This window comes from Phodopus roborovskii, unplaced genomic scaffold, assembly GCF_943737965.1.
Source record: "Phodopus roborovskii unplaced genomic scaffold, PHOROB, whole genome shotgun sequence".
In the NCBI taxonomy this organism is placed as follows: domain Eukaryota; kingdom Metazoa; phylum Chordata; class Mammalia; order Rodentia; family Cricetidae; genus Phodopus; species Phodopus roborovskii.
In genome coordinates this window covers 10,717,977-11,006,334 of record NW_026126651.1, presented here as the reverse complement: position 1 = coordinate 11,006,334, position 288,358 = coordinate 10,717,977, and the positions used below count along the sequence as shown (strand labels likewise).

The 288,358-nt window shown below is 39.5% G+C and overlaps 1 protein-coding gene and 67 non-coding genes across 70 annotated transcripts; 67 read left to right on the top strand and 1 right to left on the bottom strand.

Annotated features, from left to right (window-relative positions):
- The first annotated feature begins 66,892 nt into the window (after positions 1-66,892).
- LOC127214047 (small nucleolar RNA SNORD109A) lies at positions 66,893-66,958 on the top strand. The gene has a single exon (XR_007833769.1). It is a non-coding gene; the product is annotated as a small nucleolar RNA SNORD109A (small nucleolar RNA).
- A 1,789-nt stretch (positions 66,959-68,747) lies between these two features.
- Positions 68,748-68,812, top strand: LOC127214050 (small nucleolar RNA SNORD109A). Its single transcript, XR_007833771.1, has one exon. It is a non-coding gene; the product is annotated as a small nucleolar RNA SNORD109A (small nucleolar RNA).
- Positions 68,813-72,028: 3,216 nt separating this feature from the next.
- Positions 72,029-72,091, top strand: LOC127214049 (small nucleolar RNA SNORD109A). Its single transcript, XR_007833770.1, has one exon. It is a non-coding gene; the product is annotated as a small nucleolar RNA SNORD109A (small nucleolar RNA).
- Positions 72,092-74,259: 2,168 nt separating this feature from the next.
- LOC127213963 (small nucleolar RNA SNORD115) lies at positions 74,260-74,338 on the top strand. Its single transcript, XR_007833690.1, has one exon. It is a non-coding gene; the product is annotated as a small nucleolar RNA SNORD115 (small nucleolar RNA).
- A 1,680-nt stretch (positions 74,339-76,018) lies between these two features.
- Positions 76,019-76,097, top strand: LOC127213964 (small nucleolar RNA SNORD115). Its single transcript, XR_007833691.1, has one exon. It is a non-coding gene; the product is annotated as a small nucleolar RNA SNORD115 (small nucleolar RNA).
- A 1,652-nt stretch (positions 76,098-77,749) lies between these two features.
- Positions 77,750-77,828, top strand: LOC127213962 (small nucleolar RNA SNORD115). Its single transcript, XR_007833689.1, has one exon. It is a non-coding gene; the product is annotated as a small nucleolar RNA SNORD115 (small nucleolar RNA).
- A 1,679-nt stretch (positions 77,829-79,507) lies between these two features.
- On the top strand, positions 79,508-79,586 carry LOC127213961 (small nucleolar RNA SNORD115). Its single transcript, XR_007833687.1, has one exon. It is a non-coding gene; the product is annotated as a small nucleolar RNA SNORD115 (small nucleolar RNA).
- Positions 79,587-81,265: 1,679 nt separating this feature from the next.
- Positions 81,266-81,344, top strand: LOC127213960 (small nucleolar RNA SNORD115). Its single transcript, XR_007833686.1, has one exon. It is a non-coding gene; the product is annotated as a small nucleolar RNA SNORD115 (small nucleolar RNA).
- A 1,679-nt stretch (positions 81,345-83,023) lies between these two features.
- Positions 83,024-83,102, top strand: LOC127213959 (small nucleolar RNA SNORD115). The gene has a single exon (XR_007833685.1). It is a non-coding gene; the product is annotated as a small nucleolar RNA SNORD115 (small nucleolar RNA).
- Positions 83,103-84,781: 1,679 nt separating this feature from the next.
- LOC127213958 (small nucleolar RNA SNORD115) lies at positions 84,782-84,860 on the top strand. Its single transcript, XR_007833684.1, has one exon. It is a non-coding gene; the product is annotated as a small nucleolar RNA SNORD115 (small nucleolar RNA).
- Positions 84,861-86,538: 1,678 nt separating this feature from the next.
- Positions 86,539-86,617, top strand: LOC127213954 (small nucleolar RNA SNORD115). Its single transcript, XR_007833682.1, has one exon. It is a non-coding gene; the product is annotated as a small nucleolar RNA SNORD115 (small nucleolar RNA).
- A 1,678-nt stretch (positions 86,618-88,295) lies between these two features.
- Positions 88,296-88,374, top strand: LOC127213953 (small nucleolar RNA SNORD115). Its single transcript, XR_007833681.1, has one exon. It is a non-coding gene; the product is annotated as a small nucleolar RNA SNORD115 (small nucleolar RNA).
- Positions 88,375-90,054: 1,680 nt separating this feature from the next.
- Positions 90,055-90,133, top strand: LOC127213952 (small nucleolar RNA SNORD115). Its single transcript, XR_007833680.1, has one exon. It is a non-coding gene; the product is annotated as a small nucleolar RNA SNORD115 (small nucleolar RNA).
- A 1,679-nt stretch (positions 90,134-91,812) lies between these two features.
- LOC127213951 (small nucleolar RNA SNORD115) lies at positions 91,813-91,891 on the top strand. Its single transcript, XR_007833679.1, has one exon. It is a non-coding gene; the product is annotated as a small nucleolar RNA SNORD115 (small nucleolar RNA).
- A 1,680-nt stretch (positions 91,892-93,571) lies between these two features.
- LOC127213950 (small nucleolar RNA SNORD115) lies at positions 93,572-93,650 on the top strand. The gene has a single exon (XR_007833678.1). It is a non-coding gene; the product is annotated as a small nucleolar RNA SNORD115 (small nucleolar RNA).
- A 1,679-nt stretch (positions 93,651-95,329) lies between these two features.
- LOC127214094 (small nucleolar RNA SNORD115) lies at positions 95,330-95,408 on the top strand. The gene has a single exon (XR_007833812.1). It is a non-coding gene; the product is annotated as a small nucleolar RNA SNORD115 (small nucleolar RNA).
- A 1,680-nt stretch (positions 95,409-97,088) lies between these two features.
- LOC127214093 (small nucleolar RNA SNORD115) lies at positions 97,089-97,167 on the top strand. Its single transcript, XR_007833811.1, has one exon. It is a non-coding gene; the product is annotated as a small nucleolar RNA SNORD115 (small nucleolar RNA).
- Positions 97,168-98,854: 1,687 nt separating this feature from the next.
- LOC127214092 (small nucleolar RNA SNORD115) lies at positions 98,855-98,933 on the top strand. The gene has a single exon (XR_007833810.1). It is a non-coding gene; the product is annotated as a small nucleolar RNA SNORD115 (small nucleolar RNA).
- A 1,679-nt stretch (positions 98,934-100,612) lies between these two features.
- Positions 100,613-100,691, top strand: LOC127214091 (small nucleolar RNA SNORD115). The gene has a single exon (XR_007833809.1). It is a non-coding gene; the product is annotated as a small nucleolar RNA SNORD115 (small nucleolar RNA).
- Positions 100,692-102,370: 1,679 nt separating this feature from the next.
- On the top strand, positions 102,371-102,449 carry LOC127214090 (small nucleolar RNA SNORD115). The gene has a single exon (XR_007833808.1). It is a non-coding gene; the product is annotated as a small nucleolar RNA SNORD115 (small nucleolar RNA).
- A 1,685-nt stretch (positions 102,450-104,134) lies between these two features.
- Positions 104,135-104,213, top strand: LOC127214088 (small nucleolar RNA SNORD115). The gene has a single exon (XR_007833806.1). It is a non-coding gene; the product is annotated as a small nucleolar RNA SNORD115 (small nucleolar RNA).
- Positions 104,214-105,896: 1,683 nt separating this feature from the next.
- LOC127214087 (small nucleolar RNA SNORD115) lies at positions 105,897-105,975 on the top strand. The gene has a single exon (XR_007833805.1). It is a non-coding gene; the product is annotated as a small nucleolar RNA SNORD115 (small nucleolar RNA).
- Positions 105,976-107,658: 1,683 nt separating this feature from the next.
- LOC127214086 (small nucleolar RNA SNORD115) lies at positions 107,659-107,737 on the top strand. The gene has a single exon (XR_007833804.1). It is a non-coding gene; the product is annotated as a small nucleolar RNA SNORD115 (small nucleolar RNA).
- Positions 107,738-109,421: 1,684 nt separating this feature from the next.
- LOC127214085 (small nucleolar RNA SNORD115) lies at positions 109,422-109,500 on the top strand. The gene has a single exon (XR_007833803.1). It is a non-coding gene; the product is annotated as a small nucleolar RNA SNORD115 (small nucleolar RNA).
- A 1,679-nt stretch (positions 109,501-111,179) lies between these two features.
- On the top strand, positions 111,180-111,258 carry LOC127214084 (small nucleolar RNA SNORD115). The gene has a single exon (XR_007833802.1). It is a non-coding gene; the product is annotated as a small nucleolar RNA SNORD115 (small nucleolar RNA).
- A 1,679-nt stretch (positions 111,259-112,937) lies between these two features.
- LOC127214083 (small nucleolar RNA SNORD115) lies at positions 112,938-113,016 on the top strand. Its single transcript, XR_007833801.1, has one exon. It is a non-coding gene; the product is annotated as a small nucleolar RNA SNORD115 (small nucleolar RNA).
- Positions 113,017-114,696: 1,680 nt separating this feature from the next.
- Positions 114,697-114,775, top strand: LOC127214082 (small nucleolar RNA SNORD115). Its single transcript, XR_007833800.1, has one exon. It is a non-coding gene; the product is annotated as a small nucleolar RNA SNORD115 (small nucleolar RNA).
- A 1,679-nt stretch (positions 114,776-116,454) lies between these two features.
- LOC127214081 (small nucleolar RNA SNORD115) lies at positions 116,455-116,533 on the top strand. The gene has a single exon (XR_007833799.1). It is a non-coding gene; the product is annotated as a small nucleolar RNA SNORD115 (small nucleolar RNA).
- A 1,673-nt stretch (positions 116,534-118,206) lies between these two features.
- Positions 118,207-118,285, top strand: LOC127214079 (small nucleolar RNA SNORD115). The gene has a single exon (XR_007833798.1). It is a non-coding gene; the product is annotated as a small nucleolar RNA SNORD115 (small nucleolar RNA).
- A 1,685-nt stretch (positions 118,286-119,970) lies between these two features.
- Positions 119,971-120,049, top strand: LOC127214078 (small nucleolar RNA SNORD115). The gene has a single exon (XR_007833797.1). It is a non-coding gene; the product is annotated as a small nucleolar RNA SNORD115 (small nucleolar RNA).
- Positions 120,050-121,722: 1,673 nt separating this feature from the next.
- LOC127214076 (small nucleolar RNA SNORD115) lies at positions 121,723-121,801 on the top strand. The gene has a single exon (XR_007833795.1). It is a non-coding gene; the product is annotated as a small nucleolar RNA SNORD115 (small nucleolar RNA).
- A 1,674-nt stretch (positions 121,802-123,475) lies between these two features.
- On the top strand, positions 123,476-123,554 carry LOC127214075 (small nucleolar RNA SNORD115). The gene has a single exon (XR_007833794.1). It is a non-coding gene; the product is annotated as a small nucleolar RNA SNORD115 (small nucleolar RNA).
- A 1,678-nt stretch (positions 123,555-125,232) lies between these two features.
- Positions 125,233-125,311, top strand: LOC127214074 (small nucleolar RNA SNORD115). Its single transcript, XR_007833793.1, has one exon. It is a non-coding gene; the product is annotated as a small nucleolar RNA SNORD115 (small nucleolar RNA).
- Positions 125,312-126,989: 1,678 nt separating this feature from the next.
- On the top strand, positions 126,990-127,068 carry LOC127214073 (small nucleolar RNA SNORD115). The gene has a single exon (XR_007833792.1). It is a non-coding gene; the product is annotated as a small nucleolar RNA SNORD115 (small nucleolar RNA).
- A 1,678-nt stretch (positions 127,069-128,746) lies between these two features.
- Positions 128,747-128,825, top strand: LOC127214072 (small nucleolar RNA SNORD115). Its single transcript, XR_007833791.1, has one exon. It is a non-coding gene; the product is annotated as a small nucleolar RNA SNORD115 (small nucleolar RNA).
- A 1,673-nt stretch (positions 128,826-130,498) lies between these two features.
- LOC127214071 (small nucleolar RNA SNORD115) lies at positions 130,499-130,577 on the top strand. Its single transcript, XR_007833790.1, has one exon. It is a non-coding gene; the product is annotated as a small nucleolar RNA SNORD115 (small nucleolar RNA).
- A 1,677-nt stretch (positions 130,578-132,254) lies between these two features.
- LOC127214070 (small nucleolar RNA SNORD115) lies at positions 132,255-132,333 on the top strand. Its single transcript, XR_007833789.1, has one exon. It is a non-coding gene; the product is annotated as a small nucleolar RNA SNORD115 (small nucleolar RNA).
- A 1,678-nt stretch (positions 132,334-134,011) lies between these two features.
- Positions 134,012-134,090, top strand: LOC127214069 (small nucleolar RNA SNORD115). The gene has a single exon (XR_007833788.1). It is a non-coding gene; the product is annotated as a small nucleolar RNA SNORD115 (small nucleolar RNA).
- Positions 134,091-135,768: 1,678 nt separating this feature from the next.
- On the top strand, positions 135,769-135,847 carry LOC127214068 (small nucleolar RNA SNORD115). Its single transcript, XR_007833787.1, has one exon. It is a non-coding gene; the product is annotated as a small nucleolar RNA SNORD115 (small nucleolar RNA).
- Positions 135,848-137,525: 1,678 nt separating this feature from the next.
- On the top strand, positions 137,526-137,604 carry LOC127214067 (small nucleolar RNA SNORD115). The gene has a single exon (XR_007833786.1). It is a non-coding gene; the product is annotated as a small nucleolar RNA SNORD115 (small nucleolar RNA).
- A 1,678-nt stretch (positions 137,605-139,282) lies between these two features.
- On the top strand, positions 139,283-139,361 carry LOC127214065 (small nucleolar RNA SNORD115). Its single transcript, XR_007833784.1, has one exon. It is a non-coding gene; the product is annotated as a small nucleolar RNA SNORD115 (small nucleolar RNA).
- A 1,678-nt stretch (positions 139,362-141,039) lies between these two features.
- LOC127214063 (small nucleolar RNA SNORD115) lies at positions 141,040-141,118 on the top strand. Its single transcript, XR_007833783.1, has one exon. It is a non-coding gene; the product is annotated as a small nucleolar RNA SNORD115 (small nucleolar RNA).
- A 1,678-nt stretch (positions 141,119-142,796) lies between these two features.
- Positions 142,797-142,875, top strand: LOC127214062 (small nucleolar RNA SNORD115). The gene has a single exon (XR_007833782.1). It is a non-coding gene; the product is annotated as a small nucleolar RNA SNORD115 (small nucleolar RNA).
- Positions 142,876-144,553: 1,678 nt separating this feature from the next.
- LOC127214061 (small nucleolar RNA SNORD115) lies at positions 144,554-144,632 on the top strand. Its single transcript, XR_007833781.1, has one exon. It is a non-coding gene; the product is annotated as a small nucleolar RNA SNORD115 (small nucleolar RNA).
- A 1,678-nt stretch (positions 144,633-146,310) lies between these two features.
- LOC127214060 (small nucleolar RNA SNORD115) lies at positions 146,311-146,389 on the top strand. The gene has a single exon (XR_007833780.1). It is a non-coding gene; the product is annotated as a small nucleolar RNA SNORD115 (small nucleolar RNA).
- A 1,678-nt stretch (positions 146,390-148,067) lies between these two features.
- LOC127214059 (small nucleolar RNA SNORD115) lies at positions 148,068-148,146 on the top strand. The gene has a single exon (XR_007833779.1). It is a non-coding gene; the product is annotated as a small nucleolar RNA SNORD115 (small nucleolar RNA).
- A 1,678-nt stretch (positions 148,147-149,824) lies between these two features.
- LOC127214058 (small nucleolar RNA SNORD115) lies at positions 149,825-149,903 on the top strand. Its single transcript, XR_007833778.1, has one exon. It is a non-coding gene; the product is annotated as a small nucleolar RNA SNORD115 (small nucleolar RNA).
- Positions 149,904-151,581: 1,678 nt separating this feature from the next.
- Positions 151,582-151,660, top strand: LOC127214057 (small nucleolar RNA SNORD115). Its single transcript, XR_007833777.1, has one exon. It is a non-coding gene; the product is annotated as a small nucleolar RNA SNORD115 (small nucleolar RNA).
- Positions 151,661-153,338: 1,678 nt separating this feature from the next.
- LOC127214056 (small nucleolar RNA SNORD115) lies at positions 153,339-153,417 on the top strand. The gene has a single exon (XR_007833776.1). It is a non-coding gene; the product is annotated as a small nucleolar RNA SNORD115 (small nucleolar RNA).
- Positions 153,418-155,093: 1,676 nt separating this feature from the next.
- LOC127214055 (small nucleolar RNA SNORD115) lies at positions 155,094-155,172 on the top strand. The gene has a single exon (XR_007833775.1). It is a non-coding gene; the product is annotated as a small nucleolar RNA SNORD115 (small nucleolar RNA).
- A 1,678-nt stretch (positions 155,173-156,850) lies between these two features.
- LOC127214053 (small nucleolar RNA SNORD115) lies at positions 156,851-156,929 on the top strand. The gene has a single exon (XR_007833774.1). It is a non-coding gene; the product is annotated as a small nucleolar RNA SNORD115 (small nucleolar RNA).
- Positions 156,930-158,607: 1,678 nt separating this feature from the next.
- LOC127214051 (small nucleolar RNA SNORD115) lies at positions 158,608-158,686 on the top strand. Its single transcript, XR_007833772.1, has one exon. It is a non-coding gene; the product is annotated as a small nucleolar RNA SNORD115 (small nucleolar RNA).
- Positions 158,687-160,364: 1,678 nt separating this feature from the next.
- LOC127214039 (small nucleolar RNA SNORD115) lies at positions 160,365-160,443 on the top strand. The gene has a single exon (XR_007833761.1). It is a non-coding gene; the product is annotated as a small nucleolar RNA SNORD115 (small nucleolar RNA).
- A 1,678-nt stretch (positions 160,444-162,121) lies between these two features.
- On the top strand, positions 162,122-162,200 carry LOC127214027 (small nucleolar RNA SNORD115). Its single transcript, XR_007833750.1, has one exon. It is a non-coding gene; the product is annotated as a small nucleolar RNA SNORD115 (small nucleolar RNA).
- A 1,678-nt stretch (positions 162,201-163,878) lies between these two features.
- On the top strand, positions 163,879-163,957 carry LOC127213967 (small nucleolar RNA SNORD115). The gene has a single exon (XR_007833694.1). It is a non-coding gene; the product is annotated as a small nucleolar RNA SNORD115 (small nucleolar RNA).
- A 1,677-nt stretch (positions 163,958-165,634) lies between these two features.
- On the top strand, positions 165,635-165,713 carry LOC127214015 (small nucleolar RNA SNORD115). Its single transcript, XR_007833739.1, has one exon. It is a non-coding gene; the product is annotated as a small nucleolar RNA SNORD115 (small nucleolar RNA).
- A 1,679-nt stretch (positions 165,714-167,392) lies between these two features.
- On the top strand, positions 167,393-167,471 carry LOC127214004 (small nucleolar RNA SNORD115). The gene has a single exon (XR_007833728.1). It is a non-coding gene; the product is annotated as a small nucleolar RNA SNORD115 (small nucleolar RNA).
- A 1,676-nt stretch (positions 167,472-169,147) lies between these two features.
- LOC127213992 (small nucleolar RNA SNORD115) lies at positions 169,148-169,226 on the top strand. Its single transcript, XR_007833717.1, has one exon. It is a non-coding gene; the product is annotated as a small nucleolar RNA SNORD115 (small nucleolar RNA).
- Positions 169,227-170,903: 1,677 nt separating this feature from the next.
- Positions 170,904-170,982, top strand: LOC127213980 (small nucleolar RNA SNORD115). Its single transcript, XR_007833706.1, has one exon. It is a non-coding gene; the product is annotated as a small nucleolar RNA SNORD115 (small nucleolar RNA).
- Positions 170,983-172,660: 1,678 nt separating this feature from the next.
- LOC127213969 (small nucleolar RNA SNORD115) lies at positions 172,661-172,739 on the top strand. The gene has a single exon (XR_007833695.1). It is a non-coding gene; the product is annotated as a small nucleolar RNA SNORD115 (small nucleolar RNA).
- A 1,678-nt stretch (positions 172,740-174,417) lies between these two features.
- Positions 174,418-174,496, top strand: LOC127213955 (small nucleolar RNA SNORD115). The gene has a single exon (XR_007833683.1). It is a non-coding gene; the product is annotated as a small nucleolar RNA SNORD115 (small nucleolar RNA).
- A 1,679-nt stretch (positions 174,497-176,175) lies between these two features.
- LOC127213966 (small nucleolar RNA SNORD115) lies at positions 176,176-176,254 on the top strand. The gene has a single exon (XR_007833693.1). It is a non-coding gene; the product is annotated as a small nucleolar RNA SNORD115 (small nucleolar RNA).
- A 1,677-nt stretch (positions 176,255-177,931) lies between these two features.
- On the top strand, positions 177,932-178,010 carry LOC127213965 (small nucleolar RNA SNORD115). The gene has a single exon (XR_007833692.1). It is a non-coding gene; the product is annotated as a small nucleolar RNA SNORD115 (small nucleolar RNA).
- Positions 178,011-179,687: 1,677 nt separating this feature from the next.
- On the top strand, positions 179,688-179,766 carry LOC127214089 (small nucleolar RNA SNORD115). Its single transcript, XR_007833807.1, has one exon. It is a non-coding gene; the product is annotated as a small nucleolar RNA SNORD115 (small nucleolar RNA).
- A 1,677-nt stretch (positions 179,767-181,443) lies between these two features.
- Positions 181,444-181,522, top strand: LOC127214077 (small nucleolar RNA SNORD115). Its single transcript, XR_007833796.1, has one exon. It is a non-coding gene; the product is annotated as a small nucleolar RNA SNORD115 (small nucleolar RNA).
- Positions 181,523-183,195: 1,673 nt separating this feature from the next.
- Positions 183,196-183,273, top strand: LOC127213970 (small nucleolar RNA SNORD115). Its single transcript, XR_007833696.1, has one exon. It is a non-coding gene; the product is annotated as a small nucleolar RNA SNORD115 (small nucleolar RNA).
- Positions 183,274-189,626: 6,353 nt separating this feature from the next.
- LOC127214052 (small nucleolar RNA SNORD109A) lies at positions 189,627-189,692 on the top strand. The gene has a single exon (XR_007833773.1). It is a non-coding gene; the product is annotated as a small nucleolar RNA SNORD109A (small nucleolar RNA).
- A 23,571-nt stretch (positions 189,693-213,263) lies between these two features.
- On the bottom strand, positions 213,264-285,931 carry Ube3a (ubiquitin protein ligase E3A). Of its 3 annotated transcripts, XM_051174326.1 has the most exons (13): positions 285,732-285,931; positions 272,454-272,517; positions 270,292-270,411; positions 266,578-266,622; positions 242,811-243,109; positions 237,965-239,280; positions 229,216-229,360; positions 227,561-227,766; positions 226,608-226,772; positions 225,178-225,333; positions 225,012-225,085; positions 214,535-214,678; positions 213,264-213,435 (listed from the first exon to the last, which is right to left on the bottom strand). In XM_051174326.1, the coding sequence occupies exons 3-13, from the start codon at positions 270,309-270,311 to the stop codon at positions 213,315-213,317; spliced, it is 2,691 nt and encodes an 896-aa protein (XP_051030283.1). In that variant the 5' UTR covers positions 270,312-270,411; positions 272,454-272,517; positions 285,732-285,931; the 3' UTR covers positions 213,264-213,314. The 3 variants fall into 3 exon arrangements, with proteins under 3 accessions (XP_051030283.1, XP_051030285.1, XP_051030286.1); XM_051174328.1 differs by lacking the exon at positions 272,454-272,517; XM_051174329.1 differs by lacking the exons at positions 270,292-270,411; positions 272,454-272,517.
- Between the last annotated feature and the right edge of the window lie 2,427 nt (positions 285,932-288,358).

Genomic DNA, 288,358 nt, shown 5'->3' with positions numbered 1-288,358 from the left:
TCCTGGCTATATTCTGCAAGGCTGCTTTGTTCAGCTGTTGTGAATGTAAGATCGCCTGGTACTCAGTTTCAGACGGTCTGGCTTGATCAAACCACATTATTCGGGAAGGAATCCACAGCTTTTCATTTTCTGTGGAAACAAAAATAGAAATCCTTTTCTTGGGGAGCTTTTTAACCTTTCTTTAAGCCCTGAAGTTCAAGAGCATTTGCTTCCTCTCTGGATAAAGCCCTCCATTCTAATTCACAGGAGTTTTCAAGGACAGCTGATATTAATTGATCCCAATCCTTAGGGGTTACCTTGTTATTCCTTCCGGGTGATTCTATTAATTACTTACATATGGTAGGGAGATCATATAACTCCTTCACTTGTATATTCCACATGACTCTAAACAAGAACAACATGTGTGATTCTTCCAAGTTTGGATATCCACTTGGGATGGAACCTGGCCCTCTCAAATCTCATTTGCACCAACTTTCATGTTACCTTTTTAGGATCACAAATTGGAAGCTTAGCTAGCTGATGTCATGTTCTAAGGGAATTCTTTACTTTTATTGCTTTTTGGATCAAAGCTCTCCTTGACAGCCTTATCTCTTTTAACATGAGCCTTGATCGTAACATTAAATTCCTAGTGTTCTTTTTCTCTTTGAAGTGTGCAGTGTATATTTCTTTTTGTCACAATTGCTCTTTTACATTGTGACCTGCATAAAAAATGATTAATAATAACTACATGACATAAACAATATTGAGTTGACTTAAAAATCTTCTTCCAGAAGATTAGTTCATTATTTTTCAAATTAGCATTAGGCAAACCTTTAGGTCAATTTCATTAGGTAGCCAGATTCCTTGCCAAATCATCCTAAGATTTTTCCATATGCCATTTGGTAATAGTACTCTTTTCTAAAGCTTTTTGGGCCAAGCATCTATAGTTCACACTGCTTTTATCACTGCTATTTATCAATGTCTTAATAGTATAGAATATTAAGGTCTTTTTAAAGAATTCTACCATTTTCTTAGCCCAAAGTTTCAAGACATTCCACACTCCTTCAAAAAATAATGTGATCTTTACAGGAATACACTATTCCTGTTATCAATTTCTCTTTTAGTTACTTTTTATTGTTGTGATAAAACACCATGACTGAAACAGCACATAAAGTAAAGAGTGTAATTGGGTTATGGTTCTCCAGAGGATTAGAGTCTGTTATGGCAGAGAAAGACATGGCAGCAAGAACATGTGAAATCTCACATCTTGATATACAAGCAGAAGGCAGACAAAACACTGGTAATTGTATGAGTCTTTTGAAACCCCAAAGCCACCTCAAGTGACACACATCCTCCAATCAGCCCCTGGGCCTAATCCTTTCCATATAGTTCCACCAATTAAAGACCAAGTATTCAAACATGTGAGCCAATGGAGGCCATTATCCTTTAAGCCACCACAGTAAGGTTTTTGACAAATGTAGTCTTGGCTTTCTAGAAGACTATGTAGATATTTTATCTGCATATAAAATGAAATTTTATTTTCCTGAAATGGATAACATTTGGGTATAATCTACTTGAGTCCATTTAACAAACTGTAAAATGGGCTAAAAATTGCAAGGTTTTTTTTTTTTGTTTATTTGTTTGTAAAACATTTTTCGTAGCATGTGTACGTCTCAGTTTATATTGTCACTATACAAGATTTTTTTTTTGACTTTCTACTACTCAGGCTTTGTCACTATGAAAAATTTATTGATTTTTTTTCTGCTTCTATCAAATAGACTAAACTCCTTCTGAAGGTTGTTTCCATTGTGTGGCTAGGAAATTATTTTATGTGTGAATTATAGTAGAAGCACTAGAAAAAGAAATTAGAAACTTGATAAAAACCTAACAAATAATTCTGTCTGATATCATTTATTGAGAGTTTTAAGCTACTGTACAAAAAATCCCAAGTTCCTGGATGGTGGTTGTTACTTTTAACCAGAAGAAGCAGAATAAGAATAAGAGAAAGGGAGAGGAGGAAGAAGATGAAGCGGAAGTGGAAGAAGACAGAGAGATAGAAAGAATGAAAGAAAGAAAGAAAAGAAGGAAGGAAGGAAGGAAGGAAGGAAGGAAGGAAGGAAAAGCACCAGTATTTAAAGTCACATTTTCTGGTCTTAGCATGAATACAAGTTTTTTTTTGTTTTGTTTTTTTTTTTTTTTTCCTGGTCAAATGCCTTTCTCTGCATGTTATAAGTTTTATTCTAGCACATGTAAGTGTACAACAAAGTACATATCAGCCCTCTGAATCCTTACTATGTGTGTTCCTAACCTGTCAATTTTCTGTCTTTGTCCTGGCAGATGATACCAACACTGTTGATTTGGAAACATTATATAGATGGTGCCGTCTCTTCTACCAGCAGATTCACCCAGTCTTCATTATACAAGCTGATGCCTCTTTCCTGTGTAGCAGCAGATACCACCTGCAGATAAGAAATGCTTAACTGAGAAATGCTCATGTTGGGATATCATCGATGAAACTTTATTTTGGGCATGGTGACTGTTTCCCTTGCTGCCACTTGACTCAATCCCAGGAGACTCAGTAGAGAAAATAATATTGCACAAGAAGCTCAAAATGGTGGAAGTATTTAGTGCTCCTATAAATACACACTGCTAATTTTAAAAAAAATATGACATAATCAAAAGGAACTGCATGATTTAAAAAAAATCTCAAAGTATACTTGTATTATTAATACATAAATTATGGACTACCTCTCTTTCAAGAGAGTTGAAAGTTTCCTACAATTTCCCCCTATTAAGGGAGGAGCATACATGTTCTTAAGCATATAAATATATGCAAAAATACACATACTTTCTGGGGGAATTATAGAGTAGAGCCATATTCTTATGCAAATTGCTACTTTTGTTTAAGAGTCTTTTTGATGAGCTTTTTCTATTTCAGTTCTACTTTAATATCTGTGTCATTTTTGAATGACTGCATGACTGCTTTGTAGATGAAATAGAATTATTCGTAGGCATTTATATAGGTGCCAAATTTCTGTATAATGAACTTATATATATAATATGTATATATATATAATATATATATATAATATATACATATGTACTTGTCACCCTTATTATACTAAAATAACCTAATACTTAAATTATTAAAATTAAGTATATTAGCACTTCAAAATTTTTTCTATTATCACAATTTCTTTTAAATGTGCTTTAATAATTTTTCCCTCAATGGCAATGACTTAGACTACCATCTTCACAATCCACATATAATGGGGTTTACCAATATCTGAGATCTTTTCCAATGTGTTAGTCCAAATTGTTGTCTTAAATTGTATTTATTTTTGTTTTTCAGTTTGATCATTTTCATGTTTATTAGCCATCTGTATTTTTTTTATTTCTTCTTTATGTCAAAGTTTGAGAGTATGTGGAGGTTTTAGTGTCTTTTAAAGATCATATTTACAATTGGGGAAAATGAGATTTTGGATTGTCAAACATTGCATGTTTTACACACTTTTGAGCTTTGTTTTGTTATAAGAATGTGTATTATTGTTACATGTCCAACTATAACCATGTTTGCTTTTTATGGCTTCTGAGTTTCATGTCATTTTTGAAAAAAATATATGAGCCCATATCGCCCCTTTCCTTTGTTAATCTTAATTCTTTTGTGTTTTTAAATTCAAATTCTTATGTCATGAAAAGAATTTTGTTTTGAAATCTTAAAGTTGCCAAGTTATTTGCCATTACTTGTGATTATTTAACAATAATTGCCCATTTATCTGTGATGCCATCTTGCACATGTGCTGTACCATCATCTGTGAATGGCTCCATTTTTGTTATGTGGATATGTGTGTCTCTTCTTCTGCCTCCTGTCTCATGTGTCTTCTTGTTGAAAGAAATTACAGTTTAGACTGCAATTTCATCAACCTCAATAAATTAATTTGGGGGAAATTGTTTTTATATAATATTGTCTTAATAATTAAGGACAAGGTATATCTGTTTTATTAAACATTTGATTACTGTTGATATTTTCACCATGATGTTGGGTTTATCTTTCCTTTTATTTTGCTTGTTCATTTTTTGTATGTATCTGAAGGACTTTGTTTTGTTTTCTTTTTGTTTGAGGTTTTGTTCTGTTTGGGGAGGTTAAAGTGGCCATGTTATTACTCATTGTTTTCAAAACGTGCCTAAAATTCTTTGCAAACATTGATTTTCCTCCTTCCAGTTGATACTGATTTTGGTTATTTTCATAAAAGTCCACAGAGTGATACTTTCAGAGCACTTAAAATTGTGGAAATATTACTCACACTTGATTTAAACAATATTAAACAGAATGCTTCTTATGTTGAATAGCAAATTGCTGCTGGTCTGTGTTTCCAAAGACCACCTGAAAGAGCTATAATCAAGCAAAGATGAGTTTATGAAACTTACTGCAGCAAGGGAAAACACCACCTTTACAGGGTTTAGTAGTGGCTTAAAGGTAAAATGGAAGGGCCTTTGGATCTGAGTTTCTGTGGTTTAAATCACAGGCTTGATTATGACTGGGCACAGCATGCAATACTTTAAAACGTATGGGGATATGGTATAGTTCTTAGTGTGCTTCTTGATAATTAAAATGTTATCTAAGTGAACTGTCTGTCTTAATAAGATATTAATAATGACAGAAGACCTATTGCCTCTATGAGCAAATAGAATTTATCTGTTTATAGTTTTGTCTTGCTAAGCATAGGACTTACTAGTGATGGTATCAAGGTTTATTTATAAAAGGTAAGTCATTTATAATGTGAATGGTTGTATCAGTGAAAGATTAAACCTCTTAACATTTGAGACATTTGTTGTATTCTGTTTGAAAAGTTTTCCTTCCACTTTTATATTTATCCTAAAGAATTTGAACCAAACATAGGTGGAATATATAATTGTTGCTTTTTGCCCAAATACTTATAGTGTTATTTTTGAATTATTAATTGCTGCACAATATTTCTTTATCAATTATTATAAATTCTTTCATGCCATGTGTGAATATGTTTTTGTTTTGCTTAATTCATTTTATTTACTGCTGAGCTGTAGGCATTTAAAATTGATTTGGAATTTTTGAGAGTATATGATTATATGAAACCCTTTTTTCCATTGACTTTCTTTTCTACTTTAGTGTCAGCATTTCTGATTAGGTTTGAACAATATAGAGAATTTTCTTTCTGTGTGTTACCATGGTTACTAGAGAGCACATCAGAGAGATCAGCTGCTGTGCTATGGTGGTTGATGTAACTACAGCTATCTAGTTTTGTTCACATCTTACCAGTTGTTTGTTTCATAGCTGGTATCTTATGCTTACCCTTCTTTCTCATGGAGGATAATAGTGCATACAGATTATCTATTACACTGTTTAAACTGTGCATTTTAAAATGAGAAAGTTAAAAAAGTGAGTTTTTAGAATTTCCAGTATTTCTCCTCTGTTTTACAGTGAAGATTTTAGCATTTTTTGTTTGTTTTTTAAAATGTTAGAATTCATCTATAATTTATGTATTTTTCTTGTATCTTCCATCTTTTATTAACAAATGCTTAAACAATTAAAAACTATTAATTTCCATTTGTTCTTGATAATCAAAAATATGCTTTTATATGTACTTGCTGAGATTATAAACATGGAGCAGGAGAGAAATGGACAGTGAAGTTGTATATACCAGGACATGAGCCCATGTTCCAACCTTACTAATCTTTGATGGATGCTTTTCATAGTATTTAAAAACTATTTTTAAGTGAGATTTTGAGTAGGTGGTTTAGTTGTTAAGGACTTGATTTCAAATCCCAGAACCCATGTTTTAAAAAATGGATGTAGTAATACATCCTTAATGATAGAAATTAGAGACAGTATGATCCCTGGAGCTCACGAGGCATCAGCCATCCTTACTTAATGACATCCACACCAATGAGAGACCTCGTCTCAAAGCAAGCAAGCAAGCAAACAAACAAACAAAATACAAAAAATCCTACAAACATACTAAAGTAGATTGTAATAAGGAATAACATCCATACTCATTGTTCTGACTCCACATATTGAACCCCCTCCCTCACCATACATTAATATGCCTAGAAACTCAAACACACTGACCAAACATTTTTAAATGAGTCAGGTAATTCTTAGCAGTTTTTCCCTAGACATTATAAAGTGTATTTACTTATTTACTCATTCTTTAATTTTGGAGGAGGCACATAAACTTGCCATAGTTTACATGTGTAGATGGAGTCTGTTCTCTTCTTCCAATATCTAGGTTCCAGGGACTGAATGCAACTCATAAGGCTTGGCAGCTTACACACTTATTTTCTGAGCCAACTCAATAGCCCTTTTAAATATTATGTGACTGTGTATATTATAAAACTCATAGTGTATAAAAGTGAATTCAAATAAATTTAATTCTTAATTTTAGCTTCTCTGTCCATGCAGTTTCATCATCTCCATAAAGACAACTAGGGTTACTACATCATTCTCTTTGTCTCTGTCTTCCTTTCATTCACATCCCTACATATACACCCTCGACTCTCCAAAGTATATGTATGTAGATACAACAGATAATTTCTACTATTAAATAACTTTGTTTTGTACACTAAAGCCATATTATTAAAGTTTTAGTATTGTTTTCAAAAGGCAGAATCCCTCTATGCATCTGTGGCTGTTCTGGAACTTTCTCTGTGGACCAGGCTGACCTCAAACTCACAAAGATCCTCCTAACTCCACCTCCTGAGGGCTGAGATTAAAGGTGTGTGCAACCATTGCCTGGCTGGAAGATTCTTGTCATATTTAATAATTTATGTCTTTTCATAGATGAAATCTACACATTTAAATACATATATTTTTATTAGTTCCTTGGGAAATTTGTATAAAGTATTTTGACCATATTTACACATGTTTCCAACTCCTTCCAAAACCACCCCATTTTATTACTTACTCAAACTTGTGGTCCTAAAAAAATTCCTTCTGTCTTAGTTATTGTTTTATTGCTATGAAGAGACACCATGACCAAGTCATCTCTTACAAAGGAAAACATTTAATTGGGAGCTTGCTTAAGTTTCAGAGGCCTAGTCCAGTATCATCATGGCATGAAGCAGTAGCAGTAGCTGAAAGCTATATTCTGATCTGTAGGCAGAGACAGAGCAAGGGTGAATTGGCCTGGCATAGGATTTTGAAACCTTAAAGAAGCATCCCCAGTGACAAACTTGCTCGAACAATGCCATACCTCCTAATCCTTCCCATAGGGCCACTTGTGGCGACTAAACATTCAAATATATGAACTTACAAGGCCATTCTTATTTACATTACACATTCCACTCTCTGGTCCCCATAAGCCCAAAGCCATATCATAATACAAAATGCATTAAGTCCTTCTTTGAAAGTTCCCACATTCTTTTATATTTTTAGCACTGTTTAAGAGGTAGACGTTCAGAGCCTTTTTTTCTTTTTGAGACTCATGCCAATAACTAAATGTCAAGGCAAACTCCAAATTCTATCACACCATGCTTGATGACAAAGCACTCTTCGTACCTACAACTGTTTTCAGTTTTGTTGACTGCAAGACACTTCACTGGTCCCACACAGTGCTCCTGGGCAGGAATACCATGACAATGGCATCTCCAAAATGTTTAGTTCTTCCACACAATATAGGCTTCACCCTCACAATTTCATGCAGTGGCCTCTTTGATCCTCCATGAAGCTCCAACCATGTCAAACATGTGGCCTCAGGAGCTTTCCTTAGCCACAGAGAGAGAAGACATTTCTGTTATTTTTGACTTTCCTTCCACAACCATGTGACCAAAGCTTCCAAGTTCTGCTGATTGCTAGGGGTAGAACATCCCTCCATTTTTTAAATTACAGCTGCATTGCTTTTCAGTTTTTAATGGTTACTTTCACTACTTAACCTTTGTTAAAGGTTCTTTTTCACAAGAGGAGGCTTAACTGGGTAGGTTCTTACTCTCATGTCACCATTCCCTTTATTCTGTCTCCTAGAGCACAGGGTTTACCTCCATTATGTTTGCTGGTGTTCCTTTTCTCCTCAAGCAGTACAGTTTGTATTTTTCCTTATCCGGCTTTCTTCTATTGATTATATATCTGCATAAGAATGGCACAGACAAAACTAGGCTGTCTTGAAATCTTTTCTTCAAACCCTTTAATGCAAAATCCCTTTAATTTATCCTCAGGCAGAATTCAGGACAAGGGCCAAAACCAGGCACAGTCTTTGCCTAAATGCCACAAGAGTGGTCTCTAGGACACTTAACTTTAATATTTTTTCCTCTGAAACTTTGGCCCCTCACTGTTCAAATCACCCTCAGCACTGTCTTACATGCTTCTATTAGGATGGCCCACTAAACCCTTTTAAAGTACACAATGGCTTTTCTGATCCAACATCACAAAGTCTTCCCCATTCTTCAAAAACAAAAACAAAAACAAAACAAAACAAATAACAGTATGATCAGACCTGTTAAAGCAATACTCCAGTTCTTGGTACCAACTTCTACCTTAATCATTGTGGAGAGACACCATGACATTTGGGACTTGCTTACAGATTTGGAGGCTTGTTTTTTTTTTTTTTTTTATCTTGTCAGCAGAGAGCATGATATCAGGCAACCAGGATAAGAGGCCATTTGAGATAGACTGGGCCTGGCATGGGCTTTGGAACAACAAAGTGCCCCTTCCTCCAATAAGATCATACCTTCTAATCCTTCTTGGATCGTGCCACTCCCTGGCGCTGAAGCCTTCATATATATGAGTCTATAGAGTCATTATTCATCAATTATAACCTCACTGTTCGGATAAAACATCTTATTATCATTTAAGAAGTTTTCCCAGTAATTCTTTCAAGCAAAAAGGTAATTCTCAAGACTTGTTTTTCCAATGAGCATAGATTAGTTTTGCCTGTTTTGTAATTAGCATAACTAAAATCGCAATGTATATCTGGTTTCTTACATGCATCATAGTGATATTGACATTTATTTGTGCAGTAGTACATATCAGGTATTAAAATACATCCTTCATAACTTTAATGTAATGTATTGAATGGGCTTACGAAAACTTTTTAAATCCAGTCTCCAACTGAAAAATATCTGAGTAGGTTCTAGTTTTCAGATTTTTAATATTAACATATCTCTGAGATAATTTTATAAAAACAGGAATTTCTTCATTATAATATAGAATTTTACAAGAAATTTTCAAAGAATCTTCTAAAATTTTTCTTTCAAATCAATGATTTATAAAACTTATGCAATCAATTATCAGTAACACAGGAAATTTTTCAGTTTTTTTTAATTTTGTTTGTTTATTTTTATGTATATCTTTTTCATTTAAAAATGTAATAATTTTTTGAATATTTAATACAGGAGCACTGAATATACCTCACTCTGACCTCACACGTCTCCCCTTCCAGTTGATCCCCCTTCCCAAATCCACATTCTCTTTTAGAAACTATTACTCTGTTGTTTGTATATGCACATGTGTATACATAACCTACTGAGTCCATTTAGCTTTACTCACAAGTGCATGTGTCCAAGGAAGAACACTTGGGAATGGAAAAATCTATGTGGGTATTTGTTTCTGGAGGAAACCACTTCTCTCACTTTCACCAGCCATTGATATCCTGCATCTCTTCACTTGAGGTTGGAACCATATGAAATTTCTCCTAGACTCACTAACATGCCAGGTAGTGTTAGTGTCATAATTACATTGGTCTTATTCCAGCAACATCTTAATAAGAATTCATAAATGCATTTCCCTATTGAATCTAGGGGATGCAATCTATGCACAATATCTGATTTTTGCAAATCTTCTGCGCAATAGCTCATGACTGAACCAGGCACCCAGGGAGGCAGAGACATCTGGATCTCTATTCATTCCAAATTAATAATGTCCCTATGAGTGTAAGGCAGTACTTTATTATGACTTTAAAGTAAAATTTAATTAATTATATAACTTTTTATGAGATTATCTAGTTGACAATTAATGTAATATTTATTATTAAAGACTAATGGGGAAACATAAAAATACTTAGAAATTATTTTTTGAAGATTGTATACACTTATCCAATGTATTTTGATCATATCAGCCTACTACCACCCCTCTCTAACTACCTCTAATCCTTCCACTACCTCTGCCTCCCAAATTCACATCTTGTTTTTAAAATATATTAATAAACACTGACTCCAGTCTGTTTACTTCTGTCTTATACCAATTGGCCTTTGGATAAGAGACAGAAACTCTGAATTTTAATTAAACAACATGTATGAATTTGGAGAAGGAGGGGCAAATCCAATTCCAAAGCCAGCTTTGAGTTATATGTAAATTGGGACTATGATTGTACTGAGAAGTAAGGAGATAGAAGTTTAGTATAAAATTTTTATCATGAGTAGCTTATTGGTACCAAAAATCACATTTTATTTGTTTGATGGTTTTTTTTTAATTGCTATCCTCTTTAATTTTGGCGTCTACACATTTGGTGTTTTTGGCTTCTTCAAAATGGGTGTTTTTCTGTCTTCTCATAAATGCAAGAACAGAACACTCCCTCTACCTTGGTGAGGTCTACATACAACTTGTGGGAAATACCTTCATGAATAACCTGTCATTTGTTCTCACCAAGTTATTTCTCCTGTTTAAAACAGATCTTGATCAACTTTGATGGTATCTAAACCTTTCATCTCCTGTAGAAGAAAAAAAAGCCAAACCCCTACCACAATGCAACACATATCCTGGTTTCCACACTGAGTTTAATACATACTTGAAATATGGCAGATAAACGCATGGATATACGGATTTACCAGACCTGGAAATTAAGTGGAAATTTATTAGTTAATAACTTACATGGAAAACATAAGTAACTGTCGCAGCATTCCTGCTCCGAGGAGACAGACCTTGTTCCTCTATATTTGCCACAACATAAAGGGGCTTGGACTAAGAACCCTTCCTCTTCACAAGTCATGTTTGCACCCTTAACCATACCCAAAAGGCATGGTCAGTGCTACAGGTATGGATGCAGATCTATCCCTACACTTCACTGTACATGCTAGTCTTTTGACTGGCTTGTTCTCATGCAGGAAAACACCAATGCTGTTTGTGGATGTGTGCAATATCATTGTCGTGTCCAGAACTCAGCATTTCACAAATTTCCCTTCTCCATTTGCTGGTTATTATGCAATCTGCTCAATCTTCCATCACACTGGGAAGCTGATATATACAGCTAAGTATTTGTAGGTTCTTATAGTTGGTACTTTCAACAGTTATGTGTTTCTGTATTAATTATCTCCTACTATATAGGGACTTTTTTTATGACATTAACTTAAATCAACACAAATTTGTGGGTAAAAACATAATATTAGAAGGTAGTTTGACAGCATGGCCATTTAGCAAAACAATAGCTATAGATTCCCTAGAGTTAGGTGCATGTATTAGTCAGGGATTTCTCTAAGGAACAGACCTGATGGAATGAACACACAGATACATAATATACAAATATATAATATACATATATATATATATATATATATATATATATATATATCAAAAAGGTTTACTAGAATGGCTTATGGGCTGAGGTCTGAGTAAAAAACAACTGCTGTCTCCTGACAAAAAAGCCAAGGGTCCAGTTGTTTAATCCATGTCCAATCAGAAAGCAGTTGATTATTGCTATAATTGTTATACTATAATTGCTCGAGTCAGCAGGCACATGGGACCAGGAAGGCCAGTATTGTAGGATTGAAGGATAAGTCCACTAATTTCTTTCCTATTTAATTAGCTTGAGCCGTATCTTCTGGCACCATGTAAACTGCCATTAGTGTGTTTCCCTGGCTCACAGGGTCTGACCATGTGGTATGGTGGAAAAGCTAGAGCAATGGCAACATCTTTCACTCTTTTGAATACATCTGGAGCCTCCCTAAATAATCTATTCTTTGCCTGCTACTGAGATTTATATTTAATAACCTGTGCCCTCTGGGGAGAGCATAGTTCACCTTTATAGTATACTTCTGCTTAAAAATTATTTTTATTATTATTACTGTTACCATTGTTGTGTACACATGAATGTATGAATGTATGTATATGTGTGTTTGGTTTCTCTATGAGTGGGTACATGTGCCATGACATGTACATGTAGGTCAGAGAACAGCTGGGAGTCGGTTCTCTTCCTCAAATTTTGGATAGGTTCTAGAGATTAGATTCAGTTTGTCAAGACCATTCAAGAAGTGACTAGCTGAGTTATTTTACTGTAACCCCACCCTCTTATCTTTTCATTGAGCTGCATACTATATCATCTCTTATAATAGTATAATAGTTTTTTACATGTGATGGCAATTAAATTCAGGAAATTATGATTAAAATATTAATTATTAGGCTGGGTGGTATCTTCAATGACCATGAGTTCCTTCATTCAAGAGGAGGATTGTGAGGGAACATCAGGTGAACATCACAGCAAGTCAAAGATCAGGAAGGATGAGAGATTCTTGGCCTCAAGACTTTCTGGAAAGCCCATCAAGCTGCTGCCCCACTGCCAAGCTTTCTCCTGAACTTGCCTCTGTACCCTCCCTCACCCATTAGCCCTGCCAATAGTAACGTGGTGGAGACAGATTCCCATGATATTAGTCCTCTTCAGTCCCTGATTGTTGCATTAGAGAATCACAAAAGAGATAAAAAAGATTTTCATGGACAAATAGTAATTGAAAACATACTAAAGAAGTTACTTTTCAGTGAACAAAGCTGCCAGAGACTATCTCAATCAATTAGTATTGTTCAACAACAACATAAATGATTTCTAGTGAATTAGGGATAATCCAGGAGGAGTAAGCTGGAGGAGAAACTTGAGGATCCCTAAAAATGTATATGAAAATTTTAGGAAACATTTTTTGAATCTAATGCTCAAATTTTTAGTAAATTTAGCTCAAATTTACCAAGTTTACTCTATTTTGATAATATTAGCTTAAAGTATCAATTAAATTTGATTTCTTGTGGAGTATATTTATTATCAACTGTGAGCTTGGTTTTTCTCATGAGAAATTTTGGTTTTAGCTCACATAATCTTTTGAGTTTTTTTTTTTGTGTGTAATGTGTATAGTTATTTTCCATTACTTTAAAATGTACAGTATTTTCTAACATGCTGTGACACTTTACTTATTTCATTTCTATTAGCTTGACTGTTATAGTTTTTCCTTTGCTAAAGCAATTTTCAATTATGTTTTTCAAACATATAAAAGTATGCATCTAAAGTGTCACACAGTATTAAATGATAACATGATATTTAACAGCTCTCAACTTCTGGCCCACTTTCATCTTTCACATAGCCACCAGTTCCCAATTTCCAAGATTGGAATTTCATTTCACATTAACTGGCATTGGCTTTTGAATCCTCAAAGTCCACCCTCAGTGTGAAACATCTCCAACAATGCTGTACCTTTCAATCTTCCCCAAACAATTGTACCAAACAGGAACCACGTATTCAAATATATAAGCCTTTGCAGTTTATTCTCATACAAACCATCAAATTCCACTCCCTGGACCCCAGAGGCTTGTAGCTGCTGTATCATAATAAAAAAAATGCCTTTAATCGCTTTAAATTATCTATAGTCTTTCAGAGGCAACACAGTTATTGACAGTTCATTCACCAAAATTCTTTAAAAGTACAGTCATTTCTGAGACTTAAGTCAATCTTTTAATTTTAATCCCCTGTAAAACCAAATGGTGAATTTCATGCTGCTGATATGTAGTGACACAGAATATATGTTGCCATTCCAAAAGATAGGAAAGGGTGTCTAGTGAGCAAATGCTGAGCCAAACCAAGACTGAAACCAAGCAGGGCCATCTCTGTATAATGTCAAAGGGCTTAGTTTGCTCCTTTGATCTACTATCCCTTTCATCTTTGCTGAATGCAACAGACTTCTATTTGGGGTTGCTTCTGCTTCTGTACACAGCTCTCCTTAGCAGACATCCCATGGCTGTGGCATTTCCAATATCTTGGGGGCTCCAGTGTAGTCCAGGCTTCATCTTCACAGCTTGGTGAAGTGTTTTGTCTGGACCTCCATACAGGAACTCTCCTTCTACAAACTATACCTCAGTAGTGTTCCTTAACTTCAAGGAAGTTTCCCCAACCCCTTTTTATTATTGTTGGAGATATACATGAGAGTGACCACTAAGAACTTTGTAATTCAGTCAGTACTGGACTGACTTGAAATCCCAATAATACTAGTCCACTAAACTCGTCCGCTTGAGGACCTCAGTGTTCCGTAGCTGCACAAAAGGTATCTCATATTTGATAGTGGGCCTTTTCCTTGTTAATCTTTTGTGTCTAGTAGGGACATTGCCATCAGGTTATAGAATATATATGAAGTTTCCATTGTAGTAGATCACTATATGACTTTAAAATAAGGTATTTAGTATTATCTATAACTCCTTGTATCTGTTTTCCCTCTTCAATACTGTCCTTTCTTCCTAACCTTAATTTAGGAATATTCCTAACCTTAATTTAACTCTTTCTGCTTTATTATTCCCTTCTAATTTTTTACACTAATTGAATGAAAAAAATCAGAAAGTGAAGAACATGACTGCTCCTAGGTACAGTGGAGGAGAAAGTGTATTGAAAATTTGTGAATATGGTCAGAGGCAGGAATTTTAGGGAGTTTCCGGAGTGGACATAACTGGATTGAGCTGAGTCATGTGGGAGAGGGAGATGGGAGGGGAGGAGGGAGAGAGGGGAACAAGTGCAGCAGCCATCCAGGATCCCAAGTTCCAAAATGGGACAGTAACCAAAATATCTGTAAGAGCCTCTGGTCCTGAGAGTTCAGAGTAGAGGGCAGAGTATGCAAGAGCCTTATCCTGTACAGGTAGGGATTGAGGGTTACTGGGAGTACCTGGTGTCCATGCCCAGCTTTGATATGTTAAATAGGCACCTCAGCTGTGTGTCTCTTGTTTGAAACTTAACATCCCAGCCTTTGTGTTGATAACAAATGAATGATAATGGACAATGTAATCACTTATGAATAGTTCCTGATGATATTTGAGGGCTGTTTGTTTAGTATATCTCAGCACAAAAACAGACAGAAGAGGGAGACAGGAAAATCCTGTCTGCCCCAAAGGAACAGTTGGAAGGAGAGAGCAGGGGGAGCAGGAAGAGAGCAGAGAGAAGAGAGTGAAGAGAGAGAAGAACCTGAAAGAAAGCATAAGTGGGTCGAGTTTTTTTATTTTTTTCCCATGGGTCCTTTGCACCTGCTGACTGGTACTCGTGGAACTCTGGGCTGATCAGAATAATGCCTGAGTGAATTCTGCCAGGTGACATGGACAGGACAACATAACACCTGAATCATTACAATATTTACCAAGTAGAATGGGATAGTCAAATGGTCAGAACAGGTAGAGGAGAAAACACCTGGGGAAGTACAGCATCTTACTAAATAGAATTGCCCATGTGGTGGGACCCTGAAGGACAAGGCAGAGAGTATGCTCATCTGGTGGGCAGCCCCAAAAGTGCATTGAATGGAGACACCCACATCTGAGATTGCCCAAAAGGATAGAGAAGGAAGATGACAATATGTTGGGCAGCCCAAAAGGTCATAGCCAGAAGAGAGAACACTTATTTAGTAGGGTAGGAGAGAGAGACACGGTTAAATAAGATGGAGGGAAGAAGCAGCTGAGGAGGCAGACTCTGACATCAACTTTTCTGAGTGGCAAACTCAGCAGAAGTAAATGATCTGTACATAACTTCGGAGACTCAGATCAGCAACATGGCTGTCAGCAGCCAAGTTTCTTGGGCAGGGAACATGTAAGCCACTCCAGGGTTTTAGAACCACATGAATGAAAAAAAAAAAAAAAAAAAGAAGAAGAAGGAGGAAGAGACATGAACTGCTTCTAAGTATGGTGAAGAAAAATGTTTATTGTTGATATGTGGGAAAGGAGAGTCAGAGGCAGGGATATCTGGGAGAATCCAGAGTGGACACAACCAAAATGAGCTGGGTGGGGGGGGGGATTGTGGTGGTGGTGGTATGCAAGAGCAATGTACCCTGTAATAGGTAGAGCCTGAAGGATAGTAGGAGAACCTGGTGGTCACATCCAGCTTTGGTATGTTAAATAGGCATCTCAGCTGTTTGTCCAGAATATCAAACTTAATACTGATGAGTAATAATTTTCCTCTCTTGAAAGTCCTCTTCATGACTTCCTTCCAATTCCCTGAAATCTATGGATACTCCAAATGTGGTATATTTGCCTATATATTATTTTCCTTTGTAAATTATTTACATAGTTTGTTGTCTCAGTAAAATATATCTTCATTTCCTCTCCCAAACTGCAAATCATTTAGAAGAGGTGTGATAGGGTGTTTTGCAGAGGTTTGGTTACTAATATGTCCTATGATGAGTTTTTGTTCTAAAAACGTTATCAAATTATTACAGACTTCTTTGTGTAAAAGAAGATAATAATACAGAAATCTGTTGTTCATGAAATAGACCAATCATGATAATATTTTCTTTTTCTTTAAAAAAATATAGTGCCCCCCAATACATATATTGAATGGCAGAAACAATATATCCCAAGAGCTGAAATAATAGTGACAGTTATAATGCATGCTCACACAATGGCTATTGTGTTATGTGTAATGGTCAATTACTCAAACAACATAAATCTTATTGTATGGGAAACCTATTAATCCTCTTTCATGTCAGATAACTAAGATTTAGAGAGAATAACTAATTTTTGTAATGCCCCAAATCGAGTAAGTCAGAGGCATAATATTTATAATACCTTTTTGTTTAAAGTATGAATAAGATTAGCAAATTGCAACAACAATTATTAACAATTGTTAATATTTTCCTCTGCTAAGATTTATACTAGGACTTTGCAAATGCCCCACAAGTGTTTTGCAACTGAGTTGTTTCCCTGTTCATTGAAACAGGGTTTTAAGCCTTTGGTCCATGGTAGCATCTAACTGAGATATTATTGTCTCTTTCTTGGTGCTGGGATTATAAGCATGTACCAGAATGCATATGTAATCTTGTGTTTAATAATTTTTGTCATTTATCCCATGACATGCATGCATCATAATTTTATGAATTTTATATAAAGTATATGAAACATCTACACACTTACCTAAAAATGCTGTTCAGACTGTTGTACTCAAATTGCTATTTATTTTAGTTTAACTTTTTTCAATACATGTTTTCTTTGTATAATAGCCATGACTCTCCTAGAACTTACTTTGTAGACCAGGCTGGCCTCCAAATAACAGGGATCCAACTGCCACTACCTCCCAAGTGTAGGGATTATTTATGTGTGCCACTGTGTGGTTTTAAATTGGTATTTTAAACAAAGGGTTTATGTAGATAAAATTTAGTGGAAAACTTTCGAATAATATTTCAGCCATGGGTTTCAAGAAACAGTAACAATAAGAGTAGACATTATAGTCCATTAAGACAATATTCTAGACCTGTTATATGTTCCTGAAGAACAATATTAGTAAACACTATAACTGGATATCATAAATATACCAGGTTTACTTCATTATATAGTCTGAAATTTTAATTTTTCATGTTACATTGGCATAATTATATTAACTTGTGAAATTAATATAAATATTTTAAGTTACACAAACTCAAATTATTACAATTAATTCATCATTTCGTTCTGTTGCACAGCAACATATACCACATGGTCAGAAGTTGCATATAGAAAATCATTAGTCACTGTTATTTTCTTGACATCACATTCACATATTTGTGTCTTTCTTTCCATTTGTATTATTTTTCTCAAAAATTATTTAAGAAGCACTTTGAAAAATATTGTATCCCTTAATCTTGGTATTCTCAGTTTTCTTCTGTTTTTTTCCATAAATTTTTTCAATCAGTCTGGTCTCATAGTTATGTTTAAAAGACAAGCAATACAACATATTGTAAAGGGAAATAAAGTGATTCTCAGCCATAGTGATTCTGGTTTCAGACTCAGTGAAGACAAGATCTAAATGAGAAACTAACTTTTGTTGCTTTCTTATTTCTTAGACCTACAATACTTAGTTTGACTTAATTCTGCAGTCAGATATTTTCTGTTCAAAAATTGAAAAAAAAAGTCTACGTCTATTTGAAGTCCCAATATTTAGTGCTTATTGATTTTGAAAGCTTTAAACTTTCCCTGTATCTTGTCAATAAAAGTCAAAGGTGGAAAAAGTGGGCTTGGTTTTACTTGTCAGCCAATGCAATACCCTGGAATGGAATTTGGGGTATATCTGGTATATCTTCAGAGGTACTCTTCAATTATCCATCTTTGAGAATCAGAATATCCCAGTATGTCCTATGAATATCAGCTTAAAAATTTTAACAATGTCAGGTTTCTTATATGCGCATATAGATGTATTTTATGTGTGCTGTGAGATATGAGAATTAATACTACTAATTAATTTATGTTCATAAAATTTGTGCTATTATTGCACCAGTAGGAATGCCATACTGGAACAGCAAGTATTTTAGCTCACAGGGTGATCAGCTGTGTAACATGAATACCTTTCACCCAAGTAATACAAACAGAATTTTTTTTCAAAACTAAAGATTGGTAAATACAATTGAGGAATCCAGGTAGATATTTTCTCAAAGACCAAGCTACCCTAGTCCAAGAATAAACAATGAGAGATTCAGGAATTCCCACTCATAGATGAAATTTATTGCCAAATTGTAGCTATTGTAAGAATGGCAGACAATTCTCTTCAGAGATGCAGATCTTGAAAGACTACCCATGTTGGAATGGTTTGTATCCCATGCACATACAGGCAGCACTAAGGAGACTCAGTTCAATTGAAATAAGAGAACAAATGGAGTTTAGAATTAAAAGAAGATATAACTAATAAGATTAGATTTGGTTGTGAATATGTTCAAGAGTGTGTGTGTGTGTGTGTGTGTGTGTGTGTGTGTGTGTGTGTGTGTGTGTGAGTAATATGCAGATTTAGAAAAGCAAAAAATGTTATAAAAATTGGAATAAACAAACTGCATTTGCTTTGGTCAGATTACCAAGGCAGAGAGAGGCCTATATAACATATTACTGTCATTGAAACTATTGAGATTTTAAAAAATTTATTGTTGCTCAATAAATTCTGACATTAATGAAAGACAAAATATCCATAATATGTTATTGTCAAATTGAATTCATTAACATGTACAAAAGATATTAAAGAAAACTGTAAATTATTCTAGGTATACAAATCTATTGCCATTTAAATTTTAACAGCCCAAGAGAGAAAAAAACTTAATTTGACAGTGGAAAAGATATTTAATGAAATATAATATCCATTAGCAATATTAACTTTATACAATGAAATAAACCAAGGAAACTTCCTCAGCTTAATAAAATATCTACAAAGATGAGATATAGCTTACATCAAACTTAAAGCATAAGACACTATACTAAATGAGGTCAGAATGTCATCTCTTATAGTATTCTTTTAGAACATCTTTTTTGATGTCTCAGTTCATACATCATGTTGAGAAAAAAGAATAAGGACTACATATTATAAGGAAAGAAATAACCTGCCCTTACCTAGAGGACTATGATTGTTTATGGAAAAGACTCTTAAAGAATCTACAAAAAGAAAAGCCCTGAGAGCTAGCAACTGAGTTCATCAAGACTAGAGGATATGGGGTGCATGCATTTCTTGTTGTTGTGCTGACACAGAAAGAAACAATTTAATTTTTTTTATCTTTCTACTGTGTGTGTGTGTGAATGCATGTATGCAATCTATAATACAAACTTAGGCCATCAGGCTTAGGAAAAAGTTCCTTTACCTGCTGAAAGGAAATATTTAAAATGTAAAACAATTATTTTTCTTCTTAGTTTCCAAGATTTCAGTGTTTTACAGTCTGTTGTGAGTCTGTACAGAGGCAAAATGTCATGAGGTAAAGAGTCTGGTAGAGTATAGCATCTTGGTTCATGCTGGCTAGGAAACAGATATGGGAGGGGACCTGGTCAAGCTCCTAGGGACCAAATTTTCCTGTCTAGATCCATCTCCTAATAATAGTATCATTAATTCATTGAAGAATTATTCCATAGATAAATAAGAACTCACAAGATCCCTTCACTTCTCAAAAGTCTATCCTCTGGCAATCAGGCCCAAAACTGAAGACTTCTTATGAAGAACATCTCAGATTAAAATCATAAGACAAGTTTAAAATAAATAAACCAGTTCCTTCTCTGCATAGCATATCAGTTGTGAACAAATAAAATGCAGAGAAATGTATTCCACAAATAAAAGTAGATTAAAATATAAATATATAGATATAGAATACATTTATCACTTTGAAGAAAAAAAATCATAGTTCTAAATAAGTAGATCATTGTGCCAGGATTTGAATACTCAATGTTATCCAGATGTCTGTTCTTCACTGCATCTTCACTCAATGCAACCCTATTTAAGCCTACATTTAATATTGGCAGATTAATTCTAAGGTTTATCGGAAAAGCAAGAGACCCAGAATATTCAGTAAAATACTGAAGTAGATTAAAGGTGGGTAAATGATTTATGTGATTTGATTTCAAATCTTTTACTAGAAAAACTTAGATGTTAAAATTGTTTAGAATTAGAAAACAAAAGCATAATACAGAATCAAAGAGCCCAGAAGTAGAAGAGGACAGGAACGCAAACTCAGTATTGGAAGAATAGGTTTTCACAGGATGATGCCATCATAAGATATGGTAGCCCAACCTGAATGCTGTCATTCAGGAGGTAAAGACAGGGCTGCAAAGTTATAGTTGGATATAATAAGAAGTGGAAGACCTGCCTGGGCTACATAAGACCATGTCTTTAAACAGATTTAAAAATGAACAAAAAAATGTTTCTTGACAATGGTGATGTACATACACAAACAAGTGATCCTGGATACAAACTGTTTACTCAGTGATTACATTAACTTCAACACAGAACTAAGTATGGCAGCAAAATCTTTGAAACTTTAAACAATATTATGTGAGCTTAGATTCCATGAAGAATTTTTAAATAAATAAAATGTATTAATTTAGTGAGGCCAAAGATCGGGAGACATTATTTTCTAAACATACCTATCTATCCAAGACAATACATACTCATTAAACTTAGCAATGGGAAGGCATACAATTTACTTTAAAACAATTTACTTAAAAACTTTAAAGTAAAACAATTTACTTTAAAAATTTACTTTAAGATTTGAACAGAGGCCTTACTAAGGTTATATAGATGCCAAGCTTATAGAAAAATACATCATGTATTTTCAATGAGTTTCAAAGTGATGCATTATTTTTTAGGGTAAAAAGTTACAAGACTAGTCCATATTGTAATGTACTGGTGTTGGGAAATCAGTATACACAGAGTGATTGTGTAATTAAGTATAGATATGCAGATATGCCTTGTACACACTTGTGAACACACACACACACACCACAATCATCTTGCTCTGTCATCTGAGAAATCAGGGGCACTCTAATACCAATAGGCATAACCAGAATCTAAACCTTCATAATTAGTGCTGTTCTTCAGCAAACAAGGAAGCCAAATCATTGACCATTGGAAAAGTAGCTCATTTTTTGGGTAGGAGAAGTACATAGTGGACACAGAAAAATGTGTAATGTCAGAGTAAAAATATACTAAGCATGTAGACACTTTATTCATGGAACTATATCAGCAGGACATAGAAACCAGCCTGAACAGCTCCATGTTCGCAACACTAAAATGAACAGAAAACAATGAATAGAATATACTGGGTGATAATTCATAGTTTTAAGTAAATATCCATATATCCATAGTAATACAGATAATTGAATGCTAAAAGGAAATCATGGAAATGAAGAACATTTTTATATATAATAAGCCCAAGTATTTGGTGATTATTTTTGTATTTAGGAAGATATAGATAAACCCTGATTCCTCTAGTATAGGCTATGAATACTGACCTACTTCCAAATCATAGACTATAAATGTGGGCATCAGAAAAAAAAATCAGACTTTTAATGTGTGTCATAGTTAGGGTTTATATTTCTGAGAGGAGACAGCACAACCATGACTACTCTTATAATCTGAGTTTGCTTATAATTTAGAGCTTTAGTACATCTTCATCATGGCAGAAATTATGGTGCAATGAAGGGAGACATGCAATTAGAGAGGTACTAATGTATCTGAAATTTCTACATTTAGTTTGGTAGGCAGCAAGAAGAGGCAGTGACACTTAGTCAGGCTTGAACTTCTGATATCTCAAAGTAAACCCCCAGTAACACACTTCCTACTTCAGGAAGGCCATACCTCCTAATAGTACCACCCATATGGGTCTAAGGAGGGCATTTTCATTCAGACTAACACAGTGTGGAAGCCTGGTAAATACTACTACATCATAGCAACCATGAGTGCATCAATAGCAATGGGACATGTTGGTAATTTGACCTTTGATATGATGTACTAGAGATTGCACTTGTCTCATGATCATCTTTCTTAAACTCACAAGGTCCAAACTATCATTTGTTACTCATCAAACAATCGTCATTTTAGAGAAACTTTCCAAAATATTCGATATTTTATTTCAAAATTAATAAAGATCATCAAAAAGAAAAATTTGAGAAAGTATCAGTGCCCTGAATTGCTTAAACCCACAAATAAATACAGTTGAGATCATGGGGAAGAAAAGGGAACTTTGTTAAGATTACAAATATCTGAAGGAAATACTGGTTTATTGACAAATGTATCATAATAATAGTTCAATATTAGGAAAATGTAATGTGAATATTTGTGAACTCTGAGCTCCCTTTACTTTTGCAGTACATATATTTTAAAACAATTCAACATAGTTCATCTAAATAGTACAAGGGGAAAAAGTACCACACCTTGTCCCCAAAAAGTTTGATGAAATTCAAAACAGTCTCTCATACGCAGACACTAGTCTTATTTTTATTATTTTCTGTTTAGGTATGTGAAGTGTGAGTGTGTGTGTGTGTGTGTTTGTGTGTGTTTGTGTGTGTTTGTGTGTGTTTGTGTGTGTGTGTGTGTGTGTGTGTGTGTCCTGGCATGCCCACTATAGCAGGAGTATGGAGATCAAAAGACAACTTTCAGGAATAGTTTCTCTTTCCACTGTGAGTTGCAGAGATAGAACTTAATTCATCTGGCATGAATGTTAAATCATATTACCAACTCTCCATCTTCTAGATTTTATTCTTCTGTGTATATGCAAATACATGATATTAGTGTGGCTATAGATCCTGAAACTAAAAAGGGGACCAAAAGGTAGGAGAAAAAAATGTGTTGAGGAAGGAGGTTTGTAATAGGACACATGTAACATCAAAAGAAAAGAGGCTAATGGGCCAGAGAGGAAATACTAGGGAGAGGGAAGGATGGGTTGATAATAACAAAACTAAATTAAGTTTGAAAATGTCATAGTGACTGAGGTTGTGGTGGTACACTCCTTTAATTCCAGAACTTGGGAAGCAGATTGAGAAGTATGTCTTGAGTTTGAGGCAAGCCTGGTCAACTGAGTGAGTTCTTGGACAACAAGAGATTCACAGAGAAACCTTGCCCCCCAATAATAATGAAATCCAATAGTTGTATGACAATTAAAAGTACAATAAGCTGATTTTTCATGACTCTGTATTGTAACCAAAAAAAAAAAAAAAACAAATTCATCTATTTAATTGGATAAAGGGTAAAATATTGATAATGAAGATATCAAAAGTTTTCCTGATAATGGAGAAAATGTTTCTCCTATAATATATATTCTGAGAATCTGGAAATGAGTCCAATAAGTTCTGGAATGAGGAGTGAAAATGAAAAGTATACATTTTATTATTCACAAAGAAAAGTGCTTTGAACATGAGCAAAATAATTGGGCAGTTAATTTAACATATTTCTGACTTAAAAAACCAACATGTAATACTAAGTGAATCCCTGTGAAACAGAAAATTTAAAGTTATAGAGAGATAGCAATTCATAATATTTTTAAAAAATATCACATCAATTAAAGGAAAAAGATATTTGCAGAAGTATTACTAAGCAGTGTTGAAGTGAAACAAATAGTATCAAACAATAGAAATAATATATTTAAATTGGCATATTTACTTCTACATAAATGTTCTACCTCCTTGAAATTTATTTAGATATCCAGTTCAAAAGTGTTTCAAATCCAAATGTGACTCATTTTTATTTTGAAAATTTTCAATCTTATTTCATGAAATATATAGGATTTACAATTAAAAAGATTTGATGGTTTGCTAAGTGATAGTATGCCTTTCTGTTACACTCTGGGTTTAACCATCATCACAGAGAAAAGGGAGGAAGCAGGGGAGGAGGAAAAGAAAAAGACAAAAGGATTGAGTTTCTTGAAGTAGATGACTGTGACTACATTAGTTGTATGACTAAATATGAAGTTCTATTATAAAATCACAGCATAAAATTATATCTATATGGTGTACACCTATAATCCCCATAGTTGGGATGCATAGTCAGGAATATTGTGAGGTCTAGTCCAGATTACTCCACACTGCACAACAGTGCATCAAGAGCAATAACAACCTAAATTACATTATATTGACAAATGACAAAACTATTCCAACTGAATAACAAAGACTACATTATAGATATGACAAAAGTAAAGTTCTGTGACGTATTATGCAAGTATCACTCTGTGATGGTGAAGAAAACCTTATCAACTCAGTAGGTCCTGTTAGGTCTATTGTACTTCATGGTGGAAAATCCCAAAACCTTTTCAGACAGACACAGAAATCATTACTAGGTAATACTTATCTGTAAAACAACAAGCCAAACAAATATAAAACCCAAAGCAACAACACCAAAACCCCCAAAAGTTTCATGAATATAACATAACAGTATCATTATACTTTGTGGGAAGTTGAAAGGCTAAAATTAAATGCCATATGCACTTTACAAGAATACTCATTGAAGAAATTATTTTCATCAAGATTAAAACACTTTCATCAAAATACGTTTACTCAGTATAGGACCTTTATATAAAATAGGCAATAAACTTTTACAAAGCACAAAGTGAGAAAGAAAACATTTAAATACCTATTTCAGAAATGAAGATATTGAAATGACCAGTTAGCATAGGAAGTGGTCATTGACCATGGAGAAATTACTATTTCAAATGGTCAGGCAAAAGACTACCTAGTTTCACACTAAAATCCAAATTTAAAGTCTATTTAGAATATTCTTACTAGTTACTAAAGTTGAATGGAGACATCATACCCTTAAGCACAGAGTTAACAAGATGCATTTGAATGCATATGAATGATTTTAGTGACATAATTCCTTATATCCAAATTTCAAAACTAAGGATCTATATGGAGTAAGAGAAAAATAAATCTCAAGATATATACTTAGGCATTCAGGAAATATCAGTATTATCATGGAGAGTTCTTTTTTAGTGAATAACCTACAGAGAGGGCACAGTTAATTTTATTTTACTCAATTTTGCTATTTGATCTTCCTACATTATCCAGGCTAGCCTTGGGCTCCTGAGCTCAAGTGATCCTTGTATTTGAGTCTCCTGTGAGCCACATTATAGACACATGCCACCATTTATAAATATGAAACTTGGATTTATACCTGAACTTAACTTTCAGTGAAAATTAGGAAATATTTGATTAATTGGCCTTGTTTATTTGACATAGTATCTCCAAATTCACATATGAGCTCCACTATCTTGCAAACTGCTAATGAACTTTAGCTGATAAACATATGGTGGTAGACTTATTTTGTTTAGTTCTTTCCACATATAGAAATTCTTAAGGGTTCATTCTCACAATTTCCCTAAAACATTTCTCAGTTTTATTCTGGTGACTTTGGTGCATTTCAGTAAATCTACCTTGTGTATGTGGACTATGGCATGGATGAGAAATGCTATTGGTAAATGAGACATTCCAAATACATTTTTATTGCAGTGCAGGCTTGACTGAACTTGACTCTGATATAAATATATTCACCCTCTTTGATAACATGAATACTCTTACTATATGTTCTTCTCATCATAGATTTCTCTTTAGAAAATCCTCATATTAATATTTTATCACATGTATTTTTTATGTGTGTGTTGAGGGTTTTAATCACAACATTGCATGTTTGTGGAGGTTAGAGAACAATTTCCAGGAGCTGTTTCTTTTTCATGTGAGTCTTAGAAATACAATTCAGGTGTCAGTCTTGGTAGCAAGTGCCTTTGCCAGCTGAATAATGTATCCAGCTGAATTTTCTGTCTTTGTACCTGAATTTCCTATTACTCTAGGTTCAGAAAAATTTCAAATTCATTGGTATAATTTCTACAATAAATTTTTAAAAAATATAAACAAGTAGAGAGGTTAAACCCTGTTACATTATATCAAATCAATAATAAGATATAATGTATGTAATTGATGGCTATTGATGGAGTTATTAATGGTGGTTGCACTCAGAGTACTGAGATGCATATAGCTGCAGGTCCATAAACATACATTTAAAAAATTAAGAGTTTCGTATTTGACTTGTATTTTAGAAATAACATCTATGAAATACAGTTATTTAGTAAACCACTCTCCAACTTCTGTGCACTCTTCAGTAAATATTACAGAGGAATAAGACTCTATGGTATAAAAGATTGTGACCATTTTATATAGACTAGCTGTACTGAATCTGTCAAAATGGTGGTGAATGTTACCATGAGTTCTTAAGGATTTCAACAATGGTTAAAATCATCTAGAACTTGATGCATCTGGGGGGGGGGATTTTACAATTTTAAATTCTGAGAATATTTGGTGATATGATGGTTCTGCTTTTAAGAGTTACCTTGTCATCCCTACTTGTAATAGGGTATTGAGATATTAAGCACTGTTAAAAATTATCTAAGGAAAAAGAAATGATAGAATAGAGAAAGTGGTTACCAACAATTAAGATAAGTATTGGATCACTTATCATGGGGCTCATCTCAGGAGGATAAGGATTCTCCTCTTAACAACCATTAATTATGGGTAGCTTTTAAACTAATCAGATTTTTAACTAGTGGGGTTTTATGAGATTACCTCCATACACTTTGTCATGTCTACTTTTGTTGTCATTGTGCAAGTCATTTAGGCAACTGTATTGTTGGAAGTTCATGGCTGCAGCTTCCATATTGTTTATATAAGGTGCCAGAGAAGTTGCTGTTGAGAACAAGAGAGAAAGCTTATAAAAAAGCAATTATGTGTGATATTCTGAAAAGAAATGAGCATTGAAAAACTTTCTATATCTTAACAAATTTAGATAAGGTCTGTCATTTTATGAAAGTATTAGTCTGATATAAAAACAAGAAAAAAAAAACCTATAGCTTGGGATACTAACTGGGCAATGGGGAAAGAAACCAAACAAATCAACACAGCTTTCATCTGAAAATAAATACTACTGGTCTACCATCTTAAAACTTTGTTAAAACTTAGTCATTACTGCTGTATATAGAATTGTCATGATCATTTTATTTAGTCAGCATAGGCTGCTATGTTCATAATTATATTCCAGTGCTCTGTGGGAGGCTACACAATAAAATTTCCCAAGAAAAATTTTGTTTATTTTCAGTTTGGAACCTTATACATGCAAATGTGCCCCTGGATTTTCATGGGGCAAACTCTTCAGTTGCCTTTCTTTTACTAAGAATTGAAAACCAATTTAGTGAACTACTCTGGCTCCTTTTTTCCCTTTGGAAGATTATCAGGAGAGGTTGATGACCAAATTTCTTAAACATTTCTGCCACAAGATAAGCTGGGAAAATTAAATACCAAACATAAGTCAGTCAACTATCTTATTGATTTTTAACATTAGAATTGTTAAATATACAAATCCATAAATAGACAAGAAAAGCTTTGGTATTCTTTATTTATAGAAAATTTTGCTGTTACACATTCAAATATGAATAAGATTAACTTATGCTCCAGGAGTTCAACTCACTACTTAACTGTGGACCTCTGCAACTTTTTCCATTAGGCACTGGATTAAGGTTTTATGATGACAATTAAGGTAATCATCAATCTGATTGCAGGGGAAGAGCAGTTAAGGTATCCTCTCTGTTATTACTTAGATTTTGTTATTATTTATTTTATTTATTTATTTTTTATTTTACATGCCTATCCCAGCTCTCCCTCCCTCCCTTTTATACTGTCTGCTCTCTCACATACACCCTGACTTCCTTGCCCTCCAATCCCCCCACCCCAGTTCCACATGTAGTGCAATGCCATCCAGGTGGGGTCATGTAAATCTGTCAAGTCATTTGAAGTAAGGACTAGGACTTCTCTCCTGTCTCTAGGGTAAGGCAGTATCCCTCCATGGGGGATGTGTCTGCAAGATCCTTTTGTACACCAGGAACACATCCTGGTTCCACTGTCTGAGGTCCCTTAGACTGCTAAGTCCTTCTAGTTGAGACCCATATTCAGGGGTGCTTGAGTCAGTCCTGTGCTCGTTTCCCAGCTATCAGTCATGGGCCCATTAGCTTCTCCTTGTCTCTATGTCCTCTCCCTCTGCAACTGCATTCTAGTTCGACTCAGTGTTTAGTTATGGGTATTTGCTTCTGTTTCCAACAGGTACTAGATGAGGGCTCCATGATGGTGGATAAATTAGTTGTTGATCTCACTATCCGGGAAGGGTATTTATGGTAGCCTTTCCACAGTTGCTCAAATTGTTAGTTGCCAGCAGTCTTGTAGCAGTCTTGTAGGTCTCTAGACCTTTCTTTAGGTTCATTTTCTTTTCAAACCAATGATGGCTTCATCTTTTAGGCTCTCTCTCTCTCCCTCTCTCTGTCTCTCCCTCTTGTCTTCTATTCCTACCATGACTCAATCTTCCTAGTCACACATGCTTTCTTCTCCTCCCCTTCTCTTTCTCCTACTTCTCTCTCCATTCACTGCCCCCCCTTCCCATGTGCTCATCAATCTGAATAGACAGAAGCTTAAGGAGATTCATCAAAAATCAGGAACAAGACAAGGCTGCCCCCTCTCTCTCCCTTCATATCTCTTCAATATTGTACTTGAATTTCCAGCTAAAGCTATAAAACAACAAAAGGAGATCAAAGGGATCTACTTTATTCAGATGACAAACAGGCTGAGACGGAAATCAGAGAAACATCACCCTTTACAATAGCCACAAGCAACATAAAGTATCTTAGAGTAATCCTTACCAAATAAGTGAAAGACCTATATAATAAGAAGTTCGTGTCTCTAAAGAAAGAAATTAAAAAAGATAACAGAAAATGGAAATAACACCCATTTTCTTGGATAGGTAGGATAAATATAGTAAAAATGGCAATCATGACAAAAGCAATCTATAGATTCAATGCAATCCCTATTAAAATCCCAGCAACAATTCTTCACTTACCTTGAAAGGATAATACTCAACTTTATATGGAAAAACAACAGGCCCAGTATAGCCAAAACAACCTTGTACAATAAAAGAACTTTAAGAAGCATACCATTCCTGAGTTTAATCTCTACTACAGAGCTATGGTTGTGAAAACAGCCTGGTATTGGCAAAAAATAGACAGATAGACCATGGAATCAAATCAAAAATCCTGAGATAAACGACACACCTATGAACAGCTGATTTTCGACAAAACTGCTAAAAGAATACAATGCGGGGAGGAAAGCATCTTAAACAAATGGTGCTGGTACAATTGGATGATGGTGTGTAGATGACTACAGATAGAACCATGTCTGTTGACATCCACAAACTCAAGTCCAAATGAATCAAAGACCTCAACATTGATCCAGACACACTGAAAGAACACAAAGAAGGAGGAACCCTTGAACCAATTTGTATAGGAGACCACTTACTGAACACAACTCCAGGAGCACAGACACTGAGCTCAACAATTAATAAATGGGACCTCCTCAAACTTAGAAGCTTCTGTAAGGCAAAGGACACAATGGACAAGACCAAATGTCAGCCCACGGACTGGGAAAAGATTTTCACCAATCCTACATCTGACAAAGTGCTGATCTCCAAAATATATGAAAAAAAAACTCAAGAAACTAGTCAACAAAACACCAAATGACCCTATTATAAATTGGGTACAGAACTGAAGAAAGAATTCTCAATAACTGAAATAAAAAAGGCTGAAAGACACTTAAGAAAGTGCTCACTATACTTAGCTATCAGGGAAATGCAAATCAAAACAACTTTGAGATACCATCTTACTCCTACAAGAATGGCTAAAATTAGAAACACCAATGACAACTTATGCTGGAGAGGATGTGGAGAAAGGGGAAGACTCCTCCACTGTGGATGGTAGAGCAAACTCATGCAGCCATTTTGGAGATCAGTATGGTGGTTCCTCAGGAAAATGGGAACTAGTTTATCACAGGACCCAGCAATCCCCTTCTTACGCATATACCAAAATGATCCACATCCATGCAACAAAGACATGTGCTCAACTATGATCCTAGCAGCATTAATTTTAATAGAAAGAACCTGGAAGAAACCTAGATGCTCTTCAAATGAATAATGGATAAAGAAGATGTGGCACATCTACACAGTGGAATACTATTCTGCAGAAAAAAATAATGGAATCTTGAAATTTGCAGGTAAGTGGGTGGCATTTAAAGAAACCATCCTGAATGAGGTAACCCAGTCACAAAAAAGGAACATGGTATGTAGTCACTCATATATGGATTTTAGACCTAGAACAAAGGATCTCCAGCCTATAATTCACACCACCAGAAGAACTAGGATACAAGGTGTATTCTAAGAGATTCATGTAAAGATCCTCACAGAATAGGGAAGGGACAAGTCCCCTATTGCTTAGCTTTTTGATGGGAGATGTCATTCTGTAAATATGTTTCTCATACTGGTTTATGAATAAAGCACTGTTGGCCAATAGGAAAGGAAGATAGGAGGGACTAGGAGACAAGGAGGAAAGAGGAAGTAGTAAAAAAGGAGAGTCAGCTTGGAGAGACAGGAGAGAACAGAACTACTGGATCCCGCTCCCTGGTAAGAAAAGACCACGTGGAAATACATAGAAATGTGTTAATAACTAAGACAGAGCTAGCAGATAAGAAACTGGTACCTGGCCAACAGCATTATATCAAATACAGAGTCTCAGTGTGTTAATTGGGGCTGGTGTGGCTGCGGGACAAGACCAACGGCGGGAAGAAAAAACATTACTCCTTACATATAGCACCCAACGTGTGGCCCCATCTTCTTTCCAGAGAGTTCAAAGATAGCTGTTAGGAATTGTTATTATTCCTTGTGGAAAACTTTTTTGTTGTTGTTGTTGTTATTTATTTATTTATTATAACCAAGTCCATTTAAATGAAAACAAACATTTATAGACAATATTTGGGAATTTGGGCATAGTTCTTTCCAAACTACTTCTTGCTGGTAAGGGGCGCTTTCATGGAGGATTCTAAGAAGATGCAGAAATCCTGGCTGTAATCTCCAAGGCTGCTTTGTCCAGCTGTTTTGAATGTAGGATCATCTGGTACTCTGTTTCAGGCAGTCTGGCTTGATCAAACCACATTAGTCTGTAAGGAATTCACAGCTTTTCATTTTCTGTGGAAACAAAAATAGAAATCCTTTTCCCCAGTAACTTGTCCTTGAACTTAAAGTATGGAGTCAGAGCATTTTTTTTAAATTTAATTTCTTATTTTACATGTTGATACCAGTTCCCTCTCCTTCCCTCCCTCCCTCCCTTTTACCCTCTCTGCCCTCTCACATGCACTCTAACCATCCTCCCCTCCCATCCCCCCACCCCAATTCCATATGTAGGGGAATGCCATCCAGTTGGGGTCATGTAGATCTGACAGGTCATGTGAAGTAGGGACTAGGGCTTCTCTCCTGTCTCTAGGTTAAGGCAGTTATCCCTCCATGGGGGATGTGTGCGCAAGGTCCTTTTTTGCAACCGGGATACATGCTGGCTCCCCTTTCTGAGGTCCCTTTGACTGCCCAGTCCTTCTGGCTGAGACCCATATTCAGGGGGGGGGGCCTGAGTCAGTCCATGCTGGCTTCCCAGCTATCAGTCTGGGGGCCCGATAGCTCCTCCTTGTTCATGTAAGCTGTCTCTATGTGTTTCTGCAGCCTGGTCTTGTCCTCTCCATCTGCATCTGGGTTCTAATTCAACTCAGTGTTTATGAATGGGTGTTTATTCCTGTTTCCAACAGGTATTAGATGGATAAGTTAGTTGTTGATCTCACTATCCGGGAAGAGCATTTATGTAGCCTTTCCACAGATACTCAAATTGTTAGTTGGCTGCAGGCTTGTAGTTCTCTAGACCTTTCTTTAAGTTCAGTTTTCTCTTCATACCAATAATGGCTCCCTCTTGTGTATCTCTCTCTCTCTCTCTCTCTCTCTCTCTCTCTCTCTCCTGTCTTCTATTACTAACTGGCCTCAATCTTTCTAGTTGCACATGTTTTCCTTTCCTCCCCCTCGTTTTCTCCTACTACTCTATCCATTCACTGCTTCACCCAACTTCCCCTGTGCTCTGGGGGACTTGTCCCTTCCTGGTTCTCTGAGGGAGTTTATATGAACCTATCAGAATACACCTTGTGGAAAACTTAAACATCAATATTAAAGTAAAAATTTCAAGTATTAAGGTATGCATTAGGGAAAGTCAACAATAAGAATTAAAATATATATGAGAAAATTAGGATTTCATAGAGAAAATTGTGTATAAGAAACAAGTCCCCAGATATTGTTTTCTCCTGCTTTACACCAATTGGCTTCTTGATTTAAGGAAGAAACTGTGAATTTAATCTTAACAACATGCTTGAATTTAGAGAAAGAAAGCCAAATCCAACTCCATAGCTAGCATTGGTTTACATGAAGTGGGACTTCAGGAATACAAGATAGTAAAGAGAAATAGATTTCTGTATAAAAGTAGTTTACTAGAATTAAATATTTTTACCATAAATTGGAGTCCTCTTCATTAAGTAATTCTTTCTGGAGAGCTGTCTTCTCTTCTGTAGGTACCTACATGTTCAGTGTCTTTTGGCTGTTTGAAGATAGGTGTTCTATCTTCCCCTACCTTTGAGATGTCTCCGCACATCTCATGGGAGATAATTTGTTGGATGACTTGTTATTTCTATTTGGATCATGATTAACTTAGATGTTATCCATAGTTTTTCTTCTCCTATAGATACAAATGTGAAACCCCTACCCCAAAGTAACACATATCCTGATTTCCATTCTGAGGTCAATACATCCTTGAAGTACACTGGCTGATTTAGTTCAGAAGTTTTTTCTATTGTCCAGTGTCTTTCTAAAGCTGTTTTTCTTTTTTCATCAGCATTAAGTAAGTGTAATATTAATAAAGCATTAAGTAATCTATATTTGGGTGTTTTGGTTCCTCCTGCCTATTTATGGAGCATTTCTTTTAAAATATGATTGGATCTCTCAACTCCTGCTTGTCCTGTAGGATTGTGAGGTATACCAGTTATGTGCCTTATGTTATAATACTCAAAAAAACTGTTTCAATTTGCTGGAGACATATGCTGGATTATTGTCATTTTTTATTTGTGCAGGTATGTCCATAATATCCATTACCTCCAATAGGTGTGTAGTAACAGAATCAGCCTTTGCAGAGCTCAGAGCAGTAGCCCATTGAAACCCTGAAAATGTCTCTATAGTGTGATGTACATATCTTTATTTTCCAAATTCTGCAAAATGAAGCACATCCATTTGCCATATTTCATTCCTATTCATACTTTTAGGGTTACTGCCTGGTAGTAAAGTAGTTTGGTTATAGAATGAGCAAGTAGGACATTTCCTTACTATTTCCTTGTGGCTTATTGCCAAGTGATAGGAAAATTCTTTTTTAAACCTTTAGTGTTCACGTGGTATTTCTTATGAAACTCTAAGGCATCTATCACACTTCCTATCAATAACTGATCAATTTCATCATTGCCTTATGCTAGAGAATCTGGCAGACCGGTATGGGATCTGATATGTGTTTTATATGTATAGGATGAGTCCTCTTTCTGATAGTATCTTGTAATTGTATAAACAATAAGGTTAATTATGTGTGATCAGAAATAAATTCTACAGTCTCAATGTGTAAGACGACTCTCTCTGTGTATTGAGAGTCAGTACCTATATTGAGGGGTTCTGTAAAATCCATAAGTACCATGAGAATGGCATACAATTCTGCCTTTTGTACAGGGCTTTGAACCACTTTACTAATTTTCCTGATTTATATCCTGCCTTATGTGATTTTTTTTGTGTCAGTGTAGAATGTGTGAACTGCAAAAATAGGTGTTTTTTTCATACAATGCTTGGAAGGATCCAAATAATTTTATTTATGAATTTGATTCTTTCACTTTTGAGGTATTTGTTGCTAATCATTCCCAAAAAATTACTGCATGCTCTCTGACAACATTCATTATCTTTGCATATGGAGGAAATTTCCTCATTATTTAAAGGTTCTATAATTTCTGCTGGGTCTCTTCTTGTTAGCTGATGAAGTCTTAATCTACCTTTTATAATCAAGTCAGAGATCTTTTGTATATATATTTTTAGTTTTTATTCTGTTTATGTGGTAGGAATATCCTTTCTAATATGATATTTTCTCTCTGCATCAAAATCCCTGAAGGATATTCTCTAGATGGTAATATAACTAGAATACAGTCTAGGTTTGGATCCACATGGTCCACATGTGCTTCTAGTATCATCTTTTCTACCCATTCTAATTCCTTTTCAGCTTCTGCTGGTAGTATTCATAGACTATTCAAGTCTTTGTCTCCTTTTAGGGCCATTTTCAAGTTTTTCAAATCATGCTCTTCTACTCCAATAATGGCTTCCAGCTGAGAAATCTCTCCTAGTAATTTTTGAAGATCATTAAGTGTCTGTTAGTGATCTCTCCTGATCTGTACTTTTTGTGGTCTAATTTTCTGTAGACCTATTTTATATCCTAAGTAATTGATAGACTCTCCTTTTTGTATTTTTTTCAGGTGCAATTTTTAATCTCCAGCGAGGTAAAACTTCCTTTACTTTCTCAAACATTTTAACTAATATTTCCCCTTTAGAGTTAGCTAACAATATGTCATCCATAGAATGATAGATTATGGATTGTGGAAACTAATTACGAATTATTTCTAGTGTTTTTTTGTACAAAATATTGGCATAGGGTGGGGCTATTTAGCATTCCCTGTGGCAAAACCTTCCATTGATATCTCTTCTCTGGTTGAGAATTATTGTAATTATGTAACGTGAAGGCAAATTTCTCTTTATCTTGTTCGTGTAAAGGTATAGTGAAGAAGCAATCCTTTAAATCAATATCTATAATAGGCCATTCTTTAGGTATAAAAGAAGGCAAGGGCATTCCAGGCTGTAGAGAGCCCTTTGTCTGGATAACATTGTTGATGGCTCTCAGGTCTGTAAGCATTCTCCATTTACCAAATTTCTTTATGATTACAAATGCAAGAGAATTCCAAGGGCTGGTTGATTCCTTGATATGTCCAGCATTTAGCTGTTCCTGAACCAGGTTTTCTAAAGCTTCTAACTTCTCAGAGGTCATAGGCCATTGTCCTACCCAGACAGGTTCCTCTGTTAGCCATTTTAAGGGTAGGGCTTTGGATCCTTTGTTTGCTCGGCACTTGTATTCTGTTTTTGTACAGCCTGGATATTTGGTGTCTGTCTTGTATGTTACTTTATAATATTTTTCCACAATCATGAGTTCGTTTATGGTTTCTATCTAATACTGGAGGAATGTTAATCTGTGTATTCCATTGCTTTAATAGATCATGACCCCATAAATTTATCACTATATCAGCCACATAAGGTCTCAACCTTCCTCTCTGTCCTACTGGTCCTATACATTCAATCCATCTCATGCTCTGTTTTAACTGAGATAGGTTTCCAATCCCTAAGAATTGAACATTTACCTCATGCCAGGACCATCTTTGAGGACAGGATTTATTAGTTATGATAGTTATGTCTGCTCCTGTGTCAAGTATCCCGTCAAACAGTCTGTTATTCATCTTAACTATCAATCTAGGCCTTTGACAGTTTTTGGAGGTTTGCCAAAATATAAGATTTTTATTTGTTTCTGTCATGTTTGATTCAACTTCCATCACTAGTTTGTCATCAGAGCGGTAGGAGTTTTTATAATAGGCACAGAATTTTCTAATTGTCCTGTGGGAGATTGTCCTCCACTGTGACTGGGAATGTTCAGACCACCTGTGACTTGAGGGCCTTCGAGAGCCCCTCCCCCCAAGAAGTTTGACAATTTTAAAGGGTTGATTGTCTCTGGTCGATCTACACTCATTTGCTCAGTGTCTGCCTTTGCCATATCATCTACACAACCCAGAAGGCTGAGGCCTTCTGTTCGATTCATTCCTGGGAGTGTTATTTCTAGAGAGGCTTTGCCTACAATTTCTTTTTAGATGTCCTATCTTATCATAGTTATAACATCTCACATGTTGATACCTTTTCAAACTTTTGGAGATGGCTTCTATTACCCATGCTTCTATGTCACCATAGTTAAGAACTCTATTATCTTGATGTCTTCTCAGACCTTTAGATATATCTTCTCCTACCCATGGTTCAGTGTTATTGTCATTATACTCAATATTGGATGTAAATAAGACCCATTCACACAAGGGTGCTGATCACATTTTTAAAGGCCAAAGCACTTGTTTGCATTGAGGATTCGCATTCTCATAAGCTAAAGGTTCTATGAGTATTTGCCTAAAATCTATATTTGCTACCTCTAATTGTACTGCTCTAGATAATCTTTCTAGAAACACACAAAAGCCTATTCTAGGTCCTTGTCTTATCTTGGTATAGGATTCTATCCTCTCCACTAATTAATGAACCTTATCCCAAGCATTCAGAACTGCTGTACTGCATAGAGACAAGATATGTTCATCATAGGCAGCTTGGGTTTCTGGGTCAGCATAAAGATCCTCACCAAGAATTTTATCTTGGGGAGCGTTATAACCTTTCTTTAAGCCCTGAAGTTCAAGAGCTTTTGCTTCCTCTCTCCATAAAGCCCTCCATTCTAATTGAGAGGAGTTTTCAAAGACAGCTGATATTAATTGATCCAAATCCTTAGGGGTTATATGGTTATTCCTTGCCCATGATTCTACTAATTGTTTCACATATGGTGAATGCATGCCATAAGAGACTACTGCTTCCTTTATACCTTTAAATCTTTCATATGTATTGGTTCCCACTGATATGCAATGACACTTTTGGGTGTTTATTCATTGCTGGTTTTTCATCAATAGATACAGGGAAAGCTCCCTTGACCCTAAATGGTGTGGAAAATTTTAAGTCTTTTTCATGCCCTATTACCTGTAGTTCTTCTGATGTATCAGATTGAAGGTCTTCTAAAGCCCAAAATCTATTTACCATTGTTTCTTTGAGTGTCTGAACATCTTGAATCAAATAACTTTGTAGAAACTTCATTGCATCAGTCAGTTTCTTACTTTCTCCAACTACAAATGATTCCATGTTTTTAATATTCTCATCCTTAGATATTATCTGAATGGCATGTAAAATGCCTTCCAGAAACAATGTTCTATCTTCTAGCTTGCCATTATCCTCAGACATGGAAGAGATTCTATTTGCTATTCTTTCTACCTGATGTTCCAGTTTTTTAAACTTATTAGTAGCTTCTTCCGACCAGGAATGTGCTGTTTCTGCTAGCTTGTTAATGCATTGCATTGTTTTTGTTTTGGTTATTAAGGCATCGGACATGGAACAAATTCTGTTTTCTACTTGGTCATTTTTATGTTCCATGTTTTGTATTCTACCTGTCTGCTCTCTATTGCCATCTTCAAAGTTTCCAGTCCTTGTTACTGTCTCCTATGGTTTGTACAAGTTCCTTATTGCTTGCTGTAATCTCAAGCCATTTCTTTAAGAATATCATGCTAATGATAAAAACCATTGCTTTTTTCAAAATAAATGTTCATATTGGCCCATTCATTATTTTCTTCTGCTAAAATTCCTTGTATATATGAAGTAAAAGAATTCCTAAAGTCCTGCATTGTAAAATTATCTGCCATAGGTATGGAACAATTGATCTCATATATTATTTCAGCTTAAATTACAAAGGATGTTATATTTACCTTAGGTAATTCTGCTGTTCTGGAACTTTGATGCTTTTAGTTATAGATCTCAGCTTGTGGTAGTTACGCCTGGAGGTGTACCACCAAATAGTGTCCAGAAGTGTGCTGCCAAATAGCATCTGGCAGCAGAGGATCCTTCTGATCCTGCTCCCTGTAGAATAGCTATTAACAAACTATGGCTAGCTAAATCTTGTTCGAGAAATGAGTGAAAGGAGCCTTGTGGAATTGCTGGGACCACAGGGCTAACTGCGGGAAATGCACAAGCAGCGAGGGTGCCATGAGGCTCTGCGTGAATACAAAGTGGGGAAATGGGCAAAAAGTGAGAAGCAGTGAGTGCCTTTTCAGGCCAGCTGTGGAGGCAAAGGAGTTGTAGGGCAGAGGCAGATGTCTCAAAGCTGTGGTGAGTCCACCTGGTTAGGCAAGGGACCCTGCCCATTGGGGAATGGCATCTGCCACCTGGGTGAAACCCAGGTCCCATGAAAATCCTGATCCCGCTTCTGTCACCAGATATTGTGGTTAAATAAAGATCAGGATAAACAAATAGTCCAAAGAGATGTTTCTTCATGGATAAATAACTTACAACTTAGATAGATGAACACCAGCAAGTTCCACTGCATGCTCTCCTCTCCGCAACCTGCCAGCAAGAGAGCATTCCCCGGCTCCTACTCAGACCTCCTTCCACAGGTCACTTCCATGCCTGGTTCCACCCCCCAATGGGCATGGTCAGTGCTGCAGAAGGAGACAAAGGGAATATCCCACTACAATTCCCCTTTTAGTCTAAAGAAAAGATTTAGGCTTGATACAAAACTATATACAAAACAGTGAATAACAAGTGTGCTCTAAGAAAAGGAAAATCGAGAACAAAATGACCTACATGTCTAGTCCTAGGGTGAAGGCATAACGGAGTTTATAATAGAGTTGTCCTAAGCTGGAAAACGTAAGTCAAGTACCTAATATATCTAACTAGGAAGAGAGAATAATAGTTGTGATAGTTTAATCTTCAACCTCATCAAGACCTGAGAAGAAAAATAATGATACTAGGGTAGACAGTAAGTGCAGATGGGAAACTTCCAAAAGGTGCAGTGAGGACAGAAACAGCTGCTGGACAGTCACCCTAGGTCTTACAGCAATGCTGGTAAACCCAGTTTTGGCTAAGGCCAAGAGAACTTGACAGACCACCACAACAGCAGGGAGGTAGAAAGGGTATCTTACCCTGACTTGGCAAGGTCCAGCAGTCTTCTATATTTGTCTCCTGCAAGCATTTAGGACTGCATGTCCAAATCAGTGTCCAAGGTGGGGACAGTTCTTTGCCCAAGAGGCCATTAGCAGAGGCAAGAATGGACTCCAGCAGGAGCAACAATTGTGTCCAACATATTTTCAAGAAAGTGCATGGTGCTGTCAGGAGCAACAGTGTCTCATGACAATGGAGTACCAATAGTAAAACATTTAAATGCCACGTTCTACATTTCTATGAATTGATTGAAGATTAAGCATCTATGTCTGACTATTCTCATAGGTAAAGGAAACATGAGTGAAGATAATCTATAATACTCAGGAACTCAGCTAAAAATCTTAATGAAACTTCCCTGAGTAAAGCAGGGACAAATGCCTAAACAATATAACTATGTGCATATACATACATATAAATTCTTAAGATAGAGGTAGAGTAGAAATGTCTAGACAAGAGATAGAACTATAAAGGGCAACACGATAAATATCTAAAATTGTATCAATATACATAATGTTACCTGGGGTCCTCCTTGTGGATTTGTATGGATCTGCCTAGTGTGGTCTTAGAGAGGAAAAAAAGGATACATGAGAAAAGGACTCAAGACCATGATGGGGAAACCCACAGAAACAGCTATCTGGATCAAGAGGGAGCTCTCTGGCTCTTCAGTGACATTTGGGGAACATGCATAAGACAGAAGTAGAATCTGTGAATATGGGTGACAGTTGGGTGTCTTAAGCAGTTTGTGGGATCGCTAACAGGGAACCAGCATTTATCCCTGTTGCATGAACTGGCTTTTTTTGGAGCCAATTCCCGATGGAGAGATATCTTGGTCAGCCTAGATAATATTCCTTATTTCCTTGCTTAATGAGGTATGTCCTCCAAGATATAAGCAATATACAATTGATTGACACTGGGCGTATGCACTGAACTCTCTCACTGCATAATTCTGAGGTCAATAGCACCAGTCAAGCACCTGTGGAATCATAGCTCAACCTCTGCAATTAATGGATGCCTAAGATGCTATAGATGCTGTCATTGTATAACCACATTATTCAAGAGCTTTTAAATATACAGCTATAAATAATTTGTCTAATGCTTGCTTTACTCAGTCTTCTAGATCAGTTGAAAAAGTAAGCTAGACTCTATTTTTTGGCTAAATTACAGCAAGACAATTCTTCAAAGGGACTTCAAACTTTGCCATTTGTTTACTTAAAATAAAGTTCACTCTTTTTAGAAGGCATGCCATCTTTCTCTCTTGAGTTTGAAATATCTAGGAAACTGGGGTTAAGCCTAACTCATTATCAGATAAGTAGAAAAACTTAATTATTTAATTTGCTAGTTTCTTTATACTTACTTCCTCACAATACTTGCCAGATCATAGAAGTATCCCTCAAGAAGATGGGCCATTGATGTTGAATAGTGGACACAGCCTATCTAAATATGTTTCAAAATGGTGACCATACTGAATAGGACCTCACTACATATTGATACCTCACAGTGCTATCAAGATCACTGAAAATCCAAGTATATGCAATTCTTACACATGTAACACCTGCTAAAAAAGTGTGATAAGATGTAGCAATGTGCAAGCCAAATAGAAGAGCTTCTCCAACAAACAAAATGATAAGAATGATTTGTTCTTCTTATTTCTTCTTATTTCTCTCTCTCTCTCTCTCTCTCTCTCTCTCTCTCTCTCTCTCTCTCTCTCTCTCTGTGTGTGTGTGTGTGTGTGTGTGTGTGTGTGTATGTGTATGTGTGTGTTGCTATGAACCAATCTGGGGCTTTGTTTTGGTGGGCAAGGGCTCCACTACTAAGTATATCCTGACATTAATTGGTCAGGCATTATAATTTTAATAGTTATGTAATATCAATGTAATCTGCATCTTAATACATCCCCCTTTTCTTTTTAAATTAGTATTTCAATGTGAAGTAAGTTTTAATTGATTAAACATTGGGCAGACAGTGGAGGAAAGAGATCAGGTCATTATCCCAGTTCATTATACCCATCAATTGAAAGTTTCAAATTTGGAAGAAATAGAAATTTTCAAGTCTTATTATTCAGTGTTATATCAAAAATAAACATAAACATTGCATTATTAAATGAATGACTATACTGATAGGCAGACATTTTTAACTTATTGTATAGAATATAACTGTAACAAGTTAAATGACCTGAAAAGTATCACAAAGCTCAAACTGCTTCTTATGTTCCCATATGAATCAAGTTGACAAAGCACTATTGGAAATTGAGATATAAAACATATTTCAGTCCCAATGATCATGCTTGATTCCTTCAAAGCTTCACAGCATCCCTGGTAAGAAAGTCTCTAGAGATTTTAGATCCTATCGGTCATCTGTCAGCATATTCAGTCTCTCTCGGAGAATTAAATGATTTATAAATTCAATATTGCTTTGCTAATATGAGTAAACTCAATTTTGGTTGTTCATGATAGGCTGTAATATTACAAAAATATTTCACACAGTGACTAAAGCAGTAATATAACTAAGCTAAGATTATTTATTACAGAATTAGATTGGGGAGGAGAAACAAGGGCTGTAATATTTAAGATGTAAAAATGCTGACAAAATAATTTCTCAAGGAAAATTGAGAAAAATGTAATTTAGATACAACAAAATGGTGTGATTGGTACATGAAAGAGAAAATTAGAATAAAATCAGGATAAAAGGTGGAGTTGGACATCCTAAATGTAAAAATTCTAGAAAAATTTCACAGACTTTAACCTGTGTAACTGAACAACAATGGTGTATTTACAAGCACTATGAGACCAGATTGCACCTACTTCGGAAATCAATTAGGCATTTCTCGTATTTGTTGTTGGAGTTTCTTGTACTGCCTAGTCCCACTACTTCAGACCTAAAGAACACACAAAGATGCTATATTATTTATTAAACTTTTGGTTGATGGCTAGGGCTTCTTATTGACTATCTCTGTCTGAATTATCAACCTATTTCTATTAATATATGTATGTCCACATGGCCTTGGCCTATCAGAGAAAGCCTGGAATGTCATATCCCCTGGGTCTCTGCATGGCATCTCTCTCAGTCTCCCTCTGCCTTCTTTCCAAGAATTCTCCTCATATCCTAGTCCCACCTATCTTTCTGCTTTTATTGGCCAACCAGTATTTTATTCATCAACCAATAAGAGAAATACATATTACAGAAGGACACCCCATATCACATATTACTTACCATGAGTTGATTAAATGGTTGCACAAAAAAGATTGATTTACCTTAGTCCAATGGTTGAAATGTATGAAAATAGAAATAATGAAATAGTTCACTGTAATATGTTTTTTTACATATGTATGTGAAAGAAGTATACTAGATGTCTGTCTTTCAAGAAAATAAAATTTGTTGTAGCTCATATATAGGAAACATATAGGAAACAGTCTGCTGCATTGATTTGCCTAAGGTCTAAAGTGTATATTTTTATATTACAATGATGGTTATATAATTTAATAATTACTTATGTAGCTTACAAAAATACACTAAAATCAAGCTTCAGTAATGAATAGTTAAGATTTGTGTCTTGTATAGGAAACACAACTTGGAAAAGTGAATTATCTCTATCATTCCAGTATTAAGCTATAGGTATTAATAAGCCATATAATTCTAGAAAAATATATTGGGTCAGGTGACAAAAATTCCAATTATTGCTTTAGACTTTAAAGCACTTTATCTTGAATTTACATTGTGAATGAACTGCTAAAATATGAAACAAATATTAAAAATACCCCTACCCCAGTCTCTATACATTCTCAGTAATTTCACACTTATAGTTATGTCTTTTCATTCTCATTAAATTTCACACACCAGTAAAAGGAATATGGTGATATTGCTTCTGAGACTGACATATTTTGCTTAACATGATGATTTCTAATTCATCCCTTTTTCTTACACAAAAGATTTTGTTATTTTTATGGCTGAACAATATTTCATCATGTACATATACCACAGTTTTTAAAATATAGTGGGATTCAGGATGATCCACGTAACTGGCTGTTGTAATCACTTCAGTGATTAAAATGTGGCTATGAAGGTTTTTGGCAGATAGCTAATGGAGTCTTTTGAAGTAGAAACACAGAAGTGTTAAAGTTGGAAAAAAATATATTTTTTGTTTTTCTTCTAGAGGGCTGATTTGCATCATTTACTTTCCTGTATATAGTGTTTTGTTCTCCTGAATTATCATCAGCATTTGATATATTTTGTTTTCTTACCAATAGACATACAAATGGACAGGGACACTTAAATTGAGATAATATTGCCATCAGACGGGCCTGTGAACACTTTTCTTGATTAATGATGTATTTGCAAGGGTCTCTACCATTGTGGGTAACACCCATTTGGGCTAGTGGTCCTGGTATATAATAGCAAACAAATTGAGCAAGATGTGAAGAGAAAGCCATTAAGGAATATTTCTCTATGAACTCTACTTTATTTCCTGCCTTGAGCTCCTACTCTCATTTCCTTTGATGATGTACCATGATGTGAAAGTTTAAGCTGAGTAAACTCTTTTCTTCCAAAGTTGATTTTAGTTGGCATTTTCATCACAGAAACAGTAAGTACATTAAAACACTCTTTTTTTCCCTCTTGTTCCCATGTATGTCAACTCTGCATAACCCTCTGATTTGAATCAAAAGCCAGGGTGTGGACATGAATTTGACATTATCCATTAGCATGATTGGCTAACCATTGGTTACATAACTGTACAAAATAAATTTCTTGCCTTAGAATTTATCATTAGCCAATAGTTCATCAAAAATGCAGTGTCTATTGAATATCTGCATGATCAATAATCTGCAACCAAGAGAATATCCATAGGCCTTATCTTAGCATTCCCAGTGATGAGAGCTGCAACTACTGTGAGATCCCAGTCAGAATTGTGATGTCGTACCAATTAGATAGCAATTTACACCTCTTTTCCCTATCTTACAGCTCTTGCGTAACACCTGCCTTTTCTACCAAGTCCCTAAAGCTACTTTGGTGGTGAAAGAGTCTTGTTTAAGGAAAAATACTGAATTTCCACTCAGGACCTTGAACAACCCAGATCTCAGCATTCACTGCTCTTCATTTAAAAAGTAAAGGATTTGGGGATTGATCAGCTCAACAGTTAAGAACACTTGCTTCTTTTGAGAAGCAGTGTCCATGACTAACATTGCTGTTCCAAATAACCTTAATTCCAGTTACGGGGAAACTGATGACATGTCTGACTTCCATGGACACTACATGCATGCAGTGTATAGACACATGTATGCAAAAACATCCAAATGCATGGTATTAAAAAGTATTTTTTAAAAAAGAGCAGAAAAGGCCCTCTGATTAAGGTTGAGAGTAGAATTTGCCTATAGATATGAACAATCATATAGAAAGCACTTTGGGAACCATTTCAGTTTGACTAAAAACAGCTTGTTACCTCTCAAGTCATGGGCTTTTGATTATGTTTACATTACCAAAAATTAATTCACTCTTTTGAGGAGATTTCAAAGCCAATCATTGAGCTATTGGTTATATCCATAATTGCTCTGCCATTATTATGTCAGTGAACACATATTATATAGGAGCATGGTACTGTAGTTCATAGGGTGCATAGGTGGGTAGGACTATTAATACTTTTCCAGCAAGCAGCCTACATAGCACATTCCTGAATTGTGAAAGCTACTCAGCAGCAACAAGACTTCCATCTAACTTTCAGCTTGCATTCTCTATATCTTGTAGCACAGGGTGTATTGTGTTTAGTGTTATCAACTAGTGCTGGTAGAAAACAATGGGTATTTCAAGCATTTGAAGTGATTGTAAAGCCTTTATTACTCACCTATAGCTTTTTAAGACAGCATTGTCCATTTATGCAGAATACCTTCTATATTATATGTTGAAATTAGCTTTTGTCTTAGTGTTTCTAATGCTGTGATGAAATGCCATGACCAAAATGGAAGATGGGGGAGGAAAGAGTTCATTGGGTCTATACTTGCATATTGTAATCCATCATTGAAGGAAGCCAGAACAAAAGTCAAACAGGATAAAAACCTGGAGGCAGGAGTTGATGTAGAGGCCATGGTGGGATGGTGCTTACTGGCTTGTTTTATATAACTTTCTCAGCCTAAATTCTTATGAATCCCAGGACCATTAGCCGATGGGTGGTAGCTCTCACAATGTGTGGTCCTTCCACCATCTCTATCTGATTAAGAAAATGCTCTACAACTTGGCCCCCAGCCAATTTTATGGAGACATTTTTTGTAATTGAGGTTTTTCTTCTCTAAAATGATTATAGTTTGTGTCAAGGTGACATAAATCTAGTCACCACAGCTTTCATATGTCTTCTTCATAAACACTTCATTGTGTGTCATCTTTCTTGCATCCTTACTTTGCTTTTACATTTTCACCCACAGTATATACAATATCTCTGTTTACATCTACTGTATTCCTCTAGTTCCTTTCACTCATGGTATCAACTTCCCTAATGGTTTCTTTCTACTTTTGTGGTTTCCTCTGATTCTTGATGTTAAATTCATGCATTTGAAGTTTGAAGTTCAGGTCAATGTATTTAAGAAAGTATGTGGTATTTGTATTTCTCACTAGACATGATTTTCCAGTTACATTCATTTATCTGAAATTTTCATAATTTTAGATTCTTCACAGCTAAATAAATTTCTGTCATTTATTTAAGTGTGTGTGTGTGTGTGTGTGTGTGTGTGTGTGTGTGTGTGTGTGTGTTATGTGCTTTTACCACATATCATTTTCTTTTTTGTTGGGGCATGGAGGGTTTATTTATTCTTACATGTCCTAAACATAGTACTACACTGAAGAAAGTCAGAGAAGGAACTAAAGTTAGGAACCTAGAGGCAGGAATGGACACTGGCAGTTTTGCTTACTGATTTCTTTCTTTTTATTCCTTTTTGAACAAGAAAACATAACAAAATAAAATATAATAAGATGAAGGCTGAATAAAGTACCAATATCAAGTATTGCTTCCATCTCAAGGAATCGACCTTAAATCAAACCAGACATTGATGGCTTATTCTCACAATGTTTTAAATCCACAATTACCCTAGCATATTTTCTAGGCAGGATAGATTAAAGATTAAAGGTTCTGAAGTTAACCTTGTGTTTACTTTTTCCTTTTGGTAGCCTTCAGATTGCCTTTCTGGGTCATAAACACTAGAACATAGAGGTAAGGGTATTTTGTATGCACCAACTTAACCTCTTCATGTTCAATGAGGGGTGGAGATGTTTTCTTCAGCAATGACACCTAGATGACAGTTTTGGGAGAGCAACTTCATATCTTTATTACAACCTGGGTTGTTTGGGAATTTCTATGAGATCCATTTAGCCAACAACTAATTTGAATGAAACCATGTCCTGGTACATAAAACATTTGCTTGGTGAAAATATATAGCAAGTGGGTTTCTTTCTCCCTCATTATTTGGAGACTTCATTGGAACCACATTCTTTATGCCACTTCATAACTGTAATTTTGTTAAAGTTATGAATCATAAAGCAAATATGCTTCTTAATTTATGACTCAAAACATTTAATTCAATTTCCATACATGTCCACTGTAGCAATTTAATCTGTATCTGTATTATTAAACTATTAATATTTATTCCTGTTTCAATTCTCAGGAAGTATTTTTCTTTTAATTTTATTTTCTTATGCCTTGTGTTTTTTCCTTTTGGAGCCCCAGTCTTTCTTTATTGTTTTTTTCCAACACCTCAGAAATTAGCATAAGGCTTTTTTTCAAGAAGAAAAAATACTACAGGGAGACCCGCAGAGCTTTTACATAGAAAAAGACACCTCAGTATCAACCAAACAACTTCCCAGAGCCCTATATCCTGGTCCCTTTCTTTTTTACCTCAGTGTCTCAATGATCAGAAAATGACGATCTTATCTATCTCTAAGTTTATCTTTCCCCTTGCTACTTATGTCTTCATTTCTCAATGAAAACAGTTCTTGGCTTCACCTCTCATTTTTTTTTTTACTGTTCTTCTGAGTCTTATTTATCTTAATACAATGCACTTCAGTATTCTTGCAATTGACAAAATTTATTTTTATGTATGATTAAAACTCAATGCCTAATTATATTTTCTTCTTTTTTGATAGTTTTAATTTAAATTTGAAACACGCTTGTTTTACATGTCAATCCCAATTCCCACACCCTCTTGTTCTCCCCTGTTCCCCCTACCACCCCACATCCCATCCCCTTTCTGTTTCCCATCAAGGGTGAGGGGACTCCCCCATCAAGGGGGAGTCTTCAAAGTCTGTCATATCACTGGGAGCAGGGTCGAGACCCTTGCCCATGTGTCTAGACTGAGGGAGTATCCCTCTATGTGGAATGGACTTCCAAAGTCCATTCATATATTAGGGATAAATGCTGATTCATTACCAGAGGCCATATAGACTGCCTAGTCCTCGTAAGAAACACCCACATTCAGGGAGTTTGAGTTGGTCCCATGCTGGTTTTCCAGCTGTCAGATTGGAGTCCATAAATACCCCCTTGTTTAGGTCAGCAATTTCTGTGGGTATCTCCAGCCTGGTGTTGACCACTTTTCACATCACTCCTCACTATCTGCAACTGGTTTCCTGCTCTCTCATGCCCACCTCTCCCCTTCTCTTCCCCCTGACTCCCTCTCCATCACCATAGTCCCAATTTGGTGGGGAGACCTTGTCCCATTCCCTTTCTCTAGAGGACAATATATGTCTCTCTTAGGGTCCTCCCTGTTTCCTAGCTTTTCTGAAAGTGTAAATCATGGTATAGTAATCTTTTGCTCTATGTCTAAAAAGCATGTATGAGTGAATACATACCATATGTGCCTGCAAATTTCAAGTGTCTGTTGTTAATTTTTCCACTGAGTAGTACTTCATTGTGTAAATGTACCACATTTTCTCCATCTATTCTTCATCTGAGGAACATTTAGGCTGCTTCCAGGTTCTGGCTATTACAAGTAATGCTGCTATGAACACAGTTTGACAGATGTCCTTGTATGAATGTGCATCTTTTGGGTATATGCCTAAGAGTAGTGTTACTGGTTCTTGATGTAGACCAATTCCCATTTTCCTCATATCTCTATATTTCAAATAATATTTTTAATTTTTCTTTTTACAGATAATATTTTTTATTCATTTTCTTTTCAAGTCAAAATTATAAAGTGCATTACTTTCATGTTTTCAAGTAAGCTCAGCTGTTGATTTTCTACTCTTTACATGCAGTTTGATCAGGGAGCTAGTAGACTAGAATATAACACCAGGGATCCAGTGTTTTCTGTCTTACTCTGACCTGAAGCTTACATGAAGTATCTTTGAGAATAAATGTTAAAAACTTCCTGCACATGCTATAGATCTGTTTAAATGGCTTATCTTATGTCAGTTTAATTTTCATAGTTCATATGTATTAATAAATTCATTCATCTGTATTTTTCAATAGGGAAGATTATAATTTTTAAACTATGAATTTATGATTTTCTAACTTTTAGTGGTAGTTGTCCTTTAAGTAACTTTTGAAATTCTGGATTTCTGAGCACACACAGCTTTAGTTTGTGCTTGTCTTGAAATGCATTTTATTTCTCAATCCATTTTAAAAGATGGGTTTGCTGTATATTACAATTTTGATTATCAGATATTTTATTCAGTACTTAAAATATAACACCCTGAGTCTCACAACCAGTAACAACAAAAGAGGGAGGCCTGAGACACCACTCAGGAGCAATACAAGTGGGAGGTCCAAACTACTGGCCCAGGGGAAGTATCATAGAGAGGCTTGAGATTCAAGATTGGGAGCAGCACTAGAGCACCAGATCAAGGCCCAAGAAACCAGCCCAGAAACAGCATCACAGGGAAGCCCAAGTGTCAGTCCGGGGAACAGAGGGCAACCACCAGGTAAAATGACAGCATTGGCTTCCAGCAGTGGCTTCCAGCAGTTATCATAAATTACTCAGAGAAAGTAATGCTATATCTCAGGTAGCATCCACTACCATTTCTTGGTTGGGCATTCCTCACTGCTTCGGTAACCACTGGACCATCAGTTCCACCTATACATAGAGGAGCAATCACTGGAACCATGACCCTCTTCCACTGAGAGAAACATACACCAGAGCTGTAATCTCACCTGCAGGTCGAGGAGCAACAACCTCAGCCTTGGGTCTACTTCCACAAGAAGGAATAATGACCAGAAGATCTAAACTTGAAGAAAAGATCAATGGAGGCATACCCTCCAACTATATCAATTGGAGAAAGACTCCCTAAAGTACAAGTTCCACCTATATCAATTAGTTGAAAAAATGAATAGACAACAAAGTAAGAATACACTCCAAAATATAAAGAGCAGTATGGTACCACTAGACACTAGTGGCACCACAACAGCTAGACCTGAACATCTCAACAGAGATGAAGCAAAAGAAAATGATCTTAAAAATACCATTATTAGGATGATTGAGGTTCTTAAAAAAAATAAAAAAGTCACTTAAAGAAATGGAGGAATAAATTTGGAAGAAATTGTCAAATCCTTTCAAGAAAACCAAGAAATAAAGCAATTAAATAAGTCAAGGAAACAATTTAAAATGTAAAACCTGAAATAGAGACAATAAAGAAAACATGAACCTGGGGAATTCTGAAAATTCAAAATCTGGGTAAATGGTCATGAACCACAAATGCAAACATAAACAACAGAATACAAAAGATGCAAGAATGAATTTTAGCAGTTGATAAGATATAGGAAATAGATTTATTGGTCAAATAAAATGTTAAATACAATAAATCCTAAACACAAAACATGCAGGAAATATGGGACACTGTGAAAAGACTGAAACTAAGAATAATAGAGATAGGAGGAGAATTCAACTCAAAAGTATAGAAAATGTATTCAACATAATCATAGAATAAAACTTTCCAAAGTTAAAAAAAGGCACACTTATAAATGTACAAGAAGATTACAGAACACCAAATAGACTGAACTAAAATAGTCCCCTAACCACATAATAATCAAAGCAATAAACATGCAGAATAAAGAAAGAATATTAAGAGCTTCAAAGAAGAAAGGCCAGGTAACATATAAAGGCAAACATATCAGAATTACACCTGACTTGTCAATGGAAACAATGAAAGCCAATGGAAACCATGAAAGCCAAAAGGTCCTAGACATCTATTATGAAGACACCAACTGACCACAAAGCCAGCCCAGTATGGCATACCCAGCAAAGCTTTCAATAACTATACATGAAAAAAATTAAGAAATTCCATGAAAGACAAAAACCAGATTTAGATAAAACCTATCCACAAACTCAGCCCTACAAAAGTAATATAAGGAAAATGCCAGCCAAAGGAAGTCAGCTACATCCACAGGAACATAGGCAACAGATGAGCTTACAATGGCAAAACCAAAGAAGGGGAATACACAATGCCATCACCAAAAACAAAAGCAAGAACAACAGACACTAGCAATCACTGATCATTAATATGCATTAATACAAATGGTCAAAATTTAACTTTAAAAATACACAGGCTAATATGGATTAGAATCTATCCATCTGCTGCATACAAGAAACAAACTTTACCCTCACAGATAGACATATCCCTAAAGGGTTAGGGAAACAATTTCCAGTCAAATTGACCTAAGAAACAAACTTGTGTAGCTGCCCAATATCTAACAAAATAGACTTCAAAAAAAAAAAATCAAAAAGGACGAAGAAAGGCATTTCATATTGATCAGAGGAAACATTCCTCAAAGGAAATCTCAATTCTGAACATCTATGCTCTAAACAAAAGAACTCCCACATTTGTAAAAAAAAAAAAATACTAATAGAGGAAGCGTTTTGCTGCGGGATCCAGGAGTGGGGCGAAAAGGTGGCGGGATGGAAGCGACTTTGGAGCAGCATTTGGAGGACACAATGAAGAATCCCTCCATTGTTGGAGTCCTGTGCACAGATTCACAAGGACTTAATCTGGGCTGTCGTGGTACCCTGTCAGATGAGCATGCTGGAGTGATATCTGTTCTAGCCCAGCAAGCAGCTAAGCTAACCTCTGACCCCACTGATATCCCTGTGGTCTGTTTAGAATCAGATAATGGGAACATTATGATCCAGAAACACGATAGCATCACAGTGGCAGTGCACAAAATGGCCTCTTGACATCTCATGTCAATTCTCCAGCAGCCTGTCATAGGGATTCAATCCTACCTGTGTCGGTTAACCTGTAAAACTATTGAAGTTCCAAAAGTTAGGCCATTCACCTAATGTCCAATGTGGACTTCCTTATTTATAGGACAACCAGTTACCAAGATATTAGTTGGAAAGGGTCATAGTTGTTTTGTTTGGGCTTTGGTCATTTTGCTCTTAGGAGACTGTGACTTCACTGCAGTTCAGTATTGCAGGTCATGATTGCCGAGAACTGTGTAGCTCAGGCTGACCTCAAACCTGTGGTCTTCCTGCTTCAAACTCCTGCATCGTGGGATTATAGGCATTTGTCACCAAGGAAGGTCTAGGTCAATTTGTATATAGAACTTTGTTGTGGTCAATAAATCCATTCAAAGAAAAAAATACTAATACTTAAATCAGAAATTAAACTCCACAAACTCCACAGGGAGACGTCAATACCCCACTCTCACCAATGTACAGGTCTGATAGACAGACACTTAACAGAGGAATAAGGGAAATAACTGATGTTATGACTCAAATAAGCTTAACAGATATCTGTAGAATGCTCTGCCCAAACAGAAAAGAATATATTTTCTCCTCAGCACCTTATGGAACCTTCTAAATAATAGACCATATACTTGGTAACAAAGCAAACACAAATACATAAAAAAAAAAATGGAAAAGCCCCTGTTTCCTATCTGATTATCATGGCTTAAAGTTAAAATTCCACAACACATTAATATCAGAAATCCCACAAACACATGGAAATTTAACATTACTCAACTAAATCGTGAATGTATTAAGGAATAAATAACAAAATTAAAGACTTCCTAAAATTTAAGGAAAATGATTGCACAATATAACCAAACTTATGGAACACGATGCAAACAGTGGTAATAGGAGAGTTTATTGCACCAAATGCCTACATAAAGAAGCTGGAAAGACCCCACACTAGTAATTAACAGAACAAATGAAAGCACTATAATGAAAAGAAACACACACAAAAGAGTAGATGACAAGAAATACTCAATTTGCAGTCTGAAATCAATAAAATAAAAACAGAACAGTACAAAGAATCGATGGCATAAAAAGTTGGTTCTTTGAGAAATTCAACAAAATAGACAAAACTTTATCCAAACTAATAAATGGACAGAGAAAGAATATCCAAATTAACAAAATACGTTGAGGAAATCCAAAGACTCCTTAGGTCATGTTTTAAAAGACCTGTACTCCAAAAAATTGGAAAGCTTTAAGGAGATGAACAATTTTCTAGATAAGTATCACACACCAAATCTAAATCAAGAACAGATAAACAATTTAGTTAGACCAATAATAACCCTTAAGGAAATACAAACAGTTATTATAGTCTCTCAACCAAAATAGGCCCATGTCCAGATGGTTTAAGCAAAGAATTCTACTAGATGTTCAAAAAAGAATTAATGCCAATTATCCTCAGATTATTCCTGACAATATAAATAGGAAGAATATTGCCAACCTTTTTTTTAATAAGGCAACAGTTACATTGATAACAAGACCACACAAGAAACAACTAAGAAAGAAAATTACAGAAAAAATTATAAACAAAAATGCAAAAGTACTCAATTAATGTCAAATCAAATCCAAGAACACATCAATAAAAATCATCCACCATGACCAAGTAAGACGCAGGAATGGTTCAACATACTAAAACCTGTCAGTGTTATAAATCATGAAAACAAACTGAAAGGACAAACACCTCATTAGATTATGAGGAAACATTTGACAAAATTTAATGCCCCTTCATGATAAAGATGTTGGAGAGAATGGAGATACAAGGAGCACATCTAAACATAATAAACTTGATATAGAAAAACCCAACAGCCAACATCAACCTTAATGGTAAGAAACTCAAAGCAAGCCTACTGAAATCAGGAACAAAACAAGGCTGTCCACTTTTTCTATATCTATTCAATATGGTCCTCGAAGTTCTAAGTAGAGCAGTAAGAAAACTAGGGGATACAAATTGGAAAAGGAGAAATCAAACTCTTGGTAGTTGATGATGATATAACAGTGTATATAACTGACCTTAAAAATTTTACCAGGAAACTCCTATAGCTTATAAACACCTTCAGTAATGTAGCATGATTAAAGATTAACTAAAATAAGCAACCCTCTAATATACAGTTGTTAAACAGGCTGAGAAAGAAATCAGAGAAATATCACCCTTTAAAATAGCCACAAATAACATAAAAAAAGCTTGGGAGTAACTCTAATCAAACAATCAAAACACCTGTATGACAAGAATAATATGTAAAATAAAGATATATATATATATATATATATATATATATATATATATATATGATAAAGATCTCCCAGGCTCTCATATAGGTTGGATCAACATAGTAAAAAATGGCAATCCTACAAAAAAAATCTACTGATCAAATGCAATCCTCATCAAAACCCCACAAAAATTTTTACACACTTGGGAAGAATAATACTCAACTTAATCAACTTAATATCAAAAAACAAAAAGATCAGGATAGCCAAAAAAACCCTGTACAATAAAGGACCACCTCAGAGTGTCACTATCCCTGACTTCAAGCTCTATTATAAACTTATAATAATGAAAACAGCTTGATATTGGCATAAAAACTGACAGGTGGATAAATAGAATTGAATTAAACATCTTGATATCAACCCACACACCAATGAAACACCCAATTTTTGACAAAGAAGTTAAAAATATAAAGTGGAAAAAAGAAAGCATATTCAATAAATGGTGCTGATATAACTGGCTGTTAATATGTAGGAAAATGAAAATAGAACCATATGTCAGAATGTAAAAAAAAAAAACTCTAGTCCAAATGGATCAAAGACCTCAATATAAATCCATCAGCACTGAACTGCATAGAAGAGAAAGTGGGAAGTACCCTTGAACACCTACACACAGGAGACCCCTTCCTAAATATAACCCCAGTAGCACAGACACTGAAAAACAATTAATAAATGGGACCTCCTGAAACTGAGAAGCTTCTGTAATTCAAAGAACATGGTCAACAACACAAAACAACCCAATGTCTGACTGTGGACTGATCTCCAAAATATAAAAAGAATGCAAGAAACTAGACCTCAAACTACCAAATAATCCAATTAAAAAATGGGGTACAGATCTGAACAGAGAAATCTCAGTAGAACAACCTCAAATGGCTGAAAGCCCTTTTATGACCACTATGAAAATCAGTATGGGAAAACTTGGGATCAACCTACCTCAAGATCCTGCAATACCAATTTTGGGCACAAAGCCACAGAGGCACTCACTCCTCAAGGACATTCCTTCAGCTATGTTTATGGCAAAGCCAGAACTTGGAAAAACCTAGATCGACCTCAATCAAAGAATTGTTAAGGGAAATGTGGTATCAGCATTGAAAAAACAATGAGATCCTAAAATTTGCAGCTAAATGAACAGACCTGGAAAAAAACTGGAGTGAGACAAATATACTATGTACTCAATCATAAGTGGATACCAGACATAATGCAAAAAAATGCTGAGCCTATGATCCACAACCCCAGAGAAACTAGTATCATCTTTCAGAAACAGATGGAAGCAGATGCAGAAATCCACAATTAACCATTGGGCTTAGATCTTGGTATACAGTCTGAGGGAAGAGCAATAATATGAACAAAGGACTCAAGACCATGATGGGGAAACCCAAAGAATCAGCGTATCCAAGCTAGTGAGAAATCACTATTGGGAAACCTGCATAATACCAAAGTAGATTTCCTGAGTATACATGACAATGGGGTGGCTGGGGCAATACATGAGGCCACTGGCAGTGGGTCCAAGATCTAACTCTAATACACAAACTCACTTAGTGGGGTCCATTCTATATGGAGAGATACTTTGTCAACCTAAACCCTGGGAAGGGGCTGCCTTGGTCCCGTCTCAACTGGATGATGGGACAGACTTAGTAGACTTCCTAGCAGAGGTCTTACCCTCTCCAAGAAGAGGTGGGAATTATGGAAGGGGGAAAGGAGACCACGAGGAGACAAGGGGGTAGAACTGGCATTGGAAAGCAAAAAATACACTAGTAAATAAAATGATAACATCCCATGCTTTCCTTGCTTTGAGAATTGCTTACATATTCTACATTTGTAGCTGAATTGATGCTTTCCTAATAGTCTTTAAAATTGGTCTTTACATTGTATTTTAATTATTCTAGAGCTACTTACTTTATTTCATAAATATGAGTATTTGACCACATGTACTTATGTAAATTGCATTTGTGCCTGGTGCTAATGGAGAACAGAAGAGGGCTTAAGTTCCTTTGCAACTGAAGTTACAGATTGTTGTGAATCACCATGTAGTTGCTGGTAAGTGAACTTGGGTCCTCTTCAAGAGGAACAGTGCTCTAAACACTAAGATAATTTTTCAACCCTTCTTGATATAATGTGTCAAGCAAGTTATTCTCTAACCACATCTGAGTTTGCAATAGGTTTTGCCTCTTGGTTGCATCTCCAGAGCTACTGCTGCTGCTGCTGCTGCTGCTGCTTCTCCTCGTCCAACTCCTCCTCCTCTTCCTCCTCCTTCTTATTATTATTCCTTTTTCTGTTATTATTACTATTTCTTTGTTGAGATTCAACTGTAATAACTTATCCTTCTGTGCTGTAAATCTTATCCTTCTGTGCTGATATAATTTCCTCCATTTAGTCAAGTATACTGGTTTGGTAGTTTGAATGCATTTGACCCACATATCATAGGGATTTACAGTATTATGAGGTTTGGCTTTGATGGTGGAAGTGTGACCATGGTGGTGGGCTTTGAGGTATCTTTTGCTTAACCTTTGTTGAGTGTGACCCTCAGTTGATTTCCAGTTACCTTCAATATGTAGGATTCTCAGATGGACTTCTTCTCTAGCACCATGTCTGTCAACATGCTCCTTGCCATGATGATAATGGTTTAAACCTCTGAACTGCAAGTTATCACATCAATTAACTTGTCATTATGTCTCTTAACAGCAATTGGATACATTGGGTTTTTAATCTCAAATATCTCTTTTTTCAAAATCTCAATTTACTTGCTTTTTTCTTTCATGTTAACAGGTTCATCTACATGTCTGGCTTAATTATTTATTTTAATAGTATTTTCCTTTGTGTTACTACATTTACTAACTGAGGAGTTATCATCCTTTAAAAGAGTCATGTTTATTTGAGTTTTCTTGGTTCTGGCATTCCTAGATCATTATTTGTGCATCTATTTGTTTGGATTTCTCTTCAAGATTTATGGGGAGGATCCTCTGATTGAGAAGCTTATTCCTGAAACCTCAATCACCAGTGTTACTCGGTAAGGGGAAAAGAAACTACTCTAGAATTAACTAAATCAATCCAGGCAGGATATAGCAATGCACATAAAATCAAATACAGATCACTAACACATTACCTATGACAATAAAGTAAAAAAAAAAAAAAAAACAATAAAACTTGAGTAGAGTATTCTGTGAAATTAACATTGTCAATAGTGAGCTGGAAAGATAGTTCAGTGGTTAAGAGCATGGATTAGTTCTAAAATTGAAAATATTTTTTCATACCATATAATCTTATTATGGTTTCTTCTCCACAAAATCTTTCGGGATCTTCCTTGACTATTCCCCATCCATCCAAACCTATACTATTTCTTTCTCTCTCTCACTTGAATACAAACAGAAAATTAAAATTAATGATAAGAAGAATAAAAGGACAAAGTAAACTAACAGGAAGAAAAGAACCAACACAAAACATCACAAGAAACACATATAGACAATGAGACACAGACATTAAAACACACAGAATTCCAATAAAAATACATCATCAGAAATAAAAATACATATGCAAGATACCTGGAAGGAAAAAATATAAAAAAGGAAAATAATGTTGAAATACCGAGTTATGAGGTAAAGGACCTCCAAATACAATTGACTACAGTTTGCATTTGTTATATACTGTTGGACACATGGTCTCTTCTTAAGGGTGCTTTTTGTTGTTATTGTTGTGGTTTTTAACTATAAAATAATAATATTATTATTTTCTTAGTTACATATACATCTTAGTTGCCTCTCCCTCACATCTTTCCATGCCACCTGACCCCTCCTACTATCCCATTCTGCACCCACTCCCCAGAGAAGGTGAGGCTTAAGGGTGGTTTGAATACAGAAATTCATTTGTAGAAAAATATTTTTCCCTTGTGAGTGGTTAGCAATTAGAGATAGTTCCTTTGTTAGGGATGGGTTCTTGTGTCCACTTCTCTCAGTATTGAGAGAATGCAATCTAGTTTAGAACTTTGTAGGGACTGTCATAGTGTGTCTGAATTCATATGTGTAGCAATTCTACTGTGTTTAGAAGGTATTTCTTTTTTTGATGTTCTCCATCTCCATTGTCTCTTACAGTCTTGTTGATTACACTTCCACAGGGTTTCATAAAGTATGATAAAATGGATTTGATAAGGACATCCCATCTATTATATAGTGGTCTGTGGTCTCTCACTCTCTGTACTTTTTTCTCTTGTGAGTCTATGTATTTCTTCCCATCTTCTTCATGAAAAATTATCTGTGATAATGGATGAGCAAAGCACAAATCTATGCATTTAGTAGAATGTTGTTAGAAGTCATTTTATTGCTATGTTCCTTTAATAGAACAGTGATATTTGGATTTTACCAAGTTTTTGGAATATCTAATCTCAGGTTCTTGGACATTTGAGTAGTGTTAGGCATGGATTTAATGTCAAAAATTGGAACTTAAATTCAATCACAACATGATTGATTAGTTCCACAAGCTTTAGGCTTTTATTACACAACTAATCAGGAATGCAAGTCACCATTTTAGATCAAAGCATTTGTGGCTGGATTGGTGTTTAACTGTCTCCTCTGGTAGTAGGCAAAATACCTTCTAGTACCATGAACACTAGTCCATAGTGGGTGAAGGCTCTATGTAGGAACAACATGACTACTCTGTGTTCAATGAGTTGTATTCCTCAATAGGACTTTAGCATTCAATTTTGAAGAACAACCAATAGCTTTGGCAATAACCAGGAATTTTTTTATTGTGTCCATGATACACTGTTTGGCCAACAACTCGATTCTATGTAATGAATTTCCAGAACTGGAGGTTTCTTTTGGTCATGAGAGATGTGTAGTTAGGGGTTTACCTCCCCTATTACTTGATGATTCCATTTAGATTTTTTTCATACATGCACATATTTTAGAAAGCTTCTACTATATTAGGTTATCACTAAGGATGTCTAAGGATGTTGAGCAATTTCTTAAGTTCCTTTTAGCCATTTTAAGTTCCTCTTAAGAGTTCCCTATTGAGGTCTGTAGCCTACTGTTTAATTAGATTATTCATTGCCTTGTTGACTAGATTATTGAGCTCTTTGTATATTGAAAATGTCAGCCCTCTTACATATGTGGGCTTGGTGAAGATATTTTATGACATTTTGTCTTGTGGACTGTGTCCTTTACCTTAAAGAAGCTTCTCAGTTTCAGGTGGTCCAATTCATTAATTATTGATCTTAGTGTCTGTGCTACTACTGGTGTTAGGTTCAGGAAGAAGTCTCCTGTACCAGTTTATTCAAGGTTTCTTCCCACTTTCTCTTTAAAGTGATTCAGTGTGGCTGGATTTATGTTGATGTCTTTGATCTATTTGGACTTAGGTTTTGTGCATAGTGATAGGTATAGATCTACTTGTAATCTTCTGAATGTCATCATCCAGTTATACAGGCACCGTTTTCTTAAAATGCTTTCTTTTTTTCCATTTTATAATTTGTTTCTTTGTCAAAAAGTAGGTGTTCATAGGCCTGTGGATTAATATCACAGTATTCAATTTTATTCCATTGGTCTACCTATCTGTTTTGTGTCAACACCAAGCTGTTTTCATTACTATAGCTCTATAGTAGAGTTTGAAGTCAGGGATGGTGATGCCTCCAGAAGTTCCTTTATTGTACAGGGTTGCTTTGGCTATCCTGTTTTTTTTTTTATTTTTGTTTTATGTTTTTGTTTTTCCATATAAAGTTGATTATTGTTCTTTTGAAGTCTGTAAAGTCTGTGAAGAATTATGCTGGGATTTTGACTCTGTAGGTTGCTTTTGGCAAGATTGCATTTTTACTCTGTTGATCCTACATATCCAAGAACATGGGAGATCTTTCCATTGTCTGATATTGTTTTTTAATTTCTTTTGTTTTAAGATTTAAAGTTCTTGTCATACAGGTCTTTCACATGTTTGGTTAGAGTTATTCAAGAAAGTTTATATTTTTTGTAGCTATTATAAATAGCTATTATAAATAGTAATGTTTCTCTGATTACTTTCTCAGCCCATTTATCATCTATATATAAAAGGGCTATTGGTTTCTTTCTCTGAGTTTACCTTGTATTCTGCCACTTTACTAAAGGTGTGTCTAAAGGAGTTCCCTGGTAGAAATTTTCTGGTCATATATGTAAACTATAATATCATCTGCAAATAGTGAAAGTTTGACTTCTTCCTTTCCAATTTTTATCACCTTGATCTCCATTTGTTGTTTTATTACTCTAGCCAGAACTTTAAGTGCAATACTGGATAGACGAGAAGAGAGTAGTCAGCCTTATCTGGTTCCTAATTTTAGAGGAATCTCATTAAGTGTCTCTAGTTTTCATTTGAGCTGGGCTCTTGGCTTGCTGTGTATTGTCTTTACTAAGTTTATGTATGTTCCTTTTATCCATGACCTCTCCAAGACCTTTAACATGGAGGAATGTTGAAAAGTCCTTTTTTTGGCATCTGGTGTGATGATCATGTGGTTTTATTTCCAGTTTGTTTATGTGGTGGATAACATTGACAGATTTTCGTATTTTGAACCATCCCTACATCTCTGGGATGAAGCTTACTTGGTCAAAGTAGATGATTTTTCTGATGTGTTCTTGCATTTGATTTGCCAGTATTTTATTAAGCATTTTTGCATCAATGTTCATGAGGGAGATTGGTCTGCAGTTCTCTTTCTTAATGATGTCTTTATGTGGTTTGGGTACTTCAGCCTCACAAAAAGAGTTTAGCAATGACACTTCTGCATTTATTAGATGAGTTTGGTATCCCTCATGAACATATGCAAAAGTACTCAATAAAATAATCTGTCCAGAAAATAGTCCACTTGATTGGAAAGGTATTCCCCAACCCTTAACTCTGAGGTGATGTCTGTCTATGAAGTTGAGTTCTGTTGCTTGTATGCATCAGAAGGATGGTTTCTGTCTTCTATACATTCTTTTAGCCTGTGTATTTTTATAGGCAAGTTAATAACATTAATATTGAGGGATATTAATGACCACAGATTGTTAATTCTTGCTTGATTTGGATTTGTTGGTTGTAGTATTGTGTGTGGATTTTCCCCCATTATTCTTTTGGTGTTGGTAAAGTGGTATTATCTATTGCCTATGTTTTTGTGGATGTAGTTAATTTCCTTGGGTTGGAGTTTTCCTTCCAGAACTTTTTTTGTAGGGCTGGATTAGTAGATGTGTATTATTTAAATCTGGCTTTGTCCTGGGATGTCTTTACTTCTCCATTTATTGGGATTGAAAGCTTTGTTGGGTATCCATGATCTCTTAGTGTCTTGGACCTTCTGACATTCAGAGATTCCATGGAGAAGTCAGGAAATTCTGATAGGTTTGCCTTTATAGCTACTTGGTCTTTTTCCTTTGCTGCTCTTAATATTCTTTCTTTATTCTGTATGTTTCCTATTTTTTATTATTATTTGGTGAGGGCACTTTCTTTTGTGTTCCACTCTATTTGGTATTCTGTATGCTTCTTGTACATTTATTGACATGTCTTTCTTTAGGTTGGGAAAGTTATGTGTGTATTTATTTGAAAAACATTTTTTTTCTCATTCTGTAGCCTTCTACTTTGTTGGAATAATGGTCTCCTTTACTATATAGAGAAGTTTCAGTTTGGTTACAGTCCAAAGACAAAACAATCCCCAAAAGTCTAGGAAAGTATTTTTTTCCTACCTGCCAGATTTACTATTCCCAGAAGGTGTTATTTGTACTAATAGATAAGAAAACACATGAATAGTCTTATCCACATGGACAGACCCTATCTTGAAATACTGATTAACAGGTAAGACAATTGCTATCAGGTTACTACAAGTATGAATAAAACATGGTATATATAAAATTGAAAGTAATAAAGTCAAAAATTAAGTTAGGAAAATTAATTTATCTACAAGCAAATTCAGCATATTCTTGCCTCTCACCTTCATACCTGAGATATTATTTGTTATAAATGTATATCAATGCAGTGGCAAATGTAGGTTTAATTCCAAGAAAGATGACTGGAACCATAAGAGATGAAATAAACAGGAGTGAAGAAGATAAGAGATACTTTATTTGAGAATCATTGACATTTTTTTTATGTTGTCACCCATACCCGATTTTCATAAAGAAATTCAACTCAGATTAGGTTTCTGATGTTTTATATTTATCATATGATGTATCCTATTCACAATATACTATTTAAATGTCTCATTTATTTCTAATTTCTACTTCTAAGAAGCACATGAATTTGACCTACAACACAGAAGTATAAACTGTAAAGCAAATAACAAGATAAGCATATCAACAATAGACATCAACAGAGATACACACACAAAATGACACTGAACTAAAAATAACAAACCCAGAAACACCTGCATTTCCTACAAAATTTTCCCAGGACCAAATTAAAATTGGAATCAACACATTACATTTCTCCATGAAACAACAACAACAACAAATATATGACAGCCAAAGTTGGACATGACTTTACATTGATTTGAGACATTGTCTTTACTGACTTACTTTATTTGTATTTTGTTCAGGTTAAAAGCTTGAAGATCTGCTTACACTTCAGGAAAAAGTGGTAAGCCATCATATTGGTTATGCTGATATCCATTTTGTTTTCTCAGAACCTTCATGCCATATATTCAGAGATAGAGATAAGTATCCACATGAGAATCCTTCTAATGTGGTCTCTATTGTGAAGTGTTTATCCCCTCTTTCAGCAAGTATAATTTTCATCATTTTTCTGTTGTAGAAGGTTTTAGATTTATGAAACACTAATTGTGGAATAACCGAGAAAAGATAATGGCACAAAAACCAAACATCTACTGAGACTTTCATCTTTCTAACCAGAAAATATCTCACCTGTGTGTAGAAACCAGTTATAAATTCAGTGTTCATCTCCAATGTGAGGTTTTCAGTTTTAGAGTGAGTATCGATGCTAAAGCTTTTTAAGATTCTTATCTCATTCATGTCTAGCATGCTGACATTAATATTCTATGTATTCACAACAGGCTTTCTTATCCTCTGTGCTGTAAATGAGGACCATCACTGTATACTATGAAGGCCTTAGAAGCACTAGCATTAATAAATAGGCTTTAGGGGGAGACAGAGATCCTTAGAAACAATTTTTCAAACTAGATCCATGATCTTTCAGATCACTTGTAATTATCATACCCCATTAGAAATGTTCTATATTTACTTCCCAAGCATGTTTTAAATGACTTCCCATCCCCTTAAAGAGACAATTCACATGCATATGTCTCATTGCATGATCACAAGAACAAAGACTTGACATCAAACTAGGTGCTTATCTGCTCATCCACAGATGAAGGCAAATATATATATATATATATATATATATATATATATACATATATATATATATATGGACATAATCAAGAAAATTTTTAATTTATGATAGTGAAGCAGAAAATCTAGACTCAAAAATAAAATTAGATATGCTCTTATATGCACATTTGAGTGTCCCTTTGATACACATACATATTAATGCATAACTGAGGGCAGTTTAAGACCCTGAAAATAAAACTAGAACCATGAAGGAAGAATATAAAGGGCCAGGAGGATGCATCAACATTTGTTTCATAAAGTAGACGGATTGCTAACATTTGAAGCCGTAAAAGTGCAAGTAGGTGTATATGAGAAAAGAGAGGAACAGGGAAAAATAGAACTATGAAAACACAGTACTTACGAATATCTCATCAGGTAACTTCCAACGTTGTATACTAATTGAAAATTTCTTGTAGAAAGATCATGGAATATTTTTTAATCAATGACATTTTTTTTATTTTATACTTTAAAACTCAGTCATCTCAGATGAATATTTCAAGTTTTCTTTTATGTCTAATTTGTCTTGAGCAACCTTTGTCACATTTACTCATGCTGAGTTTATCAGTTACTATGTACAGATCATAGTACAAAGTCTACTGGACAATTTTCTTTTTCTTTCACATCACAGTCTTCACAGAAACCATCTGGCGCTGGGCTTTTTTGCTTGGAAGATTTTGATTAGTACCTCCATGTCATTATGAGATATAGATCTATTTATATTGTTTATCTTTTCTTGATCTAATTTTGGTATGTGATACCTATACAGAAAATCATCCATTTCCTTTCAATTTTCCAGTTTTTTAGAGTACAGGATTTCAATGTATGAACTGATTATTCTCAAAATTTCCCCAGTGTCTGTTGTTATGTCTATATTTTCATTTGTGATCCTGTTAATTTGGATATTATCTCTCTGCCTTTTATTTAGTTTGTAAAAAACTTTGTCTCTCTTCTTGAAGAAAAATCTCATTGTTGTATTTATTCTTTGTGTTGTTTTCCTTGTTTCTACTTTTCTTTCTGTTCTAGAGCTTTCAGGTATGTTGTTAAGTCACTAGTCTGGGTATTCTATAGCATGTAGTACTATGAACTTTTGTCTTAACACTGCTTTCAAGGTGTCCCATAAGTTTGGATATGTTGTGCCTTTATTTTCTATTGAATTCTAGGAAGTCTTTCATTTCTTTCTTCATTTATTCTTTGACCCAGCAGTATTTAAGTTGAGAGTTGTTCAGTTTCCATGAGTCTGTATGGTTTTTATTGTTTATATTGTTGATCCAATAAAGCACAAGGAGTTATTCCGATTTTGTTTGTGTAAATTGAGGTTTTCATTGTGACTGAGTATGTGATCAGTTTTAGAGAAGTTTCCCTGAGATGCTAAAAATCAGTATATTCTTTTGTGTTTTTGTGAAATGTGTATTGATATCTGCTAAGTCCATTTGAGTTATGACATGTTACTTCTCTTTTTTTCTCTGTTAAGTTTCTGTCTGGCAGACCTATCCATTGGTGAATTGTGTTGATGAAGTCTCCCACTACTGATGTGTGGGTTTGGTGTGTGATTTAAGATTTAGAATTTGCTTTTTTTTTTCAAATCAAATGTGTATGCCCTTGTGTTTGGGTTATAAATGTTCAGAATTTAGGCTTCAACTTGATGGATTTTATTCCTGTGATGAACATTAATTGTTCCTCTCTGTTTCATTGATTAATTTTAGTTTGAAATATACATTGTTAGATATTAGGATAGCTACCCCAGTATGCTTCTTAAGTCATTTGATTTGCAAATCCTTTCTTAATATTTTACTCTGGGCTAATGCCTGTTGGAAGTGTGCATCTTGTATGCATCCAAAGGCTGGATCCTGTTTTCATTTCCATTCTGTTAGTCTGTGTCTTTTTATAGGCAATTTTAATTCACTATTATTAAGGGGTATTAATGACCAGTGATTACTAATTCTTATTATTTTAGGGGTTTTGTTGGTGGTGGTAGTGGGTTTGTATTTGCCTTCTTTGGGATTTTCTGGTATGAGATAATGTATTGCCTGTGGTTTCTTAGGTGTTGTTCAATTTCTTTTGTTTGAATTTCCTTTCCAATACTTTCTGTAGTGCTGGATTTGTGGATAGGTATTGTATAAATCTGGTTTGTTCATGAAATATCCTGATTCTCCATCTATAGTGATTGATAACATTGTTTCATATAGTAGTCTGAAATGGCATCCCTGGTCTCTTAGCATCTGCAAAATGTCTGTCTAGGACCTTCTGGCTCTTAATGTCTCCACTTATAATTCTGGTGTAATTATAGTAGGTTTGGCTTCATATGGTACTTAGCCCCTTTTCTTTTGCAGCTCTTAATATTCTTTCTTTAATCTCTCTGTTTTGATATTTGATTATCATGTAGTAAGGATTCTTTTTTCCTTTATTTTCTTTGGTCTTGTCTATTTTGATATTTTGTAAGCTTCTTGTTGCTTCTTCAGCATGCCCTTCTTTAGGGTGAAGAAGTTTTCTATGATTTTGTTGAATATATTTTCTGTGCCTCTGATCCAGAATTCTTGTCCTTCTATCTCTATTTTTATTAGATTTGATCTTTTTCATAGTCTCCTAGATTTATTGGATTTGTGTGTGTGTGTGTGCGTGTGTTAAGAAATATTTGGATTTAACATTTCCTTCAACCAATTAATCTTTTCTTCTTTTTTATCTTCAACACTTGAGATTCTTCTGTCCATCTCGTCCATTCTGCTGGAGATGCCTTCATCTGTAGTTCTTGTTTACTTTTCCTGATTATTTATTTCCAGAATTTCCTTAGTTTCTGTGTCCTTTATTGCCTCTATTTCAATTTTCAAGTCTTAATCTCTTTCCTTCACCTGTTTGATTCCTTTATCATTGTTTTCTTGTAGGGATCTATTGATTGCTTCCAATTTTTTGTTTGTCTTTTCTTATTTCATCTTGGGGCCTCTTTCATCTTCATAAAATTATTTTAAGTTTGTTCCAACTTACTTCATCTGCTTTGGGGTATTCAGGTCTTGGTGTTGTAGAAACTCTTGGTTCTGATGGTGCCATATTGCCCTTTATGTTGTTTAATGTATTCTTACACTGGTGTTTAACATCTGTTATTCTGGCTGGCTGGTGTAGATGGTGTTTGCACCTATAAGAAATACTCTATTACCAATTGGTATGGGTAGCACTTGAACCTATAGGATCTGCTGATTTTGCCAGAGTGGGCTATCCTCAGGAAAGATGCTGGGATAGATTTGCTTGAGTGACAGAGTGGGTCTTGTGGGAAGAAAGTCCACTGAGTGACTACAGCGGTGGTATAGATTGTGCACAGTTCTCTCATCTTCTGGCAGGCTGTTGGGCACTGCACCAGAGAAATGGATTTCTACAAATTTAGGGGGCAGGGGCAAGTTTTCTCACTGGAGCTGAAATGGGAAAGGTAGGGCATGGGATGTCCCCTGGGGCTTGTGGCCTAGAGATTGGTTCAGTTTTGCTGGAAGACCAGTCACCCACTTGTTTTTCCAACTGGTATAAGTGGTATTTATGCATATAGGGGCAACCAGGGGATGGTTGACCAAAGGGAAGATGACGTGGTACTTGGGAGTAGACAATAGAGTGGGTCTTGTGGGGACAGACTAAAGTGGGTGTCAGCTGTGGTAGTATGGCCTGCTTGCAGGACTCTCATTTGCTGGCCAGCTGATGGATCTTTCACAATAGAGTATTTTGATATCACATTTATTTCATATTTGAACTAGGGTACAAAAGACAACCTATGCTTGCTGATTCAGATTCAATACTTATATTTTGAAACTGAGAAACATGTTTCTACACAATTATGTTTTTCATTTTCAAGAACTAGAAGAAAAAAATTTATGTGGTCCCTCCTGGGTGTGGAAATTCTCAGATAAATGGAGAGGACTTCTCTGGATCAATGATGATAACACTTGTCTGAGGATGCTGAGCGACTCATGCCAATGGGAATCTGAGGTCCAGATATGAAATCCTCTGAGAACAGCAGTTAGTGTTTCAGAGATTGGCTTATTCTCCTCAGTTTTCACAGATTACTTATAATTGTGCAATCTGGCCTTATGGTCTTAGATTATGAGCGTTTCTTGACAGTGTCCCAAGTGCACCATGATACCTGCTTCATTTCTTTCAAACTGAAAAGTACTGTAATTAGTGATGCACTATACATATGTACATATGTATTTAAATTAGTGAGAAATGTAGCTATAAAAGGGATGGAATAAAATGAGGGCATGCAATGAGAAAATTGACTTCCCAGATCTCTAGCATTCTCATCAAAATATGTCTTTCTTTCATTAGACACTGCACAAGGGATAGAAAGTGGGCCTAATTGCTGCAATTAAAGTATATTACAATACTGTAGTCTGTGTCTGTCCACCTTTTCAATCTCATGTGCTGCATCAATATTTACATCTCAAGTTAGTTTTGTGGAGCATTTATTCTATGTATGTAGATAGTGAAATTGTCAAGATTCAGGTAATCAGTGTTACTTGGGGATGTTAATGTGCATCTTAATGTATATGATAGCAGGTCAAAATGGCTTTACCAAGGCGATCTTAACTGTTTTCCTTCCTGGAACTATTCATGTATGTCTCTCTTGGAAGAGGGACCACATGAATAAGAGGGGAATTATGAGCAAGAGGGGGAAAACCACAGAGACAGCTGTCCCAAGCTAGTCGGAGCTCATAGACTATGGACTGATAGCTGAGGAGCCTGTATTTAACTAAACTAGACCCTCAGAATGTGGGTGACAGTTATATGTCTTGATCTGTTTGGGGACATCTCTAAGTTCTGACATATTTTGCTGTGAATGCTGAAATATTTCATTAGAATTTTCAATAATCATCACCTTTGTAAGATACCAGAGTTACTTAAGTATATTTCATGGCATGGCCTTATAAGATTTAAGAAAACTGTTTATTGCAAGTCTGCATAAAATTCAAGAGAAACACATAATGGGGCATGCTCGGGCTCATAATCAAATAATAGCAATAATTACTGGTACATTAAATTTTTCTTCAAAGGGATCACTAAAACAGATCTTCTGTAATTGAAGTGAAAAATGACAACATGGTATATCTCATCCAGACACAAATACACTAACTACAGGTCCTCTGCCAAAGAAAATGCATATAATATTATTGTTGACATTTACTAACCAGATACACATCCACGATGGTGAAACATTGTGATACACATTGAAGGCTTCTACATAGTAATGAGAGTTGCATGATGAAATGTAAAGTCCATTCTGGACTGTGAGACAAAAGACAAACTTAGTGGTTTGATGAGGAGATGAGGATGAATAAAAGAAGGGGACAAGAGGAGGAAGTTGAATGGAAAATATCCCATAATGTAAATGTTCTCACGAAATCCAACACCTGGATTACCCACCTATTCAAAATAAGTTGAGGATGACCGTTGCCATTTTAAACATGTGCATCATATATTATCCACTCCTTTTGTGAAAAAGTTGATTTCTGCTTATGAAGCAAGCCAAATTTAAATGTCAGTAGAGTGTATCTTACCAGTAACTGTGGCAAATTAGAAAATGATATTTTTTTCATCTCATTTTTGCAACAATAGGCAGGAGACCATTGACTCCTTCTGTGTATGGTTCAGTACATCTGCTTAGAAGCTAAGAAACAAGCCTGCTGCCACATGCAGTTCATCTATTTCAAAGCTAAAGTAACTAGCTATTCCTGGGTTCACGTGGCATTGGAAAGACTCTTGTGTTTAGAGTGGACTTTTCTGGATAGATGATGACAACAAGTCTCTGAGGATGGTGGTCGACTATACAAATGGCAATCTGAGGTCCAGACACGAGGTCCTATTAAAAATAATGATGTTTCCACAATATGGCTAGTGCTCTTCTGTTTTCCAAAACGTCCCCAAAAGGGGAGATAATTTAGAGTAGAATGGAGACCTTCATGGGCAAAATTTTATTAGGGAAACCTGAGTGGAAAACCTAAGCTTAGTCTACTACAGTTGTACATGGTTGAAACATAGACACCCTGAAAGCAATCAGATTGGCTATATAAGTCACATATTCTAGAAGAAAAGTATATTTCTTTCAGACACACAGAGGCTCCTTGCAAACATGAATCAAGCATTGTACATAATCAGAAATCAGTGCAGTTCCTCAAGATTCTAGAAAGTCTCGGCTTTATGAAGCATTTCAGTAAAGCTCTTACTGTACAAGGCTATAGAATCCACCCAAGTAATAAATATAGTTAATGACAGATGTCAAAAGAACTAGTAACTTGGCTGAATTATCTGAATATTGACATATGTATATCACACAGTGTTTACTGACTCCTCACTCTTGGCATATGTCCATTGTGAGCTTGAACACAGGTGTGAAGTAATCTGAACTAACATGTTAGTGTTAGGACGAGTAGCTCAGTATGTACAGCATGAGACTCTTAATCGCAGGTGTTGGGAACAAGTCCCATGTTGGGTGCCATTTTCTTAGGAGCATTTTTCTATTTGCCTTGTCCCAAACTGTGCCAGCACCAAAGAACAGAGACACTATTAGATAAAATGCAGATGGCCTGCTATGAGTATTTCTATTTGACTAGCTCTTTCTTAAATATTAAACCATTTCTATTGATGTAAATGTATCCATGTGTTCTTGACTTCCCAACAAGAGAGGATGGAGTTTGTCTCTCTTTGTCCTCCATGTTGAATCAACTTCCTAATTCCCTTCAAAAACTCCTTGTCTCCTAGTGCTGCCTATCTTCCTTCCTATTGGCCAACATTGCTATATTCATTAACTTATCCAAGAAAAGTTTTGAGAGAATGACTTCTCCCTTCGCTTTTATTATAGTTAATATATCCTGCCTGAGGGCTACTGTCACTATCACTTTTTTGTACTTCTCAAGTATCTTTTTGTTTACGTTATTTGGGGTACATGTGTTTTCTTATAAGGGATTGGAAAGGACGAAAATGTATCACTTCAAGAGACGACAAAATTTCAGGAGAAATAGGAAGGAAGCTCATTGTTTTTTACCTATTTACAGTAATAGCATGGAGAAAGTTGGCCACAGGGCATACATTGTACTCTGCTCATGTAAACATCCATGATATTTTTAATTTCTCCATTGTTGCAGGTTATAATCGCAAAGGGCTATATACTTCATGTAGGACAGGTGAGCCTAGAACCTGATTCCTTCTTCCTGACACCTCTCTTATTTTGACTGGGGATTTCCCACCCATAGATTCTATGACACGTGTAGTCCGAGGAATAGAGTTGCTATGATTTCCCTTAATCGGAAGTTACGTTAGGAATTAACACAAAACTAAACCAAATGATGGGTTACAACCCATTTCAGTCCTGCAAAAATTGGCACAATTTTTTTTGAGTTCCATTTCTTTTTTTATTATTATTATTTTATTTAATTTAATTTTATATAACAAAGTCCAATTAAATGAAAACAAACATTTATACACAATATTTGGAATTTGGACGTCATTCTTTCCAAATTATTTCCTGCTGGTAAGGGGCGCTGTCTTGGGGGGGATTCGAAGAAGATTCAGATATCCTGGCTGTAGTCTGTAGGGCTGTTTTGTCCAGCTGTTTTGAATGTAGGATCAGCTTGTACTCTGTTTCAGGCCGTCTGGCGTGATCAAACCACATTAGTCTGGAAGGAATCCACATCTTTTCATTTTCTGTGGAAACAAAAATTGAAATCCTTTTCCACAGTAACTTGTAAATTGGCACAATTTTAAGTCAATTCTATTCTCAGGATAGTGAAAACGTAATCAAATATTACTGTGCAAACCATGTTTGGATATTTAAAACCCACACATGTACGCAGGGTGTTTTTTAATTTCTTTCTTAACAAACTAAATGAGAAGCCTCCTTTTCCAAGATGAATATGAACATTGAATCTTCAGCCCTTCCATGGTTTCGTGTTTCATTTTCCTTTAATGCCCACTCATCATATACCCCTGTGTACCCAGTGTAATTAACTTCCCTATTTTGAATAACCCCACAAAATATACAAAAATATTGAAAATCTGAATTTTCTGACACAGTTTGCTGTGAATGCTGACATATTCCTTTTTTCAGAATTTTTACTACTTATCTCTGCAAGATACTGCTGTTACTTTCAGTATGTTTCTTGGCATGTCTGAGGTAGGAACATATGAATTAATGATTTAAGATTATAGAAAACTGTTACTGCACAACTACACGAGCTTTGAGAGAATCAGGTAATACAGTAGGATCATGATCATAAATAATATCAGGAATTAAAGGTACATTAAATCTTTATTTCAAGTGATTGATTGAAACAGATATGATATAATTGAATGGAAAGGACAAAATGGTATGTTAACAAAGACAGTTCTCCTCCAACTCTTACACACCAAACACTAGGTCCTCTGCCACAGAAAATACATATCACATAATTGTTGACATTTGCTGAACAGATACACATCCATGAAGGAGATATAAATCATTGAAGGATTCTACATTTTAATGAGAGTTGTGTGATGAATTGAAAGTCCAGTCTGGACTGTGAGCCAAACAATAATCTTAGTGGGTAGATGAAGGAGATGAGGATGAGAAATAGAGGGGGGTAGGAGGAAGTGCAAATGATTGGAACAAACAGCTCTTGATGTAAATACTCCATCAAATTTCAAGACATGGATTGACTATTCAAACTAATGTGAGGATGACCCTTGTCATTTTAGATGTGTTCTTCCTTCACACCCACAGCTTTTTGTGAAAAAAAAAAAAAGCCAATTTCTGCTTATATAGCCACCCACATTTAAATCTTGTGGAAGTATCTCTTACTTACAAGTAACTGTTCCAATTTGAGAATGACCTTTTTTCCGTTCATATATGCTACAACAGACTTGAGACAATTTACTCAATCTGCATGGGTTTCAGTACCTGTGATTAGAACCTCAGACAAAAGCCTGCTGCCCAAGGCTGATCATTTATTTCAAAGCTTAAGAGAATAACTAGCTATTCCCGGGTTCACAGGGCATTGGGAAGTCTCAGTTGTTTAGAGGGGGCTTGTCTGGATCGATGAGGACAAGTCTCTGAGGACAGTGATCGACTCATACAAATGGCAATCTGAGGTCCAGAAACGAGGTCCTCTTGAAAGCAATGAAGTTTCCACAATATGGCTAGCACTCTTCTGCTTTGAAGGAGGACAGCCAATGGTGCAGACTAGCTTTGGTCTCCTAATTTTTGAAGGAATAACACTTTTGGTAGAGCCAACATGGCCTAATGAATGTTGCATCAAATTGGCAAACACAGGGCCACACCATACTATTTAAACTGTTTTGAAGTTAGTGCCGAATGAAGTCGTTAAAAGAGGGTTAAAAACTTGAGGAAACAGAGAATTCATCAATGAACATCTCACTAGATCTCCCTTCAGAATTTTACACTCCTATATTGGAGACAGACAAGTAGAGAAAACTGCCACAATCCCAGAGATTTTTGAGAGTGAATAATGTCCACCTTTTCTCCAAAATGCCAAAAAAGGGGGGAGATAATTTAACATATTTTTGGAATGTCTCCTTTCTTTTTATTATGTCTCAATTTACCTTGGTGGTAAGGGTCATCTTAGCATCCAGACATAGTGCACGCAATGGCCACCATCTGATATGGAAAACATATTATTCTCATGGGACAAATAGCACTAAATTTAAAGGTTTTGTTGATGATAGTAAGGTCCTTATCATACTTGAGTTTCGATGTGAAACACGAATTACGATGTATGCAACCCACTTTCATTATTATACCATATGTACTTCTTCTATGCTATCGGTTCACACACAAGCATAGTGTCCACACAGATGCACCTTGTAATTCCAAACATCATTTCCCTCTAAGGCATAACTCAAGGGAAGCCCAGGAGCAAAAAATTTGTTCACACACAAAAGAGAAGGAATAAGACACTCTCAGTTCCTCAGGAGGATCATTGAAAGAAAGATACTAAACACATCATTGTTGAGGTCCATCAAAATACACTGGAAAATATATTTTCATGTTTTGCTCACAAAAGAAAATCAGAAACCTTTGCATGTCTTCATAGATAAGTGGAATGGAGACCTTACAGCAATGTTTTATTAGTGTAACCTGAGTGGACCACCAAGCCACTAGTACAGCTGAACATATTTGACACATAGAAATAATGAAAGCAATCATATTCTCTATGTACTACACATATTCTGGAAAAAAAGTATATATATTTAAGAAAGACAAAGGCTCCTTGCAAACTCAAAATCCCGCATATTATACAGTCAGAAATCATTGCAATTCCTCAAGATTCTAGAAAATCTCCATTTCAGGAAGGTTTACTGTTAAGAACTTCCTGTACAAAAATATAGCCTCTTCCAATTTGCCCTTCTGTAGGAGTGAACTTCCAGTATCATAGTGTTCGATAGGCACTGCTAGCAAGGCCTCTGCAACTATCTTTCCTTCCCCCGATATTAGTGGCATTGTCCTGCCTCCCAACACCCATGGTAAAAGTACATAATTTCATCTGATGTTCGTGATGGGCGATTTCTTGGTGGGTTGATATCCACTGGGGCAGCAACTTCTTCTGGCCTACTGGCCACAAGGCTCTGGCATTGTTGATATATTTGTACGTGCATGGCACACTGAAGTGCAACACTAGCATGGCTCTAATGAGGGAGAATGTCTCCAGACACCAAGACCTGGCACCCTTGTAGGCTGGGTAGGTCCAACTAAGTACCAAGTGAGTAGGGATCCTGTCCTGCACAATTGTCAGGGATTTCCAGAGGGTAATGAGAATTTTCTTGGCAATCACAAATGCATACCAGGTTGTGGATATAGTCAGGAACAGATCAGAGTAAAAGGTGACATGTTTAAAAAGGCCATGCTGATTGTCTTGCAAAAAGACTTGTGTCTCAAGTAGCCGTGACAGTGTGTATTTGGTGAATTTGTGTTAGATTCAAATGACATGAGTTGGGCAGACTGGTAGCCATCATTGAGTTTTTTCATAACTTCCACATTCATTTTAAAAGAAAGTGGACAAATTACCCTGCTGGGGGACCACTGGGGGTTCATGTATGTGTTTTCATGTTGCAAAAAGCTCGACAGGTCACACTATGCTCATATAAACGTGCACCATAAGAGCCAACTGAGCAACATTATTTCCTTGCAGGAGAAGAATGCTGGCTGAAATTTCTACATTTCTTCAGGTTGGTCGATTTGGCACTACTGGTAAGCAACATGGTTTGTGTCACAGTAACATATTGATCTGTTCTGTCTGATATCCTGGGTCTATGATGACAAACCAATGTCATGAAGAGAGGTGATGACATAAAAATCATGCTCAATAGGATTACGCTGAGGCCCGTTGAACAGAATGGGGCACCAATGGAGGCCTAGTCTACTTGGTCTTTCTTGTAGGCCAAGTGCCAGGCCCTCATTGGCTCAGCATGGTGTTCCTGCTCTGTGGAATCCAGTGAACTCCATGTGCCTTTCTGTAGTAGTGAACTCGATGTTCACTCCCAAGGCTCTTTGAGTCTCACTCTGTACTATTCAAGGTTGCAATCCCCCCCCCCAAGACAATGCTCATGGGCCACTCTTCTCTCCTGTCTTTCAGTGATCGGCATGCCTTCCTTGACCATGTGCCATGTGGATTATGGTAAGTGGAAAGCATTACTTAATCGCCTGACACTATGCAGATCATGGGTCCTCACCTTCCACTGTAGACCTCACGGTATTTTAGCCGTTGGGCACCCAACACGGCCTTTCTTTGGGGGATGCCCTACTCTGAAACCTATGTGGACAGGGAGATACTCAAACTGCACTCACTTCAAGAGTTTGAAGACCTGGGGATTGGGACATACCAAACTAAGCATTTATTGCAGGGGGGTTGCGGACAGGATTCTCAGTTCCTCGGATTGCAAAGCTCTGTGATAGCATGAATGGAACCTTATTCCCTGCCTTTAAAAATATTTCTAGTTACCATCCAGATTGGGGCTTCCAGGGCAAGAGTTTCAAGTTCTCATTACCTCAGAAGTGTTTCATGATACACACTTGCACAAATAGCAGCTCAGAACGGCCTTAGTGCAGACCTCAGATTCCATGATGATCAATCACTCTGATAATTTACTAGATTAGTAAACCATAGGATGACTTTCAGTACCCTAGTGCTGGAAGTGCACTGCAGGCACGTCCCTTTCTACTCTCTTTCCTTCCCCTGATATCAGTGGCATTGTCCTGCCTCCCAACGCCCATGCTACAAGTACACAGTTTCATCTGATGTTGATGAGAGGCAGTTTCTTGGTGGGTTGATATCCACTGGGGCAGCAACTTCTTCTGGCCTACTGGCCACAAGGCTCTGGCATTGTTGTTATATTTGTACGTGCATGGCACACTGAAGTGCAAAACTAGCATGGCTCTAGTGAGGGAGAATGTCTCCAGACACCAATACCTGGCACCTCTTGTAGGCTGGGTAGGTCCAATTAAGTACCGAGTGAGTAGGGATCCTGTCCTGCACAATTGTCTGTGATTTCCAGAGGGTAATGAGAATTTTCCTGGCAATCACAAATGCATACCAGGTTGTGGACCTAGTCAGGAACCGTTCAGAGGTCACAAGATGACATGTTTAAAAAGGCCCTGCTGTTTAACTTGCCAAAACTCTTGTTTCTAATGTAGAGTGTGACAGTAGGATTCAGGGTGAATTTTTGTTAGCGTCAAATGACATGGGGAGGGTGGGCAGACTGGTAGCCATCATTTAGTTTTTTTTCTTTAACTTTGCCATGCATTTTAAAAGCAAGTGGCCAAATTACCCTGCTGGGGGACCATTGGGGATTCATATCTGGGTTTTCATGTTGCTGGATGCTCCACAGGTCCCATTTTGCTCACATAAACGTGCACCATAAGAGCCAACTGAGCAAACTCATTTCTTGCAGGAGAAGAACGCTGGCTGAAATGTCTTCAGTTCCTCAGCTTGGTCGATTTGGCACTCCTGGTAAGCAACATGGTTTGTGTCACAGTAACATATTGATCTGTTCTGTCTGATATCCTGGGTCCATGATGACAAACCAATGTCATGAAGAGAGGTGATGACATAAAAATCATGCTCAATAGGATTACGCTGAGGCCCATTGAACAGAATGGGGCACCAATGGAGGCCTAGTCTACTTGGTCTTTCTTGTAGGCCAAGTCCCAGGCCCTCATTGGCTCAGCATGGTGACCCTGCTCTGTGGAATCCAGTGAACTCCATGTGCCCTTCTGTAGGAGTGAACTCGATGTTCACTCCCAAGGCTCTTTGAGTCTCACTCTGTACTATTCAGGGTTGCGACCCCACCCCCAAGACAATGCTCATGGGCCACTCTTCTCTCCTGTCTTTCAGTGATCGGCATGCCTTCCTTGACCATGTGCCATGTGGATTATGGTAAGTGGAAAGCATTACTTAATCGCCTGACACTCTGCAGATCATGGGTCCTCACCTTCCACTGTAGACCCAACACGGCCTTTCTTTGGGGGATGCCCTACTCTGAAACCTATGTAGACAGGGACATACTCAAACTGCACTCACTTCAAGAGTTTAAAGACCTGGGGATTGGGACATACCAAACTAAGCATTTATTGCAGGGGGGTTGCAGACAGGATTCTCAGTTCCTCGGATTGCACAGCTCTGTGATAGCATGAATGGAACCTTATTCCCTGCCTTTAAAAATATTTCTAGTTACCATCCAGATTGGGCCTTCCAGGGCAAGAGTTTCAAGTTCTCATTACCTCAGAAGTGTTTCATGATACACACTTGCACAAATAGCAGCTCAGAACGGCCTTAGTGCAGACCTCAGATTCCATGATGATCAATCACTCTGATAATTTACTAGATTAGTAAACCATAGGATGACTTTCAGTACCCTAGTGCTGGAAGGGCACTGCAGGCACGTCCTTTTCTACTCTCTTTCCTTCCCCTGATATCAGTGGCATTGTCCTGCCTCCCAACGCCCATGCTAGAACTACACGGTTTCATCTGATGTTGATGAGAGGCAGTTTCTTGGTGGGTTGATATCCACTGGGGCAGCAACTTCTTCTGGCCTACTGGCCACAAGGCTCTGGCATTGTTGTTATATTTGTACGTGCATGGCACACTGAAGTGCAAAACTAGCATGGCTCTAGTGAGGGAGAATGTCTCCAGACACCAAGACCTGGCACCCCTTGTAGGCTGGGTAGGTCCAATTAAGTAAGGAGTGAGTAGGGATCCTGTCCTGCACAATTGTCTGTGATTTCCAGAGGGTAATGAGAATTTTCCTGGCAATCACAAATGCATACCAGGTTGTGGACCTAGTCAGGAACCGTTCAGAGGTCACAAGATGACATGTTTAAAAAGGCCCTGCTGTTTAACTTGCCAAAACTCTTGTTTCTAATGTAGAGTGTGACAGTAGGATTCAGGGTGAATTTTTGTTAGCGTCAAATGACATGGGGAGGGTGGGCAGACTGGTAGCCATTATTTAGTTTTTTTTCTTAACTTTGCAAGGCATTTTAAAAGCAAGTGGCCAAATTACCCTGCTGGGGGACCATTGGGGATTCATATCTGGGTTTTCATGTAGCTGGATGCTCCACAGGTCCCATTTTGCTCACATAAACGTGCACCATAAGAGCCAACTGAGCAAACTCATTTCTTGCAGGAGAAGAACGCTGGCTGAAATGTCTTCAGTTCCTCAGCTTGGTCGATTTGGCACTCCTGGTAAGCAACATGGTTTGTGTCACAGTAACATATTGATCTGTTCTGTCTGATATCCTGGGTCTATGATGACAAACCAATGTCATGAAGAGAGGTGATGACATAAAAATCATGCTCAATAGGATTACGCTGAGGCCCGTTGAACAGAATGGGGCACCAATGGAGGCCTAGTCTACTTGGTCTTTCTTGTAGGCCAAGTCCCAGGCCCTCATTGGCTCAGCATGGTGTTCCTGCTCTGTGGAATCCAGTGAACTCCATGTGCCCTTCTGTAGGAGTGAACTCGATGTTCACTCCCAAGGCTCTTTGAGTCTCACTCTGTACTATTCAGGGTTGCGACCCCACCCCCAAGACAATGCTCATGGACCACTCTTCTCTCCTGTCTTTCAGTGATTGGCATGCCTTCCTTGACCATGTGCCATGTGGATTATGGTAAGTGGAAAGCATTACTTAATCGCCTGACACTCTGCAGATCATGGATCCTCACCTTCCACTGTAGACCTCACGGAATTTTAGCCGTTGCGCACCCAACACGGCCTTTCTTTGGGGGATGCCCTACTCTGAAACCTATGTTGACAGGGACATACTCAAACTGCACTCACTTCAAGAGTTTGAAGACCTGGGGATTGGGACATACCAAACTAAGCATTTATTGCAGGGGGGTTGCAGACAGGATTCTCAGTTCCTCGGATTGCACAGCTCTGTGATAGCATGAATGGAACCTTATTCCCTGCCTTTAAAAATAGTTCTAGTTACCATCCAGATTTGCGCTTCCAGGGCAAGAGTTTCAAGTTCTCATTACCTCAGAAGTGTTTCATGATACAGACTTGCACAAATAGCAGCTCAGAACGGCCTTAGTGCAGACCTCAGGTTCCATGATGATCAATCACATTGATAATTTACTAGATTAGTAAACCATAGGATGACTTTCAGTACCCTAGTGCTGGAAGGGCACTGCCAGCAAGTCCTTTTCTACTCTCTTTCCTTCCCCTGATATCAGTGGCATTGTCCTGCCTCCCAACGCCCATGCTACAAGTACACAGTTTCATCTGATGTTGATGAGAGGCAGTTTCTTGGTGGGGTGATATCCACTGGGGCAGCAACTTCTTCTGGCCTACTGGCCACAAGGCTCTGGCATTGTTGTTATATTTGTACGTGCAAGGCACACTGAAGTGCAAAACGAGCATGGCTCTAGTGAGGGAGAATGTCTCCAGACACCAAGACCTGGCACCCCTTGTAGGCTGGGTAGGTCCAATTAAGTAAGGAGTGAGTAGGGATCCTGTCCTGCACAATTGTCTGTGATTTCCAGAGGGTAATGAGAATTTTCCTGGCAATCACAAATGCATACCAGGTTGTGGACCTAGTCAGGAAACGTTCAGAGGTCACAAGATGACATGTTTAAAAAGGCGCTGCTGTTTAACTTGCCAAAAATCTTGTTTCTAATGTAGAGTGTGACAGTAGGATTCAGGGTGAATTTTTGTTAGCGTCAAATGACATGGGGAGGGTGGGCAGACTGGTAGCCATCATTTAGTTTTTTTTTCTTAACTTTGCCATGCATTTTAAAAGCAAGTGGCCAAATTACCCTGCTGGGGGACCATTGGGGATTCATATCTGGGTTTTCATGTTGCTGGATGCTCCACAGGTCCCATTTTGCTCACATAAACGTGCACCATAAGAGCCAACTTAGCAAACTCATTTCTTGCAGGAGAAGAACGCTGGATGAAATTTCTTCAGTTCCTCAGCTTGGTCGATTTGGCACTCCTGGTAAGCAACATGGTTTGTGTCACAGTAACATATTGATCTGTTCTGTCTGATATCCTGGGTCTATGATGACAAACCAATGTCATGAAGAGAGGTGATGACATAAAAATCATGCTCAATAGGATTACGCTGAGGCCCGTTGAACAGAATGGGGCACCAACGGAGGCCTAGTCTACTTGGTCTTTCTTGTAGGCCAAGTCCCAGGCCCTCATTGGCTCAGCATGGTGTTCCTGCTCTGTGGAATCCAGTGAACTCCATGTGCCCTTCTGTAGGAGTGAACTTGATGTTCACTCCCAAGGCTCTTTGAGTCTCACTCTGTATTATTCAGGGTTGTGACCCCACCCCCAAGACAATGCTCATGGGCCACTCTTCTCTCCTGTCTTTCAGTGATCGGCATGCCTTCCTTGACCATGTGCCATGTGGATTATGGTAAGTGGAAAGCATTACTTAATCGCCTGACACTCTGCAGATCATGGGTCCTCACCTTCCACTGTAGACCTCACGGTATTTTAGCCATTGGGCACCCAACACGGCCTTTCTTTGGGGGATGCCCTACTCTGAATCCTATGTGGACAGGGACATACTCAAACTGCACTCACTTCAAGAGTTTGAAGACCTGGGGATTGGGACATACCAAACTAAGCATTTATTGCAGGGGTGTTGCAGACAGGATTCTCAGTTCCTCGGATTGCACAGCTCTGTGATAGAATGAATGGAACCTTATTCCCTGCCTTTAAAAATAGTTCTAGTTACCATCCAGATTGGGCCTTCCAGGGCAAGAGTTTCAAGTCCTCATTACCTCAGAAGTGTTTCATGATACACACTTGCACAAATAGCAGCTCAGAACGGCCTTAGTGCAGACCTCAGATTCCATGATGATCAATCACTCTGATAATTTACTAGATTAGTAAACCATAGGATGACTTTCAGTATCCTAGTGCTGGAAGGGCACTGCCGGCACTTCCTTTTCTACTCTCTTTCCTTCCCCTGATATCAGTGGCATTGTCCTGCCTCCCAACGCCCATGCTACAAGTACACAGTTTCATCTGATGTTGATGAGAGGCAGGTTCTTGGTGGGTTGATAACCACTGGGGCAGCAACTTCTTCTGGCCTACTGGCCACAAGGCTCTGGCATTGTTGTTTTATTTGTACGTGCATGGCACACTGAAGTGCAAAACTAGCATGGCTCTAGTGAGGGAGAATGTCTCCAGACACCAAGACCTGGCAACCCTTGTAGGCTGGGTAGGTCCAATTAAGTAAGGAGTGAGTAGGGATCCTGTCCTGCACAATTGTCTGTGATTTCCAGAGGGTAATGAGAATTTTCCTGGCAATCACAAATGCATACCAGGTTGTGGACCTAGTCAGGAACCGTTCAGAGGTCACAAGATGACATGTTTAAAAAGGCCCTGCTGTTTAACTTGCCAAAACTCTTGTTTCTAATGTAGAGTGTGACAGTAGGATTCAGGGTGAATTTTTGTTAGCGTCAAATGACATGGGGAGGGTGGGCAGACTGGTAGCCATCATTTAGTTTTTTTTTCTTAACTTTGCCATGCATTTTAAAAGCAAGTGGCCAAATTACCCTGCTGGGGGACCATTGGGGATTCATATCTGGGTTTTCATGTTGCTGGATGCTCCACAGGTCCCATTTTGCTCACATAAACGTGCACCATAAGAGCCAACTTAGCAAACTCATTTCTTGCAGGAGAAGAACGCTGGATGAAATTTCTTCAGTTCCTCAGCTTGGTCGATTTGGCACTCCTGGTAAGCAACATGGTTTGTGTCACAGTAACATATTGATCTGTTCTGTCTGATATCCTGGGTCTATGATGACAAACCAATGTCATGAAGAGAGGTGATGACATAAAAATCATGCTCAATAGGATTACGCTGAGGCCCGTTGAACAGAATGGGGCACCAACGGAGGCCTAGTCTACTTGGTCTTTCTTGTAGGCCAAGTCCCAGGCCCTCATTGGCTCAGCATGGTGTTCCTGCTCTGTGGAATCCAGTGAACTCCATGTGCCCTTCTGTAGGAGTGAACTTGATGTTCACTCCCAAGGCTCTTTGAGTCTCACTCTGTATTATTCAGGGTTGTGACCCCACCCCCAAGACAATGCTCATGGGCCACTCTTCTCTCCTGTCTTTCAGTGATCGGCATGCCTTCCTTGACCATGTGCCATGTGGATTATGGTAAGTGGAAAGCATTACTTAATCGCCTGACACTCTGCAGATCATGGGTCCTCACCTTCCACTGTAGACCTCACGGTATTTTAGCCATTGGGCACCCAACACGGCCTTTCTTTGGGGGATGCCCTACTCTGAATCCTATGTGGACAGGGACATACTCAAACTGCACTCACTTCAAGAGTTTGAAGACCTGGGGATTGGGACATACCAAACTAAGCATTTATTGCAGGGGTGTTGCAGACAGGATTATCAGTTCCTCGGATTGCACAGCTCTGTGATAGAATGAATGGAACCTTATTCCCTGCCTTTAAAAATAGTTCTAGTTACCATCCAGATTGGGCCTTCCAGGGCAAGAGTTTCAAGTCCTCATTACCTCAGAAGTGTTTCATGATACACACTTGCACAAATAGCAGCTCAGAACGGCCTTAGTGCAGACCTCAGATTCCATGATGATCAATCACTCTGATAATTTACTAGATTAGTAAACCATAGGATGACTTTCAGTATCCTAGTGCTGGAAGGGCACTGCCGGCACTTCCTTTTCTACTCTCTTTCCTTCCCCTGATATCAGTGGCATTGTCCTGCCTCCCAACGCCCATGCTACAAGTACACAGTTTCATCTGATGTTGATGAGAGGCAGGTTCTTGGTGGGTTGATAACCACTGGGGCAGCAACTTCTTCTGGCCTACTGGCCACAAGGCTCTGGCATTGTTGTTTTATTTGTACGTGCATGGCACACTGAAGTGCAAAACTAGCATGGCTCTAGTGAGGGAGAATGTCTCCAGACACCAAGACCTGGCAACCCTTGTAGGCTGGGTAGGTCCAATTAAGTAAGGAGTGAGTAGGGATCCTGTCCTGCACAATTGTCTGTGATTTCCAGAGGGTAATGAGAATTTTCCTGGCAATCACAAATGCATACCAGGTTGTGGACCTAGTCAGGAACCGTTCAGAGGTCACAAGATGACATGTTTAAAAAGGCCCTGCTGTTTAACTTGCCAAAACTCTTGTTTCTAATGTAGAGTGTGACAGTAGGATTCAAGGTGAATTTTTGTTAGCGTCAAATGACATTGGGAGGGTGGGCAGACTGGTAGCCATCATTTAGTTTTTTTTTCTTAACTTTGCCATGCATTTTAAAAGCAAGTGGCCAAATTACCCTGCTGGGGGACCATTGGGGATTCATATCTGGGTTTTCATGTTGCTGGATGCTCCACAGGTCCCATTTTGCTCACATAAACGTGCACCATAAGAGCCAACTTAGCAAACTCATTTCTTGCAGGAGAAGAACGCTGGATGAAATTTCTTCAGTTCCTCAGCTTGGTCGATTTGGCACTCCTGGTAAGCAACATGGTTTGTGTCACAGTAACATATTGATCTGTTCTGTCTGATATCCTGGGTCTATGATGACAAACCAATGTCATGAAGAGAGGTGATGACATAAAAATCATGCTCAATAGGATTACGCTGAGGCCCGTTGAACAGAATGGGGCACCAACGGAGGCCTAGTCTACTTGGTCTTTCTTGTAGGCCAAGTCCCAGGCCCTCATTGGCTCAGCATGGTGTTCCTGCTCTGTGGAATCCAGTGAACTCCATGTGCCCTTCTGTAGGAGTGAACTTGATGTTCACTCCCAAGGCTCTTTGAGTCTCACTCTGTATTATTCAGGGTTGTGACCCCACCCCCAAGACAATGCTCATGGGCCACTCTTCTCTCCTGTCTTTCAGTGATCGGCATGCCTTCCTTGACCATGTGCCATGTGGATTATGGTAAGTGGAAAGCATTACTTAATCGCCTGACACTCTGCAGATCATGGGTCCTCACCTTCCACTGTAGACCTCACGGTATTTTAGCCGTTGGGCACCCAACACGCCCTTTCTTTGGGGGATGCCCTACTCTGAATCCTATGTGGACAGGGACATACTCAAACTGCACTCACTTCAAGAGTTTGAAGACCTGGGGATTGGGACATACCAAACTAAGCATTTATTGCAGGGGTGTTGCAGACAGGATTCTCAGTTCCTCGGATTGCACAGCTCTGTGATAGAATGAATGGAACCTTATTCCCTGCCTTTAAAAATAGTTCTAGTTACCATCCAGATTGGGCCTTCCAGGGCAAGAGTTTCAAGTCCTCATTACCTCAGAAGTGTTTCATGATACACACTTGCACAAATAGCAGCTCAGAACGGCCTTAGTGCAGACCTCAGATTCCATGATGATCAATCACTCTGATAATTTACTAGATTAGTAAACCATAGGATGACTTTCAGTATCCTAGTGCTGGAAGGGCACTGCCGGCACTTCCTTTTCTACTCTCTTTCCTTCCCCTGATATCAGTGGCATTGTCCTGCCTCCCAACGCCCATGCTACAAGTACACAGTTTCATCTGATGTTGATGAGAGGCAGGTTCTTGGTGGGTTGATAACCACTGGGGCAGCAACTTCTTCTGGCCTACTGGCCACAAGGCTCTGGCATTGTTGTTTTATTTGTACGTGCATGGCACACTGAAGTGCAAAACTAGCATGGCTCTAGTGAGGGAGAATGTCTCCAGACACCAAGACCTGGCAACCCTTGTAGGCTGGGTAGGTCCAATTAAGTAAGGAGTGAGTAGGGATCCTGTCCTGCACAATTGTCTGTGATTTCCAGAGGGTAATGAGAATTTTCCTGGCAATCACAAATGCATACCAGGTTGTGGACCTAGTCAGGAACCGTTCAGAGGTCACAAGATGACATGTTTAAAAAGGCCCTGCTGTTTAACTTGCCAAAACTCTTGTTTCTAATGTAGAGTGTGACAGTAGGATTCAGGGTGAATTTTTGTTAGCGTCAAATGACATGGGGAGGGTGGGCAGACTGGTAGCCATCATTTAGTTTTTTTTTCTTAACTTTGCCATGCATTTTAAAAGCAAGTGGCCAAATTACCCTGCTGGGGGACCATTGGGGATTCATATCTGGGTTTTCATGTTGCTGGATGCTCCACAGGTCCCATTTTGCTCACATAAACGTGCACCATAAGAGCCAACTTAGCAAACTCATTTCTTGCAGGAGAAGAACGCTGGATGAAATTTCTTCAGTTCCTCAGCTTGGTCGATTTGGCACTCCTGGTAAGCAACATGGTTTGTGTCACAGTAACATATTGATCTGTTCTGTCTGATATCCTGGGTCTATGATGACAAACCAATGTCATGAAGAGAGGTGATGACATAAAAATCATGCTCAATAGGATTACGCTGAGGCCCGTTGAACAGAATGGGGCACCAACGGAGGCCTAGTCTACTTGGTCTTTCTTGTAGGCCAAGTCCCAGGCCCTCATTGGCTCAGCATGGTGTTCCTGCTCTGTGGAATCCAGTGAACTCCATGTGCCCTTCTGTAGGAGTGAACTTGATGTTCACTCCCAAGGCTCTTTGAGTCTCACTCTGTATTATTCAGGGTTGTGACCCCACCCCCAAGACAATGCTCATGGGCCACTCTTCTCTCCTGTCTTTCAGTGATCGGCATGCCTTCCTTGACCATGTGCCATGTGGATTATGGTAAGTGGAAAGCATTACTTAATCGCCTGACACTCTGCAGATCATGGGTCCTCACCTTCCACTGTAGACCTCACGGTATTTTAGCCATTGGGCACCCAACACGGCCTTTCTTTGGGGGATGCCCTACTCTGAATCCTATGTGGACAGGGACATACTCAAACTGCACTCACTTCAAGAGTTTGAAGACCTGGGGATTGGGACATACCAAACTAAGCATTTATTGCAGGGGTGTTGCAGACAGGATTCTCAGTTCCTCGGATTGCACAGCTCTGTGATAGAATGAATGGAACCTTATTCCCTGCCTTTAAAAATAGTTCTAGTTACCATCCAGATTGGGCCTTCCAGGGCAAGAGTTTCAAGTCCTCATTACCTCAGAAGTGTTTCATGATACACACTTGCACAAATAGCAGCTCAGAACGGCCTTAGTGCAGACCTCAGATTCCATGATGATCAATCACTCTGATAATTTACTAGATTAGTAAACCATAGGATGACTTTCAGTATCCTAGTGCTGGAAGGGCACTGCCGGCACTTCCTTTTCTACTCTCTTTCCTTCCCCTGATATCAGTGGCATTGTCCTGCCTCCCAACGCCCATGCTACAAGTACACAGTTTCATCTGATGTTGATGAGAGGCAGGTTCTTGGTGGGTTGATAACCACTGGGGCAGCAACTTCTTCTGGCCTACTGGCCACAAGGCTCTGGCATTGTTGTTTTATTTGTACGTGCATGGCACACTGAAGTGCAAAACTAGCATGGCTCTAGTGAGGGAGAATGTCTCCAGACACCAAGACCTGGCAACCCTTGTAGGCTGGGTAGGTCCAATTAAGTAAGGAGTGAGTAGGGATCCTGTCCTGCACAATTGTCTGTGATTTCCAGAGGGTAATGAGAATTTTCCTGGCAATCACAAATGCATACCAGGTTGTGGACCTAGTCAGGAACCGTTCAGAGGTCACAAGATGACATGTTTAAAAAGGCCCTGCTGTTTAACTTGCCAAAACTCTTGTTTCTAATGTAGAGTGTGACAGTAGGATTCAGGGTGAATTTTTGTTAGCGTCAAATGACATGGGGAGGGTGGGCAGACTGGTAGCCATCATTTAGTTTTTTTTCTTAACTTTGCCATGCATTTTAAAAGCAAGTGGCCAAATTACCCTGCTGGGGGACCATTGGGGATTCATATCTGGGTTTTCATGTTGCTGGATGCTCCACAGGTCCCATTTTGCTCACATAAACGTGCACCATAAGAGCCAACTGAGCAAACTCATTTCTTGCAGGAGAAGAACGCTGGCTGAAATGTCTTCAGTTCCTCAGCTTGGTCGATTTGGCACTCCTGGTAAGCAACATGGTTTGTGTCACAGTAACATATTGATCTGTTCTGTCTGATATCCTGGGTCTATGATGACAAACCAATGTCATGAAGAGAGGTGATGACATAAAAATCATGCTCAATAGGATTACGCTGAGGCCCGTTGAACAGAATGGGGCACCAACGGAGGCCTAGTCTACTTGGTCTTTCTTGTAGGCCAAGTCCCAGGCCCTCATTGGCTCAGCATTGTGTTCCTGCTCTGTGGAATCCAGTGAACTCCATGTGCCCTTCTGTAGGAGTGAACTTGATGTTCACTCCCAAGGCTCTTTGAGTCTCACTCTGTATTATTCAGGGTTGTGACCCCACCCCCAAGACAATGCTCATGGGCCACTCTTCTCTCCTGTCTTTCAGTGATCGGCATGCCTTCCTTGACCATGTGCCATGTGGATTATGGTAAGTGGAAAGCATTACTTAATCGCCTGACACTCTGCAGATCATGGGTCCTCACCTTCCACTGTAGACCTCACGGTATTTTAGCCATTGGGCACCCAACACGGCCTTTCTTTGGGGGATGCCCTATTCTGAATCCTATGTGGACAGGGACATACTCAAACTGCACTCACTTCAAGAGTTTGAAGACCTGGGGATTGGGACATACCAAACTAAGCATTTATTGCAGGGGTGTTGCAGACAGGATTCTCAGTTCCTCGGATTGCACAGCTCTGTGATAGAATGAATGGAACCTTATTCCCTGCCTTTAAAAATAGTTCTAGTTACCATCCAGATTGGGCCTTCCAGGGCAAGAGTTTCAAGTCCTCATTACCTCAGAAGTGTTTCATGATACACACTTGCACAAATAGCAGCTCAGAACGGCCTTAGTGCAGACCTCAGATTCCATGATGATCAATCACTCTGATAATTTACTAGATTAGTAAACCATAGGATGACTTTCAGTATCCTAGTGCTGGAAGGGCACTGCCGGCACGTCCTTTTCTACTCTCTTTCCTTCCCCTGATATCAGTGGCATTGTCCTGCCTCCCAACGCCCATGCTACAAGTACACAGTTTCATCTGATGTTGATGAGAGGCAGTTTCTTGGTGGGGTGATATCCACTGGGGCAGCAACTTCTTCTGGCCTACTGGCCACAAGGCTCTGGCATTGTTGTTTTATTTGTACGTGCATGGCACACTGAAGTGCAAAACTAGCATGCCTCTAGTGAGGGAGAATGTCTCCAGACACCAAGACCTGGCAACCCTTGTAGGCTGGGTAGGTCCAATTAAGTAAGGAGTGAGTAGGGATCCTGTCCTGCACAATTGTCTGTGATTTCCAGAGGGTAATGAGAATTTTCCTGGCAATCACAAATGCATACCAGGTTGTGGACCTAGTCAGGAACCGTTCAGAGGTCACAAGATGACATGTTTAAAAAGGCCCTGCTGTTTAACTTGCCAAAACTCTTGTTTCTAATGTAGAGTGTGACAGTAGGATTCAGGGTGAATTTTTGTTAGCGTCAAATGACATGGGGAGGGTGGGCAGACTGGTAGCCATCATTTAGTTTTTTTTCTTAACTTTGCCATGCATTTTAAAAGCAAGTGGCCAAATTACCCTGCTGGGGGACCATTGGGGATTCATATCTGGGTTTTCATGTTGCTGGATGCTCCACAGGTCCCATTTTGCTCACATAAACGTGCACCATAAGAGCCAACTGAGCAAACTCATTTCTTGCAGGAGAAGAACGCTGGCTGAAATTTCTTCAGTTCCTCAGCTTGGTCGATTTGGCACTCCTGGTAAGCAACATGGTTTGTGTCACAGTAACATATTGATCTGTTCTGTCTGATATCCTGGGTCTATGATGACAAACCAATGTCATGAAGAGAGGTGATGACATAAAAATCATGCTCAATAGGATTACGCTGAGGCCCGTTGAACAGAATGGGGCACCAACGGAGGCCTAGTCTACTTGGTCTTTCTTGTAGGCCAAGTCCCAGGCCCTCATTGGCTCAGCATTGTGTTCCTGCTCTGTGGAATCCAGTGAACTCCATGTGCCCTTCTGTAGGAGTGAACTTGATGTTCACTCCCAAGGCTCTTTGAGTCTCACTCTGTATTATTCAGGGTTGTGACCCCACCCCCAAGACAATGCTCATGGGCCACTCTTCTCTCCTGTCTTTCAGTGATCGGCATGCCTTCCTTGACCATGTGCCATGTGGATTATGGTAAGTGGAAAGCATTACTTAATCGCCTGACACTCTGCAGATCATGGGTCCTCACCTTCCACTGTAGACCTCACGGTATTTTAGCCATTGGGCACCCAACACGGCCTTTCTTTGGGGGATGCCCTACTCTGAATCCTATGTGGACAGGGACATACTCAAACTGCACTCACTTCAAGAGTTTGAAGACCTGGGGATTGGGACATACCAAACTAAGCATTTATTGCAGGGGTGTTGCAGACAGGATTCTCAGTTCCTCGGATTGCACAGCTCTGTGATAGAATGAATGGAACCTTATTCCCTGCCTTTAAAAATAGTTCTAGTTACCATCCAGATTGGGCCTTCCAGGGCAAGAGTTTCAAGTCCTCATTACCTCAGAAGTGTTTCATGATACACACTTGCACAAATAGCAGCTCAGAACGGCCTTAGTGCAGACCTCAGATTCCATGATGATCAATCACTCTGATAATGTACTAGATTAGTAAACCATAGGATGACTTTCAGTATCCTAGTGCTGGAAGGGCACTGCCGGCACGTCCTTTTCTACTCTCTTTCCTTCCCCTGATATCAGTGGCATTGTCCTGCCTCCCAACGCCCATGCTACAAGTACACAGTTTCATCTGATGTTGATGAGAGGCAGGTTCTTGGTGGGTTGATAACCACTGGGGCAGCAACTTCTTCTGGCCTACTGGCCACAAGGCTCTGGCATTGTTGTTTTATTTGTACGTGCATGGCACACTGAAGTGCAAAACTAGCATGGCTCTAGTGAGGGAGAATGTCTCCAGACACCAAGACCTGGCAACCCTTGTAGGCTGGGTAGGTCCAATTAAGTAAGGAGTGAGTAGGGATCCTGTCCTGCACAATTGTCTGTGATTTCCAGAGGGTAATGAGAATTTTCCTGGCAATCACAAATGCATACCAGGTTGTGGACCTAGTCAGGAACCGTTCAGAGGTCACAAGATGACATGTTTAAAAAGGCCCTGCTGTTTAACTTGCCAAAACTCTTGTTTCTAATGTAGAGTGTGACAGTAGGATTCAGGGTGAATTTTTGTTAGCGTCAAATGACATGGGGAGGGTGGGCAGACTGGTAGCCATCATTTAGTTTTTTTTTTCTTAACTTTGCCATGCATTTTAAAAGCAAGTGGCCAAATTACCCTGCTGGGGGACCATTGGGGATTCATATCTGGGTTTTCATGTTGCTGGATGCTCCACAGGTCCCATTTTGCTCACATAAACGTGCACCATAAGAGCCAACTTAGCAAACTCATTTCTTGCAGGAGAAGAACGCTGGATGAAATTTCTTCAGTTCCTCAGCTTGGTCGATTTGGCACTCCTGGTAAGCAACATGGTTTGTGTCACAGTAACATATTGATCTGTTCTGTCTGATATCCTGGGTCTATGATGACAAACCAATGTCATGAAGAGAGGTGATGACATAAAAATCATGCTCAATAGGATTACGCTGAGGCCCGTTGAACAGAATGGGGCACCAATGGAGGCCTAGTCTACTTGGTCTTTCTTGTAGGCCAAGTCCCAGGCCCTCATTGGCTCAGCATGGTGTTCCTGCTCTGTGGAATCCAGTGAACTCCATGTGCCCTTCTGTAGGAGTGAACTTGATGTTCACTCCCAAGGCTCTTTGAGTCTCACTCTGTACTATTCAGGGTTGCGACCCCACCCCCAAGACAATGCTCATGGGCCACTCTTCTCTCCTGTCTTTCAGTGATCGGCATGCCTTCCTTGACCATGTGCCATGTGGATTATGGTAAGTGGAAAGCATTACTTAATCGCCTGACACTCTGCAGATCATGGGTCCTCACCTTCCACTGTAGACCTCACGGTATTTTAGCCATTGGGCACCCAACACGGCCTTTCTTTGGGGGATGCCCTACTCTGAATCCTATGTGGACAGGGACATACTCAAACTGCACTCACTTCAAGAGTTTGAAGACCTGGGGATTGGGACATACCAAACTAAGCATTTATTGCAGGGGTGTTGCAGACAGGATTCTCAGTTCCTCGGATTGCACAGCTCTGTGATAGAATGAATGGAACCTTATTCCCTGCCTTTAAAAATAGTTCTAGTTACCATCCAGATTGGGCCTTCCAGGGCAAGAGTTTCAAGTCCTCATTACCTCAGAAGTGTTTCATGATACACACTTGCACAAATAGCAGCTCAGAACGGCCTTAGTGCAGACCTCAGATTCCATGATGATCAATCACTCTGATAATGTACTAGATTAGTAAACCATAGGATGACTTTCAGTATCCTAGTGCTGGAAGGGCACTGCCGGCACGTCCTTTTCTACTCTCTTTCCTTCCCCTGATATCAGTGGCATTGTCCTGCCTCCCAACGCCCATGCTACAAGTACACAGTTTCATCTGATGTTGATGAGAGGCAGGTTCTTGGTGGGTTGATAACCACTGGGGCAGCAACTTCTTCTGGCCTACTGGCCACAAGGCTCTGGCATTGTTGTTTTATTTGTACGTGCATGGCACACTGAAGTGCAAAACTAGCATGGCTCTAGTGAGGGAGAATGTCTCCAGACACCAAGACCTGGCAACCCTTGTAGGCTGGGTAGGTCCAATTAAGTAAGGAGTGAGTAGGGATCCTGTCCTGCACAATTGTCTGTGATTTCCAGAGGGTAATGAGAATTTTCCTGGCAATCACAAATGCATACCAGGTTGTGGACCTAGTCAGGAACCGTTCAGAGGTCACAAGATGACATGTTTAAAAAGGCCCTGCTGTTTAACTTGCCAAAACTCTTGTTTCTAATGTAGAGTGTGACAGTAGGATTCAGGGTGAATTTTTGTTAGCGTCAAATGACATGGGGAGGGTGGGCAGACTGGTAGCCATCATTTAGTTTTTTTTTCTTAACTTTGCCATGCATTTTAAAAGCAAGTGGCCAAATTACCCTGCTGGGGGACCATTGGGGATTCATATCTGGGTTTTCATGTTGCTCGATGCTCCACAGGTCCCATTTTGCTCACATAAACGTGCACCATAAGAGCCAACTTAGCAAACTCATTTCTTGCAGGAGAAGAACGCTGGATGAAATTTCTTCAGTTCCTCAGCTTGGTCGATTTGGCACTCCTGGTAAGCAACATGGTTTGTGTCACAGTAACATATTGATCTGTTCTGTCTGATATCCTGGGTCTATGATGACAAACCAATGTCATGAAGAGAGGTGATGACATAAAAATCATGCTCAATAGGATTACGCTGAGGCCCGTTGAACAGAATGGGGCACCAATGGAGGCCTAGTCTACTTGGTCTTTCTTGTAGGCCAAGTCCCAGGCCCTCATTGGCTCAGCATGGTGTTCCTGCTCTGTGGAATCCAGTGAACTCCATGTGCCCTTCTGTAGGAGTGAACTTGATGTTCACTCCCAAGGCTCTTTGAGTCTCACTCTGTACTATTCAGGGTTGCGACCCCACCCCCAAGACAATGCTCATGGGCCACTCTTCTCTCCTGTCTTTCAGTGATCGGCATGCCTTCCTTGACCATGTGCCATGTGGATTATGGTAAGTGGAAAGCATTACTTAATCGCCTGACACTCTGCAGATCATGGGTCCTCACCTTCCACTGTAGACCTCACGGTATTTTAGCCATTGGGCACCCAACACGGCCTTTCTTTGGGGGATGCCCTACTCTGAAACCTATGTGGACAGGGACATACTCAAACTGCACTCACTTCAAGAGTTTGAAGACCTGGGGATTGGGACATACCAAACTAAGCATTTATTGCAGGGGGGGTTGCAGACAGGATTCTCAGTTCCTCGGATTGCACAGCTCTGTGATAGAATGAATGGAACCTTATTCCCTGCCTTTAAAAATAGTTCTAGTTACCATCCAGATTGGGCCTTCCAGGGCAAGAGTTTCAAGTCCTCATTACCTCAGAAGTGTTTCATGATACACACTTGCACAAATAGCAGCTCAGAACGGCCTTAGTGCAGACCTCAGATTCCATGATGATCAATCACTCTGATAATGTACTAGATTAGTAAACCATAGGATGACTTTCAGTATCCTAGTGCTGGAAGGGCACTGCCGGCACGTCCTTTTCTACTCTCTTTCCTTCCCCTGATATCAGTGGCATTGTCCTGCCTCCCAACGCCCATGCTACAAGTACACAGTTTCATCTGATGTTGATGAGAGGCAGGTTCTTGGTGGGTTGATAACCACTGGGGCAGCAACTTCTTCTGGCCTACTGGCCACAAGGCTCTGGCATTGTTGTTTTATTTGTACGTGCATGGCACACTGAAGTGCAAAACTAGCATGCCTCTAGTGAGGGAGAATGTCTCCAGACACCAAGACCTGGCAACCCTTGTAGGCTGGGTAGGTCCAATTAAGTAAGGAGTGAGTAGGGATCCTGTCCTGCACAATTGTCTGTGATTTCCAGAGGGTAATGAGAATTTTCCTGGCAATCACAAATGCATACCAGGTTGTGGACCTAGTCAGGAACCGTTCAGAGGTCACAAGATGACATGTTTAAAAAGGCCCTGCTGTTTAACTTGCCAAAACTCTTGTTTCTAATGTAGAGTGTGACAGTAGGATTCAGGGTGAATTTTTGTTAGCGTCAAATGACATGGGGAGGGTGGGCAGACTGGTAGCCATCATTTAGTTTTTTTTTCTTAACTTTGCCATGCATTTTAAAAGCAAGTGGCCAAATTACCCTGCTGGGGGACCATTGGGGATTCATATCTGGGTTTTCATGTTGCTGGATGCTCCACAGGTCCCATTTTGCTCACATAAACGTGCACCATAAGAGCCAACTTAGCAAACTCATTTCTTGCAGGAGAAGAACGCTGGATGAAATTTCTTCAGTTCCTCAGCTTGGTCGATTTGGCACTCCTGGTAAGCAACATGGTTTGTGTCACAGTAACATATTGATCTGTTCTGTCTGATATCCTGGGTCTATGATGACAAACCAATGTCATGAAGAGAGGTGATGACATAAAAATCATGCTCAATAGGATTACGCTGAGGCCCGTTGAACAGAATGGGGCACCAATGGAGGCCTAGTCTACTTGGTCTTTCTTGTAGGCCAAGTCCCAGGCCCTCATTGGCTCAGCATGGTGTTCCTGCTCTGTGGAATCCAGTGAACTCCATGTGCCCTTCTGTAGGAGTGAACTTGATGTTCACTCCCAAGGCTCTTTGAGTCTCACTCTGTACTATTCAGGGTTGCGACCCCACCCCCAAGACAATGCTCATGGGCCACTCTTCTCTCCTGTCTTTCAGTGATCGGCATGCCTTCCTTGACCATGTGCCATGTGGATTATGGTAAGTGGAAAGCATTACTTAATCGCCTGACACTCTGCAGATCATGGGTCCTCACCTTCCACTGTAGACCTCACGGTATTTTAGCCGTTGGGCACCCAACACGGCCTTTCTTTGGGGGATGCCCTACTCTGAAACCTATGTGGACAGGGACATACTCAAACTGCATTCACTTCAAGAGTTTGAAGACCTGGGGATTGGGACATACCAAACTAAGCATTTATTGCAGGGGTGTTGCAGACAGGATTCTCAGTTCCTCGGATTGCACAGCTCTGTGATAGAATGAATGGAACCTTATTCCCTGCCTTTAAAAATAGTTCTAGTTACCATCCAGATTGGGCCTTCCAGGGCAAGAGTTTCAAGTCCTCATTACCTCAGAAGTGTTTCATGATACACACTTGCACAAATAGCAGCTCAGAACGGCCTTAGTGCAGACCTCAGATTCCATGATGATCAATCACTCTGATAATGTACTAGATTAGTAAACCATAGGATGACTTTCAGTATCCTAGTGCTGGAAGGGCACTGCCGGCACGTCCTTTTCTACTCTCTTTCCTTCCCCTGATATCAGTGGCATTGTCCTGCCTCCCAACGCCCATGCTACAAGTACACAGTTTCATCTGATGTTGATGAGAGGCAGGTTCTTGGTGGGTTGATAACCACTGGGGCAGCAACTTCTTCTGGCCTACTGGCCACAAGGCTCTGGCATTGTTGTTTTATTTGTACGTGCATGGCACACTGAAGTGCAAAACTAGCATGGCTCTAGTGAGGGAGAATGTCTCCAGACACCAAGACCTGGCAACCCTTGTAGGCTGGGTAGGTCCAATTAAGTAAGGAGTGAGTAGGGATCCTGTCCTGCACAATTGTCTGTGATTTCCAGAGGGTAATGAGAATTTTCCTGGCAATCACAAATGCATACCAGGTTGTGGACCTAGTCAGGAACCGTTCAGAGGTCACAAGATGACATGTTTAAAAAGGCCCTGCTGTTTAACTTGCCAAAACTCTTGTTTCTAATGTAGAGTGTGACAGTAGGATTCAGGGTGAATTTTTGTTAGCGTCAAATGACATGGGGAGGGTGGGCAGACTGGTAGCCATCATTTAGTTTTTTTTTCTTAACTTTGCCATGCATTTTAAAAGCAAGTGGCCAAATTACCCTGCTGGGGGACCATTGGGGATTCATATCTGGGTTTTCATGTTGCTGGATGCTCCACAGGTCCCATTTTGCTCACATAAACGTGCACCATAAGAGCCAACTTAGCAAACTCATTTCTTGCAGGAGAAGAACGCTGGATGAAATTTCTTCAGTTCCTCAGCTTGGTCGATTTGGCACTCCTGGTAAGCAACATGGTTTGTGTCACAGTAACATATTGATCTGTTCTGTCTGATATCCTGGGTCTATGATGACAAACCAATGTCATGAAGAGAGGTGATGACATAAAAATCATGCTCAATAGGATTACGCTGAGGCCCGTTGAACAGAATGGGGCACCAATGGAGGCCTAGTCTACTTGGTCTTTCTTGTAGGCCAAGTCCCAGGCCCTCATTGGCTCAGCATGGTGTTCCTGCTCTGTGGAATCCAGTGAACTCCATGTGCCCTTCTGTAGGAGTGAACTTGATGTTCACTCCCAAGGCTCTTTGAGTCTCACTCTGTACTATTCAGGGTTGCGACCCCACCCCCAAGACAATGCTCATGGGCCACTCTTCTCTCCTGTCTTTCAGTGATCGGCATGCCTTCCTTGACCATGTGCCATGTGGATTATGGTAAGTGGAAAGCATTACTTAATCGCCTGACACTCTGCAGATCATGGGTCCTCACCTTCCACTGTAGACCTCACGGTATTTTAGCCGTTGGGCACCCAACACGGCCTTTCTTTGGGGGATGCCCTACTCTGAAACCTATGTGGACAGGGACATACTCAAACTGCATTCACTTCAAGAGTTTGAAGACCTGGGGATTGGGACATACCAAACTAAGCATTTATTGCAGGGGTGGTTGCAGACAGGATTCTCAGTTCCTCGGATTGCACAGCTCTGTGATAGAATGAATGGAACCTTATTCCCTGCCTTTAAAAATAGTTCTAGTTACCATCCAGATTGGGCCTTCCAGGGCAAGAGTTTCAAGTCCTCATTACCTCAGAAGTGTTTCATGATACACACTTGCACAAATAGCAGCTCAGAACGGCCTTAGTGCAGACCTCAGATTCCATGATGATCAATCACTCTGATAATTTACTAGATTAGTAAACCATAGGATGACTTTCAGTATCCTAGTGCTGGAAGGGCACTGCCGGCACGTCCTTTTCTACTCTCTTTCCTTCCCCTGATATCAGTGGCATTGTCCTGCCTCCCAACGCCCATGCTACAAGTACACAGTTTCATCTGATGTTGATGAGAGGCAGGTTCTTGGTGGGTTGATAACCACTGGGGCAGCAACTTCTTCTGGCCTACTGGCCACAAGGCTCTGGCATTGTTGTTTTATTTGTACGTGCATGGCACACTGAAGTGCAAAACTAGCATGGCTCTAGTGAGGGAGAATGTCTCCAGACACCAAGACCTGGCAACCCTTGTAGGCTGGGTAGGTCCAATTAAGTAAGGAGTGAGTAGGGATCCTGTCCTGCACAATTGTCTGTGATTTCCAGAGGGTAATGAGAATTTTCCTGGCAATCACAAATGCATACCAGGTTGTGGACCTAGTCAGGAACCGTTCAGAGGTCACAAGATGACATGTTTAAAAAGGCCCTGCTGTTTAACTTGCCAAAACTCTTGTTTCTAATGTAGAGTGTGACAGTAGGATTCAGGGTGAATTTTTGTTAGCGTCAAATGACATGGGGAGGGTGGGCAGACTGGTAGCCATCATTTAGTTTTTTTTTCTTAACTTTGCCATGCATTTTAAAAGCAAGTGGCCAAATTACCCTGCTGGGGGACCATTGGGGATTCATATCTGGGTTTTCATGTTGCTGGATGCTCCACAGGTCCCATTTTGCTCACATAAACGTGCACCATAAGAGCCAACTGAGCAAACTCATTTCTTGCAGGAGAAGAACGCTGGATGAAATTTCTTCAGTTCCTCAGCTTGGTCGATTTGGCACTCCTGGTAAGCAACATGGTTTGTGTCACAGTAACATATTGATCTGTTCTGTCTGATATCCTGGGTCTATGATGACAAACCAATGTCATGAAGAGAGGTGATGACATAAAAATCATGCTCAATAGGATTACGCTGAGGCCCGTTGAACAGAATGGGGCACCAATGGAGGCCTAGTCTACTTGGTCTTTCTTGTAGGCCAAGTCCCAGGCCCTCATTGGCTCAGCATGGTGTTCCTGCTCTGTGGAATCCAGTGAACTCCATGTGCCCTTCTGTAGGGGTGGAGTGAACTTGATGTTCACTCCCAAGGCTCTTTGAGTCTCACTCTGTACTATTCAGGGTTGCGACCCCACCCCCAAGACAATGCTCATGGGCCACTCTTCTCTCCTGTCTTTCAGTGATCGGCATGCCTTCCTTGACCATGTGCCATGTGGATTATGGTAAGTGGAAAGCATTACTTAATCGCCTGACACTCTGCAGATCATGGGTCCTCACCTTCCACTGTAGACCTCACGGTATTTTAGCCGTTGGGCACCCAACACGGCCTTTCTTTGGGGGATGCCCTACTCTGAAACCTATGTGGACAGGGACATACTCAAACTGCATTCACTTCAAGAGTTTGAAGACCTGGGGATTGGGACATACCAAACTAAGCATTTATTGCAGGGGTGTTGCAGACAGGATTCTCAGTTCCTCGGATTGCACAGCTCTGTGATAGAATGAATGGAACCTTATTCCCTGCCTTTAAAAATAGTTCTAGTTACCATCCAGATTGGGCCTTCCAGGGCAAGAGTTTCAAGTCCTCATTACCTCAGAAGTGTTTCATGATACACACTTGCACAAATAGCAGCTCAGAACGGCCTTAGTGCAGACCTCAGATTCCATGATGATCAATCACTCTGATAATTTACTAGATTAGTAAACCATAGGATGACTTTCAGTATCCTAGTGCTGGAAGGGCACTGCCGGCAAGTCCTTTTCTACTCTCTTTCCTTCCCCCGATATCAGTGGCATTGTCCTGCCTCCCAACGCCCATGCTACAAGTACACAGTTTCATCTGATGTTGATGAGAGGCAGGTTCTTGGTGGGTTGATATCCACTGGGGCAGCAACTTCTTCTGGCCTACTGGCCACAAGGCTCTGGCATTGTTGTTTTATTTGTACGTGCATGGCACACTGAAGTGCAAAACTAGCATGGCTCTAGTGAGGGAGAATGTCTCCAGACACCAAGACCTGGCAACCCTTGTAGGCTGGGTAGGTCCAATTAAGTAAGGAGTGAGTAGGGATCCTGTCCTGCACAATTGTCTGTGATTTCCAGAGGGTAATGAGAATTTTCCTGGCAATCACAAATGCATACCAGGTTGTGGACCTAGTCAGGAACCGTTCAGAGGTCACAAGATGACATGTTTAAAAAGGCCCTGCTGTTTAACTTGCCAAAACTCTTGTTTCTAATGTAGAGTGTGACAGTAGGATTCAGGGTGAATTTTTGTTAGCGTCAAATGACATGGGGAGGGTGGGCAGACTGGTAGCCATCATTTAGTTTTTTTCTCTTCTTAACTTTGCCATGCATTTTAAAAGCAAGTGGCCAAATTACCCTGCTGGGGGACCATTGGGGATTCATATCTGGGTTTTCATGTTGCTGGATGCTCCACAGGTCCCATTTTGCTCACATAAACGTGCACCATAAGAGCCAACTTAGCAAACTCATTTCTTGCAGGAGAAGAACGCTGGATGAAATTTCTTCAGTTCCTCAGCTTGGTCGATTTGGCACTCCTGGTAAGCAACATGGTTTGTGTCACAGTAACATATTGATCTGTTCTGTCTGATATCCTGGGTCTATGATGACAAACCAATGTCATGAAGAGAGGTGATGACATAAAAATCATGCTCAATAGGATTACGCTGAGGCCCGTTGAACAGAATGGGGCACCAATGGAGGCCTAGTCTACTTGGTCTTTCTTGTAGGCCAAGTCCCAGGCCCTCATTGGCTCAGCATGGTGTTCCTGCTCTGTGGAATCCAGTGAACTCCATGTGCCCTTCTGTAGGAGTGAACTTGATGTTCACTCCCAAGGCTCTTTGAGTCTCACTCTGTACTATTCAGGGTTGCGACCCCACCCCCAAGACAATGCTCATGGGCCACTCTTCTCTCCTGTCTTTCAGTGATCGGCATGCCTTCCTTGACCATGTGCCATGTGGATTATGGTAAGTGGAAAGCATTACTTAATCGCCTGACACTCTGCAGATCATGGGTCCTCACCTTCCACTGTAGACCTCACGGTATTTTAGCCGTTGGGCACCCAACACGGCCTTTCTTTGGGGGATGCCCTACTCTGAAACCTATGTGGACAGGGACATACTCAAACTGCATTCACTTCAAGAGTTTGAAGACCTGGGGATTGGGACATACCAAACTAAGCATTTATTGCAGGGGTGGTTGCAGACAGGATTCTCAGTTCCTCGGATTGCACAGCTCTGTGATAGAATGAATGGAACCTTATTCCCTGCCTTTAAAAATAGTTCTAGTTACCATCCAGATTGGGCCTTCCAGGGCAAGAGTTTCAAGTCCTCATTACCTCAGAAGTGTTTCATGATACACACTTGCACAAATAGCAGCTCAGAACGGCCTTAGTGCAGACCTCAGATTCCATGATGATCAATCACTCTGATAATTTACTAGATTAGTAAACCATAGGATGACTTTCAGTATCCTAGTGCTGGAAGGGCACTGCCGGCAAGTCCTTTTCTACTCTCTTTCCTTCCCCCGATATCAGTGGCATTGTCCTGCCTCCCAACGCCCATGCTACAAGTACACAGTTTCATCTGATGTTGATGAGAGGCAGGTTCTTGGTGGGTTGATATCCACTGGGGCAGCAACTTCTTCTGGCCTACTGGCCACAAGGCTCTGGCATTGTTGTTTTATTTGTACGTGCATGGCACACTGAAGTGCAAAACTAGCATGGCTCTAGTGAGGGAGAATGTCTCCAGACACCAAGACCTGGCAACCCTTGTAGGCTGGGTAGGTCCAATTAAGTAAGGAGTGAGTAGGGATCCTGTCCTGCACAATTGTCTGTGATTTCCAGAGGGTAATGAGAATTTTCCTGGCAATCACAAATGCATACCAGGTTGTGGACCTAGTCAGGAACCGTTCAGAGGTCACAAGATGACATGTTTAAAAAGGCCCTGCTGTTTAACTTGCCAAAACTCTTGTTTCTAATGTAGAGTGTGACAGTAGGATTCAGGGTGAATTTTTGTTAGCATCAAATGACATGGGGAGGGTGGGCAGACTGGTAGCCATCATTTAGTTTTTTTTCTTAACTTTGCCATGCATTTTAAAAGCAAGTGGCCAAATTACCCTGCTGGGGGACCATTGGGGATTCATATCTGGGTTTTCATGTTGCTGGATGCTCCACAGGTCCCATTTTGCTCACATAAACGTGCACCATAAGAGCCAACTGAGCAAACTCATTTCTTGCAGGAGAAGAACGCTGGCTGAAATTTCTTCAGTTCCTCAGCTTGGTCGATTTGGCACTCCTGGTAAGCAACATGGTTTGTGTCACAGTAACATATTGATCTGTTCTGTCTGATATCCTGGGTCTATGATGACAAACCAATGTCATGAAGAGAGGTGATGACATAAAAATCATGCTCAATAGGATTACGCTGAGGCCCGTTGAACAGAATGGGGCACCAATGGAGGCCTAGTCTACTTGGTCTTTCTTGTAGGCCAAGTCCCAGGCCCTCATTGGCTCAGCATGGTGTTCCTGCTCTGTGGAATCCAGTGAACTCCATGTGCCCTTCTGTAGGAGTGAACTTGATGTTCACTCCCAAGGCTCTTTGAGTCTCACTCTGTACTATTCAGGGTTGCGACCCCACCCCCAAGACAATGCTCATGGGCCACTCTTCTCTCCTGTCTTTCAGTGATCGGCATGCCTTCCTTGACCATGTGCCATGTGGATTATGGTAAGTGGAAAGCATTACTTAATCGCCTGACACTCTGCAGATCATGGGTCCTCACCTTCCACTGTAGACCTCACGGTATTTTAGCCGTTGGGCACCCAACACGGCCTTTCTTTGGGGGATGCCCTACTCTGAAACCTATGTGGACAGGGACATACTCAAACTGCACTCACTTCAAGAGTTTGAAGACCTGGGGATTGGGACATACCAAACTAAGCATTTATTGCAGGGGGGTTGCAGACAGGATTCTCAGTTCCTCGGATTGCACAGCTCTGTGATAGAATGAATGGAACCTTATTCCCTGCCTTTAAAAATAGTTCTAGTTACCATCCAGATTGGGCCTTCCAGGGCAAGAGTTTCAAGTCCTCATTACCTCAGAAGTGTTTCATGATACACACTTGCACAAATAGCAGCTCAGAACGGCCTTAGTGCAGACCTCAGATTCCATGATGATCAATCACTCTGATAATTTACTAGATTAGTAAACCATAGGATGACTTTCAGTATCCTAGTGCTGGAAGGGCACTGCCGGCAAGTCCTTTTCTACTCTCTTTCCTTCCCCCGATATCAGTGGCATTGTCCTGCCTCCCAACGCCCATGCTACAAGTACACAGTTTCATCTGATGTTGATGAGAGGCAGGTTCTTGGTGGGTTGATATCCACTGGGGCAGCAACTTCTTCTGGCCTACTGGCCACAAGGCTCTGGCATTGTTGTTTTATTTGTACGTGCATGGCACACTGAAGTGCAAAACTAGCATGGCTCTAGTGAGGGAGAATGTCTCCAGACACCAAGACCTGGCAACCCTTGTAGGCTGGGTAGGTCCAATTAAGTAAGGAGTGAGTAGGGATCCTGTCCTGCACAATTGTCTGTGATTTCCAGAGGGTAATGAGAATTTTCCTGGCAATCACAAATGCATACCAGGTTGTGGACCTAGTCAGGAACCGTTCAGAGGTCACAAGATGACATGTTTAAAAAGGCCCTGCTGTTTAACTTGCCAAAACTCTTGTTTCTAATGTAGAGTGTGACAGTAGGATTCAGGGTGAATTTTTGTTAGCGTCAAATGACATGGGGAGGGTGGGCAGACTGGTAGCCATCATTTAGTTTTTTTTTCTTAACTTTGCCATGCATTTTAAAAGCAAGTGGCCAAATTACCCTGCTGGGGGACCATTGGGGATTCATATCTGGGTTTTCATGTTGCTGGATGCTCCACAGGTCCCATTTTGCTCACATAAACGTGCACCATAAGAGCCAACTTAGCAAACTCATTTCTTGCAGGAGAAGAACGCTGGATGAAATTTCTTCAGTTCCTCAGCTTGGTCGATTTGGCACTCCTGGTAAGCAACATGGTTTGTGTCACAGTAACATATTGATCTGTTCTGTCTGATATCCTGGGTCTATGATGACAAACCAATGTCATGAAGAGAGGTGATGACATAAAAATCATGCTCAATAGGATTACGCTGAGGCCCGTTGAACAGAATGGGGCACCAATGGAGGCCTAGTCTACTTGGTCTTTCTTGTAGGCCAAGTCCCAGGCCCTCATTGGCTCAGCATGGTGTTCCTGCTCTGTGGAATCCAGTGAACTCCATGTGCCCTTCTGTAGGGGTGGAGTGAACTTGATGTTCACTCCCAAGGCTCTTTGAGTCTCACTCTGTACTATTCAGGGTTGCGACCCCACCCCCAAGACAATGCTCATGGGCCACTCTTCTCTCCTGTCTTTCAGTGATCGGCATGCCTTCCTTGACCATGTGCCATGTGGATTATGGTAAGTGGAAAGCATTACTTAATCGCCTGACACTCTGCAGATCATGGGTCCTCACCTTCCACTGTAGACCTCACGGTATTTTAGCCGTTGGGCACCCAACACGGCCTTTCTTTGGGGGATGCCCTACTCTGAAACCTATGTGGACAGGGACATACTCAAACTGCATTCACTTCAAGAGTTTGAAGACCTGGGGATTGGGACATACCAAACTAAGCATTTATTGCAGGGGGGTTGCAGACAGGATTCTCAGTTCCTCGGATTGCACAGCTCTGTGATAGAATGAATGGAACCTTATTCCCTGCCTTTAAAAATAGTTCTAGTTACCATCCAGATTGGGCCTTCCAGGGCAAGAGTTTCAAGTCCTCATTACCTCAGAAGTGTTTCATGATACACACTTGCACAAATAGCAGCTCAGAACGGCCTTAGTGCAGACCTCAGATTCCATGATGATCAATCACTCTGATAATTTACTAGATTAGTAAACCATAGGATGACTTTCAGTATCCTAGTGCTGGAAGGGCACTGCCGGCAAGTCCTTTTCTACTCTCTTTCCTTCCCCCGATATCAGTGGCATTGTCCTGCCTCCCAACGCCCATGCTACAAGTACACAGTTTCATCTGATGTTGATGAGAGGCAGGTTCTTGGTGGGTTGATATCCACTGGGGCAGCAACTTCTTCTGGCCTACTGGCCACAAGGCTCTGGCATTGTTGTTTTATTTGTACGTGCATGGCACACTGAAGTGCAAAACTAGCATGGCTCTAGTGAGGGAGAATGTCTCCAGACACCAAGACCTGGCAACCCTTGTAGGCTGGGTAGGTCCAATTAAGTAAGGAGTGAGTAGGGATCCTGTCCTGCACAATTGTCTGTGATTTCCAGAGGGTAATGAGAATTTTCCTGGCAATCACAAATGCATACCAGGTTGTGGACCTAGTCAGGAACCGTTCAGAGGTCACAAGATGACATGTTTAAAAAGGCCCTGCTGTTTAACTTGCCAAAACTCTTGTTTCTAATGTAGAGTGTGACAGTAGGATTCAGGGTGAATTTTTGTTAGCGTCAAATGACATGGGGAGGGTGGGCAGACTGGTAGCCATCATTTAGTTTTTTTTTTCTTAACTTTGCCATGCATTTTAAAAGCAAGTGGCCAAATTACCCTGCTGGGGGACCATTGGGGATTCATATCTGGGTTTTCATGTTGCTGGATGCTCCACAGGTCCCATTTTGCTCACATAAACGTGCACCATAAGAGCCAACTTAGCAAACTCATTTCTTGCAGGAGAAGAACGCTGGATGAAATTTCTTCAGTTCCTCAGCTTGGTCGATTTGGCACTCCTGGTAAGCAACATGGTTTGTGTCACAGTAACATATTGATCTGTTCTGTCTGATATCCTGGGTCTATGATGACAAACCAATGTCATGAAGAGAGGTGATGACATAAAAATCATGCTCAATAGGATTACGCTGAGGCCCGTTGAACAGAATGGGGCACCAATGGAGGCCTAGTCTACTTGGTCTTTCTTGTAGGCCAAGTCCCAGGCCCTCATTGGCTCAGCATGGTGTTCCTGCTCTGTGGAATCCAGTGAACTCCATGTGCCCTTCTGTAGGGGGAGTGAACTTGATGTTCACTCCCAAGGCTCTTTGAGTCTCACTCTGTACTATTCAGGGTTGCGACCCCACCCCCAAGACAATGCTCATGGGCCACTCTTCTCTCCTGTCTTTCAGTGATCGGCATGCCTTCCTTGACCATGTGCCATGTGGATTATGGTAAGTGGAAAGCATTACTTAATCGCCTGACACTCTGCAGATCATGGGTCCTCACCTTCCACTGTAGACCTCACGGTATTTTAGCCGTTGGGCACCCAACACGGCCTTTCTTTGGGGGATGCCCTACTCTGAAACCTATGTGGACAGGGACATACTCAAACTGCATTCACTTCAAGAGTTTGAAGACCTGGGGATTGGGACATACCAAACTAAGCATTTATTGCAGGGGTGTTGCAGACAGGATTCTCAGTTCCTCGGATTGCACAGCTCTGTGATAGAATGAATGGAACCTTATTCCCTGCCTTTAAAAATAGTTCTAGTTACCATCCAGATTGGGCCTTCCAGGGCAAGAGTTTCAAGTCCTCATTACCTCAGAAGTGTTTCATGATACACACTTGCACAAATAGCAGCTCAGAACGGCCTTAGTGCAGACCTCAGATTCCATGATGATCAATCACTCTGATAATTTACTAGATTAGTAAACCATAGGATGACTTTCAGTATCCTAGTGCTGGAAGGGCACTGCCGGCAAGTCCTTTTCTACTCTCTTTCCTTCCCCCGATATCAGTGGCATTGTCCTGCCTCCCAACGCCCATGCTACAAGTACACAGTTTCATCTGATGTTGATGAGAGGCAGGTTCTTGGTGGGTTGATATCCACTGGGGCAGCAACTTCTTCTGGCCTACTGGCCACAAGGCTCTGGCATTGTTGTTTTATTTGTACGTGCATGGCACACTGAAGTGCAAAACTAGCATGGCTCTAGTGAGGGAGAATGTCTCCAGACACCAAGACCTGGCAACCCTTGTAGGCTGGGTAGGTCCAATTAAGTAAGGAGTGAGTAGGGATCCTGTCCTGCACAATTGTCTGTGATTTCCAGAGGGTAATGAGAATTTTCCTGGCAATCACAAATGCATACCAGGTTGTGGACCTAGTCAGGAACCGTTCAGAGGTCACAAGATGACATGTTTAAAAAGGCCCTGCTGTTTAACTTGCCAAAACTCTTGTTTCTAATGTAGAGTGTGACAGTAGGATTCAGGGTGAATTTTTGTTAGCGTCAAATGACATGGGGAGGGTGGGCAGACTGGTAGCCATCATTTAGTTTTTTTTTTCTTAACTTTGCCATGCATTTTAAAAGCAAGTGGCCAAATTACCCTGCTGGGGGACCATTGGGGATTCATATCTGGGTTTTCATGTTGCTGGATGCTCCACAGGTCCCATTTTGCTCACATAAACGTGCACCATAAGAGCCAACTTAGCAAACTCATTTCTTGCAGGAGAAGAACGCTGGATGAAATTTCTTCAGTTCCTCAGCTTGGTCGATTTGGCACTCCTGGTAAGCAACATGGTTTGTGTCACAGTAACATATTGATCTGTTCTGTCTGATATCCTGGGTCTATGATGACAAACCAATGTCATGAAGAGAGGTGATGACATAAAAATCATGCTCAATAGGATTACGCTGAGGCCCGTTGAACAGAATGGGGCACCAATGGAGGCCTAGTCTACTTGGTCTTTCTTGTAGGCCAAGTCCCAGGCCCTCATTGGCTCAGCATGGTGTTCCTGCTCTGTGGAATCCAGTGAACTCCATGTGCCCTTCTGTAGGGGGAGTGAACTTGATGTTCACTCCCAAGGCTCTTTGAGTCTCACTCTGTACTATTCAGGGTTGCGACCCCACCCCCAAGACAATGCTCATGGGCCACTCTTCTCTCCTGTCTTTCAGTGATCGGCATGCCTTCCTTGACCATGTGCCATGTGGATTATGGTAAGTGGAAAGCATTACTTAATCGCCTGACACTCTGCAGATCATGGGTCCTCACCTTCCACTGTAGACCTCACGGTATTTTAGCCGTTGGGCACCCAACACGGCCTTTCTTTGGGGGATGCCCTACTCTGAAACCTATGTGGACAGGGACATACTCAAACTGCATTCACTTCAAGAGTTTGAAGACCTGGGGATTGGGACATACCAAACTAAGCATTTATTGCAGGGGGGTTGCAGACAGGATTCTCAGTTCCTCGGATTGCACAGCTCTGTGATAGAATGAATGGAACCTTATTCCCTGCCTTTAAAAATAGTTCTAGTTACCATCCAGATTGGGCCTTCCAGGGCAAGAGTTTCAAGTCCTCATTACCTCAGAAGTGTTTCATGATACACACTTGCACAAATAGCAGCTCAGAACGGCCTTAGTGCAGACCTCAGATTCCATGATGATCAATCACTCTGATAATTTACTAGATTAGTAAACCATAGGATGACTTTCAGTATCCTAGTGCTGGAAGGGCACTGCCGGCAAGTCCTTTTCTACTCTCTTTCCTTCCCCCGATATCAGTGGCATTGTCCTGCCTCCCAACGCCCATGCTACAAGTACACAGTTTCATCTGATGTTGATGAGAGGCAGGTTCTTGGTGGGTTGATATCCACTGGGGCAGCAACTTCTTCTGGCCTACTGGCCACAAGGCTCTGGCATTGTTGTTTTATTTGTACGTGCATGGCACACTGAAGTGCAAAACTAGCATGGCTCTAGTGAGGGAGAATGTCTCCAGACACCAAGACCTGGCAACCCTTGTAGGCTGGGTAGGTCCAATTAAGTAAGGAGTGAGTAGGGATCCTGTCCTGCACAATTGTCTGTGATTTCCAGAGGGTAATGAGAATTTTCCTGGCAATCACAAATGCATACCAGGTTGTGGACCTAGTCAGGAACCGTTCAGAGGTCACAAGATGACATGTTTAAAAAGGCCCTGCTGTTTAACTTGCCAAAACTCTTGTTTCTAATGTAGAGTGTGACAGTAGGATTCAGGGTGAATTTTTGTTAGCGTCAAATGACATGGGGAGGGTGGGCAGACTGGTAGCCATCATTTAGTTTTTTTTTTCTTAACTTTGCCATGCATTTTAAAAGCAAGTGGCCAAATTACCCTGCTGGGGGACCATTGGGGATTCATATCTGGGTTTTCATGTTGCTGGATGCTCCACAGGTCCCATTTTGCTCACATAAACGTGCACCATAAGAGCCAACTTAGCAAACTCATTTCTTGCAGGAGAAGAACGCTGGATGAAATTTCTTCAGTTCCTCAGCTTGGTCGATTTGGCACTCCTGGTAAGCAACATGGTTTGTGTCACAGTAACATATTGATCTGTTCTGTCTGATATCCTGGGTCTATGATGACAAACCAATGTCATGAAGAGAGGTGATGACATAAAAATCATGCTCAATAGGATTACGCTGAGGCCCGTTGAACAGAATGGGGCACCAATGGAGGCCTAGTCTACTTGGTCTTTCTTGTAGGCCAAGTCCCAGGCCCTCATTGGCTCAGCATGGTGTTCCTGCTCTGTGGAATCCAGTGAACTCCATGTGCCCTTCTGTAGGGGGGAGTGAACTTGATGTTCACTCCCAAGGCTCTTTGAGTCTCACTCTGTACTATTCAGGGTTGCGACCCCACCCCCAAGACAATGCTCATGGGCCACTCTTCTCTCCTGTCTTTCAGTGATCGGCATGCCTTCCTTGACCATGTGCCATGTGGATTATGGTAAGTGGAAAGCATTACTTAATCGCCTGACACTCTGCAGATCATGGGTCCTCACCTTCCACTGTAGACCTCACGGTATTTTAGCCGTTGGGCACCCAACACGGCCTTTCTTTGGGGGATGCCCTACTCTGAAACCTATGTGGACAGGGACATACTCAAACTGCATTCACTTCAAGAGTTTGAAGACCTGGGGATTGGGACATACCAAACTAAGCATTTATTGCAGGGGTGTTGCAGACAGGATTCTCAGTTCCTCGGATTGCACAGCTCTGTGATAGAATGAATGGAACCTTATTCCCTGCCTTTAAAAATAGTTCTAGTTACCATCCAGATTGGGCCTTCCAGGGCAAGAGTTTCAAGTCCTCATTACCTCAGAAGTGTTTCATGATACACACTTGCACAAATAGCAGCTCAGAACGGCCTTAGTGCAGACCTCAGATTCCATGATGATCAATCACTCTGATAATTTACTAGATTAGTAAACCATAGGATGACTTTCAGTATCCTAGTGCTGGAAGGGCACTGCCGGCAAGTCCTTTTCTACTCTCTTTCCTTCCCCCCGATATCAGTGGCATTGTCCTGCCTCCCAACGCCCATGCTACAAGTACACAGTTTCATCTGATGTTGATGAGAGGCAGGTTCTTGGTGGGTTGATATCCACTGGGGCAGCAACTTCTTCTGGCCTACTGGCCACAAGGCTCTGGCATTGTTGTTTTATTTGTACGTGCATGGCACACTGAAGTGCAAAACTAGCATGGCTCTAGTGAGGGAGAATGTCTCCAGACACCAAGACCTGGCAACCCTTGTAGGCTGGGTAGGTCCAATTAAGTAAGGAGTGAGTAGGGATCCTGTCCTGCACAATTGTCTGTGATTTCCAGAGGGTAATGAGAATTTTCCTGGCAATCACAAATGCATACCAGGTTGTGGACCTAGTCAGGAACCGTTCAGAGGTCACAAGATGACATGTTTAAAAAGGCCCTGCTGTTTAACTTGCCAAAACTCTTGTTTCTAATGTAGAGTGTGACAGTAGGATTCAGGGTGAATTTTTGTTAGCGTCAAATGACATGGGGAGGGTGGGCAGACTGGTAGCCATCATTTAGTTTTTTTTTCTTAACTTTGCCATGCATTTTAAAAGCAAGTGGCCAAATTACCCTGCTGGGGGACCATTGGGGATTCATATCTGGGTTTTCATGTTGCTGGATGCTCCACAGGTCCCATTTTGCTCACATAAACGTGCACCATAAGAGCCAACTGAGCAAACTCATTTCTTGCAGGAGAAGAACGCTGGATGAAATTTCTTCAGTTCCTCAGCTTGGTCGATTTGGCACTCCTGGTAAGCAACATGGTTTGTGTCACAGTAACATATTGATCTGTTCTGTCTGATATCCTGGGTCTATGATGACAAACCAATGTCATGAAGAGAGGTGATGACATAAAAATCATGCTCAATAGGATTACGCTGAGGCCCGTTGAACAGAATGGGGCACCAATGGAGGCCTAGTCTACTTGGTCTTTCTTGTAGGCCAAGTCCCAGGCCCTCATTGGCTCAGCATGGTGTTCCTGCTCTGTGGAATCCAGTGAACTCCATGTGCCCTTCTGTAGGAGTGAACTTGATGTTCACTCCCAAGGCTCTTTGAGTCTCACTCTGTACTATTCAGGGTTGCGACCCCACCCCCAAGACAATGCTCATGGGCCACTCTTCTCTCCTGTCTTTCAGTGATCGGCATGCCTTCCTTGACCATGTGCCATGTGGATTATGGTAAGTGGAAAGCATTACTTAATCGCCTGACACTCTGCAGATCATGGGTCCTCACCTTCCACTGTAGACCTCACGGTATTTTAGCCGTTGGGCACCCAACACGGCCTTTCTTTGGGGGATGCCCTACTCTGAAACCTATGTGGACAGGGACATACTCAAACTGCACTCACTTCAAGAGTTTGAAGACCTGGGGATTGGGACATACCAAACTAAGCATTTATTGCAGGGGGGTTGCAGACAGGATTCTCAGTTCCTCGGATTGCACAGCTCTGTGATAGAATGAATGGAACCTTATTCCCTGCCTTTAAAAATAGTTCTAGTTACCATCCAGATTGGGCCTTCCAGGGCAAGAGTTTCAAGTCCTCATTACCTCAGAAGTGTTTCATGATACACACTTGCACAAATAGCAGCTCAGAACGGCCTTAGTGCAGACCTCAGATTCCATGATGATCAATCACTCTGATAATTTACTAGATTAGTAAACCATAGGATGACTTTCAGTATCCTAGTGCTGGAAGGGCACTGCCGGCAAGTCCTTTTCTACTCTCTTTCCTTCCCCTGATATCAGTGGCATTGTCCTGCCTCCCAACGCCCATGCTACAAGTACACAGTTTCATCTGATGTTGATGAGAGGCAGGTTCTTGGTGGGTTGATATCCACTGGGGCAGCAACTTCTTCTGGCCTACTGGCCACAAGGCTCTGGCATTGTTGTTTTATTTGTACGTGCATGGCACACTGAAGTGCAAAACTAGCATGGCTCTAGTGAGGGAGAATGTCTCCAGACACCAAGACCTGGCAACCCTTGTAGGCTGGGTAGGTCCAATTAAGTAAGGAGTGAGTAGGGATCCTGTCCTGCACAATTGTCTGTGATTTCCAGAGGGTAATGAGAATTTTCCTGGCAATCACAAATGCATACCAGGTTGTGGACCTAGTCAGGAACCGTTCAGAGGTCACAAGATGACATGTTTAAAAAGGCCCTGCTGTTTAACTTGCCAAAACTCTTGTTTCTAATGTAGAGTGTGACAGTAGGATTCAGGGTGAATTTTTGTTAGCGTCAAATGACATGGGGAGGGTGGGCAGACTGGTAGCCATCATTTAGTTTTTTTTTCTTAACTTTGCCATGCATTTTAAAAGCAAGTGGCCAAATTACCCTGCTGGGGGACCATTGGGGATTCATATCTGGGTTTTCATGTTGCTGGATGCTCCACAGGTCCCATTTTGCTCACATAAACGTGCACCATAAGAGCCAACTTAGCAAACTCATTTCTTGCAGGAGAAGAACGCTGGATGAAATTTCTTCAGTTCCTCAGCTTGGTCGATTTGGCACTCCTGGTAAGCAACATGGTTTGTGTCACAGTAACATATTGATCTGTTCTGTCTGATATCCTGGGTCTATGATGACAAACCAATGTCATGAAGAGAGGTGATGACATAAAAATCATGCTCAATAGGATTACGCTGAGGCCCGTTGAACAGAATGGGGCACCAATGGAGGCCTAGTCTACTTGGTCTTTCTTGTAGGCCAAGTCCCAGGCCCTCATTGGCTCAGCATGGTGTTCCTGCTCTGTGGAATCCAGTGAACTCCATGTGCCCTTCTGTAGGAGTGAACTTGATGTTCACTCCCAAGGCTCTTTGAGTCTCACTCTGTACTATTCAGGGTTGCGACCCCACCCCCAAGACAATGCTCATGGGCCACTCTTCTCTCCTGTCTTTCAGTGATCGGCATGCCTTCCTTGACCATGTGCCATGTGGATTATGGTAAGTGGAAAGCATTACTTAATCGCCTGACACTCTGCAGATCATGGGTCCTCACCTTCCACTGTAGACCTCACGGTATTTTAGCCGTTGGGCACCCAACACGGCCTTTCTTTGGGGGATGCCCTACTCTGAAACCTATGTGGACAGGGACATACTCAAACTGCACTCACTTCAAGAGTTTGAAGACCTGGGGATTGGGACATACCAAACTAAGCATTTATTGCAGGGGGGTTGCAGACAGGATTCTCAGTTCCTCGGATTGCACAGCTCTGTGATAGAATGAATGGAACCTTATTCCCTGCCTTTAAAAATAGTTCTAGTTACCATCCAGATTGGGCCTTCCAGGGCAAGAGTTTCAAGTCCTCATTACCTCAGAAGTGTTTCATGATACACACTTGCACAAATAGCAGCTCAGAACGGCCTTAGTGCAGACCTCAGATTCCATGATGATCAATCACTCTGATAATTTACTAGATTAGTAAACCATAGGATGACTTTCAGTATCCTAGTGCTGGAAGGGCACTGCCGGCAAGTCCTTTTCTACTCTCTTTCCTTCCCCCGATATCAGTGGCATTGTCCTGCCTCCCAACGCCCATGCTACAAGTACACAGTTTCATCTGATGTTGATGAGAGGCAGGTTCTTGGTGGGTTGATATCCACTGGGGCAGCAACTTCTTCTGGCCTACTGGCCACAAGGCTCTGGCATTGTTGTTTTATTTGTACGTGCATGGCACACTGAAGTGCAAAACTAGCATGGCTCTAGTGAGGGAGAATGTCTCCAGACACCAAGACCTGGCAACCCTTGTAGGCTGGGTAGGTCCAATTAAGTAAGGAGTGAGTAGGGATCCTGTCCTGCACAATTGTCTGTGATTTCCAGAGGGTAATGAGAATTTTCCTGGCAATCACAAATGCATACCAGGTTGTGGACCTAGTCAGGAACCGTTCAGAGGTCACAAGATGACATGTTTAAAAAGGCCCTGCTGTTTAACTTGCCAAAACTCTTGTTTCTAATGTAGAGTGTGACAGTAGGATTCAGGGTGAATTTTTGTTAGCGTCAAATGACATGGGGAGGGTGGGCAGACTGGTAGCCATCATTTAGTTTTTTTTTCTTAACTTTGCCATGCATTTTAAAAGCAAGTGGCCAAATTACCCTGCTGGGGGACCATTGGGGATTCATATCTGGGTTTTCATGTTGCTGGATGCTCCACAGGTCCCATTTTGCTCACATAAACGTGCACCATAAGAGCCAACTGAGCAAACTCATTTCTTGCAGGAGAAGAACGCTGGCTGAAATTTCTTCAGTTCCTCAGCTTGGTCGATTTGGCACTCCTGGTAAGCAACATGGTTTGTGTCACAGTAACATATTGATCTGTTCTGTCTGATATCCTGGGTCTATGATGACAAACCAATGTCATGAAGAGAGGTGATGACATAAAAATCATGCTCAATAGGATTACGCTGAGGCCCGTTGAACAGAATGGGGCACCAATGGAGGCCTAGTCTACTTGGTCTTTCTTGTAGGCCAAGTCCCAGGCCCTCATTGGCTCAGCATGGTGTTCCTGCTCTGTGGAATCCAGTGAACTCCATGTGCCCTTCTGTAGGGAGTGAACTTGATGTTCACTCCCAAGGCTCTTTGAGTCTCACTCTGTACTATTCAGGGTTGCGACCCCACCCCCAAGACAATGCTCATGGGCCACTCTTCTCTCCTGTCTTTCAGTGATCGGCATGCCTTCCTTGACCATGTGCCATGTGGATTATGGTAAGTGGAAAGCATTACTTAATCGCCTGACACTCTGCAGATCATGGGTCCTCACCTTCCACTGTAGACCTCACGGTATTTTAGCCGTTGGGCACCCAACACGGCCTTTCTTTGGGGGATGCCCTACTCTGAAACCTATGTGGACAGGGACATACTCAAACTGCACTCACTTCAAGAGTTTGAAGACCTGGGGATTGGGACATACCAAACTAAGCATTTATTGCAGGGGGGTTGCAGACAGGATTCTCAGTTCCTCGGATTGCACAGCTCTGTGATAGAATGAATGGAACCTTATTCCCTGCCTTTAAAAATAGTTCTAGTTACCATCCAGATTGGGCCTTCCAGGGCAAGAGTTTCAAGTCCTCATTACCTCAGAAGTGTTTCATGATACACACTTGCACAAATAGCAGCTCAGAACGGCCTTAGTGCAGACCTCAGATTCCATGATGATCAATCACTCTGATAATTTACTAGATTAGTAAACCATAGGATGACTTTCAGTATCCTAGTGCTGGAAGGGCACTGCCGGCAAGTCCTTTTCTACTCTCTTTCCTTCCCCTGATATCAGTGGCATTGTCCTGCCTCCCAACGCCCATGCTACAAGTACACAGTTTCATCTGATGTTGATGAGAGGCAGGTTCTTGGTGGGTTGATATCCACTGGGGCAGCAACTTCTTCTGGCCTACTGGCCACAAGGCTCTGGCATTGTTGTTTTATTTGTACGTGCATGGCACACTGAAGTGCAAAACTAGCATGGCTCTAGTGAGGGAGAATGTCTCCAGACACCAAGACCTGGCAACCCTTGTAGGCTGGGTAGGTCCAATTAAGTAAGGAGTGAGTAGGGATCCTGTCCTGCACAATTGTCTGTGATTTCCAGAGGGTAATGAGAATTTTCCTGGCAATCACAAATGCATACCAGGTTGTGGACCTAGTCAGGAACCGTTCAGAGGTCACAAGATGACATGTTTAAAAAGGCCCTGCTGTTTAACTTGCCAAAACTCTTGTTTCTAATGTAGAGTGTGACAGTAGGATTCAGGGTGAATTTTTGTTAGCGTCAAATGACATGGGGAGGGTGGGCAGACTGGTAGCCATCATTTAGTTTTTTTTTCTTAACTTTGCCATGCATTTTAAAAGCAAGTGGCCAAATTACCCTGCTGGGGGACCATTGGGGATTCATATCTGGGTTTTCATGTTGCTGGATGCTCCACAGGTCCCATTTTGCTCACATAAACGTGCACCATAAGAGCCAACTGAGCAAACTCATTTCTTGCAGGAGAAGAACGCTGGCTGAAATTTCTTCAGTTCCTCAGCTTGGTCGATTTGGCACTCCTGGTAAGCAACATGGTTTGTGTCACAGTAACATATTGATCTGTTCTGTCTGATATCCTGGGTCTATGATGACAAACCAATGTCATGAAGAGAGGTGATGACATAAAAATCATGCTCAATAGGATTACGCTGAGGCCCGTTGAACAGAATGGGGCACCAATGGAGGCCTAGTCTACTTGGTCTTTCTTGTAGGCCAAGTCCCAGGCCCTCATTGGCTCAGCATGGTGTTCCTGCTCTGTGGAATCCAGTGAACTCCATGTGCCCTTCTGTAGGAGTGAACTTGATGTTCACTCCCAAGGCTCTTTGAGTCTCACTCTGTACTATTCAGGGTTGCGACCCCACCCCCAAGACAATGCTCATGGGCCACTCTTCTCTCCTGTCTTTCAGTGATCGGCATGCCTTCCTTGACCATGTGCCATGTGGATTATGGTAAGTGGAAAGCATTACTTAATCGCCTGACACTCTGCAGATCATGGGTCCTCACCTTCCACTGTAGACCTCACGGTATTTTAGCCGTTGGGCACCCAACACGGCCTTTCTTTGGGGGATGCCCTACTCTGAAACCTATGTGGACAGGGACATACTCAAACTGCACTCACTTCAAGAGTTTGAAGACCTGGGGATTGGGACATACCAAACTAAGCATTTATTGCAGGGGGGTTGCAGACAGGATTCTCAGTTCCTCGGATTGCACAGCTCTGTGATAGCATGAATGGAACCTTATTCCCTGCCTTTAAAAATAGTTCTAGTTACCATCCAGATTGGGCCTTCCAGGGCAAGAGTTTCAAGTCCTCATTACCTCAGAAGTGTTTCATGATACACACTTGCACAAATAGCAGCTCAGAACGGCCTTAGTGCAGACCTCAGATTCCATGATGATCAATCACTCTGATAATTTACTAGATTAGTAAACCATAGGATGACTTTCAGTATCCTAGTGCTGGAAGGGCACTGCCGGCAAGTCCTTTTCTACTCTCTTTCCTTCCCCTGATATCAGTGGCATTGTCCTGCCTCCCAACGCCCATGCTACAAGTACACAGTTTCATCTGATGTTGATGAGAGGCAGGTTCTTGGTGGGTTGATATCCACTGGGGCAGCAACTTCTTCTGGCCTACTGGCCACAAGGCTCTGGCATTGTTGTTTTATTTGTACGTGCATGGCACACTGAAGTGCAAAACTAGCATGGCTCTAGTGAGGGAGAATGTCTCCAGACACCAAGACCTGGCAACCCTTGTAGGCTGGGTAGGTCCAATTAAGTAAGGAGTGAGTAGGGATCCTGTCCTGCACAATTGTCTGTGATTTCCAGAGGGTAATGAGAATTTTCCTGGCAATCACAAATGCATACCAGGTTGTGGACCTAGTCAGGAACCGTTCAGAGGTCACAAGATGACATGTTTAAAAAGGCCCTGCTGTTTAACTTGCCAAAACTCTTGTTTCTAATGTAGAGTGTGACAGTAGGATTCAGGGTGAATTTTTGTTAGCGTCAAATGACATGGGGAGGGTGGGCAGACTGGTAGCCATCATTTAGTTTTTTTTTCTTAACTTTGCCATGCATTTTAAAAGCAAGTGGCCAAATTACCCTGCTGGGGGACCATTGGGGATTCATATCTGGGTTTTCATGTTGCTGGATGCTCCACAGGTCCCATTTTGCTCACATAAACGTGCACCATAAGAGCCAACTGAGCAAACTCATTTCTTGCAGGAGAAGAACGCTGGCTGAAATTTCTTCAGTTCCTCAGCTTGGTCGATTTGGCACTCCTGGTAAGCAACATGGTTTGTGTCACAGTAACATATTGATCTGTTCTGTCTGATATCCTGGGTCTATGATGACAAACCAATGTCATGAAGAGAGGTGATGACATAAAAATCATGCTCAATAGGATTACGCTGAGGCCCGTTGAACAGAATGGGGCACCAATGGAGGCCTAGTCTACTTGGTCTTTCTTGTAGGCCAAGTCCCAGGCCCTCATTGGGTCAGCATGGTGTTCCTGCTCTGTGGAATCCAGTGAACTCCATGTGCCCTTCTGTAGGAGTGAACTCGATGTTCACTCCCAAGGCTCTTTGAGTCTCACTCTGTACTATTCAGGGTTGCGACCCCACCCCCAAGACAATGCTCATGGGCCACTCTTCTCTCCTGTCTTTCAGTGATCGGCATGCCTTCCTTGACCATGTGCCATGTGGATTATGGTAAGTGGAAAGCATTACTTAATCGCCTGACACTCTGCAGATCATGGGTCCTCACCTTCCACTGTAGACCTCACGGTATTTTAGCCGTTGGGCACCCAACACGGCCTTTCTTTGGGGGATGCCCTACTCTGAAACCTATGTGGACAGGGACATACTCAAACTGCACTCACTTCAAGAGTTTGAAGACCTGGGGATTGGGACATACCAAACTAAGCATTTATTGCAGGGGGGTTGCAGACAGGATTCTCAGTTCCTCGGATTGCACAGCTCTGTGATAGCATGAATGGAACCTTATTCCCTGCCTTTAAAAATAGTTCTAGTTACCATCCAGATTGGGCCTTCCAGGGCAAGAGTTTCAAGTTCTCATTACCTCAGAAGTGTTTCATGATACACACTTGCACAAATAGCAGCTCAGAACGGCCTTAGTGCAGACCTCAGATTCCATCATGATCAATCACTCTGATAATTTACTAGATTAGTAAACCATAGGATGACTTTCAGTATCCTAGTGCTGGAAGGGCACTGCCGGCAAGTCCTTTTCTACTCTCTTTCCTTCCCCCGATAATAGTGGCATTGTCCTGCCTCCCAACGCCCATGCTACAAGTACACAGTTTCATCTGATGTTGATGAGAGGCAGTTTCTTGGTGGGTTGATATCCACTGGGGCAGCAACTTCTTCTGGCCTACTGGCCACAAGGCTCTGGCATTGTTGTTTTATTTGTACGTGCATGGCACACTGAAGTGCAAAACTAGCATGGCTCTAGTGAGGGAGAATGTCTCCAGACACCAAGACCTGGCAACCCTTGTAGGCTGGGTAGGTCCAATTAAGTAAGGAGTGAGTAGGGATCCTGTCCTGCACAATTGTCTGTGATTTCCAGAGGGTAATGAGAATTTTCCTGGCAATCACAAATGCATACCAGGTTGTGGACCTAGTCAGGAACCGTTCAGAGGTCACAAGATGACATGTTTAAAAAGGCTGTTTAACTTGCCATAACTGTTGTTTCTAATGTAGAGTGTGACAGTAGGATTCAGGGTGAATTTTTGTTAGCGTCAAATGACATGGGGAGGGTGGGCAGACTGGTAGCCATCATTTAGTTTTTTTTCTTAACTTTGCCATGCATTTTAAAAGCAAGTGGCCAAATTACCCTGCTGGGGGACCATTGGGGATTCATATCTGGGTTTTCATGTTGCTGGATGCTCCACAGGTCCCATTTTGCTCACATAAACGTGCACCATAAGAGCCAACTGAGCAAACTCATTTCTTGCAGGAGAAGAACGCTGGCTGAAATTTCTTCAGTTCCTCAGCTTGGTCGATTTGGCACTCCTGGTAAGCAACATGGTTTGTGTCAGAGTAACATATTGATCTGTTCTGTCTGATATCCTGGGTCTATGATGACAAACCAATGTCATGAAGAGAGGTGATGACATAAAAATCATGCTCAATAGGATTACGCTGAGGCCCGTTGAACAGAATGGGGCACCAATGGAGGCCTAGTCTACTTGGTCTTTCTTGTAGGCCAAGTCCCAGGCCCTCATTGGGTCAGCATGGTGTTCCTGCTCTGTGGAATCCAGTGAACTCCATGTGCCCTTCTGTAGGAGTGAACTCGATGTTCACTCCCAAGGCTCTTTGAGTCTCACTCTGTACTATTCAGGGTTGCGACCCCACCCCCAAGACAATGCTCATGGGCCACTCTTCTCTCCTGTCTTTCAGTGATCGGCATGCCTTCCTTGACCATGTGCCATGTGGATTATGGTAAGTGGAAAGCATTACTTAATCGCCTGACACTCTGCAGATCATGGGTCCTCACCTTCCACTGTAGACCTCACGGTATTTTAGCCGTTGGGCACCCAACACGGCCTTTCTTTGGGGGATGCCCTACTCTGAAACCTATGTGGACAGGGACATACTCAAACTGCACTCACTTCAAGAGTTTGAAGACCTGGGGATTGGGACATACCAAACTAAGCATTTATTGCAGGGGGGTTGCAGACAGGATTCTCAGTTCCTCGGATTGCACAGCTCTGTGATAGAATGAATGGAACCTTATTCCCTGCCTTTAAAAATAGTTCTAGTTACCATCCAGATTGGGGCTTCCAGGGCAAGAGTTTCAAGTCCTCATTACCTTAGAAGTGTTTCATGATACACACTTGCACAAATAGCAGCTCAGAACGGCCTTAGTGCAGACCTCAGATTCCATGATGATCAATCACTCTGATAATTTACTAGATTAGTAAACCATAGGATGACTTTCAGTATCCTAGTGCTGGAAGGGCACTGCCGGCACGTCCTTTTCTACTCTCTTTCCTTCCCCTGATATCAGTGGCATTGTCCTGCCTCCCAACGCCCATGCTACAAGTACACAGTTTCATCTGATGTTGATGAGAGGCAGGTTCTTGGTGGGTTGATATCCACTGGGGCAGCAACTTCTTCTGGCCTACTGGCCACAAGGCTCTGGCATTGTTGTTTTATTTGTACGTGCATGGCACACTGAAGTGCAAAACTAGCATGGCTCTAGTGAGGGAGAATGTCTCCAGACACCAAGACCTGGCAACCCTTGTAGGCTGGGTAGGTCCAATTAAGTAAGGAGTGAGTAGGGATCCTGTCCTGCACAATTGTCTGTGATTTCCAGAGGGTAATGAGAATATTCCTGGCAATCACAAATGCATACCAGGTTGTGGACCTAGTCAGGAACCGTTCAGAGGTCACAAGATGACACAAGACATGTTTAAAAAGGCCCTGCTGTTTAACTTGCCAAAACTCTTGTTTCAAATGTAGAGTGTGACAGTAGGATTCAGGGTGAATTTTTGTTAGCGTCAAATGACATGGGGAGGGTGGGCAGACTGGTAACCATCATTTAGATTTTTTTCTTAACTTTGCCATGCATTTTAAAAGAAAGTGGCCAAATTACCCTGCTGGGGGACCATTGGGGATTCATATCTGGGTTTTCATGTTGCTGGATGCTCCACAGGTCCCATTTTGCTCACATAAACGTGCACCATAAGAGCCAACTGAGCAAACTCATTTCTTGCAGGAGAAGAACGCTGGCTGAAATTTCTTCAGTTACTCAGCTTGGTCGATTTGGCACTCCTGGTAAGTAACATGGTTTGTGTCACAGTAACATATTGATCTGTTCTGTCTGATATCCTGGGTCTATGATGACAAACCAATGTCATGAAGAGAGGTGATGACATAAAAATCATGCTCAATAGGATTACGCTGAGGCCCGTTGAACAGAATGGGGCACCAATGGAGGCCTAGTCTACTTGGTCTTTCTTGTAGGCCAAGTCCCAGGCCCTCATTGGGTCAGCATGGTGTTCCTGCTCTGTGGAATCCAGTGAACTCCATGTGCCCTTCTGTAGGAGTGAACTCGATGTTCACTCCCAAGGCTCTTTGAGTCTCACTCTGTACTATTCAGGGTTGCGACCCCACCCCCAAGACAATGCTCATGGGCCACTCTTCTCTCCTGTCTTTCAGTGATCGGCATGCCTTCCTTGACCATGTGCCATGTGGATTATGGTAAGTGGAAAGCATTACTTAATCGCCTGACACTCTGCAGATCATGGGTCCTCACCTTCCACTGTAGACCTCACGGTATTTTAGCCGTTGGGCACCCAACACGGCCTTTCTTTGGGGGATGCCCTACTCTGAAACCTATGTGGACAGGGACATACTCAAACTGCACTCACTTCAAGAGTTTGAAGACCTGGGGATTGGGACATACCAAACTAAGCCTTTATTGCAGGGGGGTTGCAGACAGGATTCTCAGTTCCTCGGATTGCACAGCTCTGTCATAGCATGAATGGAACCTTATTCCCTGCCTTTAAAAATAGTTCTAGTTACCATCCAGATTGGGGCTTCCAGGGCAAGAGTTTCAAGTTCTCATTACCTCAGAAGTGTTTCATGATACACACTTGCACAAATAGCAGCTCAGAACGGCCTTAGTGCAGACCTCAGATTCCATCATGATCAATCACTCTGATAATTTACTAGATTAGTAAACCATAGGATGACTTTCAGTATCCTAGTGCAGGAAGGGCACTGCCGGCAAGTCCTTTTCTACTCTCTTTCCTTCCCCCGATAATAGTGGCATTGTCCTGCCTCCCAACGCCCATGCTACAACTACACAGTTTCATCTGATGTTGATGAGAGGCAGTTTCTTGGTGGGTTGATATCCACTGGGGCAGCAACTTCTTCTGACATACTGTCCACAAGGCTCTGGCATTGTTGTTATATTTGTACGTGCATGGCACACTGAAGTGCAAAACTAGCATGGCTCTAGTGAGGGAGAATGTCTCCAGACACCAAGACCTGGCAACTATTGTAGGCTGGGTAGGTCCAATTAAGTAAGGAGTGAGTAGGGATCCTGTCCTGCACAATTGTCTGTGATTTCCAGAGGGTAATGAGAATTTGCCTGGCAATCACAAATGCATACCAGGTTGTGGACGTAGTCAGCAACCGTTCAGAGGTCACAAGATGACATGTTTAAAAAGGCTGTTTAACTTGCCAAAACTGTTGTTTCTAATGTAGAGTGTGACAGTAGGATTCAGGGTGAATTTTTGTTAGCGTCAAATGACATGGGGAGGGTGGGCAGACTGGTAACCATCATTTAGATTTTTTTCTTAACTTTGCCATGCATTTTAAAAGCAAGTGGCCAAATTACCCTGCTGGGGGACCATTGGGGATTCATATCTGGGTTTTCATGTTGCTGGATGCTCCACAGGTCCCATTTTGCTCACATAAACGTGCACCATAAGAGCCAACTGAGCAAACTCATTTCTTGCAGGAGAAGAACGCTGGCTGAAATTTCTTCAGTTCCTCAGCTTGGTCGATTTGGCACTCCTGGTAAGCAACATGGTTTGTGTCACAGTAACATATTGATCTGTTCTGTCTGATATCCTGGGTCTATGATGACAAACCAATGTCATGAAGAGAGGTGATGACATAAAAATCATGCTCAATAGGATTACGCTGAGGCCCGTTGAACAGAATGGGGCACCAATGGAGGCCTAGTCTACTTGGTCTTTCTTGTAGGCCAAGTCCCAGGCCCTCATTGGCTCAGCATGGTGTTCCTGCTCTGTGGAATCCAGTGAACTCCATGTGCCCTTCTGTAGGAGTGAACTCGATGTTCACTCCCAAGGCTCTTTGAGTCTCACTCTGTACTATTCAGGGTTGCGACCCCACCCCCAAGACAATGCTCATGGGCCACTCTTCTCTCCTGTCTTTCAGTGATCGGCATGCCTTCCTTGACCATGTGCCATGTGGATTATGGTAAGTGGAAAGCATTACTTAATCGCCTGACACTCTGCAGATCATGGGTCCTCACCTTCCACTGTAGACCTCACGGTATTTTAGCCGTTGGGCACCCAACACGGCCTTTCTTTGGGGGATGCCCTACTCTGAAACCTATGTGGACAGGGACATACTCAAACTGCACTCACTTCAAGAGTTTGAAGACCTGGGGATTGGGACATACCAAACTAAGCATTTATTGCAGGGGGTTGCAGACAGGATTCTCAGTTCCTCGGATTGCACAGCTCTGTGATAGAATGAATGGAACCTTATTCCCTGCCTTTAAAAATAGTTCTAGTTACCATCCAGATTGGGGCTTCCAGGGCAAGAGTTTCAAGTCCTCATTACCTTAGAAGTGTTTCATGATACACACTTGCACAAATAGCAGCTCAGAACGGCCTTAGTGCAGACCTCAGATTCCATGATGATCAATCACTCTGATAATTTACTAGATTAGTAAACCATAGGATGACTTTCAGTATCCTAGTGCTGGAAGGGCACTGCCGGCAAGTCCTTTTCTACTCTCTTTCCTTCCCCCGATAATAGTGGCATTGTCCTGCCTCCCATCGTCCATGCTACAACTACACAGTTTCATCTGATGTTGATGAGAGGCAGTTTCTTGGTGGGTTGATATCCACTGGGGCAGCAACTTCTTCTGACATACTGGCCACAAGGCTCTGGCATTGTTGTTATATTTGTACGTGCATGGCACACTGAAGTGCAAAACTAGCATGGCTCTAGTGAGGGAGAATGTCTCCAGACACCAAGACCTGGCACCCCTCTTGTAGGCTGGGTAGGTCCAATTAAGTAAGGAGTGAGTAGGGATCCTGTCCTGCACAATTGTCTGTGATTTCCAGAGGGTAATGAGAATTTTCCTGGCAATCACAAATGCATACCAGGTTGTGGACGTAGTCAGCAACCGTTCAGAGGTCACAAGATGACATGTTTAAAAAGGCTGTTTAACTTGCCAAAACTGTTGTTTCTAATGTAGAGTGTGACAGTAGGATTCAGGGTGAATTTTTGTTAGCATCAAATGACATGGGGAGGGTGGGCAGACTGGTAACCATCATTTAGATTTTTTTCTTAACTTTGCCATGCATTTTAAAAGAAAGTGGCCAAATTACCCTGCTGGGGGACCATTGGGGATTCATATCTGGGTTTTCATGTTGCTGGATGCTCCACAGGTCCCATTTTGCTCACATAAACGTGCACCATAAGAGCCAACTGAGCAAACTCATTTCTTGCAGGAGAAGAACGCTGGCTGAAATTTCTTCAGTTCCTCAGCTTGGTCGATTTGGCACTCCTGGTAAGCAACATGGTTTGTGTCAGAGTAACATATTGATCTGTTCTGTCTGATATCCTGGGTCTATGATGACAAACCAATGTCATGAAGAGAGGTGATGACATAAAAATCATGCTCAATAGGATTACGCTGAGGCCCGTTGAACAGAATGGGGCACCAATGGAGGCCTAGTCTACTTGGTCTTTCTTGTAGGCCAAGTCCCAGGCCCTCATTGGCTCAGCATGGTGTTCCTGCTCTGTGGAATCCAGTGAACTCCATGTGCCCTTCTGTAGGAGTGAACTCGATGTTCACTCCCAAGGCTCTTTGAGTCTCACTCTGTACTATTCAGGGTTGCGACCCCACCCCCAAGACAATGCTCATGGGCCACTCTTCTCTCCTGTCTTTCAGTGATCGGCATGCCTTCCTTGACCATGTGCCATGTGGATTATGGTAAGTGGAAAGCATTACTTAATCGCCTGACACTCTGCAGATCATGGGTCCTCACCTTCCACTGTAGACCTCACGGTATTTTAGCCGTTGGGCACCCAACACGGCCTTTCTTTGGGGGATGCCCTACTCTGAAACCTATGTGGACAGGGACATACTCAAACTGCACTCACTTCAAGAGTTTGAAGACCTGGGGATTGGGACATACCAAACTAAGCATTTATTGCAGGGGGGTTGCGGACAGGATTCTCAGTTCCTCGGATTGCACAGCTCTGTGATAGAATGAATGGAACCTTATTCCCTGCCTTTAAAAATAGTTCTAGTTACCACCCAGATTGGGGCTTCCAGGGCAAGAGTTTCAAGTCCTCATTACCTCAGAAGTGTTTCATGATACACACTTGCACAAATAGCAGCTCAGAACGGCCTTAGTGCAGACCTCAGATTCCATGATGATCAATCACTCTGATAATTTACTAGATTAGTAAACCATAGGATGACTTTCAGTATCCTAGTGCTGGAAGGGCACTGCCGGCACGTCCTTTTCTACTCTCTTTCCTTCCCCTGATATCAGTGGCATTGTCCTGCCTCCCAACGCCCATGCTACAAGTACACAGTTTCATCTGATGTTGATGAGAGGCAGGTTCTTGGTGGGTTGATATCCACTGGGGCAGCAACTTCTTCTGGCCTACTGGCCACAAGGCTCTGGCATTGTTGTTTTATTTGTACGTGCATGGCACACTGAAGTGCAAAACTAGCATGGCTCTAGTGAGGGAGAATGTCTCCAGACACCAAGACCTGGCAACCCTTGTAGGCTGGGTAGGTCCAATTAAGTAAGGAGTGAGTAGGGATCCTGTCCTGCACAATTGTCTGTGATTTCCAGAGGGTAATGAGAATATTCCTGGCAATCACAAATGCATACCAGGTTGTGGACCTAGTCAGGAACCGTTCAGAGGTCACAAGATGACATGTTTAAAAAGGCCCTGCTGTTTAACTTGCCAAAACTCTTGTTTCTAATGTAGAGTGTGACAGTAGGATTCAGGGTGAATTTTTGTTAGCGTCAAATGACATGGGGAGGGTGGGCAGACTGGTAGCCATCATTTAGTTTTTTTTCTTAACTTTGCCATGCATTTTAAAAGCAAGTGGCCAAATTACCCTGCTGGGGGACCATTGGGGATTCATATCTGGGTTTTCATGTTGCTGGATGCTCCACAGGTCCCATTTTGCTCACATAAACGTGCACCATAAGAGCCAACTGAGCAAACTCATTTCTTGCAGGAGAAGAACGCTGGCTGAAATTTCTTCAGTTCCTCAGCTTGGTCGATTTGGCACTCCTGGTAAGCAACATGGTTTGTGTCACAGTAACATATTGATCTGTTCTGTCTGATATCCTGGGTCTATGATGACAAACCAATGTCATGAAGAGAGGTGATGACATAAAAATCATGCTCAATAGGATTACGCTGAGGCCCGTTGAACAGAATGGGGCACCAATGGAGGCCTAGTCTACTTGGTCTTTCTTGTAGGCCAAGTCCCAGGCCCTCATTGGCTCAGCATGGTGTTCCTGCTCTGTGGAATCCAGTGAACTCCATGTGCCCTTCTGTAGGAGTGAACTCGATGTTCACTCCCAAGGCTCTTTGAGTCTCACTCTGTACTATTCAGGGTTGCGACCCCACCCCCAAGACAATGCTCATGGGCCACTCTTCTCTCCTGTCTTTCAGTGATCGGCATGCCTTCCTTGACCATGTGCCATGTGGATTATGGTAAGTGGAAAGCATTACTTAATCGCCTGACACTCTGCAGATCATGGGTCCTCACCTTCCACTGTAGACCTCACGGTATTTTAGCCGTTGGGCACCCAACACGGCCTTTCTTTGGGGGATGCCCTACTCTGAAACCTATGTGGACAGGGACATACTCAAACTGCACTCACTTCAAGAGTTTGAAGACCTGGGGATTGGGACATACCAAACTAAGCATTTATTGCAGGGGGGTTGCAGACAGGATTCTCAGTTCCTCGGATTGCACAGCTCTGTCATAGCATGAATGGAACCTTATTCCCTGCCTTTAAAAATAGTTCTAGTTACCATCCAGATTGGGGCTTCCAGGGCAAGAGTTTCAAGTTCTCATTACCTCAGAAGTGTTTCATGATACACACTTGCACAAATAGCAGCTCAGAACGGCCTTAGTGCAGACCTCAGATTCCATCATGATCAATCACTCTGATAATTTACTAGATTAGTAAACCATAGGATGACTTTCAGTATCCTAGTGCTGGAAGGGCACTGCCAGCAAGTCCTTTTCTACTCTCTTTCCTTCCCCAGATAATAGTGGCATTGTCCTGCCTCCCAACGCCCATGCTACAAGTACACAGTTTCATCTGATGTTGATGAGAGGCAGTTTCTTGGTGGGTTGATATCCACTGGGGCAGCAACTTCTTCTGGCCTACTGGCCACAAGGCTCTGGCATTGTTGTTTTATTTGTACGTGCATGGCACACTGAAGTGCAAAACTAGCATGGCTCTAGTGAGGGAGAATGTCTCCAGACACCAAGACCTGGCAACCCTTGTAGGCTGGGTAGGTCCAATTAAGTAAGGAGTGAGTAGGGATCCTGTCCTGCACAATTGTCTGTGATTTCCAGAGGGTAATGAGAATTTTCCTGGCAATCACAAATGCATACCAGGTTGTGGACCTAGTCAGGAACCGTTCAGAGGTCACAAGATGACATGTTTAAAAAGGCCCTGCTGTTTAACTTGCCAAAACTCTTGTTTCTAATGTAGAGTGTGACAGTAGGATTCAGGGTGAATTTTTGTTAGCGTCAAATGACATGGGGAGGGTGGGCAGACTGGTAGCCATCATTTAGTTTTTTTTCTTAACTTTGCCATGCATTTTAAAAGCAAGTGGCCAAATTACCCTGCTGGGGGACCATTGGGGATTCATATCTGGGTTTTCATGTTGCTGGATGCTCCACAGGTCCCATTTTGCTCACATAAACGTGCACCATAAGAGCCAACTGAGCAAACTCATTTCTTGCAGGAGAAGAACGCTGGCTGAAATTTCTTCAGTTCCTCAGCTTGGTCGATTTGGCACTCCTGGTAAGCAACATGGTTTGTGTCACAGTAACATATTGATCTGTTCTGTCTGATATCCTGGGTCTATGATGACAAACCAATGTCATGAAGAGAGGTGATGACATAAAAATCATGCTCAATAGGATTACGCTGAGGCCCGTTGAACAGAATGGGGCACCAATGGAGGCCTAGTCTACTTGGTCTTTCTTGTAGGCCAAGTCCCAGGCCCTCATTGGGTCAGCATGGTGTTCCTGCTCTGTGGAATCCAGTGAACTCCATGTGCCCTTCTGTAGGAGTGAACTCGATGTTCACTCCCAAGGCTCTTTGAGTCTCACTCTGTACTATTCAGGGTTGCGACCCCACCCCCAAGACAATGCTCATGGGCCACTCTTCTCTCCTGTCTTTCAGTGATCGGCATGCCTTCCTTGACCATGTGCCATGTGGATTATGGTAAGTGGAAAGCATTACTTAATCGCCTGACACTCTGCAGATCATGGGTCCTCACCTTCCACTGTAGACCTCACGGTATTTTAGCCGTTGGGCACCCAACACGGCCTTTCTTTGGGGGATGCCCTACTCTGAAACCTATGTGGACAGGGACATACTCAAACTGCACTCACTTCAAGAGTTTGAAGACCTGGGGATTGGGACATACCAAACTAAGCCTTTATTGCAGGGGGGTTGCAGACAGGATTCTCAGTTCCTCGGATTGCACAGCTCTGTGATAGAATGAATGGAACCTTATTCCCTGCCTTTAAAAATAGTTCTAGTTACCATCCAGATTGGGGCTTCCAGGGCAAGAGTTTCAAGTTCTCATTACCTCAGAAGTGTTTCATGATACACACTTGCACAAATAGCAGCTCAGAACGGCCTTAGTGCAGACCTCAGATTCCATGATGATCAATCACTCTGATAATTTACTAGATTAGTAAACCATAGGATGACTTTCAGTATCCTAGTGCTGGAAGGGCACTGCCGGCACGTCCTTTTCTACTCTCTTTCCTTCCCCTGATATCAGTGGCATTGTCCTGCCTCCCAACGCCCATGCTACAAGTACACAGTTTCATCTGATGTTGATGAGAGGCAGGTTCTTGGTGGGTTGATATCCACTGGGGCAGCAACTTCTTCTGGCCTACTGGCCACAAGGCTCTGGCATTGTTGTTTTATTTGTACGTGCATGGCACACTGAAGTGCAAAACTAGCATGGCTCTAGTGAGGGAGAATGTCTCCAGACACCAAGACCTGGCAACCCTTGTAGGCTGGGTAGGTCCAATTAAGTAAGGAGTGAGTAGGGATCCTGTCCTGCACAATTGTCTGTGATTTCCAGAGGGTAATGAGAATTTTCCTGGCAATCACAAATGCATACCAGGTTGTGGACCTAGTCAGGAACCGTTCAGAGGTCACAAGATGACATGTTTAAAAAGGCCCTGCTGTTTAACTTGCCAAAACTCTTGTTTCTAATGTAGAGTGTGACAGTAGGATTCAGGGTGAATTTTTGTTAGCGTCAAATGACATGGGGAGGGTGGGCAGACTGGTAGCCATCATTTAGTTTTTTTTCTTAACTTTGCCATGCATTTTAAAAGCAAGTGGCCAAATTACCCTGCTGGGGGACCATTGGGGATTCATATCTGGGTTTTCATGTTGCTGGATGCTCCACAGGTCCCATTTTGCTCACATAAACGTGCACCATAAGAGCCAACTGAGCAAACTCATTTCTTGCAGGAGAAGAACGCTGGCTGAAATTTCTTCAGTTCCTCAGCTTGGTCGATTTGGCACTCCTGGTAAGCAACATGGTTTGTGTCACAGTAACATATTGATCTGTTCTGTCTGATATCCTGGGTCTATGATGACAAACCAATGTCATGAAGAGAGGTGATGACATAAAAATCATGCTCAATAGGATTACGCTGAGGCCCGTTGAACAGAATGGGGCACCAATGGAGGCCTAGTCTACTTGGTCTTTCTTGTAGGCCAAGTCCCAGGCCCTCATTGGGTCAGCATGGTGTTCCTGCTCTGTGGAATCCAGTGAACTCCATGTGCCCTTCTGTAGGAGTGAACTCGATGTTCACTCCCAAGGCTCTTTGAGTCTCACTCTGTACTATTCAGGGTTGCGACCCCACCCCCAAGACAATGCTCATGGGCCACTCTTCTCTCCTGTCTTTCAGTGATCGGCATGCCTTCCTTGACCATGTGCCATGTGGATTATGGTAAGTGGAAAGCATTACTTAATCGCCTGACACTCTGCAGATCATGGGTCCTCACCTTCCACTGTAGACCTCACGGTATTTTAGCCGTTGGGCACCCAACACGGCCTTTCTTTGGGGGATGCCCTACTCTGAAACCTATGTGGACAGGGACATACTCAAACTGCACTCACTTCAAGAGTTTGAAGACCTGGGGATTGGGACATACCAAACTAAGCATTTATTGCAGGGGGGTTGCAGACAGGATTCTCAGTTCCTCGGATTGCACAGCTCTGTGATAGCATGAATGGAACCTTATTCCCTGCCTTTAAAAATAGTTCTAGTTACCATCCAGATTGGGGCTTCCAGGGCAAGAGTTTCAAGTTCTCATTACCTCAGAAGTGTTTCATGATACACACTTGCACAAATAGCAGCTCAGAACGGCCTTAGTGCAGACCTCAGATTCCATGATGATCAATCACTCTGATAATTTACTAGATTAGTAAACCATAGGATGACTTTCAGTATCCTAGTGCTGGAAGGGCACTGCCGGCAAGTCCTTTTCTACTCTCTTTCCTTCCCCCGATAATAGTGGCATTGTCCTGCCTCCCAACGCCCATGCTACAACTACACAGTTTCATCTGATGTTGATGAGAGGCAGTTTCTTGGTGGGTTGATATCCACTGGGGCAGCAACTTCTTCTGACATACTGTCCACAAGGCTCTGGCATTGTTGTTATATTTGTACGTGCATGGCACACTGAAGTGCAAAACTAGCATGGCTCTAGTGAGGGAGAATGTCTCCAGACACCAAGACCTGGCACCTCTTGTAGGCTGGGTACGTCCAATTAAGTAAGGAGTGAGTAGGGATCCTGTCCTGCACAATTGTCTGTGATTTCCAGAGGGTAATGAGAATTTGCCTGGCAATCACAAATGCATACCAGGTTGTGGACGTAGTCAGCAACCGTTCAGAGGTCACAAGATGACATGTTTAAAAAGGCTGTTTAACTTGCCAAAACTGTTGTTTCTAATGTAGAGTGTGACAGTAGGATTCAGGGTGAATTTTTGTTAGCATCAAATGACATGGGGATGGTGGGCAGACTGGTAACCATCATTTAGTTTTTTTTCTTAACTTTGCCATGCATTTTAAAAGCAAGTGGCCAAATTACCCTGCTGGGGGACCATTGGGGATTCATATCTGGGTTTTCATGTTGCTGGATGCTCCACAGGTCCCATTTTGCTCACATAAACGTGCACCATAAGAGCCAACTGAGCAAACTCATTTCTTGCAGGAGAAGAACGCTGGCTGAAATTTCTTCAGTTCCTCAGCTTGGTCGATTTGGCACTCCTGGTAAGCAACATGGTTTGTGTCACAGTAACATATTGATCTGTTCTGTCTGATATCCTGGGTCTATGATGACAAACCAATGTCATGAAGAGAGGTGATGACATAAAAATCATGCTCAATAGGATTACGCTGAGGCCCGTTGAACAGAATGGGGCACCAATGGAGGCCTAGTCTACTTGGTCTTTCTTGTAGGCCAAGTCCCAGGCCCTCATTGGGTCAGCATGGTGTTCCTGCTCTGTGGAATCCAGTGAACTCCATGTGCCCTTCTGTAGGAGTGAACTCGATGTTCACTCCCAAGGCTCTTTGAGTCTCACTCTGTACTATTCAGGGTTGCGACCCCACCCCCAAGACAATGCTCATGGGCCACTCTTCTCTCCTGTCTTTCAGTGATCGGCATGCCTTCCTTGACCATGTGCCATGTGGATTATGGTAAGTGGAAAGCATTACTTAATCGCCTGACACTCTGCAGATCATGGGTCCTCACCTTCCACTGTAGACCTCACGGTATTTTAGCCGTTGGGCACCCAACACGGCCTTTCTTTGGGGGATGCCCTACTCTGAAACCTATGTGGACAGGGACATACTCAAACTGCACTCACTTCAAGAGTTTGAAGACCTGGGGATTGGGACATACCAAACTAAGCATTTATTGCAGGGGGGTTGCAGACAGGATTCTCAGTTCCTCGGATTGCACAGCTCTGTGATAGAATGAATGGAACCTTATTCCCTGCCTTTAAAAATAGTTCTAGTTACCATCCAGATTGGGGCTTCCAGGGCAAGAGTTTCAAGTTCTCATTACCTCAGAAGTGTTTCATGATACACACTTGCACAAATAGCAGCTCAGAACGGCCTTAGTGCAGACCTCAGATTCCATGATGATCAATCACTCTGATAATTTACTAGATTAGTAAACCATAGGATGACTTTCAGTATCCTAGTGCTGGAAGGGCACTGCCGGCAAGTCCTTTTCTACTCTCTTTCCTTCCCCTGATATCAGTGGCATTGTCCTGCCTCCCAACGCCCATGCTACAAGTACACAGTTTCATCTGATGTTGATGAGAGGCAGTTTCTTGGTGGGTTGATATCCACTGGGGCAGCAACTTCTTCTGGCCTACTGGCCACAAGGCTCTGGCATTGTTGTTTTATTTGTACGTGCATGGCACACTGAAGTGCAAAACTAGCATGGCTCTAGTGAGGGAGAATGTCTCCAGACACCAAGACCTGGCAACCCTTGTAGGCTGGGTAGGTCCAATTAAGTAAGGAGTGAGTAGGGATCCTGTCCTGCACAATTGTCTGTGATTTCCAGAGGGTAATGAGAATTTGCCTGGCAATCACAAATGCATACCAGGTTGTGGACCTAGTCAGGAACCGTTCAGAGGTCACAAGATGACATGTTTAAAAAGGCCCTGCTGTTTAACTTGCCAAAACTCTTGTTTCTAATGTAGAGTGTGACAGTAGGATTCAGGGTGAATTTTTGTTAGCGTCAAATGACATGGGGAGGGTGGGCAGACTGGTAGCCATCATTTAGTTTTTTTCTTAACTTTGCCATGCATTTTAAAAGCAAGTGGCCAAATTACCCTGCTGGGGGACCATTGGGGATTCATATCTGGGTTTTCATGTTGCTGGATGCTCCACAGGTCCCATTTTGCTCACATAAACGTGCACCATAAGAGCCAACTGAGCAAACTCATTTCTTGCAGGAGAAGAACGCTGGCTGAAATTTCTTCAGTTCCTCAGCTTGGTCGATTTGGCACTCCTGGTAAGCAACATGGTTTGTGTCACAGTAACATATTGATCTGTTCTGTCTGATATCCTGGGTCTATGATGACAAACCAATGTCATGAAGAGAGGTGATGACATAAAAATCATGCTCAATAGGATTACGCTGAGGCCCGTTGAACAGAATGGGGCACCAATGGAGGCCTAGTCTACTTGGTCTTTCTTGTAGGCCAAGTCCCAGGCCCTCATTGGGTCAGCATGGTGTTCCTGCTCTGTGGAATCCAGTGAACTCCATGTGCCCTTCTGTAGGAGTGAACTCGATGTTCACTCCCAAGGCTCTTTGAGTCTCACTCTGTACTATTCAGGGTTGCGACCCCACCCCCAAGACAATGCTCATGGGCCACTCTTCTCTCCTGTCTTTCAGTGATCGGCATGCCTTCCTTGACCATGTGCCATGTGGATTATGGTAAGTGGAAAGCATTACTTAATCGCCTGACACTCTGCAGATCATGGGTCCTCACCTTCCACTGTAGACCTCACGGTATTTTAGCCGTTGGGCACCCAACACGGCCTTTCTTTGGGGGATGCCCTACTCTGAAACCTATGTGGACAGGGACATACTCAAACTGCACTCACTTCAAGAGTTTGAAGACCTGGGGATTGGGACATACCAAACTAAGCATTTATTGCAGGGGGGTTGCAGACAGGATTCTCAGTTCCTCGGATTGCACAGCTCTGTGATAGAATGAATGGAACCTTATTCCCTGCCTTTAAAAATAGTTCTAGTTACCATCCAGATTGGGGCTTCCAGGGCAAGAGTTTCAAGTCCTCATTACCTTAGAAGTGTTTCATGATACACACTTGCACAAATAGCAGCTCAGAACGGCCTTAGTGCAGACCTCAGATTCCATGATGATCAATCACTCTGATAATTTACTAGATTAGTAAACCATAGGATGACTTTCAGTATCCTAGTGCTGGAAGGGCACTGCCGGCACGTCCTTTTCTACTCTCTTTCCTTCCCCTGATATCAGTGGCATTGTCCTGCCTCCCAACGCCCATGCTACAAGTACACAGTTTCATCTGATGTTGATGAGAGGCAGGTTCTTGGTGGGTTGATATCCACTGGGGCAGCAACTTCTTCTGGCCTACTGGCCACAAGGCTCTGGCATTGTTGTTTTATTTGTACGTGCATGGCACACTGAAGTGCAAAACTAGCATGGCTCTAGTGAGGGAGAATGTCTCCAGACACCAAGACCTGGCAACCCTTGTAGGCTGGGTAGGTCCAATTAAGTAAGGAGTGAGTAGGGATCCTGTCCTGCACAATTGTCTGTGATTTCCAGAGGGTAATGAGAATTTTCCTGGCAATCACAAATGCATACCAGGTTGTGGACCTAGTCAGGAACCGTTCAGAGGTCACAAGATGACATGTTTAAAAAGGCCCTGCTGTTTAACTTGCCAAAACTCTTGTTTCTAATGTAGAGTGTGACAGTAGGATTCAGGGTGAATTTTTGTTAGCGTCAAATGACATGGGGAGGGTGGGCAGACTGGTAGCCATCATTTAGTTTTTTTTCTTAACTTTGCCATGCATTTTAAAAGCAAGTGGCCAAATTACCCTGCTGGGGGACCATTGGGGATTCATATCTGGGTTTTCATGTTGCTGGATGCTCCACAGGTCCCATTTTGCTCACATAAACGTGCACCATAAGAGCCAACTGAGCAAACTCATTTCTTGCAGGAGAAGAACGCTGGCTGAAATTTCTTCAGTTCCTCAGCTTGGTCGATTTGGCACTCCTGGTAAGCAACATGGTTTGTGTCACAGTAACATATTGATCTGTTCTGTCTGATATCCTGGGTCTATGATGACAAACCAATGTCATGAAGAGAGGTGATGACATAAAAATCATGCTCAATAGGATTACGCTGAGGCCCGTTGAACAGAATGGGGCACCAATGGAGGCCTAGTCTACTTGGTCTTTCTTGTAGGCCAAGTCCCAGGCCCTCATTGGGTCAGCATGGTGTTCCTGCTCTGTGGAATCCAGTGAACTCCATGTGCCCTTCTGTAGGAGTGAACTCGATGTTCACTCCCAAGGCTCTTTGAGTCTCACTCTGTACTATTCAGGGTTGCGACCCCACCCCCAAGACAATGCTCATGGGCCACTCTTCTCTCCTGTCTTTCAGTGATCGGCATGCCTTCCTTGACCATGTGCCATGTGGATTATGGTAAGTGGAAAGCATTACTTAATCGCCTGACACTCTGCAGATCATGGGTCCTCACCTTCCACTGTAGACCTCACGGTATTTTAGCCGTTGGGCACCCAACACGGCCTTTCTTTGGGGGATGCCCTACTCTGAAACCTATGTGGACAGGGACATACTCAAACTGCACTCACTTCAAGAGTTTGAAGACCTGGGGATTGGGACATACCAAACTAAGCATTTATTGCAGGGGGGTTGCAGACAGGATTCTCAGTTCCTCGGATTGCACAGCTCTGTGATAGAATGAATGGAACCTTATTCCCTGCCTTTAAAAATAGTTCTAGTTACCATCCAGATTGGGGCTTCCAGGGCAAGAGTTTCAAGTTCTCATTACCTCAGAAGTGTTTCATGATACACACTTGCACAAATAGCAGCTCAGAACGGCCTTAGTGCAGACCTCAGATTCCATGATGATCAATCACTCTGATAATTTACTAGATTAGTAAACCATAGGATGACTTTCAGTATCCTAGTGCTGGAAGGGCACTGCCGGCAAGTCCTTTTCTACTCTCTTTCCTTCCCCCGATATCAGTGGCATTGTCCTGCCTCCCAACGCCCATGCTACAAGTACACAGTTTCATCTGATGTTGATGAGAGGCAGGTTCTTGGTGGGTTGATATCCACTGGGGCAGCAACTTCTTCTGGCCTACTGGCCACAAGGCTCTGGCATTGTTGTTTTATTTGTACGTGCATGGCACACTGAAGTGCAAAACTAGCATGGCTCTAGTGAGGGAGAATGTCTCCAGACACCAAGACCTGGCAACCCTTGTAGGCTGGGTAGGTCCAATTAAGTAAGGAGTGAGTAGGGATCCTGTCCTGCACAATTGTCTGTGATTTCCAGAGGGTAATGAGAATTTTCCTGGCAATCACAAATGCATACCAGGTTGTGGACCTAGTCAGGAACCGTTCAGAGGTCACAAGATGACATGTTTAAAAAGGCCCTGCTGTTTAACTTGCCAAAACTCTTGTTTCTAATGTAGAGTGTGACAGTAGGATTCAGGGTGAATTTTTGTTAGCGTCAAATGACATGGGGAGGGTGGGCAGACTGGTAGCCATCATTTAGTTTTTTTTCTTAACTTTGCCATGCATTTTAAAAGCAAGTGGCCAAATTACCCTGCTGGGGGACCATTGGGGATTCATATCTGGGTTTTCATGTTGCTGGATGCTCCACAGGTCCCATTTTGCTCACATAAACGTGCACCATAAGAGCCAACTGAGCAAACTCATTTCTTGCAGGAGAAGAACGCTGGCTGAAATTTCTTCAGTTCCTCAGCTTGGTCGATTTGGCACTCCTGGTAAGCAACATGGTTTGTGTCACAGTAACATATTGATCTGTTCTGTCTGATATCCTGGGTCTATGATGACAAACCAATGTCATGAAGAGAGGTGATGACATAAAAATCATGCTCAATAGGATTACGCTGAGGCCCGTTGAACAGAATGGGGCACCAATGGAGGCCTAGTCTACTTGGTCTTTCTTGTAGGCCAAGTCCCAGGCCCTCATTGGGTCAGCATGGTGTTCCTGCTCTGTGGAATCCAGTGAACTCCATGTGCCCTTCTGTAGGAGTGAACTTGATGTTCACTCCCAAGGCTCTTTGAGTCTCACTCTGTACTATTCAGGGTTGCGACCCCACCCCCAAGACAATGCTCATGGGCCACTCTTCTCTCCTGTCTTTCAGTGATCGGCATGCCTTCCTTGACCATGTGCCATGTGGATTATGGTAAGTGGAAAGCATTACTTAATCGCCTGACACTCTGCAGATCATGGGTCCTCACCTTCCACTGTAGACCTCACGGTATTTTAGCCGTTGGGCACCCAACACGGCCTTTCTTTGGGGGATGCCCTACTCTGAAACCTATGTGGACAGGGACATACTCAAACTGCACTCACTTCAAGAGTTTGAAGACCTGGGGATTGGGACATACCAAACTAAGCATTTATTGCAGGGGGGTTGCAGACAGGATTCTCAGTTCCTCGGATTGCACAGCTCTGTGATAGAATGAATGGAACCTTATTCCCTGCCTTTAAAAATAGTTCTAGTTACCATCCAGATTGGGCCTTCCAGGGCAAGAGTTTCAAGTCCTCATTACCTCAGAAGTGTTTCATGATACACACTTGCACAAATAGCAGCTCAGAACGGCCTTAGTGCAGACCTCAGATTCCATGATGATCAATCACTCTGATAATTTACTAGATTAGTAAACCATAGGATGACTTTCAGTATCCTAGTGCTGGAAGGGCACTGCCGGCACGTCCTTTTCTACTCTCTTTCCTTCCCCCGATATCAGTGGTATTGTCCTGCCTCCCAACGCCCATGCTACAAGTACACAGTTTCATCTGATGTTGATGAGAGGCAGGTTCTTGGTGGGTTGATATCCACTGGGGCAGCAACTTCTTCTGGCCTACTGGCCACAAGGCTCTGGCATTGTTGTTTTATTTGTACGTGCATGGCACACTGAAGTGCAAAACTAGCATGGCTCTAGTGAGGGAGAATGTCTCCAGACACCAAGACCTGGCAACCCTTGTAGGCTGGGTAGGTCCAATTAAGTAAGGAGTGAGTAGGGATCCTGTCCTGCACAATTGTCTGTGATTTCCAGAGGGTAATGAGAATTTTCCTGGCAATCACAAATGCATACCAGGTTGTGGACCTAGTCAGGAACCGTTCAGAGGTCACAAGATGACATGTTTAAAAAGGCCCTGCTGTTTAACTTGCCAAAACTCTTGTTTCTAATGTAGAGTGTGACAGTAGGATTCAGGGTGAATTTTTGTTAGCGTCAAATGACATGGGGAGGGTGGGCAGACTGGTAGCCATCATTTAGTTTTTTTTCTTAACTTTGCCATGCATTTTAAAAGCAAGTGGCCAAATTACCCTGCTGGGGGACCATTGGGGATTCATATCTGGGTTTTCATGTTGCTGGATGCTCCACAGGTCCCATTTTGCTCACATAAACGTGCACCATAAGAGCCAACTGAGCAAACTCATTTCTTGCAGGAGAAGAACGCTGGATGAAATTTCTTCAGTTCCTCAGCTTGGTCGATTTGGCACTCCTGGTAAGCAACATGGTTTGTGTCACAGTAACATATTGATCTGTTCTGTCTGATATCCTGGGTCTATGATGACAAACCAATGTCATGAAGAGAGGTGATGACATAAAAATCATGCTCAATAGGATTACGCTGAGGCCCGTTGAACAGAATGGGGCACCAATGGAGGCCTAGTCTACTTGGTCTTTCTTGTAGGCCAAGTCCCAGGCCCTCATTGGCTCAGCATGGTGTTCCTGCTCTGTGGAATCCAGTGAACTCCATGTGCCCTTCTGTAGGAGTGAACTCGATGTTCACTCCCAAGGCTCTTTGAGTCTCACTCTGTACTATTCAGGGTTGCGACCCCACCCCCAAGACAATGCTCATGGGCCACTCTTCTCTCCTGTCTTTCAGTGATCGGCATGCCTTCCTTGACCATGTGCCATGTGGATTATGGTAAGTGGAAAGCATTACTTAATCGCCTGACACTCTGCAGATCATGGGTCCTCACCTTCCACTGTAGACCTCACGGTATTTTAGCCGTTGGGCACCCAACACGGCCTTTCTTTGGGGGATGCCCTACTCTGAAACCTATGTGGACAGGGACATACTCAAACTGCACTCACTTCAAGAGTTTGAAGACCTGGGGATTGGGACATACCAAACTAAGCATTTATTGCAGGGGGGTTGCAGACAGGATTCTCAGTTCCTCGGATTGCACAGCTCTGTGATAGAATGAATGGAACCTTATTCCCTGCCTTTAAAAATAGTTCTAGTTACCATCCAGATTGGGCCTTCCAGGGCAAGAGTTTCAAGTCCTCATTACCTCAGAAGTGTTTCATGATACACACTTGCACAAATAGCAGCTCAGAACGGCCTTAGTGCAGACCTCAGATTCCATGATGATCAATCACTCTGATAATTTACTAGATTAGTAAACCATAGGATGACTTTCAGTATCCTAGTGCTGGAAGGGCACTGCCGGCACGTCCTTTTCTACTCTCTTTCCTTCCCCTGATATCAGTGGCATTGTCCTGCCTCCCAACGCCCATGCTACAAGTACACAGTTTCATCTGATGTTGATGAGAGGCAGGTTCTTGGTGGGTTGATATCCACTGGGGCAGCAACTTCTTCTGGCCTACTGGCCACAAGGCTCTGGCATTGTTGTTTTATTTGTACGTGCATGGCACACTGAAGTGCAAAACTAGCATGGCTCTAGTGAGGGAGAATGTCTCCAGACACCAAGACCTGGCAACCCTTGTAGGCTGGGTAGGTCCAATTAAGTAAGGAGTGAGTAGGGATCCTGTCCTGCACAATTGTCTGTGATTTCCAGAGGGTAATGAGAATTTGCCTGGCAATCACAAATGCATACCAGGTTGTGGACCTAGTCAGGAACCGTTCAGAGGTCACAAGATGACATGTTTAAAAAGGCCCTGCTGTTTAACTTGCCAAAACTCTTGTTTCTAATGTAGAGTGTGACAGTAGGATTCAGGGTGAATTTTTGTTAGCGTCAAATGACATGGGGAGGGTGGGCAGACTGGTAGCCATCATTTAGTTTTTTTTCTTAACTTTGCCATGCATTTTAAAAGCAAGTGGCCAAATTACCCTGCTGGGGGACCATTGGGGATTCATATCTGGGTTTTCATGTTGCTGGATGCTCCACAGGTCCCATTTTGCTCACATAAACGTGCACCATAAGAGCCAACTGAGCAAACTCATTTCTTGCAGGAGAAGAACGCTGGCTGAAATTTCTTCAGTTCCTCAGCTTGGTCGATTTGGCACTCCTGGTAAGCAACATGGTTTGTGTCACAGTAACATATTGATCTGTTCTGTCTGATATCCTGGGTCTATGATGACAAACCAATGTCATGAAGAGAGGTGATGACATAAAAATCATGCTCAATAGGATTACGCTGAGGCCCGTTGAACAGAATGGGGCACCAATGGAGGCCTAGTCTACTTGGTCTTTCTTGTAGGCCAAGTCCCAGGCCCTCATTGGCTCAGCATGGTGTTCCTGCTCTGTGGAATCCAGTGAACTCCATGTGCCCTTCTGTAGGAGTGAACTCGATGTTCACTCCCAAGGCTCTTTGAGTCTCACTCTGTACTATTCAGGGTTGCGACCCCACCCCCAAGACAATGCTCATGGGCCACTCTTCTCTCCTGTCTTTCAGTGATCGGCATGCCTTCCTTGACCATGTGCCATGTGGATTATGGTAAGTGGAAAGCATTACTTAATCGCCTGACACTCTGCAGATCATGGGTCCTCACCTTCCACTGTAGACCTCACGGTATTTTAGCCGTTGGGCACCCAACACGGCCTTTCTTTGGGGGATGCCCTACTCTGAAACCTATGTGGACAGGGACATACTCAAACTGCACTCACTTCAAGAGTTTGAAGACCTGGGGATTGGGACATACCAAACTAAGCATTTATTGCAGGGGGGTTGCAGACAGGATTCTCAGTTCCTCGGATTGCACAGCTCTGTGATAGAATGAATGGAACCTTATTCCCTGCCTTTAAAAATAGTTCTAGTTACCATCCAGATTGGGGCTTCCAGGGCAAGAGTTTCAAGTCCTCATTACCTTAGAAGTGTTTCATGATACACACTTGCACAAATAGCAGCTCAGAACGGCCTTAGTGCAGACCTCAGATTCCATGATGATCAATCACTCTGATAATTTACTAGATTAGTAAACCATAGGATGACTTTCAGTATCCTAGTGCTGGAAGGGCACTGCCGGCACGTCCTTTTCTACTCTCTTTCCTTCCCCTGATATCAGTGGCATTGTCCTGCCTCCCAACGCCCATGCTACAAGTACACAGTTTCATCTGATGTTGATGAGAGGCAGGTTCTTGGTGGGTTGATATCCACTGGGGCAGCAACTTCTTCTGGCCTACTGGCCACAAGGCTCTGGCATTGTTGTTTTATTTGTACGTGCATGGCACACTGAAGTGCAAAACTAGCATGGCTCTAGTGAGGGAGAATGTCTCCAGACACCAAGACCTGGCAACCCTTGTAGGCTGGGTAGGTCCAATTAAGTAAGGAGTGAGTAGGGATCCTGTCCTGCACAATTGTCTGTGATTTCCAGAGGGTAATGAGAATTTTCCTGGCAATCACAAATGCATACCAGGTTGTGGACCTAGTCAGGAACCGTTCAGAGGTCACAAGATGACATGTTTAAAAAGGCCCTGCTGTTTAACTTGCCAAAACTCTTGTTTCTAATGTAGAGTGTGACAGTAGGATTCAGGGTGAATTTTTGTTAGCGTCAAATGACATGGGGAGGGTGGGCAGACTGGTAGCCATCATTTAGTTTTTTTTCTTAACTTTGCCATGCATTTTAAAAGCAAGTGGCCAAATTACCCTGCTGGGGGACCATTGGGGATTCATATCTGGGTTTTCATGTTGCTGGATGCTCCACAGGTCCCATTTTGCTCACATAAACGTGCACCATAAGAGCCAACTGAGCAAACTCATTTCTTGCAGGAGAAGAACGCTGGATGAAATTTCTTCAGTTCCTCAGCTTGGTCGATTTGGCACTCCTGGTAAGCAACATGGTTTGTGTCACAGTAACATATTGATCTGTTCTGTCTGATATCCTGGGTCTATGATGACAAACCAATGTCATGAAGAGAGGTGATGACATAAAAATCATGCTCAATAGGATTACGCTGAGGCCCGTTGAACAGAATGGGGCACCAATGGAGGCCTAGTCTACTTGGTCTTTCTTGTAGGCCAAGTCCCAGGCCCTCATTGTGTCAGCATGGTGTTCCTGCTCTGTGGAATCCAGTGAACTCCATGTGCCCTTCTGTAGGAGTGAACTTGATGTTCACTCCCAAGGCTCTTTGAGTCTCACTCTGTATTATTCAGGGTTGCGACCCCACCCCCAAGACAATGCTCATGGGCCACTCTTCTCTCCTGTCTTTCAGTGATCGGCATGCCTTCCTTGACCATGTGCCATGTGGATTATGGTAAGTGGAAAGCATTACTTAATCGCCTGACACTCTGCAGATCATGGGTCCTCACCTTCCACTGTAGACCTCACGGTATTTTAGCCGTTGGGCACCCAACACGGCCTTTCTTTGGGGGATGCCCTACTCTGAAACCTATGTGGACAGGGACATACTCAAACTGCACTCACTTCAAGAGTTTGAAGACCTGGGGATTGGGACATACCAAACTAAGCATTTATTGCAGGGGGGTTGCAGACAGGATTCTCAGTTCCTCGGATTGCACAGCTCTGTGATAGAATGAATGGAACCTTATTCCCTGCCTTTAAAAATAGTTCTAGTTACCATCCAGATTGGGCCTTCCAGGGCAAGAGTTTCAAGTCCTCATTACCTCAGAAGTGTTTCATGATACACACTTGCACAAATAGCAGCTCAGAACGGCCTTAGTGCAGACCTCAGATTCCATGATGATCAATCACTCTGATAATTTACTAGATTAGTAAACCATAGGATGACTTTCAGTATCCTAGTGCTGGAAGGGCACTGCCGGCACGTCCTTTTCTACTCTCTTTCCTTCCCCTGATATCAGTGGCATTGTCCTGCCTCCCAACGCCCATGCTACAAGTACACAGTTTCATCTGATGTTGATGAGAGGCAGGTTCTTGGTGGGTTGATATCCACTGGGGCAGCAACTTCTTCTGGCCTACTGGCCACAAGGCTCTGGCATTGTTGTTTTATTTGTACGTGCATGGCACACTGAAGTGCAAAACTAGCATGGCTCTAGTGAGGGAGAATGTCTCCAGACACCAAGACCTGGCAACCCTTGTAGGCTGGGTAGGTCCAATTAAGTAAGGAGTGAGTAGGGATCCTGTCCTGCACAATTGTCTGTGATTTCCAGAGGGTAATGAGAATTTTCCTGGCAATCACAAATGCATACCAGGTTGTGGACCTAGTCAGGAACCGTTCAGAGGTCACAAGATGACATGTTTAAAAAGGCCCTGCTGTTTAACTTGCCAAAACTCTTGTTTCTAATGTAGAGTGTGACAGTAGGATTCAGGGTGAATTTTTGTTAGCGTCAAATGACATGGGGAGGGTGGGCAGACTGGTAGCCATCATTTAGTTTTTTTTCTTAACTTTGCCATGCATTTTAAAAGCAAGTGGCCAAATTACCCTGCTGGGGGACCATTGGGGATTCATATCTGGGTTTTCATGTTGCTGGATGCTCCACAGGTCCCATTTTGCTCACATAAACGTGCACCATAAGAGCCAACTGAGCAAACTCATTTCTTGCAGGAGAAGAACGCTGGATGAAATTTCTTCAGTTCCTCAGCTTGGTCGATTTGGCACTCCTGGTAAGCAACATGGTTTGTGTCACAGTAACATATTGATCTGTTCTGTCTGATATCCTGGGTCTATGATGACAAACCAATGTCATGAAGAGAGGTGATGACATAAAAATCATGCTCAATAGGATTACGCTGAGGCCCGTTGAACAGAATGGGGCACCAATGGAGGCCTAGTCTACTTGGTCTTTCTTGTAGGCCAAGTCCCAGGCCCTCATTGGCTCAGCATGGTGTTCCTGCTCTGTGGAATCCAGTGAACTCCATGTGCCCTTCTGTAGGAGTGAACTCGATGTTCACTCCCAAGGCTCTTTGAGTCTCACTCTGTACTATTCAGGGTTGCGACCCCACCCCCAAGACAATGCTCATGGGCCACTCTTCTCTCCTGTCTTTCAGTGATCGGCATGCCTTCCTTGACCATGTGCCATGTGGATTATGGTAAGTGGAAAGCATTACTTAATCGCCTGACACTCTGCAGATCATGGGTCCTCACCTTCCACTGTAGACCTCACGGTATTTTAGCCGTTGGGCACCCAACACGGCCTTTCTTTGGGGGATGCCCTACTCTGAAACCTATGTGGACAGGGACATACTCAAACTGCACTCACTTCAAGAGTTTGAAGACCTGGGGATTGGGACATACCAAACTAAGCATTTATTGCAGGGGGGTTGCAGACAGGATTCTCAGTTCCTCGGATTGCACAGCTCTGTGATAGAATGAATGGAACCTTATTCCCTGCCTTTAAAAATAGTTCTAGTTACCATCCAGATTGGGCCTTCCAGGGCAAGAGTTTCAAGTCCTCATTACCTCAGAAGTGTTTCATGATACACACTTGCACAAATAGCAGCTCAGAACGGCCTTAGTGCAGACCTCAGATTCCATGATGATCAATCACTCTGATAATTTACTAGATTAGTAAACCATAGGATGACTTTCAGTATCCTAGTGCTGGAAGGGCACTGCCGGCACGTCCTTTTCTACTCTCTTTCCTTCCCCTGATATCAGTGGCATTGTCCTGCCTCCCAACGCCCATGCTACAAGTACACAGTTTCATCTGATGTTGATGAGAGGCAGGTTCTTGGTGGGTTGATATCCACTGGGGCAGCAACTTCTTCTGGCCTACTGGCCACAAGGCTCTGGCATTGTTGTTTTATTTGTACGTGCATGGCACACTGAAGTGCAAAACTAGCATGGCTCTAGTGAGGGAGAATGTCTCCAGACACCAAGACCTGGCAACCCTTGTAGGCTGGGTAGGTCCAATTAAGTAAGGAGTGAGTAGGGATCCTGTCCTGCACAATTGTCTGTGATTTCCAGAGGGTAATGAGAATTTTCCTGGCAATCACAAATGCATACCAGGTTGTGGACCTAGTCAGGAACCGTTCAGAGGTCACAAGATGACATGTTTAAAAAGGCCCTGCTGTTTAACTTGCCAAAACTCTTGTTTCTAATGTAGAGTGTGACAGTAGGATTCAGGGTGAATTTTTGTTAGCGTCAAATGACATGGGGAGGGTGGGCAGACTGGTAGCCATCATTTAGTTTTTTTTCTTAACTTTGCCATGCATTTTAAAAGCAAGTGGCCAAATTACCCTGCTGGGGGACCATTGGGGATTCATATCTGGGTTTTCATGTTGCTGGATGCTCCACAGGTCCCATTTTGCTCACATAAACGTGCACCATAAGAGCCAACTGAGCAAACTCATTTCTTGCAGGAGAAGAACGCTGGATGAAATTTCTTCAGTTCCTCAGCTTGGTCGATTTGGCACTCCTGGTAAGCAACATGGTTTGTGTCACAGTAACATATTGATCTGTTCTGTCTGATATCCTGGGTCTATGATGACAAACCAATGTCATGAAGAGAGGTGATGACATAAAAATCATGCTCAATAGGATTACGCTGAGGCCCGTTGAACAGAATGGGGCACCAATGGAGGCCTAGTCTACTTGGTCTTTCTTGTAGGCCAAGTCCCAGGCCCTCATTGGCTCAGCATGGTGTTCCTGCTCTGTGGAATCCAGTGAACTCCATGTGCCCTTCTGTAGGAGTGAACTTGATGTTCACTCCCAAGGCTCTTTGAGTCTCACTCTGTATTATTCAGGGTTGCGACCCCACCCCCAAGACAATGCTCATGGGCCACTCTTCTCTCCTGTCTTTCAGTGATCGGCATGCCTTCCTTGACCATGTGCCATGTGGATTATGGTAAGTGGAAAGCATTACTTAATCGCCTGACACTCTGCAGATCATGGGTCCTCACCTTCCACTGTAGACCTCACGGTATTTTAGCCATTGGGCACCCAACACGGCCTTTCTTTGGGGGATGCCCTACTCTGAAACCTATGTGGACAGGGACATACTCAAACTGCACTCACTTCAAGAGTTTGAAGACCTGGGGATTGGGACATACCAAACTAAGCATTTATTGCAGGGGGGTTGCAGACAGGATTCTCAGTTCCTCGGATTGCACAGCTCTGTGATAGAATGAATGGAACCTTATTCCCTGCCTTTAAAAATAGTTCTAGTTACCATCCAGATTGGGCCTTCCAGGGCAAGAGTTTCAAGTCCTCATTACCTCAGAAGTGTTTCATGATACACACTTGCACAAATAGCAGCTCAGAACGGCCTTAGTGCAGACCTCAGATTCCATGATGATCAATCACTCTGATAATTTACTAGATTAGTAAACCATAGGATGACTTTCAGTATCCTAGTGCTGGAAGGGCACTGCCGGCACGTCCTTTTCTACTCTCTTTCCTTCCCCTGATATCAGTGGCATTGTCCTGCCTCCCAACGCCCATGCTACAAGTACACAGTTTCATCTGATGTTGATGAGAGGCAGGTTCTTGGTGGGTTGATATCCACTGGGGCAGCAACTTCTTCTGGCCTACTGGCCACAAGGCTCTGGCATTGTTGTTTTATTTGTACGTGCATGGCACACTGAAGTGCAAAACTAGCATGGCTCTAGTGAGGGAGAATGTCTCCAGACACCAAGACCTGGCAACCCTTGTAGGCTGGGTAGGTCCAATTAAGTAAGGAGTGAGTAGGGATCCTGTCCTGCACAATTGTCTGTGATTTCCAGAGGGTAATGAGAATTTTCCTGGCAATCACAAATGCATACCAGGTTGTGGACCTAGTCAGGAACCGTTCAGAGGTCACAAGATGACATGTTTAAAAAGGCCCTGCTGTTTAACTTGCCAAAACTCTTGTTTCTAATGTAGAGTGTGACAGTAGGATTCAGGGTGAATTTTTGTTAGCGTCAAATGACATGGGGAGGGTGGGCAGACTGGTAGCCATCATTTAGTTTTTTTTCTTAACTTTGCCATGCATTTTAAAAGCAAGTGGCCAAATTACCCTGCTGGGGGACCATTGGGGATTCATATCTGGGTTTTCATGTTGCTGGATGCTCCACAGGTCCCATTTTGCTCACATAAACGTGCACCATAAGAGCCAACTGAGCAAACTCATTTCTTGCAGGAGAAGAACGCTGGATGAAATTTCTTCAGTTCCTCAGCTTGGTCGATTTGGCACTCCTGGTAAGCAACATGGTTTGTGTCACAGTAACATATTGATCTGTTCTGTCTGATATCCTGGGTCTATGATGACAAACCAATGTCATGAAGAGAGGTGATGACATAAAAATCATGCTCAATAGGATTACGCTGAGGCCCGTTGAACAGAATGGGGCACCAATGGAGGCCTAGTCTACTTGGTCTTTCTTGTAGGCCAAGTCCCAGGCCCTCATTGGCTCAGCATGGTGTTCCTGCTCTGTGGAATCCAGTGAACTCCATGTGCCCTTCTGTAGGAGTGAACTTGATGTTCACTCCCAAGGCTCTTTGAGTCTCACTCTGTATTATTCAGGGTTGCGACCCCACCCCCAAGACAATGCTCATGGGCCACTCTTCTCTCCTGTCTTTCAGTGATCGGCATGCCTTCCTTGACCATGTGCCATGTGGATTATGGTAAGTGGAAAGCATTACTTAATCGCCTGACACTCTGCAGATCATGGGTCCTCACCTTCCACTGTAGACCTCACGGTATTTTAGCCGTTGGGCACCCAACACGGCCTTTCTTTGGGGGATGCCCTACTCTGAAACCTATGTGGACAGGGACATACTCAAACTGCACTCACTTCAAGAGTTTGAAGACCTGGGGATTGGGACATACCAAACTAACCATTTATTGCAGGGGGGTTGCAGACAGGATTCTCAGTTCCTCGGATTGCACAGCTCTGTGATAGAATGAATGGAACCTTATTCCCTGCCTTTAAAAATAGTTCTAGTTACCATCCAGATTGGGCCTTCCAGGGCAAGAGTTTCAAGTCCTCATTACCTCAGAAGTGTTTCATGATACACACTTGCACAAATAGCAGCTCAGAACGGCCTTAGTGCAGACCTCAGATTCCATGATGATCAATCACTCTGATAATTTACTAGATTAGTAAACCATAGGATGACTTTCAGTATCCTAGTGCTGGAAGGGCACTGCCGGCAAGTCCTTTTCTACTCTCTTTCCTTCCCCTGATATCAGTGGCATTGTCCTGCCTCCCAACGCCCATGCTACAAGTACACAGTTTCATCTGATGTTGATGAGAGGCAGGTTCTTGGTGGGGTGATATCCACTGGGGCAGCAACTTCTTCTGGCCTACTGGCCACAAGGCTCTGGCATTGTTGTTTTATTTGTACGTGCATGGCACACTGAAGTGCAAAACTAGCATGGCTCTAGTGAGGGAGAATGTCTCCAGACACCAAGACCTGGCAACCCTTGTAGGCTGGGTAGGTCCAATTAAGTAAGGAGTGAGTAGGGATCCTGTCCTGCACAATTGTCTGTGATTTCCAGAGGGTAATGAGAATTTTCCTGGCAATCACAAATGCATACCAGGTTGTGGACCTAGTCAGGAACCGTTCAGAGGTCACAAGATGACATGTTTAAAAAGGCCCTGCTGTTTAACTTGCCAAAACTCTTGTTTCTAATGTAGAGTGTGACAGTAGGATTCAGGGTGAATTTTTGTTAGCGTCAAATGACATGGGGAGGGTGGGCAGACTGGTAGCCATCATTTAGTTTTTTTTCTTAACTTTGCCATGCATTTTAAAAGCAAGTGGCCAAATTACCCTGCTGGGGGACCATTGGGGATTCATATCTGGGTTTTCATGTTGCTGGATGCTCCACAGGTCCCATTTTGCTCACATAAACGTGCACCATAAGAGCCAACTGAGCAAACTCATTTCTTGCAGGAGAAGAACGCTGGATGAAATTTCTTCAGTTCCTCAGCTTGGTCGATTTGGCACTCCTGGTAAGCAACATGGTTTGTGTCACAGTAACATATTGATCTGTTCTGTCTGATATCCTGGGTCTATGATGACAAACCAATGTCATGAAGAGAGGTGATGACATAAAAATCATGCTCAATAGGATTACGCTGAGGCCCGTTGAACAGAATGGGGCACCAATGGAGGCCTAGTCTACTTGGTCTTTCTTGTAGGCCAAGTCCCAGGCCCTCATTGGCTCAGCATGGTGTTCCTGCTCTGTGGAATCCAGTGAACTCCATGTGCCCTTCTGTAGGAGTGAACTTGATGTTCACTCCCAAGGCTCTTTGAGTCTCACTCTGTATTATTCAGGGTTGCGACCCCACCCCCAAGACAATGCTCATGGGCCACTCTTCTCTCCTGTCTTTCAGTGATCGGCATGCCTTCCTTGACCATGTGCCATGTGGATTATGGTAAGTGGAAAGCATTACTTAATCGCCTGACACTCTGCAGATCATGGGTCCTCACCTTCCACTGTAGACCTCACGGTATTTTAGCCGTTGGGCACCCAACACGGCCTTTCTTTGGGGGATGCCCTACTCTGAAACCTATGTGGACAGGGACATACTCAAACTGCACTCACTTCAAGAGTTTGAAGACCTGGGGATTGGGACATACCAAACTAAGCATTTATTGCAGGGGGGTTGCAGACAGGATTCTCAGTTCCTCGGATTGCACAGCTCTGTGATAGAATGAATGGAACCATATTCCCTGCCTTTAAAAATAGTTCTAGTTACCATCCAGATTGGGCCTTCCAGGGCAAGAGTTTCAAGTCCTCATTACCTCAGAAGTGTTTCATGATACACACTTGCACAAATAGCAGCTCAGAACGGCCTTAGTGCAGACCTCAGATTCCATGATGATCAATCACTCTGATAATTTACTAGATTAGTAAACCATAGGATGACTTTCAGTATCCTAGTGCTGGAAGGGCACTGCCGGCACGTCCTTTTCTACTCTCTTTCCTTCCCCTGATATCAGTGGCATTGTCCTGCCTCCCAACGCCCATGCTACAAGTACACAGTTTCATCTGATGTTGATGAGAGGCAGGTTCTTGGTGGGGTGATATCCACTGGGGCAGCAACTTCTTCTGGCCTACTGGCCACAAGGCTCTGGCATTGTTGTTTTATTTGTACGTGCATGGCACACTGAAGTGCAAAACTAGCATGGCTCTAGTGAGGGAGAATGTCTCCAGACACCAAGACCTGGCAACCCTTGTAGGCTGGGTAGGTCCAATTAAGTAAGGAGTGAGTAGGGATCCTGTCCTGCACAATTGTCTGTGATTTCCAGAGGGTAATGAGAATTTTCCTGGCAATCACAAATGCATACCAGGTTGTGGACCTAGTCAGGAACCGTTCAGAGGTCACAAGATGACATGTTTAAAAAGGCCCTGCTGTTTAACTTGCCAAAACTCTTGTTTCTAATGTAGAGTGTGACAGTAGGATTCAGGGTGAATTTTTGTTAGCGTCAAATGACATGGGGAGGGTGGGCAGACTGGTAGCCATCATTTAGGTTTTTTTCTTAACTTTGCCATGCATTTTAAAAGCAAGTGGCCAAATTACCCTGCTGGGGGACCATTGGGGATTCATATCTGGGTTTTCATGTTGCTGGATGCTCCACAGGTCCCATTTTGCTCACATAAACGTGCACTATAAGAGCCAACTGAGCAAACTCATTTCTTGCAGGAGAAGAACGCTGGCTGAAATTTCTTCAGTTCCTCAGCTTGGTCGATTTGGCACTCCTGGTAAGCAACATGGTTTGTGTCACAGTAACATATTGATCTGTTCTGTCTGATATCCTGGGTCTATGATGACAAACCAATGTCATGAAGAGAGGTGATGACATAAAAATCATGCTCAATAGGATTACGCTGAGGCCCGTTGAACAGAATGGGGCACCAATGGAGGCCTAGTCTACTTGGTCTTTCTTGTAGGCCAAGTCCCAGGCCCTCATTGGCTCAGCATGGTGTTCCTGCTCTGTGGAATCCAGTGAACTCCATGTGCCCTTCTGTAGGAGTGAACTTGATGTTCACTCCCAAGGCTCTTTGAGTCTCACTCTGTATTATTCAGGGTTGCGACCCCACCCCCAAGACAATGCTCATGGGCCACTCTTCTCTCCTGTCTTTCAGTGATCGGCATGCCTTCCTTGACCATGTGCCATGTGGATTATGGTAAGTGGAAAGCATTACTTAATCGCCTGACACTCTGCAGATCATGGGTCCTCACCTTCCACTGTAGACCTCACGGTATTTTAGCCATTGGGCACCCAACACGGCCTTTCTTTGGGGGTTGCCCTACTCTGAAACCTATGTGGACAGGGACATACTCAAACTGCACTCACTTCAAGAGTTTGAAGACCTGGGGATTGGGACATACCAAACTAAGCATTTATTGCAGGGGGGTTGCAGACAGGATTCTCAGTTCCTCGGATTGCACAGCTCTGTGATAGAATGAATGGAACCTTATTCCCTGCCTTTAAAAATAGTTCTAGTTACCATCCAGATTGGGCCTTCCAGGGCAAGAGTTTCAAGTCCTCATTACCTCAGAAGTGTTTCATGATACACACTTGCACAAATAGCAGCTCAGAACGGCCTTAGTGCAGACCTCAGATTCCATGATGATCAATCACTCTGATAATTTACTAGATTAGTAAACCATAGGATGACTTTCAGTATCCTAGTGCTGGAAGGGCACTGCCGGCACGTCCTTTTCTACTCTCTTTCCTTCCCCTGATATCAGTGGCATTGTCCTGCCACCCAACGCCCATGCTACAAGTACACAGTTTCATCTGATGTTGATGAGAGGCAGGTTCTTGGTGGGTTGATATCCACTGGGGCAGCAACTTCTTCTGGCCTACTGGCCACAAGGCTCTGGCATTGTTGTTTTATTTGTACGTGCATGGCACACTGAAGTGCAAAACTAGCATGGCTCTAGTGAGGGAGAATGTCTCCAGACACCAAGACCTGGCAAACCTTGTAGGCTGGGTAGGTCCAATTAAGTAAGGAGTGAGTAGGGATCCTGTCCTGCACAATTGTCTGTGATTTCCAGAGGGTAATGAGAATTTTCCTGGCAATCACAAATGCATACCAGGTTGTGGACCTAGTCAGGAACCGTTCAGAGGTCACAAGATGACATGTTTAAAAAGGCCCTGCTGTTTAACTTGCCAAAACTCTTGTTTCTAATGTAGAGTGTGACAGTAGGATTCAGGGTGAATTTTTGTTAGCGTCAAATGACATGGGGAGGGTGGGCAGACTGGTAGCCATCATTTAGTTTTTTTTCTTAACTTTGCCATGCATTTTAAAAGCAAGTGGCCAAATTACCCTGCTGGGGGACCATTGGGGATTCATATCTGGGTTTTCATGTTGCTGGATGCTCCACAGGTCCCATTTTGCTCACATAAACGTGCACCATAAGAGCCAACTGAGCAAACTCATTTCTTGCAGGAGAAGAACGCTGGCTGAAATTTCTTCAGTTCCTCAGCTTGGTCGATTTGGCGCTCCTGGTAAGCAACATGGTTTGTGTCACAGTAACATATTGATCTGTTCTGTCTGATATCCTGGGTCTATGATGACAAACCAATGTCATGAAGAGAGGTGATGACATAAAAATCATGCTCAATAGGATTACGCTGAGGCCCATTGAACAGAATGGGGCACCAATGGAGGCCTAGTCTACTTGGTCTTTCTTGTAGGCCAAGTCCCAGGCCCTCATTGGCTCAGCATGGTGTTCCTGCTCTGTGGAATCCAGTGAACTCCATGTGCCCTTCTGTAGGAGTGAACTTGATGTTCACTCCCAAGGCTCTTTGAGTCTCACTCTGTATTATTCAGGGTTGCGACCCCACCCCCAAGACAATGCTCATGGGCCACTCTTCTCTCCTGTCTTTCAGTGATCGGCATGCCTTCCTTGACCATGTGCCATGTGGATTATGGTAAGTGGAAAGCATTACTTAATCGCCTGACACTCTGCAGATCATGGGTCCTCACCTTCCACTGTAGACCTCACGGTATTTTAGCCATTGGGCACCCAACACGGCCTTTCTTTGGGGGATGCCCTACTCTGAAACCTATGTGGACAGGGACATACTCAAACTGCACTCACTTCAAGAGTTTGAAGACCTGGGGATTGGGACATACCAAACTAAGCATTTATTGCAGGGGGGTTGCAGACAGGATTCTCAGTTCCTCGGATTGCACAGCTCTGTGATAGAATGAATGGAACCATATTCCCTGCCTTTAAAAATAGTTCTAGTTACCATCCAGATTGGGCCTTCCACGGCAAGAGTTTCAAGTCCTCATTACCTCAGAAGTGTTTCATGATACACACTTGCACAAATAGCAGCTCAGAGCGGCCTTAGTGCAGACCTCAGATTCCATGATGATCAATCACTCTGATAATTTACTAGATTAGTAAACCATAGGATGACTTTCAGTATCCTAGTGCTGGAAGGGCACTGCCGGCAAGACCTTTTCTACTCTCTTTCCTTCCCCTGATATCAGTGGCATTGTCCTGCCTCCCAACGCCCATGCTACAAGTACACAGTTTCATCTGATGTTGATGAGAGGCAGGTTCTTGGTGGGTTGATATCCACTGGGGCAGCAACTTCTTCTGGCCTACTGGCCACAAGGCTCTGGCATTGTTGTTTTATTTGTACGTGCATGGCACACTGAAGTGCAAAACTAGCATGGCTCTAGTGAGGGAGAATGTCTCCAGACACCAAGACCTGGCAACTATTGTAGGCTGGGTACGTCCAATTAAGTAAGGAGTGAGTAGGGATCCTGTCCTGCACAATTGTCTGTGATTTCCAGAGGGTAATGAGAATTTTCCTGGCAATCAAAAATGCATACCAGGTTGTGGACCTAGTCAGGAACCGTTCAGAGGTCACAAGATGACATGTTTAAAAAGGCCCTGCTGTTTAACTTGCCAAAACTCTTGTTTCTAATGTAGAGTGTGACAGTAGGATTCAGGGTGAATTTTTGTTAGCGTCAAATGACATGGGGAGGGTGGGCAGACTGGTAGCCATCATTTAGTTTTTTTTCTTAACTTTGCCATGCATTTTAAAAGCAAGTGGCCAAATTACCCTGCTGGGGGACCATTGGGGATTCATATCTGGGTTTTCATGTTGCTGGATGCTCCACAGGTCCCATTTTGCTCACATAAACGTGCACCATAAGAGCCAACTGAGCAAACTCATTTCTTGCAGGAGAAGAACGCTGGATGAAATTTCTTCAGTTCCTCAGCTTGGTCGATTTGGCACTCCTGGTAAGCAACATGGTTTGTGTCACAGTAACATATTGATCTGTTCTGTCTGATATCCTGGGTCTATGATGACAAACCAATGTCATGAAGAGAGGTGATGACATAAAAATCATGCTCAATAGGATTACGCTGAGGCCCATTGAACAGAATGGGGCACCAATGGAGGCCTAGTCTACTTGGTCTTTCTTGTAGGCCAAGTCCCAGGCCCTCATTGGCTCAGCATGGTGTTCCTGCTCTGTGGAATCCAGTGAACTCCATGTGCCCTTCTGTAGGAGTGAACTTGATGTTCACTCCCAAGGCTCTTTGAGTCTCACTCTGTATTATTCAGGGTTGCGACCCCACCCCCAAGACAATGCTCATGGGCCACTCTTCTCTCCTGTCTTTCAGTGATCGGCATGCCTTCCTTGACCATGTGCCATGTGGATTATGGTAAGTGGAAAGCATTACTTAATCGCCTGACACTCTGCAGATCATGGGTCCTCACCTTCCACTGTAGACCTCACGGTATTTTAGCCATTGGGCACCCAACACGGCCTTTCTTTGGGGGATGCCATACTCTGAAACCTATGTGGACAGGGACATACTCAAACTGCACTCACTTCAAGAGTTTGAAGACCTGGGGATTGGGACACAACAAACTAAGCATTTATTGCAGGGGGTTTGCGGACAGGATTCTCAGTTCCTCGGATTGCACAGCTCTGTGATAGAACGAATGGAACCTTATTCCCTGCCTTTAAAAATAGTTCTAGTTACCACCCAGATTGGGGCTTCCAGGGTAAGTTTCAAGTCCTCATTACCTCAGAAGTGTTTCATGATACACACTTGCACAAATAGCAGCTCAGAACGGCCTTAGTGCAGACCTCAGATTCCATGATGATCAATCACTCTGATAATTTACTAGATTAGTAAACCATAGGATGACTTTCAGTATCCTAGTGCAGGAAGGGCACTGCCGGCAAGTCCTTTTCTACTCTCTTTCCTTCCCCCGATAATAGTGGCATTGTCCTGCCTCCCAACGCCCATGCTACAACTACACAGTTTCATCTGATGTTGATGAGAGGCAGGTTCTTGGTGGGTTGATATCCACTGGGGCAGCAACTTCTTCTGGCCTACTGGCCACAAGGCTCTGGCATTGTTGTTTTATTTGTACGTGCATGGCACACTGAAGTGCAAAACTAGCATGGCTCTAGTGAGGGAGAATGTCTCTAGACACCAAGACCTGGCAAACCTTGTAGGCTGGGTAGGTCCAATTAAGTAAGGAGTGAGTAGGGATCCTGTCCTGCACAATTGTCTGTGATTTCCAGAGGGTAATGAGAATTTTCCTGGCAATCACAAATGCATACCAGGTTGTGGACCTAGACAGGAACCGTTCAGAGGTCACAAGATGACATGTTAAAAAAGGCCCTGCTGTTTAACTTGCCAAAACTCTTGTTTCTAATGTAGAGTGTGACAGTAGGATTCAGGGTGAATTTTTGTTAGCGTCAAATGACATGGGGAGGGTGGGCAGACTGGTAGCCATCATTTAGTTTTTTTTCTTAACTTTGCCATGCATTTTAAAAGCAAGTGGCCAAATTACCCTGCTGGGGGACCATTGGGGATTCATATCTGGGTTTTCATGTTGCTGGATGCTCCACAGGTCCCATTTTGCTCACATAAACGTGCACCATAAGAGCCAACTGAGCAAACTCATTTCTTGCAGGAGAAGAACGCTGGCTGAAATTTCTTCAGTTCCTCAGCTTGGTCGATTTGGCGCTCCTGGTAAGCAACATGGTTTGTGTCACAGTAACATATTGATCTGTTCTGTCTGATATCCTGGGTCTATGATGACAAACCAATGTCATGAAGAGAGGTGATGACATAAAAATCATGCTCAATAGGATTACGCTGAGGCCCATTGAACAGAATGGGGCACCAATGGAGGCCTAGTCTACTTGGTCTTTCTTGTAGGCCAAGTCCCAGGCCCTCATTGGCTCAGCATGGTGTTCCTGCTCTGTGGAATCCAGTGAACTCCATGTGCCCTTCTGTAGGAGTGAACTTGATGTTCACTCCCAAGGCTCTTTGAGTCTCACTCTGTATTATTCAGGGTTGCGACCCCACCCCCAAGACAATGCTCATGGGCCACTCTTCTCTCCTGTCTTTCAGTGATCGGCATGCCTTCCTTGACCATGTGCCATGTGGATTATGGTAAGTGGAAAGCATTACTTAATCGCCTGACACTCTGCAGATCATGGGTCCTCACCTTCCACTGTAGACCTCACGGTATTTTAGCCATTGGGCACCCAACACGGCCTTTCTTTGGGGGATGCCCTACTCTGAAACCTATGTGGACAGGGACATACTCAAACTGCACTCACTTCAAGAGTTTGAAGACCTGGGGATTGGGACATACCAAACTAACCCTTTATTGCAGGGGGGTTGCAGACAGGATTCTCAGTTCCTCGGATTGCACAGCTCTGTGATAGAATGAATGGAACCATATTCCCTGCCTTTAAAAATAGTTCTAGTTACCATCCAGATTGGGCCTTCCACGGCAAGAGTTTCAAGTCCTCATTACCTCAGAAGTGTTTCATGATACACACTTGCACAAATAGCAGCTCAGAACGGCCTTAGTGCAGACCTCAGATTCCATGATGATCAATCACTCTGATAATTTACTAGATTAGTAAACCATAGGATGACTTTCAGTATCCTAGTGCTGGAAGGGCACTGCCGGCAAGACCTTTTCTACTCTCTTTCCTTCCCCTGATATCAGTGGCATTGTCCTGCCTCCCAACGCCCATGCTACAAGTACACAGTTTCATCTGATGTTGATGAGAGGCAGGTTCTTGGTGGGTTGATATCCACTGGGGCAGCAACTTCTTCTGGCCTACTGGCCACAAGGCTCTGGCATTGTTGTTTTATTTGTACGTGCATGGCACACTGAAGTGCAAAACTAGCATGGCTCTAGTGAGGGAGAATGTCTCCAGACACCAAGACCTGGCACCTCTTGTAGGCTGGGTAAGTCCAATTAAGTAAGGAGTAAGTAGGGATCCTGTCCTGCACAATTGTCTGTGATTTCCAGAGGGTAATGAGAATTTTCCTGGCAATCAAAAATGCATACCAGGTTGTGGACCTAGACAGGAACCGTTCAGAGGTCACAAGATGACATGTTAAAAAAGGCCCTGCTGTTTAACTTGCCAAAACTCTTGTTTCTAATGCAGAGTGTGACAGTAGGATTCAGGGTGAATTTTTGTTAGCGTCAAATGACATGGGGAGGGTGGGCAGACTGGTAGCCATCATTTAGTTTTTTTTCTTAACTTTGCCATGCATTTTAAAAGCAAGTGGCCAAATTACCCTGCTGGGGGACCATTGGGGATTCATATCTGGGTTTTCTTGTTGCTGGATGCTCCACAGGTCCCATTTTGCTCACATAAACGTGCACCATAAGAGCCAACTGAGCAAACTCATTTCTTGCAGGAGAAGAACGCTGGATGAAATTTCTTCAGTTCCTCAGCTTGGTCGATTTGGCGCTCCTGGTAAGCAACATGGTTTGTGTCACAGTAACATATTGATCTGTTCTGTCTGATATCCTGGGTCTATGATGACAAACCAATGTCATGAAGAGAGGTGATGACATAAAAATCATGCTCAATAGGATTACGCTGAGGCCCGTTGAACAGAATGGGGCACCAATGGAGGCCTAGTCTACTTGGTCTTTCTTGTAGGCCAAGTCCCAGGCCCTCATTGGCTCAGCATGCTGTTCCTGCTCTGTGGAATCCAGTGAACTCCATGTGCCCTTCTGTAGGAGTGAACTTGATGTTCACTCCCAAGGCTCTTTGAGTCTCACTCTGTATTATTCAGGGTTGCGACCCCACCCCCAAGACAATGCTCATGGGCCACTCTTCTCTCCTGTCTTTCAGTGATCGGCATGCCTTCCTTGACCATGTGCCATGTGGATTATGGTAAGTGGAAAGCATTACTTAATCGCCTGACACTCTGCAGATCATGGGTCCTCACCTTCCACTGTAGACCTCAAGGTATTTTAGCCATTGGGCACCCAACACGGCCTTTCTTTGGGGGATGCCCTACTCTGAAACCTATGTGGACAGGGACATACTCAAACTGCACTCACTTCAAGAGTTTGAAGACCTGGGGATTGGGACATACCAAACTAATCATTTATTGCAGGGGGGTTGCAGACAGGATTCTCAGTTCCTCGGATTGCACAGCTCTGTGATAGAATGAATGGAACCATATTCCCTGCCTTTAAAAATAGTTCTAGTTACCATCCAGATTGGGCCTTCCACGGCAAGAGTTTCAAGTCCTCATTACCTCAGAAGTGTTTCATGATACACACTTGCACAAATAGCAGCTCAGAACGGCCTTAGTGCAGACCTCAGATTCCATGATGATCAATCACTCTGATAATTTACTAGATTAGTAAACCATAGGATGACTTTCAGTATCCTAGTGCTGGAAGGGCACTGCCGGCAAGACCTTTTCTACTCTCTTTCCTTCCCCTGATATCAGTGGCATTGTCCTGCCTCCCAACGCCCATGCTACAAGTACACAGTTTCATCTGATGTTGATGAGAGGCAGGTTCTTGGTGGGTTGATATCCACTGGGGCAGCAACTTCTTCTGGCCTACTGGCCACAAGGCTCTGGCATTGTTGTTTTATTTGTACGTGCATGGCACACTGAAGTGCAAAACTAGCATGGCTCTGGTGAGGGAGAATGTCTCCAGACACCAAGACCTGGCAACCCTTGTAGGCTGGGTAGGTCCAATTAAGTAAGGAGTGAGTAGGGATCCTGTCCTGCACAATTGTCTGTGATTTCCAGAGGGTAATGGGAATTTTCCTGGCAATCACAAATGCATACCAGGTTGTGGACCTAGTCAGGAACCGTTCAGAGGTCACAAGATGACATGTTTAAAAAGGCCCTGCTGTTTAACTTGCCAAAACTCTTGTTTCTAATGTAGAGTGTGACAGTAGGATTCAGGGTGAATTTTTGTTAGCGTCAAATGACATGGGGAGGGTGGGCAGACTGGTAGCCATCATTTATTTTTTTTTCTTAACTTTGCCATGCATTTTAAAAGCAAGTGGCCAAATTACCCTGCTGGGGGACCATTGGGGATTCATATCTGGGTTTTCATGTTGCTGGATGCTCCACAGGTCCCATTTTGCTCACATAAACGTGCACCATAAGAGCCAACTGAGCAAACTCATTTCTTGCAGGAGAATAACGCTGGATGAAATTTCTTCAGTTCCTCAGCTTGGTCGATTTGGCACTCCTGGGAAGCAACATGGTTTGTGTCACAGTAACATATTGATCTGTTCTGTCTGATATCCTGGGTCTATGATGACAAACCAATGTCATGAAGAGAGGTGATGACATAAAAATCATGCTCAATAGGATTACGCTGAGGCCCGTTGAACAGAATGGGGCACCAATGGAGGCCTAGTCTACTTGGTCTTTCTTGTAGGCCAAGTCCCAGGCCCTCATTGGCTCAGCATGCTGTTCCTGCTCTGTGGAATCCAGTGAACTCCATGTGCCCTTCTGTAGGAGTGAACTTGATGTTCACTCCCAAGGCTCTTTGAGTCTCACTCTGTATTATTCAGGGTTGCGACCCCACCCCCAAGACAATGCTCATGGGCCACTCTTCTCTCCTGTCTTTCAGTGATCGGCATGCCTTCCTTGACCATGTGCCATGTGGATTATGGTAAGTGGAAAGCATTACTTAATCGCCTGACACTCTGCAGATCATGGGTCCTCACCTTCCACTGTAGACCTCAAGGTATTTTAGCCATTGGGCACCCAACACGGCCTTTCTTTGGGGGATGCCCTACTCTGAAACCTATGTGGACAGGGACATACTCAAACTGCACTCACTTCAAGAGTTTGAAGACCTGGGGATTGGGACATACCAAACTAATCATTTATTGCAGGGGGGTTGCAGACAGGATTCTCAGTTCCTCGGATTGCACAGCTCTGTGATAGAATGAATGGAACCATATTCCCTGCCTTTAAAAATAGTTCTAGTTACCATCCAGATTGGGCCTTCCACGGCAAGAGTTTCAAGTCCTCATTACCTCAGAAGTGTTTCATGATACACACTTGCACAAATAGCAGCTCAGAACGGCCTTAGTGCAGACCTCAGATTCCATGATGATCAATCACTCTGATAATTTACTAGATTAGTAAACCATAGGATGACTTTCAGTATCCTAGTGCTGGAAGGGCACTGCCGGCAAGACCTTTTCTACTCTCTTTCCTTCCCCTGATATCAGTGGCATTGTCCTGCCTCCCAACGCCCATGCTACAAGTACACAGTTTCATCTGATGTTGATGAGAGGCAGGTTCTTGGTGGGTTGATATCCACTGGGGCAGCAACTTCTTCTGGCCTACTGGCCACAAGGCTCTGGCATTGTTGTTTTATTTGTACGTGCATGGCACACTGAAGTGCAAAACTAGCATGGCTCTGGTGAGGGAGAATGTCTCCAGACACCAAGACCTGGCAACCCTTGTAGGCTGGGTAGGTCCAATTAAGTAAGGAGTGAGTAGGGATCCTGTCCTGCACAATTGTCTGTGATTTCCAGAGGGTAATGGGAATTTTCCTGGCAATCACAAATGCATACCAGGTTGTGGACCTAGTCAGGAACCGTTCAGAGGTCACAAGATGACATGTTTAAAAAGGCCCTGCTGTTTAACTTGCCAAAACTCTTGTTTCTAATGTAGAGTGTGACAGTAGGATTCAGGGTGAATTTTTGTTAGCGTCAAATGACATGGGGAGGGTGGGCAGACTGGTAGCCATCATTTATTTTTTTTTCTTAACTTTGCCATGCATTTTAAAAGCAAGTGGCCAAATTACCCTGCTGGGGGACCATTGGGGATTCATATCTGGGTTTTCATGTTGCTAGATGCTCCACAGGTCCCATTTTGCTCACATAAACGTGCACCATAAGAGCCAACTGAGCAAACTCATTTCTTGCAGGAGAAGAACGCTGAATGAAATTTCTTCAGTTCCTCAGCTTGGTCGATTTGGCACTCCTGGCAAGCAACATGGTTTGTGTCACAGTAACATATTGATCTGTTCTGTCTGATATCCTGGGTCTATGATGACAAACCAATGTCATGAAGAGAGGTGATGACATAAAAATCATGCTCAATAGGATTACGCTGAGGCCCGTTGAACAGAATGGGGCACCAATGGAGGCCTAGTCTACTTGGTCTTTCTTGTAGGCCAAGTCCCAGGCCCTCATTGGCTCAGCATGCTGTTCCTGCTCTGTGGAATCCAGTGAACTCCATGTGCCCTTCTGTAGGAGTGAACTTGATGTTCACTCCCAAGGCTCTTTGAGTCTCACTCTGTATTATTCAGGGTTGCGACCCCACCCCCAAGACAATGCTCATGGGCCACTCTTCTCTCCTGTCTTTCAGTGATCGGCATGCCTTCCTTGACCATGTGCCATGTGGATTATGGTAAGTGGAAAGCTTTACTTAATCGCCTGACACTCTGCAGATCATGGGTCCTCACCTTCCACTGTAGACCTCAAGGTATTTTAGCCATTGGGCACCCAACACGGCCTTTCTTTGGGGGATGCCCTACTCTGAAACCTATGTGGACAGGGACATACTCAAACTGCACTCACTTCAAGAGTTTGAAGACCTGGGGATTGGGACATACCAAACTAATCATTTATTGCAGGGGGGTTGCAGACAGGATTCTCAGTTCCTCGGATTGCACAGCTCTGTGATAGAATGAATGGAACCATATTCCCTGCCTTTAAAAATAGTTCTAGTTACCATCCAGATTGGGGCTTCCAGGGCAAGAGTTTCAAGTTCTCATTACCTCAGAAGTGTTTCATGATACACACTTGCACAAATTGCAGCTCAGAACGGCCTTAGTGCAGACCTCAGATTCCATGATGATCAATCACTCTGATAATTTACTAGATAAGTAAACCATAGGATGACTTTCAGTATCCTAGTGCTGGAAGGGCACTGCCGGCACGTCCTTTTCTACTCTCTTTCCTTCCCCTGATATCAGTGGCATTGTCCTGCCTCCCAACGCCCATGCTACAAGTACACAGTTTCATGTGATGTTGATGAGAGGCAGTTTCTTGGTGGGTTGATATCCACTGGGGCAGCAACTTCTTCTGGCCTACTGGCCAAAAGGCTCTGGCATTGTTGTTATATTTGTACGTGCATGGCACACTGAAGTGCAAAACTAGCATGGCTCTAGTGAGGGAGAATGTCTCCAGACACCAAGACCTGGCAAACCTTGTAGGCTGGGTAGGTCCAATTAAGTAAGGAGTGAGTAGGGATCCTGTCCTGCACAATTGTCTGTGATTTCCAGAGGGTAATGAGAATTTTCCTGGCAATCACAAATGCATTCCTGGTTGTGGACCTAGTCAGGAACCGTTCAGAGGTCACAAGATGACATGTTTAAAAAGGCCCTGCTGTTTAACTTGCCAAAACTCTTGTTTCTAATGTAGAGTGTGACAGTAGGATTCAGGGTGAATTTTTCTAAGCGTCAAATGACATGGGGAGGGTGGGCAGACTGGTAGCCATCATTTAGTTTTTTTTCTTAACTTTGCCATGCATTTTAAAAGCAAGTGGCCAAATTACCCTGCTGGGGGACCATTGGGGATTCATATCTGGGTTTTCATGTTGCTGGATGCTCCACAGGTCCCATTTTGCTCACATAAACGTGCACCATAAGAGCCAACTGAGCAAACTCATTTCTTGCAGGAGAAGAACGCTGGATGAAATTTCTTCAGTTCCTCAGCTTGGTCGATTTGGCACTCCTGGTAAGCAACATGGTTTGTGTCACAGTAACATATTGATCTGTTCTGTCTGATATCCTGGGTCTATGATGACAAACCAATGTCATGAAGAGAGGTGATGACATAAAAATCATGCTCAATAGGATTACGCTGAGGCCCATTGAACAGAATGGGGCACCAATGGAGGCCTAGTCTACTTGGTCTTTATTGTAGGCCAAGTCCCAGGCCCTCATTGGCTCAGCATGGTGTTCCTGCTCTGTGGAATCCAGTGAACTCCATGTGCCCTTCTGTAGGAGTGAACTCGATGTTCACTCCCAAGGCTCTTTGAGTCTCACTCTGTACTATTCAGGGTTGCGACCCCACCCCCAAGACAATGCTCATGGGCCACTCTTCTCTCCTGTCTTTCAGTGATCGGCATGCCTTCCTTGACCATGTGCCATGTGGATTATGGTAAGTGGAAAGCATTACTTAATCGCCTGACACTCTGCAGATCATGGGTCCTCACCTTCCACTGTACACCTCACGGTATTTTAGCCATTGGGCACCCAACACAGCCTTTCTTTGCGGAGATGCCCTACTCTGAAACCTATGTGGACAGGGACATACTCAAACTGCACTCACTTCAAGAGTTTGAAGACCTGGGGATTGGGACATACCAAACTAAGCATTTCTTGCAGGGGTGTTGCGGACAGGATTCTCAGTTCCTCGGATTGCACAGCTCTGTGATATAATGAATGGAACCTTATTCCCTGCCTTTAAAAATAGTTCTAGTTACCATCCAGATTGGGGCTTCCAGGGCAAGAGTTTCAAGTTCTCATTACCTCAGAAGTGTTTCACGATACACACTTGCACAAATTGCAGCTCAGAACGGCCTTAGTGCAGACCTCAGATTCCATGATGATCAATCACTCTGATAATTTACTAGATAAGTAAACCATAGGATGACTTTCAGTATCCTAGTGCTGGAAGGGCACTGCCGGCACGTCCTTTTCTACTCTCTTTCCTTCCCCTGATATCAGTGGCATTGTCCTGCCTCCCAACGCCCATGCTACAAGTACACAGTTTCATGTGATGTTGATGAGAGGCAGTTTCTTGGTGGGTTGATATCCACTGGGGCAGCAACTTCTTCTGGCCTACTGGCCACAAGGCTCTGGCATTGTTGTTATATTTGTACGTGCACGGCACACTGAAGTGCAAAACTAGCATGGCTCTAGTGAGGGAGAATGTCTCCAGACACCAAGACCTGGCACCTCTTGTAGGCTGGGTAGGTCCAATTAAGTAAGGAGTGAGTAGGGATCCTGTCCTGCACAATTGTCTGTGATTTCCAGAGGGTAATGAGAATTTTCCTGGCAATCACAAATGCATTCCAGGTTGTGGACCTAGTCAGGAACCGTTCAGAGGTCACAAGATGACATGTTTAAAAAGGCCCTGCTGTTTAACTTGCCAAAACTCTTGTTTCTAATGTAGAGTGTGACAGTAGGATTCAGGGTGAATTTTTCTTAGCGTCAAATGACATGGGGAGGGTGGGCAGATTGGTAGCCATCATTTAGTTTTTTTTCTTAACTTTGCCATGCATTTTAAAAGCAAGTGGCCAAATTACCCTGCTGGGGGACCATTGGGGATTCATATCTGGGTTTTCATGTTGCTGGATGCTCCACAGGTCCCATTTTGCTCACATAAACGTGCACCATAAGAGCCAACTGAGCAAACTCATTTCTTGCAGGAGAAGAACGCTGGCTGAAATTTCTTCAGTTTCTCAGCTTGGTCGATTTGGCGCTCCTGGTAAGCAACATGGTTTGTGTCACAGTAACATATTGATCTGTTCTGTTGATATCCTGGGTCTATGATGACAAACCAATGTCATGAAGAGAGGTGATGACATAAAACTCATGCTCAATAGGATTACGCTGAGGCCCGTTGAACAGAATGGGGCACCAGTGGAGGCCTAGTCTACTTGGTCTTTATTGTAGGCCAAGTCCCAGGCCCTCATTGGCTCAGCATGGTGTTCCTGCTCTGTGGAATCCAGTGAACTCCATGTGCCCTTCTGTAGGAGTGAACTCGATGTTCACTCCCAAGGCTCTTTGAGTCTCACTCTGTACTATTCAGGGTTGCGACCCCACCCCCAAGACAATGCTCATGGGCCACTCTTCTCTCCTGTCTTTCAGTGATCGGCATGCCTTCCTTGACCATGTGCCATGTGGATTATGGTAAGTGGAAAGCATTACTTAATCGCCTGACACTCTGCAGATCATGGGTCCTCACCTTCCACTGTAGACCTCATGGTATTTTAGCCGTTGGGAACCCAACACGGCCTTTCTTTGGGGGATGCCCTACTCTGAAACCTATGTGGACAGGGACATACTCAAACTGCACTCACTTCAAGAGTTTGAAGACCTGGGGATTGGGACATACCAAACTAAGCATTTATTGCAGGGGGGTTGCAGACAGGATTCTGAGTTCCTCGGATTGCACAGCTCTGTGATAGCATGAATGGAACCTTATTCCCTGCCTTTAAAAATAGTTCTCGTTACCATCCAGATTGGGCCTTCCAGGGCAAGAGTTTCAAGTTCTCATTACCTCAGAAGTGTTTCATGATACACACTTGCACAAATAGCAGCTCAGAACGGCCTTAGTGCAGACCTCAGATTCCATGATGATCAATCACTCTGATAATTTACTAGATTAGTAAACCATAGGATGACTTTCAGTATCCTAGTGCTGGAAGGGCACTGCCGGCAAGACCTTTTCTACTCTCTTTCCTTCCCCTGATATCAGTGGCATTGTCCTGCCTCCCAACGCCCATGCTACAAGTACACAGTTTCATCTGATGTTGATGAGAGGCAGGTTCTTGGTGGGTTGATATCCACTGGGGCAGCAACTTCTTCTGGCCTACTGGCCACAAGGCTCTAGCATTGTTGTTATATTTGTATGTGCATGGCACACTGAAGTGCAAAACTAGCATGGCTCTAGTGAGGGAGAATGTCTCCAGACACCAATACCTAGCACCTCTTGTAGGCTGGGTAGGTCCAATTAAGTAAGGAGTGAGTAGGGATCCTGTCCTGCACAATTGTCTGTGATTTCCAGAGGGTAATGAGAATTTTCCTGGCAATCACAAATGCATACCAGGTTGTGGACCTAGTCAGGAACCGTTCAGGGGTCAAAACGTGACATGTTTAAAAAGGCCCTGCTGTTTAACTTGCCAAAACTCTTGTTTCTAATGTAGAGTGTGACAGCAGGATTCAGGGTGAATTTTTCTTAGCGTCAAATGACATGGGGAGGGTGGGCAGACTGGTAGCCATCATTTATTTTTTTTTCTTAACTTTGCCATGCATTTTAAAAGCAAGTGGCCAAATTACCCTGCTGGGGGACCATTGGGGATTCATATCTGGGTTTTCATGTTGCTGGATGCTCCACAGGTCCCATTTTGCTCACATAAACGTGCACCATAAGAGCCAACTGAGCAAACTCATTTCTTGCAGGAGAAGAACGCTGGCTGAAATTTCTTCAGTTCCTCAGCTTGGTCGATTTGGCGCTCCTGGTAAGCAACATGGTTTGTGTCACAGTAACATATTGATCTGTTCTGTTGATATCCTGGGTCTATGATGACAAACCAATGTCATGAAGAGAGGTGATGACATAAAAATCATGCTCAATAGGATTACGCTGAGGCCCGTTGAACAGAATGGGGCACCAATGGAGGCCGAGTCTACTTGGTCTTTCTTGTAGGCCAAGTCCCAGGCCCTCATTGGCTCAGCATGGTGTTCCTGCTCTGTGGAATCCAGTGAACTCCATTTTGCCCTTCTGTAGGAGTGAACTCGATGTTCACTCCCAAGGCTCTTTGAGTCTCACTCTGTACTATTCAGGGTTGCGACCCCACCCCCAAGACAATGCTCATGGGCCACTATTCTCTCCTGTCTTTCAGTGATCGGCATGCCTTCCTTGACCATGTGCCATGTGGATTATGGTAAGTGGAAAGCATTACTTAATCGCCTGACACTCTGCAGATCATGGGTCCTCACCTTCCACTGTAGACCTGACGGTATTTTAGCCATTGGGCACCCAACACGGCCTTTCTTTGGGGGATGCCCTACTCTGAAACCTATGTGGACAGGGACATACTCAAACTGCACTCACTTCAAGAGTTTGAAGACCTGGGGATTGGGACATACCAAACTAAGCATTTATTGCAGGGGGGTTGCAGACAGGATTCTGAGTTCCTCGGATTGCACAGCTCTGTGATAGCATGAATGGAACCTTATTCCCTGCCTTTCAAAATAGTTCTAGTTACCATCCAGATTGGGCCTTCCAGGGCAAGAGTTTCAAGTTCTCATTACCTCACAAGTGTTTCATTATACACACTTGCACAAATCGTAGCTCAGAACGGCCTTAGTGCAGACCTCAGATTCCATGATGATCAATCACTCTGATAATTTACTAGATTAGTAAACCATAGGATGACTTTCAGTATCCTAGTGCTGGAAGGGCACTGCCGGCAAGACCTTTTCTACTCTCTTTCCTTCCCCGGATATTAGTGGCATTGTCCTGCCTCCCCAACGCCCATGCTACAACTACACAGTTTCATGTGATGTTGATGAGAGGCAGTTTCTTGGTGGGTTGATATCCACTGGGGCAGCAACTTCTTCTGGCCTACTGGCCACAAGGCTCTGGCATTGTTGTTATATTTGTACGTGCACGGCACACTGAAGTGCAAAACTAGCATGGCTCTAGTGAGGGAGAATGTCTCCAGACACCAAGACCTGGCACCCCTTGTAGGCTGGGTAGGTCCAATTAAATACCGAGTGAGTAGGGATCCTGTCCTGCACAATTGTCTGTGATTTCCAGAGGGTAATGAGAATTTTCCTGGCAATCACAAATGCATACCAGGTTGTGGACCTAGTCAGGAACCGTTCAGAGGTCACAAGATGACATGTTTAAAAAGGCCTAGCTGTTTAACTTGCCAAAACTCTTGTTTCTAATGTAGAGTGTGACAGTAGGTTTCAGGGTAAATTTTTGTTAGCGTCAAATGACATGGGGAGGGTGGGCAGACTGGTAGCCATCATTTAGTTTTTTTTCTTAACTTTGCCATGCATTTTAAAAGCAAGTGGCCAAATTACCCTGCTGGGGGACCATTGGGGATTCATATCTGGGTTTTCATGTTGCTGGATGCTCCACAGGTCCCATTTTGCTCACATAAACGTGCACCATAAGAGCCAACTGAGCAAACTCATTTCTTGCAGGAGAAGAACGCTGGCTGAAATTTCTTCAGTTTCTCAGCTTGGTCGATTTGGCGCTCCTGGTAAGCAACATGGTTTGTGTCACAGTAACATATTGATCTGTTCTGTTGATATCCTGGGTCTATGATGACAAACCAATGTCATGAAGAGAGGTGATGACATAAAAATCATGCTCAATAGGATTACGCTGAGGCCCATTGAACAGAATGGGGCACCAATGGAGGCCTAGTCTACTTGGTCTTTCTTGTAGGCCAAGTCCCAGGCCCTCATTGGCTCAGCATGGTGTTCCTGCTCTGTGGAATCCAGTGAACTCCATGTGCCCTTCTGTAGGAGTGAACTTGATGTTCACTCCCAAGGCTCTTTGAGTCTCACTCTGTATTATTCAGGGTTGCGACCCCACCCCCAAGACAATGCTCATGGGCCACTCTTCTCTCCTGTCTTTCAGTGATCGGCATGCCTTCCTTGACCATGTGCCATGTGGATTATGGTAAGTGGAAAGCATTACTTAATCGCCTGACACTCTGCAGATCATGGGTCCTCACCTTCCACTGTAGACCTCACGGTATTTTAGCCATTGGGCACCCAACACGGCCTTTCTTTGGGGGATGCCATACTCTGAAACCTATGTGGACAGGGACATACTCAAACTGCACTCACTTCAAGAGTTTGAAGACCTGGGGATTGGGACACAACAAACTAAGCATTTCTTGCAGGGGGTTTGCGGACAGGATTCTCAGTTCCTCGGATTGCACAGCTCTGTGATAGAACGAATGGAACCTTATTCCCTGCCTTTAAAAATAGTTCTAGTTACCACCCAGATTGGGGCTTCCAGGGTAAGTTTCAAGTCCTCATTACCTCAGAAGTGTTTCATGATACACACTTGCACAAATAGCAGCTCAGAACGGCCTTAGTGCAGACCTCAGATTCCATGATGATCAATCACTCTGATAATTTACTAGATTAGTAAACCATAGGATGACTTTCAGTATCCTAGTGCAGGAAGGGCACTGCCGGCAAGTCCTTTTCTACTCTCTTTCCTTCCCCCGATAATAGTGGCATTGTCCTGCCTCCCAACGCCCATGCTACAACTACACAGTTTCATCTGATGTTGATGAGAGGCAGGTTCTTGGTGGGTTGATATCCACTGGGGCAGCAACTTCTTCTGGCCTACTGGCCACAAGGCTCTGGCATTGTTGTTTTATTTGTACGTGCATGGCACACTGAAGTGCAAAACTAGCATGGCTCTAGTGAGGGAGAATGTCTCTAGACACCAAGACCTGGCAAACCTTGTAGGCTGGGTAGGTCCAATTAAGTAAGGAGTGAGTAGGGATCCTGTCCTGCACAATTGTCTGTGATTTCCAGAGGGTAATGAGAATTTTCCTGGCAATCACAAATGCATACCAGGTTGTGGACCTAGACAGGAACCGTTCAGAGGTCACAAGATGACATGTTAAAAAAGGCCCTGCTGTTTAACTTGCCAAAACTCTTGTTTCTAATGTAGAGTGTGACAGTAGGATTCAGGGTGAATTTTTGTTAGCGTCAAATGACATGGGGAGGGTGGGCAGACTGGTAGCCATCATTTAGTTTTTTTTCTTAACTTTGCCATGCATTTTAAAAGCAAGTGGCCAAATTAGCCTGCTGGGGGACCATTGGGGATTCATATCTGGGTTTTCATGTTGCTGGATGCTCCACAGGTCCCATTTTGCTCACATAAACGTGCACCATAAGAGCCAACTGAGCAAACTCATTTCTTGCAGGAGAAGAACGCTGGCTGAAATTTCTTCAGTTCCTCAGCTTGGTCGATTTGGCGCTCCTGGTAAGCAACATGGTTTGTGTCACAGTAACATATTGATCTGTTCTGTCTGATATCCTGGGTCTATGATGACAAACCAATGTCATGAAGAGAGGTGATGACATAAAAATCATGCTCAATAGGATTACGCTGAGGCCCATTGAACAGAATGGGGCACCAATGGAGGCCTAGTCTACTTGGTCTTTCTTGTAGGCCAAGTCCCAGGCCCTCATTGGCTCAGCATGGTGTTCCTGCTCTGTGGAATCCAGTGAACTCCATGTGCCCTTCTGTAGGAGTGAACTTGATGTTCACTCCCAAGGCTCTTTGAGTCTCACTCTGTATTATTCAGGGTTGCAACCCCACCCCCAAGACAATGCTCATGGGCCACTCTTCTCTCCTGTCTTTCAGTGATCGGCATGCCTTCCTTGACCATGTGCCATGTGGATTATGGTAAGTGGAAAGCATTACTTAATCGCCTGAAACTCTGCAGATCATGGGTCCTCACCTTCCACTGTAGACCTCACGGTATTTTAGACATTGGGCACCCAACACGGCCTTTCTTTGGGGGATGCCCTACTCTGAAACCTATGTGGACAGGGACATACTCAAACTGCACTCACTTCAAGAGTTTGAAGACCTGGGGATTGGGACATACCAAACTAAGCATTTATTGCAGGGGGTTGCAGACAGGATTCTCAGTTCCTCGGATTGCACAGCTCTGTGATAGAATGAATGGAACCATATTCCCTGCCTTTAAAAATAGTTCTAGTTACCATCCAGATTGGGCCTTCCACGGCAAGAGTTTCAAGTCCTCATTACCTCAGAAGTGTTTCATGATACACACTTGCACAAATAGCAGCTCAGAACGGCCTTAGTGCAGACCTCAGATTCCATGATGATCAATCACTCTGATAATTTACTAGATTAGTAAACCATAGGATGACTTTCAGTATCCTAGTGCTGGAAGGGCACTGCCGGCAAGACCTTTTCTACTCTCTTTCCTTCCCCTGATATCAGTGGCATTGTCCTGCCTCCCAACGCCCATGCTACAAGTACACAGTTTCATCTGATGTTGATGAGAGGCAGGTTCTTGGTGGGTTGATATCCACTGGGGCAGCAACTTCTTCTGGCCTACTGGCCACAAGGCTCTGGCATTGTTGTTTTATTTGTACGTGCATGGCACACTGAAGTGCAAAACTAGCATGGCTCTAGTGAGGGAGAATGTCTCCAGACACCAAGACCTGGCACCTCTTGTAGGCTGGGTAAGTCCAATTAAGTAAGGAGTAAGTAGGGATCCTGTCCTGCACAATTGTCTGTGATTTCCAGAGGGTAATGAGAATTTTCCTGGCAATCAAAAATGCATACCAGGTTGTGGACCTAGACAGGAACCGTTCAGAGGTCACAAGATGACATGTTAAAAAAGGCCCTGCTGTTTAACTTGCCAAAACTCTTGTTTCTAATGCAGAGTGTGACAGTAGGATTCAGGGTGAATTTTTGTTAGCGTCAAATGACATGGGGAGGGTGGGCAGACTGGTAGCCATCATTTAGTTTTTTTTCTTAACTTTGCCATGCATTTTAAAAGCAAGTGGCCAAATTACCCTGCTGGGGGACCATTGGGGATTCATATCTGGGTTTTCTTGTTGCTGGATGCTCCACAGGTCCCATTTTGCTCACATAAACGTGCACCATAAGAGCCAACTGAGCAAACTCATTTCTTGCAGGAGAAGAACGCTGGATGAAATTTCTTCAGTTCCTCAGCTTGGTCGATTTGGCACTCCTGGTAAGCAACATGGTTTGTGTCACAGTAACATATTGATCTGTTCTGTCTGATATCCTGGGTCTATGATGACAAACCAATGTCATGAAGAGAGGTGATGACATAAAAATCATGCTCAATAGGATTACGCTGAGGCCCGTTGAACAGAATGGGGCACCAATGGAGGCCTAGTCTACTTGGTCTTTCTTGTAGGCCAAGTCCCAGGCCCTCATTGGCTCAGCATGCTGTTCCTGCTCTGTGGAATCCAGTGAACTCCATGTGCCCTTCTGTAGGAGTGAACTTGATGTTCACTCCCAAGGCTCTTTGAGTCTCACTCTGTATTATTCAGGGTTGCGACCCCACCCCCAAGACAATGCTCATGGGCCACTCTTCTCTCCTGTCTTTCAGTGATCGGCATGCCTTCCTTGACCATGTGCCATGTGGATTATGGTAAGTGGAAAGCATTACTTAATCGCCTGACACTCTGCAGATCATGGGTCCTCACCTTCCACTGTAGACCTCAAGGTATTTTAGCCATTGGGCACCCAACACGGCCTTTCTTTGGGGGATGCCCTACTCTGAAACCTATGTGGACAGGGACATACTCAAACTGCACTCACTTCAAGAGTTTGAAGACCTGGGGATTGGGACATACCAAACTAATCATTTATTGCAGGGGGGTTGCAGACAGGATTCTCAGTTCCTCGGATTGCACAGCTCTGTGATAGAATGAATGGAACCATATTCCCTGCCTTTAAAAATAGTTCTAGTTACCATCCAGATTGGGCCTTCCACGGCAAGAGTTTCAAGTCCTCATTACCTCAGAAGTGTTTCATGATACACACTTGCACAAATAGCAGCTCAGAACGGCCTTAGTGCAGACCTCAGATTCCATGATGATCAATCACTCTGATAATTTACTAGATTAGTAAACCATAGGATGACTTTCAGTATCCTAGTGCTGGAAGGGCACTGCCGGCAAGACCTTTTCTACTCTCTTTCCTTCCCCTGATATCAGTGGCATTGTCCTGCCTCCCAACGCCCATGCTACAAGTACACAGTTTCATCTGATGTTGATGAGAGGCAGGTTCTTGGTGGGTTGATATCCACTGGGGCAGCAACTTCTTCTGGCCTACTGGCCACAAGGCTCTGGCATTGTTGTTTTATTTGTACGTGCATGGCACACTGAAGTGCAAAACTAGCATGGCTCTGGTGAGGGAGAATGTCTCCAGACACCAAGACCTGGCAACCCTTGTAGGCTGGGTAGGTCCAATTAAGTAAGGAGTGAGTAGGGATCCTGTCCTGCACAATTGTCTGTGATTTCCAGAGGGTAATGGGAATTTTCCTGGCAATCACAAATGCATACCAGGTTGTGGACCTAGTCAGGAACCGTTCAGAGGTCACAAGATGACATGTTTAAAAAGGCCCTGCTGTTTAACTTGCCAAAACTCTTGTTTCTAATGTAGAGTGTGACAGTAGGATTCAGGGTGAATTTTTGTTAGCGTCAAATGACATGGGGAGGGTGGGCAGACTGGTAGCCATCATTTATTTTTTTTTCTTAACTTTGCCATGCATTTTAAAAGCAAGTGGCCAAATTACCCTGCTGGGGGACCATTGGGGATTCATATCTGGGTTTTCATGTTGCTGGATGCTCCACAGGTCCCATTTTGCTCACATAAACGTGCACCATAAGAGCCAACTGAGCAAACTCATTTCTTGCAGGAGAAGAACGCTGGATGAAATTTCTTCAGTTCCTCAGCTTGGTCGATTTGGCACTCCTGGGAAGCAACATGGTTTGTGTCACAGTAACATATTGATCTGTTCTGTCTGATATCCTGGGTCTATGATGACAAACCAATGTCATGAAGAGAGGTGATGACATAAAAATCATGCTCAATAGGATTACGCTGAGGCCCGTTGAACAGAATGGGGCACCAATGGAGGCCTAGTCTACTTGGTCTTTCTTGTAGGCCAAGTCCCAGGCCCTCATTGGCTCAGCATGCTGTTCCTGCTCTGTGGAATCCAGTGAACTCCATGTGCCCTTCTGTAGGAGTGAACTTGATGTTCACTCCCAAGGCTCTTTGAGTCTCACTCTGTATTATTCAGGGTTGCGACCCCACCCCCAAGACAATGCTCATGGGCCACTCTTCTCTCCTGTCTTTCAGTGATCGGCATGCCTTCCTTGACCATGTGCCATGTGGATTATGGTAAGTGGAAAGCATTACTTAATCGCCTGACACTCTGCAGATCATGGGTCCTCACCTTCCACTGTAGACCTCAAGGTATTTTAGCCATTGGGCACCCAACACGGCCTTTCTTTGGGGGATGCCCTACTCTGAAACCTATGTGGACAGGGACATACTCAAACTGCACTCACTTCAAGAGTTTGAAGACCTGGGGATTGGGACATACCAAACTAATCATTTATTGCAGGGGGGTTGCAGACAGGATTCTCAGTTCCTCGGATTGCACAGCTCTGTGATAGAATGAATGGAACCATATTCCCTGCCTTTAAAAATAGTTCTAGTTACCATCCAGATTGGGCCTTCCACGGCAAGAGTTTCAAGTCCTCATTACCTCAGAAGTGTTTCATGATACACACTTGCACAAATAGCAGCTCAGAACGGCCTTAGTGCAGACCTCAGATTCCATGATGATCAATCACTCTGATAATTTACTAGATTAGTAAACCATAGGATGACTTTCAGTATCCTAGTGCTGGAAGGGCACTGCCGGCAAGACCTTTTCTACTCTCTTTCCTTCCCCTGATATCAGTGGCATTGTCCTGCCTCCCAACGCCCATGCTACAAGTACACAGTTTCATCTGATGTTGATGAGAGGCAGGTTCTTGGTGGGTTGATATCCACTGGGGCAGCAACTTCTTCTGGCCTACTGGCCACAAGGCTCTGGCATTGTTGTTTTATTTGTACGTGCATGGCACACTGAAGTGCAAAACTAGCATGGCTCTGGTGAGGGAGAATGTCTCCAGACACCAAGACCTGGCAACCCTTGTAGGCTGGGTAGGTCCAATTAAGTAAGGAGTGAGTAGGGATCCTGTCCTGCACAATTGTCTGTGATTTCCAGAGGGTAATGGGAATTTTCCTGGCAATCACAAATGCATACCAGGTTGTGGACCTAGTCAGGAACCGTTCAGAGGTCACAAGATGACATGTTTAAAAAGGCCCTGCTGTTTAACTTGCCAAAACTCTTGTTTCTAATGTAGAGTGTGACAGTAGGATTCAGGGTGAATTTTTGTTAGCGTCAAATGACATGGGGAGGGTGGGCAGACTGGTAGCCATCATTTATTTTTTTTTCTTAACTTTGCCATGCATTTTAAAAGCAAGTGGCCAAATTACCCTGCTGGGGGACCATTGGGGATTCATATCTGGGTTTTCATGTTGCTAGATGCTCCACAGGTCCCATTTTGCTCACATAAACGTGCACCATAAGAGCCAACTGAGCAAACTCATTTCTTGCAGGAGAAGAACGCTGAATGAAATTTCTTCAGTTCCTCAGCTTGGTCGATTTGGCACTCCTGGGAAGCAACATGGTTTGTGTCACAGTAACATATTGATCTGTTCTGTCTGATATCCTGGGTCTATGATGACAAACCAATGTCATGAAGAGAGGTGATGACATAAAAATCATGCTCAATAGGATTACGCTGAGGCCCGTTGAACAGAATGGGGCACCAATGGAGGCCTAGTCTACTTGGTCTTTCTTGTAGGCCAAGTCCCAGGCCCTCATTGGCTCAGCATGCTGTTCCTGCTCTGTGGAATCCAGTGAACTCCATGTGCCCTTCTGTAGGAGTGAACTTGATGTTCACTCCCAAGGCTCTTTGAGTCTCACTCTGTATTATTCAGGGTTGCGACCCCACCCCCAAGACAATGCTCATGGGCCACTCTTCTCTCCTGTCTTTCAGTGATCGGCATGCCTTCCTTGACCATGTGCCATGTGGATTATGGTAAGTGGAAAGCTTTACTTAATCGCCTGACACTCTGCAGATCATGGGTCCTCACCTTCCACTGTAGACCTCAAGGTATTTTAGCCATTGGGCACCCAACACGGCCTTTCTTTGGGGGATGCCCTACTCTGAAACCTATGTGGACAGGGACATACTCAAACTGCACTCACTTCAAGAGTTTGAAGACCTGGGGATTGGGACATACCAAACTAATCATTTATTGCAGGGGGGGGTTGCAGACAGGATTCTCAGTTCCTCGGATTGCACAGCTCTGTGATAGAATGAATGGAACCATATTCCCTGCCTTTAAAAATAGTTCTAGTTACCATCCAGATTGGGGCTTCCAGGGCAAGAGTTTCAAGTTCTCATTACCTCAGAAGTGTTTCATGATACACACTTGCACAAATTGCAGCTCAGAACGGCCTTAGTGCAGACCTCAGATTCCATGATGATCAATCACTCTGATAATTTACTAGATAAGTAAACCATAGGATGACTTTCAGTATCCTAGTGCTGGAAGGGCACTGCCGGCACGTCCTTTTCTACTCTCTTTCCTTCCCCTGATATCAGTGGCATTGTCCTGCCTCCCAACGCCCATGCTACAAGTACACAGTTTCATGTGATGTTGATGAGAGGCAGTTTCTTGGTGGGTTGATATCCACTGGGGCAGCAACTTCTTCTGGCCTACTGGCCAAAAGGCTCTGGCATTGTTGTTATATTTGTACGTGCATGGCACACTGAAGTGCAAAACTAGCATGGCTCTAGTGAGGGAGAATGTCTCCAGACACCAAGACCTGGCAAACCTTGTAGGCTGGGTAGGTCCAATTAAGTAAGGAGTGAGTAGGGATCCTGTCCTGCACAATTGTCTGTGATTTCCAGAGGGTAATGAGAATTTTCCTGGCAATCACAAATGCATTCCTGGTTGTGGACCTAGTCAGGAACCGTTCAGAGGTCACAAGATGACATGTTTAAAAAGGCCCTGCTGTTTAACTTGCCAAAACTCTTGTTTCTAATGTAGAGTGTGACAGTAGGATTCAGGGTGAATTTTTCTAAGCGTCAAATGACATGGGGAGGGTGGGCAGACTGGTAGCCATCATTTAGTTTTTTTTCTTAACTTTGCCATGCATTTTAAAAGCAAGTGGCCAAATTACCCTGCTGGGGGACCATTGGGGATTCATATCTGGGTTTTCATGTTGCTGGATGCTCCACAGGTCCCATTTTGCTCACATAAACGTGCACCATAAGAGCCAACTGAGCAAACTCATTTCTTGCAGGAGAAGAACGCTGGCTGAAATTTCTTCAGTTTCTCAGCTTGGTCGATTTGGCGCTCCTGGTAAGCAACATGGTTTGTGTCACAGTAACATATTGATCTGTTCTGTTGATATCCTGGGTCTATGATGACAAACCAATGTCATGAAGAGAGGTGATGACATAAAACTCATGCTCAATAGGATTACGCTGAGGCCCGTTGAACAGAATGGGGCACCAGTGGAGGCCTAGTCTACTTGGTCTTTATTGTAGGCCAAGTCCCAGGCCCTCATTGGCTCAGCATGGTGTTCCTGCTCTGTGGAATCCAGTGAACTCCATGTGCCCTTCTGTAGGAGTGAACTCGATGTTCACTCCCAAGGCTCTTTGAGTCTCACTCTGTACTATTCAGGGTTGCGACCCCACCCCCAAGACAATGCTCATGGGCCACTCTTCTCTCCTGTCTTTCAGTGATCGGCATGCCTTCCTTGACCATGTGCCATGTGGATTATGGTAAGTGGAAAGCATTACTTAATCGCCTGACACTCTGCAGATCATGGGTCCTCACCTTCCACTGTACACCTCACGGTATTTTAGCCATTGGGCACCCAACACAGCCTTTCTTTGCGAGATGCCCTACTCTGAAACCTATGTGGACAGGGACATACTCAAACTGCACTCACTTCAAGAGTTTGAAGACCTGGGGATTGGGACATACCAAACTAAGCATTTCTTGCAGGGGTGTTGCGGACAGGATTCTCAGTTCCTCGGATTGCACAGCTCTGTGATATAATGAATGGAACCTTATTCCCTGCCTTTAAAAATAGTTCTAGTTACCATCCAGATTGGGGCTTCCAGGGCAAGAGTTTCAAGTTCTCATTACCTCAGAAGTGTTTCACGATACACACTTGCACAAATTGCAGCTCAGAACGGCCTTAGTGCAGACCTCAGATTCCATGATGATCAATCACTCTGATAATTTACTAGATAAGTAAACCATAGGATGACTTTCAGTATCCTAGTGCTGGAAGGGCACTGCCGGCACGTCCTTTTCTACTCTCTTTCCTTCCCCTGATATCAGTGGCATTGTCCTGCCTCCCAACGCCCATGCTACAAGTACACAGTTTCATGTGATGTTGATGAGAGGCAGTTTCTTGGTGGGTTGATATCCACTGGGGCAGCAACTTCTTCTGGCCTACTGGCCACAAGGCTCTGGCATTGTTGTTATATTTGTACGTGCACGGCACACTGAAGTGCAAAACTAGCATGGCTCTAGTGAGGGAGAATGTCTCCAGACACCAAGACCTGGCACCTCTTGTAGGCTGGGTAGGTCCAATTAAGTAAGGAGTGAGTAGGGATCCTGTCCTGCACAATTGTCTGTGATTTCCAGAGGGTAATGAGAATTTTCCTGGCAATCACAAATGCATTCCAGGTTGTGGACCTAGTCAGGAACCGTTCAGAGGTCACAAGATGACATGTTTAAAAAGGCCCTGCTGTTTAACTTGCCAAAACTCTTGTTTCTAATGTAGAGTGTGACAGTAGGATTCAGGGTGAATTTTTCTTAGCGTCAAATGACATGGGGAGGGTGGGCAGACTGGTAGCCATCATTTAGTTTTTTTTCTTAACTTTGCCATGCATTTTAAAAGCAAGTGGCCAAATTACCCTGCTGGGGGACCATTGGGGATTCATATCTGGGTTTTCATGTTGCTGGATGCTCCACAGGTCCCATTTTGCTCACATAAACGTGCACCATAAGAGCCAACTGAGCAAACTCATTTCTTGCAGGAGAAGAACGCTGGCTGAAATTTCTTCAGTTTCTCAGCTTGGTCGATTTGGCGCTCCTGGTAAGCAACATGGTTTGTGTCACAGTAACATATTGATCTGTTCTGTTGATATCCTGGGTCTATGATGACAAACCAATGTCATGAAGAGAGGTGATGACATAAAACTCATGCTCAATAGGATTACGCTGAGGCCCGTTGAACAGAATGGGGCACCAGTGGAGGCCTAGTCTACTTGGTCTTTATTGTAGGCCAAGTCCCAGGCCCTCATTGGCTCAGCATGGTGTTCCTGCTCTGTGGAATCCAGTGAACTCCATGTGCCCTTCTGTAGGAGTGAACTCGATGTTCACTCCCAAGGCTCTTTGAGTCTCACTCTGTACTATTCAGGGTTGCGACCCCACCCCCAAGACAATGCTCATGGGCCACTCTTCTCTCCTGTCTTTCAGTGATCGGCATGCCTTCCTTGACCATGTGCCATGTGGATTATGGTAAGTGGAAAGCATTACTTAATCGCCTGACACTCTGCAGATCATGGGTCCTCACCTTCCACTGTAGACCTCATGGTATTTTAGCCGTTGGGAACCCAACACGGCCTTTCTTTGGGGGATGCCCTACTCTGAAACCTATGTGGACAGGGACATACTCAAACTGCACTCACTTCAAGAGTTTGAAGACCTGGGGATTGGGACATACCAAACTAAGCATTTATTGCAGGGGGGTTGCAGACAGGATTCTGAGTTCCTCGGATTGCACAGCTCTGTGATAGCATGAATGGAACCTTATTCCCTGCCTTTAAAAATAGTTCTCGTTACCATCCAGATTGGGCCTTCCAGGGCAAGAGTTTCAAGTTCTCATTACCTCAGAAGTGTTTCATGATACACACTTGCACAAATAGCAGCTCAGAACGGCCTTAGTGCAGACCTCAGATTCCATGATGATCAATCACTCTGATAATTTACTAGATTAGTAAACCATAGGATGACTTTCAGTATCCTAGTGCTGGAAGGGCACTGCCGGCAAGACCTTTTCTACTCTCTTTCCTTCCCCTGATATCAGTGGCATTGTCCTGCCTCCCAACGCCCATGCTACAAGTACACAGTTTCATCTGATGTTGATGAGAGGCAGGTTCTTGGTGGGTTGATATCCACTGGGGCAGCAACTTCTTCTGGCCTACTGGCCACAAGGCTCTAGCATTGTTGTTATATTTGTATGTGCATGGCACACTGAAGTGCAAAACTAGCATGGCTCTAGTGAGGGAGAATGTCTCCAGACACCAATACCTAGCACATCTTGTAGGCTGGGTAGGTCCAATTAAGTAAGGAGTGAGTAGGGATCCTGTCCTGCACAATTGTCTGTGATTTCCAGAGGGTAATGAGAATTTTCCTGGCAATCACAAATGCATACCAGGTTGTGGACCTAGTCAGGAACCGTTCAGGGGTCAAAACGTGACATGTTTAAAAAGGCCCTGCTGTTTAACTTGCCAAAACTCTTGTTTCTAATGTAGAGTGTGACAGCAGGATTCAGGGTGAATTTTTCTTAGCGTCAAATGACATGGGGAGGGTGGGCAGACTGGTAGCCATCATTTATTTTTTTTTCTTAACTTTGCCATGCATTTTAAAAGCAAGTGGCCAAATTACCCTGCTGGGGGACCATTGGGGATTCATATCTGGGTTTTCATGTTGCTGGATGCTCCACAGGTCCCATTTTGCTCACATAAACGTGCACCATAAGAGCCAACTGAGCAAACTCATTTCTTGCAGGAGAAGAACGCTGGCTGAAATTTCTTCAGTTCCTCAGCTTGGTCGATTTGGCGCTCCTGGTAAGCAACATGGTTTGTGTCACAGTAACATATTGATCTGTTCTGTTGATATCCTGGGTCTATGATGACAAACCAATGTCATGAAGAGAGGTGATGACATAAAAATCATGCTCAATAGGATTACGCTGAGGCCCGTTGAACAGAATGGGGCACCAATGGAGGCCGAGTCTACTTGGTCTTTCTTGTAGGCCAAGTCCCAGGCCCTCATTGGCTCAGCATGGTGTTCCTGCTCTGTGGAATCCAGTGAACTCCATGTGCCCTTCTGTAGGAGTGAACTCGATGTTCACTCCCAAGGCTCTTTGAGTCTCACTCTGTACTATTCAGGGTTGCGACCCCACCCCCAAGACAATGCTCATGGGCCACTCTTCTCTCCTGTCTTTCAGTGATCGGCATGCCTTCCTTGACCATGTGCCATGTGGATTATGGTAAGTGGAAAGCATTACTTAATCGCCTGACACTCTGCAGATCATGGGTCCTCACCTTCCACTGTAGACCTGACGGTATTTTAGCCATTGGGCACCCAACACGGCCTTTCTTTGGGGGATGCCCTACTCTGAAACCTATGTGGACAGGGACATACTCAAACTGCACTCACTTCAAGAGTTTGAAGACCTGGGGATTGGGACATACCAAACTAAGCATTTATTGCAGGGGGGTTGCAGACAGGATTCTGAGTTCCTCGGATTGCACAGCTCTGTGATAGCATGAATGGAACCTTATTCCCTGCCTTTCAAAATAGTTCTAGTTACCATCCAGATTGGGCCTTCCAGGGCAAGAGTTTCAAGTTCTCATTACCTCACAAGTGTTTCATTATACACACTTGCACAAATCGTAGCTCAGAACGGCCTTAGTGCAGACCTCAGATTCCATGATGATCAATCACTCTGATAATTTACTAGATTAGTAAACCATAGGATGACTTTCAGTATCCTAGTGCTGGAAGGGCACTGCCGGCAAGACCTTTTCTACTCTCTTTCCTTCCCCGGATATTAGTGGCATTGTCCTGCCTCCCAACGCCCATGCTACAACTACACAGTTTCATGTGATGTTGATGAGAGGCAGTTTCTTGGTGGGTTGATATCCACTGGGGCAGCAACTTCTTCTGGCCTACTGGCCACAAGGCTCTGGCATTGTTGTTATATTTGTACGTGCACGGCACACTGAAGTGCAAAACTAGCATGGCTCTAGTGAGGGAGAATGTCTCCAGACACCAAGACCTGGCACCCCTTGTAGGCTGGGTAGGTCCAATTAAATACTGAGTGAGTAGGGATCCTGTCCTGCACAATTGTCTGTGATTTCCAGAGGGTAATGAGAATTTTCCTGGCAATCACAAATGCATACCAGGTTGTGGACCTAGTCAGGAACCGTTCAGAGGTCACAAGATGACATGTTAAAAAAGGCCCTGCTGTTTAACTTGCCAAAACTCTTGTTTCTAATGTAGAGTGTGACAGTAGGTTTCAGGGTAAATTTTTGTTAGCGTCAAATGACATGGGGAGGGTGGGCAGACTGGTAGCCATCATTTAGTTTTTTTTCTTAACTTTGCCATGCATTTTAAAAGCAAGTGGCCAAATTACCCTGCTGGGGGACCATTGGGGATTCATATCTGGGTTTTCATGTTGCTGGATGCTCCACAGGTCCCATTTTGCTCACATAAACGTGCACCATAAGAGCCAACTGAGCAAACTCATTTCTTGCAGGAGAAGAATTCTGGCTGAAATTTTTCAGTTCCTCATTATGTTCGACTTGGCACTCCTGGTAAGCAACATGGATTGTGTCACAGTAACATATTGATCTGTTCTGTCTGATATCCTGGGTCTATGATGACAAACCAATGTCATGAAGAGAGGTGATGACATAAAAATCATGCTCAATAGGATTACGCTGAGGCCCTTTAAACACAATGGGGCACCAATGGAGGCCTAGTCTACTTGGTCTTTCTTGTAGGCCAAGTCCCAGGCCCACATTGGCTCAGCATGGTGTTCCTGCTCTGTGGAATCCAGTGAACTTCATGTGTCCTTCTGTAGGAGTGAACTCGATGTTCACTCCCAAGGCTCTTTGAGTCTAGCTCTGTACTATTCAGGGTTGCGACTCCCCCCCCCCCCAAGACAATGCTCATGGGCCACTCTTCTCTCCTGTCTTTCAGTGATCATGATGCCTTCCTTGACCATGTGCCATGTGGATTATTGTAAGTGGAAAGAATTACTTAATCGAGTGACACTCTGCAGATCATGGGTCCTCACCTTCCACTTTAGACCTCATGGTATTTTAGCCGTTGGGCACCCAACATGGCCTTTCTTTGGGGGATGCCCTTCTCTGCAACCTATGTGGACAAGGACATACTCAAACTGCACTCACTTCAAGTGTTTGAAAACCTGGGCATTGGGACATACCAAACTAAGCATTTATTGGAGGGGGGTTGCGGACATGATTCTCAGTTCCTTGGATTGCACAGCTCTGTGATTGAATGAAGGGAACGTTATTTCCTGCCTTTAAAAATTGTTCTAGTTACCATCCAGATTGGGGCTTCCAGGGCAAGAGTTTCAAGTCCTCATTACCTCAGAAGTGTTTCATGATACACACTTGCACAAATTGCAGCTCACAACGGCCTTAGTGCAGACCTCAGATTCCATGATGATTAATCACTCTGATAATTTACTAGATTAGTAAACCATAGGATGACTTTCAGTGCTGGAAGGGCACTGCCGGCAAGTCCTTTTCTACTCTCTTTCCTTCCCCTGATATCAGTGGCATTTTCCTGCCTCCCAACGCCCATGCTACAAGTACACAGTTTCATGTGATGTTGATGAGAGGCAGTTTCTTGGTGGGTTGATATCCACTGGGGCAGCAACTTCTTCTGGCCTACTGGCCACACGGCTCTGGCATTGTTGTTATATTTGTACGTGCATGGCACAGTGAAGTGCAAAACTAGCATGGCTCTAGTGAGGGAGAATGTCTCCAGACACCAAGACCTGGCACCTCTTGTAGACTGGGTAGGTCCAATTAAGTAAGGAGTGAGTAGGGATCCTGTCCTGCACAATAGTCTGTGATTTCCAGTGGGTAATGAGAATTTGCCTGGCAATCACAAATGCATACCAGGTTGTGGACCTAGTCAGGAACCGTTCAGAGGTCACAAGATGACATGTTTAAAAAGGCCCTGCTGTTTAACTTGCCAAAACTCTTGTTTCTAATGTAGAGTGTGACAGTAGGATTCAGGGTGAATTTTTCTTAGCGTCAAATGACATGGGAAGGTGGGCAGACTGGTAGTCATCACTTAGTTTTTTTTCTTAATTTTGCCATGCATTTTAAAAGCAAGTTGCCAAATTACCCTGCTGGGGGACCATTGGAGATTCATATCTGGGTTTTCATGTTGCTGAATGCTCTACAGGTCCCATTTTGCTCACATAAACGTGCACCATAAGAGCCAACTGAGCAAACTCATTTCTTGCAGGAGAAGAATGCTGGCTGAAATTTCTTCAGTTCCTCAGCTTGGTCGATTTGGCACTCCTGGTAAGCAACATGGTTTGTGTCACAGTAACATATTGATCTGTTCTGTCTGATATCCTGGGTCTATGATGACAAACCAATGTCATGAAGAGAGGTGATGACATAAAAATCATGCTCAATAGGATTACGCTAGGCCGGATGAACAGAATGGGGCACCAATGGAGGCCTAGTCTACTTGGTCTTTCTTGTAGGCCAAGTCCCGGGCCCTCTTTGGCTCAGCATGGTGTTCCTGCTCTGTGGAATCCAGTGAACTCCATGTGCCCTTCTGTAGGAGTGAACTCGATGATCACTCCCAAGGCTCTTTGAGTCTCACTCTGTACTATTCAGGGTTGCGACCCCTCCCCCAAGACAATGCTCATGGGCCACTCTTCTCTCCTGTCTTTCAGTGATCGGGATGCCTTTCTTGACCATGTAACATGTGGATTATGGTAAGTGGAAAGAATTACTTAATCGAGTGACACTCTGCAGATCATGGGTCCTCACCTTCCTCTGTAGACCTCATGGTATTTTAGCCGTTGGGCACCCAACTCGGCCTTTCTTTGGGGGACGCCCTTCTTTGAAACCTATTTGGACAGGGTCATACTCAAACTGGACTCACTTCAAGAGTTTGAAGACCTGGGGATTGGGACATACAAAACTAAGCATTTATTGCAGGGGGGTTGCGGACAGGATTCTCAGTTCCTCGGATTGCACAGGTCTGTGATAGAATGAATGGAACCTTATTCCCTGCCTTTAAAAATAGTTCTAATTACCATCCAGATTGGGGCTTCCAGGGCAAGAGTTTCAAGTTCTCATTATCTCAGAAGTGTTTCTCAATACACACTTGCACAAATCGCAGCTCAGAACGGCCTTAGTGCAGACCTCAGATTCCATGATGATCAATCACTCCAAAAATTTACTAGATTAGTAAACCATAGGATGATTTTCGGTATCCTAGTGTTCGAAGGGCACTGCTGGCAAGTCCTTTTCAACTCTCTTTCCTTCCTCCGATATTAGGACCTCCCTACGCCCATGCTACAAGTACACAGTTTCATCTGATGTTGATGAGAGGCAGTTTCTTGGTGGGTTGATATCCACTGGGGCAGCAACTTCTTCTGGCCTACTTGTCACAACGTCTGCCAGTTCCTCTAGCACAGGACAGTGATGAAATTGAGCAATTATTAATAGGAAGTGAGCTAGGGGCCTCAGAATTTATTTAAAAACACCATGTAAATAGCAATGGTTTAAAAGAAATGATTTTTCTATCATGTGGCAACAAGATAAGGAAATAGTGAAAAAAAAAATATTTTCCTCCATGTCCTACTTCTTCCTTCAATAACCAAACTCCTTTCCCAGCAGGTAGTACCATAAATGTATATACAGAAATGAAACTTTGCAAATATTGTGTTTCACTTTGCAGAATTTGGAAAATTACAATATGTATACCATACAATATACACATTTTCAGGATGTCAATGGACAATTGTCCTGAGCACTGAAAGGGCTGATTCTTTTATTACATACCTATTAGAGGTTATGGCCATTATGGGTATACCTTCACAAATAAAAACTGACAATGCTCCAGTGTATGTCTCTAGTAAACTGAAATATTTGTTTAAATATTTTAACATAAAGCATATTATTGGTATACCGCATAATCCTTCAGTACAACCAGTTGTTGAGAGATCTAATTGCACTTTAAAGGAATGCTCTGTAAACAGGCAGGGGAAACCAAGACCCCACAATCCAGATTGCATAATACTTTACTAACCTTAAACTTTCTTAATGCTAATGAGAAATGAAAAAAAAAGCCACTGAAAGACACTTGACAACAGGAAAAACTTCTGAGCTAAATCAGCTGATGTACTTCAAGGTCGTGTTGACCTCAGCATGGAAGCCAGGATATGTGCTATATTGGGGAAAGGATTTCACCTTTGTTTCTACAGAAGAAGAAAAACTGTGGATACCATCAAAGCTGATCAAGACATGGTTTGAACAGGAGAAACCTCTTGATGAGGAGAAATGACAGGTCTTCCATCAAGATAAATGCCACAAGTTGTATGGAGACCTCACAAAGGTCAGGTGAGTGTTCTGTTCTTATCTTTACAGGAGAACAGAAAACACCCATCTTCAAGAAGCCAAAAGACATTGCATGTGTAGATGCCTAAAGAAGAAAGGTTAAGCTATCCAGAAGGAATCATCAAACAAAGGAGAATCTGACTTATGGTCCCAATATCTATTCATAGTAAAATCTCTCTACCTGAATGCCTATATCTCCTTACTTCCCATTATGATAATAGTCCCAATTCATCTAAAACCAATGCTGGCTTTGGAGTTAGATTTGGTTCTCCTCCTCTAAACTCAAGCATGTTGTTAAAATAAAATTCAGACTTTCTATCTCATATAAAAAGGCCAATTGGTATAAGTCAAAAGAAAACAAAACCCAGAGACTATTATTGTCAAAACTGATATCTCTCAAAAACCCTAATTTCTCTCCTTAATTTTACCTTTCCCAGTATGCATACCTACAAAAGTTAAACTTTCTGTGTTGATATTAATGTTGAAGTCTTCCAAAGTGAACAACAAAATTTCCTAACAGCAATCATTGAACTCTCTGGAAAGAAGATGGGACCCCATTTTATTGATTCCACTTGATTCAACTTGATGTCTTTGAACTAGTAAACAACACTCTAGGACCAGATTGGGACGAATACTGTTCTAGACAATTCCAGATTAGGTAGCTGAGATGCTGCACCTTCTTAAACACTATGGCAAGAGCTTCAGATAAGAACTTCAGACAAGCATCATCTGTCATTCAGAGACTAGTTACAAATGTTACAGCTAGTCCTCTTGAGACTTAACCATTGTTAATTTTTTTTATTTTTTTCTTAGTTTACATATTGATCCTAGTTCCCTATCTCTCCCTCCCATGCCCCCTGACCACAATTCCATCCCCCCCACTCCCCAGGGAGGGTGGTGATTTCCAGGAAGGGTCAACAAAAGCTGTCAAGTCATTTGGAGTAGGGACTAGGACCTCTCTCGTGCCTCTAAGTTAAGGGAGTATTTCTCCATGGGGAATGTGCTCCCAAAGTCCTTTTGTGCACCAAGCATACATCCTAGTTCCACTGTCAGAGGTCCCTTAGACTTGCCAGGCCTTCTAGCTGAGACCTATGTTCAGGGGGTCAGAGTAGATCCAATGCTGGATTCCCAGCTATCAGTCTGGGGGTCCACTGGCTCCTCCTTGTTCGGGTCTCTGTGGGTTTCTGTAGCCTGGTCGTGTGTTCCCTCTCTGCATCTGGATTCCAGTTCAGCTCAGTGTTTAGCTGTGGGTTTATGCTTCTGTTTCCATCAGCTACTACATGAGGGGCTCTATGATGGTGGATAAGTTAGTCATCAGTCTCATTATCAGGGAAGGGCATTTATGATAGCCTTTTCACTGTTGTTCAAATTGTCAGAGTTTTGATCTCTAGACATTTCTATAGAGTCAGTTTTCTCTTCAAAACCATAATGGCTCCCTCTTTTATGGCCTCTCTCTCTCTCTCTTTTCTCTCATCTATTCCTCCCCTGACTAAATCTTCCTAGTCCCACGTGCTTTCCTCCATTGTTTAGCTTTTTATTCCTACTTGATCTCATAGAATCACTGTCACCCCATTACAGAAGGAAGTAATTCTAAGAAAACAATTCCTCCTTTCCCCAATGTTGGCTTAAAGGGTATTTTGGTTTTGTTTTGTTTGTTTATTTTCATCTCTGTAAAAAGGATATTATCTCCTGCTTAGAATTGGTTTTAAGTTGTATAGGGTTGGGTATGGAAGATGATGGTCAGACTCAGCTATCTCTTTTAGAAAAGTTTAAGGGTGTGGATGGTAAGGGTATGGTTGGGATGTGATATAGGTAGATTGACATATCTTCTAGTGAACTATTTTTGGCAACTATTAGCTATAGATAACTTCTATGATAATTTGTATATTTGTCATACAGTGTAGGGTCTTCTTTCTGTTTATGATGTTTTGTACACATACATAAAACTGTCTTTATCATATTCCATGTATATATGCTTCTACATATGCTTAAGATATTTTGTATACTGATATAATTTAGGATATTTTATCATGTTGCACTTTACAATTCTACCTCTGCTCAAGACATTTCAGTTCTACGTGTGTGTGCGCGCGAGCGTGCATGCTTCAGCCATTGGGTAATATGTTTCTGAAAATTACAGATTAGTTATATATGCTTCTTATACTTATGAGGTTAGTCATAGATATTTGATCTTCAAACACTTCAAAGACCTGCAGAATATGACATATAAATGTGCTAATAATTTAGTGCTCTGTTGACATGAGACACAATTGCTCCTGACAGCACCAATCTATTACTGAGAGTATGATGGGCACCAATGTCATTCTATCTGAAGTTTGTATTCTCTTTGGCTACTGGCCTCTTGGGCAAAGAACTGCCCTTACCTTGACCACTGACCTTGGACAAGCTCTCCTAACTGGAATAGCAGAAAATAAAGACTGCTGAAACTTGCCAAGTCAGGGTAAGGCAGTTTTTCAATTTCCCTGCTTCTAAGATGGTCTGTCTGATACATTAGGCTTTAGCCAAAGTTGGTCACCCAGTCATTGCTGTGAGACCTTGGGTGACTATCCAGGTAGCCTGCTGTTTCTGTCTTTGCTTGCACCTTTAGGAAGCTGCATGCTTGCACTTCCCGCCTACCCTAGTAATGTTATTTTCCTTCTCAGGTCTTAGATAAGATTGAAGACTAGATAGTCATAAGTATATCCTCTCTTATCTTAGATAGACAAGACTTAGGCTTTCCAGATTAGGGCTACTATCAGAGTAATCTCTGTCATGCTTTTATCCTGCTGGTAGTAGGTTTTAATTTGTGTATGTTTATCTTTCCCTTTCCTGTAATATACATGACATTTGTTACCATTGTTCATATATTTTTGCACCAGGCTTAAACCTCCTTCTTTAGACTAAAAGGGGAAATGTAGTGGCATTCATTCTTGCTGGTGTATTTGTGTTAGTGGCCACACCCCTTTGGGCATGGCTTGAGGTGTGGGCAAAACCAGAAGGAGGGAAATGTAGGGTGGTTCTCTCTCTCCCTCTCTCTCTCTCTCTTTCCTCTCTCTCCTTCATCACAGATGGGACCAGAAGGGCAAAGAAAGACTGTGGTGATTCTTTATTATCTGTGTAAATTGTTTCCCAATAAAACACCCATTTATCATTTATCTTGTGTCTAGTGAACTCATTACAATCCCTGCCTTCATGGGTGACTTCCTACTCTTGTGTAATCCTTAAATGACTAGCCAACATTGCTTAGGTCCCTGTCTCCTCTTGTGTCTTTCAGTGAACTGAGATGCCCTCTTTAACCCCACAGCAGCACACCTCTCGGGTAACTACAAAGATAAAGCCTGTGGCTTGCCTTTAGAAAGGACAAAGGTGCTTCTACACATTTAAGAATTACTGTCTAGTTCTAATGACATTAGACTCATACCACCCATGCTAGGGGTAGTTTCTGAATTTCATCTATCACTTAGACCTACATGTCAGGAATTGGAGATCCAAATTATCTTGATTAGTAAATTCCAAGATATTTGGACATAAACAACTGACAAGAAATAAAGGGGGATTATGCATAGCTGTAGTCAGGATGATCTTGAGGTAGCCTTTAGTATAAAAGGATATAGGAATTTACCATTAACTTTCATGCCTACTCTTTAACAAATGCTTCCCATCACACTAGCAATGGAGAGGTCCATCATTTTAAATGCTTCTAAGCTACCAACTTGGGAGACTCCCCATAAGAAGTTGCCAAATTTGCAACCCTAAAGCACATCGGAGATATAAATATCACTTCTCAGGTTAATTGGGCATGGTAATAACTAGAAAGTTCTGGGTTTATACTGTGGCTCTGGGTATACTTAACTGAGTTCTTCATTTGTGACTTAGTGGTCACTCTCCAAGACTTCAGGAAGCACACATGCTGGTAGAATAATTCATTGTGGCAGCCATTCTCTTTGGGATTTCAATGGTATGAGACAGAATAAAAATAGCAGAAGAAAATGCAGAATCAATTAAAGACCTTCTTGTATTTCAAATACCAAATAGCTAGTGACGGCAGTGAAATAAGTAAGTAATAGGGTGTGTGGAGTGGCCATTTGTACTTTCCTTGCCCTTGCTAATGTTTTAGTCATACATGTCTATGTGTGCTGGTCCTTATCTGGTCCTTATGCAATTCAGGATCCTGGTGCTAAATGCCTTTCTGTTCTTGGCATCATGCACTGATGATTTGATGTATGGCATATAAAAATCAATCTCAAAACTGTCCACAGATGTTTCTTTTTTCCTGGCCACTTTTCCTAATGCTAACAGGTACCTTGTTCATACAATAAGCAAAGTGTGTACTGCTCAGTCATATTCTCCTTTTTTCCAAAACAGAATAAACAAGCTTGCTCAGGTTTTGACTGGCTGTGCAAATACCCATCTATTAAAAGATGACTTGTCTGAATCAATGATGAAAACAAATCTCTGAAGATGGTATACAACTCATACAAATGACAATCAGAGGTCCAGAGATGAGCCCTCAAATAAGACAAATAAGATTCTCAGAGCCTGCCTTTGCCTAATGAGGCCTTGGTGAAGTCTTCTGACCACTATGTGTGGGTTTCATCTCCTAGCTATTAAGGTAATGTGCAATTTTTTCTGGTGACACAAAACTTGCATTGTTTTTTTTGTTTGTTTGTTTGTTTGGTTTTTTTTTTTTGGTTTTTTTTTCTTACTGAGAATAAAGCTGATGACATTTTCTTTGAGGAAATATGTAACAGATAAAAAAAAATGTAAATGTGGAAGCAAAAGCAACTGGTATGTACACTGACAGTCATACTAGCATTTCAAAAATAATATTGCCTTCCTGTTAGGTATATATAATGAAACATAGGTTTTAAATCTGCTACTATCAGTGTTGAGTATTTTTAAGACAATTTCTTTTTCATTGTTTTAGTGATCTAAGACTTGAAAATTCAATTTAGATCAGACAGGTGAGTAACCATAAACTTTAGCAACTCTATGCATTGTTCTGTATGCAACTATCTGATGCCAAGGTATCCTTTTGCAGTCTTACTGGAGCTTACTGTTGTGATATTTTAACCTTATCCAAAGATTCATGATTGAATATTTGTTGTTTCTGTTCTTTCCTTTTCATTTTTACTATTTTCTAAATTATGTAAATGGTGTAAAATTAAGGAACTTGGTTTTAGCAATTTATATTGGATAAATTTATTAAGATCAAGTTGTTGGGAAAAAATATCACACTGTACTTATTTGATTATTTACTACAGTTCCAGAATAGAGACCCATGGCTCATAAGGAGTCTGTGTTCATATTATAGTATTCTTTTCTTCTAGTTTCATCAGTGAAGGCTGACATGAAGTCACTGTTCTTTTTCCAACATGGAAATATGTATGCAATTTTATTGTTTTCTATGGTATATAAGTCATAGATATAAGATATTTGAATGGATTCTGGGATCTTAAAACATCTTATCTCTATTAGTTAATTGCTGGTTTTGGATGGTGTAAGTTTATTGAGTTGTAGAAATTTAGTATATGTAATTTTGTGTAAGTGTTCTATATTTCAACAGAGAGTAAAATACAGCATCAATCTAGTGCATGTTGGTTGATACGTTTCTTGGGAATGTTGTCTAGAGGATGATATTTTACTTGGTGCTTAATGATTGGTGTCCTCAGAACTGGACAAGGATTCAAATGAGAGCGAAAATTTAATGTATGATACTTTTGTAGTATGATGGTTTGAATAGGAATGCTGCCCATAACTCATTTGCTTGAATGCTTAGCACCAGAGAGTAGCACTATTAAAAGGAATGGCCTTGTTGGAGTAAGTGTGGCCTTGTTGGAAGAAGTGTGACACTGAGGGATGGGATTTGATGTCTCAGATCTTCAAGCTGTGGCACTTTTTTCCTGATATCTGATGATCCAGTTGTAGAACTCTGAGCTATCTTTCCAGCACCATGTCTGCCTATGTGCCACCATGTTTGACAGATATACTGTTAAAAAGCACAGTAAACTAATATACTTTATTTAAGATAGCTTAAATAACATTTATTAAACTAAACTTAGTTAATATAAGTAAATTCTATAACAAAATAATAGAATTTATCATTGACATTCATACCATAAAAATCTTAATTTTCAATCATCCCAATACTTCCAAATATAAACAGAAATGAATACTAAAATTTAAAGGTTCCAAGTCATTGTATCCACAGGTTTCTAAGTTTCTATATTATTTAAAATAATATTCTTAGTCACAAATTTATAGTTTAGTTTTATTGTTGTCAAAAATATTGAAAAGTCAAAATAGACTATAACAATAAAATCATATTAACAAATTAATTGGGAGAAACTTCATAGTATGAATTTAGATAAATTTGTAAGAAAAATGTTCTAACATATTTTCCAAACTTTTAATATTTTTAATAGTTTTTAAAAATGTTTACACCTAATGAATTTGAGTACATATTTGGTATATGTGTTTCATTATTAATTGGATTTTTATTGACAATTGTATGCATGAAAAAAATACATTCTAATTACTCTTACTCTCTTCATTTTCTTGCTAATCCATCTGCTTGACCATAAGTCCTTTTCCTATGCTTATATCTTTTTGTTTTATAAGCCACTTATAAGCAAGGGTGATCACTGTAACCATGAATTTGGACGTATCCACTGGAGTATTGTAGACTCACCAGTGACTACAAATCTGAAACAACCCTGAATCAAAGAATGGATGAAGAAAATGTAGTACATTTACACAATGGAGTATTACTCAGTGGTTATTAAAAAAAAAAAGAAACAAAAACAAAACAAACAAAAAAAAAAACCCAATGACATCATGAAATCTGTAGGCAAATGGATGGAACTAGAAAAAAAAAAAAAAAAAAAAGATCATCCTGAATAAGGTAATCCAAAAAGACAAACAAGGTGTGCAAGGTGTGTACTTATTCATAAGTGGTTATCAGGTACAAAGCAAAGTATAACCAGGATAAAATTCACAATCCTAGAGAAGTTAGTTAAAAAGGAAGACCTTAAAAGGGACACACATGTAGGGCTACAGGAAGAGGAAGTAGTTAAGATCTCCTGGGTAAACTGGGAGGATGTGTGTAGAAAGGAGGAGATAAGAACACGAGGGATTGAGGTGACCTAGTTGGGGGGAGAGACAGAAAAGGAGAGCAACGAAAGAGATATCTAGATAGAGGAAGTCATTATGGGATTAGGGAGAAACCTGGTGCTAGGGGATTCCCAGGAATTCATAAGAATGGCCGCAACTAAGAAACCTAGCAATAGGGAAGAGGGTCCCTGAACTGGTCTTCTCCTTTAATCAGATTGATGACTACCCTAATTGTCACCATAGAACCTTCATCCAGTAACTTAAGGAAGCAAATGCAGTGATACACAGCTAAGCACTGGGTTGAGCTCCTGGAGTTCAGCTGAAGAGAGGAAGGAGGGATCATATGACCAAGGGAATGTCAAGATCATGGTGAGGAAAACATCTTAGAGACAGCTAATCCAATTTCATGGCAGGTTACAGATTCTGGACTGACAGCTAGGAAACCAACATGGGACTTAAGTATGGTTCTAAATATGGGTGATTGTTGGTGGCCTGATCTGTTTGTGGGGTCACTGGCAGTGAAACCAGGACTTATCCACAGTGCATGAGGGCTTTTTGGAGCCCCTTGCTCAACCTTGATGCAGGGGGAGAGGTTAGTCCTGCCTCAACTGGGTATGCCAGACTTTGTTGACTCCCCAAAGGAGGCAATGCATGCTCTAAAGAGTGGATGGGGTGGGATGCGGGAGGTGGGAAGGGCAGGAGAAGTGAAAGAAGGGGGAACTGTGGTTGGTATGTAAAATGAAAACAAAAAGGTTTAAATGAAAATAAATAAATAACCTAAAAAGAAGTAAATACATAAATAAATAAATGTGCAAATACATAAATAAAAAAAAAATCTTAAAAGACTTCCAAAAGAAATCAAATATACTAGAGGATGAACTGGTAGAGTTAATATTTGTAAAAATAACCATGTAAGGGAAAGTGCTTTCCGTTTTCAATATAATCCCTATCAAAATTCCAAGGATTCATCAAAGAAATTATTTTAAATCTTAAAATTCATAAGAGTATGTAGGACTACCCACATCCAAAGCACTCAAAAGCATAAAGAAAAATATTAGAGTTGTCATAGCATGTAATTTCACACACACTATGTAGTCATTCTTATAAAACAACACGATACTTGCAGAAAAACTAAAATATAGACCAATATACTATATAAATTATATATATATATATATATATATAATAAAAACAGAAATACACCCATCAGGTGTTGGGAACAAATCAGCATCTTCAACAAACAGTTCTGGGAAAACTTAATATGCACATGTTCAAGACTGAAACTAGATCCCTCTGAGCCACCCAGCATAAAAATCCACTCAAAACAGACAAAAGACTTTAACATTAAGACATGAAGGATTGAAGATGTTACCAGGGAAAACGCTTCAAGTTATATTCATAGGCAAGGACTTCCTGAAAGTAACTTGAGGAAGTCATAAAGTAACAGCTAGAAATCACAAACAGGGTTATATAAAATTAAAAAGTTTCTGTACAGTAAAAGATACAAAAGTCAAAGCTGTAAAGACTGGTGAGCTGCTACTTTATTTACTCACAGAATAGCTAGGTTTGGCTCCACATTGTAGCACACAACTCCCTCTAACTATAGTTCCAAGCAATCTGTCACCTCCCAGTTACTTTAAACAAATGTGCACAAACCCTCATGAAGGCTCATGCACGTAAAAATTAACAAATAAATAAATAAATCTGTTTTTTTTAAAAGAGTGAAGATTTAGCCTACAAAATGGGAGAAAATCTTTGCCACTTACACATCTGAAGGGAACTAATATCAAGAATATATAAGATGCTGCAAATACAAAACATCAAAACCGTAAGCAATGAGTGAAAATGTCTTTAAGAAAATTAAGTAAAAATGGGTAATAAATACATGTTTGAAAGGGAAATTCAAATTGAAAGATTGGCATTCCGCTCTGTTCCTATTAGAAAGGCTTTTCATTAATGTCACAGACAGGGCTCCTTCTGAAGATGGTTGTTACTATAGTTTCTGTTTTCTAAGCATGAGAACCTGGGCTTGATCTATATATCTTAAGTAAAAAGAAAGCTCCTTCTGAAGATGGTTGTTGCTATAGTTTCTGTTTTCTAATCATGAGAACTTGAGTTTGCCCTATAGAGCTTAAGTAAAAAGAAGGCTCCTTCTGAAGATGGTTGTTGCTATAGTTTCTGTTTTCTAAGCATGAGAACCTGAGTTTGATCTATAAAGCTTAAGTAAAAAGAAGCCAGGTATGATGGCACATGCTGAAATGCCATCACTAAAGAGACTGAAACAGGTCAGATCCAAGCCAGTGAGAGACCCTACCTTAAAGCAAACAAAAACAAACAAGCAAACAGCAACCCCCCCACACACACACACCAGTTAAACAGAACCTGAAGAACGGCACCCAAGATAGATTTCTGACCTCCATATGTATGTATACATGTGTATTCACGAACCCACACCCACACATGAAAAGAAACAACAGAAAATGCTGAAGAGAAGGGAGATGATGGGGACCTTTATATGAAGCTGCTGATAATATAAATTATTTCATCCACTATGGAAGTCTACATAGAAGTTCTGAAAAAAAAGAAAGGAAAAAAAAACTAAAATTACAAAATACCATGTGATGGGGGCAACAACACTCTTGGGAATATAATACAGTACAGAACAGAAGCATGTGAACATCCTTGTTCACCATGAAACAATTTAAAATGGATGAATCAATTGAATCAATTTTTATGTCTATGAATACATTAATAGAAAACTGAGCTTTTCTTTATCACTAAAGAATGAAATGATCTTTCCTGGATTTGTGAATTGTAGGCTGGTTATCCTTTGTTCTATAACTAACATACACTTATGATAGAGTACATACCATGTTTGTCTTTCTGTGTGGGTTACCTCACTCAGGGTGCTTTCTTTTAGTTCCATCCATTTGCCTGAGAATTTCAAGATGTCATTCTTTTTTTTTTTTTTTTTTTTTACCACTGAGTAGTACTCCATTGTGTATATGTACCACATTTTCTTGATCCATTCTTTAGTTGACTGGATGTAGGTTGCTATGAACACAGTTGAATAGATGTCCTTGTAGTATGAGAGTGCATCCTTTGAGTACATGCCTAAGAGTGGAATAACCGAGTCTGGAATAGATTGAGTCCCATTTTCCCGAGAAGCTGTCAAACTGATTTCCAAAGCTGTACACGTTTGAATTCCTACCAGCAATGAAAGAGTGTTCCCCTTTACCATATCCTCTCCAGTATGTTGAGCAATTCCATAAATGCCTTTTGGATATTAGAGATTCCTTTGTTAAGAATTCTCTATTTAGATCTGTAACCCATTTTTAATTGGATTATATGGAAACAAGAAATACCCTAAGAGAGATATGCATGTATTTCCTGAGAAAGGGAAAGGTACAAGATCTCCTGAGTAAACTGGGAACATGGGGGAGGAGGAGGAAGGTAGGAGAGAAAGGAAGAGAGATGGGGGAGGAGAACATGAGGGATCAGGAAGGTCAAGTTGGGAGAAGGACAGAGAAGAGCAAGAAAACAGATACCTTGATAGATGGAGACATTATGGGCTTAATGAGAAACCTGGAAATTCCCAGGAATCCACAAGGATGACCCCAACTAAGAATCTAAGCAATAGTGGAGAGGCTGCCTTAAATGCCCTTCCCCTATGATGAGATTGATGACTACCTTAATTGCCATCCTAGAGCCTTCATCCAGTAGCTGATGGAAACAGAAGCAGACATTCACAGCTAAGCACTGAGCAGCACTCTTAGAATCCAATTGTAGGGAGAGAGATGAGTAAAGGGGTGAAGACCATGCTGAGGAAACCCACAGAAACATCTGACCTGAGCAAGTGGGAGTTCATGGACTCCAGACTAACAGCTGGGGAACTAGTACAAGACTGAACCAGGCCCCCTGAATGTAGGTGTCAGTTGGGGGACTTGGGCCATCTATGGGGCCTCTGGCAGTAGAACCAGTATTTATCCCTAGTGCATGAACTGGTTTTTTGGAGCCCATTACCTATGGAGGTATAGTCTCTCAGCCTAGACAGAAGGGGGAGAGCTTAGGATCTGCCCCAAATGATGTGACAGACTTTGGCGATGCCCTATGGGAGGCCTCACCCTCTCTGAGGAATGGATGAGGAGGGTAGGATGGGGAGGTGGTAGAGGGAGGTGAGAGGATGGGAAGGAGAGGGAATTGGGATTGGGATGTACAATAAGATTATGTTTAATTTAAATAAAAAATAATGAAATGATCACATTTACAAGAAAATATTTGAATGAAGCCAGATTTTAATCATACTAAGTGAAAATAGTCATACTCAGAAAAAAGGGTCATATTTTCTTTTATTTAGAAACTTGATTTCACACACAAGCATACTGATACACACACACACACACACACACAAACACTCAAAAGGCACAGAAGTGGGGGAGGGAAGTGTTCAGGGAAAGGAGTAGAGGGTTAGCAACAGGAAACAGGAAGTCAACAGAAGAGGGTAAAGAGAAGATGGTAAATGTGGTTGGAGTAGATGATATATTTTAATGAAAAGGCTATGGAGTCCTCCACTTTGTACAAGAAATGCATGCTATTAAAGCAAGGGAGAAACATGTTTATCTAGCTATTTACTACATTTATGTAGCTAATAACTATAGATTATGTGATTTTACAGTCTGCCATACATAATGCATTGGCTTCACCTACAGTGCTAAATATACCAGATCCAAATCAGTATGATTTTTCAACTTCCTAACTTGAAAGCCTGTTAGTACAAAATTCAACTTTTTCAGTAAAAGTTACAATACTTTACTTAACTATATTTTTATAACTAAAACATACTGACAGGATTATGGAAACAGGATTAAAGAATTTAGCACAAGTTAATACATACACTTCTTACATGTGTGATAGAACATCTATTGTTTTCTTTCTGTTTGGGATGTTACTGGTATTTATTTTAATTTCTTCAATAGATATATGCTTACTTAAATTTATGTTTCTTTTGTGAGATTTGTCAGGTCAACTGACCAAAGAGTTGGTCAATTACAATGAGGTTATTAAACAGAAATGTTCATTTTTACAACACTTTGAATACTCGAATTTTTTAAAGTTAGACTGCCTATAGTCTTATCAATTTTATTTGTCTTTTTTAAAACCCAGGTTTTGGTTTTCTTAATTTATTTGATTTTGTTGATTCTAGTTAATACTTTCATTAATTTAACATTACTATTTTAACATTACTATTGGATTTTCTGGTTTACTTTGTGTTTTTTTTCTAGTTTCCTCAAGTAGAGAATATTAATTTTAGAACTTTCTTTTCCATCATTGCTCTAAATTTCTAAGGATTTTTTAATGCAATATGAAATTTGGTATGTGGTATCTTCATTTACTTTTAAATAATTTTCAATTTCTTGAAACTTCTTATCTAATGTTATTTACAAGTTTAATTGGACTAGAATTTTAGCAGGCTGTAAAGAAGTATGGAGCTCACACACATCATTGCCTAATGTATGTGAGGCATAGGCTTTGAACCACACCCAGCACTGAAAAAAAAGTCTAAACTCTGAAAATGCAGTGGACAAAAGACCAAATTCCAACTAATTTCTTAACTAGTGCCAGACTGATAAGAGCTCTATGCTGTCCTTATAGTTTAGAGATGATTATATGTTTATCATATATTTAATACATTTTCATTTTCTCTCAATATTTTTTCAGGAAGGACAAAGTAGAAATTATCATAATATTAGTTATCTTTGAGACAGTATATAGAAATGAGAAAAGGCCTTTGTCTTCTATTTTCATATCTTTTAATTTCTATTGGTTTATTTGGTGTGAAATAATTTAATGAACACTGATCATGTGCAACACCCAGGTATATTTTGACACACATAAATTAAATCCTGTGAATCACTCAATTTAGAGGCATGTTTCAAATATTGTTACTGCTGTAGGTTTCTGGTAATTTTCTTACTAGGTGAATGTAGCATTTTAAATTCAAAACAAAAACTTTCATTTGATTTTTGGAACTGTACAATTTTCTGATCTTTGTTCAAATGTAATTAAAAGAACACAAATCTTCAAAAACTCTAAATCCTTAGAACTTTTTCAATTATGTTATTGATTTTAGGCTTAATTGTATTGTGGTCTCAAATAAGCATTCCATGTCCTGTGTGTTGTGGGGGATTCCTTTCACAATTCCTTTCACAACATTCTCAATTAACATGTGGTGGGTGGTATAGCAGAACTCAGACCCAGTCCAATTTCACCAATTATTTCATTTATCATTGGCATTTTATTTGAGCACATCCATAAAATTTTGGTTGCATAATTTCATTTCTGTAATTTGCATTTATTTATTTTTTTACAACTTTGTTTCCTAAAAAATTTGTCTTCAAGCTGATGGATATTGTACTTTGTAGAATATTTATGGTGACACCTAAAAAATCCTATTGACATTTCCAGCATCTGGTTCTTGATGTTGGCACTTGCAGAATATTATCTGTTATTGAAAGTGCAACTTTTTTTTTTTTTTTTTTTTTTTTTTACTTTTTGCTATAATGATTTTTTGGTCCTGTCTGGGACACTTAGGAATTATGGGACTCTAGGTCTAATAGAATCTTTAATCAGTCCTTCTATGTAGCAAGGTCACAGTGACTTTAAGTTCAGCTTCAGAATTCACCAGGTTTATCATAACCAAGCAAAAATTAGAGGCTTATTGGTTTACTAAATGGTTAGAATGGAATTTCTGCTTTCTTTAGCCCCACTGATACATTCCCAACAAAAGGCGGTAGCTTAAGCTACATTTGCCTCCTATTGAGGATGTGATTTTAGTTTTTCATTGTAGCCTAGTGATGTCAGAGAGAAAAATCCAAGTCTTGTTTATTTTCATTTACATTAGGTGTGACTGAAGTCCAAATCTCCGCTGGGACTGTTGAAAGTAGGGTGTGCTTCAAATGGTGTTAAACAAACAATGACTTAGCCTTGTCTGACACTATTCTTATTGTTTATGTGCTGGGGGTTGTTGGAGGGTCTCAGTGTTCCCTTAAACTCCACTGATATAACTATGGTAGAGAATCAAAAATCAGTTCTCCTCAAGGCACCACTGGAAGGTGATGGGAGTTCAGGTGACACAATCCTAGCAAAGCAATTGATACATTGTCACTACCAACACATTTTCCTGTTTCATGTTGTCTTTTCTTGTGGAACATAAACCTGGAGTGGAAAGTAAACAAGCTGTTTTGCATGAACTAGAAATACATTTAATATGATCTAACGGGAAAAACAAATAATCTCCAAATAAATTCTTTTGAGTTGCAGTTTCTCTGTATAGCCCTAGCTGTCTTGGAACTCACTCTGTAGACCAGGCTGGCCTCGAATGCTGAGAGATCTGCCTGGCTCTGCTTCCAAAGTGCTGGGATTAAAGGCATGCATAGCAACTGACCAGTCCCAAACAGATATTCTTAAGCAAAACATGCCACACTGTGGAAGAACTACAAGCTACTATAGTGATTAAAAAATAATGGGCTTGTATATTTGAAAAGGAGGGAAAATGTTTATCTACAGATGATATGATTATCAATGAAGAAATCCAAAGAATCTAAAAACAGAACAGACAACCTTGAAGCTTGACTAGAAATTACATATCTCACAATCAGAGCAGTGAATATTTTTGTATTTTGCTAATTATCTTCCAGTTACTTCATCACAATGAATTAATTTTTGTTCAACTAGCTTACTTCCTAAAGCTTAATTTACACACCACATAAGAGCAGAGGACTGTTCATTCTTTTGCTTCTCAATGCAGACCAATGACATCACTTGAGTATAGACAAAATAATACTTAAAGTACTAAATAAAGAATTCTTTGCTAGTCTGCTTTTATCTACAGATAAACTTAGTATACAAGCAGAATGATTGTATCGTGTTTTCCAAGAAATCCTTACCTACTCTTCCCCAGAATTAAATTATACATTACAGGATTGGACAGCTGGCAAGAATAACACATTTATTGTTTATCAAGAATAATGTTTATGAATGCCTATTTATATCAAGAATAATGTTTATGAATGCCTATTTATTTAGACAGAAGGTAGAGTAAGTGGTTTCTCTTATGAAAATTGATTGGCTATACAATAGAAAAATAGAAATTGTATTTTCCTTCCTTCCTTCCTTCCTTTCTTTTTTCCAAGACAGGGTTTCTATGTATTGTTTTGGAGCCTGTCCTGGTACTAGCTCTGTAGACCAGACTGGTCTCGAACTCAGAGAGATGTGACTGCCTCTGCCTCCCTAGTGCTGGAATTAAAGGAGTAACCCACCAACTCCCAGCTCCAGAAATCGTATTTTTCTTTAGTAATTATACTTACATTTGACTTCCAGTCAACCTGTCTTGGGAACATTTGATCTACTGCCAAGGGGTTCCACACTTTAGACAATGTAACACAACATCCTTATCTACATCCTTATCTACAAAGTTCTCAGTTGAGAACTGACACACAAACACACACACACACACACACACACACACACACACACACACACACACACACGCACACCAATTTCCCCATGTTTCCCTTTTTAATTTTCAGGTCAAATTTAAAGGAAAAAAAATGCCTCTTTTTCCCCCTTTATTTAAATTTGAAACAAGGTTGTTTTGCGTGTCAATCCCAGTTCCCTCACCTTCCCATCCTCCCCTATTACCCATTCCAAACCACAGCCCATCCACTTTTTATTTTTTATTTTTGAAGGCCTCACCCTCCCTGGGGAGTCTTCAAAGTCTGTCATATCATTTAGAGCATGGCCTAGGCCCTCCCCCATGTGTCTAGGCTGAGACAGTATCCCTCTATGCTATCTCTTAATGTGATTCCATTTATTAGAATAGCTGTGGCCAGTTCTGGTGGCACATACCTTTAATTTCAACTCTTGTGATCCAAAGGATGGTGGATCTCTGTGAGTTGGAAGTTAGCTACTCTGCATGGTAAAGTCTAGATTAAGTCATGAATTCATAATGAGACCATGTCTCAAACAAAGAATAATACTTTTTATTGTGATATTTGTAAGAAGATATCAGCAAGCCTCTTACTTTCAGATTATTTAAATTTTTGCAGTGTTGAGAATCAAATATTAGACCTTACACATTCTAAGCAAGCAGTCTACTACTGAACTTTGTATCTAGTCCCCTATCCACTTTTGCAAATAATTTTTGTAGGGCTGGGAGATTAATCCCAGAGCTATATTGCGGTTAAATAAGGATCAGGATAAACAAATAGGCCAAATAGATGTTTATTTAGGGAGAAATAACTTACAACCTAGACAGATGAACACCAGGAAATTCCACCCGATGCTCTCCTGTCCGAGTCCCGCCAAGAAGAGAGCTTTTCCCTGCTCTTCCTCCGACCTCCTTCCACAGGTCACTTCCGCCCATGGCTCCACCCCCTAATGGGCGTGGTCAGTGCCACAGAAGGACTATCTCACTACAATTCCCATTTTAGTCTAAAGAAAAGATTTAGGCTTAATACAAAACTATATACAAAACAGTGAATAACAAGTGTGCTCTAAGAAAAGGAAAATCGAGAACAAAATGACCTACATATCTAGTCCTAGGGTGAAGGCATAGCGGAGTTTACAATAGAGTTAGTTGTCCTAAGCTGGAAAACTAAGTCTAGTACCTAATATATCTAACTAGGAAGAGAGAATAATAGTTGTGATAGTTTAATCTTCAACCTCATCAAGACCTGAGAAGGAAAATAACGATACTAGAGTAGACAGGAAGTGCGGATGGACAACTTCCAAAAGTTCAGCAAGGACAGAAACACCAAGCTACCTAGACAGTCACCACTGCAATGTTCTCACAGCAATGTTAGTACACCCAGTTTTGACTAAGGCCAAGAGAACCTGACAGACCACAACAACAGCAGGGAGGTAGAATGGCTGTCTTACCCTGACTTGGCAAGGTCCTGCAGTCTTCTATATTTGTCTCCTGCAAGCACATAGGACTGCATGTCCAAATCAGTGGTCAAGGTGGGGGCAGTTCTTTGCCCAACAGGTCATTAGCTGAGGCAAGAATGAACTCCAGCAGGAGCAACAACAGTGTTTACTCCTTTACAGAGCTACATGCATCTTAGGCAAGTACTAGGCCAAAGGCTCGGTTCATTTAACATTTTCCAAAGGCAGGTCACTTTTTATCACCTTAACTTTTAGGGGGGAGAAAGTTTGGTCTGGGAATTCTCCTTTGCTTCTGAAGGACAGCAATACCAGCCATACTAATTCTTGATTTGCAGCATTCTCCTCCATTTAATAGCTTGAACATGGATTCATTTTGGGGTGATTGGAACATAGAAACTCTGATCTAATTAGTGGATTAAACTTAATTATTGGATTAATCTGAAGGTATTATTGGGGAATGTTAAGTGGAACAAATAAATCACTCCAAAAGCAATGAGGGCAGTAGATTGTGGACTGAATCCTCCAATACCATGAGCCAAAACAAATATTTCCTCTTCCTCTTTTTAAAATGTTCAAGTATTCATCATAGAAGTGAGAAGCTAAACTATTCTTCAGCATTTTAATTACCATCCTATTTTCTCAAGGCGTAATGTTTCTATTGAGATGTATGCTACACATATGAGAGGACTTATACACTGTTTTCAACATACTCAGTCTTTTCCTGGTGTGTGTGGAACACAAGATTACAATTATATCCTGGGACATAATATATAGATTAATTCTAGATATCTTTTTCCTGGTATAGGAAGTTTCCTGTCATGAATATTTGTCTCTAAACCTTTCTCATTTTATCTTGGACTCAGATCTTTCAAATATTTGTCCTGTTACAACACGCTGTGATGTTAATTTAACCCAGGGAATCGGGTAAGCAAAACAAATGTGCCAACTTCAAGCTCAAATGTTTGTCTTTTAATAGTGTCCCACCAATTCACAAGCTTTTTCATTAGTTATTAATTTTTCTCTTCTCTTTATATATTTTCAGATAATCATCGAGGTAAGATTTTTATTTTGATCAACTTATCATTTCATTAATGTTATTTCCAGGTCCAACTTTGTTTGCTAATATTTCTATCTTTTATCCTTACAGTCACTTATTCCTCAATCATTAAACTTAGATGTCAGTTGAAGTTTGGTGATGTATTTTGGAGACCTAATAGATAATTATTTTCATGACTGTCACATAATCTCTCTAGTAGTTTTCACATTTCTGTCTCTTTGTGACTAGTCATTTGTTTTTCCCCATCTTACAATAATTCTGTCATCACTTTTGATTCTTGTAATAAGTCTTGGCATTTGTATACTACAGTAGGTACTCATTCCAGGTTTTACAGTCTTCCTTTAAAATTGCCTGTTCAAAGATCCTGAACAGATTACTGTGGCCTCTGAGCACACACTACCAATACCGCCTTTGAAACACTAAGAAGTCATCCCATTACAACACTGGCACTATCTGGCACGCTAGACTGGAATCTTGTGTGTATTGATTAAGGCACAGATTTGAGAAATACTCAAAACCTACAAGCTACTAAGACTAAACCAGCACTAAAATTTGTCTAAATTTCATCACCAGCAAGCCCCCGGTAGTCAACTAGGATTGTATAATATAAGCAAATGCAGATCTATTCCATCTGGTTGGCACTGGATTTTCCTGCCTGATACTGGGGAATGTGCTGAAGCTCAAATCACAAGCATCTTCTTTCAGAGGCCACAACATTCTACTCAATAGTTTCATTTTCTGGCCTGGTGAGTATTGGGGGTCCTTAGTAAAATCCCATGTTTATTTATCCATTTTATTCACTGTAAGGATGGAATACCATATTTTATGAATACCCTGATTTGTTTATACAATAGTCTATGGATATTTTGATTTTTCTCTACATACTGATTATTTTAAAGTGTGCTGCTTTGAAAATTGGTGGAAAGTTTTTGAAGTTTTCAGTTCATTTGGTAATATACTTGTACATCACATCAAGTCATATAATTCTTTCTACCATGTTAGCACAACTTTCCATTCCTATTAATAGATAAAAATTCTAATTTCTCCACATACTTATCAATATTTAATTCTGCTCCTTGAAAAGGAAAGTCATCTAATGGGTATAATAATGCATCTAATTTCAATTTAGTTTGCACTTGACTAAGGGAAAGTAATGTTGGCACCTTTTTAGGTCCATGTCACTAAGAGAATGTATGCTTTAGAAGTTTAGATGTCTTTTACTACTCTGTCCATTATTTAACTTAGTCTGCTTGGCTGCAGAATTACTATATGCATAATTCATACATATTTTAGAATTTCTCAGTTTCTCTTCTGTTACTGATTTATTGGTTCATTCCATCTTAATCAAGAAATGTTTATATGGTGATTTAAAATTTTATTGTCCTTCCTTTTTAGCTTTAGTTTTTGGAAACAGGGTTATGATATGTAGCCCAGGCTTATATCAGTTTCCTGAGTGTGTACTTTAAGGCATATGCCACCTGACTGGCATGAAAAATTAAGACTGGATTTGTGGCTTAATATATAGATTTTCTTAAAAAAATTTCCAGGTGGAACAAAGAAAAACATATATTCTACAACCTTTGGGTGAGTACTATTGATTCTTAGGTCTGACTTAACCTACACTGAATTCTTTTATTTTTTTATCAGTCATAGTTTTTTTTACCTATTACTGAAGATATGGTGTAACTGTCCTTTCCCCTTTCAGTTCTGTTAATGGTTACTTTATATATTTTAGAGGTTTGATTTGATATTTACAGCATTGCCTTAATCAACTGACTCTTTCAATCCCTACATACTATCCTTTGTCTCCTCTAATCATCTCATTTTTAAATAGTGTTTACCATCATTCTGCCAAGTCTGAATATAGATCTCCTTTCCTACCCTAATTAACTTTGTATCATATTTGCATACAGAGCCTTTTGCCCATTCTTTCTCTGTTGACTTGCTTTTTTTCTGTTTTTTTTTTATGTCCCTTTAATTTGATGCATTTCATTTATATTTAAAAGGATTGATGACAAAGAAACATGCACTGAAAATAATTTGGCTTTTCTGTCTCATATTCATACATACATACACACACACATATGCCAATGACAAGTGAATTGCAAAGCACAAATCATATCTTTATAAAATGTACATAAAACATGGACTTTTTAATTTCTAAAATCCTACACAATCAAAACTGGAATGAAAAACCAAAATTGCAGTAATACTGTTTAACCCATGATCATTACAACTTGAGATGAGTCTGAATTATTATCTTTCATGTTAACCTGAGACTATGTATTTACTTAAAACTGGGTTTCACTAAGTAGTCCTGGCCTTAAACTCAGAGATCCTCTTGCTTCTGCCTCCCTAATGCTAAAGGTGACCAAGTTTTCTCACAAATCTTTTTTAAGGGCATTTTCCATGTTAGGCAAGCACTATTTCAATGCAGGAAATCAACAACCCTGAATGCCTTGAAATTTGTTTTAGGGTTGAGTATGGAAAGTGCTCAAAATATAAATGAAAAAAAAAAAAGTACATTATCACTGTTGTGTGAGGTTTTCTATGTTATTTAAGGTAGTTAGCAATGTTATCCAAGCATTATACTGTTATAGAAAGTATATTCATACTTTGATATTGATCCCTTAAGCACAACTACAAAGAAAACTAAGTCCCTAAACTTAAGAAGCTCGATCTACTAAGTAGAACACGGATAAAGTCAAGCCAACCAATAAACCAATTATTTTTTTTTTCTCATTTTCCTTTTTTGTGTGCTAACTCTCAAATGATAGTACTTCCATGGACTTTGTCTTTAGTCTTCTCCCTTCATTTTTAATCCCAAACCATAATCAACTAGGGAAATAGTAGAAAGGATTGCCATGCTCTGGGCACACATTTCTATCATCTGCAAAACTTCCCCTAGACTTACACTTGATTTGGGACATGTCTCCTTGAATACTTTTAGGCACTTCACATAACATATGATTCAGCATACCACAAAACTCCCTCCCCAATTTGTCCCAGTGCAAACTCAATAGGAACCAAATCAAATATGTTGAACTATTGGTTTGTTATCTTCTCTATCCCATCCACTATTTCTTCTCTTCTATCACACTATGTATTTCTGGGATTATAACAACCTCTTAAATGAAAAGAATATATAAGCACTAAAGACATTCCCAGTTCATATGGTAATGGAAGCATGAATCTGTCTTTGCCTCTTAATATCTGGTAAATAAAATCTAAGTCTACCACTGCATGATCGGTGTAGCTGTCCAATCGCATCCTAACGCTATCAAGTCCCCATACTCCAGCTGTTATAATGTTCTTCTTATTTGCCTGGTACATACCTAATCCTTTATCATATAAACATAGTTGCTGGACCTGAATTCAGCACAAACTATGCATTTATACACTATTAAAAATACTCTGGGCTTTGGATATATGTGTAGTTCAATAAGATCCTCTCTGTGTATGACACATTGAGCAAAGCAGATCTAAATTAATCTGAAGTATCTAGCTAGCAACCTGAGAAACAGCAAACTACCTGGGAAAAAAAATGTTAATGAAAAATTTGGTTCCTGTTAGATAGTAATAATTTTAAAAATCTTTAACACAGAGATCTTTATCATGGATAATATTCCACATTTATTAAATCCTTTGCAATAGGCCTAATGATGCAGATTTTATGTTCTGTAATGTTGGTGAGGTATATTTTTCTTTAATTTCTAAACATGGTCACTGTATTTTTCTTCTGGTGATGAAACTCAATCTTAGAGACATTGTGGAACATATTCAGGAAACAAAATTTTATTTTGTGATCAGCGAATATCTCATAGTAGTGGAATATTAAAATGCCCAACTGCTAACTGAATATTTAAGTCTTCCTGCTCAGCTCTTCGAATAGATGTAAACCTTGAATGTAGGGCCTATAGCAACTTGCCATCATTGCCTCACCCACATAAACATTTCTTACATGGTCCTTCAGGCTTAACAACTACTTAGGGCACTTCTGCACTAGAGGAAATCTTCTATATGTCTTAGGATTATGAAAAGTGGTAGATGAGAGTGGGGTGTTAATACTGTTTCAAGAACTTACCTTCTTGGTAAGCACACCTGAGAGTGTTTGGCTTGGCTGTTGTCAAGCTTTCCTACCCAGAAAACTTTTTGATTGCATATCACTCAACTTATAGATGTGTGGCTTATTAAGGGTAACTCTCTTGAGACAGCTGATGGCTTACCTCTTTTAACAATGACGTATAGCTCATGAGAAACACCCACCTTGACCAAAGATTGGTGTAAGTGCCCTCTATTCAGCTGCCAAAAGCTCAGGCATGTCTTACCTTGGAATCCTAGCAAGAGTCATTTACCACTCCTGAGTCAACCAGTATTTAAAGATTACATAATAACTATCAAAGCATATTATTTCAAACACACATCACTGTGTTTAAGAACAGTTGGAAATCTCCTGGCATATTTTGAGACCACTATTACCTGACAGCAAAACCAGATAAGGATAAGAAAAAAATTACAAACCAATATTTTTATGAATATAGATGTAAATATGCTAAACAAAATACTAGCAAACCAAATCCAGCAGCATAGAAAATGGTTTATGTAGCATAGACAAGTGGGGTTATTCCAGGAATGCAAGGTTTGTTCAATATACAAAATCCATCAATGTAATACAACATATCAATAAAGGACAAAAACTACATGACAACCTTAATACAGAAGCATTTGACAAAATTCAATACTTTTTTGATAAAAAACACTCAATAAAGTAGGAATAGATGGAATTTCCTCAACTTGCAGCATCTATGAAAAACCCACAGCTAACATCATATTTAATGGTGAAAGATCTAAAACTTTCCCCTTAACAAGGAACAAGAAAAAGATGTCCACTCTTGCCACTTCTACTTAGTATTATACTGGATGTGCTAGCCAGGGCACTTAGGCAGGAAAATCAAATAAAAAGAATCCAGATTGGAAAGGAAGCAAAAGTATTTCTATTAACAGAAGCAAAATCTTGTATATAAAAACTAAACAAAATTAAATTAAATTAAAAACAGAATCAGCTTAGAATAGCTGTAGTGTATATGTAAGGTCAATACACAAAATTCAATTCTTTCTAGATGCTAGCAACGAATAATCCAAAAAATAAAACAATGATTTGTAATAGCATCAAGAAGAATACCTTTGAAAAACATTTAACCCCCCCCTTCCACAAAAAAAAAAAAAAAAATCAAGATGTATACACTAAAATCTATAAAACAGCACTGAAAGAAATTACAGACCTAAATAAATGGAAGGACACTCCATGTTTATGGATTAGAAAATTTAATACTGTTAAAATACCAACATACTTTAATCTGATATATCGAATCAACACAGAAACTATCAAAATCACATGTGTTTGTTACAAAGAAATTAACAAATCAAATTGATCCTAAAATCCATGTGGAATGCAAGGGACCCAGAATAGGTAAAATGTTCTTGAAGTAGAACAAAGTTGGTGGACTCTATAACATCCTAAATTCAAAACTTACTACTGAGCTACAATTAAGACAATGTGGTATTGGCTTAAGAACACATAGGACAAAGGATGGAAGTCGAGGAGTACATTTTTACAGTCACTTGTGTGGGGGTGGGGTACGAATTTGTTTTGTTTTTCACAAAGATGCCAATCCCACTCATAAAGAAATGATTATTAGTCTATGTAACAATTACTTATTTGTTCTACTAGATATTCACATATCAAAGAATGAAACTGGGTCCCTACAATGCACCACATGCAAAAATGGATTAAAGACCTAAATTTAAGAACTAAAACCTTAAGATGCTTACAAGACATAAAAGAAATGAAAATTTAACTTGTACACAAAGGGTTCATAGTTGTAGTATTCATAATATGCAAAAAGCAGAAACAACACAAGTATCCACAACCAAATAGACAAGCAAAAAATACATTATATCAATACAATGACAATATTGGGCCATGAAACAAAAAGTACCGATACATGCTACAACAAGAATGTACTCTGAACTCATTACTTTGGGGATGGCGAGGGAACAGACAAAAAAGGCCACATATTATGACTCCATTAACATGAAATGTCCAAAATAGGCAAATTCATAGGCATATGTAGATGAGTAGTTGCCAGGGGCTGGGGGTTAAGAACAGGCAGTCACACCTAATGAGTACAGAAAACTTTTTACAGTGATGAAAATGCTCTGGAATTATATATAAGGACAACTTCACAACTCTGTGAATATACTATAACCACAAATTTTACACTTTTTAAAGGGGTGAATTTTATATTATGTGAATTGTATCTCAAAGATGAGGGAAAGCACATCTCTTCCATTTAAAGGTGGATGAAATAAGGTCAACTCTTCCAAAATAAATCTTTATTACAGACATTTCCAATTCTCTTGATGTTTTTCTTTTAGTTAGCAAGCAAATGTTGGGAGATTTCCTCTCAGGATGTCTTCCAAGATGTTATCTAGCATTTGTATGGTAATTTCATTAAAACCACACAAGCAGAGATAAGGTAGGATTGGGTATAATCAAAGTCAAGACAATGGCAAGGCCTAAACTAAACTCTGAAGTCATTTGACTGAAAGCTGCAATCTCAAACACACTGTACTATTTTCCATATACCTTCCACATTACTTTCCATGGATTTCTGGGGGAATGAAAAACAATTCGGATAATGATCCTAGGTCCCATGCATGTCAGCCTAAGAATCTTCATTTGATGGTTATTTTTTGGCAACGGGAAAACGACAATTATTAGGTGGTCATGTGGACCCACCCATAGCACTAGGAATCCTTATTCCTGGCTAAATGACTTTCACTACGGTGCATTTCATCTCAAGTTACAGTGACTGACCTATTTTGAGCACATGAAGGACCACATGCACAGGTACTTCAAAGTCACTGTAAGTTCTGTTCAGAATTTACAGGAATTTGACTTACAAAGTATAAGAAATGTTAAATATGACTCACATACATTTACAAAGAACAGCATCTGGAAGATTCCTCTGTGAAAATGAGGGACTAGAAACAGCAGAATGATTCTAGGTGCCAGCTGCCTTCTTTACTGAGATAAAGGGAAGTATGTTCATGACCGAGAGAGTACAACAGAAGTTAGAATGTAGAGAGTCACAAAAAAAGTCCTGCTTTCAAAGATCTAGTCTTTTCCAACTCTCTGACTTCCTTTTCCATGGGCTAATATAATTCAGTGAGTCCAAAATGTATGTGTATATGTGTGTGTTTACACAGACACACACACACACACACACACACAAGTTACAGAAAGATCTATGGTGTTCAAAAGAATAAGAGGAAAAAAAATAAGAGACGCAGCAAGTGAAAGTTGCTATTACTATATTTTACTCTGGTGGCCCTGGGAAGGGTAGAAAGGATAAAGATACTCTTAAGCAACTGAAGGGAAGAACATCAAAAAGAGTAGCCTCAGAAAAACACTTCTTTCTCAAGGAGGTTATGTGGATTCCTGAGAAAAAAATTCCTTAAAATAGTTTAAGTTTCAGTATAGCCACCTCATAGAAATAGGAAGTGATGCTGCCCAATTATAAGCATGTGCCACATGTTAACACGAACAAGTTCTCTGAAGCCTCATTTATAGGTTTCTTTTGATAATATATCTTCCTATACAGGGATATATCTTCAAATAAAGCTAAGGTAATTGTAACTGGATTTGATCACACAATTAACTATAGACCACAATATATACAATCAGACACTCAATTCATTTGCTGCAGCTGCCAAGTCTCCAGAAAAGTTTTGCTGCAGGCTGTGCTTTTAAGCTGTAAGTTTAAAATGTTCTACAACACTAAAAGGTATTCTTTTACTCATAAGATATTGTTCCTGACATTCTAAGAAAGCAATAATGGAAAGGCAGCCATAATAATGTGGTAACTAACATGCTGAGATAAACATTATGAAGCAAATGAGAGTTTACTTTTTTTCTTCTTAAAACTTTTTAGGGTATTTTTTTCCACTTTCTATTAAATATATTGATGTTACTTCTGTCTGATAATCTATATTGTCACTTGAAAACTCTCACACAGGTATAGTATCACAGCTACTTCAATACTGTAGTGACAATAAAACTTGAGAACTGAAAAACACAAATTTCTTCACAAATTTATCTTCTTATTACTTTTAAAATATGTAAGAAGCACAGTGGATAAGAGGCCCTTTAAGATGACTATAGTCACATTTATGGGTCCTATAATCAAGGTAGCATACATACCACAACAGTGTTCTAAGGCTAGCCCAGAAAAAAACAAAACAAAACACATTACCTTATCACAATATAGAAAGCACTGTGTTCTTTTTCTCCCAATAAAGTATAGTTCTATTTTTAAGTCACTGCTTTATTTAGCATTACAGTAAATAATAGTTCTGTTTCAATTACTATAAGAATGAAAAAAAAAAAAATCCTGAAAGACTTCTTTTCCCCATTTCCAATGATTTGAAAGCTACATTTTCCCCTGCCAATTTTAAAATATAAGGTTGATTTGCACTAATTGTTAAAACAATCAAGGCACAAGCTCAACGAATTAGCTGTAGCTTGTAGTAAAATGATATACCAGTATGTCTCTCCTTAGTTAAAAATACATAATTCTTTTATTTTCTTATGCAACAAAAGAAATTAACATCACAGACACAGAAGACTACGAATGGGAAACTACATTAAATATTCACTTAACTTAAGCCTACTTGTACTTTTCTACAGCACATGAATATTTAACACTTTTTGATGGAAAATTGAATTTGGGGGATATACAATGTAATTTTCAGGAGTAATAGTTCCATTCACTTGCAGGCCTGCTTCCTGTGTGACTAAGTAACACAAGGCACAGTAGCCATCCTTTCTGTTATGCTGCAACACTGATCGAGTGCCTTGGAAAATAGCTGATTAAACAAGGAGATGGCAACAGAAGGGGAGACTTTGGATTGTCTATTTAAAATCTAGGTAATAATAAGATTCATTTTAAGTGCACTTTTACATGCTTGTTTATACAACAAACTTTCTTTCTAATTTTGTTGCAATAGGCTTGACTACCCTATCATTTGGCCAAATGCACTTTCCCCAGTAAACTTAAAACAACAAAAACAAAACAAAACAAAAAATCCCTGTCCTTTCATATACTAAGAGGATTGGCTACTGAAACAGTTCATTGCAAGACACATGAAGACAACATACTGTGGCATGAGTTGTTTTAATTTGTTGTGCTGTTACTAAAGTAAAGTTCTGAGGGCTGTGGTTCAAACATTCCAAGTTCTCCCTTCCATCTTTATTGATTCTCAATTTTGTACACAAAACTCTTTGGGGGCTAGAACAGCAGTACTTGCACCATACTGTTTCCAAGACTTCAAGTTTCAAAAGCAAACTGATCAAAAAAAAAAAAAAAAAAAAAAAAAAAAAGAAAGAAAGAAAGAAAGAAAAAGAAAAAAGAAGGACCTGATTTGCGCTAGATACAGGGACAAGAAAGAAAGGAAAAAGAAAGAAAGAAAGAAGCACATACTTGAAGATTACATGGTCTACAAATGGTGGCAATGTTTTCCTTGCGAGAGTAGTTTTGTTGGTATATATATTTTAAATACTCAAAAAGGCTCAACCTCAAGCAGTAATAAACACAAGCAAAAGTGATTTAACCCTTAAAATAAATATTCAGAAAAACCTCTCTGTACATACAAGTGAAAGAATATGTAACACTTTCACGCAAAAAAATAATTATAATAATAATAAAGGATTTGTTCATATATGTAGCTGAAATCTGCTGTTCAGCCCACAATGTCCCCAATGAAGAAGGGAGGCACAGACATAGATGACTACTGTGGTTCACTATCTTACAGCCTTTTTGTACTGGGACACTATCACCACCAAATTATCCCTCTTACTATATTTATTATGTTTTTTTTTTTTTTTAAATGTTTTTCTTTTCTTTTTCTTTTTTTTTTTTTTTCTTTTTGTTTTTGTTTTCTTTACAGCATGCCAAAGCCTTTGGCATATGTGATGGCCTTCAACAATCTCTCTTTAAGTTTTTCTTTGCTTGAATATTCCGGAAGTAAAAGGACATTAAAGCAAGTATGAGATGTAGGTAACCTAAATAGAGAGAAAAACAGGAAAATCATTAAGTCATAAGAAATATGTTCAGTGTGAAATGCTCCTATTAGATGCTAATCTAGTTAAAATGGTTTGTAATGAGAAACTACAAATTAGATAAATCATAAACACTGTGCTTTTTAGCTACACAGGTCAGTTGGTCTTTATCCTATGAAATAATGCTAATACGATGAAGGTGATGGTAATGATAGAAACATTTTGCATTTACTGAATTTCTACCCTATGTTAGCTATTGTTTTAGATACTTAACCCTTGTAGTTCATTACATATTCACACAACAAACATACCAAAATTACTAAACCAACTTAAATGCTGAAGTCACTAAATAACTTACTTAAAAGTAGAAAAACTATTCAAAACTATCATTAAAGATTTCAAAGTCTGTGCTGAATATACTGAATAGAAATATAATTGGTGAGGCTGGAGAGATGGCTCTGAGCTAAGGACCCATGCTGCTCTTCCAGAGGTCCTGAGTTCAATTCCTAGCAACCACATAGTAGTTCAGCTCACCACCATCTGTAATGAGATCTGGTGCCCTCTTCTGACTTGCATGCATCCATGCAGGCAGAACACTATATACATAATAAACAAATAAATCTTGAAACACAATTGGCAAAATGACAGTGAAAATGATTGGATGGCAAATACAATCTGTAGATGTATACCAAAGTCAACATACTTCTAAAGATATATCATCCAGCCCCACCATAAAATAGTGAAGTATTTAATCATGTCAAAACTATGTAACTCAGGATTCTAGAATAAACTTCAAAGAACAGATGATAATCCTATAAATTTCAGTGAAAGCAATCTAAATACACTGTTATTTAAAACAGCTTTCTTAATAAACTATAAAATAAAGGGGATGATAAATCTGTACTCATGTAACTGCACAATTACTTTTTAAGCATGCCAATTTTACAACTAAATAATGAAGACAAAATGTTTTGTTGACTTGGATATTTATTTCTATATAATATCAGAAGAGAGCACAGAGGCTAAATGTTGCCTCTGCTCACATGTGTGGCATGAGGTTTAAAGGTTTACAGTAGAGACAGAGTTGCACTTCAGTATTTACCTTTCTGAATCTGGGCCATTTTTGGCTATAATCATCTTCAATTTTCCCAGTCCTCCAACAGGTGCTCTGTCTGTGCCCGTTGTAAACTGCAAGAAGAATCTTTTCTGTTCATCTGTAAACGAATGAACAACTTCCCAGAACTCCCTAATGAGAGAAGATACAATTGAACATTAATTTGGCATTATTACAAACACAAGCTCATGGTGCTACATCATCATTAAGGATAGTTAGGTACAGTTAATATTAAGGATATCAATATTCCATTATTCTCCTATTTACTCATTCATTACTCAACTTTGTGAAGGCAAGGTGGTAACAGACTTAGATTATAAAAAAAAAATCATGTTTTTTTAAACACAAGTTAAAAAAAAGCAATTTAATAGCAGAAATACAAATGTACTTTTCATGTAGGTTTTCAGAGAGAACCGTTATGTTGATATTAATCCACATGTAGTAATTACAAGTTATAATATCTGGCTGACTAAACTCTATGAACTAATTTTAATGATGTAATAATCTTTATGTTACTCTAAGCTTAAAAAAACAACATACAAGATCTATAATGAACAATTTTGGTATCCTTGAATTACCTACTATAAAATGGATACGGCACTAAGAAAATTAGGACTTAAAAGAAATTCAAAAGTACTTTTAACTGGCAACAAAGTGTATTTTATTTTTTTACTTTCTTAGAAGAGGGCTAGGGAGATTACTCAATGGGTAACAGTAATTGCCATGAAATCTGTCAACTCCTTAATAATATATATTCTGTCGTCTCCACTAACTTCATGGCATGTATACCAATGCATAGACATAAATACACACACACACACACACACACACACACACACACAAATAAATGTAACAAAAGTTTTTTAATCTCAAAAGAGACATTATGCTTTCCAAGTCTTTATATGAGACTCTATTCTTTGACATTCTGGTATACTATTTTTATTATCCAAATGTTGGCATTTTTATTGCTGTAAAAGTTTGTTGTGACATCAATCACATTATTTCCAAAACTTCAACATCTGAAAGCTTAACCAGATTTCCTGGATTTCTCCCATAGCTTGTCATGGTTCCAATAAAACTAATATACAACCAGAGAAAATAGTAACAGTATGCACAGCCAATAGGAAACTGGACAAGAATTCATGCAAGAATCCCCGAATTAGAAGGAAAGACTCAGACTTCCATTTATTTGTAGACTTTACTTTTGTGATTTAGCGGGTGAAAAATAGACTGCAATTCCAAGAACTATGCTAGGACACAAAAGCTACACAGCTAAGTTGGAGAAGGGGAAATCAGAACTTCTTTGGGGTGTATCCCTGGATAGGTAGACCATGTTCCAATGGATGGGGTTCTCAAGCATGCACACTTGAGTCATTCTAGGACTGGACTCAGGAGGTTACTTTTTAAAAATAGGGCCTAATTGGGGAGGGGGTGTGGGGAATAAAGTGAATCTGGTAGGAGTTTGAAAAGGTTGTAAGGGGTAAATTCATCAAAATACACTGCATACATATATAAAATTTTCAAAGAATTATTTCAAAAATTTGAAAGCTTTATTGCAAGACGGGTGGTTAAAATAAAAGACTTCTCTCACACTGTAGGAAGGCTGACATCTGACCGTGCCTACACAGCCATCAATGTAGGTCACGGAGGAAGCACATAAATCATGGTCACAGTGATCATATCTGGCTATGTTATTTAAAAGTCATTTTTGTAGTTGTTTTTAAAATAAGAGAAAACAAAACACAAACCCTCAGAGGTCCAGAAATTCTACTTAATGAAAACAATGCTGAAAAGGGTTTCTTCTTTCTAGTATACCCTACATAATTAAAAAAATGTGCATTTAGAAAGCTTAGACGTTGTCAAATATATCCTATTTACATTTCCAAAATCTATCCAGATCAAAGAAAAAAGAAAAAAAGTGTTAAAAATATCTGCAATCTATGCCAAGAATAAAAGAAGGACATGGAGTGATAAATCACAAAAGATGAAAAAATACACCACAAGATAAACAGAGTTAAGGGCCATAATAAGACAAAGGGCAGTCATAGGAAGCTGTGAAGAAAGAGGTGGTGAAGTTTTTCAAATGGGATAGAAATTCTAACTAAAAGAAGATACAGTTGAAAACCTAGAAGACAAGAAATCACATAAAGCAGAACTAAATGTTAAGGGAACACTGTACACTGATGAAAGGGATACCTTTCTTAAAGTGACTACACTTTGCTTTGACAATTATTAACAGCAGGTTCAGGGGGGAAAAAAAAGGAAACTACAAAAAGTAAATGAGAAAAAAAAATGATGAGTTCTGCAAATAAGAAACAAAGTTTTCTGGCATAGGAAAGTACATAAAAAGACTAAATCGTGAATAATAGAAACTCTAACATGAAAAGTTCAGCCACAAAGAATGCCATGGATTACAAATAAAGAGATGAATAAATTCAAACAGAAATAAAAATACTTAAAAATTCTGAAGCACTATGCATAGGAACTCTGGAAATAATGGATGATTTATGAATGAAGTGAGCAAAAGAGGGAAAAATTCACTCCTATTTAACAACTATAAAGCATTTATAGCCAACAGTCAAGGAACAAGAACCAAGATGATGGGGGGGAGGGGAAGAGAGCGGAGGTAAAATAACTGAAACTAAAGACATGTATACCAAAGTAGAATGATGTGAAAAATATTAAATACATTGATGAATACATTGGTAAATCCTAATAAATAAAAATAAATGGAAATGTAGACGAAATACTGTAAATTTATCTATTGTAATGACCAATGTCTCTAAGAAAACACCAAGGGAAATATATAAAAGACATTCCTATAATTTCTAATTTATGGGGTGAGGGCAAAAGGATAGCAATTTCTAGGCCAGCCTGAGCTTCAAGTTCAAGGGAAGACCTTGTCAAAACAAGCAAATAAAAAGGAAAAAGATCAAAACTGAACAGTAATATTAAAGTATTTTTTTATTTGTACTAAAAATACAATTAGTTAATACAGTGTCCATGAAGATTGAAAACCTACTTTGCATCAATCCTATATGACTGTAGCAGGCAAGCAAAAATGTTTCAGAAGTAACCTCTACATTAATAAGGGATTACTTCAGAAATATACTTAAAAGATTCTTTCCAGGTTTGTTCCTTGACAAGTCCTACCATCAATAATGTTCAATAGTAAATCGTATTCCTAAATGCCAGGGTAGAGGATAAACCAAGATAAAACCAAAATTTCAAAGTTTAATGGAGTTATGTGTCACATTAAATATACACCAAGGCCATCCAACAAGACTTTCATCCACATTCCTAGAACACATATTACATTTTAAAATATCAATGAATTTATAATATTTGAAAACAAAAATTTAAATTACATTATTTCTTCATCCTCTCAAACTGAAATACATTAGACTTTGCCTCTTCTATAGACTTGATTCTTAAGGCAATAAAACAGTACTTGCTGATAGAAAATAAAACAAAAAGATAGCAAAGATAAAAAGATAAAAAGAAACTGTTTCAGACTGACCATGCAGGTCAGCATTATAGCATGGATGTGAATGACCTCCCAGGCCCCCACTCCTAGTTAAGGAGCTATAGGAACACCAAGGGAGAGTCAGATTTGTTCAGAACAAACCCCTTGGTTGGTTGCTCATACCCATGCCTAAGTGATCAGCTCTAGAACAGTATACACACAGGCAACTCTAATTAGTCTCCTTCCTTCCTATCTATCTATCTATCTATCTATCTATCTATCTATCTACCTACCTACCTACCCCCACCCACCCATCTAATCTATCCATCCATCCACACATGCTGCATGTGCAAATACATATATATGTATATTATGTATATTATGTATGTATATATGTATATTAAGAAGACATACATTTGAAATCAGATGTAGAGTGGAGAGGACAGTGAAGGAGTTGAAGGGAGAGGTATGTGATCAAAATGTAGAATACATATAATAAAAGCAATGTATATACCCCCCAAAGAAACTGTCTCTTTAAATCACAATTTTTTATTCTTTTTAATTTAAATTAGAAACAATCTTATTTTATATAACAATCCCAGTTCCCTCTACCTCCCATCCACCCATGCCAACCTACCACCATCCTATCCTTCCTCTCCTCCATAGAAAGGGTGGGGCCTTCCATGGAGGATCATCAAAGTCTGTCACATCATTTGGGGCAGGGCCTAGGCCTCCCCACTTTGTCTAGACTAAGAGAGTATCCCTCTACTGTGAATGGGCTCCCAAAGTTCATTCGTATACTAGGGATAAATACTGTTCCACTACCAGAGGCCCCATAGACTGCCTAGTTCTTCACAACTGACACCAATGTTCAGTGGGCCTGGTTCTGTACTATGCTGGTTTCTAAACTGTTAGTCTGGGGTCCATTAGCTCCCCCTTGTTCAGGTCAGCTGTTTCTGGGAGTTTTCTCAGCATGGTCTTGACCTCATTGTTCATACTCCTCCCTCTCTACAACTGGGTTTCTGGAATTCAGCTCATGTACTTAGCTGTGGGTGTCTGCTTCTGCTTCTATCAACCTTCCATGAAGGCTCTAGGATGGCATATAAGGTAGTCATCAATCTCATTATCGGGGAAGGGCATTTAAGGTAGCCTCTTCACTATCGCTTAGGTAGTTAGTTGGGATCATCCTTGTAGATCTCTGGACACTTCCCTAGTGCCAGACTTCTCTTTAAACCTATGATAGTTCCCTCTATTAAGGTACAGAAAAGAACAAGCCAAAAGGACTGCAATTAACCTTGAAATTTAAGAGAAGCAGAAAAGATTCATAAGGCAAATGAATCCAAAACTTGAAAAGGAAGGCTCTATTTACTTAATAAGGTGAGCATGAAAACCACAGTTGAACAAATAACTAAGGAAAGAGAAGCACAAAGAAGAATTGAAGAACAACTCTGTGTGAACTAAATCAGAAGCCGGAAACACAAAAATGCACCAACTGTAAAAGTGTACCACTTAGATATAAAGTAACAGGAGAGGCTGAGCCAGAAATTCCAAGTTGATTTGAGGGAGAATTGTTGTGGGAAGTAGAATATGACAAGTAGATTCAAAGATGTTTATTGGTATTATTTACCAAAAGAAGCATAGAATAAATGCTGTATGGTTAGTTAGTACCTCTATTTTTATTATAGAAAGTAAGAACTAAGTGACACTGGGATGGGAGGAATCATTTTTCTCTTTTTTTTAGCAGACAACAAATGGGCTCTCTTCATCTCCCCTTGGTACTTCATTTCTCTAAGTTTCTTGCTACATATACCTGCTCTGTGAGGGAGCAAAACAAAAAAACAAAACAAAACAAAACAAAAAAAAAAGGAACAGAGGTATCATTATATTAATTTCTTACTTTAAATCTTCAACTAAAGAGTAAACATTCTTTTACAAATGAACATTAGATTTATCATTGTGTTGTTGAAAAATTCAAGAAGTATTTGACAAAGGTAGAAAATTTACTCATTCTCTCAGAACTTAAAGCACAGGCTGTGGATGTCCCGTGTATGCATGTGTGTGCGTGTGCGTGCGTGTGCGTGTGTATATAAAATTTTAAATGAATGAATTTGAGTGTTCACATCAGAAATTAACCTAACAATTGGAACCTAAGGATTCGAGTGACCCTTTTTTTTTTCCATAAGTGTATGTAATTTTGACTGTTTTATTTCAAAGTCTTTCTGAAGAAGATATACCAATGAAATGCAATAAAATTTTTCATGGGAAAGGAACATGAACAACAACAAATCAAAAATGACTTAAACAACTGCCACACAAAGCTTGTAGATTAAAATGGGCATAGAATATAATGTTCACAAATGTATAGTGTGTTCCTGATGAACACATTACAAGAAACTATTTGTATTTCATGCAGGAGCAAAGATTTTCAACTAATTCAAGGTCAAGATCTAAGAGAATTAGATACAGGAATAAGAAATACAATTTTTAATTTAAAACTCTAGAAGTAGACCTGAAGAGGTGGTTTAGTAGTTAAGAGCAACAGCTGCTGTTACAGAAGACCCAAGTTGGATTAATGATAGCTACAATGAGGGCTTACAACCATCTTCAACACCAATGCCAGGACTCCCTCCTCTGGCCTCAGCAGACACTGCACACATACATTGCATGGATACATGTAAGCAAGCCACCCATACACATAAAATTAAAAAAGAAAAATCTATCTTCAAAAACAAGTCTATAAGTAATTAGTCATGAAGTTATATTGAGTTACATCATATTTTAATTTACAGAAACATAATTTTATTTTACAATGTAAATTCATAATAAAGTTACTTTTTAAAAAAAAATGAAAAACAAACTGAGGATCAAAATAAAACATCACAAATTTTTATCAAATAGTATACATGTGAAAACTTTGTCCATCTTGAAGATATCAACAAGAGATGAAAACAATAGACATTAAAGCTAAAACAATAAACAGAGTAAACTAAAACTAAAATTCTCAATTAAAAGTCTATGAAAGAACTAGTTCAGAGTTGCAAAATTTAGAAAACATTAGCAGAAAGAGAGCTTTAAAAGATGTGACAAAGCTAAGGTATAATTAAAAATAAATTTTAAGAATTATGCCAATATAAAGAAACTAAAGCTAAATTCAAAAATATATATTAAGGATAAACACACAAATTTTGCCTTTTAAAAACGTTAGGTTAAAATCTGAGGGATCAAAAAACAAAGACATTACACAATGCTAGACATTTCTTTTTGTTCAAATACAGTGTTACCAAGCACTTAAGAGGATTTCTGCTAAGACTAGTTCTGTCCCTGAAGTGCTCTCCTAAGCACTAAGCCTAAGATAAACACGAGTTGAGCTACTGATGGGGGAACCAGCAACAAGGAACCCTCAACAAGCTACATGAAGTACATATTCCCTAGCATGCAATTAGGTGGGGATTATTCTTTAAAGACAAGATGTATATATTGTTGAGAAAAAACCTTGCAAGCAGTACCAGAAGGGACTGGGCAGAGCCTGAGTAGAATGAGATTTAAAAAAAAATAGAGAGAACCAAAGTCTAAGAAAATCAGTCAGTGGAACAATTTACAACATGAACTACCCTAACAAAATGACTGCCAATAAACAATTTAAATATGATCACGAGTCTCTTGACTTAACAGCTGAAATGTTCAAGATATGATTTAAAAAAAAAGAAAGAAAGAAAACTTCCTATCAATTACTATTCATGGTACTGGAAAGCACTCTATACACTACCGAAGGAGAAAAGTAAACATGAATCAGCTACAAACCCTCTGATCTATAAGAATGATTTGCCTGCAATGTACATTGGTGCAATAGTGGCACAAAGCTTGTGAGAGTAACCAATAAATACGTGATTTGAATTAAGGCCCACCCTGTGAGATGGAATCCATAAAAGTATAGTTCAGAGGACAAGAAACTGAGACTAGATAGCCCAAGAACCCAGGGAAAATCCAAAGGAAATGTAGCAATAAAATGACTGCCCCCCCCAAAAAAAAACCTTCTCCTGAAGCAAATTGGAACAAACACAAACACAGAGACCCACAGAAAATTAGCACAGTGAGATTTTTGAGCCACTGGGCTCAGGGAACTCTATGGAAATATGGGTAAAGAGTGTGGAGACCCAAAGGCGAATGGAGAACACTAAGGAATCAAAGCCTGTTGGATACAAGGATGCTGCAAATATGAACCTACTGAGAATGTGGCAGCATGCACTGGTATGCAACAGATGTGATTCTACAGCTCACAGTAGTGAACATACACACCCAGCCCTAACCTAGAGGCTATCTCCAACTGTCAGCCACTTGCAAATCAAAGATTGGTCTTCTCCATGGGGAAACAAACTACTCCTATAGATGGGCCCCATAGCCATCAGAAGATAGAGAAGACAAAACTAGCAGAATCTACAAAGGTCTTCATTCCATAATGGAAAGTCAAGGGGTTTTCCTCCCTCCCTTAAAAGTCCTTTGGCTATATATTATGGCTTTATTCTGTTTTTTTTTTTTTTTTTTTATAAGAGTCTTAAGTATGCAAACATGTGTCTCTACATGTGTGTCCCTAGTGGCTTTTTCTTTGGTTCTTTTTCGGGGGGTTACCATATTCCAATTTTTTTTTTTTGCATTTTTCTTAAGTTATTTTATTATTATTCCTTAGATGACTGCTTTCGTACAAGACAGATGGGAGGAGAGGTGGGAGGACCTGGGAAAAGGGGAAGGGGGAAACTAATCAGGAAATATTATATGAAAAACAAAACTGTTAGATAGAACAAAACAACAAACCCTCAAAAACCAAAAACCTGGAAATAAAAACAACTGAAGCCAACACAGAGGTCTATACGATGACTGAATTATCTGACAAGGCTCTTTAATGCAACTTAGTAATTATATGCTTGTCCTCAGAAATAAATGAAATAACACATAAGAAAAACATCATATTCTAGCATCCAGTTATGCCAGCACCATTTGTCAAAGATACTTCCTTTTTTCCACTGTATAATTTTAGCTTCTTTGTCAAAAATCAGGTGTTCATAGGTGTGTGTATTAATGCCAGGGTCTTTAATGTGATTCCACTGGTTTACCAATACAATGCTGTTTCATTACTCTATCTCTATAGCAGTCAGGGATGGTGATGCCTCCAGAAGTGCCTTTAATTTACAGGGTTGTTTTGGTTATCCTGTTCCCCCCACCCCACACCCATATAAAGTTGAGTATCATTTTTCAAAGACTGTGAAGAATTGTGCTAGAATTTTGTTGGGGATTGCATGGAGTCTGTAAATTGCTTTTGGTAAGATTGCTGTTTTGGGAGCACAGGGGGATGGGGAGGGAGGACAAAGAGGAGGAGAGGAGGAAAACATGAGAGAGATCAGGAAGATCTGAGGTGAGGGAAAAATAAAGAGAGCAAGAAAAGAGATAGCTGAGTAGAAGGAGCCAATATAGATTTAAAGAGAAATCTGGAAGAGGGAAATGTGCAGGGATCCACAAGGATGACCCCACCTAAGAATCTAAGCAATAGTGGAGAGGCTGCCTTAAATGCCCTTCCTCTAAAATGAGATAGATGACTACCTTAAATGCCATCCTGGAACTTTCACCCAGTAGCTGACAGAAGCAGAAGCAGAGATCCATAGCTAAATGCTGAGCTTAACTCCTGGAAACCAGTTGTAGAGAGGGAGGAGTGATGAGCAAAGGATTCAAAACCATGCTGCTGAAACCCACAGAAAGAAATGACCTGAGCAAATGGGAATGCATGGATACCCGTCTGACAGCTGAGGAACCAGCATAGGTCCAAACTAGGTCCCCTGAATGTGGCTGTCAGTAGAGAGACCAGGGCAGTCTATGGGACCTCTGGCAGTGGAACCAGTATTTATCTCTAGTGCATGGTCTTTGGGAGCCCATTCACTATGAAGCAATACTCTTTCAGCCTAGTTACAAGGGGAAGGACCAGGCCCTGCCCAAAATGATGTGACAGACTTTGATGATCCCCCATGGGAGGCCTCACCCTCCCTGGGGAGTGAATGGGGGTGGCATGAGGGGGGTTGGTGCAGGTATGAGAGGAAAGGAGGGAGAGGGTACTGGGATCAATATGTAAAATAAGATTGTTTTTCATTTAAATTTTTAAAAAGTATTTTTAAAATACATCCTATACAAATTTATTCCTAACTAAAGAATAAATTATTTTAGCACTAAAATTAAAGGACATTGGTGTAAGAAACTAATGTATAAATAAATGGAAAGGTCTATGTCATGCTTGAGGTTTAGAAAATCCAAACTGATAAAAATGACAATTCTCAGATTATTTATTCAATCAAAGAAAATTAAAAACATAATACTGAAGTAAATAAAACTAAGCAATATAATGTATCATTACTAGACATAGTTAATATTCATTCTGTTCTTCACATGCTAGAGTCTTACAGCTCTATGGAATCCTCCAAAAAAAGTACTAGTTTAAATGCCTGTGACTTCACAGAAACAGGGGATACCAAAAGGACCTATCTGTCATTTTCATCAATTATATTAGGGAATCAGGAAACTGTCTGTCAGAACTGGGATATTAGCATGGTACAGAGAAGTATGAACAATAACCAGGGCATCTGACTAGAGAAAAGATAGTATTGGTAATACTGTTCTGAGAATTGTTTAGAAACACTAGTACGTATCATTGTTCCCAAATGTCTTAAGGCATTTGAATCTTAAATACTAAAGTAAAGAATGCACCATTTTATACATTACCAGAAATAAACAAAAACATAAGAAAACATGAGACTTAGATAACCATTTAATTAAATTTAATTAATGAAACAAATCATTAGATTATATGAATACTAGTAATGTTAATACAGGTCTACTTTTACAGATGAGAGACTTTGAGGTTGCTTGTTTGGGAAGCAATACAGATACAGGCCTGAATTACAATACACACAAACTTATTTGATGAAAAAAATCTTCCTTCTTAAAAATTAAACACCTCACCTAATCACAACAGACTCTCTGGTATAGCCACCGTCATATTCTGTAGTTTCTTCTAGTGCTTGGAAATCTAGATTCTGAAAATTACAGAAAAAAGATTGCACTTTAACATCTACATTACATCATTGAAAAAGTAAATTATGAGGTGTTTTTCAGTTGTCTTTCTTACCCGGCTTCCACATATAAGCAACTCAATCTCTTCTGGTCTGAATAAGTACTTTAAGGGAGACTCATTAGTCACCATATGAAAACCTCTGCGAAACGCCTTGAACTGTTTTTCTACTGATTTATTGAGAATGTAGTCTGAATAGAGATTGACAAATTCCTGTAGAAACATTAAAAACAAGATTCACATGCTATACATTCACATGCTATAAAAATGAACAAAACTTGCTATTAGGCTGCATAGCCACTTTCAACCCCACCCAAAAGAAATTCTTCAGGAGTATATATTTTTTTTAAATAAATCAAAAAATAAATAAATAAATTTTGGAGAGATGGTTCAGTGGTTAAGAGCATCATCAACTCTTATAGAGGGTCTAGTCTCAATTCCCAGCACTAGCATGGCAGCTAACAACCATCTGTAACTCCACTTTCAGGAAACTAAACACCCTCAGACCTCCATGGGCAATAAATGCAAACAATCCACCAACATATATACAGGCAAAACACTATTGCATATAAGGCAAAAGTAAAGTCTTTAAAAAATTAATTAGATGTTGTATTGACAAAGAAATACTTTCACAATTTCTCACATCTACTAGAATTAATCTATAAATAGGTCATATACATGAGTTATACATATAAATTATGATTCTGAGAGTAAATTAAATAGGAATTAAAATAAAATGTAATTTCACAATAGGAAAGATTAATATAAAAACAGAGCCAATACAATTCAAAGTCCTTTAAATAGGTATGCAAATATAAATATATGAATACTAAATTAGAGCAAACCAGAACATCTCATGTTTTCTACTAGAGATTTTTGGTAAACTACCTACTATATCCAGTTCTGCAAAAACAGTATTTGTTGGTAAGCTAAGCTACTGTATCAAATTACAAATATGTATTCTGTGTCTTGACATATTTTACCAAAAATATAGTGATATAAACTTACATATTTCTTAAAATTATACCACTTATTATAATTTTCTATTATATTCTTATTTCCTGTTCCAAAATGAATACCGTTCTAAATTAATAGAAACCAAATTTAATGAAAAGAATAATTTTCATATGTATAATTAGATTTTAAATGGGAAATATGTATACACACTAAATGGGATCTTAATCATTGGGCCCTGTTTACCTCTAAGGTTTAATATGGTTAATACCCTATTTCTGGTGTTACACTAAAGTTATATTTACCCATTCATTTTCTCCTAATCTGTGTACTCTTTCTCTAAAGAGGGACTGGCAATAAACTGAGTACACTTACATCAGCTCTTATGTAAAGAGTTAGCAAAATGTACCTACTATTTATATGAATGTTTATGAAATTTTTGTTACTGCTTCAAATTGTATTAAATAATTCTTTAAAAACAGTACTATGAAATTATATATTTACAAAACAATGATACAAAAAAAATTTTTTACCTGTCTGTTTTCATTTGTAATTGGAATTTTATCACCATTTTCCTTTAGATCATACATCATTGGGTTACCAAAAAGATCTGTCTGTGATATCTGGAAAGTTATCATCATATCATCTTCCACATTCCCTTCATATTCCAATAAGTCCTTTAAACTCTGATATAAAACCTAACAACCAGAAAAAGAAGTGAGGCTACCAAATAACTTGTAAAACACATTAAAAAAAAAAAAGAGAGAGTATGTGTGTAAGAACTTGTTTCATTCCTTTTAGAAGCAATTTGTCAATAAATAATGAAGCCAAAATTACTTCCCCATCTCCCAAGTAGTTTAATTAAGACATAAAAGGCTGTCACTGAGCCAGGAAGTGGTGGCATGCAACTTAATCCCAGCACTTCAGAGACAGAGGGAAGCTGACCTTGGCAGGTTCAAGGACAGCCTGGTCTACATAGTGAGTTCGTAGACAGACAGAGGTCACAGAGGGAAAAAGAAAAAAAAAAAAAAAAAAAAAAAAAAAACCTGTCACCTGTCACTGATAATACATCAATCTTTGCTTAGAAATTCTTTATCAATTCAGCAACGTATTTCATACTGTGCTCTAGAACATAAACACTGTATCCAGGGAGGCCAGGTACAGAAAGTGGGGGGGGGGGGACCACATCTGCTGTATCTATCAAGGTAGAATGCTCATTCTACCAGGTTTAAAATGAAAAGAGAATGTTTACAACATTTCACTATATAATGAAAAACCTGCTTAATGCAGATCTATAAAAACAACAATCTTTAAAATTTTAAATGTTCATTATACTTAAAACAGATTAAAAGAACTTTACCACACAGCATAGCAATAGGTACTGACAACAGACTCTAAACAAAAAGATATTTTTATATAAATTAAGATGTATTTCTGTATTTAGATAGTATCTTACAGACTATTTAAACAATGGCAAAGAACTTACTGGGTGAGAGTCTCCCAAATCACAAAAGGTTCCTTTTTTCCCCATTAGCTTCCTGTAGACAACCATGGGAAAGTGGACATCCAGTATACAGTTATTGTAAATAGCCAGACCGAGGACTATGCCAATCAGAGTAAACTGACCCTCGGTTTCAAAGGAAGATGGATTAAACCAAAACAATTTTGTAGCTTCATCATATGTGAACATACCTATAAAAAACAAGTATTAAAATAATTTGTATTTTTGAAAGATTAAAAATTGAAATAATTTTAAACAAAATAAGGCAAAAGAATTTTAATACAGTAGATATGTTTTTGCTATTGCTTGCATTGAGAAAACTACATATATAGTATCTGATTATCATAAGTGTATTTATTAACTGGTGGTATACAATTCTAAGAAGCCAACAAAAAAAAATAATATGGAATTAAGGTGACATTTCTGGAAAGGTATTTTTAAAAAGTTTTATTAAATTATTCAAGGCTTACCAATTTTCATTGACTAATGAAAGGTTAATTTACAGTCATATTTTAGCCACTCAGATGACTGAAAATTGCATAAGAAGCAAACTCATAATCAAATACAAAAATTAGATAAAGTTGATTACTTTCAGTTACTTAAGATACATGGCTAATGTGAGCAAATAGCTTTAAAAAAAAATCAATTTTGTGAAACTTCATCTATACATCATCATCATTATTCAAAACCTAACTAAAGAGATATTTTTTCATATCATTTCATCTATGGGAGCAAAAATAGAGACTTTTCTTCTTTTTTCGCTGAACATTAAAGATAAAAATATTTTAAATAAATTCATGATTTTTAACTTTTCTAAGTTAATTTCCAGTCTAATATGGTGAAGGAGAGTGGACTGCATATACCTTAGCATTTGGTAGAGTGAGGCAAGTGGGTTATGAGTTTAAACCCAGAAAACGCTAACACAATATAAAAAGACGGTCCACAACACCAAAACCAAAGTAAACAAACCAAAGAAGGCTTGGACAAAGAAACTTTTTTTTCCCTAATGGAACATTATTCAAAACCAAATAAAACAGCAATAAAATATGCTTTTTAGTTAATTTTGTAAGAATTTTTAAAAGACTTAAAAATGCTCATTTTCAGTTTTAATGATAAGTACAATTTTCTCTTTGAGCTGTAGGAGTATAAATGAACTCTATACTTTCTTCGCAACTTAATAGTTGTAAAATACTCGTTTTAAAATTATCCAACTCACACTTGAGTTCTACAGTTTGAAAAATATGTATATATGTATGGTTATTTATTTCCAAGGCAAGTTATAGATCCAGAGTATCAAAAACTCTAGTTGACAAGCAATAAGTGGGATAAAATGAAACAAATGGATCAGTTTGGTTTCAAGAACAATAATCTATAAAGTAACCAGAGTTTTAAAATTCATAAGGCATTATTCTCATGCCTTCAACAGCTTTCAAGCCTCCATTCTAAGGTTTTCCATATTAAATTTACCAAAAAGGTAATTGTTATCTACTAGAATATTTGGCTAAATTAGCTAAGAAAAAAGGTAAATACACAAGTAGTCAGATCCTAAAGATAAGCCATATACAATTCTTTTTCTGTGTATCATAGCTGAAAATATTTATAAAGCAAGTTCATAATCCAAAGACTAACACAATACTTACCAATATCTGGATTAAAGATTTCTTCTACAACCAACTGAAAAAATTCTTTGGAAACACCTCCTTCATCCACTCCTTGCTCTCCTTCAAATTCCACATACAGCTGCTTCTTCAAGTCTGCAGGATTTTCCATGGCAATCATCTCCAGCTATTGAATGAAAGGATAAAGAAGAAGACCAAGGATATTAGGATAAAAGCTAAATGCAAGTAAGTAGAAGAAAACAAGGAGTATTCACAAGAAACAATTTTGTTTCTGAATGGGAACAAGAAGCAAACTACCACCTAAAAGAGTATGGCAGAGTGCTAGGGACATGGTTCATTAGGTAAAAAGTACTTCATCTGCAAGTCTAAGAAACATCAGTTGGAAAGCTGGGCATTGGCAGCACACACCTTTAATCAAGCACTTGGGAGGCAGAGGCAGGCGGTCTCTGTGAGTTCCAGCTTGGTCTACAGAGCTAGTTCCAGGACAGGCTCCAAAGCCAAAGAGAAGCACTGTATCGAAAAACAAAACAAACAAACAAACAAAAACCCTCAGTCATACCTACAACACTATTTAAAACCTGCATCATGGCAGAGAACAGGCCACAAGATCTCTAAGGCTTGCTAGTTAGACAGCCTTGCCAAAATGGTGAGCTTCCAGTTCACTCAATGATCTTATTATCTAAAAGTGGAAGACACTTGCCATCATAGACCAGTGTCCAGATGTTCACACACACACATTAGCATGTTCATATGCATGAAGGGCAAACATATACCACACAACACATACAAAACCACCATGCATAAAACAATTACTTCTAACTTGGTAACAAAATTTTCTATTATTATATTTTTATAATAAATTAATATAATATATAAAACAAGAAATGAGAGCAAATTGAGGCAATAAAATGCCTTGACTACTCATCTTGTCATTTTAGCAAAAGAAAGCATAGAAATGTGATATATATTATATATAGTGTTTACTAGTAGAAAGTATAATAGATTTATAAATAATTTACATTTATTAGAATGGAAATGTAGAGTAAAGCCTTCCTAATTGCCATGTTGTAAGTGAAATAATTTTAATTAAGAAGTACACATTGGAAAGCCAGATGTGGTAGTTCAGGCCTATGAAACAGGAAAATCGTAAGTTCTAGGATATCTTGGATTACATATCAAGTCTCTGTTGTTAACACAATTCCCCTTCTGCCAAAACAAATTTATAGTTATTGCCACTTTTCGGTGGATTATAATGTCCCATGCAACATCCACAAAGGTAGGTGAAACTACACTTAGTATCTTTATTCTTCATTTAACAATTAGCCAAACTTGTTTCACTAGTACTAACTAGTATTAACTTCAGTCCATTATGAAATTAATATTAAATTCTAATGTGTTGTATTTAAACTGCAATTTGGTTTATGTACTTAAAACTTTGCATATAGTATTCGTAACTAATAATCCAATTTATTTTCAACATTGTTTCCAAATACCTGTTGCCTTAAAAAATTGGCAAAAAATATTTAAAGATGTTAAGGTCTTCTTAACTATTAAAAGAAATTTTAAAATGGGTTTGAAAAATATAAATGGCACTGGAATAAGTATACTATCTTCTTAAAGGAAATGCCTTAAGCAACAATAGTTTTTGGTATTCTAAGTATCTATAAAAAAATAAAATCTGGCCAAGTTGCCCTAGATCAAAGTTTTTAAAACTGCTACCTGCAATGGTTTGCAACCAGTAGTAATTAAAAAGAAAAAAATAAAAACAAAACAAAACAAAATATCATCACATCTAATAGTATCTACTGTTTTTGGCCAGATAAATTTCAATATACAGGTAGGTATATATTTTGTTTAGAATGCTAATTTTTTTTTTCTTAGTAGGGAATGCAGCCAAACCTTTTGGGGAGGGGGGTTTCAATTACTTCCTGAATATACTATTTATTTTTCTAAAACTCTCTCCCTTGGTCCTGTTTAACTCATTTTTATGTCTTCATGAGAGTAGATACACATGGGTAATTATACCTCAGATGTTATTCCTCATGATCTGTCCACCTTGATTGTCAATGGAGATTCTCCCACTGGCCAGGATTAAAGATCAGAAAAGGTTATACTGTCAGGACAGCAATACCTGACTATCAAGCATTAGGATTGCAGTGCCTATTTATTTTTCTTTTTCTTTAACAGGGTTTTGTGGATTGAACTCGGGTCTACTTGGAAGCACTCAACTATTGATCTATCCTCGCAGCTCACAACATAATTTTCAGGTTAGTATTTATTGAAAATTCATTTTTGAGGTCATATTTTGTTCCTGAACATATAAGAAACCAAATACTCTTTTGCAGGTCCTGTCACTAAAGATTAACATTTAACTATTAAGTTTCAGTAAATCAAGTCAACTTTCTAATATACAAAGAAAAGAGGATACTGCATGATGATAAAAGCTTAGGAATATATAACTTCTATAAACCATGCAAAATTGGTATTATCTTTCTAAAATATAGCATTACTTCTTAAAATTCATAATTTTATGTTCTCAAAAGCTCAAAAGGTATAGTCCTGAGACTCTACAGTCAAAAATTAAGTAGATTCAAAATTAACCTTCAAAAATGAAAAGAAAAAAGCACACCAAAAATGGTGCTAATTGAAAACCTGTCTTAAGACAGAATAACTTTGAACATTTGAATTTCACTGATTCCACACAACACTACTGTTATTTCTATGTAATTCATCTTAGTGATTTCTCCCAGTTCTCAACTTGCTAAAAATTTAAGAGATTTAAGTAAATTTTCATTTGCTTTTCCATCACAAAAGCGAAAGTGCTTTGATCAAATGTTACTAAATAGGAAAAAAAAAAAAAACCTGGTATTATTTATGCATTTGAGTGCTATTTGTATTAAAACATGTAAAATACTGATTCTAAAGCTTGTTGGTATTCTTAGCCCATTATGATTCTAATAAGACAATATATGTCTGTCCATATCTATCAATCTCTCCTCCATTTCCCCAAACACTGGTTACCAGAACACATAATATTGTATGTTCTATTATGATCATTGAAAACAAAATTTTCTACTTTTTTTTGCTTTGCCTTGAAATGTAAAATAAACACAATATATAATCAAATAAATTAATATATGAAGTGCTCCAACATTAACTATAAGGTTGTGGTTGCAGGCCGATGAGGGCTATATAGTCATTCTCTATCTAAAATAAGATTAGCAAATAATTATTTCCAGTTTAATCAGAATATTTAACCACAAAATTTTAAGGACAAAGATATTCCAGAAATAAAGCAGCAAATTATATAAAACCTATGGATGGATCATTTACAAATAAAAACCATCTAACAAGTAGGCTGCTGAAGCCACTTTACAGATGGAAATAATAAAAAGGCTGAATAATTTAGAAAATAGTAATTAAGAAGAGGAGTTCTAATGCAGGCAGCAAGCTTTAAAATACAGTTCAACTACTTCTCCAGAAACTAGAGCTAATGTTTGTTTTTACGTTTTGTGTACCTTTGTACTTCCTTCTTTGCCTTTCCACATTTTTATCAATACTCACATATTATTTGCAGAATCAGGATGTATTTGAATGTTGCAATTTAAAAATAGTTGGCAACTTAATTCTGTAGGAGGAAGTATTCAATTAGCTATTTAAGAAGACCATTCTCAATGTGTCAAAGTGGTTTTATAATTACCTTGTTTGAGGATACTGTACTACTAGCCTATCTTTTTAAAAACTGTAGCAACAAAACCAAAATATAATGTTTAATAATAACCTTTGACAGAGCCATAATCATAAGAAGTCATATTAAATTTTTTCTTAAAAATAATCCTTAAAACATATCACACACATACCTTGAGCCATTATTTCATCAATCAAAGACTAATTCATGTAGGAATTAATATTATACAATTATATCACTTTATATAATAGCTTTTATTTAAAACTGAATCTGTAAAGTCATGTTTTACATGTAGCTAGGTATATGAAAATGAAAACTGTTGGAATATGTCAATTTTGAAAAATATTCTGTATAAATCCTGGACCACATTTACATATCAAAGGATTTTATATGTATTTATATTTCTTGAAACATAAAATAGTATTGTCTTAACAGATAGTACTAGAGAAAAATAAAACACACAGGTCTCATCAAACTGTATTAAATAAAATACTGTGGTAACTACCACTTCCTAACTAGGCTTCTTTTCTGATAAGGAACTCTCGCTCTCATCGACTGTCAAAATAATTTTAAATTCCATATCTTTTTAACTGGCAAGACAAAATTCTAGAGAGGTCACTTTTTTACAAGCTGACCAGATATGAAAGCATTTCCAGTACTCTGAGTAAGATGATATAGTGACATAAAACATTCTATCCCCATATCTTCAAAGATCAAGATGATTCTTTCAAGTCCATCATTTAAAATATTTAGAAATCCTGAGTTACTACCTCAAATCCTATGTTGACATAATTTTTTAAAAAAAGAAAGAAAATTAAATAAGAATACAATTATTTAAATAGAAACAGCACTCAGATCAGCTCAACAGTGCTAACCTCTCCAAGAAAGGCCATTTACTCACTTTAGTAAATAACAATGACATAATGATCACAAATGCAATTGCCCTAATGAATTTAACTTTTTCATATTTTTGTAAACAAATGAAGACCAGTCTGTTGTGCCTTAAAGTTTAAATGGTTACAGCTGAGTCAAATGATTACATCTTAGGTTGTAAATGCAATTATAACATTCATTTCTGCAAATAAGACTATCACTAGTTTATTTTCCTCACATAGAACACTAAGGAGTTTAATAATTTTATTATTTTAAATAGTTAGATGATGCTGAGCCATTATGATACTGACTACTACTTCATTTTTCATTCTTATTCTAAGAAATTACTTTGAAGACAAAGTGAATATACCATTCATTTATATTAGAATAATTTCAAATAATAATACTAATTACTCTAAGCATAATTTAATTAATGAATAATTGATAGAATTAAGTACACACCAGAGAAAAACCCCATTATTAAAGCACTGTAGGTCAACTGATGACAAAACTCAAGTTCATAGCAATAGGCATTTATACTAATGGTAATTATAAAACCTGAGCTAGACAATGCTTCTAGACCCCTAATAAAAAGGGTTAGTGACTGGGCAGCAATTCTAACAAGTTTTTCTTTCACCCAGTTTCCTTCACTAGTATATGCCAGGTCCCAGTTTTTGGACTTTCCAATTCTTCATCTTAACCATTCATTTTGGTCTTCAGATTAACTATGTAAAATTCTAGAAATTAACTAAATTTAATCAAGTCCTATAACACCATCAACTCCCATTTTAGTCACAGTGACTACATTGTTTTTTTTTTTAAATACTGGCAATAATCTAAACATGCAAATTAAAACAGTCAATAACCTATACACCTCCCAAATAACAACACCTCCCAAATAACAACACCTCCCAAATACTGGTTAGCAGCAAAAAATGTACCAAAATATGTAAAGACTCCAAGGCTTCATATCAGAATCCCTAATCGGAAACACTAAAAGGCAAGACTTTGATTTTGTTGTTGTTGCTCTTTTGTTTTTGCATTTGGGCAACTCTCTAGGCTGTGAGGGTAGTCTGAAGCATCTCACATATAATATACTGCCTCTTCTTTGACACATATAATCTTGACCTCATACTCCTTTATAAACAACTTTTAAGAATGTATTTATGTATACACTATATCCTCAAAATGTTCTGTTCAAAAGGGAGAGGGGACATATGCTATTTTTTACTGAGAAGTAGAGGAACACGTGGCAGAGCACACATGTGAAGGTCAGAGGACAAGATTTGGACTTCACTTCTTTCCTACCATGTGAGTCTAGAGGATCAAACTCAATCAATCAGGACTGGTAGCAAGTAACTTTACCCACTAAACCATCTCAGTAGACTAAGAATGAATATATACATCTATGTATACAAATGCTTTATATGTACACATATGTACAAATTCTTTATATGTTTATTAATATATGTGAAAACATTCACACTAGAATTGTTATCATTCAAATATTCAAATGGAAGAAGGGATTTCATTAGTATTTATTTCTGTATTACTTTCTAACCAATAAGCTAAAAAAAAAAAAAAAATGAGTTAAAGAAGGCACAGGAGAAATACTGTGGTTATTTTTTTTTCTTTTTAGTAAGAGTAAAATTGTATTTTTACAAGAAGGCACCTTATATTTAATAAAATATTTCAAACATTACTATTCTATTGTCAAATAACAGGTCCTCTAAAAGCACCAGTTGGGGAAGAGTTGTTGGAAATATTTGAACTTAATGACACATGAAAGCAACAGACACACTTAGCCTTAAAAAAAAAAAAAAAAAAGACCAGAGAGTGCTTGTGCATTTGTGCACTAATAATTTCAGCACACAAAGCAGAAACAAGAGGATCAATTTACTGACCTCTCTAACTTTAAAGTAACAAGTCTAATTAACAACTGAAAATTAAGATTCAATAGAAAACTTACAAAAATAATCTTTTCTAGGTGTCATTTGTAACTAAGGAAAAAAACTTAATTCCTTCTTAGCTCTTAAGTTTAGGGTACTGAAGCTGTCATTATTTTATTAATGCTGAATTCACAGCAGAACTTATCATTCCTTCTCTATAAAACCTTAATTTGCAGTTCAAAATGACTGAGTTGTAAGCAAGCGTGATCAACAGGAATTACTGTCAAGTTGTTTTATGAAAGGAAGCACAAGGTTTAAAAAACAAAAGGGATGCGTGGAGAATAATACACAGAAATAGAAAGAATTAAGTTACCGAGTCAGTTCATCAGTGGGATCTTTTTAAATATTGCTTTGCTGTAAACCTCCTCCTTTCTGTTACTAAATCTAATGTGACTTGCTGTTAATGTTGCATATTGGGGCCATCAACTAAGGCTTGTGTCTTATAGTTACATATGTTGGAAAAAAGAAAGAAATCTGGGGTGGTAGTTAAAATGGCATATAAAGATGAAGAAGAGAACAGGAGGAAAAGTAGCAAAATGAAATGCAAAAAGGGATAAAGAATAAAAGCAGCGTAGAATCTTCTCAATAAGTACTAGCTCTTTTTAACTATATTGCTTACACAAGAGACAGACACACAGAACTATTGAAGGCAAGGGATTCTGTAAACTGGTACTAGTTTAGTACAGACATTATCTAATGAATTACGATTTATGTAACATGTCAAAGTATATAATCAGTTGACATGAGCAATATTCATGACAACAATTTGTTAGCATAGCTATAAGGCTTACTGTAATTTCATTCCAACACTTCTTTAATAAAAGAGCTTTAAATAAAAACTGGCTAATTTTCTCTTAAAGGATAACTTTAAAAAATATACAAGTATTATCTAAATTTTTACTGGTTCTTACCATCACTTTATTACAGGAAAAAAAGGGGGGGGATAAAAAAATCTGGTAGGAAAGATGGATAATTTTTATTAAATCTGAACTTAGTTCAGTATTAATGACATTTCAAATTTAGACAGGTTTATACTAAACCAAAAATCCTTTTTCAATTTTCAAATATTATTTGTTAGTTATCTGTTACAGGTTCTTATTATTTGTTGGTATATACGAACGATAATTGTAACAGGTACTAAATTTTACATCATGTTCAAAAAAAAAAAAAAAAAAAAAAAAAAAGAACTAGCACTGACAGGAATAAATAATACCATAGAATAAAGTCCTGAACTTTGTTAAATATAATTCCGTAAAAATATGACCAGAAATTGGCAAACCATACTTTGGTTTAACTGACAGGGACACTGTATCTCTTATCATCTGTGGAACGAACAGACAAGAAGCAATGTCATCTGAAGAAATGGGTGTTAGAAGTACCTGACTTCCCAGTTAAATCTTCTATATTTGATTTGGAAAGTTGGTAACATTAATTACCCAAATTTCCAGAAGTCTCAAGACTTACATTATTACATTAAAAAAAAGAATCTGACAATATCAATACAAGACAGAGTCACTTAGTGGCTTAAAAATCCAAAGTCTCACTGACAAAATGGATCAACCTATCCTGGTCATATTATCAGGCTCACAATAATGAGTTTTACATAATGAAATTTGCTAGGCACCACCTCTTATACGTTTAAAATTCAGACTTAACTGTATTGCTTCTCCCAATTATACCTATATTCATTCTTAACACTGGGTATCACATTTCCCTTTGTCATTTCTGCTCTTCCAGTCTTTGAAAATAGACTTTTCTTCTGAGTGGAAACATATGGGGCTGGCTATCATTATTTAGAAAATCCATTGCTTTTTAGTGTTTTTTAAGAGAGAGAAACAGTTAAGAGGGGAGGAGGGGAGATAGAATGTTAAATGGAGAAAAACCATATGTGCAGGTCGGAGCACATCAAGTGTCAGCCTTTGCCTTCTACCTTCTAGTTATTCCCACTTTATACATCAGCCTATCTGATCCACAAGCTTCTGGTTCTGCCTGTGCCTTCCATCTTGCTTTAGTGTGTGGTATTACAAATGGTACTACCACATCATGTTTTATACATGTTCAGGGAATCTAATCTTAGGTTCTCACGTTTGCATAGCAAACTTCACCCACTGACTCATCTCCCCAGCAACTGAAAAATCTACTCTTCAAACAGAGAATCAATAGAGTAGCAAGAAAGGTATAGTAATAAAATGAACACACTGAAATATATCACTTTGGAGTTTTTAATTTAATTTTGATTTCAAATAACAGTCAAACTTACCCGGACAAGTGCATCATCTATGATATGGTCACGTCTGACTTTGAGTCTCAAATATGGATTCAACTGCTGTCCTTGAACGAGGCTGTAGAGAACAGTGATTCTACGTTCACTGTACATGCGAATTCTATTATCATAATATAATCCCAAATTCTTTGTGACAGCATTCAATATAAAGGGACATGTCATAAAAGAGAATTTGTTTTCTGTTTCAACTTTGAAAAAGGTATAATCTTTATCCATTTCCAGAACATCATTCAGTGGTTCGTTAATGAATTCTTCAAAGGAGATAAGTGGTTTGCGACAATCTAGAGTCTTAACACCGAGTTCAGTTTCTATTGGGTCCACTCGAGGACCTTTCTTGTTTCTTCTTTCCTCTCCCAAAAGCTCCTGCAGTGTCAATTCACTGGACTCAGGTAAGGGCTCTTCATCTTCTTCCTCATTGTGATTTGTGTCTATTTCCCCTCCTACTACATTTGCATAGTAAACCATTTTCAAACATTTTGAAGCAGCAACAATGGCATCATCATCATTCACTAGATTCCGGCTATTAAATTCATTGCTTATGACTTTGTAAGTAATAAGTTGCTGAAATGTTTCCATCATTCTCCGAATATGGTCTGCACTGTATTTAGACCAAAGTCTAATCAGTTTTCCTTGAGCTGCAAGGGGTAGCTTACACATAGCCTTGCAAAATAATGGCAGGGCCATCTCCAGATATTCAGGACTGTGGAGGTTACTATTCTCCATTACAATAATGAATAAGTTGAGATAATTAGGATCTCGGGCATACACACTATGATATGTCAAGTCACATTCCACGTTAGGTGACAGATATACAAGTGCATTGAGAAAGGCAGTTTCTAACTGTTCATTAGCAAGCAAATTGGCGTAGACCCTTCTAATGGCATCAATATCCACAGTCACTTCATCAGGACCTAATTTTTGTACATTGTTGTCTCCCTGTGAGATATCACCCATCCTTGAACAACATGCTATTGAGTCTTCTTCCATAGCAGCAGCAGCTGCAGCAGCAGCAGCAGCAGCGGCGGCAGCAGCAGCGGCGGCAGCAGCAGCGGCAGCAGCGGCAGCAGAACATGCAGCCTTTTCCTTTTCATCTTCATCCTTGTCTTCATCCTTTTCTTGAAGAGATTTTAATTCCTCCTTAGTGTGTTGTTTGACTTTCCGAAAGCTCATAACCAATGCCTCAGCACTGGAAAAAATTCTTCCAATTACTCGAATTAAAGGGGAGTAATCATCACTCTCTCTACATACTTCAAGAATCTCATATACTATCTCTTCAGTTAGGTAATTCACATCTAGGAAATAGGAAGAAAAAGAACATTTATTGTTGTAATATACACAATTGTCAGAATAAGTAGTGGTAGAAAAAAACAGTTAAACACTCTGAGGTCAAAGATTTAGAAATTTTCAAAATTAAATCTAATTTACCTATCAACACATTAAACTTAGCAATTCCTTTTTCATTAAAGTACTACTAATAAACTCACCTTTTCTTTGGCATTCATTCAACAACATATAATTATTGTAATCAAGACATGTATTAGTATGTTTTATAAATATAAACTATATTTGTTACTTCACCACTATACTTTATTACAATCTTGATGAAGAGCTATTACACTAATATACTGAATATTCCCTGGCACTGTTCTCCGAAGAGTAAGGAAGCAAGGTTTTATTAAAAGTGTTCCTTGTATCCTTCATACACAAAGCAACTCTTTTTTCTACTTCTATATATATTAAAATATACATGACTATAATCTCAGCACTTAGGAGACAGAAGTAGGCAGATCTTTGTGATGTCAGACAAGTTCTAGGATAGCCAAGGATGTCACACAGAGAAACTTTGTCAGGAAAAAAACACCACCACCTTCAAAATAAAACTAACAGAAACCTCTTCATTTTATGTATTTCTCATTTCTTCCAGAGTTTTTATTCTTTGGCTGAGGAAAAGATACTACTACTCATGCAAACTCTTAAAACTGCTGCTACTGCTACTACTACTACCTGTTACCATGAGTCAGGTCTTCACAACCCTTAAAAGAGCAACTGCAAATTATTAGAAGCAATTAAAAACAAACAGGGAAGAAGCTAATAAAAGAAAGACCAAAAGCATCAAAATTGATGTCTGCTTTCTTCCAGGCACATAATTATAAACGTTCTAGCTTCCCTCACATTTATAGTAAATGTCACCTTTACCAAAGGCTTTACCCTTTTTGGTTAACAAAAGATATTTATATCTTACTGGAAAAAAACCAATGGCATTTTATATACTAAAATTTTAGAAATTAAATATCAAATAATAATGCTGAAACCAAACTTAACTATTTCATCAAAAAGTACCATACTATAATCATTAAATTAAATATTTAAGAGAGGATAATCTTATACTTATGTTGACAATCCATTCCTACCTTCACTGTGCCAAATATTTCCTTATATATACTCAGCAAGTAAAGATCCTTTTTTAAAAAATATTTATTTTAAATCCTGGCCGGAGTTTTCCCTCTCCCTCCTCTTCTCCAAGTTCCTCTCCCTCATCCCCCATCTCTTCCTACCCTTGAATCCACTTCTCAGTTTATGTTTAGAAAATGACAGGTCTCCCATGAGTATCAAAACAGTATCATATAAAAATCTTTACTATAATTCCTACATATTATTCAAGGTACCTACTCAACAGCAAGAGAGAATATAAAATTCAAGTTATCATCGATGTAATGGCTTCCAAAAGATAAACCAAGATGCACTACACTTTATATTCTACAAAACTAATCTGTGGCCTATTCCAAAACTATCAACACTTGTTTGTCTTATGATCTTGAATTCTTTCTTGAAAAAAAAATTGTTCTTAAATGTATTTATTAGAGGTAAGGGGATGATATATATTTATTAGGGGAAAAGAGATGGCCGATGTGGTGGTGGGAGGATATCCTGAATGAGTTGAGTTTCTCCTTCTAAAATGTGGGTCCTAGGAATCAAACTCAAGCCATGAGGCTTGGCAGTAGGAACATGTACCTGGATGAGCCAGCATGCCAATCCAAGCACTAATTCTTCAGTTTTGAAGAATAAGTAAGTATGAATGCACTAACATAGAGCTTATTCTAACTGAAAATATTACGGTATCTTCTTTGACCATTCAAATCTATCTACTTTCTCTGCAATGTTACCAAAAACAGGAATAAACATGCTTTTAGTAGATAAAATGTTTGACTCACAGCATACCAGTACTTGTTCCAAGTAGGGTTGCATCAAATATTTAACTGACAACTCTCTCTGCCCCTTCTGTGTGTGTGTGCGTGCGAGCATGTGTGCGTGCGTGCGTGCGTGTGTGGGTGTGTGTGTGTGTGTGCACTTGCCTGCACGCATGCGTATGTGAAAAGCATTGCAATCAGAAACACAAACAGTTATGGTTTGGATATCAGTGAAGCCAAGATAGTCCTTCCTTAGCTTCCCTAGTACCTGGACTACAATGCCACTCGACTCAGCTCAAAAACATTCAAAAATCACAGTATTTTATACTCTTAAAAAGTACAAAATAGTTTCATGTGAGAAAAAAGTTGTCATACACTGATAACTATCATCTAATTGCACTGAACAAATACAATTATCAAAATGAGAACAGTAATATGATTACACATGTATAATTCCTAATAAAATATTACAAAAATTAGAGTGATCCACAAAACAAGAAATTGAAAGAAAAAACACATGGGCAAAAATAAAACTAATACATCCATTATGTACTAGATTTTGCTACAGCTGGCATTCAACCATGGTGGCATATTGTACTTCATTTACTGTTGTTACTGTGATGCCCCTCTATGGCAGAAACATATAAAATGGAGCCAATATAACCTCCATATTCAACATATTGATATTTATACATATGTGAGCAAATTCATGAAAAAGAACTGGCTATATATTTTGAGTAGCAAAGTTTCTGATTTTTCTATAGTTCTATGGTGGAAATAACAGTATTAAAATGTAACAATTTTATTTCACTAATTCCTTTAAACATGTTTCAAACAACAGTGAGTCTAATCCCTTGGCAATCTGAAAAATTCTGTTACCTCAGTGTCAAGACTAAATACGTAGTGAAAGAATGATTGAACACCCATGAGGGAAAAGCGGGAAATTTTAAGAAGTTTCAAAATATAGGACCATTACAAAACGAACAGGTTGGTTACGGACATAACTCACTTGGTATTGTTTATCTTGCATGTAAGAAGACCTGACTTCCACCCCCAGTACCACATAAACCAGCTGTGTTGGCATAGTCCTTTATTCATTAAAAGCCCCAAGGCAGTCTCCAGTACAAAACGAAACAAAAAATCCAACAAGACCTGAATCCCTTGTGAGGATATAAAATGCCAGAGTTATAGAAGGCAGTATATGGAAAGGAAAATTGCATTTTTTAAATAACTATTGCAAATACTGCCTTACATTTTTTTTATCTACTTATACCACAGTACCTGAAGTTTCATAGCACATACCAGAATTTACTGTAAATGCAATATATGTAGCAAACTTTGTGGCCTAATAAGCTATTAGGCACAACAGAAATCATTACAAGTTGAGATCACCTCACTAACATATTAACTTTTAGAGTATAATCTGCTTTTGGCTAACAACTATTATATCAGTAAAATATAATAAAGTAACTAATTAAATTATAACTGTCCTTCACCACACCTTACCAAAAGAGTAGTTTTTACTATACTATGATATCTTTAGGTCACAAAAAGGCAAGAGAACAAAAGCAACACTTTTAATCTCTGGTACAGCTTTTAATTAACTATTTTTGATTGAAAATAGAATCTCTTACCTTTAAAGTCAGATTTGGCTCCTTTTCCATCCTTGTTCGTTTTTACCTCTGAGTTGTTAGGTGTACCTTTTGAGTTCTCAAGATAGGCTGAGCTTGCTCCTTTCTTGGAGGGATGAGGATCACAGAGTTTTGCATTAATTTTATAAAGCTCAAGGGCTTTAATAGCTGCTGCATTGTTATCCATACGAAGAAAAGTTGGACAGGAAGCACAAAACTCATTCGTACAGGCCTCATTTCCACAGCCCTCAGTTAACTGATGGTAGTAGCGTTCTATTAGATGCTTTGCAGCTGCTCGCTTCCTGTACCAGACATTCAAACAATAAGCACAGTGATCAGTATTGCTCAAAAACAAAGCCCAACAGATAAGACAAAAGTTAGCTAAGCAATGAAGCAATAAACTAATTATTTAGATGTAGAGACTACTATTACCCAAGTGTTAACTAGTAAAATATTTTCTATTAAATTGTGATAAAATATGTCATCTTATAAAAATTATCATTTTAATATAGTATGCTTTTCTTTGGTTTAAAAAGATAGGCTTAATTTGATGGTGTATGATCCTTAATCTGTTTAGCACAACAACTAAACACACAAAACCTTAAATGCACCACTTAAATGAATCACCTTGATGAAAGCTTTTCTTTTCACTATATATAAAATCACTAATTCATTCTAATAACTCTCAAATACTTAATTTGCAGTGAACGCCAAATCTGTAGAGTTTAAGACAAAAAATTTTCTCAATTAACAATCACAAGAGCTTTAAAAGTGAACAATCTAAATCTTGTATTATACCAAGTTGGAAAGCAGTACCTTGAGCCCAGCCTTATCACCAACCCTCTTCATTAAATCCTTGTCATAAGGAAAGATAAAGGTTTTAACTTCCATTAGAGTAAACTGACTTTACTTCACTTTACTCACTTTACTTCATGAAACTTTGAGCATGAAGATTAACATTTGATTATCATTTTTATTTTCAGGCAAAGTGATCAATAAAACTTAAGGAATGAATTATATCACCAACCAACAAGTTGTTCTACAATATACATCTCCATACATTGACTCTAAAATTCTATTCTTTGAGATTACCACAATTTAAATATAATCGTACTCCACAGTAATATAATCCAAAAATATTCTTTTAAATCTAAATTTACAAGCATAGGGACTGCAAAAAGGTAGAATCTACTTTCTTTCTTAAAACTCCATGCCATTATTTTGCTACTGAATAGAATTAAGTGACCAATTGCACCACTAGAAGTGAACAAGTAAATAGAGAACTGATAAATCTTAAAACTATGACTCCAAAGACAGGCAGATGGCACAGAATTGTATGTCAAAAACTACCAACTTATATTTAGTAGTTGTTCCTATATATTATCACTCATAATGTACAAACAGAGAACTACCCACAGGCCAAGCCTGGTGACCTCAGTTTGATGCCTGGATCACACTTGGTTAAAGGAGAAAGCCAATTACCACAAATTGTCTTCTGATTTCTACACACACACAATAGCCTATGTTCAGCCACACACATCCACAAATATAAATAAATGTAATGAAGCTTAAAACATTATTGAGTTAGAGATCCCACTTATGGAGAAAAATTGGTCAATTAATGAAGATGTTATTTCCCTGTATGTAGTGGAAAATCAGCATGTCTAAGAACAGTGAAATGGTTCTATAAACTGAAGGAGTTCACCAAATAATTACCAATGGCTTTCATGCTATATTCCTAACATATCCAGTGACCAAATAATAGACATAGGATAAGCCTGTTTGTTTCAAAATATAAAATAATTTTCTGAATGACATGAACTCTTTCATGCTTTTTATCCTAGCTATTTCCTGTAAGGATATACTTAAATAACAAAAATTACTAAGTATCAATGAGGAACAAGCAGTTTCAAACCTCCATCTACATGATTTGAAGAGGGCAAAAGTTCACTTATGTGTTTTTGAGTATTAATTTTGAAGTTCAAAATACTAAAATACAATTTTTTCTTAAGAATACTAGGTTTTTGTCTAGAAAACCCAAAATAGCCCTCCGCGTGAGCTGAGGGGTGTGTGTGTGTGTGTGTGTGTGTGTGTGTGTGTGTGTGTGTGAGTCTGTCTGTCTGTCTGTGCACATATGCTGCTTCTCTATGAGGTGAATGTGTGTGTGTGTGTGTGTGAGTCTGTCTGTCTGTGCACATATGCTGCTTCTCTATGAGGTGAATGTGTGTGTGTGTGTATGCACGCATGTGCTGCTTCTCTAAGAGATGAATAAAGAACTGTTAATAGAGTTGGGTGGTGGTGGCACACACCTTTAATCCCATCACTCAGGAGGGAAACACAGGTAGGTAGATCTCTAAGTTCAAGCCCAGCCTGAACACAGCTAGTTCCACACAGGTAAACTAGGACTTTCACACAGAGAAACCTTGTCTTGAAAAACCAAAAAATAAAGAACTATTAATAGTGGAAGGAGAAATCAAAACATCTAAGAGTCTTTTTCCCATATAATCAGTTGTGTGATCTTAAGCAACTAATTGTCTAGGCCTCAATTTTAACACCTTGGGCTCTTTAACATGTCTAATACTCAACATCCAGTATTAAACACAGCACATTGCCAGGCAGTCGGATTATCACACAAAACTTGATCTTGACGATTATCTTCAGTTTACAGCCAGTAAAGGAGACAAAAGTGAAAGTCAAGTTTGTAATTGAGACTTTATGCCTAGGACAAGAAGTCAGCAAGACTTCCACCTTCAGAATCTAATTTATTTCCAAACACTGTATTACAGATGATAATTTCAGAACAGTATGTAATTAGAACACAAAACCTTCTCCAGAAAAAAAAAAAAATCCAATCTGAACTCCACAATCATGTGTACTATCTGGGTATAATACAGGAATTCCCTGAATAAACAGAATCACTCTATTTTATAAGTTAATATATCTGAAATAATGGAAATTCTCAAATAACTAATAAAATATTGGTCTTTATTTAAAAAGATTACCTGCTATATACTGGGTCCTATGTAAATATCAGATGCTATTGCAATTGCTGTAATTGCTATCATTTGCACAAGTGTATGTCTTGGCCAAGAGAACTCCCCGCTAAAGCTCAGAGGAATGACACAGGAAGCTACACATTTGATAAGGAATTAAAATAAAGGCTTGACTCCAAAATTTAAACATTCAGTATTTCTAAAGAGAGACTGCCGAGTAACTGCTTGAAAGTGACCTGCTTCTCTACACACAGCTGCAAACAGCAGCTCCATTAATGATAATAAAATTAAATAAAGAGCTCATGGTAGAACTTCCAAGATACTAGCAGAATCACCATATTCAGCACTGCTCCTTTCTCCTCATTCCTGATGGTACCTTAAATTACATGAGTGCCAAATTCAGGGCACGTAGAAGGCACATAGATTTCACTCAGGACATCAGAACATATAATAAACAGCCTCTAAACTGGGAAACATGCTTTTGATAAATTTGCCATACAGTGTTAATCTATATAAATTAGAGCTCCTGTGCCAAATATACACATCACTGCTTTTTGTTTTTTACAGTTCAAGTTTAGAATATTTTGCATTTTCTTTTGTGGGCAGGGTTTGGTGGGGTGGTAGTGGTGTTTGGGACAGTGTTTCTCTGTGTAAACAGAGCCCTAGCTGTCCTGGAACTTGCACTGTAGATCAGGCTGGTCTACAACCACAGAGATCCACCTGCTTCTATCTCCTCAGTGCTGAGATTAAAGGTATGAGTAAACCACATCTGGCTTAGAATATTTTACATTCTTAAATTACTCGAGGAGGGGAAAGAAAGAAAAATAAAACAAAACAGTATTTTGTGTTCACATGTGAAAATTTGCATGAAATTTAAATTTCTTTTTCCATATTTTCTAATATAGCAAATTTTAGTTATTCCTATATTTTCTGCATGGCCTCTATCACTTGTATTTAATTAGCCAAAATAAAAGATGTGTTGACATAGAATCAATTCCCCCGTGTACTCCAGTGAACCTTTCATCTAATCATCTTTTTCTTTTCCCTCAGCAGATGAAAGGAATAAGATTCTTTTCTCCATATTAGAAAAGCAGGGAAAAAGGGGGAGGTGGGAGATGAGGGACATCAAAAGAAAAGAAGAAAGTGAGGAAGAAGTCAGGAAATAAAGTGAAGCCTTTTTCTGACACTCATAATCAAAACTCGGCAAAGAGGATCTGCCAATTACTTTTGGGTCATTCACATTACACAGACTTTTCTTGCAAATCAAAGTACAGTGTATTCATTCCTTAAATAAAAAATACCATTCTTATTTAGTCCATAATAAGGTTCAAGTGATTCGTGCCAGTGATAATACTCATTTAAAATAAACAATACTGTCCATTTGTTTATAACTTTCTAAAAGGCTGGCCATTAAAGGAAAAATAATTTTCAATGTTCTCAGTAGCACTAATAACATTATTTGCTAACTCCTACTAATTCCAGCTAATTTCTAGAATAGTTGGATACTTAGCAAAAGAAAATAAATTACAATAAAATTGTGTAAGTTATAAGATAACCATAACTGTATATATCAATTTAACTTACGTTACCATCAATAAGATTATGTATTAGAAGAATAAATAACTCCTACATAAGTAGTTAAGCATGGAAATCAAAAATACTGAAGAGCTGCCATGAAAACAAGAGACAAAAGCTGACTAAGAAGAATATGACTCAAGCAAATGATTTTTTTTCTTTTCTTTCTTTTTTTTCTAATTTTTGTTTGTTTTTCAAGACAGGGTTTCTCTATAGCTTTGGATCCTGTCCTAGAACTTGCTCTGTACATTAGACTGGCCTTGAACTCACAAAGCTCCACCTATCTCTGCCTCCCGACTGCCACTATTGAAAGTATACAGCACCAGGGCCCAGGCAAAAAATGACTTACTATATTTTTATTAAAGATAAGAAGAATAAAAACATGAAGATTTGAGAAGATAGGAAGAAACACAATGGCCCAAGACTTGAGTAGCCTGTGTATTAACTAGTAAGGACTGTTTAGTATCTTTCATAGGTGAATGAATGTCCTTTTACTTTTAGAATATGGCTATGTAAAACTCTATTCCTACAAAGTGTGGTGGCATATTATGATAGTATCCACATTAGACTGAGGCAGAAAGATCTTGAATTTGAAACTAATATGTAAAATGTGTGGAGGAATTATAAAACCAAAATTCACAACCCTCTCCGAAATTACTTTTAATGTAGAAATTTTGCAAGAACAAACAATGGTCACTTAAATAGAACACAGAGATACCCAAAATACAGTTATAATCATTATCAGGCAGGGTCTACTGAAGTGACTTCAAATAATATATTTCAATACTGAAAGTACAAATATGACCCAATAGTACCAGAAACGACTTGAAAAGTCATTAAATTTTAAAAAAGTCAGTTTTCATTTAAAAAAAAAAAGGTAAATCAACACTAAAATTGGTTTTAATTATCTTCACAGGCGAAATGACCAAGTGCTAGTTGTAAAAATAAAACCATACAATTAGAATTTCACTAAGGTAAATAGACTCATTTACCTTTTTAAATGAATAAGCTGCTGGTAATGCTTTTTATAACGGAAATATGTCACAGTTTAAAGTAAAGTAAGTACACATTTCAAAGCTGAGTAAGGGAGTTTGAAGCTTGGAATCGTGGAGGCATGCGGCAAATATACATTGTAAAACTAGGCTAACATTTAACAATACTACATTTTAAAATAACCTTATCCACAAGTATGGATTATAATCTCAGCGTTTTCTCCTCTTTCTGAAGGTTAATATTTGCTAATTGCAAGTAACACTAGTTTTGGAGTTTGTATATTCTAAAAATAGAAAATGTTCTGAATTATTGTGAGAAGGGAATACTACTTCCATGTAAACAGTAGGAGCTCAATTGTTATTTAACCAAAGCTACACACTTGTAGCTCATTCCCTTTGTCTTCCTTAGTCTTTAAAAATAAAATTGAAAAAATAGATTTTGCCATAATTGCAAATACACTTATTTTTACATACAAACATTGTAATATTTTGTACAACTATGAATTAATATCCAAACAAAATAACAAGTTACTTACAATATTGTTTTCAGAATATAGTTCTGAAGTTGCATATAAATACAGTTCAAGATTACTTTTACCCACCCTATTTTTCTAGGTTTTGTGATTCAAATAAACAAATTTTTTTGGGGTGAAGTGCCTCCTTTAAGAGGTTAAACCCAGAAATCACAACTGGGAAAAAAAAAAAAGCAGCAATAAAGAAAATATATGTATATTTTAAAAAATTCATTTTGTCCAATTTTCTTTGATCCACCTTTTGATAAACACTCAAACTGATTTTACTTTCTAGATACTATGAGTAATGCAGATATGCAAGTCTCTCTCAGAATTCTAACATTTAAAGAATTAATAATTTTCAAACATAAAAACAAAACATTTTTAAAAGCATTTACTTTTGGAAGTTAGCTTTACTCAGGTAAATTTCCTGTAAAATATTACAAACATTATATTTAGAAGATTTTAAATCATAAATCTCCACATGCATTTACTGGATAGTTCAGTATCAAAAAAAAATTAGTCAGTTTCATGTATTACATAACATTAACAGTGTTAAGTATGAAAAACAATCTAGAGGGTAGAAAGATGGCTCAAAGGCAGAGGCAGGCAGATCCCTGTGAGTTCAAGACTGGTATGGTCGACAGAGTTCCAAGACAGCCAAGGCTACACACAGAGAAACACTGTCTTAAGCCGCTCCCCGGAAAAAAACACTAGCTGGTCTTCCAGAGCAAACGAGTTTACTTCTGAATATGCATGGCAAATGGCTCACAAAACTACCTGTCACTGGATGTCCTCTTCTAGCCTGTTACAGGCATCCACACACATAAACTACATACATACATACATACATACATACATACATACATACATACATACCTCATTAAATTTAAATAAAACAAATGCATAAAACACATTTGACAAAGCAGAATACATGTCCATGCTAAAAACATACTAATAAAAGGAAACCATGTGAGAAACCAACAGGCTTTCAGACTCCAGTTTGAGAATATGAATAATCAATCACACCCAGGGGATGGAAAGAAGACTCAGTGGTTAAAAATACAGATTGCTCTTCCAGAGGATCCAGGCTTGATTCCCAGCACCAACAAACTGGAGCACATTCAACTTTAATGTTCAGGGGAATCCAACACACTCCTTTGGCTGTATAGGCACCAAAGCATGCTGCATGGGGTTCACAGACACACATTCAGGAAAACCACACATACCCATAAATAAAAACAGAAAAAAAGATTACCTACTTTCATCACTTCTAAATGGCACAGTACAGTGTCCAGATACAGCAATCAGATAAGAAAAAGATAAAGGGACATTTGGGAGACTGGAAAGGTTGGAGAGAAGGCTCAATGGTTAATAAGACCACTGGTTGTTATTCCAAAGGATCTAGGTTCAATTAATTCCCAGCACACACATGGCAGCTCACAACTGTCTGTAACGTCAATTCCAGGATATCTGATACCCTCACACAAGACATACATGCAGGGAACACACCAATGCACATGAAATTAAAATACTTTTTTTAAAAAAACAGACATTTGGGATAAGTGGGAGAATACAAACTGCTAACATATGATAATGTGAATAAAAAGAGCCAGGGTAACAAGGAGTGGATTCAATTGCTAAGAGAGAAAGAACACTAGAAATCACAAAAGGTTTTACAACAGCAGAGAAACAGAGTAAATCAGCACCAAGTGGTTCCAGCCAAACAACACAGTGCTGATAAAGGTTATCTCATCCACAAGGTAAGCCAGATGGCAAATTAAAAAGACACTGTAGTCTTGATCACAGGACAAGCAACAGTACTTACAAAGCTTAATTCAACTTGGAGGTTCTGAAACGACACTGATTTATTCTAAGTCATCATTGGAGAGGGGAAAAATCCCATTTGGAACTGCATTCTGGAAAACTACAGTAAGGTTTCATGAGAAGGGACCTACATCTGTTTGAGAATGAACTACTTTGGTGGCTGAAAAACAAGGAACAATCACAGGTAAGGAGAACGGGGAATGTTTTGCCATAGTCACAGCTGAGCAAAGACAGTTGTGGGGTAGAGAATTGAAGAAAAAAAGTTTAGGACAAGTGAAATAGACTAGGGTTGAAGGGGGCTGTGCCAATGAGCCATTCTTTCTGGGGCACCACAAGGCATGGAGAATGACGTGTCAAGACTGGATTCAGGGGCTGCTCAGGCAGGAAAATTGGGTCGCTGCCATGAGGTTTGCTGCCTACAGCTGACAACTCTGAAGGTAAGGGCCTGTGGGACTATCCCTTGCAGTGTGCTGACTATAGGCAGGACATAAAAGCAGCAGAGACAAGTTCTCTAGAACAAACAGTGCTTTGTTTGTTGGCCTCCCTCATTTTAAAACATTTGTGAAACACTCCTTAGCTTAGAATTAACTAACTAAAAGATAAAAACTGGGATGTCCCTAAAGGAAATAACAAAATCTCTAGGTCATGATGCCTAGGGCCTAGGAGGCCCTAGGATTCAAAAACACTAACAATCTCAAAACAAAGGCTGTTCTCTAAGACATCTGACCAAATCAGCGCCAGCCTGAATAAAACAAGAAAAGACTATGAAATCACCTGACAAAATGTTCTATATGGCAGGGGATGCTGAAAAAAATTAGTCCAATACATTTTCTGTTCCTTGTTATTTTTTTAGACTATGATTTTGTTTTCTCTTGACAACCCTTTACTACAATTTAGATTATTTTCAAAAGACTAGTATGTGCTTACTATCCAATGTGTTAATGTTGCTTGTTTCCTTTACATAATTACCATTTGTTTCTATCTTCTGCTCTTCTTAGCATTCTACTTTCTCTTCAAAGCTGATCACTTTTTCCTGCATCTTTCCTTTTTGTCTTTAAGTTACTATTTCTAATTTGACCTTAAATAATTTTGATTTCTTACATTATTTTTACCATTTTCTTAATGGTCATTGTAGCTATTATTGCTGGTATCAATCAATTTAAAGTCTACTCTTGTATCTGGTTTGATTTTATTATTTCTGTTACAGAGGTTCCTTTGCTTGTCTGAGTAGAATTGAGACCTCACAGGAAGACTGATTACAAATAATTCTAGAAAACATATCCTTCCTGACAACTGTACAAATTACAAGACAGAAATAAACAAACCATTAAAAAAGCAAGGCAACAAAACTATTTCAAAGGATCAGATTCAGTAACTAATACAAAGATAAATGGATGGAATACTGTTCAAAGAATTCCAGACCACAGTGTCACTGACCTCGGGGGGGGGGGGGGGGGATCACAAAACAAAGAATGAAGTACAGGAGTAACTACAAGATCTCGATAAGAAAGTCAGCAAAATATTGGCTGAGAAATAAAGCAAAGAATTGAATTTTGGGTATGAGGTAGAAACGAAAAAAAAAATAATCAAATAATTAAAAATCACAGTGGAGACCATGAGCAATAATAGACTAGATCAAGCACAAGATATAACAGCAGGAATTGAAATACTCTATTCAGACACCAATAAAAGTAGTAAACATAATCATGACATTAGGACATGATCAGGAAAAACTGAAGAATCCATGAAGCAGAAGGAACTGAGATATAAAGTAAAGCATGGAAACCAAATCAATGAAATAACAGAAAATACCCAAAATCTAGGGGAAGAAATAGATATCCACACAGGAAGACGCTTAGAAACTACATTACCCATGACAAAAAAGAACTCCATAGCACATTATAGATCAAATTCTAACACTCCTGAAAAAAAAAATCTGAGCTGGAAAACAAGTGTTAACAGAGAGAATTATGAAAAAATTAATAACAGATCTATCTCCATATAAATATTCTTAGCATTCCAATTAAGTTACAGATTAGCAAATTGGATTTAAAACAGGGTCAAATTATTTGTCCACAAGAAATGTGTTTCACCAAAATACATACTAAAAGAGAAAAGAGATTATGAAAAGTTAATGAAAGTCAAAAACAACTACAATGGTAACACAAACATATGTCTATATACTAAAAAAGGAAACATCCATGAGGGACATAAATATATATTATAAATATAAATGTTTATGTTATTAATATTATAGATACTCTATAACATATATTATATAAAATATGTGATATATATAATACACACACACACACACACACACAATGAATGGTGGTGTACCCAAAGTTCATAAAACAAGCACTAGTAGACAGAAAGTAGCAATTTAAGTCCAAATAAAATAATGGTAATTTTCAAAACTAACAGCTCATCCAAAAACAAAAGAAACATTTTAAAATCTAAACTGTACCAAACATCAAATAAACTTATCTCAAGACATCTATAGAACATTTCACCAGCTGCAGAATAAACTCCCATGGCAGCCTATGGATTTCTCTAAAAGATAAGCCACATTTTTGGAACTTAAAGCAAATTAACAGCAACAACAACAAAATTACTTTCTTGCACTTATCAGATCATAATGGAATAAAATTAGAAATACAAAAGCAACTATGTAAGCTATATACTTTTAGACTAAACAATATAATCTTGAACATTCTAAGAGTCACTGAAGAAATCAGGAAGGAATTCTTTTAAAAGGAATGAGTCAAATAAAAAGAAAACATACTAGAATACAGCAAAAATCATCCTGAGTGAAGTAACCCAAACCCAGAAAGATAAATATGGTATATATTTCCTTGCTGTTAAGTGATAACCAAGCTACAATCCGTAGACCCAGAGAGGTTAGGTAAAGAGGCGGAGCCCAGCAGAAAGGCCTGGATCTCCCTGGAAGGGAGGTGGGAGGAACAGAATGTATTTCAGAAGACTGGGCATGAGTGGGGACATAAGTGGGTAAGTGTCTTATATAGGAAGGAGAGATGGGGTAGAGGCAGACAATGCCCGCACACATGGCTGAAGGGGCAGGTGGGGGTTTATGTGGAAAACTAGTGCAGGAGAAACTTTGAGGAATCTATGAAAAGAAAAAAGAGAGAATATAGCAAGCACTGACACATGAGACTACATCAATTAAAAGTCAATCAGTAGAGAGAAAGCCCACATAAGAGAAAATCTTCGCCAAGTATACACCTAACAGGAAATTAGTATCTAGAATGTGTAAGAAGCTAGATTTAAACACACACACAAAATACCCTTCATCAAAATATTAAAAAAATGGATAAATGTACTGAATCTCAAAAAAGAACAAATGGCCAATAAATATCTTTTTAAACTTCACCAGAAAAAGTACACATTAAAATATTAAGAAATATTAAGTTGATTAGCTCTAGTCAGAAAGACTGTCAAGAAAACAAAAGTTTTTGGCAGGGATTTTAGGGGGATAACCAATATACTCCTGGTGAAAATACAAATTGGCACAAGCAAGTAGGGAACTCTAACGTAGAGGGCCCAAAAGTAAGAAACAAAAAAAAAATCTATCATATAATCCAAGTATACTACTTTTAATTTAAATATCCAAAAGCAATCTATCCCATAGGTCAGGAAGATACCTAACATATCTGCTAAGGCACTATTCACAATAGCCAAGATGTAGAATCATCCTAGAGTCGTCAACAGAAAAAAAATTAACAAAATGTGGTGTATATAATTAACAAAATGGGTGTATATACATAAAGAAGTCTTATCCATCCACAAAGAACTAGTTACTTCATTTGCAGGAAAATAGATAGGACCAGAGATTATGTTAAGATAAATAAGCTATAGCCAAAAAGACAATTATATTTTCATTTGAAATCTAGGTCTAAATCAAAATCCTATCTATACATACACATATATGCATACCTTTTTTTTTTTTTTTTTTTTTTTTTTTTTACCCACATGACATGAAATAAGATGAATCACTGAAATAAAGCAAAGGTACTAATGGAATAGCCAGCAAACCATGGTAGTGGACCTCCTTTGCCTCATTTTCAGGGTTCCCCAGATGACAGAACAGTTGCTAACAATGACCCTTCAAACTGCCCACGTAGTGTAGATAACACCATAAGCTAATTACACTCTTCCAACAGGTCTCCTCCAACCAGGTCACCCAAGCTCCATGGCCACTTGTCAGGGGCTACCAACTTCTTGTAAGCTGCATTCATCACATGGGAATTCATCAGAGGCACCCCATGTGACCCAGAGATCCAGAGCCCTGACATATGCCTGACCAGTACTATCCTGTTGTCCCTGTTCAGCCTTGAAAAACAGGTATTATTGGAAACTTTTTCCAAGCTCTAGTGCAAGCTGCTGAAGGCACTAAGATTGTAGCTAAAACCTGAAGGACTGCCATAGGAGCTGTTGCCCAAATATTAAACTAAAATGTGATATTCCAATCCTGATATAATAAATTAGCCCTCTTCCTCAACATGTAAACACCTCTAATGGAAAAACAAAAAACAACAGAAACAAACAACAACAACAACAACAACAACAACAACAAAAAGCAATCAACCTGGGCAAAAACAAAAGAAAAATCACAATACAAAAATAAAAGTAACACACAAAAAAAATGTATACTCCAAAAAAAATTGCTTAATAATGGTACTGGGACAAATTCCAGACTAAGAATTCATAATTACAACTATGCTCAAAGAAAATAAAGACAGGCTTAATATTGTAAAAAGGTTCATCCTACTAAAAGCAATCTACAGATTCAATGTAATTGTCAATAAAATTCCAACAAAATTATTTCAGAATTGAAGAAAATAATCTCAAATTTCATTTGGAAACACAATACCACACCAAAAAAAAAAAAAAAAAGAATAAACAACAGTGAAAGATTAAAAAAAAAAAAAACTGCTGAAGAGATACCCATCCTAGATTATATATGACATGTACTATACAGGATGGTACACATTGATTTGATTAATAGAACAGAATGGAGAATTAGTGTATAAATACAGTCACCTTCAATCACTAGATATTGATCAGCAACTGGAAGAGAAAAAAAAAACCAACTCTTCAAAAGGCTGATCAAAACTGGAAAGCATGTAGAAGAATGAAACCTGATAATCATCTCTAACCCTACACAAAACTCAACTCCAAATGAATCAAGATTCGTGTAATATGACCGATATGCACAATCAGATAGAGAAAACTGGGATTATGCTTGACCTACAGGAAAGTACTTCCTGAAGAGGAGCCCAGTAGTACAAGTATTAAGACCAACAACTGACAAATGGGACCATATAAAAATAAAAAGTAGAGGACACCATCATTCAAGGCAAGGGGCAGCACACAGAGTGGGAAAAAAACCTTTACCCAGCTATATATATGATCAAGGGCTTTTATATGAAATATACACAGAACTCATAAAACCAAGCACCAAGAAAACAACCCAATTGAAAAAAGGATAAAGAATTAAACAGAATACAAGTGGCTGAAAGACACTTTTTAAAATGGTCAGCAACCTTTAAAAAAAAAAAATTAAGAAATACTTATGAAAACTTCCTTAAGATTCCATAAACTCAGTCAGAACAGGCTTATGTTAAAAAAGGAAAGACTGATAATGGATGTGGGGAAAGGGGGACATTTACTCCTAGGAATGTAAACTGGTATAGCCACTATGAAAATTGGTGTGCAAGTTCCTCAAAAAGATAAAAATTGATCTACTATTCCATCCAACTACACATACACTCTTGGGCACCCAAAAGATTGGATATCTTATTCTAAACATACATCCTCATCCATGTTCATTCTGCTCTACTCCTAACACCAAGGGCATAAAATAATATCTATCAGCTTATGAATAGATAAATAAAACTGTGATACTTTTACAGCAAAGAATATTAAATCCAGTGTTAGGAAAAACAAAATTATGAGTAAATGAATGGAACTAGAAACAATCATTCTGAATAAAGTAACTTGGACCCAGAAAGACAAATGTCACAGGAATTCTTTCATCTGTTGATGTTAGCTTTTAATCTTTAGATATGTGTTATTTCATTTTGGATATTCATAGAGGTTCGGAAATTACCTTGGGGCTATGGGGGTGGGGGATGACCTCCAAGGGTGAGTAGACTGTGAAATAGTATTTAAAAATTAAAGCGGAATAATGGAATTGAAAAATATAAAATTTCATTTGATAACACACACAACAGAAAAACAATCCTGAACAGTAAAAACAGCATGATACTAGCAAAAAGACAGAAAATTTAATGAAATACAAGTGAGGATCCAGATATAAGTCTACAAAGCCAGAGCTACCTGATTTTTGAAAGAAGCCAAAAACACATACTAGAGAAGACAGCATCTGCAAGAAAATGGTGCCAGTCAAACTGGATAGCTCTATGTATAAGTATGAAGATAGATCCTTAACTCTCATCCAATTGAATAAAGGACACTGACATAGCCTGAATCTAATAGACAATTTAGAAAATACACTCGAATTTGTATGCAAAGAACTCCAGTAGTGATGACAATAAGACAATTAAATGCAACTATCATGAAACTAAAAACATTCCATACGGCAAACAGTTCCTGCAAAGAAGCAGGCAACAGAATGTTTGAATGACTGCAGCTATACATTCAACACAGAACTGCCTTCAACAAAACAGAAAGAGCTCAAAAATTAAACATCAAGAAAACAACTTAAAAACAGGGCATAAATCTAATTATAATTTTCAAAAGATGAAATGCAAAAGTCTGAGAAATATTTTTTGAAGGGCTGAACATCTTTAGCCATCAGGAAACATAAATTAAAACACTGACATTTCATCCTACTTTTTCCCATTGGCTCTGTTCAAAGAAACAAGAGATGTTGGAGTGAATGTAGGGAAAAGGCAATGCTCATTCCCTACTGGTTGGAGTGAAAATTGATACAACTATGGAAACTATTAAAGAACTATTAAAGGAGCAAAGAACCTGTGGTTAGATAAGGTCATAGGTCCTAAGGTAGAAGCCAATACCATTACTCTGCTAAAACCACAGTATTAAAATAACTCCTAATGACTTGCTGCAATATCCAGTGACAAAGAGTATCTCTCAGGCCACATCAGAAAGGCTTTGTTCTGCAAGAGATGTCAATTAACAAAGATTCCCCCAACCACCAAACATGTAGGCATGAAAAGAAAAAGTGTAGAGTGCTCAGTCCCAAATCAAACATTCACCTCACCAAAAGCTTAAGGATCCTTTGGAAGACAGACTGGAAAGAAGGTCAGAGTAACAGGTAGTAAGCGACTTCAAAGAAACTTTTCCTAAGACATAATAGAGTAGATAAGCATAATGGCTTATGACATTATGATAGCATGCCTAAGCTCCAGCTGTCCAAAATCCAAGCAGAGGGCAGTTAAAGATGTCATCCCAACAATAGCTGAGAAGCTATTAGTATCTTAGACCTCTGAAAGTTAGTTGCCTACAAACTAGAGAAGACCCCAATCCCAAGATTAGCTGGATGAAATAAAACTGAATTCAATGGGCAGTGAAGGAAGAAGAAAAACAGTAATCTTAAAGACAGTTGGAAAGGAATGGGAGGGGTTCATAAAGTTGTAAGGAGAGGAGTTGTGATTATTTTCAATTATACACCAAAAACAAGCAGGTTATAAAACAAGTTTAAATGAATTTAAATAAAAATCCCATTAAGAGGGGTGGGTCACATCTTTGTACTTGGCCAGTGAGATCCCACAGATTACCTTTTCCCAACATTACAAGTTATTTATTGGCAATGTTTTTTATTAAACCCATAACTCAATGGCAAGACACTTCCAAAAACACCACATACTTTAGTCAGAAAATAGAAAAATCAAGCTAAACTAACTTGGAAGCTTGATCCCCACTACTGACCAGAATCTGTAGCACTTGACAATGCCAACAGGCTACCAAAGAAAAAAAGAAATCATTATCAATAATATCCAGTTCTGAATGCTGAGAGCTACAATAACAACTAGCTTGGCAAGACAAGACCCCTGTTGCAATAGTGTCATGAGAATAATCAACCACTTTCTGATTAGTTTCAAGGTCTGCACCACAAAGTGAAACACATGCCTAGGGTTAAGAATCTGTGGCTAGATAGGTCATAGGTATGGGGCCAGACCAAATAGCTACAGTATTAAACTAACTCCTATCATTGATGATCTTTCAACCCTCATAAGAACTGCTTTGTTCTTTAGTAAATGGTGATTAACACAACTATGGAGGATAAGCTGAGGAAAGCCCAACTCTATGGGTTATCTACATCCCATATATATAAAACTGCTCCCAAAGCTCACAGATCATTGCAAAAGAGGGAGCTGAAAGACTGCAAGAGTTAAAAGTGTAAATGACTAAAAAAAATATGTTTTCCAAAGTCAGCAGGCCAGATATATATTTGAATTCATAGCAGTTGTGACAGAATGCACAAGACCTATGAGAGCTCAAACAAGACAAAACCAGCCTGGAAGAGAGAAGTGAGCATGAAGCCTCACCCCTAGTTGAGGTGCTACTGGCAACTGATCCAGTGGAAATGGTTGTCTTTAAGAATAACCATGCTCTAATGGAAGGCTACAGATCCAGGATGATATGAACAATACAAATTATCCTTGATGGGCTAATAAAAAATAAAGATCACATACAATGAGGGGATTGGGAGGCATAGATCTTGGAAGATTTATGGGAAAGGTGAATATCATCAAGACATATTTTGAAAAAGGATCAAACAACTAATAATAACACTCTCCCAAAAAGCCATATAGGATTGGGAAAGTGAATACAAATAAATCAGGATTGGGAAGGTGAATATAAATAAATCACATGCATATACAAAGATGTCACAATAGAACATAGCATTTTGTTTTTCAAGCTTCTGAAACCTCTGGGATTCTTCTATGGCTCTCTAACTATTTACAGTCACTCTGTATCTTACATAAATATACACATATACATATATGTCTGCATACATATCACATACATGTCATGTGATGAATAACTTATTTGTAGACTGGAATAAATTAACACTTCAGAGATGTCAAAGAAAGCAGAATTAGCTGGCATTGCTATCATCAAAATTATCACACCTTTTGGAATTTGGTGTTAACAAATTCTAACACTGTGAAAAGCAGATTTATTCACGAAGCATAAAGCACAGAGCAAAGTGACCTGCCAAATTGCAAATATTAGATATTAGACATTATTTACCATCCTCACAAGGGCCGAGAATATATGACAGAAATAAATTGGCACAATAATCTTTCTATGCTTCTGAGACACTAAAAATTTAAGACATTTACTAATTTTTCACTTTTCACACATTAAGCATTTATTGATTAATACGATATACTTCATTAGGTATTAAAGGTAGCTTTACTTTAATATAGCTTAGTGTGACCTAATTGAGTCTTAATTGAGGGATTGCCTAGATCAGACTAGCTCATGGATGTGTGTGTCTAGGAACTGTCCTGATTAATATAGAAAGGTCTTGCCTACTGTAGGCAACACCATTCCCTAGGCAAGTGGTCTTAGACTGAAAATGAGTCAACAAGCAACAGCATTACTCCATACTTTCAACTTCTTTAAATAGTGGCCTATAACTTGAAAGCTGAAATAAACCCTTCCATCCCCTAAGATGCTTTTGGTCAGAATGTTAAATATCAACAGAACACTAGATTTCCATTCTAGTGAGAGCTTAAAAAACAAAAGTTCTAGTGACATTTAATCTTAGAAAGATAATAGAAAGAACTGAGAAGATGGGACATAATCATACTTACACAAAGAAAAGACATCTCTGACAAGACATTATCTAAGGATTCTAAATCAAGTAAAGAAGAAAAAGATGTGGGTAACTCCCAGGAGAAGGAAGAGACATTAAGTATTAGGTTTAAGAGCTCCAAGTTTTAGGACACACAAAGCTAGTGCAGGATGTCATATAGATTAAATAAGCCAGTTCATACAAGGCCATATCACTTTCTAGGTATAGTTTAAGAAATGGGAAGTCTTTGAAAAGAAAAAGTATAGAAAAGATGGTTCAACTTCAGTATCACAAACACCCACTTATTGTTTCTAGAACATAAGTACTGAGAAACAATGACAACCCTTATCAAAACAAGCTGGCAATGGTGCTATAATCATTTTAAGTGGCTGAATTGTATAATGAAGGTAAATCCAGCAAGCCTTACAAATGGTTCCAATAAGAGACAAAGAGAAACTGAAGATGCTTTCCAGGATTTGGTTTATGGACGTGGGAAAATAAACTACTGAATAAGATGCAAAGGTCTATATAAAAAAAAAAAAAAAAAAAAAGGGCAGCCCTACTTTGGATTACTCAATTTCTGTTTGTGTGTGCATGGGCATGGGAGGGAATATATGTGTGCATACATGGACAGGTATGTATACCAATGTATGTCATTTGGAGGTAAGGAATCAATTCAGACTTTATCTTCTATGGCTCCACACCTAACTTTTTGAGACAGTGTCTCAGTAAACCTGAAACGCACTGAATCACCCAGACTGAAGAAACAATGACTTTCAACAACTAGTCTATTTCTGCCCCTCCAACACAAGTGGGGTCAGAAGGCCATGCAAAATGTTTTACATACGTTCTAAGAATCAAAATACATGTACTTTTAAAGCAGCTACTATACCAATTTAATAGATTCCTTAGCCTGTTTTTAGCTGCTTTCTGTTGTTGTTGCTGTTATTTAAAGCCAAGGTCTCGTGTATCCTTTCTTTATGAGTGAAGCTAAAACCCTCCCAAGTACTGGGATTACAGGAGCGAGCCAATATGCCCAGCAAAATATTGATTCTGGTTACTTTTTTTACATTTTGAGACAGATTCTTAAAAATCCTAAATGCACAAACTTCTAACATGAAGCTTTCATATAACCTACCTGAATATCTGCTGGTTTTCCTTCATGTTCTATCAAACTCATCGGCTAAAGGACATGTTTTTCTACCCCATTATGTCACCTATTAGGTGACATCAATGTCAGTGTACATGTTATATCCCAGTACAAGAATCTCAAAATTATTTCCATTTCTTAATATAAAAGAATTTGAGCATCTCTTTATTTCCAACAATTATTCCTTTATCTTAAATATATTAATACCTATTGAAATTTTGTCAATTTATTAAAAACTTTCATTCATGCAATAATTTTGATATATGAAGACAAAGATGTTTTTCCAAAATTTTTATTTTTGTTGACAAATAACAACTGCATATTCATCTCATATACACAGCATTTTTTCGAGAATACTTAAAATTTTACTTTTAGTGATATTCAATAAAACATATATTAATAAGTCATCATGTACACAATAGGTCTCCTGAATGTGAATTCTATCCATATTTGATTTTGTATTCTGTGACCATCATCTAGTCTACTGTGAGCAGCAAACATTTTTAGAATATCAATGTTTTGACATTCTACATACATGTGAGAACATGGAGCACTTGTTTTTATGTTTTACTTATTTCATTGAATATGGACCATCATTTCCACCCATGTTGTCACAAACATAGGATTTCAGATCATTTTTAATGGCTAAATATTACAGCACCAAATACAGCAAATTTTATTTACCCACTGACAAACAATGGTGGGTTTCTGCATTCTGAGTACTATAACTAATGTTACTATCAACATGAAAATGCAGGTATTTCTTTTAACACACCACTGTTATCTCCTTTAGCTATATATTTCTATAATGTAATTGCTAGGTCATGGCAATTCTAATTTTAAATTTTTGAGCATATTATTTTCCATAATTGATCTACTCTACATTTCCTCTGAGTGTAAGACTTGTTTGCAACAATCTCAGCATAATCAACATTCATATTTTTATAATGACCACCCTAGCAGGTATGAGTTGGTATCTCACTGCTGTCTGAATTTGAGTTTACAGAGATTAAGAATTTTCTCTGATGAATTTGAAGCCAGAAGTGATTACACACACCTTTAATCCTAGCACTCAGGAGGCAGAAGCAGAAGTTTAAAGTCAGCTTGCTCTATAGGCAAGTTCCATGACACCCAGGGCTATACAAGAAAACATAGCTCAAACAGCAATTCATTAATTAGTCAATTAATTAATAAGAAAAGATGTAAGAGCTTACAGGGAGTAGAGTGAAGGGAGAAATATAATCTCAGAATAATTTTTTAAAAAAGAGAAGATAATTTTTTTCCCCTTATCCTCTTTGCCATTTGCACTCCTTTTTTTCCATGTGTGGGCCACAGTAGAGCCTCACTTGTCGTCCTCAGCTCCTCAGGAATGTAGCCCAATTCTACATTCTCTCATTAGCATAGGGCTAATCAATTAGACTAGCCCCAGGAATCCTGCTATGCCTTCCCTGTAGTGGGATATTCCACTACACTTCCCTCCTCTGCACACTGGGATTTTATGTGTACGCTACCACACACTGCATTTTTGTACTGTGATTATCAGGTCCTTAGGCTTGTTAGGCAAGTGCTTTACCTATTGAGCTAATTTCTAACTGTATTACTTCTTCAAAAGCAACTATTTAAGTCCTCTGTCACTTCTTCTATCAATTACCTGACTTATATAATTTATGTGTTAATTACTCCAAATGCAAATGCTTTTTTTCATTTCATAGGATGTCTACCTGTTAATTATCTTTTTATGTACAGAGAGCTTTTAAGTTTGGTATAATCCTAATCTATTTTTTTAATAGTCATGCCTTTAAAAAATTCACAAACACTAATATTAAGTTTTTCTTGCCTTCTTATAGCAACTTACAGTTGTAAAGGATATTAACTAAGTACATAATTTCATTTTTCTATCGGGATCATCTACTGAACATATTGTTCTTTCTTCTCAAGAATAGTCAGCTGGCTTAGAGAGTGAGGCAATATGGTACCTGTAGTTAAACAAACTTGGATTTTTGCTTTTGTCGTTTCTTTTTTTGGTTTTCAATAGAGGGTTTTTAAGTGTAGCTCCAGCTGTCCTGGAAATTGTTCTGTGGATCAAGCTCATCTTTAACTGGAGAGATCCATTTGCCTCTGCCCTCTGAGTGCTAATATTAAAGGAATATACCCCTAAACCCGGCTAGAGATAAATCCCACTTAATTATGGTAAATAATACTTATGTGTTGTTTAATTCAGCTTGCTATTACTTCTTAGGAATTTTTGTTGCCAGACTATAGTAGTAGAGCTTCTCTTTTATTTTCATATCAAAGTAGTAATTGACTCATAAAAACAGTTTGGAAATCTTCAAAATTTTTTGACCAAGCTTGGAAAATATTATTATTAGTTTTTCAAATGTTTAGTGGATTTTAGCAATGAAGACATTATGTCTGGACTTTATCTGAAAAGTGACTTAATTATACTTTAGCATCTTGTTAACAGCAAAACCTTCTCAATCATGGCCATCAGGAATAGAATGTAAATGCAAAATGCTCTCTCTAATGCTAAAAGTGTTCTGTACACATCACTAATCACAGTCTGTCCTATCTATTCTGCTAATATTCACCCTAAAATATTAGTCATTAGAGACTACTGAAGAAGTCTCTAAAACCTGCAAGCACTATTAGGTTTCTAAACTCAGCTGGCCATTCGGTGTATGAAACTTTCAACTTTTAATCTGCTTCTTTACCCCAACCCCTTCCTAATGTATTAAGATTTTAGTATACTTAATCCCAACCAAATTATTCTCTACAAAACACCATTAAATTTTTTTTCCATCAAATGGTACACGGGGAGCTGGTGAAAGTGGTGCATATCTTTAATCCCAGCATTTGGTAGGCAGAGGCAGGTCAATCTCTGAGCTTGAAGCCAGCCTGGTCACAAAGCGAGTTCCTTAAGTTAAGAGCCAGGGCTACACAGAAAAACACTACCTCAAAAAAAAAAAAAAAAAAAAAAAAAAAAAGATACATGGGGAAGGCAGTTCTTCAGTTTCTGCCATATTTGACAGCTATCTAAATATAAAACATAAAATTATTTTCCTTTTAAGAATAATATCAACAAAAAAACTAATTGTTTACTAAACTATAATAAGTGAAAATACCACCTCACATCCATTAAGATGACTACTACTCCCCAAATAAATTTTAATGCGCCAGACAAATTGTAGAAAAATATTAATCCTTTTATTGGAGGTAATATAAATAAAATGGTATACCTACTGCTTAAAACAACATGGTATATTCTTAAAATATTAAACATAATTACGATGATATAATAATTACAATTCAGACATAGCCCAAAAAAATTTTTGGATAAGGTCTCAAAGAACTGACCCATGCTTATAGCAACATTATTTACAATTGCTAACACAGAAATTCCCCATTAACAGATGAGTAGATGGGCAGAATACAGCATATATAAGCAAGCAAGCAAAATTACTCAGCCTTAAAAAAAAAAAAAGGAAGTTCTAATATATCATACACATGAATGAACTTCGAAGATACTATGTTTGGTAAAATAAGCCAATCAAGGAAAAATTAAAAGAAAAAAAAACAATAAGCTGTTGTGACCACACTGAATTCACTGACTTAAAAGTAGTTAAAAGCACCAAAACTCAAGATAAAATGTAGAATCGTAGTTGCCAGCAAAAGTAGGAGTAACAAGTCAGTATTGAAAGCATACAAAGTTTCAGGAATGTAAGATATAGTTTTGATGATAAATGCTCAAAACCATTAATGTCCACAATACCACTGAACTGCATACTTTCAAACAGTAAATAGTAAATTTTCTACATTTTGTAATTGTTTTAAAGTTACATGGTCACATAAATTGTCATTTCAGTTATTTCTTGGAATTCACAATATACATAAGCATTTAAAATGGTGTAATATGCTTTCAGTAAGGAAAACCTTGGCTTTTTCAATCACATCCTTAAATATAGCTCTACATATCTATCATTACCTTTGTCTAATTTCACAGTGTATATATTGTACATTAAAACGTGTGTGTGTGGGGGGTATACACTCTCTTCACTATATTCACAGCTTGCCAATCTGCCAATCTAGCAGCCCCCTTTCCCTCTACTCCAGTATTCATAGTTGCTAGGCAAGTGCTGTATTCACAAAGTCACTGCCACAATCTCTGTTCTAATCCCTTGTAATTATGATTATCTCCATTTTTTTATTCCTCAATTGCCAAATTTTGAAAAGGTCTCAATTTCCCACTCTTCCTTGTAATCAAGTGTCCTGTTTCAGAACCTTGAGCATAACTCTGCCTAGAAAACTAGTCAAACTTCCAGATGCTTAATTCCCAGTAACATTTCAAGACTGAACCAAGTTTTATCCATTTTTCCTATCTGTACTAGAATTCTATTGCAGTTTAGTACTCTCTGAATTTCCACTGCAACCCAACAACAATTCTATCTCAATAATTAAAACTATCTGTTTATGCTCTTTCAGAGAGTAGGAACTAATTCTCAAGCATCTTTATGTCTAAAACAAAGGACCTGATAACTTGTATTTAGTGTAAATAGAGGTCATATTTAAACAATCTTGTTTTCACTAGTTAAAAATTAGTCAATAGCAAGCAGTATGATGGCTGAATTTTGTCATTTTCTATTTACCTACAATTGCTAAGGACATAAAAACATAAGAATTCAGAATCACATATGCAGTTATCAACTTACCATTAGACATCTAATGGTTTACAGAGGAAGTAAGATTTGGTAAGTATATATTTGCCAATCTCTAGATAAAATTTTAAATTTTTTCTTCTTTTTATTTAAATTATTTATTGGTTTATTTACATTTTTTTAAAGTCTGGAAGTTATTTTTAAATAAAGCAGTGTAGAGTAACTTAAACATAGTCTGAACCAAGTTATACTTACATTCGGCTAGCTTCAATGTCCTCAGATTGGGATTCTCCTGGTGATCTGTAAAATGTAATTAAGGAAAAAGGTTAGTGAATTCCAAGAAGAGACAGAAATGTAAGTAGGGAAGGGAAGATAAATTCAAAACCAAGACTTAAGTTCTATTTAAAGGGTATTTTAAAAAATTTAAAAATGAGAAAAGTGGTCAGATCAGATTATCAAAACACATTTAAGGACAAACTTTAAAAACCTTGATGCTTTTTTTAAAAATAGAAATTGGAATCATTATATTTATATCAAATCATTATAAGCCGTAATAATTTAAAAAGTCAAATGAGCATGAAAACAAAACTGTAACTTTCTGTCAAGTTGGGATGCCTGCATTAACAACTGGTATTCATAGTCATAAAATTAAACAACGTATTAGCAAACTATAACCTGAGCAAACACACCAAGGTGTGGAATAACCACCTGATTTTGTAAGTAATGTTTTACTGAGACAGTCACATGTACTGAAACACCACCTATGTATACTGAAAAAGTAAGGTTAAGAAAGGTTAAGTAGTTTCAGGAAAGACCAGGTTTCCCTCCAAACCTAAAATATTACACAGTTCCCTTTAAAAATACCTGCCAGCTTCTCTCTAGACAATTCAACTAAAATAGAATAGTGTATATTTAAAAGATATGTGCCATTCTAGTCATAATTACTGTGGTCCAACAAGGAAATTAGATTTCCCTAAGAAACATTTATCTGTCATCAGCATGTATGTGGAATATTGTATTTGCTAGATAATTGTCAGCTAGTTTGAGCTTTAATAGCTGATTATTTTATTTTTAATATATTAGCCAATATAGAAAATGCATACATCTAAAGAATCAAGAAACATCCCACTTTAATTGGGTTGAAGCATAAGGCAATTTTCCCTATTCCTAGCATGTGGTTAAGAGCTAATTCCAGAGCTAGGCACAGCAGCACTTTCCTGCGATTCCTGTACTCAGAAGGCTAAACCAAGATCATAATTATTTTGAGGTCAGCCTACACTAAATAGTGAGATACTGCATCATGAAAGTGCAATAAAATTTAAAACAAAAAAAAATCTATTACTGTTAAATTACTGTTGATTCTGTTAATTTTTAAAAACCATTAATGTGTGAGTCCTTTTTTTTTTTTTTTTTTTTTTTTAATTTTTGAGATGTGGTTTTACTGTTAACTCTGGCTATCCTGGAACATTTGTAGACCAGGCTGGCTCTGAATTCACAGAGATCCACCTTCCTCTGTCTCCCGAGTGCTGCGATTAAGGTGTGCACCACCACTGCCCCCGCATGAGTCGATGTTCTAAGGGGAACTGATTTTAATACCTATTTATAACACTTCAAGTTCCCAAACTGGGTTAGGATTAAAAAAAAAAAAAAAAAAGATTAAGTTAAATTTTCAAATTGGTAAAGAATATTTGATTTGTGAATTTATCACTGACTTCAGAATTTCCAACTTAAACAACAAAGTTTAGAAAAATTTTATTTTGGCTCATGGTTATGGAAGTTATTTTTAACAAAGAACCTTAAGTTAGGGGTTGGAGAGAGGTGGCTCATTTGCTTCTTAGCTTTGGCTGCTACCAGAGAATCAAGGTTTGACTCCAAGCACCCACAATGTTGCTCAAAACAATCTGTAACTTCAGGCCCAGGTCTGATGCCCTCTTCTGGCCTCTGTGGGCACCAGCACACATGTGGTACATGTACATACCTGCAAGCAAAACACTCATACACATAAAATATAGAAATAAAATTTAAAATAAAAAAATCTTAAAATTACTATTTTTCTAGAAAATATATTTTTTTCTAGTGTCAAAAAAAAAAATCACTTCCTTGCTAGACTTTCAAAATAACACTCACTCCAGTTCATTTAGATTCCAAGACAGTAACATACACACACAAAGAGAGGAAAAGGCACACTTAATTTTATTAAAAGCAGACCCCAAAACTCAAATATTTTAGATTTTCTTTGCAGTGCATTTATATTTTCTGTTTAACACAAAATTACACAGGAACTGAAAATTGGGGCTCAATAGTGATAATAAATTCAACATTTCTCCACCCTCTCCCCACAGGGAACAGGCACAAGTAAATCATCTGGGACATCCTGGTGTCTACCAGCCTTAAATAAATACCCAAACATTGTTTCCAAACTTACATCCCATACAAAAAGGGCTAGAAGAGCTAAAACATGATAATGATAATCCACATATAATAGCTAACTCAATTTTTAATGTGCCCCTCCAACACCTGACGTTACACTGTGAGGTTAAGCTGGCTTGCAATGGGGAAAAAAAAAAAAGTAAACCAGTTAGAAATGAGAAAGGCAAATTAGAAATTTCAAAACAGAAAACAAAATGTTCCAAATGAACAAGGAAAGGGAAAATTTTTTAGAAGGCTGAGAAATAATGATGAGGGAAAAAATTTAAGACAAAAGGAAAACAAGGGGAAAAAAAATCTCAGGAGAACATAACAGAACTATTGCAAAGTCAAAATGTGCTATACAGCAAATATATTTTCAAATGGCCAACTAAAGCTTTTTTCGCAAGTTCTATTCCCTAAACAGAGTATGTGAACACCAGTATCATAATGCCAATGAAGTATATATATATATATACATATGTATACATATTTAATATTTACATATATTAGAGTGAACTATTAAACACCATTAAGCCCAACTAATAATTTAAAAGAACCCAATCAAGAAAGAACAGAGTGAAGAAGGATTCAAAGATTATTATCCTAAAATTATTCTCGATCTCTCAGACATATCATAAGCTGCTTTTATTCAAACCGCAGTTTTATTTTAGTCAAGAAAAAGTAAAGATACACAACAGTAATATGTTACCAATAATAACTGTATACATCTGAATAATGTCTACTCCCAGACTACTTCAACAGTATTCTAAGTAAGTTACTAAAATATACCCTAGAACTAGAATTAACTCTCAAAATTATGAGTATATGCAATACCTACTAACAGTTCCAAAGCTATACTTTGGTTCTTAAAAGAGCTTATTGTTTCTTTACTGCCAACTCATTGACCCAAGTTATCTTAGTTTGCCAAAAAAATAAAAAATAAATAAATAAATGAAATTGGGAAGGGAAAACTTAAACACAACTAGTAACACTGGTGAGAAAAGCTTTAAAAGTATCAATTTTAGCTGTTAACTTAAATGACAGAAATTGATCACAAAACACCCAGTAATAGGAACAGTACAACATGAGCTAACAAATCCATACTTTTAAGGATATAAAGCTACACCTTTAACTCCACTGTACCTCTCAAGGAGAAAAGGTAAACTAGCTTTAGCTTTACTAACGGTACAACAGTTCTAGAGGCATGTGAACTTCTACCACCAAAAAAAAAAAAAAAAAAAAAAAATAATCCAGGCACTTTCCACATATTTCTTAAAATGTCTATAGTGTAATCTTTAAACGTTTTGAAAAACACTTATTTATCTATACAGAAGAACAGGCTTTTGGTGACTACTTATCTTCATGAATGGAAGGACAGGTTAAGAAATTCACTGTAATAAAAATATCATAGAAAGAATATTAAATGGAGAAATAGCTCAATTCGTAGGTCCTCTATTCTTAGCAATATCCCTACCTCCTATGCATTTTCTTTTTTAAAGTACATATTTCACTTTACAATGACAGCCTTTTAAAGACTGTAAAAATAACATTCAAAATTACCTTTTACAAGCTGTGGCCATTCGGTGACATCAGGGTGATAACAGCTTTGAGTCACTGATTAAAAACAGGTTGTCACACCAGTCTAGCTGCTAACTTGATCTGAACGTAGGCTTAATAATTCTAACAAATTAAACAAACCTTTAGTTAGAACACTATCATAAACCCAATTCATTGTTCAAGTCATAAGCTTCAAGGCTTCAAATCAGTTGTCAATATAAAATTTTTCAGAAGAATGATTACCATAGGAAAACCTTTATGAACTATTTTCCAGTATACTATTCTACATTCTCAATCCAAAACTTATAAATGCTCCAAAATCTAGAAGATTTTAATCATCATGTCAACAACTCAAAAACGTTTGGATTTAGGGGTATTTCAGATTCTGAATTTTCAGATAAGATATGTTTAACCAGTAAAGTCTATAGAAACATTCCACAATCTAAAAAATTCTTAAATCTGAAACGCATCTGGCCCCAGGCTTTTCTAAAAGATAGTAATCTTTACTTTTCAACATTTATATGGTTTACACAAAGTACAACGATCAACAGTACCCTTATGTTCCACTGACTTTATGTCTACGTGATCAAAACAGACACTATGAGAATAACAATGAGGGGCCTCAGAGCGATTTACCGACTTGCCCAAGATTTTACAAATAATATTGAAATTGAGAGTAAAACCAAGATTGACTACCCTTCTACTGATTATTAAAATTTTGCTATGGCTTAGTTTTGCTTTACAGACTTTTGAGATTTAAATACTTACTAATAAGCAACAATTTAGAATTTGAACAGTGGCAATACTTAAACTGATTTAATAACTGGAGTCTTAAACTAATAGAGAAGCCATCTACCAAACAGGCAAATTCTTGATGAAATAGTTGCACAAACACATATTGTCTATTTTCATAGAATGATCTAAAGTTAACTTTAAAACCCTTAGTGTATAAAAGTGTTCATTCTCAATCCCATTAGACTCAATTCTATGAAATAATATGACAAAATATGAATGTACATCCTTATTCTTCAAGTACCTTAACTCCTATACAAAGTTTTAACTGATTCGAATTTCACTGTATTCCTTAATCATGTTGTAATTCCGCCAAAATGCCTTATGTCAGCTATATCAGTACTGAAATATCACTTTATCCAGTTAGTTTTTCTCACAAACATCTTCCACTGATCTATTCCACAGAACAAATCTGAATGAATAAAGAAAAAAAAAAAAAATAAGGGGAAGCCCCTTCACAATTAACATCCTCAAAATGACAACACATATAAGGTGGCATGAACCAGAACCCAATTTAAAATAGGTATCTGAAGATCTCCAAGGAATTATTTAAACATTAATATTTGTTTTCTAGGATTGGCCTGAGTATATAAGCAACTTTAGGGGATTCCAATAAGTAGGACTTCTAATATCTGAAAGAAGTAACACAATTTCCCAGATTTTCCTATCATAACTATTATGTCTCCTAACAACATAGGCATCACTAAGATGGCAAGGAATAGAGGCAACAACATCCTTAAAATGAATGATGTGGTTTATGAGATAGTTCCCTTATATTTCTCATGAAACTAATAGCTTATGTGGGCTGCGAATATTCAAGTGAATCTAACTTCCAACTTAAAAACACAAAAATGACCAAAGTTAAAGTAAAATCAATTAATCCATTAAAGAATTACACACACTGTTCTAGTCTCTTCTTTTTATTATGAGGTAGAGTGCTCAGCTGACCACTGGTTCCAAAGCCAATCTGAGATTCATCTGTCTGCTTGACCACTTACTACCTGAGAAATCTTGGGCAAGTTAGATTACCTCTCTATACCTCAGTTATTAGATACAATTAAGACCATAGTATGCCTTATATATAATATGCTTGCAAGTAAGAGATTCTTTACACCTATAGCCTAACAGCCAAATCTATTTTTTAATCTTCTTGTCCATATTACTTCATGTTCTCATAGTACAATAATCTATTATAAATTCTTTCAGCACCCTACTTGTATCTTTCAGTCTACCTGATAGCATACTCAGCACCAAGCATTATCTTTTAAAAATGACAGGCGCTCAAATTTATTGAACGCATTTGTCATTATGCTAGCTATAACATTAAGATAATTCATGCAATATGAATTTCAAAAAATAAAACAGAAACATACCATATTTCGCCAAACTTCTGAGGAGCTGGTGAATTCTAAAATCAGGCTCTTACAGATTTTTAACCTAAAATATAAAACACCTCACTCAATTCTTTTAACATAAACAACTGGATAGTCTTTCAGAAAAAAAAAAAAATACTGAAATTATAAAATAAAAGCAAATCCATTACTGAAATACTTATAAAGATCCAAAAATATATTGAAAGACAAAGTACCCTACTCCTGTTATCAAGATAAGTAGCAGGGTAGCTAAGTAGGCTGTGGTCTGAATATTTTCATCTGGGAAAGCATCTTTCCCATTTTTACAAAGATAATGCTCCTCATTTCCTCAGCCTTTTCATAAATAAGCTAAAAATATATGAATTGTTCATGTACCTCAAATCCCTCCAGAAATCTACAGTAGTCTGCTTTCAGGTAAATTCTATATGTAAAGCATCTGCTGTACTAAAACATAAATGCTTATGTACTACCTCCTACAGCCACAACCACGGCTAAGTCTTTGACCTCTCAGTCCTTCAAGTGTTAGCTGCTGAATTAAAGAAAATATGTTGAAAGAATATAAACACCTTCCTAGCATATAACAGTGCCCCATTATGCTGTGGAAGTACTTAAGTAAACCACTTCATTTCCATGACTCTACAAATAAAAAGCAACAAAAACACCCAACTTACTACAAAGCTTAAAGTAAACGCTCCAATAATTTTTAAATTCTTAGTTCACAATTCATTTATAACCTATTTTTCAATTTTAAAGTCTTTTAATCTCTTCATCATAATGAGAAAACCAAATCCCAAGGAATAATAAACCTACCCAGTATAACAGGTTGAAGGAACAAAATAAATATATCTGCTTATTTACAGGTAGAATAGGCAGACAGATAGATGGATAGTTAGGAGATGGTCAGATAGACTTATAGATTGATTTGAAACATAACTTCAGCTGTCCAGGAATTTGCTAGGTAGACTAAGCTGGCCTTGAATTCATAGATTGCCTGATCCTGTCTCAAGAACGCTGGAATCAAAGGTGTGTGCCACCATGCCCTCCCTGCCTTGCTTTAAATATTTTTTTTTTTGCTTTCAATATTTTTAATAAAACCAACAAACTATTAAGAGTTTAGAGAGCTGAGCTTCAAGCTTTACAAAAAACTCACTTGTAGAACTCTATTAAAATGTACCTATTAGGTGGGAATGGTGAAGTACATCTCTATCTCAGCTCTGGGTAGGCAGAAGAAGCAAAGATGATCAGAAATTCAAAGACAGACTTGTCTATGCACTGAGTATAGACCAGCCTAAACTAAGAGAACTTGCCTTGGAAGGAAGGGGAGGGGAGAGGATGAGAAGAGACAGGAGGGGTGGGGGGGTGGAAGGGTGGGGGTGGGGGTGAGTGAGTGAGTGATACTTGGACTTCCCTGCAATGATTTCGATTCAGTGCAATAAAAAAGCATTAATTTGTATTTTGAACACATTCCAACTGATGTATAGATTCTATTTACCTCCGTACTTACTATCATAACTATATATAGTTTTAAGACCTTACCTCTGGCATTACAACCTCCAACTCCCAATTACCAAAAGTATAATACCAGCATTTAAAGTAATTAAAATTAAAAATAATAATCTTAATTATTCCCCGCCACAAAACCCCAAAAAGCAAAACAAAAGAACAAACAAGCAAAAAACCATTCTACTCTATATATCTGCATGTCACCAATCTCACTGTTCTAAAGAGGAGACAAATCCTGTGCCATCATCATCCCCTATTTCTACTTAACCTAAACAGTGCAAGTCTTCAAATTCTTCACTCAAAACAAGTCAGTTAGATTTTGATTGTATGCTGGAAACTGCAAACGCCATGGTAAAAAAATTATACATTATCTTTTATGCTGTAGGGGAGGTGAGGACCAAAAAAAAAAAAAAAAAATCTCACAATACATTATAATGACAATTCAAAGATAAAAGCTATGAAGGAGATTCACAATGATGCTATTATATATAACACAATCCTGACTTAATCTGGAAAAGAGAGTCTCCACAAGAGATTAAGATTTATCACATACTAAGTAAATCTGTGACATACTGGTGGGGTTCGCAATCCAATGACTCAAATCTGAAAAAATTCAAATAATACTGGAGAATGTCTCCTCCCAAGTAAAATATATTGCTCACTTACTGCTACCAATTCTACCTCTGGAATGCCCCCACAATCCAACACTATCCTTAGGAATTCTTTTGATGGCCTCTAGTTAATTTCAGAATAAAGTTTAATTTCTCTATCATAACATTTAAGACTACATAATCAAACCCTGAAAGCACAACCTCTTCTTCCAGACTAGACAAAACATTTAGAGTATGTCAATCATTCATTTTTATACTTCCAATCCTTAAAAATGTTTACAGAATGAAATAGCTCAGAGAAGAGAAAATTTAGATGGCTTGCTTTGTACATAAATACAAGGCTAATTTTCAAATGTAAATCTGATTCTAAAGACTATCCATGTCCATTTCTTTATAAAATATTCTAACACATACTCAGGCCTAGAAAATTTAACTTTAAAATTATTTAATATTTCATCTTTAAAGCATTTATTGCTTCTTTCCCCCATAGTTACCAAGATTGTTGCAATATAGACCTTTGTTATTTTAACTAGTTTCTTTCTTACACATTTTGACAGAATTATCTTCCTAGAAATTAGAATTTGACCATCTCTCATATTAAAAAATTCCTATGCCTTTTCAATGCCAATAATATAAATATCAAACTTTTTTTTTATTAGCTGACGTCCTTGTCAAGGTCACACACAGTCATCCAAACATTGCCTATATATGATGACATCCTGAGGTATCAGACTCTATCATATATTAGAAAGTCTTATTTCTAATCTCAATAATTTTGCTTAAGCCATTTCAAGAAATTTTTCCCTGTGCTCTGCCATTTCCACTGCCTATTCACCTGTCAAGGCCTATGCAAAACAAAACAAATAAAAAACCAAATCAACAACAAAAACTGTTATTTCTAAACCTTTAGAGCATACCAAATGAACAATGACAATTAAAAAGACTGGAAGTAATGATAATAATAGCAAAAATAAGAGAGAAACTAGAACCTTCACACATTGCTAGCAAAAAATAAAAATTTAATATAGCCACTTTGAGACGCATTTAAATATAATTATGGCCCAGCTGATTCATATCTACATATATACTCAAGAGAATGACATGTTCACAACAAAAGCTGTAAACATATACTCAAAACCCTAACGATCAAAACTGGAAGCAACCCAATTACCTATCAGCTGAATAAACAGATAATCAACCATAAAAAATAATGACTTACTATTATATGCTACAACATGAATGAACCTTAAAAATGCTATGTCAAGATATAAAGATGTCACAAAAGGATATGGTATAATCCCCCCAAGGAAACTTGATAAACTGGTTTTACAGTATTGTGTCCAGGAAAAGTCAATGCAATTTCAAAATCAAGTAGGCCTTGGAATTGCAAGTTTCATAGCTATTACAAATAAAATCATTAATGCCAAAAAAAAAAAAAAAAAAGCATACGGGAGATAATACAAGTGATATTTAAAAAAAAAAAAGACTCAACTTTTTTCAGATCAACCAAAATAAATAATGCATAAAAAAACCTTAATAATAGATAATATGAAAAGCAATTTGACTTTTTAAAATTGTAAAGAAGCATGACTTTCATATTATAAATTGAAACAGATCTTATACCAAGACAGAATGCTACAGTAGACATAACATTTTATTTTATTCTTATTTTACTTATTCTGAAATCATTCCTCAAATGCACTCTAAAGCATGGATAAAAAAGTTCTCAAGGTCCTTGTCATCATGAACCTTGTATTATCTTAACCCTAACCCGTCTTTCTGTAAATTATAAGACACATTAGAAAATTACTTAGCATACAATAGGCCCTAGATTTCAATCAACAGTACCAAAAAGAAAAGATTTTTAATTTAAATTTGTTAAAACGAAACGTGCAGAAAAAAAAAGTCATCAAACTGATACCATGTTATCAACCACTCAGAATAAAAGGAAACACAAAATAAGATGGCACTTGATATCATTATTTAAAATCTGAAAATTCTGAGTACGGGAAAAAGATGCTAGAACAATAATGTCCATACACTGCTGATACAGTATCTGCTGGCAAATTCAATTTACATAAGAGTTTGGCCATATCTAATCAAGGTAAACATATACCCTATTCTCCAGCAACCTCATTTCTTTAATTTTCCCTGAAGAAAAACCTGTACAAAGGAAGTATAAAAAACATCTCTGTAGCATTATTCCTAAGATCACTACAGGAAACAATCCAAAATAATCATAAGCAGTGGGATAGAATACTATTTAGATATCCATATAATGGAATACCACACAGCAGTAAAACAGAATTTAGGCATTGACATATATATCTCAAAAACATAACAGAGTAAAAACATGTTAACTGATGACAGGTATATACAAAACATATCTATAAAATCTTAAGCATGATATTTCATTTATCAGCAAGGGTCATATTTAAGCAAAAAACAAAAAAATGTTCAAGGACCTCAAGATCCCTGTTATATGAGTATAAGAAGAAAGGATACTAGGTCTTGGATGAAGGAATTAAATTTCTAAAATAATACCAAAACTGGCATCATTTATATTCCTGGATGGTAGGTAAGTAGATTTTTGCTATATTGTTTACTAAATGCTTTAAATACTTTATAACATGTTTTAAAAAGTAAAAGAAATCAAGAGTATACAATGCCCATGCTAAAAACAAAGCCCTGGGACCTTGTAGAATTAGGTGACCCAATCTTCCTGTCTGTGAAAAATATCCTAATAAGATAAAGATGTAGGGCTGGTAAGATAGCTTTGTGGGCAAAATGCTTGCCATACAAACCTAACACCTGAGTTAGATCTCTGGGACCAAAGTTAAAAACTGACAGATAGAACTACTTAGTCTATCAAATTATCCTCTGACCTCCACACACATAGTGTGGCACTCCCATGGCCAAATACATATCATACAAAACATAATGATATTAATAGAAACTTGCCCTGGGTTTAGTGACCAGAACAGATAGATGATAGATAGATAGATAGATAGATAGATAGATAGATAGATAGATAGATAGATAGATATAGATAGGAGTGAAGAAATGAATAAATGAACTTTTACATGACAATTTTAAGCACAAAATAAGTGTCTAAATAAATGAACTACTACATCTTGACCACTAAAAAGAGAGATAATCTCAATTGCTCAAAATTTTGTATGAATTAGCAATATGGAAAATATATATACAACATTCACACATACTTCCACCTTTCCTAAGAATACCTTATCAAATTCAGCACAGGCATTATCAACAGTTAAAGTGAGGCTTCAAAAGTTCTTTAGTAACTGTCCAGTATTGATCTAGTACTGCCTACTTCTGTTTAACTTTGTATCTCCACCCTAGAGGATTATTCATTACCATACATAAATGTAACCTGTAGCAAATATCCTAAACCAGACTTGCACAAACTAAATAGAAAGTACTTCATTTATTACAGAATTACAAATAATTATATTTGCAGAAGAAAATGGAAGAGGTTGACGGGGAAAGACAAAGGAAGAGGGAGACAGGATGGAGGGAGAAAGAGATGAAGAGGGGAAAGATGGAGAAATGAAGAAGCAAAACAATACAGAATGCAAAATGTGTACACAAGAAAACATTTATTGTTCTCAAAGACTCTTCAATACAGGAGTAGACATTAATTTCAACTGGAAAAGTTACCTACATATCCCACAGCAAAAATACTTCTGTTTTTTAAGTTTCATTTAGCTCAAAAAAAAAAAAAAAAAAAAAAAAAAAAAAGAATTTTTCAGAAAAAGGTCAGAAGATGATCTATACATAGGTAAATCAGACCAAAAACCTCATTTTTGAAATAATATGAAACATAATGTACCAAGCAGTAATTACAATGATCTGAAGAACGGATACCAAGTTCCATATATATAAAAGACTAAAATTAGCTCAGTTCTCTTATTATGCTTATGGATTCTTATTTCAAAATTATGTAACCCAATTTATGGAATAAGGTGTATTCCTCCTTTAAGTCCCAAACTTTAATTTCCAATTCCCATCTCCAATCTAAAAAAGCTATACAATATGCAAAAAAAAAAAAAAATCAGTGCGAAAGAGTAACAGAGAGAATGAGAATAAAACAGCATTTACAAGTGGAAAATTTCAATTATTAGAAACTCAAGATTTGGATTTTCTTAGTGAATGTTCCATCAGCAACACAAGATAACTCTGTTAGCTCACTCTGAAAGTGAAGAAAGGAAAATACTATCTATTTTGTCTGTATCTGAAATAAGATTTACCAATTTGTACACATAATATACAACAGGTACTCTAAAAGCATCATTTTTAAAGTCCCAAATAAAAACAAAAATATCCTCATGTCCACGTTAAGGGGCACAATAAATAGAAATCTTAAAGGAAAAAAACTAATAAGTTGGGGATAACCTACTTCCCTTTATGACATACTAACTTTATATAGAAAACACAACTACACATTTCATCTTTTCCCTTCCAAAGAACAGCATTATGCTTCACATCCAATACTAACTGGAGTGTTAGAACTACATTGAGTAGAAATTCTTAGCCTTACTAAAAGTGTCAACTAAAAAACACAATGAATGGGTTTCAGGAAGGACATTAGAGTACAAGGGAATAACAAAATATGATGTTTGTTCATACTGAATAGTAATGTATGTATGTATACACACAGACACACACACACACACACACACACACACAGAGCTGGGTTCTTGTATTATCCTCTATATTGTTCATATCATTAGAGGCATCAGAATTTATTTTACATCACAGACTATAAAACTAAAGGAGTTATGGTTGCATTCCACAAAGGTAATTCTAAGACTACTTCCTCACACCTGAGAGAAAGTTCATCCTCAGAGGTCTGAAGTGGACAAGCCATTTCTTTTATACAGGACAGAAGTTGTTACATTTAAAAAAAAAAAAAATCACAGCTATGTAATTTGTGTGCAAAACTGCTTGCTTTAAATGCCCAAAAGAACATTTTGACTTGAACAAGTATGACCAGACACAAGTAAGAAACAGTGGTTCAAAGCCATAGACCCAACACTGGAGCAGTGGGTCACAAGTTTAAGAGAAGCTCAGATCACCTTCAACTAAAAGGAATTGAGACCACCCTGGGCTACATAAGACATTGCCTTATTTTTAAGAAATAAACTGTCCCCACCACTTGGGAGGGATAGGCAAACGACCAAGAATTCAAGGTAGAAGTATAGCCTGGGCTATATAGCTTGATTCTTTTCAAACTATTACTGCTACTACCACCATCCCACACAAAATATCATCAATCGAAAAAGATCTGCAAGGCTCCAGAATACAAAGAAGTTAAAATATTTTTTTTCAACCTTGGGATGTAGCTCACTGGTCCTGCCTGGTGTGTTGCAAGGCCCAGCACTCCATCCCCAGCAATGCAAAACCAAATTTGAAGTATTTCATTTTTGAATGTTTGATTTCTATCACCTTAATAAGATCTGTGCACAAATGATGCTAACAGGTACAGAAGACCAACTTCTAAAACTGCACTGAGAGGCTAAGATTCCAACAGGATAGACAACACATGTGTAAGGAAGATTTTATCCTGCTCATGTAACAAATGTTCTAGATCTATATACTTCTGTGCTTTTACTTCAATAAAGATGCCATCTTCACTAAGACTTACATAGGATTCTCTTCCATAGACCAAATGCAATTTCTTAATGGAAGCTCCTACTCATATTTGCCACAAAGGACCTTTAAATATAAGCCTATCTAGTATGTTACTATCATCCATAAAACTTGTTCATAAAACTGATTCACTTGCCATTCATTTAATTAATAAAACAGGACAAGTAGAGCAAATTACAGGTATTCAGTTTTGCATCTAAATAACACTAACAATTAAGAGTTATTGCTCATGTTAATTGTAAATGTCACAGCTGATATAAATTCGCATACTGTAAATGCAGGTGGTTAAGGGGGCACAGACCTGCAATCCCAGCACTCAATGGGGTAGAAAGATCAGGAGTTCAAAGTTATCCTCTCAGTCAGTTCTATGCCAACCTAGACTGCACAACATTTTTCTCAAAATATATAAACAAGGAATAAAAATGTCCCCAAATAATATTTCTTTAAAAGATTTAGCATGTAGCAAGTTAACAGAAAACCATGTTCCATAACCCTTCCTATTACAAATTTCCTGGGCAAGTTACTTTATACAGAACCAATCCATTTTCAAGAAGTATTACATATGAGCAACATAATCTGTAACTAGAAAGCAGGAATGCTTTCTTGTGGCAGAATAACAGGGCCTTAGAAAGATAAAAGGTCTGCTCATTTTTAGCTCATTCTTGCTCAAAAGACAGAAGAAGAATAAAGACCTTCTGGCAGTACAGTGCATTCTTTCCTATATTTCAATAATACCAGGTTGTTTTTGTTTCCTGAACCATTGAAGCTCTGAAGTATTTATTATTTCTTGTGTGGCTTTGGGGAAGTAAGACATAAAATAAAAAATATACATGATCTATACTTGAACCCAAAAAGTGTTAAAAAAAATTACTTCATTTGTAGATAGTACTAATAATCTTTCCAGTTAGTTCACTTGTTAGTTTACTGAAATCAAGGAACTATAACTAGTTTTTTGAAATTAAGTGAAAACATGAGAAGAAATCTGATGTGTATTTATCAATAAGGCACTTTTGTTAAGACAGAATAAAGCACCCTTAAGTATTTCAAATACTGTTTGGAAAAAGAAATTTTGAGAAAAATAATGATATTTCTACTTAATATAATTTTATTTGACATTATTAGAAAGAATAAAAGCCCTGTCTATGGCATTTCCTTAGAGTTAACTTTTATTAATAATATGGAAAATACACACCTCCATAAAAGTGGATGGTTAATTACAATGTAAGTGTAATAATTCTTCTAAACAGATAGGACAGAACACCTGCCAATAATTGTAAGACTCCTGACCTGGGAGCCAGACTCCAAACTGATTCTGGCCCTAGATATATTAAAGAAAACCATCTCAAAAAACTCTTTAATTTCCTCATGTTTAAAAAAAAATATACAGAAGCTCAGGCAGAAGACTATTCAGGTTTATAAAATCTATGGCTTTATTATCAGAAGTTACAGCAATCACTAACCAAAAACTAATACTAACAGGCCAAGTACCAGAGCAAATCTACTTTATTTTGCACATACCATGCATATGTACATGGTACACAAATCAGATACTGAATAATGAGCTGGAACCAAGACATAAACACAATATGTGCTTGAATTGTATCCCCACCACACTCCCCAAAAAACATACAATTAGTATGTCTTTATAATTGTAGCTAAGGGGTAAGAGATACTAAGTCTACAGAACTGCCCTAAGACTGGAAAGGCATAGAGAATTAAGTTCCATAACATGACAAGATTGACAAGATTTCACATTATAAAAAAAAAAAAAAAAAGAAAAAAGAAAAAAAAAAGGTATTATGTGCAATAAATGACTAAACTACCAGCTTCAAATGATAGGCAAGTTTTTGTATTTTTAGCCATATAACCTTATCTAGTTCAGAGTATTTAAATATGATTCAGAAAGATTATCTGACCATTTGTCAATATACTAGTAACTATTTCAGGCATATTCTACAATATGATCTGAGTATTCACATCCCCCTGAATTTTCTCTAATAGCCTAAAATCTGAGGTGACAAAATAATAACATGGGGCTTATAGGAGGATTTGCCTTGATGTCCTTAGCACTGGGAAGGCAGAGGCAGGTGGCTGCTTGAGTTGGAGGACAGCTTCATCTCTATAGCTAGTTTCAGAGGCTAGTGAGACCCTGTCACAAGGAAAAAGGGAAGGGTTGGAGGGGAGAGGAAAGGAGGTTGAAGAGATGGCACAGCTGTTAAAGAGTGCTTGCTCCTCTTTCAGAAGATTTAGGTTCAGAACCTCCATAGCAACTAACAACTGTCTATAATCCCAGTCATGGCAGACCAAACACCCTCTTCTGACCTCCACAGGCACCACACATATGGTACAATCATACAAGCAGGCAAAACTCTCATAAAATAAAATCGCAAAAGAAAAATAATATACAGACAGAAACACAAATACACACTGCAATCTAGCAACTATGGAAGATGAGACAGGAGGACTCCCAGCTCAAGGTCTGTCTAGAGTAGAGTGAGTCTAAGGCCAACCTGGCCAACCTAATGAGACCTGTGTGGAAAAGGACAAAAAGGACAACCAGGTGGTAGCACATGAGAGGCCCTAGGTTCAATCCCTAGTCCAGCTAAACAAATCCTAAGTTTTTAATGAAAATTAGCTTTGATCTTAGTACTTCTCATTATCTCTAACTATGAGATACACTTCTACTTAAGGTGTGTGTGAGGGGGGTCTTTTTATTTATGTAAATTAAACAGTGTTTGATATTATAACAGGCTCAACAGTCTAAAAGCATCTGGAAAGATACTTTTTAATTAAACAATAGAAATCCTTACACTTAAAAGATTGAGTTCACAGTGAGACAGAAAACAATAATAGATTTACCGGCTATAGACCACTATATGCAAAGTGCTTAAAAATCATTCAGAAAAACTGGGTATGACATCTGCTAACGTAAAGGTGAAAACCTATTAGGCACTATACAGTCTTTAATCCTCATACCTGGGATATCTTTACCATCCTGTTTATAGATAAAACCATGGCTCAGCAAAAATGAAATCAAGCTCTAATTACAAAGCTATTTCCAGGCTGGGTGGTGGTGGCTTTATCCCAGAGGCAGAGAGGCAAGGGGATCTCTGTGAGTTCAAGCCCAGTCTGGTCAACTGAGCTAGTTCCAGGATAGCCAGGGATACAGACAGAAACCCTGTCTTGAAAAGTAATTTTTTTTTAAAGGGAAATTATAAAGAAATAAACCTCAAAGCTATTTCCACTCCATATTTTAGCACATCTCTAATCATTAACTTATTTTTTTGAGACATGCTCTCACCTCATCTCTTAGTCTTAGCTAACCTTGACCTTGCCACAATCCTGCCTCATCCTCTCAATTGTTGGGTTTACCGATGTGAGATACTATGCCTGGCTTAACACTGTCTTTATATTTATCAGTGAGGAATAAAACTGTCAAAACCATCCAAAACTCTTATTATCCTAAACCCTAATAAAGAGAATATCAAAGACTTTTAAAGACTATTTTTATACAGCCCCATCACATGCTTTTTGTGCTTGAAAGTACACTTCTGAAAGACCACTTCTGAAAACTCATTTCCATCTTCAAAAATCAGAACACTGATGTTTTTAATAGCTGCATATTCACTTAATATGAATATAAATTGATTTAACAGTAAACATTTTATTTCTAAAGAAATAAAATGAAATAAAAATTTAAAAAGGTGTGGGGGTGGATTTAGGGATAAAAACAAAAGATGCCTAGAAAATTTGCATGCAAAAGGGATTTTCTAACTCCATAAAATTAAACTCCTCAGGTATGGGGGCAAGGTCCAAAGGAGTGTGTGTGTGGGAGCTACTACACACCAGTGCAAGTTAAACATTGACAGAGGTCTTTCACAGCTTACCATCTGATTTAGAGAGCAAAGCTACAAGTCATCTTTTTATTATGCACAATATCTCTTATTAAAAAAATATAGATTGCAAATTATTTATAGGAGCTCTCCTTTTTGTTAGATTTTGATGCACAGGCTTTTTTTGTAATGCTATTTAAGGATTTACAGTCATCCTTAAAGCTTACCAGCAACATAGATGGGGTATTCATTTCCTTGAAAATGCAGTAAGTAGACTTGATTTAAATGGAGAATCTAATACCAAAGCAATTTCTATCATACATGCCAAGACAAAAATTTTCTTTCTATCTCTCCTAAATTCTAAATTTGCATGATTTGACAAAGATATCTTAAGAGTAGCCACTAACCTAAGGGGTGAGGAAAACACTTCTCATGTCACTTTCCCATTTATTCAACAAGATTTATTTGGTAGTGGCATGCCTTTGATATGTAGCTTTTTAACAGCTGTGTTTCTTAAATTTTAGGTCATCTTTATTTCAAACGGACTTTCCAAAACAATCTCCTGCTTCTCCCAAAATCATGGGTTATACCCAGGGTCCTTCACGACTGAAGATAACCGTGGATCATACATCCCATATACTATTTAGTTTACGTTTGCAACAACACATTAGCTACTTAATACAATCCCAAAGAGATTTTTGTAATGTTCTACTTTAGCATGCTCATAAGAAGTCATTTTAAAAATGACAAAAATTAAAAAAAAATCTTCGAAAATAATTCCAGTCTTTAAAGTATTAAAATTACATTTTTCTCCCTTTAGGGCTAAGAGAATTTAGCACATTCAATCCTGACTCTTTTAACAAAAAGCCTCCGCATCAAGATGGGGAAAACGTCCTTTTCATTTTCTCAACTGAAAAAGGGGGAGGGGGAGGAGGAGGAAGAGGAGGAGGAGGAGGCCAACTGCTTGCTTACAGGTTTGCATTTAAATGTAACATAACAGTTTCCGAGGAATCCACTCACTCACGTTCAACAACTACTGGATTCTGTTGGGGAGCAGCACACGGAGAAACGGAGGGAGAGCGCAATCCTTGGGTTTGATGTGCCTGCGGCTTCATCCGTCTCTTCCTCTCCAATCCACCCCCCAATACCCCCAACCTACTAAGCAAGCACACGTCTAAATATGTCTTCCAACCCAGAGCGCCCCTTTGGAGGAAAAGGCCTGCCCCCCTTCGCAGCCTCAAGTCCACGGCTGCCTCTCCGATCCCCTGCTCCGATGAGGGGGTCCCCGATCTCGAGGCCCCTCCACGCCCGCCCCACCCGGGGCCCCACTCGGGTACCCGCGGGCGACAAAAACCCTCCCTCCTGCGCTCAGCCAGCACTGACAGTTAAGGCTGCAGCAGCCGCAGCCACCAGGGCCTCTACTCCTGGCACCGGCCCCTCCGGACCACGCGCCCCAGGCACTCGCTCACAGAGGCCGGTGAGGGCCCCGGGGGCAGGCGCCTAAGCCCTGCCTGCGCGGCCCGGAGGAGGGGGACGAACGAGGGCTTGGGGGTGGAGGTGGGGGGGACACGCGGTAGAGACCACGGGTGGAGGGGGGGGGAGCGCGCCGGGCGGGCGAGGGCCGCGGTCGCAGCAGCAGCAGCAGCAGCACTGACCTGTCCTCGCCCCCGCGCCTCGGCTGCGGCCGCCTCACTGGTTCCAGTCGCCCTCGTCCGGCGCCGCCGCCCGCCACCGCCTCGTTCCCTTTCGCTGGCGCCACCGCCGAAGCTCATGCGGGACCCGCGCTCCTCCGCAGGAAACCGGGGCCGGGAGGAGGCCAGGCGCCTGCGCTGGTGGTGGGCTGCAGCAGGCGCGGTGTGTCCACGGCGGGGTGCGAGCGAGCGAGGAGGAGAGCGAGGAGGAGAGCGAGGCGAGCAACTCCGACGCGAAGCAGAAGGAGGCGCCACCGTCCGCACAGCTTAGGACGGACGGACGGATGGACGGACGGAGGAGGAGGAGGCACAGACTGAGCAGAGCAGAGGAGAGGAGGGAGACGGCTGCGCGGCCCGGTGCGCCGAACGAGCGAGCGCAGGAGGGGCGGCGGCGGCGGCTGCGGCGGCGGCGGCGGGGGGTGGTGGGCGGTGCTGGCGAAGACGAAAGGCCCCGTCGTCTCTCCTACAGCCGCCGGGAGACGAGCGCCGCCACCATCTTGGCGGAGAGAAAACACGGATCTCGCGAACGCGGCGCAGGGCCAGGAGGACTGGGTGGGCGGGCCGAGTATCCCGACAGGCAGCGCGCCGCGCCGCGCCACGCCACGCCCACCCCCGCCCCGCTGCAGGGAGACGGCGGGATGCGAGGCGGCGAGGTCGCGCGTGCGTGGGACGGCGCCGCGCTCTGCCCCGCCCAGCCCCGCCCCCCGACCGCGGCTCCTCCGCGAGGCCTCCTCTCTTCTCTCCCCTGCCCCACCCCACCCCCCCCCCACCCCCCAGCTCGCCTTCGGCGGTGGCGGCGCGGGGACCGGTGGGGAGGGGAGAGAGAGAGGGAGAGAGATGGCCTCGGGCTCAATGGGAACCTCCCAGGCACTGTCGCCATCTTGACACACGGCTGGGAGAGGCTCGATGCTCGCTCTTGGGCCCTGATCCCCGTTACCCATCCCGGGCTGCTGAGCTTCCGTGTGCCCGCTCCGCTGGGAGGGGGTGGGGGGAGGGCGAGCCGCCCCGGGGTGAGCAGCACAGGCTCAGGGTCGCTTAGGCGGACTAATGGGTTCCGAAAGTCGGCCCGATGCGGGGTCCCCAGCCACGAGGGGGAGGGCGCAGCAGGGAGGCTTCGGTTGCCAGGGCTTACCTACGAGACGCCTTTTTCACCCGCTGCAGCGGACAAGCTTTCCGCACACAAGGTGATCAGCTCCGGCCTCTGCCAGCACAGGATATGTTACTGGTTTGCCATACTAGAAGGTTCAAAAAAAAAAAAAAAAGCTCAGGTCCTGCAGTGTTGTCAGCTGAGAGAAGTAACCCGCCCGCCGGCCGGCTGAATCACACGTGCATAGACGATAATTTTGATGTGTGTAACAGCTGAACCCTGCCTGCTAAAGCCCTGTGTCTTAATGGTACCCCAGTGACCTTTTTTTTGTTGACCAGTTTTGTTGTTAATAGATTTGACAATTGCCACGAAATTATAAAGACTGGCTAAGGCATTTTCTGGCTTGTAACATTGTGGATAAGCCCTAACCATCTAAGTACTCAAATGTAACAATCACACGTAGCAATCTACTATTTCGTTACTTAGACTTTACACAAATGTGGGTGTGTATGTGTGTGTAAAATCTCCCCAATATAAACAACTATTTATTTAAAAAACAAAACAAAAAACAAGAGGGGGAAAAAGAATGTAAGACATTCCAGGATAAATAATAATAAATGGCATTGTTGTAATGTCAAATTTTAAGATACTTTAAACGTATCTAGGCTTTTTTTTTCATCTTTCCCTCCTATTACAGATGTTTATTTGGAAACTACAATTGTATTTTATGGAAAGGACAAGTAAGAAAAAATGTAACCTTCTGAGGACTTACCTTTGCAAATTATTAAAATATACAACCAAAATAAAATAATATCATTGAACTATAAAGCACATTACTATTGCAGGATGTGGAAATCTTTTCAGCTGTTCCCGCATAAACAGAAGGTGTCTGAAAAAGAAAATTAATTTTATAATAGTGTGAATTATCAAAATGTGGCCAAAACACCAGAGTTCTAAAAAGCTTAAAAGTTTAAATTAGGAGATGTCAAAATGGCAATCCAGTTTGGTGCAGAGAATCCCAATTTCTCATAGCAATCTGAAGAAATTATCTTTTTAGTTAATGTTACACAAGTATTCTTGTATGTGCCACTGATGTCTTAACTCATGTATGTTGGATTATTGTTTTTAAAATTTAGAAACATTACTGACATGAAGGTACTTGCCTCGAATTCCGGCGAGTAGGAGGCTGAGGCCGGAAAATCTAAAATTGCATGGCAGACCTCACTATGACAAGAGATTATCTCAAAGTGGGCTGGAGAAAGTAATGTCTATGGTAAAAATTGTTACCGTGAATTATTCCTGACAACATTTTCACATACTTTTTGTAACAGACTTGTATTGTTTTTAAACACTTTTTTTTAAGAAAAGTAACTTAGTATCTAGGTGTGCAATAAATTCCTTAGATTACTTTAGTCTAAATGATACTCAATGGTTTCTAATATTTTCTCATTTCAAATGTAAAAGAACCATGTATTTTTATAAGCAACTTAATCCATGCTTTGAA

What these genes read in the sequence shown, in the direction of transcription:
- Ube3a (XM_051174326.1), bottom strand. Translation starts at nt 270,311, where the DNA reads ATGGCCACAGCTTGTAAAAG. An exon ending in TTACAAATGAAAACAGACAG is followed by an intron (nt 225,334 to 226,607) that starts GTAAAAAATTTT and finishes ATGTTTCTACAG; the next exon opens with GAATTTGTCAATCTCTATTC. An exon ending in TGCTTATATGTGGAAGCCGG is followed by an intron (nt 225,086 to 225,177) that starts GTAAGAAAGACA and finishes TGTAATTTTCAG; the next exon opens with AATCTAGATTTCCAAGCACT.